Source organism: Vulpes lagopus, chromosome 10 (genome assembly GCF_018345385.1).
Source record: "Vulpes lagopus strain Blue_001 chromosome 10, ASM1834538v1, whole genome shotgun sequence".
Lineage (NCBI taxonomy): Eukaryota > Metazoa > Chordata > Mammalia > Carnivora > Canidae > Vulpes > Vulpes lagopus.
Window position 1 is genome coordinate 72400842 of NC_054833.1, and position 288358 is coordinate 72689199.

At 41.1% G+C, this 288358-nt stretch overlaps 1 protein-coding gene and 2 pseudogenes across 1 annotated transcript; all 3 read right to left on the minus strand.

Annotated features, from left to right (window-relative positions):
* Positions 1–12064: 12064 nt before the first annotated feature.
* Positions 12065–195670, minus strand: ROR1 (receptor tyrosine kinase like orphan receptor 1). The gene is made up of 8 exons (XM_041772918.1): positions 195603–195670; positions 148182–148469; positions 147490–147520; positions 50448–50575; positions 48287–48604; positions 46417–46662; positions 31706–31917; positions 12065–16559 (listed from the first exon to the last, which is right to left on the minus strand). Exons 2-8 carry the CDS (start codon positions 148441–148443, stop codon positions 15132–15134), a joined length of 2625 nt encoding a protein of 874 aa, XP_041628852.1. The 5' UTR covers positions 148444–148469; positions 195603–195670; the 3' UTR covers positions 12065–15131.
* On the minus strand, positions 92990–93069 carry LOC121501095 (annotated as a pseudogene).
* LOC121500814 lies at positions 128920–129791 on the minus strand (annotated as a pseudogene).
* Positions 195671–288358: the final 92688 nt, after the last annotated feature.

Below are 288358 nucleotides of genomic sequence, written 5' to 3' on the forward strand. Positions count from 1 at the left end.
CAATTCCTTATGGGAGCCCCTAAAACAAGACTAGATTCCTCTCTTTTGTGATCCTAGAGGACCCTGTATTTATCTCCTCATTAACATTTATCACATTGCGGACAGTCCAGGTGGCTCAGTGGTTTAGCGCGGTCTTGGGCCCAGAGCGTGGTCCTGGAGTCCTGGGATCGAGTCCCGCGTCGGGCTCCCTGCACGGAGCCTGCTTCTCCCTCTACCTGTGTCTCTGCCTCTCTCTCTCTCTCTGTCTCTCTTGAATACATAAATAAATCTTTAAAAAAAAACTAATAAGAGTGTAACAAGTAGTCAAGGGTTGTACAAGATGGTCAGGGAAGGCCTCTGTCTGAAAAGGAGTCAGCTTTATGAAATTGAGGGCAGATACTTCCAGGAAGATGAAAACACAATAGTTCAAGTCAGGAAAAACTAGGCTTAAAAAAGGAACCAGGAAAGGCTTGAGTGAGGGTATGACTGAGATGTAATTAGGGTGGGGCCCTATAGGATGGGAGGTTTGGGTTTTATTTGAATAGCCACAGGAACCCATTGGATGGTTTTAAGTCTGAGAGCATCATGCTCTGATTTACATTTACAACATGACTTTGGCTGCTTTGTGGGGAATGGATCTTTTAGAAGACTCCCTGTTCAATTTCATCATGTCCAGGTATGATAGCTTACAAATTCCCAACAATATATTAATCTTACTAACATTTTGACATAATAAAATGATTTTATTCTGTATTTTGTAAAACTGAATATAAAGGAACTTTTCCGTTTAAAACATCAACTAGGATCTAAGATTGATTTTTTAGGGGCTGCCTTTTAAATCCATTGGATTTTAACTTGGATTTATGCAGGACTGTGAATGTAAGGTTGAAAGTGAAGACACAGCACTTCAGTGAGTAGGGAACTCCCAATTTGGGAGTTTTAGCTAGATTTTTTGATGCTATCATGGTGGTCCTGTGACTCCTTCAACTCCAGTAGGGGAATACTGTGATAGTAAATGCAGGATCCTTTGTTAGTCTTTAGAATTCTGTTCTAGGAGCCCCTGGGTGGCTCAGTCAGTTGAGCATGGGCTCTTGATTTCAGCTCAGGTCCTGATCTCAGGGGTGAGAGTCTGCTTGAGGTCCTCTCTCTTCTCCCATCCCTCTCCCTCCTCTGATCCTCTCTCAAAAAAAAAAAAAAAAAGAAGTTGTTTTTTTTTTTTTTTTTGTTCTAGGGGAAATTATGTTAAGGTAAAATAAAAAGGTAAATTAAAGGGTAGCCCTGGTGGCTTTGAGGTTTAGTGCCGCCTTCGGCCTGGGGTGTGATCCTGAAGACCTGGGATCGAGTCCCACGTTGGGCTCCCTGCATGGAGCCTGCTTCTCCCTCTGCCTGTGTCTCTGCCTCTCTCTCTCTCTGTCTCTCATGAATAAATAAATAAAATCTTTTTTTAAAAAAAGGTAAATTAAAACATTATTTGTTCTGAAGTTTAAGAAATTGGTATTTCTAGCAATGAAATGAATTTAATGCAATGAAAATCAAGTTAGTGAATTCTCATTTGACTCCTCCTGGACCTTTCCTCGGGACTTCAGCCCAGTATACTCAATTGCCTGGTTCTCAGCCAGCTCTTTCAAAGACCATTCAAATTCAAAATGTCCAAAATGAACTCATTATCTTTCCTCCTCTCCACTAGCCTTCTGTTTCATTTTGTTCATGCAGTTTCTTAAGCTGGAAATCTGAAGGCCCCCCTGACTCCTCTTCCTCATAACTCACCCTCAAGACCTGCTGCTTTTCTAGCTTCTTCTCAAGCCTTATCCCCGGTGCCCAAACTCACAGCCTTGTTATTTCTTGCTAGAACACAGAACATCTTCATACTATACTCTGCCTCCAGACTTGTGTGTGATGATACCTTATAGTAATGTATAGAAATTAACATGTCATTATGTAATTCTCTGCTGAAAATAGTGCAAGAGATCCCCCTCACCACCCCAGCTTACCTTACCTCCATCTACAGGGTTTTAAATGTGGATTGACCTCTGGGGGTGTGGGTCGGGGGTTATATTGTGGGCAACCTTGTATGTGTCTGTATATCTATTATGGGTACGTGTGTGCACATAGCCTTTTTTTTTTTTTTTGGTAGAATGGGGTCATGGAATTCATTAATTTTAATACTAGTGATGTAAGGGTCAGCTTGGGTGGCTCAGTGGTTTAGCACCGCCTTCAGCCCAGGGCCTGATCCTGGAGACCCAGGATCGAATCCCACGTCGGGCTCCCAGTGCATGGAGCCTGCTTCTCCCTCTGCCTGTGTCTCTGCCTCTGTGTGTGTGTGTGTGTGTGTGTCTCATGAATAAATAAATAAAATCTTAAAGAAAAAAAATCAAGAAAATAAAAAAAATACTAGTGATGCAAAAAGCTTAAGAAACCATGAACTACAGAGTTAAATCCAAGCTTCTTAACATGGCTCTGCAAAACCTTTCATGATATTATTCCTATCAATCCTTCCTTTAGTGATGCCCACTCTGCTTCACATTTGAAGCAGCAGCATCACTGAACTGCTTGTCTTTTCCCTGTAGCTACCATCTTGCCTAAGCTCTCTACCTGAATTTTCTTCCTCTTCTTCTTTATCTGGCTAACCAGCTCTTCCACATGTAAAAAGACATAAATTCCTTCTCAGAATCTTCCTGCAGCACCACAGTGGGTTGTGTTCTCATTTAACCTGGGCACATCTTTGTGGGTCATTACTACATTATTGTGAAATGATCTCTTTGTGTGGTTTTCTTCCTCACTAGAATGTAAATTCCTAAGGGCTTGGAGACCCGTTTATTCATCACTGCATTCCCAGCACCAAGCACCTGACTCAAAGGGACATCACTCTATGCTGATTGAATTAAACTGAGCAGATAAAAAATTGGGGGGCCAGGAGAGTGACCCTTCCATGACAGAACGAGACATAAGCTGAGGAAGGGGTTTGCAGAGATGTGGGGTGGTGGGTGATTTAGAGGAGTTTGTTCGGCCCAATGGGCACATAGCATGTTCAAGTTGGGAGGCTAGTGACAAAGTAGATACGGAGCAGAAGAATCACTCTCAGTAGGAGCCCACCAAGCAGAGGGGCTGGAGAGGTGCAGGCAGGGTGGAGATTGTAAGTTCAACCCCAGGGCACCGAAAAGAAGGTGCAGACACTTAGAAAGGTCTGCAACCATTGGGTCTCAAGGGACAAACAGGTTAGAGCTCCTGGAACGGGTTTGGGAATGAAATTGCTGGGAAAGACAGCTTCCTGCCAATCTGCCTCTGGGGGCTTGGCTCTGTTGTATTTGGAGGTACTAAATAAATTGGATCACAGTTGTATTCGATGGCTGGCCAACATCCCGTGTTTTTACAATTAGCTTAGCTCCTGCGAAGATGGGAGATGGGCTTTGGTCACAGGCTCCTGTGCTGATAAGTGGAACTGGGGCCTCAGTGAATGGTGGGAGTGAGATGTGTGTGCACCCATCGAGCATGTGGGTAGCAACTGGCTAGGTACGCTTCTTGCATGAATAGCAACAGAGCTGGAGACCAGTAGCATCTGCTGTTCCGACATCTGAGTTACTTGAAATTGCAAACTTCTAAAAAAAAAAAAAGAAATTGCAAACTTCTAAGTAGAAGCCTATCTGAAAATATTTTCTCCACATGGACTCACCTTCCAATTATAGTACATATTTTAATAATATTTCCATGTACATGACAGCATTGAAGTTGTGTCCTCGCCACTTATTATTCCTAAGCTATGTCCTTCTCTGCCTTGTTCATCAGATTTGTTGATTGTGGGTGTTTTAGATAAAGCAACATAATTGGGAAAACAGGAAAATAAATCCCATCTGTAGTCCTTCCATTGTCTTAGTTTAGTAGTTAGTCTGGGTAACTAATGTGTGCTCTCAGGACAGACCTGGATTGTCTCCCAAATTACCTATGTTTTAATAATAGCCAGCATGGCCTTGAAGAAGTTACTTAGGCTCCCTGTACCAGCACGTTCTCACTTGTAGTGGAGGGTGCAGCCAGTAATGATACCTACTTCTCAGAATGACCAGGAAGCTGAAAGCAGCAATCGCTGCCAAGCCCCCAGTCACCAGCTGGTGCAGATTGATAGGCAACACCCATGCTTACCATGTGCCAGCCACAAGGTTCTAAGTGCTCTTGGGGAATTCATTTCATCCTCAGAAACAGCTCTATGAGGTAGGTACTAGTATGATTCCAATTTTTGCAGAAGAGGTAAGTGCACAGTCACATAGCTGGAATGCAGCAGAGCCAGGAGGCGGCCCCACCAGTCTCCAACTCCAGATTCCATGCTTTTAACCATTTGGCTAGCCAGCCTCACAAATGTCTCACGGTCAGGCAGCCCGGGTGGCTCAGTGGTTTAGCACCTGCCTTCGACCCAGGGCCTGATCCTGGAGACCTGGGACTGAGTCCCACCTCAGGCTCCCTGCGTGGACCCTGCATCTCCTTCTGCCTCTCTCTCTCTGTCTCTCATGAATAAATAAATAAAATCTTAAAAAAAAATCAAATGTCTCCTGTTCTACCAAGTGAGCTCTCTGGTTTTCTTTAAAAAAAAAAAAAAAAAACTACTGCTACTCTCAATAGTTTGTGTGTGTGTGTATCTGTTATTTTTGTTTTTGCTATTTTTGGTGTATTCATTTCCAGCTGTATTTCTACTTGTCTGCTTTCCGAGTTTTCCTCTGCTAAAATGTAAACCCAAGAAAGCCAGGCCACTGCTCTGCAATAATACAGTGCCTGGCATGTGATAAAGCCCCAGTGGGAATCTATTCATTGAATGTGATTTCTGTCTTCTCTTTTAGATTATAAATTCATCAACACCTCAGTCTGACTTCTGTAACTTGTAGAAAAATACACAGTACCCTGTCTGCTGCTCAAAGAAAACCAACTACAAAATAATCATTTTTACATTAATTTTTATTACTTTTGTACCCTCAAGTGGAGAGTATATTTTACTAAGTTCTACTATATGCTTTTTTGGGCTTTCTCTCTCAGTCTTTCCCCCTAAAAGTAGGCCTAGAGGATTGAAAAGAGAAATGTTGTATTGTATTTCTTATGGTAGGCAGAATTCTAAGATGACTTTCAAGATCTCCACTCCCTGCATAATCCGCAGGACCGTGAATATGATGCATTTTACTCTTACGATTAAGTTAGATGGCATAGTCGACTTTAAGAAAGGGAGGTCATCCCTGGTGAGCCTGGCCTAATCAGGTGAGCCCTTAAGAAGGACTGGGCTTGGGCCCCTGAGTGGCTCAGTTAGTTAAGCATCTGCTTTGGGCTCAGGTCATGATCTCAGGGTCCTGGGATTGAGCTCCTGTGTCAAGCTCCCTGTTCAGCAGGGAGTCTGCTTTTCCCTCTGCCCCTCCCCCCTGCTTGTGCACATGTGTGCTCTCTCTCTCTCTCTCACAAATAAAATAATAATTGTAAAAAAGGATTGTGGGGATCCCTGGGTGGCACAGTGGTTTGGCGCCTGCCTTTGGCCCAGGGCATGATCCTGGAGACCCAGGATCAAATCCCACGTCGGGCTCCCAGTGCATGGAGCCTGCTTCTCCCTCTGCCTGTGTCTCTGCCTCTCTCTCTCTCTCTCTGTGTGTGTGTGACTATCATAAATAAATAAAAATTTAAAAAACATAAAAATAAAAAAAATAAAAAAGGATTGTGCTCTTCCAGAAGTTAGTAATTCAAAGTGTGAGAGGGAGATCCCCGGATGGCTCAGAGGTTTAGTGCCTGCCTTCGGCCCAGGGCATGATCCTGGAGACCCAGGATCAAGTCCCATATTGGGCTCCCTGCATGGAACCTGCTTCTCCCTCTGCCTGTGTCTCTGCCTCTCTCTCTCTCTCTCTCTCTCTCTCTCTCTCTGTCTCTCATGAATAAATAAATAAAACCTTTAAAAAAATAAATAAATAAAACCTTAACGTTGTGGTATTTGGTTGTGCGCTAGTGGCTAACAAATACAACTTACCAAAAAAAAAAAAAAAATACAGCTTACCCAGAGTATACAGCTACTGACCAAGACAAGTTACTTGGCAAAAGGTCAGTCACATACTGAGCTGGGTTTACCCTGAAACAGTATGAAAAGAACCTGCCACCAGTTGGTACACATTAACATATGGCTTTAGACAGGTTTAGAGGATAAAATGGGTGTGATATCTGAAAAATGAAGACTGAACTAAGGCTCAGATACAAACTTTCATCATCCTAGGTGAGCCAAGCAACCAGCAGTATAATTATTTAACATTTGCAAAGTGACTGAGGCCATCTCCGGCTTTAACAGCCAAGCATCCCTTCCCCCTCTTTTTAAAAACAATTCTTTCCCTCAGGACTTGGACAGATGTTTTCATTTTACTTAAGCTAAAAAACTGTTTTCCTCATCCACCAGGAATATGTACCAGTACAAAGTGTTAACCTCGTTTGGATTTGAACCCCCATCCTCAAGAACAAAAAAAGGCTGAGGATCGCCAAATGTCAGCTCAGCTGTGAGAAGTGTTTTAAATCATATTTTGACGTATGTTACACTGTTAACTAGAAAATGAAGTGCAGCACACATGCTTCTAGTAACTCTGGTTTCAAATCATATGATCCCTTCTTTGTCTTGAAGACCTTTTGATGTGCGTTCCCAATATTGAGTTTCTCTGCTTTTAATAATCTTATATTCCTTCCTCAATATAAATGTCATGAAAAATACCGAATGCTAATCTCCAAAGATCAAACAGGAAGAAAGAGGTGGGCAGCATAGTTCAGCAACTTGAATTCCTGAAATTTCTCATTTAAAAATTTTATTTTAGCTTATAAAACCCGAGGCTTAAAGAAATGCTCTATTCCCCTTTGTAAAGCTGCAGCAGAGGGCTCACCCCCAGTTTCAGAATTGTGTTAATTACAGAATAATTCAGTCTCTCCCTCTAAGCCCCCTGAGGTGTGGGGGCGACTTGATCACTATTCATATCTGAATTTCTCAACAGAGAGGAACTCAGAGCCAATACATGCTGGCTTCTATTTCACATTCTTCGCTTTAGGTAGGATGAGGTAGGAGAGTCCAGGTTTGCCTAGGCACGGGGGCTCTCTTGGGCAAAAGGGCTTTCAGTGCTAACAGTACACTAAGCCCTGGAAAACTGTCACAGTTGGTCACCCTACCTTGGGCATCAAGGACATCTTCCAGGTGCGAATACTGTAGACAACCTGGTAACAGCTGCCTACTTGCTTCGGAGCTTGGTGTTTAAAGGAACCAAATTTGTTTTCTCTGTCAGGCTGGTGTCCAAATCCTACAATCCAAGTTCTAAAAAAAGTACTGGGCACTAAAAAGTAGTGCCCAGAATCCCATTAGGAGTGGATTTGGGGGGCAGCCCTGGTGGTGCAGCGGTTTGGCTCTGCCTGCAGCCCGGGGTGTGATCCTGGAGACCCAGGATTGAGTCCCATGTTGGGCTCCCTGCATGGAGCCTGCTTCTCCCTCGCCTCTCTCTCTTTCTGTCTATGAATAAATAAATAAAATCTTTAAAAAAAAATGGAGTGGATTTGGGTCTATGATGAAGGAATTCAATACCGGCCTGAGCACTTTACATGCATGTTTTAGGAAGATCAGGTCTCACTTTATTTCACTCCCCACATAGGAACACCAATTGTTGAGAGATACCACATTCATATTATCTAAGTACAACTTGACTAAATGTGTGTATGGGGGAGGGGAGGGAACCACTTAAACAATGTAATTATTCTAGGCTTCCTTCACATATATTGGTTTAAAATACCTCTTCATGGTGCTCTCAGTTGCCCCAAGGATGACTTTAGAATTCCAACATGGGAGAAGCTTTGAGGTGGCAATTGGTTTGGGGGTATAAAGGATGACATATGGTAGAGTGATGGTCTAGGGATATGTCCTGAAGCTGTTTTTATTTAGTGTATGTTTATTAGGGCCGGTTTGAAGGGAAATGATGGAAGTTATTGAAAGACTAAGCCCCCGCCCATTGGCACTGGTACTGGGCGGTCTACGTTATGACATGTGCATGAATAATAGGTAGAACACTTTGTGCTCCAGATATTTTACCACATTAGAAAATAACGTATCCCTGGGGCAGCCTGGGGCGGGGGGGTGGGGAGGAGAGGGCGGTTCGGTGGTTTAGCACCGCCTTCAGCCCAGGGCGTGATCCTGGACACCCGGGATCGAGTCCCACATCCGGCTCCCTGCACGGAGCCTGCTTCTCCCTCTGCCTTTGTTTCTGCCTCTCTCTCTCTCTGTGTCTCTCATTAATAAATAAATAAAACCTTTAAAAAAAGAAAATAATGTATCCCTTTGTAAAAGTCGTTTAAAACACATCTAATAATAGCAATGTCACCACTTTTTGAGCACCTACTATGTGCCAGATAACTCTTAACATACTGATACATATTCTCATTAAATGCTGGTATCAACTCTGAAAGATAGATACTCTAGAAAAATCAGAAAATTATCTAGGCTTTTTTTTTTTATAATTTTCGGTCAGGTGTACTTTACTGCAGTGTACATAAATTAGCTCATTTAGGTTAATTAGCTTCAATCTTATGAACTAGTTACTTTTTCAGATGGATAAAAAGGGAGTTCAGAAACTTGTCTAAATGTGTGGTTACCAAGCGGTGAAAGGGAAATTTAAGCCCAGGCAGCATGACGTCAAAATCTTTACTCCCAGCCTTTATGCTACATTTATACCATTTTATGGATAAGGATATAGAGATTGCCTTACTTACTCAAGGTTATCCCGCTCCTTTGCAGGAACAGTTAAAAAGTCAGCAGTACTCTCCCAGGCTCTTCATCCAGGTCCCAGGAAAGAGGGCTAGACATACAGTGTTTTACGCGATATCTGAGGAATTTATAGGAGATTTTAAGGTAGCTTTTCCGGTACATTCTTGGATAGTCCTAAGGTTATAATTTTCAGAACCTTCCCAGACAATCTCAATAAACTTGTTTGACAATTGCTCTAATGCAGGGGTGGCTAATAAGTTTCATCCCTGGTGTTATTTCTGACTAATTATTAGGTTACCCAGGGCAGTCTGTTGAACATTTTAGGGATAACTCTGAGTCAACTGGAAAAGTATCAGTCAGTGAGGTCTGGCATGAACGCAAGAGGAAAGAAGGGCACTGGTGCTGTGGGTTCACTGGTCCCAACTCCTTCCATTCAGGGCATCCGCTGGGTGGGGGTTGTGTTCCTATTCCCAATTCTTTGCCCCCTTGGCTGCATGGAGAACCTACATCCCCACATCATTTTCAGGCTGTGGCTGCAGGGCTTCTTAGCAGGTGGAGATACATCCGTGTCCTACAGTCGGGTTCACCCTCAGAATTTGTGTTGGCCAAGAGAATGTGAGACGAGGAGCATGGCCAAGCAGGAGGTTTTCAAGTGCCCACGTTTCCGTTCTGCTTCTTTCTCTTTGTTTTCTATGCCATGAGAACAGCCAGTTCTTCTGAGCCCTAGGAGCCAGGCTGCAGCACCAGACCTCCCTCTGGGAGCTGCGATGAATGACAAGTAAACGTAAGGCAAGCACTGAGATGTGGGAGGTATTACTGCAGCCCAGCGGATGCATTCTGTTTCCAGAGTGAACTTTGGCAATACAAAGAAGTCCTAAACGGTCATTTTGCCCAAATATTACTTTTAGTCTTAGGATTTTCAGTCTCTTTGGAGTGATTTTAATGTGTGTAGACTCAAAAGATCCTTTCTTTTGTATTAGAAATTGTATTAGACTGAGCCCCAGTGATAACTGATACCATTTCGATGCCCCAGGCCTGCAGTGGTCATGGAGCAGCACCTGCTGTGGGAGGGAGCCTGACTTCTCTCTGCTTCTGCTCAGAATCCAGGTGCCTCTAGGGTCAGGGAGAGCTTCCACACTGATCTATACTGTGTACTGTCCGTTCTGTTGTTTTGGGCGGGATTCGAATTTCGGTCAAGAGCACAGGTACACAAAGACTGATATTTAGAACCACTTTTCTTCCAATTGAATATCCCCTGAATTATCTGTATTCAGCGTGCTGGGATACTGGCCTTTTTCACAGTGGAAAGAATGTCCTATCTAATTTTTAAAGAAAGACCTTTCTCCTGGGATCCCTGGGTGGCGCAGTGGTTTGGCGCCTGCCTTTGGCCCAGGGCGCGATCCTGGAGACCCGGGATCGAGTCCCACGTCAGGCTCCCGGTGCATGGAGCCTGCTTCTCCCTCTGCCTATGTCTCTGCCTCTCTCTCTCTCTCTGTGTGTGTGACTATCATAAATAAAGAAAAATTTAAAAAATATATATTAAAAAAAAAAAGACCTTTCTCCTAACAACCATTCCTAGATAAGAATATGTACCAACCTGGTCGCTTTGGTGAGGATATGCACTGTGTCTGGCCTATTCAGAAAAACGTTATGGTCCTTATTTGTGAATCAGCAGTTCATGGGTGCTTGGGATTCAGCCGGCCATAAATATGTCCGCAGACCTTCTCCCTGTATATCTCTATTGTTTGAGCCTTCCCCCGCCTAATTTCCCAGGGGATTCCATTGACCTTGAGTACTTTGATGGTTTGTAAGGCTCTCCTTCCTCTGAATTAACAGACTCCTTAATACTCTTGGCATTTATGGTAACAAGCTTCAGTGCAGTCATATCTTGGCTGCAAACATTTTCCTCTTCTGTGTGTGATCCCTTGCTCTTTCTCCTCTAATATAGCACTTCCTCCTTAGCATTTGAACTATTGGTTTAAAAAAAATGATGTATAAATTAGGAAGAGTATGAGCTTCACCTCTAGCACCTCCCTTGGATCCCTCCTGCTGTTCTCCCTCAGGGCTGTGTCTCTAAAGGCTGTGGGGAGTGTAGTCTGAGCAGAGGAATGCTCACAGCCAGACAGCAAGGACTGATGGACTGCAACTGGCACAGGAACAGTGGAACATGCCACAGGTGACTGCATCCAGCCAACTGGGTCAGGGAGCTCAGGGGAGGGGGTAGCCTCTGCAGCTGCTGCTTGGTGCTTACTGGGAGCTGGATCTTTCCTCCTCCCAAGAAAGACCAGGCTATCCCAGACCCTAACTTTGTGAAGTTACAACAGACAGTTCTTTTAGTTGCGCTAATCAACACTGCAAGGAGTCAAAAGTACACTAAGAGAGCAAGGAACTTGTCCACAGGAAGGAAAAAGCTTGTGATTACTATCCAAGAACATGGGTCTTGAGTGAACTAGACAAGGTAGCCTTGTCAAGGCCGGGGCTATTAGTTTTCTATAGAGAACAACTACAAAATATATAACCAATCGTCAAATGGTTAAAGCAAAAGGGTTTTTCCTGCTAAATTTTTCATTAAGTAAAACTTGATTTTCCTTAAGGGGAGCTGAAGTGGCTAAAATGTTATTAAATGTTCATACAGACATTTCTAAGGATGTAGTGACCACCCCCCACCCTTACCACACCCCCAGGCCTTTACTGTGATTCTCAATCTTTAGAATACAGGAGAGCTTGTTAAAACACAAATTGCTGGGTCCCACCCCCAGAGTTTGATTCAGTACTTCAAAGAGGAGGGGCCCGAGAATGTGCATTTCTGACAAGTTCCAAAGTCTGCTAGTCTGAGGACCACACTCTGTGAACCACTGGGATAGGCAGGTAACAGAGCTCCCTTTAATCAGTAGTTAGTAGTTTGTAGTAAGCATTATCTGAGGTGGTGCTGTAAATTTGCAGATGTTGGTGATTAGGAAAGTAAGAGTAAGGCCCAAATCACAGAGTTGAAGGGATTGGGGATGGTGGGAGGGGAAGACCTGGAGTCAGAAGGAAATAGGAGTGAAGGGCAGATCGAGGAATTCACATGAGAGGGAGAAACCTAACCTGACATCCATCTCACTGCCATGTGAAGTGACTGCTTTATTGAGTTTGATCGCTGAGGTGGTGACAAGAACTGTACCTAAAACAGATGGATAAGGCCCTGAAGGTTTTATTGTATTCCCTTCTGTATTAAATAGCAGAATGGACAAGTTCTTTGAACTTTCATAATGATACTCATTTTCCTTGACAGTGTGTATTAATTGCCAGATGGGGAACTCTTTCTTTTGGGCAAAGAAGGTCATAAAGATAAGCTGTGACAATTAAACGGCCACATTTCTTTTATTTTATCAGTATGGTTGGAATCTAAGTTGAACACGATAAGATGGACACAGCTTTTTCTTCTTCCGAGTTCTCAGACATGATTTTTGATGGCTAAGTTCACATGGAAACAAGGCAGAAAAGGACGCAACTTTGAAAAACCAAGTTTTACATTCCATTTGGTTGTAATTATTCATTATCTTGATTTTAGAAACTAAAATCTTGCCATATATAGTTGGATAGTATATGGTCATGGAATCATTGGGATTTTTCCCTTCTACCTGTGGTCACTGGCAAAAGAATGCCCAAGTCGTTAAAAGCCTACTGAAAAAAATTTCAATGAAATAGCAGTAAATAGGAATTATGATTTCTTTTTCTATGAAATGTCAAAAATTAGGAGAAATAATATTAAAATTCCCAAATACCTCCATGATAGCAATATTCAGGAAATAATATTATATGGTAAACATTTTTAATAAACAGCAGCATAAAGTAATCAGTGTTTAATATCATCTCTGGTGTGTGAAATACAAATGCACATATCCTCCATATAAAATAGCCTTTTTGTCATTACATCCATGCTTGTCTATTTGAAATGCCCGTAATAACAAATCAAACATTAGGTAATACAGTGATTAAATGCATGCAGTGAAAATAAGAAAAGATATGGGAGGGCAAGATAGCTGCATATTGCCATGATATATTTGAAGAAAATCTATATTGCGTTAAAAAGAAATGAACAAAGGAAACAAAGAAACAGACCAGATATAAAAATGCAGAGATATATTTTCACTTCTGTGATACAAACCATAAACATAGTTTTGTGCAAAAAAAAAAAAAAAGAAAGAAAAGATCTGAAAATAAAGTCATCTTACAAAACATTGTCAAAAAAGCGAAAGAAATTTTTCAGTTTGTGAAAAAAATACTATTTTAATACAAAAGGGACTGTGTTATGTAGTATCACAGTGCTATTATAAAACACATTATTACAAGTGGTTTTGAAATTTGGTTTGCTCACCTTAATGACCTTAGTAATTATAAAATGTTTAAAATAAATGTTATAGTTCTTTATAAAAAACTAACTTGAATTTATTTTTTAACCATAGTAATGTTTTTCCAGAGTACGTATTTTTACTGGCTCATGGAATGCTAATTTCCCTTTAAGGGACTCCTAGAAAAACTCAGATTCACTGAAATTGTGTTTACTTAAAATAATAAATATTCTTGGAAAACAATTGATTGTCGTATGATATACAAAATTGTGGTTTGAATCTTCATCATTAAACAGTTGCATAGCAACAAAAGGATACAAATATTCTCCTCTACCTAAAGTTAAGAAATGTAACTTTTGAATCAGCTTATTTATGTCACAAAAATATTTCTTAATTTATCTCCCAATAAAACCAGATATAGCCAATTCTTTAAGTTCACAGTACCGATAAGTCCATGTTTATTGTTTGAAGATTCAGTGTTTGGGAAAATTGCAACACATTTGGTAAACATATTTCCTTGATTTCTCATCCTAATTGCAATTTTTTTTTTTTACAAAATTGAAAATCAATGTGCTTCTAATACTTTTGCATTCTCCTCATCAAATATCATTTCCAGGAATTATTTTATATCCCGGAAGTCTCTTTATAAGTTTCTTTAGCTGTAAAATAAGAAAAAAAAATGAGACCTTGAGACACTGTTCTTAGAATAAAGGAGTTATTTTCTAACAAGAGAAAATCAAACATAACATTCCTTTCTATATAGAACTTGAAACCCATAAGAATTCTAAACTTGGCAAAAGATGGCTAGCCAGTAAGTGGCATGAGATGCACATTTGATGCCTCCCTCCTAACTAAGGCCAAAAGGATTATGTTGCTTCTATTCACCACTTTAAAAATTCTGTTCATGGTAATCTTTGAAATGTGAACTCAGTGCCTGTTGTTTTTTTAAATACTGTAATATTTTGCAAAATAGAATTCATAGTCTTTGGATTCCAACTAATTGTAGGAATAAGCTGTCATAAGTTCTGGAGCCGGAATAAAATCTCTGAACATTTCCAGATCAGAAAAAAAGATGAGAGAAACTTGAACTCGGTATCGGTGTCATAGAGGTTCCTACTTCCCCAGAGTTCATTGATGGTGAGCACCCCTACACCTTGGACAGCTCACATGCGGGAGGCTGTAGGCACTAATGTGCTGGTCTGCAGCCACACCTCTTTTCTTCAATGGTATTGGTCCAGGGAAGCTCCTGTGAGGCTGTCCCCATGGGTGCTGATCTAGGCCAAGCGGCCAAATTCCTGACTGTGCTTCTTTTGGTTCCTCATTTCTAACGCAGCGGAGTGAGCTATCAACCAACAATCAATTCCAGCATCTGCATCTAGCCTTCTTATGGCCTGATGCCCTATATTTTTTCAAGCGCAAGTGTAAACACACTGTGGAAAAGGCCTTCCTGATCAGCAGAGGAAATTCACAAAGAGGCACACTTTGTGCCTTCCCAAAGAAGCCCCAATGTGTGGAAGGCTTCAGGGGATCTTACACTTCTCTTATGGCTCATTTCCATCTGGGATTTCAAATTTTGCCTAAAGTTTCCTCCTTGATTCTGAATATCATTTCCATACAAGTATGCATAGAGTCTAAATTGAACCAACATAATTCCTGAACATTTGTCCTGAAGATAAGACAGCAGGTAGACAAATGCTATGGTATATACATTTTGGGGAGAGACCAGTCATGGAGAACGAAGGCAAATACACAAAGCACCATTTGACTTTCCTTTTTGGTTTGATATTTAATCGCAAATTCTTTTCCTCTTCACTGGTTTGCAGTTTTTAGTACTTGAAACCAGATGTACCAATCCCAATGCCATGTCATGAGCCCCTGATGGAGTGTTAATCTCACAATGTTTTTTTTGTTTTTTCTGGCTGGTGTCCGCCCTGCTTGGTAAGACACAGTTAAACTTCACAGAAGATACTTGTTGCAATGTCTGCTAAATGAGAACCTTACTTTAATAAAAACATTTGAATTTAAATCTTTTCTACGACTTTCTAGTTTTTCCTGTATACCAACCACATTTACAAAAGTCGTGCAATTTACAGTTCTGCGGAAATCATAGATTCAGTGTGTCCGTGAATATTGGAGTCTCCTAGCAAAGATGGTTGCTTTGAGTCTATTTTGTAGGGTTTTTGAGACTTGTTGCCAAAAACAGTGATGCCCATACCACCTGGATGATTTGGGATCGACATGTGCGGTAGTAAGGGGATATTCGCTTCTTGGTTGGATCCTGAAGAAGGCAAGCTGGTCACATGACCAGTGCTTGTGGACCCACTGGCACTGCTTGGGGACCGACTCTTGGGAGGCGGGCAATGCTGAATGACTCTGGGAGGACCTGTTGGCTGGTAGTGGGCAGCTGGAAACGCTGCATATCCGGGAGGTATTGGGTATCCATTGATGGGGATGAATCGCTGGTTCTGAGGTATCGGTGGGCCAATGAAACCAGCAATCTGGCCCTGTGGTGTAATACCCTGGCTCGGGAACATATAATTGGGATATCTGGGGTTACTGAGATTACTCACGGGGCTGGCACTAAGGGAGGTGGTCTGAGTGGTGGCATTTCCTCCGGAGGGGGTAGTAGAACTGGTGTGACTGGAGAGTCCCTCCCAGGAGCGGAGCCGGACGTGAATATCTTTAAATCGCGGTCTCCTGGAAGGAATCTCGTTCCAGCACTCCGTCATGAGGCTGTACATTCTGGGTGGGCAGTCTTCAGAGCATGGCAGCAGCTGTCGCTTCCTCACCATTTCGATCACTTCCTGGTTACTAAATCCGTAGTAGGGTTGCAGTCCAAAACTGAAAATCTCCCACAAGACAACCCCAAAGGACCAGATATCCGAATCAGATGAGAATTTGCCATACATGATGGCTTCCGGGGGCATCCAGCGAATGGGCAGCAAAGACTTACTCTGCACCCTGTAGTAATCAGCAGAGTATATTTCTCTGGAAAGCCCAAGGTCTGAGATCTTGACGTGAAGTTGCTCTCCAATTAAAATATTGCGAGCAGCAAGGTCCTTATGGACAAAGAAGTGACTAGACAGGTACTCCATGCCAGCTGCAATCTGAATTGCAATGTGCAGAAAATCTCCGTGATCTAGGCTGGATTTTACGGTCCCGTCTTCGTCACTGCTACAGCCTACGTCGGAATGTGGGGATCGCATGATAAGGAACTCGTGGAGATCCCCCTGATTCATATACTCAAAAAGCATACACACAGGTTGCTCCTGGCTGACCGCACCTAGAAGGCAGACAATATTGGGATGGTGGAGTTCGGCCATCAGGGAGGCTTCCTGTTGGAATTCTGTCCATTGCTGGGGATTGTTACAGTCTTTCAAGGTCTTTATGGCAACCAGCTGAGCATGGTCCATGCCTGGGAGATAGAGATGGCCCTTATAGATCTTTCCAAAGGCACATTCACCCAATTCTTCCATAAAACGGACAGCAGAGAGTGGCAGCTCTTTAGCCTTGCTCTGTATACAAAGAAAGAAAAAGTGTGGTTTCAAATATTTCTTAAGGCAAGACGTCTTGGCCTCTGCAAGAAGGGGTGGGGCATATAGGGAGAGGCTCTATAAATCAGACGGAATCAAATACTCTAGGTCTATAGGTCGTTAAAATTGTCCGCCACAACTTGGAGGAGGTGCCACAGGCAACGTGCTCCCCCTTCCTTCCCAGCCCATTCACATCCCTTGCTCCACATCCCATAAGCTGTTTGCAGCTGGTGCCTTAGAGTCTTTGCTACCCAAAGTGTGGTCCTGAAACGGGCAACACCAGCATCACTCAAAGCTTATGGCAGAGGAAGGCTCTCGACCCTGCCTCACACCTGCTGGATCAGAATGTGGAATTAACCAGCCCCCTGGGTGATTTCAGCAACCCTTCCAGGCTGAGGGGTACTGCTGCAGATCTATGGCCTTGCTTCTCAGCCTGGCACACAGGGTGTGTGTGATTTGGTCCTACCCCTGCTACTTCTCTGTCCGTTAGCATCACTTTACTTAAATAGGTCTCCTCAGTGTCCACCCTTAAATATCTCAGCCATTCTTACCTAACAATTCTGTTCCCACAATGCTTTTTTATTCTTAGGATATTTATTGGTTGAAAAGGCAGAGAAACCCAAGTGAAGGGCTGTCCTCCTGAGGTGCTCACAGTAGGAAGGTTTGGAATGTGCACCCCAATGCTTATCAAATCTTGCTCCCTCTCAAGCTCTCCCTGCCCCCTGAGGTCTCCGCCTTCTCTGGAGTCCTGGTGCTCTAGTGTCTGCATGCCACCACATGCAAGAGGCCCTGAGAGGGCAGCTTACACTCATGGCCTTCCCAGTCAGACAACCTGAATTTGAATCCTGCCTCTTCCACTTACCAGCTGGGTGCCTCTCGCCACAGTATTTAACCACCTTATGCCTCAATTCCCTTGTCCTTAAAGTGGGATGATTACTTATCTTGTAGGGTTCTTTGTGAACTTTTAGTAAATTAACACTTGCAAAGTACTCAGCATGATGTCTGGTACATGGTTAAATGCTATTTAACTTTCAGTTGTTCCCTTGCTGTTACTGTTCTTTTAATGTATATTTTGTCGTCTCAGTCAGATTTCAATTTCTTGAAGGGGAGGCTTTGCCCTTCATACCAACTGATAACCCTACAGCCTCACAAGTTTATTAACAGATGTTAAGACAGACAGGAAAAAGCATCTAGCGCTCGATGAAAATAAGTATTAAAAATTATCACATTTGATCTTGGCAACAATTTTTGAAATTCACTACAAATTTAGCCTGACTTCTAGACAAATCTGTTAAGAAAAAAAAATCACAAAAGCAATGCATTTGTTCTTAAACTAATTTAAAAAATAATCCTTGCACTTTGAATTTTTTTAGAAAAAGAATACTGCTCTGACTATTCCAACTAAAGCTGACCATGTTGCAAATGCATACAGATCTCAGAGCTCTGTACAGCCTAAAACAAGTTTAGAAAATTAAGTAAAATATTTCTCTAATCCAAACACTATTAATTTAAAATTCATGATGATTAGCTCTGTTCTGGGCTGATATTTTCCAGGGCAAGGTGCCCATTAACCTAATTATATAAGTATAAATAAACATGCAGCAAAATACTTAAAAGGACAAAATAAAATTGACAATTTTGAAACATCAATTTTCCCATCCAAATATTTCCTATTTGAAATAGGTCTCATTCATTAAGGCAGATCTCAAGTGGTCTGTATTTGGAAATGTCTTACAGGAAAGTTACTTCTGCTGTAAGTAATGGTAACATATTGCTTTAAACATTCAGCAATTTAAAGCTTATTTATCCAGTTCTATTCATTATAGTATTACAGTAGCAAAAGAATAGAAACAACCTAAAATGGGGATGCCTGAGTGGCTCAGTTGGTTGACTGTCTGACTCTTGATTTCAGCTTAGGTCATGATTTTAGAGTTGTGAGACTGAGCCCCAAGTCAGACTCCGTGCTAGGTGCGTTGAGCCAGCTTAAGATTCTCTCTTCCTTTCTCCTGCACCCCTCCGCCCTCTGCTGCTTGTACTTACTCTAAAAAAATAAAATAAAACAAAACTTCCTTAAAAAAAAAAAGAAACAACCTAAAGGTCTACCTAGAGGAGACCTGTTACATTAAATAATAAATAGAGTATCTAGTGTAAGAATGAAGATGTTTTCTAAGTACCAATATGGAAAGATCTCCAAAATCCTACTACTAAGTCAAAAATAAAAAGCAAAAGAACAGTTAATGCTGCATGCTGCTTTTGTGTGAAAGGGGAGGTGGAAAAGAATGGATATATTCATAATTATTTGCATATGTATGAAGAAACTCTGAAAGGACATGCAGGAAACAGCGGTGGTTGGGGGGCAGGGGAGAACAGAGGTGGGAACCAGAAGGAAGGGGACAAAGCTGGGAGTGTTTTCACTTTATGCTTTTTAATACTTAAAAATTTTTTGAACCAAGAAAAAAGTAAAAAAGTAAATACATATGACCAATCTTTCTATCTGACTGTATATGGAAATTTCTTTTGCAGCTATAGGTCCCTCCACTATTTTTCCTTTTGCTTCCAGGAGCTGGATTCCTATGGGAGCTACGTTGATCTTCTGGGAGAGCAGCATGCAGGTGATGGGAAAAGAAACCATTTGCACAAACCCTACTTTTTTCTCTTGTGGCACTCAGATGATTTTGCTTTTTCTTTTTTAAGATTTTTTTATTTATTCACGAGAGACACAGACTGAGAGAGAGACAGAGACACAGGCAGGGGGAGAAGAAGGCTCCTCACAGGGTGCCCGATGCGGGACTTGATCCTGGATCCCGGGATCACGACCCAAGCGGAAGGCAGGCACCCAGCCACTGAGCCACCCAGGCATCCCAGATGATTTTCCTTTCGTGGGAAGACTAACCCCAGGTGAATTTCTCCCACATGATGTTCAGACTGGGATTTCTTTTTTTTTTTTTTTTTCAGACTGGGATTTCTATCACAATTTTCCCTAATGATTTAAATGAATCTGATTTACATGAAGGTCCCTTGAATGGCATCATAGGGATTACTTACTGTTCCACCTAAACAGGATCTGGAAGCTTTGGTGAGAAAGAGGGGTATGTGACTGAGTACTAGAATTTTACAGGAATTACTAATTACACTCAAAGAATATTAGATGAATGTGATTAGGAATTAGGACGACTCCTTTTTTCTGCCCCTGCTGAAATGCATTGGCAGTGCAGCATATTCAAACTCTGTGATCTCTGGAGTCATAACAATCTGAATTTGCATCCTGGACCTGTTGCTTTCTATTAATATTAGTTAATACATAACATTTACTATATGCTAGATACTGATCTAAGCACTTAACAAATATTAACTCATTTAAGACAACATCCTGTAACGTAGGTCCTGTATCTTAGCTGTTTGACTTTGGGTGAGCTTAACTTTTTTCTAAACCTCTATTTCCATATCCATTAAATAATATAATATGCAGCATCCATAGTTAAACTAGGGATTAAATGCAACAATGTATAAAAGTAATTTCTACCTAGTAAGTGATCTTTAAATCAATCTTATTATCCTTATTATGAAAGTAATCCAGGAAGTGGAGTAAATGCAAATGGTTTAGATCCATTTACAGTCTTAAGTAGTTCTGGACAGTTTTCTATGATTCCCTTTATATATTTTTAAAAATGGGGCAGCCCGGGTGGCTCAGTGGTTTAGCGCCACCTTCAGCCCAGGGCCTGATCCTGGAGACCCGGGATCGAGTCCCACGTTGGGCTCCCTGCATGGAGCCTGCTTCTCCCTCTGCCTGTGTCTCTGCCTCTCTCTTTCTCTCTCTCTGTCTCTTTCTCTGTTTCTCATGAATAAATAAATAAAATCTTTTAAAAAAATGCATCTAACTTCCTCCTAGTAATTTTTCCCTGTTCTCCTATAGTTATCGGTTTAAAACAAAAATCTTAAAGTCTTAAAAATCTTCAATCTCAAAACAGAGACTGTGTTATGGCAGCCATGAAGGTTGGTACATTGGTACACTCTCTAGGTGGCCTGCTCCTCTAGGATTCTGGGAGATGAAGATGGGTGGTGGGAGGAAGAACCCATGTCAAGAGTACATGGTGGCAGATGGGACAAGAAAGCAAGCTAGCCAAACTTCTGGGGACTGGAAGAGAAGAGGGGTGGACAGGACCTTGGCACCGTCCTGACACAGGGCCCCTTGGGCTTCATGGCTAAGAAGACTGGCTGCATTCCCCTTCACTGAGGTAAGCAAATTAGTTCTTTTCTATTTGCTCTTGGAAAAAGAACTCTTACCATTTTATGGATGGAGAAAGAGTATTGAAAAGTATCAAGAAGTTTTAGAAGAGCCAAAAAGAGTGCACTTGCACTGCAAGGCCTTCTGCTTTGAGCCACACCATTCTGTCTGAAACCAGAGAAGCTTGCTGGCCAGCAATCTGAACTTGACATACAATGTCTCTGGAGGCTCAGCTTCGAGCCTGACACCTTACAAGGCTGTGAGGTCAGCCTTCAGTGTGTGGCCACTCCGCGGAATTACAATGGTTCTTCTTCCCTGTTCAGACATGTGAGAGGCCATTTTGACCCAAGTGTGTCTTGTCAGATCCCACCTGTACCCGGTGGGTCATAGAGCACAGAGTCCCAGCGCTTCTCTAGCCAATAGAAGGAAGGAACTGTTCGCCACAGCTAGTCATAACCGTACTTGGGGATTTGCTTTGGAAAGAGGCATGGAAGGCAACAAAAATGGCAGATTTCACAAAACCTCTCCTTGGAACACCTGTACGGCAGCCAGCATAGAAGTACCCAGAAAAACTGCTCAGAGCTTGGTTTCAGGGGAACAATTTACACAGTGATTTGCATTTTTAAAATGCTCAAGTTACTTGGTACAAATGTGTCTTAACTATAGACTCATTTTCGAATTTTACATAAATCCTGAACTAGTTAAAAAATCATAAAAACCCTTAAAGCAGCAGTCAGTAGACTGTACAGTGACGGCAGGAAATGAGCTGTATTGTTGAGGAACAGATGGTTTACATTATACAAACCCTTTAGGCTAAACTTGTTTAGGTCTGGCATATTGTAAATTATATTTTAGTAATGAAAGTGAAATGACCTCTGCTTGACCTCAAGTGGGGTTTGTCTGTTTGAACCAATGTAGTGGAAAACTATGAAAGAAAATGAAGTCATAAAGTTTTGGCAGTTCAATTTTGGCTCATTTCAAGTTAAGGGGTTATAAATCTGTTTAGTTTTTGTTTGACAAGTATTTGTCATACAGGGATGTACAAAATGTAAAGAAGTGTAAAATACACATGAGGCGCGGTGCCAAAGTAAACCAAGTACAAAGGAAAAATGGAATGAATTGGGTCCTGGGCTCCTATCTCTTTATCACTCCCTCCATTAGTTGAATGACAAGATGGGCTCGGTTTATTATATGCTGTAAGGCAATTAAGTACCTTAAAACCGAAACAGGCTTTCAGTTTAAATGTTAACATTTTTACCCCTCAAAGTAAACACACATCTGCCTCAGTGACGTTTTAAAAACGATACAATTCTGGGGGGAGAAAAATCAAAGTTGATGTAGAAGTTGGTACATGATTCTAAAATCCAAATCTGCTTCTTCCCTTAGAAAATTTTGAAGAGCGACTCAATTAGAGCTTAAATGAGCTCTTCACAGAAGGAAAATGAAGGGAGAACATTTTAGATGACAGTCACTTAGCCATGGTTCCGATGTGACTATTGCAGTCCTGTCTAAACTGCTGATGGAGGCCAGGCTGATGTTGGTGACTTCCTTCTCCTGGGTGACAAATACTAAATAGGATGTGGGATCCTTTTAGAAATATTACCTTTAGATATATGCAAGCAATGAATCATGAGTAGAGTTTTAAAAAGTTATCATTATGTAGGTGGCAGATGGATAAGAGGACAGACTCAACGACTTTATCTCCTTCCACCTTTGGGAAGTTACACCTTAGGTGATAATACATTTGAAATGATTCCTCTGGGTGACACAGCTTATGACTGACCTGCCATTTCCTGCTCACTTTATAGAAGTGATTACTGTAGGAGATGAGGTGAGGATTTCGTGATGGCTTGCATTTGTGTGTAGCACGGATCCATGGATTTGTGACTTTTTGCTTCTAACCTCAATAGGGTATAAATGCTCTACTTTGGGGCCCAACTTGAAGTTGGACACAGATAAAAATCTGATTGACATGAAGTGGAGGGGAACAGAGCCCAGGGCAGTTCTCCAGGACAGGAGGGTGACTCCAGCAGCAGATGTTGGGAAAGAACTGAACTCTCTTTATACAACTGACTCAAACCATCCCCTGTAGTACCTTCAGCCCCTATACTGGTTCCTTTCCCGTGCCCTAATGCTTCAAGACTACTGCCCTTTTACAAATCTCATTTGCTATACATTTGTTAATTCTAGCTGGACCCAAGTGTCTTCGGGAGAAGAGCATGTTCCATACGGTGGCATTTGTCATTATGTAGGTGGCAGATGGATAAGGAGCCTCATTAAAATTAAGAGCAGGATTTGGGGTAATAGGACATTACCAGATTCTTTTTCTCTTTGGAAGCACAGTTCTCCTTGAGATCCAAAGATCTGTTGGGAACTTGCTCTCTGATTCTCAAGTACGAACCAGCATAGTCTAATTCAGAGCATGCATGGGACCCCCCCCCCCCCCCCGCCGGAAGGCTTGTTAAAACACAGATTGCTGGGACCCAATCCCAGAGTTTTTGATTCTGTAGGTCTGAGATCCTGCATTTCTGACAAGTCCAGATTATGAGGATGTTCCTGAACTGCAGGCTTCACTGTCAGAACCACAGAAATAAATGAATATGGCTTTCTGGATCAGACAATTACTAGGGGTCCAGATCTCTGCTCCTGGCATGATGAATGATTACAATGTGTCTGAAGAATCTGGCTGAGAAATTTTGACTTCTAGGAGCCAGAGAAAATAACACTTTGCTTCAAAAGATGCTTTGGAAATGCCAGTTAAAATAAACACAAGAACCATTGGCTGGTGTCTACTGTGTTTATATTCTGCTACTCTTAGTGAAATTCAAGGTTTTGAAATTAAATTACTCTATATGCTGGGCAAGGTCATCAGTTTATTCTACTTTTGTATGCAGCCAATGGTGTGGGATCTTTTTAAATACCCAGTTGTATCCATCAGTTGACTACATACTTTGGTATGATACTACATACCAAGGAGCATTCAAGCAGAATAGTGTACGAGGACCCATGCAAGAAGCATTAAGAGTGAAAACACAGCTCCTACCCTAGATATCGCTACTCTGAGTTTAATAATAGTGACCATGGGGGCAGCCCCAGTGGCTCAGTGGTTTAGCACCGCATTCAGCCCAAGGCCTGATGCTGAAGACCTGGGATCGAGTCCTGCATCGGGCTCCCTGCTTGGAGCCTGCTTCTCCCTTTGCCTGTGTCTGTCTCTGTCTCTCTCTCTCTCTCTGTATCTGTCATGAATAAATAAAATCTTTAAAAAAAATAATGATCATATATTGAATCCTTGCCCTGTGCTAGACACTGAGACCATAAAAATGCCTAAAATTTGTTTTTGGAGTGCTGATATGTTAAGCTGTAAGTAACCCCATGAAATTGGTTGCTGTGACTACTATCCCCATCTTACAGATGGAATCCTTGAGAAACAGAGTGGTTAAGTGATCCCACAGCTGGTAAGTCATTATGTCAGACTATGAAGGCTGTTTTCTTAGTGACTAGTCCACAAGTCCTTAGGTGCTTACTGCGTCAACTCATTTAACTTTTATCCCAATCCTCAGAGAGTCATACTACCGTGTCCCCATTTTATGGATCAGGAAATTAAGACATTCAAAGGTTAAGTGGCTTGCTGAAAGAAGCCTACCGATTAAGAGGTGATGCCAAGATGCAAATCCAATATGATTGACTCCAAAGCTGGAGCATTTTTCTGGGAATAATTGGCACCTTTCATTTCGACTCTCAAAGGGATCCATAATTTTAAAAGCATAAAGCCCACTGGTATAAAAGTGGAATGTCAGGATGCCTGGGTGACTCAGTGGTTGAGAATCTGCCTTTGGGTTAGGGCATGATCCTGGGTCCGGGGATCAAGTACCACATTGGGCTCCCTGTGAGAAGCCTGCTTCTCTGTGTCTGTCATGAATAAATAAAATCTTAAAAAAAAAAAAAAAGGTGGAATGTCAAAGGTATAATTGCTCTCTGGTCTCTGATCTAGACCTTACTCTGTGATTTTCTATTGTATTCATTAGTTGACTGGGACAAATGAACAGAACCTTTCCACATCAGCCTTTGCCTCCGTGGGGCACAAGAGTCCTGGAGATTATATAGAGATAGCTGAGTATCTGGAATTAGCTATTGATAGGAATCTGCTTGACTCCAAAGCCTATTTTCCTTTCTTGTGCATTTTACTGGTTCTGAGGTAAACAGTGTTCAAATTGTGAACCAATTGGCTCTGCTTCTAAATGGAAATGATTATGTTTTAAAAACTTAAAGCCAGAGCCATCTCATTTTGGGAGGTTGTGGACATTTTCAAAGACTATAGCTGAACTAAGTGCCTTCCAGCTTATGCCATCAAATTTAGGAGGGAGTTTCAACCAACAGACTGCCACACTTGTCCAGAGTTCAGCTGCACTTCTCTGGAAGTGATTTATTTTCAGAAGTGGTTCTTTTCTCTGTAATGTAACTTTCTGATGGTTAGTTTGAATGTTTGGTGGTCATCAGGGTTGATTCTGTGGTGGTTACTTGACAATGTCAATGGAAGAGGTTCTGTCCTGCCTGGAAACAGGCAGAACAGAAGCCAATACTTTTAATGTCCACTTGAGCCACCAAGTACTCATAACTTGAGCTCATGTGTTTGGTCAGTCTGAAAATTAAAGCAGTAGAGTGCCATGGGGAAGCAATGTGGAAGCACTTGGGCTCTGGACCTGGGCAGGCCCAAGTTCAAGTTTTCTTACTCTCAAATCAGGCTCAAATTAGCACCTACTTCATAAGGTCGTAAGAGAGACCCCATTAAGATAATGCATGTGATATACTTTAGCTTACTTGTAATATCACTTATAATCTACCCATTTCTTTTTTTAAAAAAAAGATTTTATTTATTTATTCATGAGAGATACACACAGAGAGAGGCAGAGACCCAGGCAGAGGGAGAAGCAGGCTCCAGGATCATGCCCTGGGCTGAAGGTGGCGCTAAACCGCTGAGCCACCGGGCTACCCTAATCTATCCACTTCTAATGCTCATTCTCCCTGGAAGTTAAGTTTCTACAGACATACATTGGAGCTGAGGCTCTGTGCTAGACAGCCTCCCAGCTGGAACTCTGGAGCTAGACCCTCTCCACCCTCAAGGATTTTACTTAGGGTGTCAACAGGGTGTGGGGCAGAGGGATTTACGTGAACTGAATGGATTACCAGAGCCGTCCAAAGAGCTACCTTCAGTATCTACTGAGCTTCTGTTGCTTTTGTCCTCACCCTAGTTAATGTGACCTGCTGGATCCTATGGTTTCCTCACAACCTACATTATCCTGTGCACAGCTTTTGGTAGTTGAAATATTTGGTAGTTAAAATATTTGTGGTTGCTCATATCATAATTGTAACAAGAATAATAGTAACTTCAAGCTATTGAGTACCAGTGAAGTACCAGACATGCTATCTCAAAGTGATGAAAAGATTGGATGTGAGGGTGATCCATCCCTTCACTGATCGCCAGGGTTGATTTGGCTGATCTGGCTGCTGGTGGGGGTGTCCCCTTGTCCCCCCAGGGATCCATGCATATCTGTTCTGAAGCTGTGCACTTGGTCAAAGAGGATGACCTTCCCAGATAGAGGAGGACCATTCTTTGGTCAAGGGTATAGAAGTAGCTGTGCTCCCCTGCTAGAACTTCTAAATAAGAAAAAAAACAAAACAAAACAAAACAAAAAACGGATGCCTGGGTGGCTCAGTGATTGAGCACCTGCCTTCAGCTCAGGGCATGATCCCGGAGACCAGGGATCGAGTCCCATGTCAGGCTCCCTGCATGGAGCTTGCTTCTCCCTCTGCCTGTGTCTCTGCCTCTCTCTCCCTGTCTCTCATGAATAAATAAATAAAATCTTAAAAAAAAAAAAAAATCTCCAAGCACTATTCGTATACTTGTTTTACAGGGGAGAAAACAAAGGTTCAGAGAATTTGCTTAAGGCCTTATGGCAGGTAATCAACAGAGCTGAGATTTGTAATCATCTCTCTTTACTTTCAGTCCTCGCCCTTTGGAGTCTATCGAAGTACCTCCGAGAAATAGACTATGAAAAAATGTGGCTAGAAAGGTAAGTTAGGCCCAGAGAGTATGGATCCTTTGGTGCTGGAAGAAAGAATTTCCTAACTTGAGACTGGCCCTTCCAGATTGGGGAATGTATATCAAATGGGAGCAAAAGTAATGCCAGAGGATAAAATTAGCGAGAGAGAGAGAGAGAGAGAGAGAAAAGAAGAAGAAGAAGAAGAAGAAGAAGAAGAAGAAGAAGAAGGAGGAGGAGGAGGAGGAGGAGGAGGAGGAGGAGAAGGAGAAGGAGAAGGAGAAGGAGGAGAAGGAGAAGGAGAAGGAGAAGGAGAAGGAGAAGGAGAAGGAGATGGAGAAGAAGAAGAAGAAGAAGAAGAAGAAGAAGAAGAAGAAGAAGAAGAAGAAGAAGAAGAAGAAGAAGAAAGGAAAAGAGGAACGGAAGGAACTAGTGAAGGGCGCCTGAGTGGCTCAGTGGTTGATCGGCTCAGGTCGTGATCCTGGAGTCCTGGGATCCAGTCCCGCTCGGGCTCCCCGCATGGAGCCTGCTTCTCCCTCTGCCTGTGTCTCTGCCTCTCTCTCTCTCTGTGTCTCTCATGAATAAATAAATAAAGTCTCTTTAAAAAAAAATGAAGGAACTAGTGAAAGAAACAGAGGAGATAGGAGGAAAGCCAAGAGGAAAAAGTATGGTGGTTCAGAATATCCAAGCCTCCAGGGAAATTAAAGAGGATAAAGACTTGGAAAAGGCCATTGGATAGAATTACATCACTGGTGATTCCCTAGAGGGCCCTGTCAATAGAATGATGAGCTCAGAAGTCTGGGGAGACAAAGGCTTTAAGGACTGAGTGGAAAAGCTATTGAGGACATTTAGCACCAAGTGTGGTGATGCGGGGGAAGGCCAGGGCTTCAAAGGGGGGTAGCCAGACCACAGCAGGGCTTTGTGGATGGAAGTATGTTGTGGCACAAGGGACAGACCCAGAGAATATGACCAAGTGTCAGTACATTTAGCAACTACTTTGGCTGGAAAGGGAAAGGAGAGAGGAATTGCCTGGAAGTGAAGAAACAGAGAAGTTGGCAAGAGATGAGGGTAAATTGAGAAGTAAAATAGAGTTACCAGCTTCAGAAAGTGAGGCAAATCCTGCTTTCCCCCCAATGTTCTTTCTACCAGCCAGGAGTTGCAGGAGTCTGACCCACGGGCCTGTTCAGGCTTTGGCTGTGGCCCTTCCCGAACCCCACCCACTGTTCTTTGTTCTCCATTCTCAAACGCCTTCTCCTCTTAGCTTCTCTGTGTCCCGGGGTCTCACAGAGCAGAGTCCCATAAGGAAAGATAGAAGCCCACACCCCCACTGCTGTGCTTGGCTGGGAGGCTGTCCCACCTTGCTCCCTCCCCAGGGAGACTGCTCCTCAGCCTTTGCTCCTTACAGACACTGCCCTGTTTTTCAGACACAGGACAACCGGGGAATGGTTTGGCTTGCAATCTTCTGCCGAACCAAATAAAAGGAAAACAAATGCACAGTACATTATACATGGGGCAGGGGGGCTGGAGCCAGAGAAGTATCTCTGGTCCACTGACTTCCTTTCCCCATAGATTAGTGGGAAACTCATTGAAGTCTAACTGACTAAGTCTAACTCCCAACTGCTTCATCCACCTCTCTGGGGACCCAAGCCAGGTCTGTCAACCAGTCTGTCTGTGACTGCTATTGCCTCCTCTGAAGGGTATGGGTTTCTAATCTCCCTGAAGAGCCTCTTCTTCATCTGAACACTTGGTGGGGGTGGGGGGTGACTTTAGCAGCTCAGCAAGTGGAGAGAGATAGAAACAGTCTAAAGCCTGAAGGGCATATTCATCTGGATCCATAAAAATCCTGGAGTCTCTGACTTTTGAATTGACCAAGATAAAGTAAGAATAAGGCTCGGGCACACCAGCTTCCATGTTTCATATTCTTCTACATCCCAGCTTTCAAATATTCTTTTGATTCTATGCGGGTAGGGTGTTTGTTCTCAGGACTTTTTTTCCTCTTTCTTTCTTATGTGTGTTCCTTCCTTCTCAATTTTATAGGTACATGTAATACTTATGCGTCAGTGACCTTTCAAAGCACTTTTAGAGATTGACTGTTTACAATTAGGAATTTTCTTTAAGGTCTTCGAAGTCCTTTGTGCTTTTTCCAGGAAGGGCACTCAGTAAGAACCAAAACAAACAACAGAATAACTCAAATTTGATTGGAGCCAAATCTCTGAAGAGAGTAAGAGAAAAAGAGCGAGCATGTATTTTTGTTGTTTCTTTCCCCCTCCTCAACCCTGTCAAATACACTTGAGCCATTCCTCCTTACGGGGTGGCTCAGAATGACTTGAGAGCTGTGTAAGGCTAAATGTTCTTGTGTTGGAGAACTCTTGGCACTGGGAGACTTTGTAAGGGACATTGGAAATGATGAGAACAATCCTTACTTCACCAAGTCTTTGGGAAAGTTTGTCCCAGTCTATTTTACATTTGTTTCTACGACCATGGAGGATAGAGGACTATTATTGCTCTGGCCAAATCTCACATGCCTTTGGCAGGACCAGAGCTATATCATTTAGACGTGTAAGTGTTACACAAGCCTCTTAAGGATTTATCACAAGCCAGGGTGATGCCTGTGGTTAGTGTTCAGCCCAAAGTGACCAAATGGAATCATATTCAGTTGTTTGCCTGACCCCTTCCCACTCTTCTTCCCCAGCATGATTGGTTCTGTGGAAAAGTTATGGGGTCAGGCAAGTACAAGGATTTTATTTAGTTGTGAAAAATCCTATGTTCATGTTTCATCTCTTCCAATCTCTAGCTCTTTAATTTGGGGCAAATTACTTAATTTGTATGAGTCTCAGTTACCTTGGTTGTATGGTAGTGATTAACACCTATATTATAGAACAGCTGTGAGGATTAAATGAGATGATGAATATAAAAGCTCCTAGTATAGTTCTTGACAATTTGTATCCATCGACATAGCTTTCTCCATTTATGCCACAAAACTCTCTGAGATCTTAATTTGGAAGACTGCATAAATTCAAACCATCATGCCTACTGGACATTGTGCTTCACAAAACAAACCTTTGCTAATAATGGAATTGAGTTGCAGATTGAGGCTGACTTACAAAATTGACAATTTTCCCAAATAGAAAGAACTCTTCCCATGGTTCCTGCCACAGCAACAAGGAGTCCACCTCTCTAGGATGCTAGTAGCTGCACGGTGACTGCTGTAACCAAGCTGATCTGGGTCTCTCTCTGTCCAGAGTTCTGGTGTTTCTAAGGTTTCTCAACATTTAATAACAGAAAAGATGGGGAAAGAGTCTCATGGAAAAAGACTATTGCACTGGAACTTTGAAAAATGGGAAATGTAAAAAAGGTCAACTGGGTGTTACTTCAAGAATGTGCAATATTAATGCCTCTGTTTTCTTCTACTACCTTGTAAGGATTGAATGTAATACTATATAACATTCCATAATGTACGTAAGCTGGCTAGCTGGCAGCTAAAATGTCAAAACCAATTAAACCTCCACCTTTACCTGTCCCCCAAGCCGCTTAGTGAACACAGTGGTCTTCAGGGTCTGTGGGGGTTTTTTAATGGTAAAAATTCACACTTAAGAAAACAGTGGTTTCACTTGGGATAGAATACTTACAAGTGAATTTTCAACATTTAAGAAATCCAAAAACCAAAAACCAAAAAAAAAAAAAAAAAAAAAAAGAAATCCAAAAACCTTACTAACAGATATGACTACAACAGAAAAATATTTTAAGACTTAAAAAAAAAATCCAACTGCAAAGCAGACTAAAATCAAATGAGGGCTAGGAGTCAGTCCCAACATGCAACTCTACTTATTAGTTAAAATAATTAGTTAATTTGAGTGTGAAGACAGTTTTCCCTAAAATTTTATTAAAAAGAGACATCTTCTCTTTATTGAAGGTCAAATGAATAATATGGTCATTCACCCACAGAGAAGATAAATATTTGCAGAATGAGTGAATGAATGTCCTATGGAGTTGGAATAAGAAGAGACAGGCTTTTTGGATGTCCTCTAAATTATTTAAATGAACTCTCTTTGCCAAGAGGTTCTGGCTTTCTGGAGAGAAAGCCTCTATTGTATTTCAGCTTCAAGAAACGGAGTATGTGTTCTGTTTAAGGTAAGGGCCGGTGACCCTGGGTTCCTTGCCAAGACCCAGAGCAACCCATATGTTGAAAGATGAGGAGGGAAAACTAAAAGGAAGTGGCTTGATTTAGTAGAGAAATGAGAAGGCTAAGGTAGGCTATCATAAACCAGCATTTGAAGATCACAGGAAGGACAATACTTTTCTTTATGCTTAAACCAAAGAGAAATGGATTGAGGTTGGACATTTAACCTAACGTAGTTCCTAGGTTAGGATTTAGGTTATGTTGTTGTGGCAAAAAAACACATCACATAAAACTTACCATTCTTAAGGGTATAATCTATGCGTGCTGTTGTGCAATAAAAAGGATTTTTTGACAGTGAAGTTGGTAAACCATGTTTTTTTTTTTTCTCTGTTCATCTCTTTCAGTGTGATTAGAAGAACGTGGTATTTCCTTCTTTTGAAATTTTGAAAAATAGCTCACACTCTGAGTCCTTAGGAGAGATGATGTCTTAAGGATTCTTTCTAGCCCAGACTCGATGGTGAGGCAGTGATGTGGCTGGTCCAACAACACTGGTATGGACACACTGATGAAAGAATGTTCCAGCTGCCTTGGATAAAGTTAGAGGTACACAGTCAAGGCAGACGTGAATGCTAGAGCTTGTAAACTCTGATTCTAGATCAATTGATTTCTAAGTTGGGGAGGATGATACGTTCTGCTTTAACCTGAAGCCTACAGAATCTCTGCAGCTCTGTACTGCTAATTTTACCTTGGGTTTATATGCATTCAGCATTGACATCTCCACATTTTGACCTCTGACATGTTTCGGCTGCCTCTGGACAGGTGGTGACGAGGACTTCTGGTTATTGCGGCATACACAAATGAAGAAGAAGAGCAAAGCAATGGCCAGAGGAATAGCAACACTGGGCACGAGTATGTACAAGATTTCCATTTTATTCTTCTCCTTGGAATCCTTCGAATCTGGGTATAGAAATAAAAGAGGGCAAAAGTCATACTAGTTCAAATAACATGTATAATATTACACTGCATAGTTTAAAATGACCTCCTATTCTCCTATACACACAAATTCACTGGAGAAAAAAAGGAAGCATTGCTTATTACAATTTGTTTCTATCAAACCTTCAACATAATTTATTGAAGTTTAAAAGTTTAAAGTTCAAATGTTTAAAAATTGCAGAGGGACACTATGAAGCCTTTGCATGTGTGTGGGTCCCTGTCTGATGCTGCCTCTCTTTAGCAGCAGACCTGCATTTCTCTGACACCTTAAACGTTAAAAAAGTCATGTGAATGGACCATAGATACCCAAGAGCATTCACGTGGACCACAGGGCTCTTCTTTCATTGGCTGCTAGCCTGGATCGACCACCACAGCATGGTGTTCCAGAACTCATGCCCTTGTCTTGCTGGTTTGGACTTACAGGGCCAGTCCCACATCTTCCAGAATCAATGTCACTCAAGAATCAATGTCACTCAAGAATCCCAGGGTCCACAAAGCCACTGGCCTGACAATATGGGGACCTGACCCAGTCTCTGATGAGTTGTGTGACCTTGAACAAATCATTCACCTCTCGGGGCCTCACTTCTTCTTATCTGCAAAAGTGAAGTATCTATTTTGGATAGTGTCTACAATTCCCTCCAGCACAGCATCACTGAATAACTTGACACTTTTTGAAACCCCAGAATTCTTCTTAATTGATTTCATATGAACACAGGAACAATGAGTGCTAACACTCTGAAGTATATTTTTGAAATCTTATATATCTACTGTACCATTGCTTGGAAAAGAATATAATATGAATAGGAGGACATGAGGCATACTTTTTAAAAACTGATTTGAATCTGACCTTTAAATACTTTGGGCATGTGATAATAAATTATTTGACTGACAAAACAAACACAAGAATTATCGGCAGTAATCAGAAAGGTTACATAATACATGCCCTGATCACCTATAACCTCATCAACCATCTTGCCTTAAGAAAATCCAAAGTGTGAAAATTCAGATCCACCCAAAATTTGGAGATGATTATTTACTTAACTTAGAATTAACCATGCATCCATTCACTCATCCTCCCACTTGTTCAGTAAACAAAAACTACTATTGCCAAGCACTATTCTTGGTGCTGGGAATATAAAATTAAATAGGTATGTCCTTTGCATTTAAGGAGTTCATGGTTGGGGAAAGAAAACAGAGAAAAGATAATTACATTATGTTGTTGGAAATGCTACAAGGGAAGTATGACTAGAGTGGTTAAGAGACCCAGAAAGTCCCTTTAAATAGTGAGCTTCCTTATTACAGATAAACAAGAATATACTAAACATAGTTTGTGCTTGGACACACCTGCTTGGGGGAACCTATTGTTCAGTGAGATATAGCAGTAACTAAATCACACTGCCTTCTCCCTACAGATACAGACTCAACACACGAAGTTAAGAAGTGGCACAAAACCTAGGTGTTGGAACTGCTGTGGGTTAACTCTCAGAGAGGTTTGAAGAGGAGTAAAATCTGCTTATTGGGTATAATAAAAATAACAGTTTTAATATTTATGGAGTGTTTTCTAGAACAAAATCATGTAGCTATTATTATTATTATGGGCCAGGTACTGTTGGAAGTACTTTTCCTTAACTCATTGATTTTATCCTCACAACGAACCCCAAGAGGCAGGGGCCACCCTTATGCCCATTTTTACAGGTGAGAAAGCTAGGGGGTCAGAGTGGTTAAGTACCTTGCCCAAGGATATGCAGCTAGTAATTCAAAAGCTGGGACTCCTCCCCTCTCGGTCTTGCTTCCTATCTCCTGCCCTAGATACTCCACTGCATGGCCAGTAATTTGAGAATGGCTGTTGTTTGGCACCCATTTTATCATACTAGGACTTCTCTTGTTGCACAAAGGTAGGAAGAATGAAAGGTGGGAAATGACACAGAAGCTTTGCCAGATGTGCTGTTTTTGCACTCTCCACTTTATCCAGTGGCAGGTTAACACATAACCCAGGCATCTTTGGAGGCCATTCTAGTCATTCTCATCTTGGGAACTGTTCTCAGGTACTTTTGTAAGGATTGTGTCTGTATGTCTTGGGTGGATGGACAGAGAGAAAGAAATCACATGGAAAAATGTTTCCCACAGGGCCTAGCAGATAGAGCTTTTATAATAGGAATATAATAGATCCAGAGTGGATCATTTATCTATATCTAAGATCTGTCTGCCTGCCTATCTATGTAGACACTTTAGAGATGATATAGCAGAATAAAGGAACTGTGTGACTTAGAGTCAGAAACCTCTGAAGACTGCCTTTGTCCTCATCTGTGCAACCTTCAGTAGGCACTTAGCCTCTCTGAGCAAACCCACCTATAGATAAGAAGAGTAATACCTATTTCATAGCGTTGTTGTAAACAGTAAATGAAGTAACATAGGAAGTATCTACTCCAGTACCTATTACAATCCAATCACTCACTGTTTGACTCTTACCCTTAGAGTAGAAAAGGATTCAGAGATAAAAACTTTGGGTAAGGAATTCTAAATAACCTGAAGCAGGAAACAACCTCTTTTACCTCGTCCCCTCATTTATTTAATTAAAGGGAATAACTGCTCTACCAATCTTATTTGGCTCACATGAGAGATAATAATTCTCATGACAAAACATCAGAAAATCGAAAATTGCCATATACTTGTTGGATGCTATGATTATGAACATATAAAAACACTTTTCAAATTTCTCAGTACCCTAGTGTGTGCTGGGGGGGTGGTGGTGGATCCCTCTTGTTATTCTTGGATTTTCAGTGAAATCATTATGAGAGTAATGATTACAAAGGAATGAGATTAATTTAGTACTCATGTAACGCTAGTCATTTTTCTGGCCCAGGTTTCTAGCAATGAGGGAAAGTAGGGCTCTCACCTGTCTGGCAAACAAAGGAATCTATTCTGTTCTCATTCTGTATCAGATTATTCACAGAACGCCTGTGATTGTAAATGGGAGGTCTGGGACAAATCTCCCAGTGGGCCTGCAAGGAGCATAAACTTCAAGAAGCTGAATCCTTTAAACATAGGCAAACTTGGCTCCTTCTGATTACACCGAGGATATGCAAACGAGCCCACAGTGTCTTCTTGCCAAGTGAAATAATCAAGCAGAACAATACATGGCCATGTTGGAAATGACAGAAAACAAATTTCGACCAATTGTCAACCTGTGATAGCACATTTACTCCCCCCCACACACCTCTCTCCACATCAGGCCGGAAGAGAGTCAGTCTGGCTCAAAAAACTTTATATGAAAACATTCCACAGAACAACTAACCTTACTCATGGAAAATTAGAAAATTAACATTGGTCAACTTCTTTTAACAGCCTAGCATTTTTTTTTTCCAGTTCTGAAGTCTTTATTAGGGCGATCCAACACAACAGAGGAAGCTGCAGCCTGAACAAAGTAAAACACATGTGAGCCTGAAGTCTGGTTTACAAGCCTAAACACACCCGGGTGGGACGCATGCTAAAAAATCCCCTGTGCTCTGGGTGCAGTGTGCGAAGTGCAAGGGTTTGAATGCTACACAGGGGCAGGAGAGGACAGGAGTGGCCTTTGCTGTGGGGGTTGCATAGCTTTTCACAAAAATAGTGACTTACAGTCTGACATAAAGGGTCGGGGGTGGGGGGTGGGCAGAGGTCAGCGGCAGAACCCAGCCCCCACTGTGGGCTCAGCTCTCACGAACAGCCTAGCATTTTTATTCATCACTTTAACCGGGTACTTGGTGTCATCTCAATTTTTTTATTTTTATTTTTTAAAGATTTTATTTATCTACTCATGAGAGACACACACACACACACACACACACACACACACAGAGAGAGAGAGAGAGAGAGAGAGAGAGAGGCAGAGATACAGGCAGACGGAGAAGCAGGCTCCATGCAGGGAGCCTGATGTGGGACTCGATCCCAGGACTCCAGGATCAGGCCCTGGGCTGAAGGCGGCGTTAAACTGCTGGGCCACTGGGGCTGCCTTCATCTCAATTTTACACGTAGACTAAGGCTAAGAAAGAACAAATAATTTGACAAAGCCAGAAAGTGATAGAGTCTGGGTTGGAATGCAAGCCTGTCTGCCTTCAATGCTTCTATGCTTTTAAAATTATATTACTAATAAAAATTAAAATATATGGAATTGTCCTTCATTATTCTCCTTAAGATTCCAAGGCTCCCTTTAATGAGGGCCAATATTTAGTAGAGATCACGCTATTAAACAGAATCATTTTAGAACAATGGACACTATTCTTACTGTTCACTTTAAAGGATATTGGACACCCTCAGTGCATTACAAAGAAACTCGGCTGGAGGGCAGCCCCGGTGGCTCAGGGGTTCAGCGCTGCCTTCAGCCCAGGTCGTAATCCTGGAGACCCAGGATCAAGTCTCACGTTGGGCTCCCTGTCTGCTTCTCCCTCTGCCTGTGTCTCTGCTTCTCTCTCTCTCTCTCTCTCAATGTCTCTTTCTCTGTGTCTCTCATGAATAAATAAATAAAATCTTTTTAAAAAAAACTTGGCTGGAAATTAGAATGGTGAAGATTTTTAATACTTCAAAATAACCATTTAAAAGTTAAATGCACGTATTAGTTACATCAAATTAAATACTTGGGATTTTTGAAACCAACTATTTAGTCTGGATCACATGATTAATTTCCTTTTAAAAATCAACAATTTGGTATCACAGTTCACATCTAACATTCCTATTTTATTTTTACAAAGATATTCAATACTTTGATTAGTAATTAAATATAATGGAGAAAATACTCCTTTCTTATCCTGGGGCTTAAAACAAGGTAAACATGATTTCCTATTCAAGAGGTACTTTCATAAAGTGAAACATCATCTGGGATATTTGAGTTAAAACAAAAAAGTCCTTAGATCTTAAAAATGGCAAAGGTGGGGGAAGAAATCTTACAGAACTTTAGAATCCTCCCCAAAGAAACAAGTTAAATTATAATCTTTTCTGAAAAGAAATAAAAACTGTAGAAAACAAATAGGAATTGCTACCATCTATTATTTGAAAACTATAAAATAACAGTCTGTGGCAGATAGGAACTTGCACCAGCGATGTTTAAGCATATGCCTGGAAGCCAAAGGAGAAAATCTGTTAACTAGGCCTTCAGTTGGTATGTTGGGTCCACCATTAGGTCTCTCAATTTAATGATGGAAATACTAAGTAGATGATCTATTGCCTTATGTATTCTCAAATTAATTCTTTTTTTTTTTAAAGAGTTCATTTATTTATTCATGAGAGACACACACACAGAGAAAGAGAGAGAGAGAGAGAGAGAGAGAGAGAGGCAAAGACAGAGGAGAGGGAGAAGCAGGCTCCCTGTAGGGAGCCCGACGCGGGACTCGATCCCAGGTCTCTAGGATCAACGCCTTGGGCCAAAGGCAGGCACCCAACCGCTGAGCCACCTAGGTGTCCTTATTCTCAAATTAATTCTTAAGAAGACTCTGATTGGACATATATAGTGATTAAAATGTTTCTCTTCAGTGATTAAAATGTTTTAGACACATAAGTTAGGGACAGTAACTTATCGTGTGAGCACTTGAGAAAAATCTTAGTAACTAGAATCCAAACGAGGTCACTATAAGTTTCTATTAATTCTTAGGATCTCGGTTTTCTCTTCTATAAAAGGAGAGAGTTGGGCTAATCTTTGTTCTTTTACTGAAAAAAATTTAGTTATGGAAAAAAATTAACAAAACTTACCATCTTAACATTTTTAAGCGTACAGTTCAGTAGTGCTAAGCATATGCACACTGTTGTACAAAAGATCTCCAAAGCTTTTTCATCTTGCAGAACTAAAACTCTGTACTTATTGAATGATAACTCCCCATTTCCCTTTCCCTCTAGCCCCTGACAACACCTGGTCTATACTCTGTTTCTACGAATTTGACTATTTTAGAGACCTCATATAAGCAGAATCATACAATATATGTCTTTTTATGACTGGTTTATTTTATTTCACTCAGTAAAATGTCCTCAAGGTTTATCCATGTTGTTGCATGTGTCAGACTTCCTTCTTTTTTAAGGCTGAATAATATTCCATTGTATGTATATATCACATTTTCTTTCTGGATTCATCCATTGATGGGCTTGCTTCCACCTCTCAGCTATTGTGAATAATGCTGCAATGTACATGGGTGTACAAATATCTCTCTGAGATTCTGTTCTTCTTACATACTATTGGTCATTTATATATCTTCTTTGGAGAAATATCTAAGTCCTTCATCCACTTTTTAATTGGGCTAATCTTTACATGCCAAAATTCAAAAGGTTTTCTAAAATTAAATCTCTTTCATTTTGATAGCATTATTTTAGAGTGGTAGACCAAGCACACTTAAACTTTTAGCAAGACATTTGATCAAGTGACCCATGATATCCTTATGGACCAAAGATGGAGGGTTAGATATTAATATCATTAGATATATTTGTAATTTACCATGTGCCTATACCCTAACAGTGCTAATCAGCAAATCAACCTCAAATTGTAGAGAACTAAGTATGAGTGAACCTGCCTGTTTGACATTATCATCAACTACGTGATGATGCCATATTCATCTAACTTGAAAATGACCCAAATCTAGGAAAGAAAACTGACTAAACAAATAAAATTTTAGAGGTTTACTCAAAATAAGCTAAAATAATGACCCAAACCAACAGTTGAAATTTTACAAATAGACATAGCTTGCCATTAGGTTCTTGCTTAAAGAAGCTCATTAAGCACATCTACTAAATAACATTTTATGTAACAAAACCAAGAAAAAAAAAAGAGGAAAATAGAAGACTGATAAGTTTTAATGAAGACTTGAAGGCTCAGCTAGACTCAGCAATAGTACGATGAAATACTCCAAAAAGTTTTACATATGATACTGTAAGCAAAAACAAAACAAAACAAAACAAAAAAAACCCCTTTATTGACAATACAGAGTGATGATCAAAAATATCGTGGTCTTCTATCTTCACTGGTTTAAAAACACCAAAAAAGTGTTTTCTAAGGCAGCATTTAAAAAAAAATTTTTTTTTTTAAATTTATTCATGATAGTCACACAGAGAGAGAGAGAGGCAGAGACATAGGCAGAGGGAGCAGGCTCCATGCACCAGGAGCCCGACGTGGGATTCGATCCCGGGTCTCCAGGATCACACCCTGGGCCAAAGGCAGGCGCCAAACCGCTGCGCCACCCAGGGATCCTAAGGCAGCATTTTTAAGAAAGGCTTTAAAAAAGCAAGAAACATTTAGAGGAGGAGGAAAATGGGTAAGGAAAGGTTGGAAGAGTTATATACTCTTCCGACCAAATTAAAAATCAAATGAAGGATGTGCTAAGTACCTTCAAATGTGGATGATAAATGTTACCAGAGGTTACAGACTAGATCTAGATCTAGGACATAGATTTGTTCCTTATTGATTTTTTTTTATTTGAATTCATGGCCAACATTTTTTAAAAATTAGGGAGCTTTCACATATAAATTTTGGTTTCAGACTTACAAATCCAGATTTTGAGCAGTGGGGGCCATCCCATAACTTCTTCAGGGTGGTGAGATGTCCCTATCTCTGACAGTCTCTGGTGATGTTCAAACAGAGGCTGGATGATTCCTATGATTCCCCCTAAAGTTCTTTGATTTTATAAACTGAGTTGACATATCTTATTTAGGCATCTACTGTTCTTTTGACTTTCTTGTGAAGCAACTGATTTAAAGCTAGTGATGAATATTTTCCCTGTCTTCAGATCCAGTATCAGTCCTTTTCTACTCAGCTCTATGCTGAGGCTGACTTCTATAGACAGTATCATTGGGCATCCTTGCCCTCTGGCTTCTGGTTAGGTTCAGCCAATGGGAGACGTTGGTGGGACAAAAAGAATTGCCAAAGGCAAGAAGAGTATGGCTGACATGTTTATTCCCCGCTCCCTCCTTGCTGAGTTGCAGAGGATTGGCTACCTCCTTTGCAGAGGATTGGCCACAGCCTTTGGACATCTCTTTTTATCCTCAGTTGGGCTCCATAGGGTAAGGTAACTAATCATTCCTTTGGCTCTTCAAGCCTAGGATGGTAATGCCTCCCACTTCTGTTGGCCCTGGGTTCGTCACCTTATTGGTTTCCCCTAATTCTGCCAAAGTCTTCATAAACAGTCTCTTTATAAAACTCTCCATAGTATGTTTGCTTGTGCCTTTTGTTTCCTACCAGAACCGTGGCTGATACAACAAATGGCAGAGATCATTGTGGTGGTATATCAGAATTCTGTCACCAAAGGGTTAAAGCGACAAGCAGCCCTTCCCATTGGCATGGTGGTAGGCCAAAAGAGTTAAGAGCTTCCGAAAGCTTATTGCTAGAGCAGCTGACACACTGGATAAATGACTCAATATATTTTGAGAACAATAAAAAAAAAAAAAACAACCTCTGAGAAAAAATTATTTTATGGTTAAAAATGTTTATGGAACATGACTTAGTTATAAGTTTTGGGTAACTATTGTTCTTTACTTTGTCGAAAATGTATAGAGACTGGAGAATAAAGTACATCTTGAAAATCTCTGTAGCATAAAAATAACTCTTCCGGAAGACTTCAAACCATACAAAGCAGTGCTCTATTCCTCCCTCCATTTCCCCCTCCCCACCATCCAATTCACTGTAATGTTCAATTTTGGTTTGAAGAAATGGCTGAAAGACAAATTGCCTTACAACAGGTCTTCTATGAAATATGGGAGAAGGCTGCTGACAGAGTGAGTTAAAAACTGCAGTGTTCGCAATCTGGAAAACATCTGCCTTGCCCCGAACTGTAAACCACCACGTTGTAGAAAATGGTTTGTGACAAAGCAGAACCCAGAGCGGGGGTTTATAAGGTTATGGGACAAGTCAGGGCTCTTCAGGCACAGAACTGGGCACAGTGCCCTTTGGCAGACTGTTGCAAGCCAAGGACTTAAAAGGAAATAGAAAAGTAATAGGCCAGGTATGAAAACTGCAAGTGGAGCCAAATGGCCCACGACTTTTCTTATCAGTGGGTGCTCTTCGGTGAAGCTGGCTGAGGAGTCAAAACCATCCCCCGCTTGGAAGTTCTAGCTGTTTGGTAGAGGGAGAGACTTTTAGTGAGACCTCTCGGACATGCTAGCCTGGCTGGCGGAAGGAACGTGGCCTCTGGACTTCATCTAGAGTAAGATAAAGGGCCAAGGTATGAATATGAAAGCCCTAATATAATCAAAATTCAGCTTCCCCATACAATTCAAGAGAGGAACAAATGAGGGAGAAAGAAAGAACCGAAGTCACGTGGTAAAATAAAGCCAAAGTAAAATGGCCAGATCATGAAAAAGCTGCTCCCGGAGAAACAAGCATTTTCCATAGTTCTGCCCCCAGGCTGTGTAGGAAAGCAATGATAGGGCTACAGTGGAACTGTGAGGCTGGGAGGTGTGCCTAGGTGCCAGTTGGAAAGAACATAGGCAAATGTTTCTTTTTCGACGTAGTTTCCACCCAACCCACAGTATTTGTGTTGGAAGGTGGCCACAGTGACTAGAGGTAAAGGTGTAGTGAACGAAGGTTTGCAGGCAGGCTCTCAGGGAAGATGGCCAACTCTGAGGATGGGGGACCTGCTGCTGGGAAGGGAGGAGAGAGCTGGATTTGACGGGAAACCAGCAAATGCTGCGAGCCCTGCATGGAGCTGCTGGGGGAGCTAGTCCTCTTCAGGGCTGAGGCTGAGTGGAGCACCTAGGGTCCCTCTGAGTAGATGACTTTGTGGCTGTGGGCTCCATTCCTGTATGTGTGGAGCTGCAAATCAGAAAATAAATGAACAGCATCCCAAACACCTAGAGAGTTCAGAATGATCAAAGGAATGTTCATTCCTCTGAATACTCTCAAATTTGTCCTTTAGGTAGTTGTGTCACAATGGACAGAAGACTGACCTACAGTCCCACGGGCTGGGTTTGTATGTTGGCTCTAGTAAAAATGTTGCCTCTGCTTCTCCATCAGTAGAGTCGAGAGGAGACCTTTATCCTGTGGTTATTATGAGGATTCATTCATTCAACACATTTTAAGTCACAGGCCAGATGCTGGCATTACAGAACAGACAGCAGTCATTAAAATGCCAAGCGCATGACAGCGCACATAAATGTTGGGAACTATAAAACAGTGCTGAACGTGATTCATATTTTTACCATCTGAGTCTTTTACTAGATTGTAAGCTACACGAGGGCATGCTGTGACCTCCCCATTCACAAAATCTGAAGCATAATAGAAGCTCAACACACATTGTGTTTCAGTGAATGATTAAGTAAATAACTGACCATTCTAATTGTTAGATGCCTGGGATAGATAGGAAGGAAAAGACAGGGAGGATGAGAGGTCGGATCTTGCCCAAAGTATCTTTGGTCCTTTCACTTCCTCCAAGCACTACCTGGGTGCATGCACGGAGTCTTAGCAGAGCCAATTCCCAGAATTCATAGAAGACATATTTGGTTGTGTTTAATTTTATCTTCTGTCTTAGAGTGAAAGTTTGCAGATAAAATGGTCTGTGGCAGACCATTCTCAAATGCCTTTATTTTAGAAAGTACAACAAATGCTCACATTCTGCATTTAATTAGGCCTATACTTCTTTTAGCCTTACTTGGTTGAAATGAAAACAAAAGTTATCAGTAGGAAAATGAGAAACCACATGGAGATTTTGAAATCTCCTTAACTTTGACTTAACTAAAGAATGCAGGAACATTCCCATGAGACTCCATCTCATTTGGGAGGAAGAAGGAAAAGGACTCACTTCAAATCTGCCCCACTAGCTTTTAGCTCGCTGTAAAATGAAACATTATTCTCAATATCTATCTATCATCTATCTATCTATCTATCTATCTATCTATCTATCATCTATCTATCTATCTATCTATCTATCTATCTATCTATCTATCATCATCTATCATCTATCAATCTATCTCAACAGATACACATACCAGCTATAGGTTTGAGTCTTTAGTTCCTTGCTTATTAACCATTTGGTCTTGGATAAATTACTTACCCTCTCTAAGTCTCAGTTTTCTCTTCTTGTATAGAATAAAACCCAACTCATAGGGCTATAGGACTGCTATAAATGAGATAATGCACAAAAACTCTTAGCATGGTCTTTGGCTCATTGTAAGCACTCAATAAACGGCAACTGCTGTTTAATGTTATTGTTGTTCTATATTTTAAATTGTGTAATTCCTATCCAGTCTCAAGGTTCCTCCACCCTGGGACTATCGACATTTTGGGCTGGATAATTCTTTGTGTGGGTCATTCTGTGCATTGTAGGGTGTTTAGCAGTGTCTCTGACCTCTACCTAGTAGATGCCAGTAGCATCTCACAACCTTCCTCTTCCACCATGAGTGAGGACCGAAGTACTTGAGACATTGCCAAATGTTCCCTGGAAGACAAAACTTCTGCCATTTGGGAAGCACTAGTATAGAACAAAGAGCAGTGAGTGGTCCTAGAGGTAGGAGATCTAGATTCTGTAGTTGATTTATGATCTTGGGTAAGTCCTACCACTTCCCTGGGCCTTGGTTTTCTCATATGATAAAAGAAGGCAGGAATTTCAACTTTCTCTTTCTTAATTTTTCTATAAATGAAAAGAGAAAGAAAATCAAATGCTCTTAAGAAGTGTTATAAAGTAGGATGCTATTATGATTAGATTGCTAGAGGTGGTCTATCCAGGGGCAATTCTGAGAAGCCTTGCCCAGGAACAACAGATGATGCTAACCTGCTTTCTTTTTTAATTCTTACATTGAAGAGCCACTGGCCTCTCAGCAGCTGCTTCTTGATCAATGTCAAGGATTCCCTATGTCCTTAATGTATATACTTGTGGCTTGGCTTGAAGAATTCAAGAGCAACTGTTTTCTTTCAAACTGAAATGAAAATGTTCTTTTTAATAAAAATGATTATCGTAAGTGGTGAGAACTACCTTGTCATCTCTAGATTTAACATTCATCTAAATTTATCTCTTATATGACTAGAACTTAACCAGTCATCAGAAGGTTAACTGTGTCTTCTGCCACCTAATATGCAGAAAGAAATATTCTCAGGGTTTCTAACATCATTGTATTTACTGATACTATGAGAACATAGAGTAATACTAGGATGGATTTCCTCACAGCAAGGGAACACTTTTTGATGTCACATCATATTACGGGAATCTGTATACTGGGATCCAGAGGTGGAGCCTATTGTCATTCTTTTATTTATTTCTGAAAAAAAAAAAATCTTTAAATGGGAGCTAGGGAGTGTCTGGGAAAAGAGGATGAGCTTTGAGTTTGGTCAGAGCTTTATGTAGATAGATGAGGTTCAAGGTCCAATCTCATCATTGGTGTGATTTATACCAGTTCTTTAACCCTCCTGAACCTCAGTGGACTACGTTAATAACACTATTAACCCCATAGCATGGATATGAGTTTTAAATGTACATGAATATGTAAAGCATGGAGCATTGTGCAGGCACATGGTAAGTAAGTGTTTTGTAGGGGATCTTTCTCTCTCTATCCAGTCTGAAAAACTGTTTGAGGATTCCTTTCATTCCTCAGAGTGTGTATTTGGTCTGATTGCTTCAGGAAGGTCACTGAAATGAAAACCATATTTCTCAGGTATAATTTAGAGTCTTGACTAAACTAAACTAATTGTAGTAAAGCTTGAATCAGCTTATTAACAAACCTTCTAGTTTATGACCAAATTATCTTCCTACTTCTGCTGGGTATTAGTTGGAAATTGAGCATCAGAAGTCACCCAAAGGACAATAGCACTTACCCAGAGAGGAACGAACAATGTGTTTCTTCCCTAAAATAATTCATCTGGTGTTCTTAAGGACACACATCAGTATTCTGAGATAGCACAGTAGAGTACCAAGAAGATGTAGTTGGGTGTAACATCAGTAACATAGGGTTAATAATACTCATCACAGTGTAAGGGCAAAGCCTATGAAAACCCCAAGCACCATACTTGACACATTACTCATGCTCAGCGAGTGATGCTTTTTCTCCTTTTTCTCCTTACCTGGTTTAGGAGAAAGGGTAGACAACTAAGTGGATGATTATAAATCTACATTTTATTTTTATTCCTTTCCTATTAGCATTGAATATAGCATGTGGGAAAAGTCATGAATTATTAAGGGCAAACCATTTTAAAAATACTGGATAATTTGCTTTGAAGTTTCCGATGGTGGCTCTGGAAAAGTTTTACTTTGTAATTTGTTCTTTATGCTGCACATGAAGGCATTTTAAAGCCCAGCAACACAAAAAGGGTCTGGTCACCTCTTTCTCAAACCTGGCATGCTTCACCACCCACAAAATCATTTTGCAAGAGAAGACAATATAGTAACAGGTAACACATAAGAACAAAATTATTGAATAATAGTTTCCCAAATTTTCATCACTGAGATTTCTTTTTAACATTTTTATTACTTCTTCTTATGGACCTCTTTAGTATGTTTCAGCTTTCTCTTCTCTGTTCCATAACATTCGTGCTAACTTCTATTGCATCATCCACATTACATTGTGACTGTAATGTGAATCACATTTTATTTCTCTTTCAAACCCCCTGCTCCACGGTGGACTCTCAAACAACATTTGCTAAACTGGGAGCAAACATTCCTCTTTCTATGTTGACTATATATGAATTATAGCAGATTTTTCTTTATATATTGACTACATAATAATTATATAACAGATAATATTTGTTAAGCATTTACTATCTTCCAGACATCACAGGGTTTTTTTAGTAACCCATTCATTCTCCCAGTAACCACTAGGTGGATGTTATTATTATGTCCAATTTACTGCTGTGGCTTTTCCTGCAGAGACACCAGACTCTCTCTCTATGTCGAGAGAACCAAGTTGACATCGTCTATGAGAACTAGGACCAGAAAGATGGGTCCGTTCCAAAACAGACCCAAATCAGGTTTCACCTTTATTTTCATTCTGTTTCTCCTACTTTCCACATATTTTTCTAGGAAATGGAACAAACTGATTCAGGAATTTCATTTGCTTTCCACACTTCTGTGGCATAAAAGGATGACAGAGAAGACACAGTTTGTCTACATGTTGCCCTGGATGAGTGCGTAATAGCTATAGATTCATCCTACCTCATGGTGTTCTCAAGGACAAAGGGAAAACAGTTCTCTTTCTGTTTCTAGTACAACTGTTTTGCTAACACTTAGACATGGAGCGTTGTGGGTAATGTCTTTTTCTACATGACTGATTGTGATGAGCCTGTTCCCTTGTGTCTGTTATACCCACTGACAACAATGGTTACGGGGATAAGGCAGTTTGCCTCCTGAGAGTGTGTGTTGGTACCCTAAAAGACGTCTTATGTAGAAACGGCAAGGTTTAACTGTCTTAGAAACATAGTTTGAGATCTAACAAACACTATTGCTCTCCTTTGCCCCCTTACTGACTCTCCTCAGGGCCGGGAGATGGAGAGGGGATCCTTTAAAGGTAAGTGGACACATTAAAGGCATTTACCACATGCTGGGATGTCACACAGGTCAGACTTAAAATTTTCATCCAAGGTGAAGCACCAGGGAGCCTCCTTCTGATTCCCTGGGTTGCGGCAGTAGGAGTGGCCTCCATTCAGCTCTGGGAAGCGGAGGGCGGTAAAGGTGTGCGTGTGGGGGTACTGGGAATTCCACGGCTGGCACTGGCGTCCTGATTTGGTCACACTGACGGTCCCCCGGTAGTCCACACCTGTGCTGTTATAGCACTTGTGATCTGGAAAACAGAAGAGAAAGGCTTAAACTGTGAGAAGGAAACAGGAGATGCTGGGGCTTCTAGCCAGCAGTTTCTGGAGGGAGGACTCACAATTAACCTCATGGCTCAGGCTTCCCTGTTGGTTAGGGGCCACGTGAGCAGTCTCCCTGCTTGCTAGGCTGGGACACAGGTCCTGCCTCACAGTTACATTCCTGGGAAGATTTAAAGCTTATGCGGCAGGAATAAAACCAGTCCCCCACAAACATTTTTAATATTGAACACACACACACACACACAAAATCAGAACTGGGGTTGGGACTTGGGGGCACAGGAGTAATTTTCCAGTGAATGGCTCAGGAAAGGTTCAAGCTACATTCTTCTTTCCATGCCTGCTTGATGTCTTTAGACATGAATCGTGTGATAAAGAATCTAGTTCCGTTAAAAAAAAAAAAAAAAAAAGAATCTAGTTCCTAGAAAATGTTCATTAGGAGCAGTGTGTTATGAGTTTCTAACAGGAGTTAGGGCCACTCTGTGCTGAGGCACTGCATATTCTTGAGAAGCAAGTCCTTTTCCCAGGAGACCACAGGGCTGTCACTTGAAAGCAATGCAAAAATCCACTGAGTTGAAATAAGTCAAAAGATGGAGGGCTAGTGACAAAATAACAGTAATAATAGTAATAATGAAGATATTGCCATCATTGTGTGCTAAGCAGAGTTCTAAGCATTTTAGATGCAATAATTTAACTAATAGCATAATATTAAATTCCAAAAGGAAACCAAAAAATTACCAGTGAGTTTAATTCTAGGTGAATGGGAAATCACAGAGGAATAGAGGTGAGAGGGCAGTGGATAGAGGCAAGCCCCATGTATATATATTTTAAATTGCAGTACAATGCACACATCATAAAATTTACCATTAGTGTATTTTGGACATTCAAAATACTGCGCAACCTTCAGCACTCTCTCATTCCAGAACACTTGCATCATTCCCAAGAAAACATAATACTCATTCAGCAGTCAATGTCCAGGCTCCCCAACCCCGTCCCTGGAAACCACTAATCTGCTTTCTGTCCCTATGGATTTGTCTATCCTGGATATTTCAGAGAAACGGAATCACCCAGTGGTGTCTGGCTTCTTTCACCGTGATACTGCTTTCAAGTTTCAGCCCATGTTGTAGCATGTAACAGGATTTTTTCCCTTTTTCTGGATGAATACTATTTCACTATATAGATCTACCACAATTTATCAACTCATTCACTGATGGACACTTGGGTTGCTTTTCTCTTTTACAGGTATTGTGAATACCTATTCTGAACACTTGCATAAAAGTTTTTCTTTGAGCACCTTTCCTAAATCCGTCTGAGTGTACAGCAGGAGTGGCATTACTGGGTCCTATGGTAATTCTGTTTTAAGTCACTGAGGAACCAGTAACCATATTTAAAAATTACCATCTTCATGAAGCTTCTTGAAGACAGTGACATTAGATAATCCACCACTGCTTGCTAAGCCCACACACAGTCTTTAGCCCACTGGAAGGTAATCTGCCTACCAGTAAGAATCATTACTACAGATCGAGGTCCAGTTTGCACTGTGCCATGGGGCTGCTGGCCTCCAGACAGCACAGAAAGTCAGGAGTTACCACCTACTTTTATTTATAGGATCTGCCATGGGAATTCCAATCCGGATGCAGTTTGCAGCTTCGGGGCTCTCGGGCTGGGGGAGATCTTCACAGTTTGGCAGTTTCAGCCTCATCAGGATCATGGGATTCGATCTGGCAAAAATGTACTCCGTTTGACACAGGACGTTTTCCAGGATCTCACATTCATCGCGACATAAGTCCCGGGGCTTTGGGATGGATGAGGTTTCATCGCAGTAGGGGAAGGCGTAGTGGCACAGGGAAGGAATGGCAAACTGAGAGCACTTGTCAGATAAGTGGCTGGAGGTGCCGATCATGGTGAAGGCAGCTGGAAAACAAACACAGTTATTAGCTCCCAGGGGCCAGGGTTTATCTCCTTCAGTTATCTAGTCAACAGATATCAGATATAAACACACATGAGAAGGAATCCGCTGTACTCAACCAGACAAGGCCAAGAAGAGATTTGGTTCAGATGTCCCAGCGGCTTTACTTTCACTGGCTTGAAAAAAATCATTTTGACTACAAAGTTAAAAAAACAGGATTAAGTTACATATGTCCCGTTTCCCAATAAAAAAAGAATTAATTAGGTTAAAGCGCAATATATTTTTCATTTTTACTACAAAGCAACAGAACTTTGTTTTTCATCCGGTACTTTTTATTAGTTTTATGAAGCTTCTAAAACATTTGACAGCTGCAGGGCTGAACCTGTTGTCTGTGGTGGCGGAGCCTGATCACAGGATTTAGTTCTGTGACTTGCCTCTGAGGTAGATGACTGGGAAACTTGTTTAATTTCTTTGTGCCTTCGATACTTCCTATTGCATCTTCTGAAAATGAGGCAATTCTCTTGGAAGTTCTTAAAAAGCACAACTCCGTTGTTCTGTGTGTGTGTGTGTGTTAGTGGTCACTTAGCCTAACTTCTTAATGAGTACGTGTACAAAAAGAGTATACCTGCCTCCCTTTGCATTGACGAGGAGCTTGTACCTCACAAGACAGTCTAGGGGTGGTTGGTACACTGTTTCCCAATGTATGTTCCTCCCAACATTCATTCTGTAGAACATTCATAGTGTTTGAGAAACTAGGGTTCCAGGGCTGAACAGGTTTGGGAAATGTCGAGTTAAAGAAAAATAAATGGCTTTTTTTTTAAACTATAATATTTTCCAGTAAGCAGAGTTCCATCAAAAATGTCTAAGAGAGCATTATTATAAATGGGTGATGAAATATTTACACTGGAACTCCCACTTATTTTTGCAAATACGTAGTAAAAAGTACGTTAAAATGTCCTTATATTAGGATGAAATGTGTCTTAAACAGCCCCCTCCCCAACAATCCTTTTTCTGTCCTCTGGCCTTTCAGAATCCTTCCTCCTCAAAGTTCTCTAGCTTGTGGCAACCACAGCTTTTCGTAGTTGCTTCTCCAGGTTAAATAGCTCCCCTGGCCTCCCCTTAGTTCCTTCGTATTCCTCATGGGACATAATTTCTAGACTCTTTGCTGTTCTGTGTGCCTGTCTCAAGTTTGTTCTTGCCTCATAAACCCGAAGGTCACCAGAAACTACAAGGTACTTCATCACATGTGAATTTCAGGTAAACATTTGGAGCATACTTACACTAAGAAGTTCTCCATCGTTTATCTGGAATTCGAATGTAACTGGGTGTCCTGTATTTTTATTTGCTAAAGCTGGCAACCTTATGAGAATCCTATAAAGGCAATTTTTTTTTTACTTTTAAAGATTTCATTTATTTATTCATGAGATACATAGAGAGAGGGAGAGAGAGGCAGAGACACAGGCAGAGGGAGAAGCAGGCTCCACACAGGAAGCATAAAGGCAATTTTAATGGCTTGCAAGGCTTCATGGCACCCAGGCATAACTACACACTAACCAGCAGAACCAGGTGTGCAAAATTGTACAGGGTGGCCTACACTACTTCACTCCTGTGTGCTAGAAAGCGCCTCACTGTGAGATTTCCATTGAAAAGATACTTCCGATTCAGACAAATGAAGAAAGCAGTCTAATGTACATTCCAGAGCACACAGATCCTCTCTTCGGCTGCTTTGTGGTTCTGCTCCTAACCCTTCTGCCTAGCCTGATCCTCTGGCAAGAGAAGAGCTCAAGAAAGCGTTTGGTGAGGAAGAGTTACACAAGGTATCCATACAATTTCCTTGGTGTTACCTACCCGTGATCTGATTTTCTATTTCCCCTTGCATGTGCAAGGACTCCATATAAACGGTGCGGTTGCCAATAAATCTTGCACATGCGATTCCTCTGTATGGCTGACAGAACCCATCTTCTTCATACTCATCTCTAAAAACAGAGCACAGATATTAATTAGCTGGTGCAGCGCATTCACACCCAGTTGGCTCTGACTGTGTGATGCCCAAAACGGTCGCTAGGGGGAGAAGCTGAGCACAGTATCCCAAAGGCTGCATTAAGGAGTCCGCTTTTCCTCAGTTCCATCCATCACTTAAAACATCTGCTGGTCACGTTGGTCAAGCTTCCTTCACCCCCCGAAAATCATTCTGAAGCGCAAAATCATCCTTAAATATGGGAGAAAGCACTTTTATTTTCGCAGCTGGTGGTGGGCTGGAAGATGATGTAGTTATAAAAGTAAAGAGGAAATGAGTTGGGAATCTGGGCACATGTTCTACAGTATTTTTTTTTTTAAAGCACAGATTATTTCTGCTTCATTTGCTACAAAGGCGTGGGCACATTATCCACAAGATCCACTCCAACTGATGTGTCAATTAGGAGGCTCCATGGGGTGAGAAGCTTGGTGCAGCTGGAAAGAAACCAGAGGGCAGTGCAGTTATGTGGCTCTACACTGCTGAAGATCCATTATCTCTACAGTGCACAGAGAGGTCCAGGCAACCCAGGGACTGCACAATTTCAAATGAGTCACTAAGTTCCAGGAACTCTAGAAAACATATCACTGAAAATCTTGCTTTCGTGATCCCTGAAAACTTTACAAATAATCTTAAAAATTTTTTGTTGCCTCGAAATTATGATAATAAAAAAGGAGGGGAAGTAGATTTCATGCTGAAGACAAGGGGATGCCAGATAGTGTGGTTAAGTGACAGTGTGGCAAATGGCTGGAGATCTAAGGCTGGAGATAGGACCCAAGGTGGCAGATTCAGCTTGAAAGGACAGAGGCTATAACATCCCACAAGGCCTATGATAAGCACAAGACACCAGAGCATAGAATATCCAGCTGGTTCTCAAAAGCCGACCACAGCCGAACAAAAGGCCACCTGCCACACTTTTAGACTGACTTCACCCTGGATGCTCCTCCTCTGTTAATCTGGCTGGAATCAATACCTTGTCTGAATAAAAATATCACTTCTCCAGGGCACCTGGGTAGCTCAGTCGGTTGAGTGTCTGCCTCTGGCTCGGGTCATGATCCCAGGGTCCTGGGATGGAGCCCTGCATAAGGCTCACCCTGGAGCCTGCTTCTCCTCCCTTTGCCAATCCCCACCACTCATGCTTTCTCTCTTTCTATGCTCTCTCTCTCTCTCTCAAATACATAAATAAAATCTTTGGAAAGAATTATCACTTTTCCTCTTTGGAGCAAAAGTCAGGAGAAGGAAATTGTCTTCCTGGGTTTAACATTTGCATGTCCTTAGGCAATCTCTCTGAGTCCTCTGAGCTATGGATTTCTTATCTATAAGATGAAGATAATCATTGGCCTTTCTATCCTATAAGTGAAAGTCATGAGAAGCCTATGAAATAATGTAAACGCTTTTTAAAAAGTGCTACACATGCAGGAGTCACATGTGCTTACTATTGAAGTATTTACGATTACCAAAGAAGACACTTATTTAAAGGACAATTATTTACTAAGCTCCTACTCTGTGAAATGGACTGTAGTCAGTCTAGGGCCACAAATGTGGGAGTCTAGAGAGCCCAACTATCACAGGAAACCAAGTGAAAGAAATCTGATAAAGCTAATTATTAAAAGACCAGTTTCTAGAGTCTCTCTACTCCCCATTCACGGTAACAGTCATTTTGAAGGTGGACATGGGGGAAGTATCTTCACGTTAGTTCCCCAAAACAGTGTGTATTGCAAAGCTCTTATAAACATAACCTTTAAATACACATACAAATGAATATATCATATACCTGACATGAAGACATTGAAATTTTAATGTTGTAAAATCCTGCAAGCACTTCACATGTTTACTTTCATAAATCCTAGAGTAATGTTGAAGCCTTTTTGGCTTAAATTTTACTTGGGTTGTAAAATTAACCCCACTTTTATTGGGTAACTAATACCATAAACCTATGGGGAGAAAGAAGTTTCTCGATGACCTAGCCTTGGGTCTTGGAAACCAAAGTACTGAGACCAGAAAGTACTTCCACACCACCCCCTGCTATTACAGATGATGCTTTTCTATCCCTAGGCATTAGCAGAGCCCTGGACTTTTAAGGTGTCATTATGAGAACACTTCTTCCTCCCCCACATTAAACTCTCAAGGCCTCAATTTATATCTCTTGGGAGGACAAAACTCTGGAATTACCCCCAGATATAAATCCCTAACCTACTGGGAGTTCCCATATTTTATGTGTGAGGCTTAGGCTAAACTTCTTACCACCTTTCCAGTTCAAGACTCTAAAAAGACTCTTTGAATCCTTTTTTTTTTTTTTTTCATAATGAAAAGGAATGCAGTTCCTTGGCTGCATATTTCTTATCAAGGGCTTAGCACTGCAGGTGTATTGAATTTTTGACTGTGCCCAGAATTCCTGATATTTTGACCAGCCTTTTGGGGACAGATATAAAAAGCAAAACAAAACAAAACAAAACAACAGTGTGTAATGTCATCTGCTAGGGAATAGTTCCCGGCTGCTCTGAAGAATCTCCTCAGAAAGTTTTTGAAAAATACCAACGCCTAAGCCCCACCTCAGACCCATTAAATCACACTCTCTGGGGATGCAGCATAGGCATGCATGCTTTTTGAAAAGCTCTCGGGTGATTTGCATGTGGTCAAGAACCACAGCACTAGAAAAACAAACCTCTATTAAGTGTCTGACACTCTCCGTGCTGGGTACTATGCTAAGTGCTTTCTTCCAAGTAGCCCCTTATGTGGTATTATAATCCTTATTTTACAGAGGGAAAGATTCAGGTTCAGAGAAATAATTGGGTCAAATGCACAAAGCCAATTATAGGTGGAGCTAGGATTTGAACTTAACATATAAGCTTAAGCCACTACATCACGTTGTTGGATCTATCATGATGTTCTGCTTTTCAGTATTACTTTTAATTATATCAGCCTAATCATAAATAAGAGGCTTTAAAATGAGCCTTTTTTTCTGTACCAGGAACTGTTAAATTCTGTGTACACATACAATTGATATTAAATAAATGAATCCTGACAATCATCTTATAAAAAAGGTGAAGGTGTATTCATTCCCATTTTACAGATGAGAAAGCTGAGAGTCAGAAAGAGCAAAGAACCTGTCTAAATATACATAGCAAGTAGAAGAGCTAGATTTGTCTAAAACTAGTGCTTGCAACCATGCTATACAGCTTCCCTCCAAATGGTTTATGAAAGTGTTTGTACTGCTTAGAGGGGCTTTCTGCTGTGAAGATGCTTGGGTGTTTTCTGGGTGGTGACAAGGTTTTCTGTTGAACATAGAGTCACAGTCACGTTTCATGCATCCCATTTTTCCTGCTGGCTTTGGCTGGAGGGAAACCAGTGCTCCTCCAACATTCATCAGCTCTATGCTTTTCCCCAGCTCATACTTCTTTCATCATTAATTTTGCGGAGCAAAATTAAAATAATGGAGCACATGGCAGCAAAAGGGCAAGGGCACTTGCAGTGAGTATGCCCAAGGCTGCATTCTTTGTACAGAGAAGAAGGGTGCATAGTGAACAGGCAAATGGAATTTTGCACGTTTATCACAATGGCTGGCACCAACATGTGCCAGCTACCTCAACTTGATGTCAAGAAGCAGGGGTGCTTTGTGATGGGGACTCATGTTTTTCACAAAAGTAATTTAGGTACCATGTTGCCAATCCCTATCACCTTCTCCACGGGAGACCATGGAGGTGGAAGGATCTTATGAGAGATAGTCATACAGGGCTAAGGGTCACCATAACCAACATGGCAGCAGTAGGGGTGTCCCATCCAGGGCCCTCTAGAGACCAGTGAAAGGAAATGCGGCCACCGCAAGTCACAACCCAAGGTAGTTTTATAGTGACAATGAAAATCAATAGCCACAAGTTCCTGGCTCAATTTCTCAGGTCGGTGACTAAAGCAGAGAATTATGATGATAAAAGGTGCATTGCATGGTATGGGGCATGTGGAGACTATCTGTAGTTTTGGGAGCAGAGAGAAAGGAGGAGAAAGGATGAGTGGGTGCATGGGATTGGGAAAGTGAAAAGATGTAGAACACCCTAAGGAATGCCCAAACAGAGTTGTGCCAATTTTGGACCACGAGAGGCCCATGACTGCTCTTTTCAGCTTCCAGGATGGGCAGGCTTTCCGAAGGCTGCCTCAATTTAAGGGACACAAGAGAACAAACTCAATGATTGGCTTAGATATATGATTTCAAAGGAAACCCTGAAATATGACTGGGAAAACTGGCATAATTCAAATAAGGCCTATAGAGTAGTTTGTATTGTACCAATGATAATTTCTTCCTTTTTTTTTTTTTTTTAAATGTAGGCTCTGCACCCAGTGTGGAGTCCAGAGTGGGGCTTAAACTCACAACCCTGAGATCGACACCTGAGCTGAGATCAAGAGTCAAATGCTGGGTAGCCCCTGTGGCGCAGCGGTTTAGTGCTGCCTGCAGCCTGGGGTGTGATCCTGGAGACCCGGGATCGAGTCCCATGTGGGGCTCCCTGCATGGAGCCTGCTTCTCCCTCTGCCTGCGTCTCTGTCTCTGTCTCTATGAATAAATAAAATCTTAAAAAAAAGTCAGATGCTTAATCTACTGAGCCACCCAAGCACCCCAATAACTTCTTACTTTTGATCATCGCACTATGTTTATGCAAGACATTAACATTAGGAAGAATGGGGAGGACATATGGAAACTCTCTGTACTATTTTTACAACTTTTCTTAAGTATAAAAATATTTCAAAATAAAAATCTTACAGGGGGAGAGGTGGAAACCTTACTGTGCACAGAAAGACCTGGAGATGCTATGGGGTGAGGGGGTTAGGTAAGCCATCAGATGATCTCCTTTCATCTTAATAACAACCCTAGAACACTCCCTCTGGGTCTCTCCCTGGGTGGCTGAATTGCCTTCACTAACAATTCACTTATTTGTTTGAGGCTTGGCCTACTTCTAAATTCAAACGCTTCCAGGAGAGATGACCTATTTGGTTGGGAAGACTTCAGTGTAGATTGATTTTTGCTAGCTGCCGCGGGCACTGTCATCTTTATCGAAAACCATATAGGAAGGCAGGCTGGGGCAGCGGATGAGAGGTCTGTGTTGGAAGAAGGCAGGTATGGGCCCAGCTTCAAGCCAGGATGACCCAGAAGGTGGGCTGAGGATGGAAGGTATGAGGCTCACCAATAGAGGGCACCTCTGTCATCTGGTTCATTACTCTCCTCTTCACAAAGTGATCTTTTCAAACACAGACCCGATCACCTCATTTCCTGCCTAAAATGATAGTTTCCTACTCATTTCAGGTTCCTGCATACAGCCTACAAGGCCTTTCATAGTCTAGGCCCTCCCACTTTTCCTACCTTGCTCCTGCCAGTCAAGCCTATGAACTTGATCATACTGGCTACATGAATGACTCTGCTAGTCTCAAAACAGGGAAGGCAAGTTTGCTGTTCCTCTGACTTGGCTTACACTCTTCCTGAGGCCTAGAATGCCTTCCACCCTTGTTCTCACTCTGTGAATGTCTTCTTGTCTTCAAGATCCAAATGCTAAGCTCCCCCCAAGAGTTAGTCACTGACCTCCACCCAGGCCGGCTTCTTTATCACACATCATACCTCTGACTCCATATTAGGTTTGTATGGTTACTGTCCACCTTGCGACCACTTTAAGGCAAGGACCATGTCTGATTCCGCTCCCACCCAGCACAGTGCACAACTCAGAAAACCTGCTGAATGAGGGAAAGGATGCTGCCAAGAACCATCTCCCTTCAGACCTTCAGAAGTGGAAACGGAGACCCGCTGCCTGACTGATCAACAACTGAACCAGATGTAATAGATGTGCGGCTGTCCCAGGCTAGCCCGTGGACATGCCAGAAGCACCCTCCAAACTGGAAGCCACTTTCTTCCTCTTTAGATTTTACACTGGAGCATGGGTAGGCCTAACAGACTTATTGGTGAGTTAGGCCCTTAAAAAGTTCCCCTTTGGGGGAATAAGACCAGTTAAAATGCATGCCTCTCCTTAGTGGGAAGAGAATGAGTGTAAAGGTATTTTACAAACTATAAAATCTTACTCAACCCAGAAAATAGTAAACAGGTATTCAAATACTTGAATACAGGGATCCCTGGGTGGCGCAGCGGTTTGGCGCCTGCCTTTGGCCCAGGGCGCGATCCTGGAGACCTGGGATCGAATCCCACATCGGGCTCCCGGTGCATGGAGCCTGCTTCTCCCTCTGCCTATGTCTCTGCCTCTCTCTCTATCTCTCTGTGACTATCACAAATAAATAAAAATTAAAAAAAAAAAAAACCAAATACTTGAATACAGATATTCATAGCAGCACTAGCCAAAAAGCGGTAGATACACATGATAGACTACTATTCAGCTATAAAAAGAGGAATGAAGTACTGAAACATGCTATAACATGGAAGCAGTTTTTGTTTTTTTAAAGATTTTATTTATTTATTTGTGAGAGACACACAGAGGGAGGCAGAGACACAGGCAGAGGGAGAAGCAAGCTCCCTGTGGGGAGCCTGATGCAGGACTCCATCCCAGGACCCCAGGATTGCAACTTGACATGGATGAATCTTGAAATGAGATAAACCAGACATGAAAGGTCACATATTTTAATGATGCCATTTACATAAAATATACAGAATAGGTAAATTCATAGAGATGGAAAGCAGATTGGTAGTTACCAAGGCCCCGGGGAGGGAGAAATAGGGAGTAACAACTCAATGGGTATGAAGCTTTATTTTGCTATGAGAAAAATATTTTGACACTGGATATGAGGTAGTAGTTACACAACATTGTGAATGTGTTAACTGCTATCCAATGGCTCACTTTAAAATGGTTAATTTTTAATGCTATGCGAATTTCACCTCAGTTAAAAATATTTATTTATATATACCCAAGGGACAAGGTTGAGGGACCTTGGGAGAGTGCCAATGGTTGGAATTTCAAGCTTCAGATCCAGGGAGAAGTTTTGGGGATGGCTTTATGGGTTGCTTCCAAGCAGACTAAACTGCTGCAAGCATTGCCAATTTTGCAGTATCATTAGGTTTCTTTGTTCTGATTCTTGTGGCTCTCCAACCAGAATGCCAGAGAGAGTGGCCTACAAGCCCACAGTATGGCAACCTCCTGTATGCAGATCACAGTGAAGGAAATAATCCAACACTTTTGAATTAACCGCACTCTATGCCCCTTAAGATCTCCATTTTGAGCCATGAAGATGAAATCACATCAAATTGCCTGCCCTCAAAGCTCTGAATCTTGGTCTGAAGGAAAGCAAAGTATTTCTAGATGTGTAGAGTATCCCTAGGGGTGCTCCAGAGAGCAATTTAGCAACTGTGAGTTATCCTCTCTCATTTGGGAAGTAATTTCTTCCTTTTTTTTCTCTATTTAGTATCAAAATATTGTCATCATAGCAAAATAAAACTCCATACTCATTGAGTAGTTATTTCTTATTTCTCCCACTCCCCAGCTCCTAGTAAGCACCAATCTGCTTCCTGTCTCTATGAAATTATCTATTCTGGAGAAGCAATAATAACTTACCAGTGCCTGCTCAAGAGACCATCATGGCAACAGGTAGATGGAAAGTATACCTTACAAAATTTGTAAATCAGGCCACTAATATGAGCTGCTCAGTTAAAAGCAGAGCCATGGCAAACCCACACACATTGTGCTCTCCAGGGCCAGCTCTTAGGTCTGGGTGCAAAACTTTCCATCTCAGAAACAAGGTTCTCCCTTGACAGGTACAGTCACATCTCTCTCACTCTCTCTCTTAAAGATTTTATTCATTTATTTATTTGAGAGAGAGAGAGAGAGAGAGAGAGAGACTGAGCAAGGGGGGCAGTAGAGGGAGAGGGACAAGCAGACTCCATGCTAAGCATGGAGCCCAACATAGGGCCTCTGAGAAGACTCTGGGCCATGAAGTATCTTTGGTTAACTGTGAACCAGAAGGACAGAAAATAATTTAATTCTCTTCGGCTGTAAGTATACACCCTCAGAGAAGGGGCATCAGGACAAATACAGATGGAGATACGGAAAGAGCTGGTCAGAATGAAGGAGGGAAGGTGAGAGTCCGGGAAGGGGAGGTGTCTGGAGCGCCAAGAGTAGACTTTGCCTGAGGCTGGCTGTGACCAAGAGATTACAGGTTAAATATGTGATCCCAAACTTATCTCACAAACTGTGTTCTCTAAAGACCAATCTATATGTGGGCATCAAAGAAGATAATGAGTTAACACACCTGACCTTAAGGGTCAGTTTTCAAAGTAAGCCAATTCAGGCCCATCAACCCAGAGGGGCAATGACTCACAGAGAAGATCTCAATTTCTCAGGCTGAGAACTCACCTAACTCCTAACATCTCTTCTCTCACTACAATGCCTCTGTGAGCATGAGAGTCCTCCTGAGGTGACTGTGTCAAGTATCATGTGCTGTTTCCCATACCTGGACACTGACAATTATTAACATTTATTTCCTTAGCAAAAGCGTCCCTTACTCTTTCTCACATCACTTTTTTGCTTTAAAAATTAAGTTTTAAAGGGCGCCTCAGTGGCTCAGTCAGTTAAGCATACAACTCTTGGTTTCAGCTCAGGTTGTGGTCTCAGGGTCATGGGATCAAGTCCTGTGTTGGGCTCCTTGCTCAGCGTGGAGACTGCTTGTCCCCCTCTCTGGGCTCCTCCCCCTGTTCGCTCTCTCTTTTTTTTTCTTTCTCTCTCAAATAAGTAACTAAAATCTTTTTTAAAAATTTAAATTTTAAAAGTTTTTTTTCTTTGGCCATGAACCATTAAAACAAACAGATGAATAATGTTCTGTCATAGTTTCCAGAGCAGCACATAATAGTTAGTTGTATCCAACTTAGAAATGGGAAGGTACTGGCTTTGCTTCATAACGATGTTTGGAAATACAAGGGTTGCATTTCACTTTGGAAAAGGAGCAGAATTACCCAGGCTTGTATCTCACAAATGCAATTTGAGGGAAAATTATGCATGTAATATATTTTATTATTATTTAAACACACATCTGAAATGATAGGACTGCCCTAGTACCTATTTGAAAGAATATGAAGATCACTAATAAAAGATTGAGTGATTTTTGCCCTCTCCTATTTGCTGAGGTTTTTGTGGTAGGTTTGCCTTGTACCTTCTACGAAGTCCTGGGGTGTTTTCACTCTTCCTCCTATGAAGGGCCTACTTTGCTTGTCAACCTTGGGCTGGAGCTGGGAACACTTAGGTGCAACTTGGAGCCCCCAGACTCAGCCCCTGTCCCCACTGCTGACTTCTCATTAGAAACTCTTTGGATATTTTTTGGCAGTTCTCCAAATATCGGGCATTCAAATGACCCCTAAATTTGCCCATTGAGAATAAAAGGAGTTTAGAATAATTTGAAATTCACACATACCAATCTGGTCAGATTTTCTATCACAAATGTTACTAGGATTGCTTTGATTTGCTTTTCACTTTCCTTTTATGCCTTTGGCTCTGGGTTGAAAAAAAAAAGAAGGTCTGTGGAAAGTGGTAAAGGGAATTTAGGGACTTCTTAGGAGGGTTTAATTTCATATTGCTACTCAGAAGTGGGGTGAAACCCAATCCCCAATTCTTGCTTTTCTGTTTCCGCTCAGCTTTGTTTCCCACCCCTTCTGTGGATGGCAATTATGAAAGACTGTCATAAAAAGCAATTATGAAAGACTATCACAATGAAAAGCAATGGTGAACTCACTGCTTTCCTGACCCCAATCCAAAATAAGGCAATACAGAGGTGTCCCTGTCAAGTCTAGAATGTTACACATTTTAAAAAATTGTAGTAGACGCAGAAATTCATGTTAAAATAAGGATGGATTTGTGATGCACCGAATGGGAATATAGTAATTAGACCAGTGATATCTGTTAGACAAGAGGTCTCTGAAAAATAATTGTGAAATCTGGTGGGTTCTTCAAGGAGAAATATGGAATAGGGATGGATTAGTGGGAGGAGGGGGCTCTTAGTTTTGATATTCAGGAGTTAACAATATAATCCCTGTTCACCAGGACTCTACAGTCTAGTAAAAGAGAAATATAAGTGTGATAAATACAGTTACTCTTCCTCTTCCCTCTCTCTCTCTTTCCATTCCTTTTCCTTTTCAGCCAACAAGTTTGTGGAACCTTTGAGCTGAGAATAAAAGAAGGGGCATCCAGTTAAGGCTGGGAAGGCTTCTGGAGGAGGTAGTTTAAAAGAGGAATAAATCAACAAATCGTGGATAAAATACAGTTGATCCTTGAACAACACAGGGGCTGGGGAGCTGAACCCTGTACAGTTGAAGATCTGTATATAACATTTGATTCCCCCAAAAACTTAACTACTAATAGCCTACTGTTGACCAGAAGCCTTACTGATAACACAAACAGTTAATTAACACATATTTTATGTTATGGGGATTATATACTATATTCTTATAATAAAGTAAGCTAGAGAAAACATTATTAAGAAAATCATAAGAGATAAAAAAAGAAAATCATAAGAGAAAACACATTTATAATACAATACTATATTTATTGAAAATAACCTGCCTCGAAGTGGGCCCACAGTTCAAACTTGTGTTGTTCAGGGATCAACTGTGGTAATGCTAGCCAAGGTAAGTGGAGTCAGAGGTAGAGTAAGGCAAAATGGGAGTAATGGGAGGAGGGAGGCAGGATAAGTCCAAGGGTTGGGCCTTAACCTGTGAAGTCAGGGAAAGTAAAGAGTTCATGATTCCATTACCTGCCCTGTGCATTCAAATCTTGGGTTTCATCTTGAAAACAAAAGGAAAAAAATAGAAAAAAGAAATCAAAAGGACACCAGAAAGTGATGTGATTAGTCACAGTGTTTCAAATGGTGGGATTGGAGATCAGAGGCTATGGATTAGGGCCCAAGATGATAGGTTCAGCTTGAAAGGGCAGGAGTCATAATCACCCATAAGGACTTGCAATAAACCCAAGACACATCTAGAGTATGGAGATGGAGTATAGACCATCTAGCTGTTTCAATGGAAAGAGCTGAGCCGGCATCAGAGGTGGTAGAAAATGGTATGAGATTGCTGGCAGAGTTGGTGTGAAAGGGGACTGTGAACTCAGGGCAGGCAACATGCCTGTAGCTGTTCCCTGAGCCTACCATCACATGGAGTCATTCAATTGGAATGGGACTTTACAGGCATCTGGCCCAACTCTTTCTAAAGGTGAGAGAACCAAGAGTGAGTGGCTGTGTGACTTGACTGAGTTCACTGAGTAGCAGATGGACAGAATGCAGTGTAGTGGAAAGAGCATGCCTTTGGAGACCCACAAACATTCAGGGTTCAATCTTAACAGGTGCTTTCTAACTGCATGTGGCCTTGGGCTAGGTATGTAATCTCTCGGAGCCTCTGTCACCATATGTGTTTAGCTGGCATGTTAAACAAAATAACGTATGCAAAGTATTTGCTCATGATAGTTGTTTATGAAGTATAATGTCCCTTTCTGTTTTACTTAATCTAAAAATATGTACTGATTTGCTTACTATATACCAGGCACTATTCTAGGCATGGCAAGAAGAAAGCAGACAAAAATCCTCACCCTTGTCATACTTATGCTGACTTAGATATTTACCTGGAAACTCTTTCTCCCACTCCTTTTTAATAATTCATATCTTGTAGTTCCTTCTCATTGTACCAAAGATTGGTCATGTGTAAAATTATGCATGTGTGAGTATGGCTTATGAAGTAAGTTAGAGAGGTCTAGACTCAGGGAAGAGAATTTTGATTAAACTGCCACTTCTATCCTACTTGGTCTGCTCCCTAAACTGCTTCCCATCCCATTACAGTGGATGGGCCCAACCGTTGCCTTGCACAGGTGGATCTCACCTCACCCCCTCACCTATTCATGGGCAATTGTTCCTTTTCTGTTTATCTGACAATTGTTCCTTTTCTGTTAATCACCATTTCCCCAATCTCTATTGGATCATTTCTCTCAATACACCAATGTGCTATAATATCTACCATTTTCTTTTTTCTTTTCTTTTTTTTAATTTTTAAAGAAGATTTATTTATTTATTTAGAGAGCATGAGTAGGAGGGGCAGAGAGAATCTCAAGCCGACTCTGCACTTAGCATGGAGCCCAATTGCGGGGGTAGGGCGTGCTCAATCTCACGACCCTGAGACCACAACCCCAGCCAAAACTAAGTGTTGGCTGCTTAATCTACTGCGCCACCTAGACGTCTCTTATTTTTTCCTTTTAAAGATTTATTTCTTCAGAGAGAGAGAGAGAGAGCGCACGCATGACCATGGGAATGGGCAGAGGGAAAGGGAGGGAGAGAGAGAGGCAGACTCCCTGCTGAGTGTGGAGTCCCATGTGGGGCTCGATCCCATGACCCTGAAATCACCCGAGCCAAAAATCAAGAGTTGGACACTCAACTGACTGAGCAACCCAGGTGTCCCTAACTCCCATTTTAAAACAAATCCTTCTTGGATTGTGTCCCTGTTCAGCTACCTCCATGTTTTTCTGCTCCTATTTATAGCAATACTTCTCTCAAAGGAGTTATCTACATCTGTTTTTCCCAGTCCTTTCACTTACTCTTGGGCCAACCCCCATCAGGGCTTTGCCTTTCAATCCACTGAAAGAGCTCTTGTCAAGGTCAATAATCTCCATGTTACTAAATTCAATAGTAAATTTCCAGTCTTTATCTTTATTGACTTAGCAGCAGCATTTGACACAGCTCATCACTCCTTGAAACACTTTGCTTCACTTGGCTTCCAGGATACTGTTCTCTCTCGATTTTCCTCTTACTTTTCTGGCTGTGTCTTCTTGGTCTCCTTTGCTAGTTTAAGATTTCAGTCATTGAGAGCTTGATGTTCAGTCCTCAGACCTCTTTCTCCTGCTCTCACTCTGAACCTAATATTCTCATCTCCTAGCTTTATTTTTTATTTTAATTTATAATATATATATATATATATATATATATATATATATATATATATATATATATATATTTTTTAGAGAGAGAGAGCATGCAGAGAAGGGGCAGTGGGAGAAGGACAGAGAGAATCTTAAGCAGACTCCACACCCAGCATGGAGCACCTTGCAGAGCTAGATCTCATGATCTCATGATCCTGAGGTCATGACCTGAGCCTAAATCAAGAGTCAGACGTTTAACCCTCTGAGCCACCCAGGCACCCCCTTCTAGCTTTAAGTGACCATTTCTGTGCTAAGGACTCCCAAATTCATATCTCGAGCTGAGAATACTCTCTGAACTTCAGCCTCCATACCCACTTGGGTATCTAAAAGGAATTCAAACTCAGCATGTCCAAAATTGAACTCTATTTTCTGCCAAGACCATTCTTGCGTTCTTCATCCCAGTAAATAATAATTCCTTCCTTCCAATTGCTTACAGTAAAAACATCTGAGTTCTCCTTAACTCTATCCTTTCTCTCATAACCCTATCTAGACTATCAGCCCATGTTTTCACTTCCTTTAAAATTTATCCCCAATCCACCTTTACTGATACCCTCTGGTTCAGGCCACCATTACCTCTACATGGTCTTTCCCAACAGCCTTATGACTAGTCTTTCTACTCACATTCTTAGCCAGGGCTTCCCTTCTCATGCTAAGTGAAAACTGGAGTCATTAAAACATCCTGGCATAGCCTCCTGCCACCCCCACCATTTCTCTGACCTCATGCCTATCACTTTCCACCTTGTGCTTACTTGCCTGGTTATTACCCATTGCACTTAGTATCATCTGATATACTCTGTATCGATACTTTTGTTTATTATTTATATACAACCTTCATGGGGACAGGTCACTTCTATGTCCCTATTGTGCCTAGAAAGTGTTAAGTTGTTGACAAAACAAAACAAAATGTTTAATGAATGGATTAAATCTCCTTCACTTTTGATTTTAACTTCTTTGTGGTGGCAGCAAAGAGGGAGCCTGAGTTCATCTAGCAACCTGAAATTTATAATCAGTTTTTCTACTTCCCCAGCCTGGCCACTCAGCCTCCCAGTGAATTCAGTTCTGCTGAATGGAAAGAACAAAGAAGAGAAGAGGAAAGGGGGCAAACTTTGTGAGTAACAACATTCTCAGTCAAAAAGTAAGTTAGCTTCCAAAGCACTTCTTGAATTTGAGCCCTCTTGTCCCTCCTGCCCTGGGTACCCACCACCTCTCAGCTGATTCATTGTAACAGTCCCCTGATGGGACGTCAGCCTCCAGTTTTCTGCTCTTCCCATCTACCCTCCATGAGGCTACCAAAGGGTCATCTAAAATGGAAATCTGTGTCACCCCTATGGCTGACACTCTCCATAGAGCACACTGCCATCCTCAGGTACACAGTAAATTCTGATCACTTTAATAAATATAGGATTGAAAGGCCACAGACTTTTTAGCTAGTCTACTCAAGTTACAAGGATTTTCTCCTCTCTTCTTTCTTCCACCTACCTTCATAAGTCATTGAGATCTTTCTCTGTGCTCAATGATATCCTCAGCTTTGAGGCAGATTAAAAAAAAAATAACCTTTGACTTTTAGCTATGGATATCATTTGTATTCATACCTAGATGTTTGCAAAAATACTATATTGCCCCACACAGAAACAATATCCACAGCAAAAAGGTGGGGATGGAGGGAAGAATGAATGTTTTCTGTACACCTACCATGTGCCAGGAACCCTCAAGGTGGTAGTATTTTCCACATTTTCTAGTTGAGAAAACTAAGGTTCAGGGATTAACTCTTGCCCAAAGCCTTAGGACTCACTCCAAATTTCCTGCTGTTTCCACTATGAGGAATACTATAACACCAACAAAAAATATATATATGAGAATGTGTCCACATACAATTTAGTAGAAAAGACACAAAATAGTATCTGCACAGATAATACTGTTCTAGAAAATGGTTATATGTACATGGTCAAAGAAGGAATTTGGATGGAAATACTTGATCTTGATTTTATGGGACCACGTGTCCTCCAAATTGTCCCAATGCTTAGTAACAATACAGTAGTCAGATCATCATATTGAGAAAAACAGCTTGAGGAAGAGGGCTCCCTTGTGTGGTCCAGTGCTTAGAGTCAGCAGAAGGGAGACAATTTCTTAAGCAGTAGTCAGAGAAGGTTTTCTGGAGGAGGAAAGGAGGGTAGAAAAGGTAAGGGAGAGATTTAAAGCCAGACAGAGAGAAGATGAACAAAAAAGATCCCTCCTGGCAGTCCAGCTTGGTAGAAGTCCTCTCTATCCAGCAAGGACTGCTCCCACCTCCTAGATACTGACAGGAAAAATGCTGGCCAAGTAAAGTTTCAAGTTTCTCTAGGGCATTACCTAACAAGCAGGATGCTGGGACTGATCTTGGCATTGCTGAGTGGAAAAGTCACTGGGCTGGAAATCAGAAGGCCAGGGTCCTTGGTCCTGATTTAGCTGCCAACAAACTTTATTTCCATCTAACCTTGGATAGGTCACTAGGTCTCTTTTGTCTTCAGTCACTCCATCTGTAGAATATAGAAGTCAAACTATATGGTATGTTCTTTCCAATTCTAACCTTTTATGTCCAGTCTAGTTTATGCTCTCATCATGTCCCACCAAGACAGTTGTGGTCTCCTCCTAACTGGTGTCACTACCTCCATTCTTTAGCCTGGAGATTGATCTTTCATGCTGTCACAATATGGGCTACCTAACAGGTAGACCAGATCATCTCTTGTTTACAACTGCAGTGACTCTGTGCTGTATAAGGGCCGCTGGAGACAGTCCTACCATGTTAACAGGGATTATAAGGCCCTGAAAGACTGGTCCCATCTGCCTCTTCAGCTCCTGCCACTGCCTCCCTTGGAACTCCAGGCCCTAGTGATAAGGAGCAGCTCATAGTTTCTGAGGATATCGTGCCAATACAGACATTCGTGCACTGGTTACTTCCTTCTGAGAAACACATTTTGACCTTTCTTCACCTGGCTCACCATTCTAGCTCAGTCCTATTATCTTTAATGTTCTTTCTAGAATCCCCCCAGAGTAGTTCATGTGCTTTCTCTAGCATCCTATATACACTTCATTCTACTGTGATTGTTGATATGTCTGTTCCTCTACAAGGAAGAATGTTCCTGAAGCACAGAAGCTATTCCTATTTTTCTTTGTAGTCTTAACACATCCCCGATCTCACTCTCAGCAGAGCCCAGTACATTCAACATGGTTTGTAGCAGTTGTTCAGTGCTTATGAAACTGCACTGTGTGCTTCTTAGCTGTAGCCACAAAGACTCCCTCCAGATTCCAACGCCATCAGCCTTCATGAGCCCACATTTGAATCCGATCTCAAAGGTGGACCAAGGCAGGTCCTTACCATTTCTTTAGTGCACTTAGCTAGCTCCCCAAAAACCCCGTAGCCCCAAATCTGTTAGTTTCAGAATAGGCAGGTCAAAGGTAGGCTCACCACTTCCCACCTCCGTCCCCCAGTGCCTCTAACCAGAAACACAAAGACTTTGCAGTCCTGGCACCCAGGTTGCTGTTCCACAGGGCTCGCGGTACAGAATTGTATCGGACTCCACAAGGGTATTATTTTAAGCATTACTAAACACCCCTAACCTATCAACTCCTGGCTTTGTAGTCATTTCCAGTTGGAATGTCTTTGGTTGAAAAAAGACAGGTTTGTGAAAAGACATAAACATCTCTGGTGAGAGGTGACATATGTTTTCTCCTAGTGAAAGCAAGGCACTCCTGTAGATTCTGCAGTTTTTGGACACTGCATAAAATACATCTCTTAGGCAATTAATCTCCTGGCAGGCTTTGAGTGAAGCAATTACTCCATGTTTTTCTTTGTCATTGTTCGAAAGTTTAACAGTGCATCTATCTCCTTTATTTGCGTCTGGAAAGCCAAAGACCACCTCAAAACCTCTGGAGCAAACATACGTAAAAACACTTAGTGTTCACACGTTTGATTTAAATATTGACAAATTTTTTCATTAGAACATTAAAGCCTTAGCTTTATTCATCTTAAATGCTTTCCAGGAGAGTGACTTCCCCCATTAGAGTGACTCCCAGTAACTCAATACAAAGCTTGCCAGCACGAGAACCACGGAATCTGGTAATCTATTGTGCTCACATTCTGTGGTGAGGCAGCTGTAACTGGTTATGAACCAGTGCTGGAAATAGTATTTGGAGCTTTCTTGGCAGATTTCTTACATCGTTATTCAATATGAACTGCAAATCATATGCTCGTAGTTATGAAAATGTCAGGAAACTCCTAGTGTTCATGCTTTGTTTGACAAAGTTATTTTAGAGCAGTGTTGGAAGGCAGAGGCATCCAACATTTGGGATGTAGAAGAAAGAACATGCTCCCATGCTCAGCAGTTCCTGAGAAGCTGATAATTCAGTCCTCTACGACAAGAGCTCAGCTCAGAACTGAAGGGCGTACGTTTCACACAGTCTTGATTGGTCCAGGATGTGCGTCAGAGCTAGAGGTCTGGAAGGAAATGCAAGTAACTTGTTCACTTCTTGCTCAGTTTGGATCAACTGAGCTTCAGATCAGGGTCAGCAAACTGTTTGACTCTGACTCCTAGCAGCTGAGCCATGCCCCCGAGGACAGGAGCAGGACTATGGCAGAGCCTAGAGAGAAGGGTGAGAGCAGAAAGAGAAGGAGAAGGAAAGGGCTGGGTGGAGAGGGGGAAGGAGGGAGGAAAGGGAAGCAGGGGAGCAAGAAGGAAGTGGTGAAGAAAAGAAAACTATGAGATTACTTTCACATCTAAAAATAATGAAGTAGATTTGGATGACGTTTCCACAGTTATTACAGTTTAAATTTAGATTCTTATACTCTTGTAAGAGATGTGGAAATTTTGAAAAATAGAAGCATAAAGAGGTCAATTAAAATTACCTTGTATCCAGAACCCGATAATTGCTGTTAACCTATAGCATACATCTTTATACATACATATAACCACACTAATAAATTCTTTTTCTACCAAGTAGAATTATATTAGACATAATTTCTTCTCTTAGGTGTCATATGTATTTTCTACACTGTTTAATATTCTCCTAATAAATCCTAAATGATTTTTAGTGGCTGCAATTCAACATTTACGTTGTGTCCAGCTTTTCATTATTTATAAAAATATTTATCCCGTGTTGGGCTCCCTGCATGGGGCCTGCTTCTCCCTCTGCCTGTCTCTGCCTCTCTCACTCTCTCTGTGTCTCTCATGAATAAAAAAAAAATGTTGAGGGGTGCCTGGGTGGCTCAGTCAGTTAAGCATTGGACTCTTGCTTTGGGTTCAGGTCATGATCTTATGAGATCAAGCCCCACATCAGGCTCCATGCTGGATGTGGAGCCTGCTTAAGATTTTCTCTCACTCTCTGCCCCTCCCCCCTCAAAAAATGTTGAGATGAATATCCCTGTATATGATTCTTTATATATATCTATGATTATTTCCCTAGGTTAAAAACAATGAATGGAATTATTTTCTAGGCCAAAGGTATGTACATCTTCAAGGCTTTTTACATATATTTTTAAATAGTCTTCTAAGAAACTTGCTATAATTTATTTTTTTTTTTTTAGATTTTATTTATTCATTTGAGAGAGAGTGTGTGTGCATGAGCTAGAGAGCACAAGCAGTGGAAGCAGCAGCTGGAGACAGAGAAGCAGGGTCCCCTCAGAGCAAGGAGCCTGATGCAGGACTCAATCCCAGGACCCTGAGATCATGACTTGAGCTGAAGGTAGACACTTAACCAGTTGAGCCATCCAAGTGCCCCATAATTTATGTCTACCATCAGTATAGGATAGTGTCTATTTCCCTGCACTCACTGTTAATAAGTACCTTTTAAGATAACTACTAGATACTATCACTTTTTAAGACCATATCTCATTTTTAGTCTTAGTGAAGTTAAAACATCTTTTTCATTTGTTCATGTTTGTAAAACATTTGTATTAGTTATCATGTAAACTGCTTGCACATTTTGTACATTTTCTCTGTTCCTTCTACTGTTGGTATTCTTCTTCTTTTTTAAAAATATTTTATTTATTTATTCATGAGAGACACACAGAGAGAGGCAGAGACATAGGCAGAGGGAGAAGCAGGCTCCATGCAGGGAGCTCGATGCGGGACTTGATTCTGGGTCTCCAGGATCACTCCCTGGGTTAAAGGCAGATGCTAAACTGCTGAACCACCCAGGTATCCCAGTATTATTATTCTTATTAGGCGAAGAAAGATTTTCAGAGACTGATCAACTTGTCCAAGATCACATAAGTTATGTGACAAATTTGAGTTTTATAAGTCAGCTTCCTGTCATGCACAGTGTTCTTTTATAAATTACTACAATAATCATAATCTCCTAAACCAAATCCACTGAATACCAAAATAAATAAAATCAAGGAACTTCGCAAGAGTACAACAAGGTGCAATGTGCTGTAAAGAGAAGTATCAGATATCATGTTCCTTGATTACAGCCACTAAGCTCTGGGCTTAGACTATTTATAGCAGTAGCCTAATAACCACACTTATAATGTGTTTTATTTGAATGGTCTCTAGTTTCCTTTCCAAACTGGCCGACTTAAAGTAAATCTGCAGAGAGATGATGTAAGGAGAGATGCTGAGGAAGGTGAGGCTTCCTAGGGTACATGGGGACGCCATATTGGTTGACAGTATAGTCTACTGGTCAGAGAGGGTAGGTAGTTTCCAAAAAGGTTGATCTTTTTTAAAAGATTTTATTTATGTATTCATGATAGAGAGAGAGAGAGAGAGAGAGAGAGAGAGAGAGAGAGAGAGAGGCACAGGCACAGGCAGAGGGAGAAGCAGGCTCCATGCAGGGAGCCCGATGCGGGACTCGATCCCGGGACTCCAGGATCGTGCCCTGGGCCAAAGGCAGGCGCCAAACTGCTGAGCCACCCAGAGGTCCCCCAAAAAGGTTGATTGAAGCTAGGGGCACTCATGAGTAGGAGTGTATGCTGAAATGAGGGAGAAGCCATCCTGCCTTCCTCTATACTGGTCAAACTTCAGCTAGAGCATTGGGTTCCACTCTGGGTCCCACAGCTATACATACACCATTATTCATGGGAAGCAAAGAGACCAGGTTGGTGAAGAGAACTAAAACCAACTACAAGAGGAATGGTTGAAGGAGCTACAGAGGTGACTATGGAGAAGACTTGAGGGAACAGGAGAGCATTGAAGAACATGCTGTGTCCTTTACTAGACAGGTATGCTCTTCAAGTTCCCCCTTCACCTCCTATCTCCAGTATCCTGGCAGATGGCAATCAGTCAGAAAACATATATTTTTTAAATATTTTATTTATTTATTCATGAGAGACAGACAGAGAGAGAGAGGCAGAGACACAGGCAGAGGAAGAAGCAGGCTCCATGCAGGGAGCCTGATATGGGACTCAATTCTGGGATTCCAGGATCACGACCTGAACCAAAGGCAGGTGCTAAACCACCGAGCCATCCCGAGATCCCCAGAAAACATATTTACTGATAGCCTAGTAGGTGCAAACACCCTACCTGGGGGGTAAGGCAGGGCCCTTGTCTTAAAGGAGTGCATATTCTCAAGGTATCTAGTACATGGGCTATTGAGGATGGAGAGGTATAGAAGTGAATGAGTCAAAGACTATACTTCTCAAAATGGCGAACAGAGGGGGAACAGGTGGATTGAGATGGCAAATGAAGAGTGTGTCTCAGAAATGGCTGAAGAAGACTAGGAGATGCCAGTGGCTAGAAAGCTGGAGTCAGGTCTTAGGAGAAGATGCCAACTAGTTCCTTCTCCATTCTCACATCATTAAATCATATCTCCAACTAAAGCTCTACTTGGTTGAAATGCACTGACCATCCCCTATTGCTTTCGATACAGTGCAAGTTCCTTCACCTGATGCATGAAGCAGCTCACAGGTTAAAGGCTGTCTATCTCTCCAGTCTTAGCTTCTGCTATTCAGATGAAAAGAAAAGAATCAAGTAGAAAACTCCTGTCTCGACTCTAAGTGCAGGTGAGGGTGGTCAAGGGAGGCACCTTCAATGAAGTTTACCGGTTCCTTGATTCAACTGAGATTGAGTGCTCCATCTGTATCAGATGTAGCAGCTAGTACAGGTTCTGGTGCCCAAGAGGTTAAAGAGCGAGCATGGGCTAATCACGGAGAAATGTCATAAGGGCTACCAACTGGGAAGGAGGAAATGGCAGGAAGAGATACAGTAGTAGTTCTATCCATTCATTCTGTAGTACTGAGTGTTTACTCTGTGCCGGCCACAATTCTAAGTGCCAGGGCTCAGTGGTATACCCAGGGTGGGGCAGGGGAACAGTCTGCTTGATGCAGCCAACACAGGGTCCAAGGTCTGTGGAGAATTTAAAAACAATAATGAAAACAACCACTAAGTCAGTCTGCTTTTATTTATTTATTTTTAAAGATTTTATTTATTTATTCATGAGAGACACAGAGAGAGAGGCAGAGACACAGGCAGAGGGAGAAGCAGGCTCTATGCAGGGAGCCCGATGTGAGACTCGATCCCAGGACTCCAGGATCACTCCCTGGGCCGAAGGCAGGTGCTAAACTGCTGAGCCACCCAGGGATCCCATCAGTCAGCTTTATTACCATTATGTGCCTGCTATTCAAACAACGTCATATGAGATACTCCTTCCCACCAGGGTAGATGATTCCACTGCCCTTGGTATGCCACTGTGGGTGCTACAACAGTGAACAAAACATCCCCAAACCACTGCCCCCATGGAGCTGACATTCTGGGGAGTGGTGGCAGTGGCTCTTCTCTTCTAACTTCAACTACTCATATTAATTGGCCAGAGACCAGAGCTACATGTGGCCATGTGGCTATGTCCTAGCCAAAGAGATGTGAGCATAAGTGAAGTGTACCACCTCTGAGTCAGGTCCTTGCAGAAATAAAGTGAGAGAGGAAGGAAAAAGGAACAAAGGGCAGAGTGGAAGGGAGAAAGAGAAAGAGGAGATATGTATAGAGAGAGGGAAAGAGGGAGAGGGAGAGGGAAAAAGGGAGAAGAGGGGGAAAGGGGAGGGAAGGAGGAAGGGATAATGGGAGGGAAAGGAAGGAAGGAAAGAAAAAAGGAAGGGAGGAGAGAGTGAATGGGAGAAAGAACAGAGGGCTGTGCTTTTAGAAAAGATAGGGTGTGTTCCTGATGGGACTATGGCCATGAAGATGCTGAAGAAGCCATCAACGGCAAGATAAATGCCATGGGTTGAAGCTGGCAGAAGAATAATATGGATTGAGCTTGGGTCTCAGGATGGGCATGAGAACAGAGTTACCTTTCTAGCTTGGGGCAGCATCCTCTGGACTAGAGAGAAATCAATTTCTATCTTGTTCATGCCACTTCTATAACTACCTATCTACCTACCTACCTACCTGTATCTCTCTCTCTCTCCATCCATGTATCTATGTATTCAGTAATTTGTTACATCAGCTTAGACTATAATTGAATTAATACTGGGAGTAGACTATAAACAAATAAAGGAAACAAGTAGTTTGTCCAATGGCAAGTATTTGCAGAAGACTGAAGTAGGGGTGAGAGTGAGTGCTGGTGGGTGGAAGGCTACAGTGTCACTGTCACTGTTAGACCTGCATGGTCCATCATAGTAATTGCTAGTCATACATGCTTGCTGTTGAGCAGCTGAGTGTGGCTAGCCCAAACTGAGATGCATGGTAAGTGTAAAATACACTTTGGACTTCAATGATTTAGTCCCCAAAGCATGAATGCATAATATCTCATAATATTTTTATATTGATTAAATATTGAAATGATAATATTTTGGATCTACTGGGTTAAATAAAATATATTGTCAAAATTAATTTTACCTGTTCTTACTTTTTAGAATGAGGCTCCTAGAAACTTTAAAATGACATATATTTGCATTTGTGGCTCACATGACATTTCTCCTGGATAGCAGTGCTTTAACCTCCTATTAGCAATTCCTGCCCTGTTCTTCCCTCTTCCCAGAGGCTGCTGCTTCCATTGTGTCATTGGCTCCCCCAGTTCCCCCACCCCCAATTCCAGTCTTCCCACAGTTCTTTTCATGGAGGAATAAGTCCTGCTCTCCAGGTATTAGGGTTCATCAAGAATAATCACAATCATCCAATAGACTCCTTCAAAGACCCAGGAGAGGGAGGCACCCTCCACGTGGGCAGAGTGCACAGCTAACTCTTTGGAGAGCAGCTGAGAAGCCCCAGAAGGCTTTGGCTCTCAAAAGAACACCCCTCTTCCCAACTGGACAACCACAACACATGAACTTACCCCACAAAGGTTTTGCCTTTAACTTTAACGTTTTTGTTTCTAGAAGGCCCTGGTCAAAGAAAGTGGCCTTTGGAAACTAAGCCACAGAGTCCAAGAGCAAGGGCTTCAGAATCACGTAAAGCAGGGCTCACACTCTAGCTCTGCTCTTCTACCCATATGATCTTGAGTGGTTTCTTAGCCATTCCAGGCAACCATTTTTCCAAAGCTAGAAAACTATGACCCACACCTCATACCATGGTTCTACCTTTAACACACGTGCCATGGATACAGCCCAACTCTCAGACTAAAGACCCCAGGTGCCCAGCCATCCCTCCTAAGAAGCTGTTCAGAATCAGGAATAAGGATAAAAAGAAAAATATGACTACAGGGGTATGAATCACCTTTGCTTCCACCGCCTCACGGAAAAATTCTGCCAACGGGGAGTGGGCTGGGAAAGGCAGTAAAAGGGGAACCACATTCCCATCAAGTGCACACAATAAATGTCAAAATTCCTGTCATGCACGTACAGTATTCTACCTGGAGGCTAAAGGGTCAGGACTATGCATGAAAAAAATTAATTGAAATAGTTCGTCAAGAAGGGAAAACAGGGCAGCATGGTGTATCCTCAGTGAAATGTCCTTTTCACCAGGGCCCTCGGGTTACGCCAGCTAGAGAAGGCCTGTCAAGGTGATGCTGGCTGATGCACGATGAAGTGTTTCATTAACACTGTCAAATCATGACAACATTTATGGGTCCAAATGCTGTACCTTCGTGTGCTACTCAGACATAAATCTTTCCTTACTTCACATAGCTGGGAACAGTTGACATACCAACAGCTTTCATCCATGAATCACATGGGAGAGTAAGTGCTTTCTACGCATTATTCCATTTTACTGTTACCGCAATACTGGGAGCTAGCTAGAGTTAGTTAACCCTGATTCACCAAGCCTCAAAAAGGCTTCTCGATTTTCCCCTGATCTGGTGAACACCAGAATGAGGGTGAGAATTGGTTCCCTCTAACAGTTGGCTATGCTGCTAAAAATATAGCAAAGTCAGGTGCACCGTGTTTACATTTGTTATGAAATGTTAAACTTCTAGGGATGGAATTTTTGCTTTGAATATTTTAATTATTTTTAGGGAGACAAAATGCTAGCAAATGGATACCCCTGACAAGGAAGCAGACCATGAGCATGTCTGTGATTGCAAATGCCTCTGGGAAGGGCACATGCCATGCAGGGCTGATGTGGTGTTGTGGAAAGAGAGCTTGTCTGGGAGGAAGATGGACACCAAACCTGTCAGAGTGGCGTTGGGGCATTTTTTTAAAAACTCTGGATCACTTTGCTTATCCATGAAGTGGGAAGACTTGCCTCTGCACTGCCTGAATTCCTGGGTTTTTGTATGGTACTGCAGTGTGAAAATGCTTAAGTGAGCAATAAAACCCTACCTGAAGGGTTCCAGGCTACTCGGTGGATGCCATGGGTGGCTTGGTATGACAGAAGGGCAAAGGCTGGGGGGAGATCTGACTTCTTCTATAAGCCAGAGTGATTTTGGAAAATGTGATTTTTATAGCTTCTTCCCTCTGTCACTGGTTTGAGGAAAGAAAATTACCCTTAAAAAAAAAACAAACAAACTGGAATTGAATTAGAAAATAGTGCTGTGCAGCCGGATCCTGCTTACAAAGCACTTTCCACACATTATCTCATTTGATCCTAAAAACCACCCTCAGAGGCAGATACTTTAAAGATGAGTAAAATGAAGAGAATGAGTAGCTTCCATTCGATCACTGACTGTCAGTTGGCCAGATGGGGGGCTCAATAGCAGGTCTGTTGATATCAAATCTAATGTCCTTTCTTCTTCATTTAGTTTCCTCTGAACCCAGCCTCCATTCCCCTACTTCCCCATCTACCCCTTGCCAAAAAAAACCCTGGTTAGTAGAATATAACTTAACATCATTGGTCAATCACTGGTCTTCCTAGTTAATCAGGTGTTGGTTGAGGAGCATATTTGTTCTTTAGCACTCTCCTATATCTCAGGAGGTTTGAAAGACAGCTTAGACTTGGCCTTTACCCTCAGGGAGCATATAGTCTTTCTAGACAGGTAAGATATAAAATGTTGAAACAGCTAGAGAGGAGGTGTGTTAAATCACACTGCACGGAATCTAAGTGTAATAAACTCAGCAGAGGAAAGCACCACAGGAGGCTGGGGTAGTCAGGGAAATCTTCCTGGAGGAGATGGAAAGTTAATTTCCTCTCACAGTCAGAGCGGAATAGAAGCTAGAGGCCAGAGACCAGTTTCTTTTCTTTTCTTTCTTTTTTTACCCAGAGGCAAGTTTTTGAATCCCAGCCAAGTATTCTTTTTTTTTTTTTTAAAGATTTTATTTATTTATTCACAAGAGACACATAGAGAAAGAGGCAGAGACACAGGCAGAGGGAGCAGCAGGCTCCCAGGGGGAGCCAGATGCAGGACTCGAGCCCAGGACCCCAGGATCACAACCTGAGCCAAAGGCAGATGCTCAACCACTAAGCCACCCAGGCGTCCCTCAGCCAAGTATTCTTAATACACGTTGGTGCCGGAGGAAAGAGTAGATTATACATTTAAAATGCCTTTTACTTTAAACATACACACACACACACACACACACACACACACACACACCCCACTCATGTATTACTTGGTTGTTCAACATAAGCCCCGCCAAGCAGATAGTTTTCTGAGGATGTCTGTTAATGGTGGGTCATGTGTTAGTCAAAAATGAACCATCACAATATGTGTCACATTGTGGACAGTGCTCAGAATGACATACTGCTTTTGTAAAAGAGCTAGACGTTCTGAAGTAATACTCTTTGAAAAAAAGAAAAGGCATTCTTTCATGTGGCTTTCCCAAAAAGGCAGCCTGGAAATCTAAACACCCAAGTAGTAAAGCTCCCCCCTTTTGAAACCTCCTTTATATCTACCATGTGCAGATCCACCAGGCATAACGTTTAAAAAATTGTGACACAAAATCACGGTACCCTCCTTTCAAGTCTGATACAGCCAGTTTAATGTTCGACATCACTGCTCAGAGAAATACTTTTTGATCTGAGGAGATATGAAACACAACCATCCCCTGGCTGGAAGGCAAGGATTCTACAGAATAGCATGGATTAACTTGAAAGTGCAGGGGAATTGGGATGGCCTTGTTTCCTTAGCGACCGAGAGCTCACAAGAAATTGTAAATCTATGTCTCCCGGTGCCAAACTCTGTGTCTGGCATAGAGTAAGGACACAAGAAATAAATGTTGAGTGAATGAAGAGCTGCTTTCTTTGATGATTTTTTACTTTCTAGTGCTTTGAGAGTCCTTATTACAAACATAATATTGACTATTTGTTGGCTCTTGTATGCTCACTACTTTAGAAATATGTTTTTATTTGCATAATACAACAATCACTAGTGGCAGATATTACTACTCTCATTTAATGGACATGAAACTGAAGGTTAAGAGAAATGAAACAATTTTGCACAGGTTCACCCCCGTCCTCATGACACCTCAGTTCTGATTCCAACCTCTGTTTACAAAGCTGCTCAGCCTTGGTGTGTATCAGTCAGGAAGAGAGAGAAAATAAAGGCAGATAATAAGAGCAATGCTAATAAAACACCTAATATTTATCAAGTATGTATATTTTTTAAGTGATAAATAGAGACTCTCACTTAATGATCATTACAACCCTAGGGGGAGGTTCTAATCAACCCCTCATACAGATGAGTAAAATGAGACGTAGATGCAAAGATTTAAGACATTTGTTGATGGTCACCTAGATAGTTAAATAGTGGAATAAGGTACCAGATATGAAACTGTACATATTACTTACAGTTCCTTTTCTTAAAAAAAAAAAATCTCAGCTTTTTTTTGGCTCACTTACCCCTACTTTACAAAAATTGGACTATAACAATATAACAGTGAAATGATTCTGGCTAACTGAATACTCCAGTTAATGGAAAATTTATTGCCCATCTGGTGATGTCCTGAGCCCTGGCTTTCTCACCTGGGAAAAGGGAAGGTGGGACAGGCCGAACATGGTCCACGGTCCCTGCCAGGAACTGAGCTGGGCCGCTCTATGAGCCCCTCATCACTCACCACTTCTCATTGGTGCTGAAAGGCAGTGACGCCTGCTTGAATTGTGTCAATCAGAAAAGGCCATGTGCCAGTTCTGTTAATGCCATATTAAACCACTTCTCAGTTGATCTGTCAGCACTTCCAATACCTGGGCCCTGACTGTGCAGCAGGAAAGCATGTCTCTCCCACCCTTTCTTTAAAGGTGCGGCAGGGCTGTAGGGCCAGGGGCTCTTTCAGTACTAACCTTCTGAGGAAGCCAGCTTTGTCCTTCACACCTGCTGCAGGCACCAATCTGCTCTCAATGACGGACCCCTCCCCAGCAGTCCCTCCTCCAGAAACTACTCCTCTTTCACTTCTTGACATTTCATACGATAGTATCAATTGGGTGTTCACTGGCTGGCAAGTGGCCGAGGAGTTCTGTTAGTCTGACTCGAATGACCTAGCTATGTCAGTCGTGCTGCAAGTTGCAGATGGCCCGGAGTGGCTAAGATGGGTGGCAAATGTGCAAGAAGCAGCTGATGTCTGCCACCACCATCCCATGATTCGGTCATTAGCTGGGTCTTTTCTGTTGATTCATTCCCATAGGTGAGTGTCATCTTGGGCCCCAGGTCACTGATCATGGGCCCACACATAGCAAACTAAAGGCACAGAGGCATAATTGGTGGGAAGGGGAAGGGAATGGATTGGGTGCTCCGTGCCAGGAGCCATGCTAAGCACTGTAAACTTTCCCCCTTATAATCTGCACATGTCCCCATGAGGTAGAGTGTTAATACTTTCATTTTATAGATGGAGGTGGGAAGGAGGCTGTTAAATGTTCAAACTGCACCTCCAACCCAGATCTGATTCCCAAAGAAAAAACTGTGGATATTTTTAACTTTGTGCTTTTCTTATCTGAGCCTAAAATCTGGAACTCCCCGAGATTAACTTGCATCTGGGTTTCCTCCGAAGTGAGCTACTCTTAGGAGCTTCACATGAAGACTCTTGACAGACATGCGGAATTTGAGAGGTTGTGACATCAGACACACCAAATTGGACACATTTGTAATAGTTTCTATGCAAGATCGACCTCCCACCCCCCATGAAACTTCTCTTCCTCTTTGTCCCTTGTTTTTCTTGATTACATGGGAGAGGATATCATGATGGAGTTAATCTGTCTTCCAATTTAGAATCTTAACACTGGCTTTCTGACTTCTGAGCAGTGAGATTCTGGACTATCAACTACCACATTAACCTTTAGCTTCCTCATCTGTAAAATTGGGGCTAATGACTTAACCACCTACCAGCACAGCACACTGTGGAATAAAAAAAGAAAAGGTTTCTGTCAAAGCTCTTCATAACCCGCTAAGTGCTTGGTCCACTTTTACTGACTCACTCTTTCTTTCTTTAAGATTATTTATTTCAGAGAGAGAGAGAGAGAAGCAGACTCCCCTCTAAGCAGGGAGCCCAATGCAGGACTAAATCCCAGAACTCTGGGATCATGACCTGAGCCGAAGGCAGATGCTTAACTGACTGAGCCACCCAGGCATCGTCCCCTGACTCATTCTTTGAATACACATTAATAGTGCCTCTTTCAAACACTATCCACTGGAAGAAAGACAGTCTCTTCAATAAATGGTGCTGGGAAAATTGGACATCCACATGCAGAAGAATGAAACTAGACCACTCTCTTTCACCATACACAAAGATAAACTCAAAATGGATGAAAGATCTAAATGTGAGACAAGATTCCATCAAAATCCTAGAGGAGAACACAGGCAACACCCTTTTTGAACTTGGCCACAGTAAATTCTTGCAAGATACATCCACGAAGGCAAAAGAAACAAAAGCAAAAATGAACTATTGGGACTTCATCAAGATAAGAAGTTTTTGCAAAGCAAAGGATACAGTCAACAAAACTAAAAGACAACCTACAGAATGGGAGAAGATATTTGCAAATGACGTATCAGATAAAGGGCTAGTTTTCAAGATCTATAAAGAACTTATTAAACTCAACAGCAAAGAAACAAACAATCCAATCATGAGATGGGCAAAAGACATGAACAGAAATCTCACAGAGGAAGACATAGACATGGCCAACATGCACATGAGAAAATGCTCTGCATTACTTGCCATCAGGGAAATACAAATCAAAACCACAATGAGATACCACCTCACACCAGTGAGAATGGGGAAAATTAACAAGGCAGGAAACCACAAATGTTGGAGAGGATGTGGAGAAAAGGGAACCTGTTTTGCACTGTTGGTGGGAATGTGAAATGGTGCAGCCACTCTGGAAAACTGTGTGGAGGTTCCTCAAAGAGTTCAAAATAGATCTGCCCTACGACCCAGCAATTGCACTGCTGGGGATTTACCCCAAAGATACAGATGCAATGAAATGCCGGGACACCTGCACCCTGATGTTTCTAGCAGCAATGTCCACAATAGCCAAACTGTGGAAGGAGCCTCGGTATCCAAAGACAAATGGATAAAGGAGATGTGGTCTATGTATACAATGGAATATTACTCAGCCAATAGAAATGACAAATACCCACCATTTGCTTCGACATGGATGGAACTGGAGGGTATTATGCTGAGTGAAATAAGTTAATCGGAGAAGGACAAACATTATATGGTCTCATTCATTTGGGGAATATAAATAATAGTGAAAGGGAATAGAGGGGAAGGAAGAAGAAATGGGTAGGAAATATCAGAAAGGGAGACAGAACATGGAAGACTCCTAACTCTGGAAAACGAACTAGGGGTGGTGAAGGGGAGGAGGGGAGGGGGGTGGAGGTGACTGGGTGGCGGGCACTGAGGGGGGCACTTGACCGGATGAGCACTGGGTGTTATTCTGTATGTTGGCAAATTGAACACCAATAAAAAATAAATTTATTTTAAAAAAAAGTGCCTCTTTCTAAAAAGCACAGTGTTAGGTTATCTGGTGGATACAGATGAATAAAATGCAATCTCTGCTCTTAAAGTATGTACATTTTTGGGCAGCCCTGGTGGCGCAGTGGTTTAGCGCTGCCTGCAGCCTGGGGTGTGATCCTGGAGACCCGGGATCGAGTCCCACGTCGGGCTCCCTGCATGGAGCCTGCTTCTCCCTCTGCCTGGGTCTCTGCCTCTCTCTCTCTGTGTCTCTCATGATTAAATAAATAAAATCTTTTAAAAAAAATTAAAGTATGTACATTTTTGAAGAGAGATGATATTTACATAAATAATTATAACAGAATGTAGGGAAATAATGGGTATCACAGCAAAGAGAAACATAAGATGCTATGGAAACTTTGAGCAGGGTAAGTGGTGGGGATTCAAGAACATGGAGAAACCAGCATAGTTAAGAGCAATCTAGAAGATAAAATCTATGAAACTTGACATTGTCTCGGTAAGTTTTGCATTCATGGGGCACCTGGATGGCTCAGTCCATTAAGCGTTTGACTTTGGCTTAGGTTGTGATCTCAGGGTCCTGGGATTGAGTCCCGGCTCCCGTTCCCCACTCACAGAGGAGTCTGTTTCTCCCTCTCCCTCTGCCCCTCTTCCCTGTTTGTGCTCTTTGTCTCTCTCTCTCTCTCAAATCAATAAATAAAATCTTTAAAATAAAAAAGTAAAAAAATAAATTTTGCATTCTTTCATCTATTAAACATTTATTACATGACTATGTGCTGGCTACTGTGTAAATTACTGGGCCCATGTGGACAGGTTGAGTGGGAAATGCTGGCAGGCTGGCTATGGGGCAATTTCCAATGGGAAGCTGAAAATTCAGGTCTTAAGTTCAGGAGTCTAGGTTGGTTGGCAGATTGCAGCTATCCATCCTTATAGAGCTAGCAGTTGAATCTACAGGAACTGATGTGCTCATCCAGGTATACAGGTGAGTTTAAATGGCAGAGTATGTTGAGAGGGCACAGACAGAAATTGTAGGGTGTCCATAAATATGGGGTTGAAAGAAAAAGGAATTTAGCAGAGCAGGTGAAAAAGTCTCAAAGAGGTAGAGAAAGGGTGAATAAAGTGTAACCAGCACCACTCTACTCTACAAAGATATAGGACATTGACCATGGAGAAGAAACCACCGGAATTACCAGTTAGTTTTTCAGTCTCCTTGCATTAGCATACAGCTGTAATTATCTGATCCCAGCAGCTAGTAACCATGATAGCACATATGGATTTGAATTCCAGTTCTGTCACTTACTAGCCACGTGACTTGGACGACTGCTTTCTGTGCGTCAGTTGGGGAAAATACCTTTATTTGCTTCCTATGATGATTAAGAGGATTCAATAAACACAATAGCCTTTATCTACAATAGCCCTTAGGACAATTCTTGACAAATGATGAGCACTCAGTAACTGTTAGCTATTATATACAGGCCAATCCATGTAGAAAGGCCTGTTTTTCCAAAGCTCTTGGCCTCTGAATTGAGGAGCCGAAGATCAGATCAACCCCTTCATCCTCTGCCAGGCTCCCACTCATGCGGGACATGCCCTGCTTCGTAATGGAACCCAAGGCTCTGGGCTGGCATTCTTGGGAAGGTATGTCATGTGAACCATACCATTTTCTGGGGCTTTTGCTACAGAGCTGACCAGGTTTTGGAAACATAAGGACTTTTTATTGATGAGCTTTGGGTAAACCACTGTAAACAAGTCTTAAAAACCATCACATTAGACTTGTGCATAAGTTGTGGAAAGTGAACCCAGATCTAACACATGGTAATAAGAAAAAAAAATAACAGGGAGATTTTGTTACTTTTAATCATAGGTTTTTAATCCACAGGTTTTCTGTTCATCGGTTCAAAGAATTTAATTAGCTCTTTTCCCTCTATGTAGCACCTCATATTTCACCATTATTTTACAGATGGGGGCACAGAAATGTGAAATGACTAGCCCAAATCTATCTTCTCTGACCCCACTCCCTGCCCTGCCCTGTGGTGCCTACTGAGGGGCTGTGGACATGTACCAGGGCAGCAAGCAGCTTAAAGTGGTGACTTAAACCCCCTCAGGCTTCATGATGCCCAAGGAGCCTGTGGCCAGCTTATTGGGGGCCTGTGCTCTTGGGCATTTTTGGGAAGTGTGGCAAAACTATTAAGTGCCTTTGAAATCCATTTGGATTGAGGGAGTAGGAACCTGGGGAAGCTGAATTTACTTACAAGTCAACTGGATTAGCACTGAAGTAATTTTCCTTGTGTAAACCCAATTTTAGGGTAATGCATGAGCTAAATTTGGAGCAGGGAGGCTGAGACACAGATTTCCTGTGTTGTCGAGCTCCTGCAGATCTCAGCAGATAACAAAGCTATTATCCTAGCAGAAATGGAAGCATCCTCAAATCCTTGTCAGAAAGCAGCACTGACAAAAATTACAACCAAATGTAGTTTTATACTGATTTGCTTTCTTAAGTCTGGGTCCTAAAAGCAAAACATTCTCTCAAAGAAGAAGTTTAGTAAAAACACAAGAATGCTTTTGCTTAGGAAATCTCCAGGGAATACCAGGGACAGACAGCAGAAGATTTCTGATAGAAGAAAGAGAATTTGGAACAAGTCCCTCCCTCTTTTCCTCTCTCCCTCTCTCCCTTCCTTCTTTCTTTCCTCTCCTTTCCTTTTTTCCTTCTTTTTCCCAAAATTACCTGGGCTCACAAAAATATGATCTGAAAGTATTTTTTTTAAAGATTTTATTTATTTATTCATGAGAGATACACAGAGAGAGAGAGAGGCAGAAACATAGGCAGAGGGAGGAGAAGCAGGCTCCATGCAAGGAGCCCGATGTGGGACTTGATCCTGGGAATCCGGGATCAGGCCCTGAGCCAAAGGCAGATGCTCAACCGCTGAGCCACTCAGCCGTCCCTAAAAGTTTTTTTTTTTTTTTTAAGATTTTAATTTATTCATTTGACAAAGAGAGAGCACAAGCAAGGGGAGTGGCAAGCAGAGGGAGAGGGAGAAGCAGGCTCCCTGCTGAGCAAGGGAGCAGGACGCAGGTCTTGATCCCAGGACCGACCCAAGCCGAAGGCAGACGCTTAACCAACTGAGCCACCCAGGAAGTATTTTTTTAAATCATTTCAAGTTAAAGACTTTACCCCACTACTCTGAACATACCCTCTTAGTCCTTTTTCTACTCTTGGCCCCTCCAGAACTATCCTGTATCCTGCTTCCAAGATAATACAGGCCTTCTGAGGAGCTTGTGAGGGTGTTCAAACTTCCTTGCCTTCATTTCTTATCTAGTAAAATGAGGGAGACAAAGCTTAACCCTCACAAGGATTGTGAAAGAATATGTAGCCAATGAACACTTCATGATTTTCCATTAAGATACACTTTAATTGCATTAGCACTAAACTTGAAATTGGAAACAAAAACAACCCTCATTAATTATCCTGTTTCTTAAGTAGGAGGAAAGAAGAAACGGACATGGGAGTTAAAAGACCCGAGTTCTAATTCCACCTGTGATACTCAGTAGTTGCCTGTCCTTGGGGTTCAAAGTCAGACAGGCCTGGATTCAAATACCAGCTCCATGCCTCATAGGCTGTGTGACCTTGGGAAAGTGACTTGCCATTTCTGACCTTCAGGTTCCTCCACGTCAAATGGAGGAAGTAGTATCTACCTCTAGTGTTCTCTTTTCCCACATTACCATATTTCTACATAATAAAACTTGGTTAAAATGGACAAACGGGTAAGCGAAGGATAGATGGATTTTAGAATAGGCATAGGAGGAAGGTGAGCTGCCTTCCATTGCTTTGGATATTAGAAATATTTACACACTGATTCTAATTGCAGTTGCTCAGTCATATGTTCATTCCACAAATACTTAATTAAGCTTTTGTATGTGCCTGCTGAATATGTGAATACTTGGCCTCAGTGAACAGTCAGACTTGGCCTATGTGGAGGGGACAAGGAGGCAAGCCTGGGGAGTACAGAGGAGGGCATGTGACCCTGAACTGAAGAGTGATGTGAAGGCTTCCCAGAGGAAGTGAGAATGTTCCAGATGTAAAGAACAGTCTGCACCAAGACTGCTGAGCCAGCCACCACTGAGAGTCGTTTAGGATTCTGGACTGTAGAGGGTGGGGGATAGGGATGGAGGCAAAAGAGGCTAGAAGGGCAAAGCAGGACAGGACAGATTAGGAATGTCTTCCTACATTAAGGAAAGATGTCTGTACTTATCCTGAGGGCAAAAGAGAAACACAGGAAGATTTTAAACAATACAATCATTTTGCAGCTTGGAGAGTCATGTGACTTAGAGCTCACAGCAACTGGCTTGATTTTCTTTACCAAAGGGGCACCTATGGAATGCAGATCTGTAATGACCACGATCCACTCTTTTGGTCCAGTAAAATGAGGGAGATCAGTTCCTAAATACAGTGTGCCTCAGACCTACAAGTGATAAGTAAGTGCTTACAATGATTACTTTTAGTGCTTAAAATTTAACAAATCCATTTGGGTCTTTGGGCCTGCCCAGATCAAAGGCACTAATAATTTGCTACTTGCAGCCCATATGCTAAGTGCCACTCAAAAATATTATTGGATGGTAGCAAATGGAAACTGGTTTCATGTATGTAGTGATACACAGGGTCTGAGTTTTATTTGCCTGCAGGGTGAGGGTGAGAGTAGGATCCTTGGAAGTTAAAAGCCCAAAAAGACCACATATTCCCTGCCCATCCCCCCCAAGAAGGTATAGGAGATTATGCTGTCTCAGTTCTGACAAAGCTCAGAGCAATCCTGGGCACAGTGCTTCTCCAATGGGGTGTCCATAAGATGCACCTAAGAGGGCATGCACTTCAGATAACCTAAGAGGGCAGGCTAATGATGCAGATTGTCAGGAAACACTCTCAGAGATTGGACTCCAAAGTCCAGGGTGGGATCCAGGAATATACACTCTTCATAGGCTACATGTAGAATGCCCACCAGACTTTGAGAAACATGGGGCAAGAGCCAGAGGACAGTATCATCCCTCCAAACAGAATAAGGCATGAGAGTGACCTTGAGCTGCCTTTCAAGCAGGGGGTTATATCAGAATTATCTGTGGAGTTTCTTCCATATTTCTATATCCTGGCTTCAACCCTAAAGATTCTGATTCAGCAGGTCTAGGGTGGATCCCAGATCCCTGAGGCTCTTTTAAGAATTCACTTCCACCAGTTCTAGACATTTTGATTCAGTAGGACTAGAGTGGGGTCACTTCCCCAAGGGAGGCTTGTGATCTCATATAACAGAAGCTTGTTGAAATTAGTTGCTAAACACATTCCCCCTGTCCTCCTGTACACAAAAACTCTAGGACACAGGATATACCTTATACCTCTTCTTCGTGATTCTTCTCTATCAGTATTAATCACTTTCATTAGTGATAAAAATCCATTCACTTCTTCGTTTTAAAATGTGGTGTTGGGGTGTGTGTGTGTGTGTGTGTGTGTGTGCATGTGTGTGTGCACACGCATGTAGGGTAGAGTGAAGGCTCACTCAACAAGACTTGTTCAGGGCTCAGGAGCTCCATAGTTATTCCCACTGCCAGCTTCTACTCATGTCACTTACCTCTATCCTAGAAGTGGTGTGCTGAACACATGTGGTTATTTGAAAGTTCTGGTTATTTGAGATTTTGCTTAGACCACAGTGACCACATGTTCTGTGACCTAGCAGTTACAGTTAATAAGTGAGTAAAAACAAAAACAAAAACAATAGATGGCAAAAGTAGGATGCCCAAATCAAAACAAAAATTTATATATCTATATAATATAATTAAACATGTCATTTCCTTGCCATTAAAATGATTATGACTTAGCACAGAGCCAAGCTTTGACCACTGCTGCTGAATATTTATGGCTGGCTCTCTCAGAACACAGAGGCAGCTACAGAAATATGCTTTCTCTACTTGATGAATGATTATTTTACTTAGTAATAGAGCAAGCGAGACCAAATTTGAAAATACCTCAGGGGTGAGGCCCAGTACAATTATATTTATAAATATGGGTTATTATAATCAGCTCTAAGTTGAGGACTTAAAATAAAAATTTAAAAAGTGAATCAATGAAAAAGTCTGTGCATAGCATGAAAAGGACTTAATTTGCTGGCACTTTAAAGTGTGTTCTGAAAATTTATTAACAAAACCAGACTTAAAAAAAAAAAAACCTCTTGCTCCCCTATTTAAAGTTGAGAAAACACAAAAATGAAATATAATAGGCACCTTACAAAGATTATCTCCATGATAACACTGAAAAAGAATTGGTTATTATGGCCCAGTGAAGACTCTCTGGAGTACATAAAGGCTTTCTAATCACCTAAATTAGTTATTATTGCTCGTAATAATTGTCACATTTGAGCAGCGCTTGACAGAAGGCTTTGTGGTTAAGGGGGCTGGGCCTTACAACCAGACATCCCAAGTTCAGACTCTGGCTCTGCTACTTTCTGGCTCTGCTACTTACTGACATTCGTGCTCAAGTAAATGGCCTCATTTCTCTGTACCTCACCTTCCTCATGTGTAGAATGGGGATGACATGTACTTGTAAAGGTTGTTCTAAAGATTAAATGAGATAACACATGTAAAACACTTAATAACATGCGTGTAATATACGACAACTCTATTTTTCTCATACAGGCACTTCAACAACCATGTGAGAAAAGTATCATTGTCCCTATTTCAGATGAGGAAAGTGAAGTTCATGAGGCAGCAATGACTTGTCAACTGCATGCTGCTCCTTAGTGGCAGGGCAGGGACTCTGTGGGGACAGAATGACAAAGTGCAAACAAAACATATGCACAGACATGTGAGGTGGAAAAAAAAATGCCATATTTAGAAAATGGAAGAAAACCAAGTATCACAAATGACTGTACCTGTGGGCCAAGAATTGATTACTTATGAGAGGCTAAGCCATGCTGTATTGCTTATTAGAGTCCTGGGCACAAAATTGATGATCCTGCTTCTTTACTAATGAGCATCGTCCCTGCAAATCCCACCACATATGGCTTTATGCAAAAATAACTACAAGAATAGATGGAAAACTACCCACAGGAAGACAGCCAGCCATGGTCAAGATGACCAACTACAAGGGCCAAGGTGTGGAAACAAACGCTGGCCCTTGCATATGCTAGCTGTAGGAGCCTGAGCAAGTTACATCACCCCACTGAGCCTCAGCTTCTTTGTCTACAATATGGGATTCATAAGACTGAAGATTTTGTAAGGAAAGGTATAAGGAAGTCTACGAGATAACATAGATAAGGAGCCGAGTTCAGAGTCTCTGGGCCTTGGTGAATGCTGTTTTGTGCTGGTTAATTGTTGTGGGGGCGCTGTGCTGTGCATCACAGAATGTTAAGCAGCATCCCTGGCCTCTACCTGATGCCCAGAGTGGCCCTGCAGTTGTCATAACCAAAAATGTCTCTAGATGTTGTTAAATGTCCTTGGGGGGTGGATGCAAAATCACCCCTGGTTGTGAACCACTGTCCTAGTCCAATGCCTGCCACATAATGGGTGCTCAATACATATTCATTCTTTCCTTCTTTATAGCTGAAATTTTCTTTCTTGGTGAGGTAAGATCCAACTAATTTGGAATCTTTGTTAGTTCAAATACTGGCAGAACTGAAGTCCATATTTTCAGTAATATGGGAAAAATTAGCAGTGTACACAATAATCCAGAAGACAAAGATTCACTTATGAAAACAAGCTATTTATAAGCACTCATGTGAAAGTCATTTATATTCAACTAGTATATAAGTGAAAATAATTCTTAAACGTTTATTAATGTCTTGAGAAATAAATTGACTACCAATCATTTTTAAGCAAATTTAAATTGATAACTATACTTCAAAGTATTGAAAGAGCAATTATATTTTTTAAAACCCCAGCTATTTCTGATTTTGTCCTCTACTGCAGATTAACTTTGACTATAAAAAAAGAAATGACTTTTTAAAACATTGAAGTATAATTAACATATAATGTTATATTAGTTTCAGTGTACAATATGATTCAACAATTCTATATTACTTAGTGTTCACCATGATGTGTTGTGGTGAACATTATTACCATCTTATTGACTATATCCTTATGCTGTATTTTCATTGCCAAAAATCATTTGTTTTGTAACTCAAAGTTTGTACCTCTTAATCCCCTTTATCTATTTCACCTATTTACCCTGGCAATCATCAGTTTGTTCTCTATATTTAAGAGGTTTTTTTTGGTGTTTTTTAGTTTGTCCGTTTTTTTTATTTATTAAATTTCACATATGATTGAAATAATGATTTTTGTCTTTCTCTGACTCATTTCATATAGCATTATACCACTACGTTTATTCATGTTGTTACAAATGGCAGATCTCATTTTTTTATGGCTGAGTAATATTCCATTGTACAAAGATACCACATCTTCTTTATCTATTCATTTACTGATGGACATGAGTTATTTCCATATCTTGGTTATTGTAAATAGTGCTGCTATAAACATAAGGGTACAGGTATCTTTTTGAAATAGTGTTTGAATGAAATTGGACCACTTTCTTATACGACAGACACAAAAAAACCTCAAGACAGATTAAAGACCTGAGACTTGAAGCCAGAAAACTCCTAGATGAAAACATAAGCAAAATGTCTCTTACATTGGCTATAGAAACACCTTTTTAGATATGTCTGCTGAGGCAAGGGAAACCAAAGCAAAAATAAACTATTGGGACTACATCAAAATAGAAAGCTTTTATACAAGTGAAGGAAATCATCAACAAAATGACAAGGCAACAACCTATGGAATGGGAGAAGATATTTGCAAATGACATATTCGATAAGGGATTAATATCTAAATATATAAAGAACTTCAATAACTCAATACAAAAAAACTCCTAATAATCCCACTTAAAAATGGGCAGAAAACATGAACAGACATTTGTCCAAAGAAGACATACAGATAACCAAAAGACACATGAAAAGATGTTCAATATCACTCATCATTAGGGAAATGCAAAACAAAACCACAGTGAGATATTACCTCATACCTGTTCAAATGGCTAAATCAAAAAGAAAAGAAATAAACAAGTTTTGGCAAGAATGTGGAGAAAAAGGAATCCGTGTACACTGCTTGTAGGAATGTAAGTTGGTATGTCCACTGTGGAAAACAGTATGGAAGTTCCACCCAAAATTAAAAATGGAAATATGATATGATCCAGTTATACCACTGTTGAATATTTACCCAAAGAAAACAAAAACACTAACTTTCCCTTTTTATAAGCAGGAGGGTTCCTGCTGGCCCAGTCAGTGGAGTATGCAACTCTTGATCCTGGGGTTGTAAGGTCGAGCTCCACTTTTAGTGTAGTGATTACTTGAAAACAAAATCTTAAAAAAAAAAAAAAAAGGCAGGTTAATGAGGATTTGCTTCACTCACACATCTAAAGTGGAGGATATTTTATAACTGCTGTGTTGAGATTTTCTACACTCTTACTAACTTTTTAAGGAGGAAATTCTTTTATATGGTTAACCTAACATCTTCCTGCTGCCCTTTTAGCCTATTTTCCATTGTTCAAGCTTCTGTGGAATACAAGACCAGCTGTTCATCAGAAGAGCTTCATTCTTATATACTTGGGAGATTTTAAGTAGCATCAGGCCTGGACTGGGACTTCTTCTGACCAGTGGTTCTCAATAGGAGGCAAGTTTGTACCACGGGGGACATCTGGCAATGTCTGGAGACATTTTTGGGGTTTGTTGCAACTAGGGGCTAAAGAGCTACTGGTATCTAGTGAGTAGAAGCCAGAGATATTACTAAACATCCTTCAATGCACAAGACAGTCCTCTACAACAATTATCTGGCTCTAAATGTCAGTGGTGTCAAGGTCGAGAAATCCTGTTCTAGACCTTGGCTCTGAATGATTTTAGCAAATGAACAATGAGCAAACTGTAAAGCAACAACAACACACAATAAAACAAAGTCAATTAAATCCTGCTTGCCTGTCTTTGAGATACATGTTGCCTTCTTTAGGAAGCTCTTCTAATGACATTTGGGAGACCCTCTCTGGACACCAGAGGCTTTTGTTCATGCCCCCATCATAGCACTTACAACATCAGCACAATGCTGGCTCACAGTGGATGTGTAATAAAAGAGAGCTGAATGAATGTGCAGGTATGGGACCCAACAATGGATCCTTGAGCATTTAGGGTTCGTGGGGTTGCTCTGACCTCCCTCTCTGGACATGTCCCATGTAAGCTCTGGGGGCCTCTGAGGGCCTGCTCTTGGTGACAAGAACAGAGAAGGGGTGAGAAGGAGCTGGGTTTGCTTGCCTCAGTCTTCCCTGTCTACACCAGGAGCTGGAGTTTATTTTCCTTCTCTGCCTCACACTGACAGGAATATAGATTTGGTTCCATTCAACATTTCACTTAATCATCTGAAATGTAAAAATTGAACAAATAGATCTGACTCCACACTTTTCACCTTCTTGTGCTGCTATAGTAGAGCTGTTAAAACAAACAGGAGAAATGTGGAGGGCAGGGTTCTGCTACTTGTAGTAGTTAGCTGCTTATGCCTCAGTCTCCCATCCTTCTCAGGCCCCTCCCTAGCCCTACTCTGTACTTCTGGAGAGCAAGGCCTTCTCTTCCTCATTGCCCAAACACAGAGGTGCTATGGTTATTGACGCGCACCAGCTCTTAACAGGTGGCCAATAACTATCAAGCACACAGAGGATTCCAGCAAGTTAAAGAGGAGATCACAGTTGATCTTTTTTTTTTTTTTTTTAAGATTTATTTATTCATAAGAGGTAGAGAGAGAGGCAGAGACACAGGCAGAGGGAGAAGCAGGCTCCATGCAGGGAGCCCGATGTGGGACTTGATCCTGGGACTTGGGGATCACATCCTGAGCCAAAGGCAGACACTCAATTGCTGAGCCACCCAGGCGTCCCTCACAGTTGATCTTAAAGCTGTCCTCAGTTTCTAAGATTCTTTGCTATTTCTGGATTATGCCAAGCACACTTCTGTCAAGAAGCTTTCACACTGACTGTCCCCTTTGTCTGGAACACACGTCTCTCAGATAGACTCCCTCACTTCATTCAAGCTTTTGCTCAAAGGTCACTGTATCAGAAAGGTCTCCCTTAACTAAACTGAGTAAGGTAGCAGCCCTCTACCATAGCATTTCATTTCCTCTTGTTCTGCTTTCTATTTCTTCTTAAGCAATCATTCCTTCCTGGCATCACTGAGTTTCCCCTCAACAATGTAAGCTCTATAAGAGATAGATCAGAATCTCTCCCTATTTTTCTCACTGTAGATCCTTATCTCCTAAAACAGTAGCTGGCTTGTAGTAAGTGTTCAGTAAATATTTGTGGATCACATGAAAGTCTCATGGCCAATCTTGGTCAGGAATTAGTACCATGACCACCTCTACCTCTTCCTCATGGCAGCAGCACGTGATGGGTTATTGAGTGTAATTAGTTAACGTCCCCTCTCTTAATCAATTTCACATTTTCACATCTGGTCATTACTTAGTGTTTGTCAAGACAGCCTAATTAAGGCCTCCTGAAGAATCCTTACGAATGAGACAGGATCGTGGTGAGCAGAGCTCCCCGTTTTCTACTCCGTGGCAGTTGCCCTCTCCATGCCCTCAGGTACAGAGTCCTTTGAACTCTCAGTTTTCAGGTCTTTATTGTAAAGGTGTAAGTTAAAGACTCAATTTACTTTTTGCATTCAGAGCAGTAAACTTTTTCTCAGAGCCATCGTAGAAGGTAAAGAATTTCTATCCATATAACTGTAAGATACTCTCATAGTTTCATCTGTGATCCTGAGCCTTTCTTTTTTTCCATAACCCCTTTTATATTTTTGTAAAAGAATTCACTGTGTGTAGGCATCTGGCTTGTAAAAATAAATACAGAGTCTAGTTTTCCCAAATAACTTAGCCTAATCGTCGAGGGCTCCTGAAAAGACTTGTCTCCTGAGATGTGGCAATCTTCTGGAGCAATCTATTCCATGATCCAGGCACAGAGAGGGCACCTACTTAGGATGAATTACAGGCTCCAGAATGTCTGGATTTTGAATCAAGACTAACTCTGGACTCCACAGAGTTAGATGTCTTCTTACAGAGGGTGGATCACTAGCATTCATTATATCCTTAAAACAGATTTGTTATGACTCAGATATGTACAGGTTTGACCAGTTGAGGGCATATACTAGCAAGGGTTTTATTATTTTTCCAGCTTAATTTTATAACTTAAACACAGAATGAATGTTGGGAGCATTTATTTATTGAAATTAAGTGAGCTAATATGAAATTATTGGAGATAAATTACCCATACTACACTTGATCTTAGCCAAAAGGCTGAGAAGCGATGAAAATCGATTACCTATAAATCAAGGTGTCAAAATTAATATTTGGGGGTATTATTGATAGACATTTAAAAAAATCACCACATGAAAAGATTCAATTTAGTTCAACATAAAATTATTAAGCACATATTGTAACATTTTTAAAACTTAAAAAAATGTTTTTTCCAATTTTTAAATTCATTTGCAACAAAAATCCCACAAATGTATTTATTTCAGTAAAATGAGCGTATGTTACTTGAAAGGTTACAAATAAGTATTAACTAAATTTATTTCACAGGAAAAAATATCTGCCAATATGCAAACTTTAAAATATCGTAACTAATCTGTCACGATCATTATTTCTCTTTTCACAACCAGCTAGAAAATATAAACACTTTGTTTTTGCTTTTACAGTTTTCAGTTAGAATGCAAATGCTCCAGAGCAGAATGTTCCTTCAGTGGCCTCTGATTAGTTCAGATGCTCAAATGAGTTTTGCCATCCTTCTCATGCTACACTAACAATTGTAATAGCAGGTGGCACTGACTGAGCACTTAGAAGCTATTCATGATTATAGAGTGCTTCCTATGGGCCAAACACTGTCCTTGACAACAAACCAAGGATCACTGGGATTTAAGGCAAATCTAACATGTCAATCTGTGGGGCTTTGGCAAGGCTCTTAACCACTCTGCCCTACAGTTTTCTCATCCTTGAGATGGAGGTAGTATACCCTCCCTGCTAGTATACCCAGAGTTGTTTATTATTACACATACCGTGAATGGAACACAGCTTGGTGGTGGAGGCACACTCTGATATGCAAGATTATAGGTTCTCTCCTCAGCCATCCCACCATGTAATTCCAGAAGTGTGTAGACCTCACTTCCTGGCCTATCTTCACCACTGGATCCCACCAGTAAACATTTCTTGATTAAGTGGATAATATATGTGAAAGAGCTTGACAAATGGTAAAACATGCAAGATTCCATTATTTTTATTTATAACATTAATTCTCTTTCACAGTTTATTTCACTCACAGCCCTAATATTTATTTCTCAGAGTTATGGGTGAAATGATTTATTTATTACTAAGAGAAAATTACTTCAGGCTGACAAAACCCTAAAGTATAAAAGCGTCTGCTTTAGCTCTGTAACAATACTACAAAACTTCTTCTGCCCCACACACAGCTGGGATGACAGACTGAGGCACAGAGCACATTCATGAACAGCAATCACCTCTAGCCAGGCTATACAAGACTGGTGCTGTAGTCTTAGCTTTGTTATCCTCATAAACATGGAGGGGTGAACACTGTGAGGAAACCTAACGGGAGAGTGATACACAAAGAGTGGCAGACAAAGCCAGGCTTGCACCAAGCTAAGTGCTCTGTGTTCTGGGCTGTGCTGTTGTGTGTTGAGCCAGGAGTCCCCGTTTGCTCCTAGGTACAGCTCAGCTGGGAATTCTGGCCTATGGAGGAACATGAGAAGTGGGCCACATGAGTCTCTGTAAGAGACTGAGGAACCTCCATGAGCAGATCTCAAGCCAATAGAAGGGTCAAGAACACTTCTTTTCTATTTATCCCTGGGAGAGCACAGAACTTGTGCTGTTTGTGCTGTACCATCTGCTTCCCCTTCTTTGGCCATTTTAGAGGCTGTTTGGGGGGATGCCATGACTGAGGGCAATGAACTGGTGGCGGGGGGTCAGGGGGACCTGTTTCTGTGCAGGGGCGCAGCATATCTAAAAGCCAAAATGCTTATGATGAGGTCTTCCTCCCTGACCACAGCTGTCTGGACTTCTCACCCACAGAGCATGCCCTCAGGTCCTGTCAATTGTGGCTGTCACTTAATTTCATCACTGACCTGGGTCTCCCCCTCCCCAAGTACCTGGAACAAATCTGAAAGGACTGAAGTTCTCTTAGAACCAGAGAAATATTGCTTTGTGACAGGCACATGACCCAGGATAAGGGTTAAACATAGGAGAGAAGGAGGCAAATGTTAAGCCTTACAGATGAGTAGCAACTGTGTGTAGATTTAATGGAGAATGCAGCTCTCTGCAAAAATGTGTCCATCCACGTAGCAGGTAGTCATGCAGGAATGCCAGTCCTCCACAACTCATGTGCTTCAAACTGCCCACCACAGCTGCGTCTCAATAGGTTATGGAGCTTGGAGAAACCAAGAGTGGGTTTGGAGGACACAGGCAGTGGGTTTGGAAATCTGGTTCGTAGGACTTGACTCTGCCTCAACCAGCTGCAGAAATGTAGACAATTTATGTCACTTCTCTGTTTTTTTTTTTCCCCTTGGCAAATGAGAATCATACCCAGAACAGAATGACTTTGTTCCAGGTGTTTCACTGCTTTCAGGTATGAAATATATATACATACGGAACACTATTTTGAAAAATGCATAAATACAATCCTACCTATTATAGACAGAGTAATGGTCCTCAAAGATGTTCATGTCCCAGTCCCCAGAACATGTTGAAGGGATAATTAAGGTTGTAGATGGATTTAAAATCAGTAATCAGGGATGCCCAGGTGGCTCAGTGGTTGAGTATCTGCCTTCAGCTCAGGGTGTGATTCCTGGGTCCTGGGATTGAGTCCTGCATTGGACTCCTGCAAGGAGCCTGCTTCTCCCTCTGCCTATATCTCTGCCTCTCTCTCTGTCTCAAATAAATAAATAAATAAATAAATAAATAAATAAAATCTTTAAAATAAAATAAAAATCAGTAATCAACTGACCTTGAAACAAAGAGATTATCCTGGATTAACTGGGCCCAATATAATCACAAACATTCTTTAAATTTGGAAGGAGGTAGAAAAGTCAGTGTAAGTGTGATACAGTACCAAAAAAGATTCAACTGGCTATTGCTGGCCTTGAATACCCAAGGGGACATGAGCCAAGGAAGGCAGACAGCCTCCGAAAGCTAGAAATGGCAAAGAAATGGATTCTCCCTTAGAGCTGCTAGAAGAAACACTGATGTTAGCCCAGTGAGACCCATTTTGGACTTCTGACCTCCAAAACTGTTAAGATAATGAATCTGTGTTGGTTTAAGCCATCAAGTTTGTGGTAATTTGTCATAGCAGCGATTAGGAAACTAATTTCACAAATTAGAAAACTAATGCCTTACCCACATGTAAGATTGTATTGCTGTCATCATTGACATTATCATCACCTCTGACATTATCATCATCAGTATGATATAATAATATTTCAAAATATTAGCTGGGGAATGAGATTTCTAGCAATGTGTAATTTTGCCAAAATTCTTAGAAACTAAACCAGATGGCTATTTCATGAAATGTGTCACAGACGGATTTTATCTTTACAAATGCTATCATATTGTCTCTATGTCAACACTGATAGTATTGTTCACATTATTTATTTATTTTACAAACCTTTTGTTCTTAATACAAAAGTACACTTCAGAGTGAATTGATTTTAGCATATTATTCTTTAAAAGGTTTATTTGGAATATCTTTGTTAACATAGCTAAGAGATCTAAACACCAATCTTGGCTCAATTATAAGCTGTAAAATTTATGGCATATCATTTCACTTCTTTGGCCCGGTTTCTTATTCTGTAAAACATCTGACCATTGAACTAGATACTCTTTCCTAGATCCCCTCTAGTTTTAAGAATGTTGATTTTATTTTATTTTTATTTATTTTATTTTTTTGAAGATTCTATTTATTTATTCATGAGAGAGAGAGAGAGAGAGAGAGAGAATGAGAGAGAGGCAGAGACACAGGCAGAGGGAGAAAGAAGCAGGCTCCATGCAGGGAGCTTGATGTGGGACTTGATCCGGGTCTCCAGGATCAGGCCCTGGGCTGAAGGTGGCGCTAAACCGCTGAGCCACCCAGGCTGCCCATACTTTTTGTTTCTATGCAGTATTTCACTTTTGGTTGCTATTCAATATGCTAGGACTATATAATATCATAATTTATTCTATTATTGATGAAAATCTGGGCTATTTCCATTTGGAAACTATGATAGCTTAGATTTTGCTTCTCAAATTAATCTGTTGGTGAAATATAAAGCATTTCATTCCACTTAATTGAGATTTACATTCCAGCTTAATTTATTTCAGACACATATACTTTAGATTTTCTGTCCAGTGGGGAGTAGTCTAGGAGATAAAGTCAATAGGGCCAGAAGAGATTGGCTTTCTCTGGATAGGGTACCTGTGTAAAAAGGGACTTTACAGAGTTCCTTGTTTCTGTGTAAACAAAGAGTAATAAAATAGCTCATTGCTGAGGCCTCTAATAATGGTAGCCTTGTACAGTTTGTACAAACAAGCATACCTACAACAGGAAGGTAGTCTGAACTCACCTGAAGAAACTTCAGATCTCTGGATATGATGATATATTAAGTAGGACTGGTTTATTTGCAAGTAACAGAAACCAAAGCTTAAGAAAGGAAAGGTGGACAATATTATGTAGCTAGAAGAGTGTCTCACTGAACTGAAGGACAGACAGAACCAAGATGGATGCCTCACTGGATGCCTCTCCATTTCTCTCTTTCATTTTCTTTTCATTGTTCAATCCATACACCGAGTAAGCCTCTTGATTTTACATGTTGATTCTCTCTTGGTCCTCATTCCTACTGTGGTCCACTCAAGACCTGATGATTCAAACACTAAAATCATTGCTCTAGAGGCATCTGGGTGACTCAGTGGTTGAGCACCTGCCTTTGGCTCAGGTCGTGACCCTGGGGTCCAGGGATTGAGCCCCGCATCAGGCTCCCCACAGGAAGCCTGCTTCTCCCTCTGCCTTTCTGTGTCTTTCATGAATAAATAAATAAATAAATAAAATTTTTTTAAAAAAAATCATGGCTCTAGAAGCCCTAGTTTCTGGATGGGGTGAGGTTGGAGTGACAGGGAATGGTCCCTAAAAGAACGGGTGTTGTTGGCTGAGGTTTGGGGACACATTCTCCAAGATGCTCATAACAGACACAGAAACTTTGGAGAAGGGCAGTCTACAGTAGTTATTTAAGAAAAGCTACAAAGAATCTCATGAAATATGAGTCAGGCTTTATTACCTGAGCTTGTCGTGTTAAGACATGGCTTTATTCAGGACAAACATTAGTTTGCAGTGTTTATCCTGGGGTATAACAGGAACAGCTTTGGAAACCAGATAAAACTTTAAAAAAAGAAAAGAAATCAGATAAAACTAGCTTTCAATTCAAGTTCAGCCACTTCTGGCTGAATTTCACTGGACAAGTTCCCTAACCTCTCTTTGTCCATATCCCCCATCTATAAGAAGATAATACTAATGTCGCCCTCCCTATGAAGTTGCTCTGAGAATTAAAGACAGGTATACACATATCAACCACACTGGTACAGGATCTTTTGTCCTCTTTTCGAATGTTAAAGCTGAGGTGGCATGGTAAATTAGAGGTAGGGGTGGGGATGGATGGAAGGGGGATAGTAAACTAGAATCAGAAACCTTGCAATCTGGTACTGACATCACTAGCTGTGGGGTCTCAGGCAAGTCATTAAAACTCCGAGGAAAGTGTCTCATTTTCCTAATAGAAAAGACAGGTTCAGTGGAGCACTATGCAATTAAGTTACTATAATCACTCCTAGGACTCAAAGCACTCCCCGTGATGCTCAGGTGTTGCTGAGCATGTGTGAGGGAGAACAGCAAGGGGGGAGTGCAATTTGGTAAAATTCTCATCTCTCTCTCTCTCCTTTTATCTGTTTCATAAATTGAAGTTTTGCATCAGATTTGTTTTAGGGGGAAAAAAGTATGCTGCTGAAAAAAATTACAAAGCCTCTTGAAAAATACCAGATGACATGCCCTCTCAAGTCTTTCCTGCTCTAAAACATGAGGCTCTGCTAAATGCCTTCCATTGTTGAGCCGAGCTACCTCTAGAGCCAGAAGCAGCCTGGACATTTTCAGCAACCCATTAAGTCGTCTGTCATGGGACAGCAGGAAAAAAAAACCTACAAAGGGCTGTGGCTAAAACAGAGAGAGACTCATCCAACTTGTCCAGAAAACAAATCAAATAACACCTTCCCAAAACACATTATTAATATAATATAGGAAATGTTAGCAGGATCATAAGGATGTCTCTTTCAAAGTGGATGAGCAACCCAGGCTTTGCTTTGATTATGGCTTATGACTTCTCATCTAACAGAGGACAGCTCAAGAGCACAAAGGTGTCCTATGTGGCCACCCTTACCACAACAGTTGGCCCTGTGTGGCAACTGTGAAAACATATATTTCTCTCTTAAGCCCACCATTGATAGACGTGTTTAAATAGAAGATATTCACAAGGGGATAACGGATTTAGCTTGTGCATTTTGTGCTATATTGAGCCAGGTAGGAAGCAGGATGAATGGGAGATTATTCTTGTGATAAGAAATTTGTTCTTAGAGCAACAAGCACATGAGAAAAAGAAAGCTTCCATTCTTTCTGTAAATGAAGATCATAAACAGATGATTTATATATTGAAATCAGATATGCCAAAAGCACCTTAAAGATAATCTGGTCCAGTAGTTTTCTACCTTTTTTGGAATAGATTTTTTAGCAGAAGCTCAAAAGAATGATAGAGTTAAAAACATTTTAACAAGAACATTAATTCTGGTTGAAGGCGGGGTGGGGGCAGGGGGATTAGTCCTGACTGTTCTATACAATCTCCCCCATTTCTATCAAAACACCCCTCTTGGGACAGATCCCAAGGCACCTCCATGAATATTTGAGGGCTCCTAATCCTCAAATCACTTACTAGACTAAACTTCCCTACTTATAGATGACAAAACTAGGTACAAAGAGATCAAGTGATTTGCCCAGAATTCTGAAATATGAAAGTGAAGACTAGGGCCAAACCCAGGGCTCCTGATGTCCAGCCCAGTGTTCTTGCCTTATATAACATGGAGTCACTCTGAGAAGACATTTGAAACTACCTGCATTTCACCTCTTGTGAGTCACTCAATCAGATATGGACCATTTAAAGTCTCAATGAAGTTCTTTCTTTCTTTTTTCTTTTCTTGTCTAAAGGATATTTGGAAAGAAGGAAGGAAGGAAGGGATGGAGGGAGAAAGAATGGAAGGGAGGAAAGAGAGAATTAAATTTCAACATTAAAAGCATGTTCAAGGGGGCACCTGGGTTGCTCAGTGGTCGAGCATCTGCCTTTGGCTCAAGTCAGGATCTCAGGGTCCTGGGATCGAGTACTGAATTGGGCTCCCCTCAGGGAGCCTGCTTTTCCCTCTGCCCATGTTTCTGCCTCTCTCTCTCTATGTCTTTCATGAATAAATAAAATCTTAAAAAAAGAAAGCATGTTCAACTACCCCATTCTCCATAGAATCACACTCAAAATTATATGACTAAGTAATGTGAGGGAGGAGAAAAACATATCAAAATGATTATTTGGTTATTAAGCTCAATGACTTTGATGAGTCTTGAAAGCAAAATGGCCCAAGGCTGCATCTACCCACTGACCCATCCCTCCAACTAGTAGACACACTACTTGCTGCTGGGATATGGGGGTGAATGATTCCAGACTTGAAGAAACTCATCTTTGATGATGAAAAGCATCCTTGATGCTAAATCTTATTCTGGGAATGGAATGAGGAAGAGAGGGAGGGAGAGAAGAGCAGGGAAAGGGAGAGGAGGAGGGAAGAGAATATTATGGTGGTCAGTGCTTGGGGGTCAAAAGGAAGAGTACCAGGTAGGCATTCTGTGTGGGAGGGAGGTACATGAGAGTATTTCCATGCCCCTGGGATATGTACCATGGGATACGGAAAACCTGACTGGCCATCAGTAGGCTGAGAGAATGATCTTTGGGATCCCAGGATATAAAGGGATGGAGGTGTGCCATGTTCTTCCTCTCCATAGGTGACCCCAACCAACGAAATATGATTATTAGTATGATGAGTTTTAATAAATTAAAAAGAGCTTATAACTCTAGTACAGTTTATAATCCTAGTCTATAGTCAATAGTTTGAGTATTGTGGCCTCTGGTTAGCTGACGAGGTGTGTCAATGTCAATGTAAAAGAAACATATCACCGGTTTTGTTCTGTGGCTGGGCCCAATCTGTGTTATCCTAGAGCATACAGACCTTTCACACACTTACATCACTAGGCTAGGGGATGGAGAAATCTCATCCTTAATAACTTAAAAAAATATGTATATATTCATGGGTCAGGCATAGCAGCTTTGCATATGAGGGAGTAGATAGCACATAGCAAAGGGTTAAATGGTTAAGATGTCGGCTTCAGACCAGGACAGATGAGTATTCAGATCATAGCTGCTCCTACCCATCTATAGGATCTTTGGCAAAGTGTTTCACTTTTCTGAGTCTCAAACAGGGATGGTGACAAATGTATCAAATTACTAGGGCTGCTTTAAAGATTACTTAATTAATATAGACAAATGGCCATTATTACAATAGGTCCATTCATAAGTGTGGGCAGTAACACTAGAGCCCTTGGCTAGAACTGAGCTCTCTAAGCTGTAAAACCAGAAAAAGGGTATCCGTCAGGGAAAAAGAGGGGCACTTTACTGATATTGATGGGCTAAACATCCCTTCCCCTACTTCCTCACCCTCTTCTAGGCTGGGAGTAAGACTTCACATTGATTTTTACTGAGGAAAACCATCTCAGCGCTTGCTTCTCACCAGGACAGCATTTTTTTTTTTCTTTCTTCCTCTGTGTAATCAAGAGCAAACAAAATCCAGATTCTCATCCATAACAATGGCCACGTGGGGTAGAAGCTGATTTCCTCTCAGAAAACACTTAATGCTAGAACATCGAGCTTTTGGGTCATTTCCTGGCACTCTGATGATATCATATCCCGACTTGTTTATTTGCTCATTGTTAATTGTTACTCTATGTACATTCAACAACAATTTGAGGTACTTATGTACTGACTAAACAGAGCATCAAAGAGCTCTTACTAAGGCAGCTTAGTGTTCATGAGATATCTGACATAATTAATGCTTCAATGAATCAACTAAAGTTCATCCAAATGTGACTTCTGAGATTCTCTGCTTTTTAATAGATCCTTAGGAACATGACTATGTTTCTCCCTAGAGGCCTGTCATGACCCACTGTGGGTGTTCCCTGAATGAGCTATGAGACATCCCTCAACTTAGGATAAATGCAATTGATCTGACAGTGAGAACAGAACAGACATTTTCTCCTCAGTGTGCAGAAGACATGTTACATTTCCCTTGTTCCGTTGGGAATATCAGATATCATCCTGTCTTCAAAAATTATAAGTTGTGGCCAGATTTTCACATATTCTTTCCTCATTTATGGAAAGTGTAGATATCGACATAGAAATGTACCCTAGCCATTGTTGACACTTTCAAAGAAGATGAAAAATGAGGGATGTCTGGGTGGCTCAGTGGTTGGGCATCTGCCTTCGGCTCAGGGCATGATCCTGGAGTCACGGGATCAAGTCCCACACTGGGCTCCCTGTATGGAGCCAGTTTTTCCCTCTGCCTATGTCTCTGCCTCTCTCTCTCTCTCTCTCTGTGTCTCTCATGAATAAGTAAATAAAATATTTTAAAAAAAAGATGAAAAATGAGTTTGATGTGTACATTCCAGCCTGTTTATTCTCCAGTCCATGACCCTCAATAGAGGCTATCCATACTGACATTACCTAACCTGCTGGTTTGATTATTTCACTAATATTATCGAGGCTAGCTAAGATGTAACCACTAACTTGGGAAATAATATAGTTTATCAAAGATTAAATGTACCATAATTTTTAGTACAATCATTTTAATCACTTTTCGAGTGATTTTCCTGAAAATACCAGTGATAGTCTTAAGTCACAATGAAAATGTATTCCAAAACATAGTGAAACAAATTCTAGAAATCTCGTGTCTAGAACAAAGCAGACATCATTTTTAAGCTCTGCTCTTTCACTTCTGCAGAAAACGTTGTAGAGATTGGTTTTCCCATAAGATTTTATTTTCTGCAGTCTGTATTTCTTTTCAAAGATTTCAAACTAGCTCTTGATGTCTGAAAGTGTACTATCTTTTGCATATGCATTTTCCTTATTTTATTTAATGTAAACCTTGCCTGAATGCTTTTCCTAATTATCAGGTAACTAATTATCAGGATCACATTTCTCTGGGCCTGATCTTCTGCTCATTTGTATCACTCAGGATTCTTGGATAACAGAAACTCAACTTGATCTACCATAAGCAATAAAGAAATATTTATTGGTTCACAAGCCATTGCCTGGGAAAAGTGGGGGTAGAGCTGGCTCAGGGAAGACTGGATCCAAAGAATCAGATAATCCTATCTTTCTCTCATTTCAGCTTTTTGGTTTTATGGCCATAGGCAGTTCCAGATTTATATAGCAGTTACATATCTAGAAATACAAGAAAGCTCTTTTGTCAGTTCCATATTAGAAAAATTTTGTGGAAATATTAGTATTGGCTTGGCTTGTGTCACTACTCATCCTTACCTAGGTCTCTGTGGTCTGAGAGTGAAGCATTCTGATCGGCACTACTATAAGAATCATTACAGTTGGCAAGGAGAGAAATATATCCTCCAAAGAAAGAAAAGATGCTCTGGACATACAAAACATATGTGCCCATGATCCTTTTATGAGAAGGTGTAATACTAATAGATCACTTCTTTCTGGATCATTCCTTACATTGCTGTGTGCTCAATGATATTGGGAAGTAATAATTGCTGGCACGTTCTTTTGATTAAGGAGATGGAATTGACTTGTGCCTATATGAAAAAGACTGTAGATTTTGAGGTTGGCCTAGAAATTTTAAATCCTGTTATTTCAAAACCATAACTGGCAAAAATGCAGCTTTGGCAATGTATCGCTTTTCCAGCAAGCCCCACTGAAAGCAGAAGTCTTCCTTTAAATAATCACAAGCATTCACGGGAGACCCAGTCTACTAGCTTGCCATTCTCTGACTCGACTCACCAGTGGAGTCATTATCCACATGCAGGAACCAAACAAAATCTCATTGCACATGTAACTCATTTGTTAGCCAACTCTTCACATTCAGAAATTATCAGTTACTTGTTGACAGACTGATTGATAAAGGTTGCAAAAAGATTAGGATTCCTTTCTTCCTTCCTTCTTTTCTTCCTCCCTCCTTCCCCCTCTCTCTTCCTTTCTTCCCTCCTTCATTTTAATAAACTCTGTCATGCTACAGGGTTCTCCTTACTATATTTCTGTAACTTTACATCCAGACCTTGAAACTGCCTGAAGTTTCAGGAAGTGCTGCTTTATATCACCATTTACCACTTATCACAGGACAATAATAAATACATTTCTGTGTAGATGGAAGAAAGTAACTGAAGATTAGATGACATTACTTAAAGTGGAAACTATGCCATCCAAACTGAAAAGGCTCAGTCTCTACCTAGTTTCCCGGACCCCAGTGGCTCCAGCTGGGTTCTGTTTTTCAGCAGTTGACCCATGCTCTGGCTCTGGCCTGCCACCTTTTCTCAGAATATATGCCAACTGCTAATGTACTGTGTATGGTGGTTCAGATGCCAATGCACTGTGTGAATACTAATATTTTTAATAAGCCAGTTATCACAAGCTCGTGTGAGCCTACCATTGCCCTCTTTGACTCTACCCAATCTCTGATTTGTCACTTTTCCCAAGAATGTAGGGATTCCTTTGCAACTTGCTGTATTGGGGGGAAAAATGCTGTTATGGACTGCATGCTTGGGTCCACCCAAAATTCATATGTTGAAACCCTAACCACCAATGGGATGGTATTAAAAGGTGGTGCTTTTGGTAGGTAATTAAGGTTAGATTAGGTCATGAGCTGGGACCCTCCTAATGAGATTAGTGCCCTTATATAAAGAAGAGACAAAAAGGCACATACCAGAAAGGCTAACTAAAGATATAACCAGGAAGAGCGCCCTCACCAAGAGCCTGACCATCTGGCACCCTGATCTTGGACTTCCAGCCTTTGGAGTGTAAGAAATAAACTTCTGTTGCTTAAGTCATCCACTATATAACTTTCTGGGATAGCATTTTAACTAAGACACGTGCCGTTCTAAAATGATCACATAATGAAGGATGGGGCAGGAAACTAAGATACACAATGATCTTTGCAGGATGCCTGGGTGACTCAGCGGTTGAGCGTCTGTCTTTGGCTCAGGGCATTATCCTCAGGTCTGGGATCGAGTCCCGCATCAGGCTCCTTGCGGGGAGCCTCCTTCTCCCTCTGCCTTGTCTCTGCCTCTGGGTCTCTAATGAATAAAATAAATAAAATCTTTTAAAAAATGATCTTTGCAATGAAGGTGTAAATGATTAGATAAATCGTTGGTAGAATGGCTGTAGACTTAAAGTCACCCAAGTTATTAAATTCACCCTATTTATCCTGCATATAATGTAACAGGGGCTTTTGATGTTCTCTATGTGGTTCAGGGGAGCAAAGATTCAGTCACTACTCAGGCCCAAGTACCTGGTGGAAAGATATTGGACTTTTGAGTCAGACCACGTCAGAATCGGAGCTCTACTTCTTACTATGAGGACTTAAGCAAGCTTCTTAGCCACCAGAAGCCACATCTTCCTCAACTGTAAAATGGGACTTCTAGTCAGGTTGTTTCAGCATTACTGAGACAATGAACATTTAGCAAAGTGCTCAATAATTGAAGCTGTAAGAGTCAATACCTGAATAAGGCCCTTGATGATCTTAAGATCAAGTAATAAGGAGTTTCTGCAGCAGAGAAAAAGCCCAATACACTTTACCTAATGCATTGTGCTGCATGAAGAGTGAAAAAGGGGAGCATTAGAAAGCAGCCCTGCCTTCATGTGGCTTTCTGTCTAATCAGGGGAGCCAAAGGGAAAACACCTGTATGAAATAACAATAGGACAACACTCAACAGCAAAACAAAATACAAAACTGCAGATGCAGACTATGCATGTGAAGATAGTTTGGAAGAGAGAGTGGGTTTTGAAAGCTAGGATAATGCCCTCTAAAACACAGACCCTGGGATCCCTGGATGGCTCAGCCATTTACTGCCTGCCTTCGGCTCAGGGCCTGATCCTGGAGTCCCAGGATTGAGTCCCACATTAGGCTCCCTGCATGGAGCCTGCCTCTCTCTCTGCCTGTGTCTCTGCCTCTCTCTCTCTGTGTGTCTCTCATGAATAAATAAATAAAATCTTTAAAAAAAATAAAAATAAAAAATAAAACACAGAGTTTGCAATGGCAGAGATGCTGTCACTTTTGTCCATTGCTGTATCTCCAGCAACCAGACCACTGCCTGGCTCTTTGTGCGTGGTTGAGAAATACCTACCGAGTTAACTGATGAACAAATTGTTTGAATAAGTAGTAGAAAAACACCAAACTAGGAATAGAAGGACCTAGGTTTGGATCCTAACCTCCCTGAACCTCAGTTGCCTTATCTGTAAAATGGGTATATAATCCCTACCAACTATATAGGGTTGTCATACAGATAAATAATACATTTGTGTGAAAGGTAAGTATAATGTAGTAAAATGTAGCTGTAAGAAGGAACTAGAACCTTAAGGATGGTTACAAATTTGGACAAGTGGTAAGAAGCAATTTTAATGATGCATTTATCCATATGTTCCTTAACTTGGGCTCTAAGACCAGTAAGGGTGTCCATGGAATAACAGGATAGAAGGCTGTTTTTCTTTCCCGCCATGGTAACCAATGGCACATACTCCACTGCTGTTAACAAGATCAATAAACTTGCCACATTCAGAAATCGACAATTAACCCCTTTTACAACACTTAAAGTCACAGGCCTCTCTATTTTATATGGCCAAGCAGGCTGCTGAGCACATGGTTTTTATTATTGCTCCCCCCCCCCCACTGCAAAAAAAAAAACCCCTACTACTAATAATTTAACACCTTATAGAACCTGTCCCTCTCTTAATGATTTTGCAGGGAAGCTCTGTGCACTGCAGCTGTCTTTGCAAGGGCCACCTCTAGGTCCATGCTGCTTGGGGGGACCATATTATCTTTAGTCCTGCTTACCTTTCTAAATGTTTTATGGTTTACAGCTGCGGTGAAAAGCATTTTGGGGTCGGCAGAGATTTATTCCCCTTTTTAATGTTTTTACTAGGCTGAATAAACACATTCTCGGGGAATGAAACCTCTGGTCATGTTGGGAATATGGAAACCCGGGCTCTACTCCGTAATGGCAGCTCTTTCGTGACTGACGCTTGCTTATAACAACGAGTGCCATTGTTGTCTCTGAATGGGACTGTGGTCAGGAGCCCTCAGAGGGTTCCACAGCACCCACCCCACAAGCCACTCTGTCACAACCCTACCTGAAATCGCCTACCTCTTTGCAGGATCCCATTAACACCTGTAGAAAAATGCTGCATTTTAAGGGCTCTGGAGAGTCTGGAAGGTTGAGAATGTATAACTGACACTGTTTTTGGTGCTCTTACCTCCAGCATGTGCTCATTTAAATATTTTTGGCAAATGAGTTTTGATAAAATGAGTCTTTCTCCCAAATTCAAACGAACCCTTAATTTTTATGAGGTTTGTAAAACATCAGCATAATGATTTCTTAAAAAGGAAAAAAAAATATTTCCTCGAGCTTGCTCATTCCGTTGTTCTTGGCTAAGACTGCTCATAGAATTACCAGTATGCTATGAGAAAGATTATTCATATAGTGATTTGGAGCTGGGTAGAATCAGAAATTATTATAAATCTCTTCACAAGACATTCCTGCAAGCTTTGCCAGCCCTGGAATAAAACGGGCTTGGAAGCCAACAGGCAGCACCTGTATAACCCACTATGAGGCAAAAGCTGGCCTATCATTAGACCTTATCAAGAGGTTTCCAAGTGGTGCTTCAAAGTCAGGAGAATAAAGCACTTTGTCTTGTTGAGGACTCTGGGGGTAATTAGCAAGCATGTCACACTTGCAGACATATCACTAGTCGCATTGGAGAAACTGACATGCCTGGCTCATTTCTTTGCTTCCCAGTGGTTTTCTCGTCACAAGATCAATGGAAGAGCCCTTCCGTGAAATGACTCCTAGAGCCACATCTGGCCAATACCAATGAGAGTTGCCATGGATCCTGCCTTTCTGGTGATTTCAGGCTACTGTTCTGGGCTCTGCTTTGCTCTAAATGTACAGTCATGTTCCTAAGTCATGTACCTAAGATATCACCGATAATATCGCAGATATTATTACTGAATATATTCTGATATTATTCTCAGTTATTAAAAGAATGTACAGTCATGTTCCTAAGTCATATACCTAAGATATCACCAGTTTGTAGATATTATTATTGAATATATTCTGATATTATTCTTAGTTATTAAAAAATAATTCTCAGTTATTGAAACAGTTATTCCAATAGGAAAAATACTTGGGAGCTAGGCACTTTCCTGCTCAGTAATAGGGATTTTTTTTTTTTTCCTGTAGGAATGTCAATTCTACAGTTTTCCTTGGGACGCCTGGGTGGCTCAGCGGTTGAGCATCTGCCTTTGGCTCAGGGCATGATCCCACAATCCCAAGATTGAGACCCACATCGGGCACCCTTCATGGAACCTGCTTCTCCCTCTGTCTCTGTCTCTGCCTCTCTCTCTCTGTCTCTCATAAATAAATAAATAATTTTAAAAAATAAAGTTTTCCCTTATAGCTGTAAGACCTGAGAGGCCAGGATGGAGCTATTAAGCCTAAACACTGTGCAAATCCTGTGCAAAGACTCTGGTTATATGGAGCTTTTGCTCAAGAGCACCAACATTTCTTTTCTGATCATATCAGCTCTGCCATAGAGCATGGTGATTCTTGGTTATTATCATCTTTATCATTCATTGTTATTATATGATATATCATATCATATAATATGTTATGTTATGATTATATGATAAATATAATTTTCCTTTTCTTGATCATTATAATAGTAGACTGCATAATGCCAGTCCATATCTCTGAACACTCAGATTGTATCTGAGCTGGGAAACTCTGTAAGAGTACTATCAGTACTGACCTGTCCTTTCTTGCCAGTTAGTCACAGTCCTCTGGACTAGTGCCTTTAGGGAGATCCAACTTCATGCATTTAAGGCAAGAATTTCCTTCACCCCATTACATTTCTTAAGGGACAACATAGCGTGCACACCAGAGATTTCTGGCCTTCTTCTCTCTTTAAACATTTTTCCCAACTCATTCCATTAATCTCAGAGGTTGTCTTTGTCATTGTTATAATTGTAAGATATACTGTGTATGCAATTCCTCATCCTCACCCATTATTCTCATCCATCTCTGTCATTCCAGCCATGTTCTCTTTCTTCCCTCCAAGTTCCAGAGAAGAGATTTTTCCCCTTACTATTGAAATCTAACCCCTCTACCTGGCCTCTGCAGCTTTTTTCTTCCCACTGCCTCCAGGATTTTAATCCCACATTTTTTTTCTCTTTAACATCTTCAAAGACCGCTTCCAGATATTCTCTCTCTCTCTCTCTCTCTCTCTCTCTCTCTCTCACACACACACACACACACACACACACACACAGTCTTACTTCTCATTATCCCAATTTCCCTTTCTAATCCTGGTAAAACATTTTAAACATGATCTACATCATTCCCTCCAGCAATTTCCCACTGTGTTGCTTCTTGATTACTGGAAATTTGGCACCTTTTGCCATACTTTCTCTGAAATGATCTCCTGATGCCCAGCCACCATTTCACTCTTTAAATGCAAGATCTTAGGCTCCACTCAGATTTTCCTCAGACATCTTACCTGCTCCTAAGAAATTCTCTTCCTCCTCCTCCATGGTTTCTTTGATCTTGTGCTTTCCTGGTTTTCCTATCTGTCCATGATATTTTTCCTCTCTTTCACCTGTACCCCTCACAGTTATGCGTGTCACTTAAGGCTCAAACCTTGTTCCTCCCTTTTCCCCTATGATTATGCTGTTAGGGAGGCCCTTGTGATTCAGTTCTCTCTCAATCCTGACTGTCTTCAAGACCCATACATAATTCCCACATAATTCCATTTAGATATGCAACCATCACCTGTATTAGTTCCAGCCCTCGGGAAGCAGATGCTAAGATGGGAGTTAAAAGGACAAGAGGTTTATTGTGGGTAGCTTTTATGGATGAAAAGAGGGGCAAGACTGAAGCAGGCAAGGAGAGGTTTCAGACTGCCATCTGAGATCAGAGAAGGGGAAGGAAGAAGGATTGGGAAGGAGAAGCATCAGACCCAAGTGCTGCTCTGAAAGTCTGGGCCAGCCCAGAGGGGAGCCTCAGGTCAATGACTGCCTATCAGAGGAGGCAACATGGGACAGAGAAGCTCAGCTCTATTACTCCTTCTGAGCTTAGTTACTGGTTGATTGAGAGCTGCCCAGGAAGTGTGATCCTGGCTTGTGTGCTCTGGCAGATGCCCAAGCTCCTGCAGCTAGAAGCTCTCTCTTCAAAGGAAATCTCAAACACAATCCATACGAAACTAAGTTTAACTTTTCTTTTCTCCTCTCCCACCATCTATGCTTTCCTCTCAAATTATCTCATCTCTGCCTTTGATATCAGCATCCTTCCATCTTCCAAGCTAAGATATCTCCAAGTAATCTTTGCTTTTTCCAACACCCTTATCTCTTATATCCAACTTGTGGCTCTTAGATTCTTTTCAGTTTTCTCAACCCCTCTCTCTTCTCAATATCACTGTTCTAATCCATCTAGATAACTGTCTCATACTGATTGCTGCCAAACACTTAGATCCTTCCCTGGCTCAGCTTCCTCACCTATTCTATATGTGTTGTGGTTCCCTAGGATTCAGTCCTGGACTCTTGTCTCCTCTCATGCTACAGGCTTGTCCTAGATGATCTTATCCAGTAATTGACCTCTACTGAAATACCTATGACTCCAAAATTTTCATCTCCAGCCCCATTTCTGTCTAGAGCTCTAAATCAGTGTTTCTCAAACTCCAGTGTTATACACTTTTAAAGAGAAAAAATGTATTGTATATCTCAGTGTTAAATTATTTTATGTATCAACTCAAAACTAAGCATAAACTTTTGGTAATAGTTTGGTTTCCTTTCAGACTTTTTCCTACAGTTATTTCACATAGTTGAGATAATATTATATGGATATAGGGGTGTGTGTGTGTGTCTGTTGTGTCTTGCTTCTTATTTTTGATGTTAGAACACAATCATTTTCTTAGTCAATAAAACTCTTCATGAACAATATTTTTTGATGGGCACATATTTCATTCTGTGGATGTCATAATTAGTGTTTTATAATGATGTCTAATGTTAAATAATAAAGCAGTAAATAACTTTGTACATAAAGTTTTGTTTGAATTTTTTTACAGTATTTTCTTCAGGGACGCCTGAGTGGCTCAGTAGTTGAGCATCTACCTGCCTTTGGCTCAGGGTGTGATCCTGTCTTGATCCCAGAATCAAGTCCCACATTGGGCTCCCCACGGGGAGCCTGCTTACCCCTCTGCCTGTGTCTGCCTCTCTCTCTGTGTCTCTCATGAATAAATAAAATCTTAAGAAAAAAAAAAAGAGTACTTTCTCTGCATAGATTTCTAGAAATGGAAAGGTAGATGTTTTCATTTCAGAGATGAGAAAACCTAGGTTCTAGGAGTTTGAATGATTTTCCTGAGGCCACTTAGCCTATAAACGGTGAGATGAAAAGGGAAATCTCATCCCTGGGCTATTTCTATTGGGACAGGCTACTCATAATGGGTCATGAAGGGATGCTGTCTTAGGATTCTTTAGGGGGTAGAAGATCTGGAAACTAGCAAGGGCTAATTTATGATCTAATTCCCTGAAAACTTCAGCCTGATTTGGGATCAGAGGTACAAGGATCCCATGAGTTCCATGGGATCTTTCAGAGGGTCAGAAGATTAGGTAGGTATAACCTAGTCAGGCACTATTTTCTCAGTGTTCATTTGTGCTGAAATCACATTTGCATTAGTACCACTGTCTTGGTTTTGTCCTTGCTTGAAAAGGCTGCAGGGGACCTTCATGGTGGAGCTCTAATACCCAGTCTTTAAATACTGTATGAGCTTACTCAAAATCAAACAAATGGCATCACATAGTTGTATTTGTATCTTGTCCTTCATCCACACCCTTGGCCTAGAGCTGCTGCAGATAGGAGATATCTGATGCTGTGACTCTGAAAGCCATGGCATCCCTGCCTTTATCTTGGGAGAGATCTGGTTCTATTTAGACCCCAACCAAGAAGTGACTCTTCCTGCCAAAGGGAGTCAAAAATGTCCTGCTTATTGCTACAGCATGAACCAAGGGATGGGCAAAAAGTGTAGAACACTCAGGCATGCAATAACTCTCAAATTAGACAATCAAAGTAGCCATCTAGGGTTTTACAGAATGTGTTGATAGTAGCTGATTTAGAAGAAAGACTTAAAAATAGAACAAGAGGGATGTCTGGGTGGCTCAGTGGTTGAGCATCTGCCTTCGGCTCAGGTCATGATCTTGGAGTCCTGGGATCGAGTCCCTGTGGGGAGCCTACTTCTCCCTCTGCCTATATCTCTGCCTCTCTCTCTGTGTCTCTCATGAATAAGTAAGTAAAATCTTAAAAGAAAAAAAAAAAGGATTTCTCAACCTTATCATTATTGACATTTGGAGCTGGATAATTCTTTGTTATGGAGGCTGTCCTGAGCACTGTAGTGGTTGAGCAGCATCCCTGCCCTCTACTCACCAGATGCCAGTAGCCCCCTGCTCTAGTCATGACAATCAAAACTGTCTCTAGACATTGTCAAATGTCCTCTGAGGGTCAGAATCATCCCTTCTGAAAACCACTGAGTCAGACTAATAGATTCCAAAAAAGAAAGCAGTCCATCCCAATGCAGGAGGCAAATGAAAAGAAGGTGACTTGAATGGAATACGAACAAAATGTCTTATAAAAGGAGGACTCCAAAGTAGAGAAGAATCAAAGGTCTTCTTTAGCCACCCAGCTAAGGGTCTTCTTCAGGTCTGTAATGAAATGGGATAGGCATAAAAAGAGAAAGAAGCCCTTTCTATAGTGAATATAGGTTTTATAGACACATCCTGTGTGCTAATTAGATAACATCATGTGTATAGTCCATAGACTAGAGCATGGCTTCTTCACAAAACTCCTCCTGCAATTAATAAAAATTCCAAAGTCGTTCCTACAGTTATTGAACTGCATAAACCTGACTGAACATTATAATCAAAATCAAGGACTACCTTGATTTGATATCAAATAATCAAAAAGCAGGGATACCTACAAGAATGCTGAGACCAGTCTCCCCCTACTTTGCTGCTCCCTATGTTATGCAACCATAAGATCTTAGTATTAAAAGGCTCTAATAAACCATCTGATTCGGCTTATCAAGTTGCCGGCATAGCGTCCTTGACAGATGATTGAAACCCTTTGCAAGGCAGATTATCCCATGTTGGGTAGCACTACTTATATGTTTTTATGTTGGGGACTAGAACCAGCCTCCTAGTAATGACCACTTGGTGGACCTGGTGCAGCACATTGAAGCATCATGGACTAAGTCCACTCCCTTGTTGAGAAGTCTGAAGGTAGATCCTGAAGTCACCTAATAAAGTCTTATCTTCATCATCTTTTCTCCACTCATATCAACCGTTCCCAGTACATTGAACTGTTTCTCACATGCCATCACCTTCACTCTCTTCTCCCCTCTTTGAACATTCTTTCCTCAGGACCCAAAGGGGTGTCATGAGCACCTCACAATTGCCCTCAACACTGATTCCAAACTTTCAAGGCCCTAAAATGCTCCATCATCTCTCACTTTCCTTGGAAGACTTGTCTTTGATCTCACAGACAGGGGGCAACAGGCGATACAACTCTCAAGATCATATCTTTTCCTTCTGCCTCTTCCTGTGTAGGTCCCCCTTACAACCTCTTTTCTTATGAACTTACTTATGTCTTTAGGTCTCTTTATCTTTATCTTTCCTCCAATCTGGAGAAGCTGAAGACCTGTCTCCACCAATCATTCTTTCTGTTCTGCATTTTTAGTTTTCCCCTCTCATTGCCCTTTCTCAAGCTTACCTTTACCTATATGTGTTGGCTTTCCATCTCAAAAGCCAGAATTTTCATGGTCATCCGTCCTTCTGCCTAAAGTTCTACAGTACTGAATCTGCTTCCTCTACATCTCAGCTCTGCTAAGAGTCATCTGTATTTGAAAGCTTATCTCATTTATTCTCACTTCACTGCAATCAGCATCCTCACCCAGCATACTCTCTATATGCTCCCTTTGCACCACAAATACCAGGGAATCTGCAAGTCTCCAAAGAGACCATTTTGTTTTCTATGCCTGGAATGGCATAGAATGGAATGATCCACCCACTGTGTGCAGTTTGCAAACCCCTATTCTTTTTTTAAGACCCTGAGATGCCATGTCCTTTGCATGGCCTTCCCTAGAGAGGTAGGAAGCCAATCAAATCATCAGAATGATCAGTTTTTTAGTTGTGTTTCAAGAATTAAATGAGGTGATCTATGCCAAGTGCTTAGCACAGTGAATAGCACAGAATAAGTGCCTGACAAATTATGGCTATTATGATTATTAGCTCCTTCAGCAGGCTCTATTTCCTTTTCTCTAGGTGTCTCTCACTGTCTCCAGGATATTATACGGTGCTTGTCAAAGCAGGTGACAACTTCTTCACCAGTCCACAAGATTCTAAGGACAGGGATGCCATTTTTTCATCCATATGTCCCCCAAATTAAGCATCATACTTAATAGGAACTCAATAACTGATGAATGAGTGAAGGACAATTCATTTGCATGAGCAAGGCAATTATTAGGTCTTGTACTTAATAAGGATATACTGGTTCCATGCTGATGGTTCTGCCCTTTTCAGCAATGATATCACATTTCAAACCTCCAATTTACCTCTATGAAATCTGGGATGAATTAGAATGCCAAAGGGGGGGAAGGCAATGTTCCCTGAGACTGGTTCCCCAGTGGGGAGAATTCCTGTGCCAGATCTTGGGCGCTGAGTGAACCCTTAGCTCTGGTTGGCGCTCTCTGTCCTTGGTAGGCCAAAGTTGCCCTAAACAGCCAGCCTCTCTGGGTTCAACTATGGGCCAGCCACTGAAGGTGGAACAAAGCGGCATTGATGCCACTATTCACAAAGCAGGCCCTTGGGCAACGATCAGAGGACTTGCCTGTCAGTTTCTCCCTTCCCAGACATAGAGCTCTGCTCTTCTCTGCCCTCGGGAACTGGGCTAGTGTCAGCTATCCAGGTACAGGAAGAAAAGGTATGGTATGCCGGGTGTGAAAGCACTCAGAAGAATGTTGTCTGGTAGCTACAAAATGGAGATGAATTTAGTGGATGTTTCATTCTGATGAGTGTTGATAATTATTTCATTTAAGTAACCAACACGAGTCAGGGCCAAGGAGCTGTCCTCCAACATTTTCACCACCAGGGAAGCATTTTTAAATTTTATATCTCCTTGCCCCCAAGGACCCATGCTTTAAATACTTTTGTCTAATATATAAATTTGCAGGTTTTTTTAAAATCTTTTTAATTTTTTAAATATATATATTTTTTTAATTTATGATAGTCACAGAGAGAGAGAGAGAGAGAGGCAGAAACACAGGCAGAGGGAGAAGCAGGCTCCATGCACCGGGAGCGCGACGTGGGACTTGATCCCGGGTCTCCAGGATCGCGCCCTGGGCCAAAGACAGGCGCTAAACCGCTGCGCCACCCAGGGATCCCAAATTTGCAGTTTTTTTTTTTTCCCAAATTTGCAGTTTTTATGAGAAAACATTTACACACTGAACCCTTACTGTATGACAGGTACTTTGCTTCTGTACTATGTGCTTTGTATATTGTATCTTTTATTCCTTATAATAACCCTGTGAGGAGAGTATATTATTTCTTTTTAAAATTTTTTTGTGTAGGGGATTCCTGGGTGGCTCAGCAGTTTGGCGCCCACCTTTGGCCCAAGGCGTGATCCTGGAGACCTAGGATCGAGTCCCATGTTGGGCTCCTTGCGTGAACAAAATCTTTTAAAAAATTGTTATTTAAATGAGGAGAGTATATTAATTCTATTTAATAAATGAGGAAAATGAGTGAGGCTAACTTGTTCGGGATCACACATCTTATAAATGACCTTGTTAGTAGTCAACCAGCTTGTCCAAAGTCATATGGCTTTTCAAATGATTTCAACTAAGTAAGCTAATTAAGTAAAAGAGTAATTGTTCTCCTTACTGTTACTTTTTAAAAAAAGATTTTATTTATTTATTCATGAAAAACACAGAGAAAGAGAGGCAGAGACATAGGCAGAGGGAGAAGCAGGCTCCCTCCAGGGAGTCTGATACGGGATTCAATCCCAGGACCCCAGGATCATGACCTGAGCCAAAGGCAGAGGCTTAACTAACTGAGCCACCCAGGGTGCCCCCCATTATTGTTATTAAAACAATAACTATTTTGTAAAATATAAAATTTATTTTAAAAATTGCCAATTAAAGCCTTCAATTAGCATGAGATCGCAAATGTTTTTTTTCACTTAATCTAATTCAAGTTTGTTGCTCTAGTTGTGGTGTTTTTAAAAACTAATAGTAATATACAGTTACCAATAGGACTGTTGAAATTTTATAAACAGTTCACGGGCTTCTATTCTATTACTCACTCCAAGTGTCCAGGGAGGCTGAGACTTCCAGGAAAGACCACTGTCTAAGGTACTGGGCTTTGCTGTTTATCCTTTGAAAACTACTTCTCAATGTACTGAATAAATGCTGAATGCCATTTTTGTTCTTGGTGATTTTTTTCTAAACTTAGGCGAGATTCTGTTCATCAGGAAGGCATGCAAGGTCTTCCCTTTGACCTGAATGCTTATCTAGAGAAAACACAATTTTAGGATTTCCTCAAGCTGTCGCTCTGATCCCTAAAGGTACAGATCATAAAGATTTCAAAGGATCCTTAGGACCTAGAGAAGAAAGGAAAATCTCACCTTTGCCCTTAGTTTTGTGTGTCCCTCAGCCAAGAGATGTGCCCTCACCCCCAACCCCCAGCTTACTGGTGACTCCAGGTGTACGCAGGAGGGTCCAATTTCAAAGTACTCTAGGACCTAAACAAGGGCTTGAGGCTTTCATTTGTAATAAGAAAGACAGCCCAAAATTGTCTGCAAAATCCTTCCTACTCCAAGAAAGAAGATTCAGAAAGAACAGGGAATGAGTTCCAGCGAAAAGGTACTGGGATTCCTTTCGCTTCGTCAGCAAGAACAGCAGGGAGACTGAGCTGACAGACCCACGATAAAACCACTCGAAGGAGGAAGCACAGAATATCACACCAGAGGGAAGTCACTGATCATGATCAGTGAATGATCAAAGATCATGACAATCCTATCTTCCGATGGCTGTCCGTCGAATTGGCAAAATCCACTATTTGGCAAAGGTCTTCACTAACTTGGGTGTCACTTTCTGGAAAGCTGTGGGCAGAATCACAAGCTGAGCTCAAAGAAACAGTGTTTCGAGACCCAAGCCCTTACCAAGAGCCTTGCTATAGAGGTGTGAACTGCAGCATTATTTATAAATGTTGAGAAATTGGGGGGTGGGGGGAAGACGAGTTGCTAAATGATAGTTTCAGTCAGGAGAACACAGACATTGGTAACAAGAGGCAGAGATTCTGTTACTATATAGAAAATATCTAAGATACAATATTAAGTGGAAATGGAAGATGGAAGCTATTGTACAGATGAAGCACTGCAATCATATAGAAAGTGCATGGGGGAAAGGGTCGAAGGGCATTGACAACATTTATTGTGAGTGTATTATGTGCCAGGTGCTCTATAAAGTATGAATTATTTCATTTAAGCCCTACCAAAAAATTCTGATAAGGAAGCTTCTATTCCATAAAGATAAATAAGAAAACCGAAGCTGAGGGTGGCTCAGTAGTTGACCATCTGCCTTTGACTCAGGTCATGATCCTGGGGTCCTGGGATCAAGTCCCGTATCAGGCTCCCCATAGGGAGTCTGCTTCTCCCTCTATGTCTCTGCCTCTCTCTCTGTGTCCCTCATGAATAAATACATAAAATCTTTTTTTTTTAAAGGAAATCACGGTTGTGTTGTAGGTAATAGAGTTACGTTTACATTCTTTTTAAAAATCTCTTCTCCACATGTTCTGCAGTGTGATTATATATTAAATTCAAAACATTTTAAGATGCATATTAAAAAATTAGAATTTGTAACCTTTAAGAATGTTCAGATAATATACTCAGATCTCATTGGACAGTGAATTTGAGCTGATAAGGCTTATTGTTCCATTAAGCACAGGAATGAAAATGTTACCCCAAATCAGATGCAGTAAACTGTTTTGAGCTCTGGTTATTGGGAGGATTAATGAGATAAGGCATGTCAGGTGCTCAGCACAGTGCCTGGGGGACCCTAGTAAGGACTCAACAGATATTATCTACTCTTAGTGCCAAGTGCCAGGTATTGCCTGAGTGCTCCTCACAAACACCCCAAATCTTTAGCTATTGTTATCTGTATTTTGCAGATAAGAAGATTGAGATTCAGAGAGATTAAGTAACTCATCCATTGTAACTCAGTTGTAAAATGGTACAGCCAAGTTCAGTGGCCTTTTCCCCTTCATCGAACCATTTTCACTCCAGCACAGGTGAAACACACATGGTGGCATATACTTTCCTAAACTTGTAGCACCATCTGGGGTGGATTTCCCCCACCTGTACATCAGCTCACACTAGTGAACTATCCAGGTAAGCTCAAACTTTTCTTTGTTTCTTTTCTTTTCTTTCTTTCTTTTTTTTTTAAGCTCAAACTTTTCATTCTGGGATTCCAAGTCCTTTGGTATCTGCCCTGATTACATATATGTCAAAAATCCACTTTCCATTTTTTATGCACACAGGATCCTCCTTGTTACTGAGGTCCCCCGTGCCTCCTGCAGAGCACTGCATTCCCTCAGTATCACTACGCCTCTCCATCCTTTACCACCCAGTTTAAGTCCAACCTCTGCCAGGAAGCCTACCCACTCACATCAATTTCTCCCTCTCCTGGCTTCCCACAGAACATATTCTCTATGTCATTTAATTATACACTGTATCATTTATTTAATCCTTTAGTTAACGTCTCTAAGACTCGATACTCTAAGGTTATTGGTTTCTAAGAGCAAAGGCAATTTAATATATGTTTCTTTTCTACCTCTTCAGAGTGCCTAGTATAGCACAAGTTCCTCTCATATTTGAAATAATCAGGATTCTTAGTTGCAAATGACAGGAAACCTAACTTTACCTGGGAGAAGCTAAAAACAACAACTAAGCAGGGGTGGGGGGTAGGGGGAATCGGTGTTTATAGGCTCATGTAATTGACAGGTCCTGTGGCTTGGGCCATGATTGGATTCTCAAATACACTAGTGGAGCTGGGTTGGTCATAGGGTCATCCCAAAGTGTGTTGGGCCAGCCTTACCCAGACCAAGAGGGGAGAAAAGGCAGTTCTCCCCCAGAGGAAAAGCAAGCTGCTCTTGTCAAAAGAAGGATGAATAGATCCTGGACAGGCAAGAACAACAGATGTCCCTGACTTTATTGAATCAGATTCCTTGGCATTTATTTAATACCACTACTACTAAGTGTTCTTCACTGGTCAGGCACCAGACTGTAACCCCATTAGGAACTGCCAGGCAGCAACAGAGCTTTTATTAACCTGATCTCAACTGAAGTGAGCCAGGCCTGGGGGCAGAGCTACAAAGGAGAGCTTACAAATCTCTGACACAGCATTTTAATACCACAGGGGATTTTTTTCCTTTCCCACAAATTGTGTTAACCCTTTGGGAACAGGGGGGCAACCCAGCATAGAGCTCATTAGTGGCTTTCCTTCAGAGCTCTTCAAAGAGGTCCTGTCAATTGCCAATGTGATTTTTCTTAATATTGTGCAGGCGGCAGGCTAATCCATCTTCAAATGATCTAATTGCATCTAACTTTCTCTTAAGAAACACTGCGTGGAGTTGCAAAGTCTTAATTGTGGGGTGTATGCTGAATGTCTCCAAGATTACAGAGCCAAGCACTCAGACCAAAGCTGGGGAATTTCCAGTGGAAACTTTCGGGGGAAGGAAATGGAAGGTGGCTAGTGGCAGACTGGGAAGCCTCATTGGATCCAGTGCTCTTAAAATTAAAGAAGCGCCTCAACCTACTACTTAGGGATTTCCACTGGGTGTTCGTGGAGGCTCTGTTTGTGCCACCAAAGATTCACATTTCCATCCATGATGGAGGTGATGGGTAAAATGAAGGGTCACGTGGAGGGGAAGGGGCAGGCAGACAAGTTGCTGGGTGCTTCTGATGAGCTGGGTGAGAATAAGGACCCCAAGTGGGCAATATTTTCTAAGAGGTTTCCCTGGTCTTTCCACTCTCTTAGCCAACTAACACCTTGCAAAGGGCCTAATGAAATAAAACATTTACATCAAGGAGGTAAGCTAATGGAAGTAAGGGTGGGTCAGAGAGGGGAGGATTAGGGGGGCGAGGGGGAGCTCCAGGAACCACACTGCTTCCCATGTTGGTGGGAGAGGGCACACACAAGCAGGTCATGTGAATGCAAAAAAAAAAAAGTCTCTTTAACGGAGTGTTTCCTTCAAACCTTGTTATATTATTTATGGTGTTTATTCCTCACAACTACTCTGGCAGGGTGCAGAGGGGTCCAGTTGTTTTCTGAGCGTGCGTGAGGGAGAGCCGAGGCTCCCAGCTGAGGTGTCTGCAGCAGCTGGTGCCTGGAAGAGCTGGGATCCAGACTTCTGACTCCAGGGTGGACACCATTTGCTGAGCCCCTCCCTCAGACACACCAGGAGGGTACCGGCGGCCGAGTCAGGGTCACGTGCAGGCTGTCCCCCTCCCCAGGTTGCTGGCCTGTGTAGGTACAGATAACACATCTCTCCCATTCCCTGGCAGGCCTGGGGGGAACTATCATTTTTTACTAGGATGAAGTCATTTATTGAACAATAACATGGTTTCTGTCAACATCAGGCCTTTAGGCCTTTGTTCTGTCCTCCCCCACAAACATATTTATATTGGCCTCAGCTAACAATATCCCACTTTCCAATTGCATTTGCAATCCCTTATGTCTCATCTAGTCCCCAGTACGCAGGAAGTCAGGCCATAAAGGAACTGGCGGTAAACCTAAGGCACTTTATTAATTCCACTTTCAAGTCCCTCATGACAGTGAGAACTGGGAGGGCTTATTCAGGCTCCTGCACCAGGGCCCTGCTTTCTTGGACATTGGCCCATATTCTCCTCTTAATCTAGGGTTCCCAAAGGAGTCTCTACAGGCCATTTATGTACAATCACTCTGGAAGAAGAAGCCACAGAAAGCAGACCCCTAATAAGAGGAATAATAGCAAACTTCCATTGAGGGCTTGTTATGTGCCAGGCACCGTGTGCTAAGTGAATTACACACATTATCACACTTAATCTTCACAATCCTTTGAGTAGATGCTATGATTACCCACATTTTTACAGAAGAGAAAACCTCACTGGTTCTTCTACAGCCCCAGAAGTTTCTCTGCTCTAAACCAGGCAGCAATAGTATATTCTGGTACTCACTTATTGAAGGTTTGGATAGTAATCAAGTGCCCTCTTTGCACCAGGGGTGGAGGACATGAAGTACAAATGTGTCAAGAGATTAGAAGAAGGAAATTCCTTTCAGGTAGGCTCTGCTAGCTAAAAAAGGGAAAGAACAGGGGTGCCTGGGTGGCTCGGTTAGTTGAGCACCTGACTCTTGGTTTTGGCTCAAGTCATATCTTGGTTCATGGTATCGAGTCACCAGCCCTCAGGCTCCATGCTCAGTGTGGAGTCTGCTTCAGACTCTCTCCCTCTCCCTGACTCCTCCCTAAAATAAATAAATAAAACATTTTAAAAATAATAAAAAGGGGGGAAAACACCTTCTTTATTGGCTATCCCCTCTTCTCTTAGAATATGGCCAATTACCTCATCCCACACAACTCTACTTCTCCATTGCCTGCTGAAGGCCAAGGCCAAGCATTCTAGTTGACTAGAAAGTGGTAGATTTATTCTCTCTTTATCCCATGAGAATCAGAGACATATCCATGTCTCTCTCTGTGTAGTTCCCACTCATCCCTGATGACAGAGAAGTCCAGATGAAGATGGAACCCATAATATGCTTTCTCAAAAAGCCTCAGAGGTTTGTGAGTGTGTGCATGGGGGTGTGTAGCTCTGTCCTAGGCTCTCTGAGTCATTTTCTCATTTGATTTCAATTATTGTTTACTTTTATTTAAGATATTCATTTTTTAAAAGATTTTATTTATTTACTCATGAGAGACACAGATAGAGAGAGGCAGAGACACAAACAGAGGAGAAGCAGGCTCCATGCAGGAAGCCCGATGTGGGACTTGATCCTGGGACTCCAGGATCATGCCCTGGGTCAAAGGCAGGTGCCAAACCACTGAGCCATCCAGGGATCCCCTATTTAAGATATTCTTCATACCAGCCTCCTCTCCCGTCCATTTTAGAACTTCTCACATCTTTTTTTTTTTTTTAAAGATTTTTATTTATTCATTCATGAGAGATAGAAGCAGAGACAGACATAGGCAGAGGGAGAAGAAGGCTCCCTGTGGGGAGCCCGATGTGGGACTTGATCCCAGGACCCTGTGATCACGACCTGAACCAGAGGCAGATGCTTAAGCACTGAGCCACCTAGGCATCCACTTCTTACTTCCTTATAACTCTCCTAACCCACTCTAGCCCAAGTCACCAAACCACCCATTTTCTGTGTCTGGACTTTACAACAGCATCCTTCTACTAGTCTGGCAGCCTCCATACCTGCTCCATCCTCCACACAGCTGCCAGAGTGCTCTTCTGATTGTAAGTTAGAACATCGCACTCCTTCAGCTAAAACGCTCCCATGGCTTCCATTGCTCTTAGAATGAGTCCACAAGGCACTGCAGCATTTGGCTTTTGCTTACCTCTCCAAACTCATGTCATACCTCCCAGCTCTCACTCACCCATCTTCAGCCACATTGGCCTCCTTTCCATTCCACAATTGTGTCAAAGTCTTTTGGACTTCAGGTTTTTTACTCTTGCTGTTCTCTTACCTAAAACAGTCTTCACCCAGCTCTTAACAAGACTGTCTTATTCCATTCCACAGATGTTGGCTCAAATGTCAGCTTCTTGGGGGGGGAGATCTTTGCTCACCAAGCTGTTAAAGCAACTCCTTTCCTACACCCAGACAATTACACCTCACCCAATCTTCTTCCTATTTATCTGTTTCTTTGTTTATTGCCTACTTCTATTACTAGAACCAGGTTCCACGAGGACAAAGAACATGCCTGGTATCATTCACCGATATATTTTTGAAGCCTTGGCCTGGTACTTAATGGTTGTTCAATTCATATTTATTGAATTAGAAAATAAATAGTTCAATATAAGCAAATGAACCTTCCCAAGGACTTCTGAAGTGGACATTTTAGGTTATTCTCATTGTGTAGCTCAAGAAACTGAAGCTCAAAGGCAGGGCCAGGATTCAAACCCAGGTTTGCACAGCTCCTATGCCAGGCCTCTTGTTACTATTCCAGAAAGTAACTCAAGGTCATCAAAACACAAGAAAGATGCATACTACAACATGGATGAACCTTGAAAGCATTACGCTAAGTGAGAGAGACCAAACACTAAAGACTCCTTTGTACATGATTCCATTTCTATGAAATGTCCAGAATAGGCAAATCCATTGAGAGAGAGAACAGATTAGTGGTTGCCAGGGGCAGGGGGCAGGCAGAGATAAGGAGTGACTCCTTCCTGGGTCCAGGGTTTCCTTTTGGAATGACGAAAGTATTTGGCATCTAGATTGTGGTGCCAGTCCCACAACATTGTGAATGACCACATGCCACTGAAATGTATACTTTAAAACAGGTTAAATGGTACATTTCACATGTATGTATATTTTACCACGGTAATAGCAGTGACAAGAAAAGGCAGAGATCCCCAGGACAGGCAGGTATCCATAGCCATTTGGAGGCCAAGACAGGCAACCTCTCAAAGCCCTGGTGCCCTGGCCCCTCTGCTGTGCTGGCTGCAGACATGGGAACAGTGCTGCCTCCTCTCAGCACCCTGACCCTCTGCAGGATCTGCCTGCAGGATCTGCTGGCATGGTGGACTGTTGCAAAATTAACCCTAATCTAAAAGAATAACATTTCACTTTGCAATGTGGTGGTGTTTCTCTTTGCAATTTACCCTTTCTCTTTAATCAGGGCAATTCCCCCAAACACTCATGCATATATATATTTTTAACAAGAGGAAACGTAGCCTGCCGAATGCAGCTTTGAAATCCCATCCAGCTGCTCCTGTTTTTTTGAATTTCTATTTTTAGCTCTAAACAGAAAAATGATTCAAACAAATACTATTCTGGAGAAGATTGAGTTCTGTAGTGTTTTTGCCATGGAGAGTCTCTCTGGAACAGAAGTGAGGAAGGAGATGGTGGGGATCGGGGTGGAGCTGTTGGCTGGAAGATGCCTAACAGCTCCTTCCAGTCCCAAATCCAGGACCTCACCCATTTCCCCAGTTTGTTTGTTTATTCATTTTTTCTTTAATATTTTATTTATTTATTCGAGAGAGAGAGAGAGAGAGAGAGAGGCAGAGACACAGGCAGAGGGAGAAGCAGTCTCCATGCAGGGAGCCTGATGTGGGACTTGATCCCAGGACTCCAGGATCACACCCTGGGCTGAAGGTGGCACTAAACCACTGAGCCATCCAGGGATCACCCCCATTTCCCCAGTTTAACAGAAAGCTTCTCCTTTTGCCTCCAAACATCAAGTCTCCCTGTGCTCTCACCACAGAGTGCTTTTCTAGGGTTAGAAATCCCAACTTCTTGATTTTTTTTTGCTGAATTCAATTAAATCGCCTGAGCAACCCTAGGGGTATTGAGCTTTTCAGGACGGCTTAGAATAAAGCCATAGTTGGATACACACTGCCTTTTGCCAGGGAAAGTGGTCACCAGGGTGGAGTGGGCTCACCAAGAGGCCATGGCTGCCTGAAGACTAGGTCACTGATAAATGAATGAGCAAATGGCACATCATTCATTCAATCGGTACTTCAACAAAGGCCTACTAAGTGCCAGTTACTGTTCTAAGCCCATGATTTTAATTTTCATTTTAATCGAACAAACTGAATTTCAGCTCCTACTGTGCTAATGCACTGGGGACAAAGAGTGAACAAGATGCACAAGATTGCCGCTGCCACTTGGTGATCCCTCCAGATTCTGGAGTTGTACTGTCCTCTATGGGAGCCACAAAACAGGTATGACTAGTGAACAGCTGAAATGGGGCTAGTGTTATTGAGAAAATGAAATATGAATTTTATTTAGTTTTAATTAATTTAAGTTAAAAACTGAAGCAATGTGGAATAAGTTTGTTACACACAACTTTCTTGTTTTGGTAGAACTTCATTTTAATTTCACTGCTGCATCACATAAGATTTTAGTCTTTTAGGGATGCCTGGATGGCTCAGTGGTTTAGTGCCCACCTTCAGCCCAGGGTGTGATCTTAGAGTCTGGGGATCGAGTCCCGTGTCAGGCTTCCTGCATGGAGCCTGCTTCTCCCTCTGCCTGTGTCTCTGCCTCTCTCTCTGTGTCTCTCATGAATAAATAAATAAAATCTTTTAAAAAAATTTTTATTCTTTTACAATTCTCCATGTATTAAGCGAGTGCCTTGTTTCAAAATTACATATTACTATATCAGGAACCTAGAAGGTGTTTACAGACTGATTCAGTTCAAATGATTTTTTTTCTATACAGCATATTAGAATATTAGAATGTGCTCATTTGAATGTCTTATGCAGACAGCATACATTATGGTAAAACTGACATAAATCATAGTGTGTAATTAAATTGAAATACTATAATTTTCATCATAATGCAGTTAATTCATTTTTCTATGTATCAGTATGAAAAAATTTTAGGTTTATAATGAAAGCATACTGGGATGCCTGGGTGGCTCAGCGGTTGAGCGCCTGCTTCGGCCCAGGGCGTGAACCTGGAGTCCTGGGATTGAGTCCCACGTCAGCTTCCTTGCATGGAGCCTGCTTCTCCCTCTGCCTGTGTCTCTGCCTCTGTCTCTCTCTGTGTCTCTCATGAATAAATAAATAAATTTAAAAAAAATAAATAAAATGAAAGCATACTATTGATGCAGAACTGAGTGGAGATTTGGAGGACAGCACTATGCCCAGAACAGTAATGGGAAGAAGAATCTGGAATAAGATAGGCCACAAAATTCACAATGAATGTCAATTGGGCAGAGCCAAAGAAGTTGTTTGTGTGTGTTAAAAAAGAATAAAGATAATAAGATAGATAACAAAAAAAAATTAGATAGATAACATAAGGAGGCATTTTCAGTAAATACTATATAGTGATTTTGATTTTAAAAAAGGTCCCTTTTAACAGGCAAAAGAATCAATGAAATTAGCTATCTAAAATCAGAATTAAATGTCCTAACAAACCTTTCTTTTACACAAATTTAACAGAATCTGAGCTTGTAACTTTGGCATGTATAAAGCCACTTTTAGAAGGAGAGATGGCAAAAAAAAAATTATTTTACCTATGGATAGCCTATAGAATGTAAAACCTTTCTAATAAAATCAAAGATCAATTGACTCATAATTTAAAAACTTGCAGGTACTTTCCTTTTGAGTTAGATGAGCCAAGAGATAAAAGAGAAACTGGCCAATTAATATTTTAGGTACATTTTACCTTAAATGACTTCCAAACTGACACACAAAAAAGCCAATTTGCAGCCTATGAAATTGAACTCCAAAGGGCACCTGGGTGGCTCAGTCAGTTAAGAGTCTGCTTTCAGATGAGGTCATGATCCTGGGGTCCTGGGATTGAGCCCTGCATCGGGCTCCCTGTTTGGCAGGGAGTCTGGTTCTCTCTCTCTCTCTCTCTCTCTCTCTCTCTCTCTGCCCCTCCTTCCTACTTTTCTCTCTGTCCTTCTCAAATAAATAAATAAAATCTTTAAAAAAAAACCTGAACTCCTAAAGTAGTTTTTAAAAAATCTCTTACGGGGCAGCCCTGGTGGCTTAGCGGTTTAGTGCCGCCTTCAGCCCAGGCCTTGATCCTGGAGGCCTGGGATCGAGTCCCGCGTTGTGCTCCCTGCATGGAGCCTGCTTCTCCCTCTTGCCTGTGTCTCTGCCTCTCTCTCTCTCTCTCTGTCTCTAATAAATAAATAAAAAATCTTAAAAAAAAACTCTTATAGCTGTCAAAGAATTTCAGTCAGATATAAAAAAAATTAGTTTCTGTCATGATGGTACTATAGCTGTTAGGTCAAAAATCTAGATTTAGTGGAATCTTAAAATGAGATTGCTGGTTTCTTCATTGCTTTTTTCTACTGTATGACATATACTGAAAATATCTTATGCTCAGTTTTCTGAAGTAGACTCTGAAGAGCATCTTGGATACAGTTGTTAAAACTTTCATATATGCATGCAAATGGAATCATTGCCAGTTTATAGAAATGTTGAAAGGAATCAAAGGCAATGAATTTAATGATCTTGTGTTCTTTGCCAGTACTTGTTGATTGAATTGTGGAAGAGTTTTGCAATGATTTACTTTGCTGTTAACTCCAATTCAAGATTTTCTTTGAAACTGAAAGGATGCTTGCCAAATTCTCAATAATCAAAGACAAAAAATGGCAATATGATTTACATTTTCTCACCAATACCACACTGGATATAAATAAGCTAAACTTGCAGCTCCAAGAAAAGGAAAAGCTTATTGTAACCTAACTAGAAAGGTATGAGAATTTAAGTTGTAACTGAGCTTTTCATAATACAAACCAAGAATCATAGCTTTTACACACTTAGCATGAATAAGTATGCAAGAGATTTTAATTGTAACTGGCAGAGTGTTGTAAATTGCAAAACCTGCAGAAAAAAATTTGAAGAAGGCTTTGTTGGTATTGATAAATTTAGTGCTGTTTTTGAATTTATGCAATATACAGCTGAGTTAATGTGAATATTGAGTTGATAAAAGATTTAGTAAATTTACATAATGTGGGTAAACATAGTTTAAAAACTGATATGTTTTTTGCAAAGTCAAATCCATTCTTCTGAGAAAGATGAACTGGTTTTGGAATGTGGATGTGAATAATATCAAAGAAAAATAATTTCTTGGTCAATTCGGTTATTGGAAAACTGAGTAATTTGGAACAATTTGGGAATGGAAATTTGTTTTTAATTGTTCATTTTATAAAGCATAAGTATAGATCAAGTATTTCAAATGAAAATTTATTATCCAAATTAGGATGTGCTGTAAATACAACAGACATACTAAATTTTGAAGACTTCAATAAAAAGAATCTATCTCAATATCTTTTATACTTTATACTGACTTCATGTTGAAATTATAATATTTTGGATGTAGTCAAGTAAAAAAATAGGTATTAAAATTAATTTCAGGGAAGCCCCGGTGGCTCAGCGGTATAGCGCCACCTTCAGCCCAGGGCCTGATCCTGGAGACCCGGGATGGAGTCCCATGTGGGGCTCCCTGCATGGAGCCTGCTTCTCCCTCTGCCTGTGTCTCTGCCTCTCTCTCTCTCTCTCTCTCTCTCCCTGTGTCTCTCGTGAATAAATAAATAAAATCTTTAAAAAAAATAAAATTAATTTCACTTGTTTCTTTTAACTTGTTTCTTTTTTTAATGTGACTACTAATAAGTCTTTTTTTAATAAAAAAAAATTGTATTTACTTAGAAGTATTCAGAATGTCAACAAAACAGCTGCACCTTTTTTTTTTTTTTGCAATTACAGAGTGGTATTCAGTTAACAGAACAACAATTATTTTGTAGAAGCTGCATCAGAGACAACTGAAGATGAAAAACTACCATCCTCATATATAACTAATTTGTGCTGTGCACCAACAAGAACCTGCTTTAAATTTCCATGCCAATTTACACCCCCCATACTGTACCAGGCAAGGTTAGTGACTATTGAAAATACCACCAGGACAGGGCTATCTAGTAGTGTAGATAGTGTAGTAACTATACAAAAAAAGACACTGTACAGTTTAAAAACAAATCTTACACAGCCTTACATTTCAATTCTTTTCTTTAAAAGGAGTGAGTTGGATAAAGGGGGGTTAAATGCTTTACAGACAAGAAAAAAAACTACGCTAGAACCAACTTATTCATCATCATCATCTTCTTCTTCACCTTCTTCATCTTCTTCCTTCTCCTCATCCTCCTCATCTTCTTCATCTTCCACCTCTTCCTTCTTTTTCTTGCTCTTTTCAGCCTTAATAACTCCCCTTTTTGCCACATCAGGCTTTCCTTTCACTCGGTATGCAGCAATATCCTTTTCATATTTTTCCTTCAGCTTAAAAGCCTTCTTTTCATAAGGCTGCTTGTCATCTGTAGCAGTGTTATTCCACATCTCTCCCAATTTCTTTGCAACATCACCAATGGATAGGCTGGGATATTCTCCTTTGATTTTTGGGCGATACTCAGAACCAAACAAGGAAAAGACTGAGGGAGGCCTCTTGGGTGCATTGGGATCCTGACCTTCTTTTTTGTTTCCCCTTTAGGGGGGATGTAAGTTTTCATTTCTCTTTCATAACGGGCCTTGTCCGCCTTAGCCACGTCTTCAAATTTTCCTTTCTCTTTAGTAGACATGGTCTTTCACCTTTCTGAGGACTTCTTAGAAAACTCTGAGAAGTTAACTGAAGCATCTGGGTGCTTCTTCTTGTGCTCCTCTTGGCAAGTTTGCACAAAGAATGCATATGATGACATTTTGCCTCTTGGCTTCTTAGGATCTCTTTTGCCCATGTTTAATTATTTTCCTCAGCGAGGCAAAGAGTCGCCCAGAGCCTGTCTGGTTCTTACTTGCCCCGGCACTGCCTCTATGTAGCTCAATGTACTGCAATGGCTGTTGACTACTACTAAGTTTAAAATTACTTATATGACTTGCATTGTTTCTAATAGGCAACGCTGTTCTGGAGACCCCGATAAATATCACAGCACCCACCATATTATATTCTAATGGCCTTTAGAAAAAGTTAGGGTTCCATGGAAGCACATAGAACATCTACCCAGCCTAGTCTTAGAATAATTAGCAGAGGGCACGGACATTGGATGTCAGCCACAAAAATACTAGACCATCTGCTAAAGTAAGAGATGTTTTTAATGACAGAGCCATGATACCTTTTCCATTATTTATAGAATACTTCCCATCCCAATGGCAAGTATTTGCATTTGGGTTACTTCACTGTCCAAGTTCTAGGAGTAGGTTCCTGACTTACACATTAAGCAAGGGCAAGAGGGTTGAATAGCATGGGTTAATCTCAGCTGACCTACATTGACCCCAGACTAATCTGCAGAGCCACCAGCTATTGGCAATCACTATGGAATGTATTTACTAAAGATAAATGATGTTGCATGAGTTGGTTAAGTCTGAATGTATCAGCTTGAAGCATTATTTGGTAGCCCTAATTGGATCTATAATTTACACCTGGTTTCAGTGGAGTCATGTCACATTAGGTGGAATGTGCCTATGTGACTGACCAGCTCATTATGAGACCTCCACTAGGACCTGACTAGACTTCTTGGTACCCAGATGCTTCACATGCATGCCAGTAGAGGTTCAAGACCTGCAGACAAAGGGTGTCCAGTGCGACCCACTTATCAGGGGGAAAATGCTTGCATCTGAGGTCTCTGGATTCTTTGTATTGGCATACTTGCCTCTTGCTGTTGCTGTGCTGTATCCCTTACCAGTAATAAAACTGCCCCATAAGGATAAACTGTTTGAATGCTGTGAGTCCTTTTAGCAATCAAACACAAAGTATCACTCATGTGTAACTCATGTAAGAGTTCATCAATTGATTGCCTTCTCAAGAGAGGAGGCAACAAATCAGACTGGCTAAAGCTTGAGCCCTGGAGTCTACCTGCCTGGGCTGAGATTGAGGCTTCATCCTTTGCTAGCTGAGTGTCCTTAAGTGAGTGCATTGACGGCACACACAACTCCCCCCCCCCCCCCCCCCCCCCCCCCCCCCCGCATTTATGTTGAGAACTAACCCCCAACATGATAGTATTAGGAGGTGGGGCCTTTGAGAGGTAATTAGGTCATGAGGGTGGAGCCTTCAGAAATGGGATTAATGCCCTTATAAAAGGGAGCCAGAGAGCTTCCTTACTTGACCATGTAAGCATAGAGCAAGAAGATGGTTTACAACCTGGAAAAAGGCTCTCACAGGAATGCACCCAGATCCCAAACTTCCAGCCTCCAGAACAATAAGAAATAAAGAATACAGTAGCCATGCACTCTACGGTACTTTGTTACTGCAGCCCAAACTAAGTGACTTACTTAATCTGTACAATGGGAAATTAATAGTATCTACCTCGAAGGATTCAATGAGCTCATCCTATTCAAGGTTTTACAAAGATATCTGGCACAGAACAGCATTTAGTGTTAAACACTTAACAAATTCTATCTTTAAAGTCTCAAGAAGCAAATTTCTGCAAGTTTTCTGTCCTTGTTTTTAAGCCCCAGGAGTTCATTAATATTGAGGTCTAGACTCAGAGCACCCCTCTACACAATTAAAAAGAACTTGTGATAAGAAAGAGCACAGGGATGATAATTTATCAACTTTTCCATTTTTCTAGACAGGAAACTAAAACACCAGGCTACCTTACCAAAACTATTGTATGCTATAAGATCAAAAAACATTAAAAAAAAGTTCTGAAAACTATAAATAGTTATATGAATGTAAGAGATCATATTCTTGTACCTTTTTGTAACTTCTCTTGGGAATTTCACCCTTTTTATAACTTCTCTTGGGAATTTCACCCTCTTCAAAGCTGTGCCCATTCACTTAGGCAAGATGACCATCATGTCCACCCCTTTAGTCCTGACTTCTGTCCTAGGTCCCAGTTCTAAAACCCAAATTGTCCACTGGATGGTTCTACCTGAGACTAGGCAGGAACAGCAACACTGAATATACTATTTTTAACTTATGGTTTCCTCCTAGCCTGCATACTTTCCAATGGCATGGGAATCAGTGTGGGGTATTGACACTGTTGCTAGGCCCGTTTGCACTCAGATTCATTCCTTGCCCTCTCCATGCTCAGGAGCCACAAGGCAGGTGACTTGTACAAGCTCAATTCTCAGACTTCCGGCATCAAGTAGCTTCTTGTAGAGTTCCCCTATTGGAAGGCACTGGCAGTATTTTGGAAGTGGAGGGGAAGGGAAAAACCAAGTTGTTTCCCCTCACCTTCTTTCTGCCTAGGGTGATCAGTAGGAATGGCTTCTCATGCTCCAGTGCCCACAGAATGGGTTTGCTATCATCCCAACCTCCAAAGATGACCCCTACCCTTGGGCTCTGGTCAAACCACCTGTTCTTTTTATCCTTCCAATCTAGGCATAGCTGTGCCTTCTATTTGTTGCTGATCTTTTGAGTAGAATCACCAACCTTTGAGCACAGTCAAGAAGATTCATAACATTTCACTGTGTTTGTTATAAGATCTGTTTGTTTCTCTTAGAAAGCTTTATGGGTATACAAATCAGTAATGAACCTGTATTCAAGTCATACATGCACACCAGTGTCCTTATTTTCCCATCAGCCTTCAGGGTCTGTCAGTCAGGCATCAGGATTATCTGATGAGTGCTTTCAAAACACCCATGTGAAGACATCAGAGGGCTGTCTCCACCATCACATCACAATGCCTCCTGCTGTGATCCCACTGCTTAACTCCAAACAGAGGTACCTAGCCCACAGAGAGCTACTTTTACCCAGGAGGGCCCGATGTCACACCAGTTCATAATTTGGTGGTGGTGAGGGGAGTTCTTGCATGGGAATTTTCTATAAAATCATTCTCACTGATGGATCTAACTATACAATGTCATGCTTAGAATGGGTAGCATGCAAGCACAGCCAGAAAAAAGAGAACTATTGACACCTCAGGGCAGAGAAAGAGAACCCAAGGGTAAATTGTATGAAACTCAGAACTCGAAGAGGTCTTACTATAAAGAAGGCACTAGCAAATTGAATGTCAATGAGTCATAAAGTTTAAAGTTAGAAACACTCTTAGATGACATTGAATGCAAGCTCTGCAGTTTGCAAAGAAAAAAACTGAGGCCCCCAAAAGGTAAGCAGTTATGTCCAGGGTTACTAGCTAGTGAATGACACAGAAAGGACTAGAACTCAGATAGGTACTTTTTCTCTGGACCCTTATTTCTTACCCTATGTGGACCAACAGCACCAGCACCTGCTGGGAAAGTTTTAGAGATGCAGAATGTCAGGCCTCACCCCAGACTTATACCTTTAGAATCTGCATTTTAACAATATCCCCAGGTTACCTACATATACATTATAATTTGATTCTGACTGGCAGGCCCTGGAGGCTGATGAAAAATAAGAACAACTGGTTTACGCGTGTGATTTGTGAAAATAGGTTTATTACTCATTAGTACACTCCAAGCTTTCTAAGAGAAATGAACCAGACTTTGATTCCTTTGGGGCTTTCTGTTCACCCACAGCCAGAGTTGAGGTGGGGGTTTTCTCCATTTCTTGAAAAGTACTTGCTCTGTAACTTACAGCAGGAGCTGATATTAAAACTCATAAACACAGGAAGGGAAAGTGTAAATGATGTAGAATGAGGACTTTTAGATTGGTTTTGCTGCTTGGCACTCATTTGTATGACTTGAAAAAAAAGCTTTTAAGAATCAGAGGCCTGGAACACAGAAGGCACTTGATAAAAATGTGTTGAGTAAATGAATAAAACCTTGTCATATGTGGAGAAAGGATTTCAGGACACAGACTCAATGCACAATTTAACACACATTTATAGAGCATATCTTGCATGCTAGGTGCTGTATGAGGTATGGAGATACCTTCATATCTATCGTGTAGACTGAGCAGCTCATGGCCTGGTGGACAAGCTTTCAGAATGCATGTTCCTAGAAAGCAAGACCTTATCTTCCCTCTTTTCTTTTTAAATGTGCCCTGCATACAAAGATAAGCTTTGCCAATATTCACAAGTATCGTTTTAATTGGAAGCTTTCCACACCCCATTCATACAGTGGGAATTGTTGAGTGATGGAGGTGGATTGGGATATGAGAGTTTGGCTTCTCAACCTCCTGTGCTTTTCGATCTATTCCCTACTGGGATTGGGAAATCCTTCTTATCTAATCTTTCCACATTCCCTCCATCTGCCCTTCTCTGCAGAGCACGGAGTCTCAGGCAGTTTGACGAAGAGACAGAGGTCAGCTACTTCACTGGAGCAATGGCCCCCTGTGTCCTGGGCCAACTGCTGAATGCCTTCCTGGTTTCCCCTCCACAAGGCACCTCCACCCCTGGACTGCCTGAGTCGCTGTGTTGAAAGTTATCCTTGAGTTTATCTTGAGCTGAAAATTACATTATCACTTCCTGGGCTGAGCCAGCACCCAGCTACATTTCTTCACTGTGGCTGAGACTTGGAAGTAGATGAAAGAAGGAAAGAATTCATCAAAAGTAGGTCACTTTGTCTGTCTGCAGAAAGGGACCTTAGCCAAAGATCAACAAGAGAAAAGGAAATAAAGTCTTCAAGGTCTCTTGTTGGGGTTCACAGCAGGGAATGTTGTCTAGAAGGACTTTGGCTAGAAAGAAGGTATATATAGCCTCTTAGTTCAAATAGTCATGATGAGTCAATTACACTTCAATTAAAAAAAAAAACTATCAACAATGAGGATGATGATGCCAGTCAAGATTATTAAGCTCCTAATATTTGCCAGGAACAGTGCTTGCTACTACTTTACATGTATCATCTCATTATTTTATTTAATCTTCACAACAACTCTATGAGATGGATACCTTTTTTTACCATGCTTTTACAGACTGATTTTGCAGGATCTCACAAATGATGAAAGAAAAAGAAAGAAACACAACTTAAATGTATTAAACTTTATATACTAGGCCCCATGCTTGGATTTTTCATATGTCACAGCTATATGAGATAGTGGAGTCAGTCAGTCAATAAATATCATTCACTTGAGGAATACTTAACTGAATTCTAAGTGTCATATACTCTCTAGTCATTGTCTCATTACTGCTAATGACAATACTATGAGATAGATCCTGTCATCACCATCTCATAGAAGAGGACAATTAGATGTTTGCCTTTCCTTCCTTCCTTCCTTCTTTCCCTCCTTCCCTCCCCTTCTCTTTCCTTTTATTCCTTTCTTTCCTTCCTTCCCCCCTTTCCTTCTCTCTTTTTTTTTTTCATTATTTCTTCCTAGTAAAAATTTACTAAATGCTAGTAGCTATGTTCTAGGGATAGAATCGGATATGAAGCAAAGGAGGTCCTGAGCTTGTGAAGCTTATTTTGCAAAAACATAAACAAATGAATAAGAAAAAAAGGACAATGTTAGGTAGTTGTGGTGCAACCTCAATCTGAGGAGAAGGAAGGGGGAAAAGAAGGGGGGGGGAAGAGGAGCACCATATGAGTGGTAAAAGAATTCACACAAGGCACAACAAAGGAGATAGAAGTTTATTGAATACACTGCAAGGGAGCAGCAGGCAGGACAATGAAGGAGAGACTGCCTGTCAGAGGCAGGGCTAGAGAGCTGTAGTTAAGGGAAGGAAGTGGGTAGGTATGAGAATGTATTGAATTTTCCCTTTTTTTTGGTACCTGTGCCCAGTGTGAGTAGCCCATCAGTCAGCTAAGGGCCTATGGCTATTTTGAGGTGGGCCAGCCTGTTTGTATTCAGCCCGGTGGTCACTGTGGGCCCTTCTACTTTACTCAGTTTCCATGGTTCAAGCCTGATGCCTAAAAGCAGCCTCTATCATAGTGATAACTACCATGATATAAATGAAACAGGGTTATATGATAAAAGTGACTGGGAGCTAAGGTAGATTCAGGGTCATTTCTCAGGAAGTGACATTTCAGGTAAGAAGTGAATAGCAAGAGAGATTGAGTCATGCAAAGATCTTAGAACAAAGCCCTCCAGGCAGGAAGGACCCTTAGCACAAAAATCCTCTGGCCTGAAGAACAAGCCTGGAGTATTCAAGGAGCACTGAAGTTGAACGATCAAGGTGGGAGTAGAACAAGGGACAGTCACAGGGATAGGCAGGGAGCCTTCAGGCCAGGGCAAGGAATTGGGAATCTATACCAAATGAAAAGTCCAGAGCAGGGAAGAGGGCTTAGGAGGGCAGAAGGTATTTTTCAAAGCTCACTCTGGTTTCTGTGATAAGAAATACCCTATAGGAAGCAAGGGTGGAAGGACATAAATTTGTGCTACAAATTTAGTTTGTTACACGATTTTAAATGAGATATGATGGTGGCTTAGAGGAGGATGTGGTAGGAAGATGGAGAAGAGTGGGTGGCTGGTTAAAAGCACTTACTGAGGCTATGGAAGGCCCATTTCTGTAGCCCCAAGATACTGGGTAAGTAGTTTGAGGGTAAAATTTAGTTTTTGGAGTTTCCACAGAGGTTGGACGAGAGCCTGGCATTTTATAGGTAATTAATAAATGTTTGTTGAACTGAATTGATGCTTAGTGTTTGTGGGATTAGATCTGGATATTCACCAGGAGAAGACCTAAAGCAATCATGAGTCATAGAATATGGTGCTCCCTTCACTCAATTTAATGACCCCACAATACTAAAACTGAAGAACTTAAAATATGAACTAAGTCCAAGCCATTTAGTGTTTGTGGAGCATCTTTGATAATATGGGGATCAAAACACCTTCCCTGGAGAGCTGTTTTGGAACAAGGAGGTGATGTTTGTAAAGATTCCCAGCACACTGCCTTGTTTTGAGGAAGGAATTCAACAAAGGGAGGCTGTCAAATGGAACAATGTCCTTGGGCCTCAAAAAACTTCTAAGACAGCACCCACCCTTAGTATTGTCCTTAGACATAGAGGAGAGAGAGGCCAGAAATATGGAAGGACAGTAAGGACTACTAAAAATCTGTTCTTCCACTAATGCAATGAGAACACCAGAAAAATATCGTGAAAATTAACATTTGCAGAGCTCTGGAAATTAGCCAAAGGCTTGCAACACTCTGAGGAGCAATTTATTCAAGAAAAAAAGCGAAAATTTGGTTAAAACAGAGTTCTGTGGATTTTTAACATGCTCTATTCTCATTTCCCCCTTCTGAGTTCTGTGGTAACCTTGAAAACCAGCAGCTCTACCACCACAGCAGCTGTGAAAACCAACAGCCCTAGCAGTCACTGGAGGAGGCAGAGGGGATTGGAATGCCTCAAAATCCCCATCTCTAGAGAATTGGCTCCATTTGACCTGTCTAGCAGCATTCTGGAAAGTCCTATTTACAACTCTTGTCTTTATTTGACTAGATTCAGAACTTCTCAGTGGGAAAAGCCCTAGCCTCAGGATATTTGTTGAAAAAAACTCATAGTTGCCTGGGGTAGCAATACGAGCTGGGAAAAACAAGAGCCTGGCCAGAAAGCTCAAAAGCTCAAAGGGAAGATTTAAGGAACAAGATGTTCACCGGGGGCTTTGAAAATCTCTGACATATTTCTGGAGAGATAGAAGGATGTGTTCATGTGAGGGACTACGTGCATGCCCAGGAAAGACCTGAGAAAGTCCTAATCCTCACCTCTGGCTAGGTAATACTCTGCATGAGCATGAAATGGAAGCAAAGGCAGTGTTAAAAATTATGGGAATGCTGAAGGAATCCCCTGAAACACATCCAGAGCCCCTCCCCTACCCCCCCCCCCCCAGAAAAGAGTAGGAGACTCAGTAGTTTAAGGAAATTTTTGTCTTATCTTAGCTGATCAGTAAGCTAACTAAGCAATGACTTCAGTAGTCCTATATGATAGGGAAAATAGATATACAGAATTATTCTAGGATAGTCACTAAACAAACAACAACACACAGCATCAGAGGAGAGGTAATCTAATTTGTGTTGCCACATTACATTATTTAAATGTCCAATTTTCACACAAAAGACCACCAAGAGTTAAAGTAATCTTAGTAAAGGAAAACAAAGCTAGAGGTATCACAATTCCAGATTTCAAAATATGCCACAAAGTTGTAGTAATCAAAACAGTGCGGCATGGCACAAAAACAGACACAGATCAAGAGAAGAGAATAGAGAACCCCAAAATAAACTTATGTTTATATCGTCAATCCATCTATGACAAAGGAGGCAAGAATATGCAATGGGGGAAGACAGTCTCTTCAATAAATGGTGCTGGAAAAACTGGACAGCTATATGTAATAGAATGAAAGTGGATCACTTTTTTAACACCATACACATAAATAAATAACTCAGAATGGATTAAAGACCCCAATATGAGACCTGAAACCATGAAAATTCTAGAAGAGAATATAGGAAGTAATTTCTCTGACATTCGCTATAGTAACGTTTTTCTAGACATGCCTCTTCAGACAAGAGAAACAAATGCAAAGGTAAACTGTTGGGACTATATCAAAACAAAAAGCTCTTGCACAGTGAAGGAATGGTTAACAGAACAAAAAGACAGCCTACTGAGTGGGAGAATCTATGTGCAAAAAATCTGATAAGGCGTAAATATCCAAAATATATAAAAAACTTATACAACTCAACACCAAAATACCAATTAAAATAGTCCAATTAAAAAAATGGGCAGAAGATATTTTTCCAAAGAAGACATATAGATGACCAATAGACACATGAAAAGATGCTTAATATCATTAATTATCAGAGAAATGCAAATCAAAATCACAATGAGATATTACCTCACACCTGTTAAAATGGTTAACATCAAAAGGACAAGAAATAACAAATGTTCGCAAGGATGTGGAGGGAAAGGAACCCTTATACACTGTTGGTGGGAATGCAAATTGGTGCAGCCACTGTGGAAAACAGTGTGGAGGCTCTTCAAAAACTTAAAAATATAATTACCATATGATATAGTACTTCCACTACTGGGTATTTACCCAAAGAAGATTAAAACGCTAATTTTAAAACATATATGCACCCTTATGCTTACTGCAGCATTATTTACAATAGCCATGATGTGGAAGCAATCTAAGCATCCACTGAAAGACAAATGGATAAGGAAGAAGTGGTATACATATATGAAATATCACACAGCCATAAAAAGGTTAAGATCTTGTAACAATATGGATGGACCTAGAGAGTATAATATTAAATAGGATAAGTCAGACTGAGAAAGGCAAATACCATATGATATCACTCATATATGGAATCTAAAAACAACAACAACAAACAAAAAGCAGAATCAGACCTATAAATGCAGAGAACAAACTGTTGATTGCTGCCAGGGGGAAGAGGGTGGGGACAGAGGTAAAATGGGTGAAGGTAAGTGGAAGCTACCATCTTCCAGTTATGGAATGAATACATAATGGGAATAAAAGGCACAGCATAAGGAATATAGTTAATGATATTACAATAGCATTATATATAGGTGACAGTATGGTAGCTACACTTGGGGCATAGCAAAATCTATAAACTTCTTGAATCACTACGTTGTACACCTGAAACTAATGTAATGGTGTGTCAACTATACACACACACACACACGTCTAGTTTTCAATAAAAGGTAGTTATTGAAAAGATCAACAAAATTGAATAACCTTTAGCTACACTAGGTAATCTGACCAGAAAAAGAAAGAAAGAAGGAAAGAAAGAAAGAAAGAAAGAAAGAAAGAAAGAAAATAAAGAAAAAAGAAAAAAAGAAAAAAGAAAGAAAGGAAGGAAGGAAGGAAGGAGAAAAAGAAGAAGAAGAAGAAGAAGAAGAAGAAGAAGAAGAAGAAGAAGAAGAAGAAGAAGAAAGAAAAGAAAGAGACATAAATCACTGAAATCAGAAATGAAAAAAGGGATATCACTACTGATTTTATATGAAGTTGAAGAAATAATAAGGGAAATTATGAACAATTATATGCCAATGACTTAGATAATCCAGATGAAATAGATAAATTCTTAGAAAGACACAAATTACCAGAATTGACTCAAGAAGAAAAAGAAAATCTGAATAGACCTACAAGTAAAGAAGTCAAATTAGTAATTTTGAAACTTCCCACAAAAAAAGTTCATGACCAGTGGCTTTACTGGGAAGTTCTACCACAAACTTTTGGAGAATTCTACACAAATCCTTCACAAACTCTTAACAAAATAGAAGACAAGAGAATACTTTCCAACTCATTCTAAGAGACCTGAATTATCCTGATATCAGAACTAGACCAAGACTCACAAGTACAAACCAAAATCTTTTATAAACACAGACACAAAATTCTTCAACAAAATACTAGCAAACTGAATCTAGTATCACATAAAAAACAATTATTAGACTATGACCAAATGGAAATTATTCTAGGCATGTGAGCTTGGTTTAAAATCAATGTAGTAGATTACATTAATATAATAAAAGTCTTTAAAATGTGATCATCTCAATAGAGAAACAGCATTTGACAAAATCCAACACTCTTTTGAAACTCAAAATTAAAAAAATCACACAATAAGAATAAAACTTCCTCAATCTGCTAAAGACATTAAAAAAAAAAAAAAACCCACAGCTAGCATCATAAAAGTTTTCCTTTTAGAATAAGGAAAAAGTCCAGAATGTCCATTCTTGCTGCTTCTATTTAACATTGTACTAAAGTTTCTAGTCACAGTAATTAGGAAGGAAAAAAAAATCATACACATTGAAAAGGAAAAAGTAAAATAATTTCTATTTGCAGGTGACATGATCTTATCGAGAGAAAATTATAAGAAATCTACAAAAAAACTATTAGAGCAAATAAATGAGCTCAGCTACATCATAGAATACAAGATCAATACACAAAAATCAAGTTTAGCTCTATAGAGTATCAATGAACAATCTAAAAATGAAATTTAAAAAACCAGTTCAATTTTCAATAGCACAAAATAAATATTCTAATAAAATAAAAAATAAATAAAAATAAAATAAATTCTAATAAAATAAATATTCTAATAAAATATTAGAAATAAATTTAACAGATGGGACACCTAGGTGGCTAAGTTGGGTAAGCATCTGACTCCTGATTTTGGTTCAGGTCATATCTCAGCATTGTGAGATTGAGCCCTGTATTGGACTCTGTGCTGGGCATGAAGCCTGCTTAAGATTCTCTCTCTCTCTCTCTCTCTCTCTCTCTCTCTCCCTTTGCCCCTCCCTCAGCTCTCTCCCTCTTAAAAAAGTAAGAGAGAGAGAGAGAGAGAGACAGAGAGAGAAGAAAGAAAGAAAGAAAGAAAGAAAGAAAGAAAGAAAGAAAGAAAGAAAGAAAGAAAGAAAGAAAGAAAGAAAGAAAGAAAGAAAGAAAGGAAAGAAATTGAAGAAAAGAGAAGAAAGTCTTGAATATTGAAATCTATAAAACATCATTGAAAGAAATTTAATAAATGGAAAGATAACCTGAATTCATGGAATGGAAGATTTAATGTTTAGATGGCAATATCCCCCAAATTAATCTACAGATTCATTGCAATCCTTATCAAAGCCCTAGCTGGCTTTTAGGCAGAAATTAACAAACTGACCCTAAAGTTCATATGAAAATGCAATGGGCCCCAGAACAGCAACCCCTCACCCCTCACCCCCTGCATCGTGAAAAAGAAGGTCAAGGATAACGTCACAGAATGTGATGATCACGGATGCCTGGGTGGCTCAGCAGTTGAGTGTCTGCCTTTGGCTCAGGGCATGATCCTGGAGTTCCAGGATGGAGTCCCACATCAGGCCCCTGGTAGGGAACCTGCTTTTCCCTCTGCCTGTGTCTCTGCCTCTCTCTCTTTCTCTGTGTGTGTCTCTCATGAATAAATAAATAAAATCTTAAAAGATTTAGTAGATTTAAAAAAAAAGAATGTGATGGTCAGTTTATGTCTTCACTTGGCATAAAAAAGGATGAAGTGGTTGATACATGCTGTAAGATGAATAAATCCCAAAACCATAATGCTAAGTGAGAGAGGCCAGACACAAAAGGACAAATAGTATATGACTCTATTTATATGAAATATCTAGAATAGGCAAATTCATAGACATAAAGTAGATTAAAGGTTATCAGGGGATGAGAGGAGTTTCTTTATGAGATGGTGAGAATGTTCTAAAATAAGATAGCAGTTAGGGTTATACAACTGTGAATATACTAAAAACACTAGGTTTTATACCTTAAAATGGTCAATTTTATGGTATGTGAACTATATACCAGTAAAACAGTTATTTAAAAAAAAAAAAAGAAGGGCCCCTGCGCTGGACCTACTTACAAAAAATACACCAAAAATCAGTTTAGTATACCCATGGAGTCCTTTGCCTCTTGAGACTGGCACTTGGTGCTGGCATAGTGTAACCAAAACTTTGAACACCCACTCTTGTGACAAACACTAATCTGGCCCCAGGGATCACTTCCCTACATCTCTTGCCCTATGTTCTTAGAATAGAAGGCAAGTGTGATTCTATACTATGAAGATCTGCGTGTTATATAACTGCCAGTGGAGGAGATGGACACTGCTTAGAACCCAGGAAAGACTGCAGCAGCAAAGGCACTTCAGTAAAAGAAAAGATAATCAACTTGTCAAATTCTTCCTCAGTGTATTCTTGCACAACAAAGTATCATTCCCAATATTGCCAAGCATCCATTTTCTTGTTTCTTTGCATTTCTCTATATTCTGAAAGTTCTTACAAATTAAAATAATGTTTGCAAGATTGGGGTGCCTGGGTGGCTCACCTGGTTAAGCATCCATCCAACTCTTGGTTTCAGCTCAGGTCATGATCTCATAGATCACGGGATCAAGCCCTGTGTCAGGCTTTGCACTCAGAGGGAAGTCTGCTTTGGATTCTCTCTCTCCCTTTCCCTCTACCCCTCCTCCATTCTCCCTCTCTCTAATAAATAAATAAATCTTTATAAAATAATATTTGTCAAAAATAATAATATTTGTAAGATTATATTCTTATGGCTGAGATATTCTGCAATATTCAGTGTTATGAGTTGAACTGTGTTCCCTCAAAATTCGTATGTTGAAGTCCTAATCCCCAGGACCTCAAAATGTGACCTTATTTGGAAATAGGACCTTTACAGAGGTAATTAAATTAAAATGAGGTCATTGGGATGGGTCCTAATAAAATATGACTGATGTCATTAGAAAAAGGGGAAATTTGGAAATGTGCACAATGGAGGGAGAATGCCATGTAACTAACATGGCAGAAATCAAGATGATGTATCAACAAAACAAAGAATTATGGCAAGTCACCAGAAGAAGAAAGAAACCCTCCTCACAGCTTTCAGAAAGAACCAACCCTGCCAACATCTTGATCTAGGACTTCTAGCTTCTAGAACTGTGAGATAATAACTTTCTGTTGGTTAAATCAATTCAATATTCTTTGTTATAGCAGCTGTAGAAAACTAATACATTAAGCAATTCATATTGTTCTTAAATTTGTGCATGTATAGGATAATGTGAAGCAGGATGCTGATTTATACAAAATCATATTATACATTTTATAACAATATACATAATACTATAATATTTTGTAATGTATTGTATAATACTATGTGATTATGACCCCATATATAATATGTTGTATAATAACATATAATAACATATATAATATATACTAATGCAGGTTATTTATTATATTATTATATATTATATTATTATATAATATATAAGTATATATAATATATTATATATATTATATATAATATATATAATATATTATATAATATATAAATATATATTATATTATTATATATTATTTATTATATTATAATATATACTAATGCAGGTTAATTATTATATTATTATATTTCATAATATTGCAATATTATGTGATTATTTATCACATGACCTCATTATTATGTTTGAATATGAAAAATAAAGTTCTTAGTTTATCTGCTATAATTGTTAGCAAATCAAACTATTGCTTTAGGAATTTCATTGATCATTATAGCTGTTACTGGCTCAAGGTAGTACAGTTTCTTCAAATTAAAATTAGTTTTAAAAAGTAAAAATTATAATAACTCAAGAAAGTTTGTCTAATTTGGCACTGTTGTCAAAAGAATACATGCTAAAAATCTTGTGTAAAAAATCTGTGTAAAACAACAGAGGTCGTCATTTTGCTGAACTGAAGGCAATAAAAAAATTTATTTTATTTTATTTTATTTTATTTGCAATAAAAAAATTTAATGGAACTAATATATAGCAATCTATGAATCATATATACATATGTATATGTATGTATACATACATATATATATGTATATAGTATCTCTGGCCATGAACAGAACACCCAGACAAGCATAATAATGATTAAAGTAGTCATTTTTGATAATTCTTGGCTTTTAGTCACATACAAACCATAACTTTATAAGTATTTTTTGATTTTGTCATTATGAAGGTTTACTTGTCAATGTGGAGGACAGATCCTATTTCATTTAACAGTTTGTTAGCTTGATTTATAACTTCTAAATATTTAGACGCTCGGTATGTGGGTCTCCACTTGTACTCATGCCCCAGGCCCTATAATTGTTAGGGGTGGGCCAGGACCCTGCAATGATAGAAGCAATAAAGCCTGAAGCTATGAACAGAAGCCAAACTAACATCTCAGACTTGCTCCTACTACATCCTAAAATGCCATTCTGTGAGCTTCATGTGGAAACCTGATATAGTCCCTAGAGGCAGTGACAAGTGTCTCATCACCTTTGCCTTCCTGGGTCATTGTCTCAAGGACCCTTACAAGTCCTTCTCAATCAGGGATTATGTAGCTCTGTGGTCTTAAATGGCACTTGTCTCTCACCAGGTTTCCTAAATTTAATACATTTCACTGTTTTAGACGTTAGGGCTGTGCCGTGGACTTGCACTGTATTCTTTTTCTTTTGCATTAATTCTGCTCTGCCACCCTCAAGTAAGCAGAGGAATGTTACACTCTGACCTTGGAAAAAATAATGCGCAACCTGAGAAAATGCTTGCAGAGCAATCCTCAAAGCTGTGGAATTCACAGTGGCTATCATTTTGCTAGATTCCACTGGTTCTCTCTCTCTCTCTTTTTTTTTTTTAAGATTTTATTTATTTATTTGAGTGAGAGAGAGAGCAGGAGCCAGGGGGCAGAAGGAGAGGTAGAAGCAGACTTGCTGCTGAGCAGGAAGCCTGACACAGGGCTCGATTCCAGAACCCCGGATCATGACCTGAGTCGAAGGCAGACAACTGAGCCACCCTGGTGGCTTAAACCAACTGAGCCACCCCGGTGCCCCTCTACGTCTCCTCTTGTGGCAGGTTTGCCTGCTTGTTGGGGGCTATGAGGATAGGGAAAGGATTTAGCATTCTATCTGGGAATTAGTCTTGGTTAGAGAAGAACTCTTAGGAACAGGCTTAAGTGGTAGCAGTAAAGAAAAGGGAAAAAGTAGGACAGGTCACCAGTTTCTAAGGGAAAGAGAAAAAAGTGCATCAAAACACCAACTGGTGGGGCGCCTGGGTGGCTCAGTTGTTTAAACTGCCAACTCTTGATTTCAGTTCAGGTCATGATTGCAGGTTCCTGAAATTGAGCTCTGCCTGGGGTTCTGTGCTCAGCAGGGAGTCTCCTTGAGATTCTCTCCCTCCCTCTCCCTCTGCCCCCCGCCCCATACTGCACATGTGTGTGTGTGCGTGCTCTCTCTCTAAAGTAAATAAATAAATCTTTAAAAAAAGAAAAGGAAAGCACCACCATCAATGCCTAAACAAGGAGGGTGAAGACTGAGCTGCAAAAAGCCCCACTGGATTTCCAACTTCTTTTTTTTTTTTTAAGATTGTATTTATTTATTCATAAGGGACTCAGAAAGAGAGGCAGAGACATAGGCAAAAGGAGAAGGAGAAGCAGGTTCCCTATGGGGAGCCTGATGCGGGACTCAATCCCAGGACCCTGGAATCACGCTCTGAGCCAAAGGCAGATGCTCAACCACTGGGCCACCCAGGTGCCCCTCTAAATTAAATTGTATCTTACTGTAGCTCTCTCCAAGCAAACCTGGCAACTCTCTGTACATTTTGTGCTCTTGCTGACTAATCTGATGGATAATCAGAGAGCTAACATGAAACAGAGGAGTCTGACATCAAAGGATACTTTTAGCTGTGACTGAGCATCTTTAAGGATATCCACATCCTCTCTGTAGACTTCAACTCACAAAAGCCATATAGTATCTTCGTATAAAATTACAAACCATGAGAGACTCAGAGTGGGCTCAGCAGAGAGATGGTAGCTAAGGAAGAATGAAAATTTCAAGCAGGAAGGACATAGAAGTATTTAAAAATGATTTTGATAATAAAAAAGGAATTCTCTGATGCAAATACAACAGTCAAACTTCAACAGCCCAGTGCTTCATAGTCAAGGCAGATTAGCAAACTGCATTCATCCAACTTGGATGCAGATTATCTACCACATTTGAAACACAGATTAACAGGAACAAATAAGGCACCAGGGTGGGAAGCAGTTTTATAGCAAGTAACGAAAGTTTTCATTTTCATCTTTGTTTAAAGAAGACTTCAAAAGGATTCCACATATCGACCAATAGTAAGATCATTAAAAAAAAGAAAGAAAAATTAACTTCAAGAATGCAAAGCGGAATGACCAAATTTCTGACCTGTTTTAAGATCAATCAACATTTTCTACCTAGATAAGTAGAACACAATTAGCACTTGGGTGATTTTAAAGGCTCTTTTATAGTTGCCTTTAATCAGCTGACAAAATAGCAGAACAGGGTGGCTGAAGGCCAATGTTTATTTTTACCCATTACCTGTTTTATTAATGGGACTGTGGGCCACTGGGCCCTCCAGGCACACACAAATATATTACAATATCCCACACTGTAATTAAGTGGCACAGAGGGGATTAGAGCAAATTCAGTGGCTGTTATATTTGCCATGGGTATAGTCTAGGTCAGACATTCTGATGCTCTCGTGGTCGAGCCCAGTGAATTCTACTTCAGAAGTCTACAAAATATGGAATATATTTTATTGCAGAGCAAGGGTTTTAATAAATGGCTCTTATCCCCCAAATAAAAACATATATTAAAAAAATGCCCCAAGTGGATGCTCCTACAGTGAAGGAAGAGAACTCCTTAGCCAGAGTAAAAGACAAATGCATCACAAAGAGCATTAGTTTAAGAAATGAGATCTTTAGACTCCAATAACAAAGGACCCAAAATGAATCAAAGCCATGTAACTCTCAGTTCTGGCACAGGACTTTCTTCCCTGCCCTATGTGAGTCGGAACTTCTATCTCTGAGTTTTTTAAAGGGAATAAAAATAAAGTGATTGCCTAGCTGTTGGCCTGTTCAATAACTAGAGCATCAGGAATGCAATGCTTGCAGAAACACAAAAGAGATCCTTTTAGGCTACAGGCCTAACCTAGCACTATATCCTTTTTTTGTTTGATTTGACCAAATCCATTGTTGTAAATGTTAGATTGATTTTAAAATAGAAAACGTAAGTAGACTTTTGCTTTCATCAACGTGTTCAGAGTCAACAAGACCACACTTGAGATTACTGTCAGTGCTGGTCTCTTGTGAATCTTCATATCAGAGAAAAGGCCAAATGGAATGACGGTAGGGTAAAATGGACTGAAATCTGTTAATAGTCTTTGGCCCATGCAGAGGACACCATTGCCTTTGCCCTAAAAACCTCTGGAGAAACACTTAGAAGTGACAAGTAGGGAGATAAAAATACTTACGAGGATCCTGGACTTGCGGTGGGAGGCGGGCCTGGAGAAGTGAAAGGAAAAGCAACAGTCAGGTTGGGTTATTGGAGGGTGAGCGTGGGTACAAACCATTACAGATGGAAGTTCTCAACCACTTCAGGTGATATTTATTTTTCTGAGATTTATTATTTTGTTTCAGTTCCCCAAAAACACCTCTACAAGAAAACATACCAGCGAGAACCTGCCTATACCACCCCATAGCTCAGGGCCTGGGAAATGCTAGGACAAGTGCTGACAAATGAGTCACTAGAGTAGGGATCCTCCTGCTGTGCGGAGTTTGCAGCAGGAGGCTGAGTGGTTACAGAAGCACACTGGTTGAAAAGCAGGGGTCTTGGTTGGCAGCTGGATGGAAAAGAGGCATACATGCTGGAGACCTCATCTTCTCTCTCCCTTGCATGGTGGTTTTGGTTTAGAGTAGGGCTGTGGAGTCTGACAAATCTGGACCCCACTTCTGCTCTGCTATTTACTAGCTGGGCAATCCTGCACATGGTATTAACTACTGGCTTTGGTTTCTTTACTTGTAAAATGGATGCAAGTGTACCAGCTTTGGAAACTGTACCAGTTTCTGGGCACATAGTACATTCTCAGTATGTGCCCATTCCCTCCCTCCTCACCCCCCAGGGATGCTGGGGGCCAAAGGCCATCCCCCACAGAGGGTGGCTTACCAAACTTGACGAACAAGACCCCAGTGGTGGAAACCACCTTCTTGCCATTTGTTGCCACACACTGGAAGTAGCCTGTGTCTGTGGTGTCCAGGTTTCTGATCCGTAGCCTAGAGCCATAGTTGGTTGCCCGAAAGGAGATCCTCCGGGGCTCCTGGACCACAGGTGCATCATTTTTGAACCAGCGGATGGTGGGAGGTGGGTTCCCAGAGACTTTGCAGTGCAGTTCAGCTGTCTGCCCCAGGGATGTGGTGATGTTATTCATCGGTTCATCGAGGGTCAGGTAAGAATCTGTGAGCACAGGGTGAAGGAGGCATGTGAGAGGGGCAGACTGCTAGTGAGTACCTCCAAGCAACCCAAATCCACTCCAATGTGCCCCAGGACCACAGAGTGACTGTATGGGAGAGACATAGTGGAGACAGACAAGGTATGAAATTATACATTTACTGAGAACCCATGACTACTGAGCAATCACCCACAGATCCTGCTACTTATGAGGATACTTGTTACTAGCCATCGTTTAAAACTTTATTTATTTATTCATGAGACACACAGAGAGAGGCAGAGACACAGGCAGAAGGAGAAGCAGGCGTCCTGCAGAAGGCCCAATGTGGCGCTTGATCCCAAGACCCCGCCCGGGGATCACAACCTGAGCCAAAGGCAGACACTCAACTACTGAGCCCCAACCCAGCTGCCCCAACTCAAAGTTTTCAAGTGACTATATGGCAACCTATAGATGAGTAAATGTACCCTATATGGCAAGACAGAATGAGATTTTGTGTTTCAAAGCATAAGAAAGACACACAGTCCTTGTTACAGACTCAAACGATACTGTGAAGAAAAAGCAGCAAAATTCACCTCAAATCTTTTCACCCCAAAATGACACATCCTTAACATTCTGGCAAAGATCCTTCCAGTTTGTCCACTTTTGATACGAAAGAAAGCATGACTGGAAAAGTAGGAGCAACATATTTATATCCACATGGCACAAGATCAGGAAGGATGCTGAAAATTTTCCCACCAGTGATGATATAAAGGATATGGATGGAGGTCTCTGGCAGACAAAGTAATGAGGCAATGAATATATTTATAATGTTACTCACATCAATCATTAATATGTTACAATATATAATTCTACTTTTAATTGAGATATAATTCATATTTTAGGAAATGTACCAATCTTAAGTTATATAGTTCTCTAAGTACCAACAAATGCATATATCTATACAACCAATGCCCTTATTAGATAGAGAACATCCTGAACATCCTAGAAAGTACCCCTAAGATCCTCTGTAGTCGAACATTGCTTCCACCTCCACCCCCATCTCCATTCTAGGCAACTGCAGTTCTGATTTCTATCATCATAGACTAATTTTGTCTGTTCTAGAATTGCATATAAATGTAATCATACTGTATGTACATTTTGCTTTTTTAGAAATTTCTTAAACATTTTACTAATGAAATACATTTTATTTAAGCTTATTCTTCAATAATATGTATTAAACCTCATATTAATATTAGTTGCAGAATCCAGTTACAGAGAAAATAATTTCCTATTTAAAAAATTAGGTTCGCCATTTTTTTTTAAATCGGTCTTTTGTTTACAGATAAGGAGGTTTCTTTGACTTCATTTTCCTTGACCACACCTTTCATCTCCCCTGCCATACCTTCCCAGTGCCTTCCGTCCTTCCCTCCATCTGGGATGGCTTGTTAAGCTGCTGTCCTCTCTGCAGGACTATTAGCCCATAAGTGCAGGCATCTGGAATGTTTTGGTCATCACTATATCTTTAGTGTATCCTACTGTCTAGCAGCGTTGTGCAACAGAAATTTCTGTAACGATGGAAATGTTCTATAATCTGCATTGTCTAAATGGTAGCCACTAGAAACAGGTGAGCTTCCGAGCACATGATATGTAACTAGAGCAACTGAAGAACTGAATTTTTAGATTTTTTAAAAAAAGATTGTATTTATTTATTCATGAGAGCCACAGAGAGAGAGGCAGAGACATAGGCAGAGAGAGAAGCAGGCTCCCCGTGAGAAGCCCCATGTAGGACTCGATCCTGGGACTCTGGGATCACACCCTGGGCTGAATGCAGATGTTCAACCACTGAGCCACCCAGGCGTCCCTGAATTTTTATTTTTATTTTATTTTATTATTTTTTTTTTGAATTTTTAAATTCAAATTTAAACAGCCATATGTAGCTAGTAGATACTATATTGTACAACACCAGCGGACACAGTAAATTTGTTGACTTCAATGGAAATTTAAAATTTAAAAAGAAATGAACTTTTTTTGAAGAGACCTGCATGCCTAATTTAAGCACTCAAATTCCTATACAATGCTCTCATAAATGCCAAAAATAAATGTTTCACTATTTACCTTAAGTTTCCACAAAATGATTAGGGAGAGATGTGAAAGTCTAGGCAGCCCCACAGGAGTATGTCACACATGTGAATGACATTCATCTTATGTGAGTGTTAGAAAACAGATTAAGTATTACTATCACTCACTGTGCTATTATAATGACACTTTTCATCCCACTTAAACCAATGAATAATTATCCTTCACAACACAATCATGAGCCCATAAATTATTTTGCTAAAGTCTTGCTTCTTTCCATTGATATTCTGATCTTTATCTCTGAACTTGTTTCTGTAAGCTCTATCCCTATATACTCTATCTGTGAATGTTTTTTGTTCATAGATACAAGCACATGTGTTCCTAAGACGTTTGAGGTATGCCCACAGAGTAGAGAGACCAATTAGCAGGTGGCTTTATGGAGCTGTCATCATGGCTTCCCAGCTCCATCTCCTACCCAGAGAATGGCTAACTATATACCCTCTCTGTAGGAAAGAAACACAGAAATAGCAATGCCAACATAAGCATAGTGATTAATATTCTATGAGGCAGGTTCTGGAACTTGACTGACTGGGTTTGAATCCTGGGTCTGCCCCCAATCATCTGAGAGAACTTAGGCAAGTTACTCAACTTCTGGGTACCTCAGTTTAACTGAGAAATAGGAATAATAAGTAGGACTCTAACAGGCAAAACTGTTAGAGGATTAAAATTAAATCGGGTGACGCATGGGAAGCACTTAAGCTAGTGCTGGGCAAAAAGGGAAGCACTAAAAATGTTCATCAATGTTATTACAATTCTTTTTATAATAGTAACAATTTTTGTATAATGCTTTTCAGGTCACTCAGTCACGCGTTCTCTAACAATGTGGCAAGTAGGAAAGGAGCATTAATTACCACAATGAGGAAATTACAACTGAGAGAGGCACCGACTGGCCCCATGATCTCTCAGTGAGCTGGCTGTACATTGTGCCCAAAGTCTCTGGCACTAGCAGCCAATTCTCAGGCTCAGCTGAGCACAAAGTCCAAGTGAGCCAATAGGCCAATACAGTAGTGAGCACAGATAGACTATTTAGAATCCTACAATACACCGGAGGCTTCAGTACCCACCAGCTCAGTAACCCCACAAAGCAAGAATCATTATCATTGCTTTATAATGAGGAGATGTAGGATCAGAGAGGTTAGGTGACTTGCCCAAGGTAGCATGGGTGATCTGAAGGTCTAATCTAGACCTGACTCCAAAACCTAGCTCTTTCCATCCCATCAGACTGCTTGGGCAACTCAAGCCCCACTAGGGGTGGAGACAGAATTTGAGTTTCTTCCCTAAAAAAGAGCAAGCTGGGGACACACACTCATACCCACAGGGCTGAGATCTGCCCCTAACTCCAGTCAGGATTGTCTAGCTCATGGGTCTAAGCTTTTGCTGATGTTCTTGTTTCCCTCCAGAAGCCAGGTAACTCACCTGACCTGATATATGAGGATCCCAGTCCCCCTGCCCATCTTCTGGCACATCTTTTTGTTTCTTGACCTTCCAATAGAGTGAGTCGAGCCTTGAGTTGGAGGAGTCTCCATAGTGATAAGAGGTGTCATCACCTGGGTACTCCCACAACCTGGCTTTCCCCTCTGAGATTCCTTCCTTCCTTCCTTCCTTCCTTCATTCCTTCCTTCCTTCCCTTTCTCTCTCTTTCTTTCTTTCTTTCTTTCTTTCTTTCTTTCTTTCTTTCTTTCTTTCTTTCTTTCTTATAGCTTTATTTATTTAACTTATTTATTCTCACCTCCCTGATTTCTATCTTCTCTCCCCCCCCATAGCTTGCTTGTTTTATTTATTTATTTATTTATTTATTTATTTATTTACTTACTTACTTACTTACTTTAAAAAGAGAGAGTGGAGAGAGGGACAGAGGTAGAGGGAGAGAATCTCAAGCAGACTCCACACTGAGCGCAGAGCCCAAAATGGGGCTTGATTCCATGGCCCTGAGATCATGACCTGAGTTGAAAACAAGAGTTAGACGCTCAACCCACTGACCTACCTGGGAGCCCCCTACCTTCTTTCAATATGGAAGCAAACCAACCCAAGCCACACTCCCAGAGGCCAGGATAACAGTTACTGGGGTGCATACCTCAGGGGTTAACATTACCTGCTGAGTTTTAGTCAAAAACGAAAGGCAGTTCTACTTCTCTTGGGTTTTTTCTGATAGGCAACAGGCGGTGGCAGCCAAAGCCGAGCAAGCTTTGTGGCCAAGCCCACATAACATATCACATAAAAGGGTGAGCTGGCTCTTTAAACTATTTCTTTGACTCCAAACTCTAGTTATTTTGCATATCATAATCACAGAGATACAGAGCTTCAAGTTTTTTTCTTCTAGGAACATAAATTTGCCAAGAACCAGAGAGTTCTATAACAGGAGGTAGTTTTTCAATTACCCTCTGGAAGTGTATTCAAATTTATTGCAAACAAATTAATAAGGGCTGATCTAATGTACAAGAATCAACCCTCACAGACTCTGGTGCCAGAATGCCTGAATTCATGTCTTGGTTCTGCTCTATATCAGCTGTGTTACCTTGGGCAAGTTATTTAACTTCTCTGTGCCTCAGTTTTGTTATCTGTGACATTAGTATACTAGTTGTATCTTCCTTGCAGGGCTATTTCAAGGATTATATGAACTAATACTTGCCAAATGTTTTTAATAGGCTCTGGCACAGAGCAAGTAGCATTATGAGTTCCTGTTATTTTATTAGCTATATTTTTCTTTTCTTTTTCTTACAAATATCTTATTCTTAAAAGTAGGGAAATGATTATTCATTCAACTGATTTGTTTCCTGACCAAGTCTAGTCTTGATTTTTTAGAAAAGTACACCTGAGGGGTGAAGTCACCTGTCTGAGATCACATAACTAACACACTGCAGGGAAGAGTGGTTAATTTGTCCATGAATACCCACCTAAAAACAAAAATGAAGATTACAGGGTACTTTGAAATCAGTGTAGTAGCTGGCCCACACAGTATATGTCCAGAGATCAAAAAGGAACTGTAAATAAATCTTTGTATTTACTGAACAAAGGAGCCCTGCCATAAATACAGGGAATTTGGTTTTAGCTTTTTTACTGATAAAGAATAATGTTCAAATTTGTTTGCCATCTGTAGCTGCTCACTTAGAACACACAAATGGTCTGGTCCTCAGTTTGGCAAAGACTAGAAGCATCAGAACAACATTTGGCCTAAACAACATGAAAGCATTTTGTGATGGAATAAAATAAAATAAAAACGCATGTCTGTATCATTACTATCAGTCTTGTTGTTAACAAGCCCCTGGCTACAATCCATTCTCTTCCCAGAACCAGCTGGATCCTTCTGCAGCAGCCTCATGGGTCGCATTGGGGGATCCATTCCCTTCTCTACACCTAAAGCTTGGTGTGGCCACTGCAGGTTCTGACCCAAACACCTGGGTGTCTCTGTGAAGAAGCCCAGGGCAGAGGAAACCTGCAAAGTGAACCTGATACCAGTTGTGCCACAAGCTAGCTGCCTATGTCAGACAGTCATTTCACTTCCCTAGACTCTGGCTTCATGATCTATTATATGGGCCTGTGCAGGCTGCTCCTCTTGAGTAGTTTACTTTTCCATAAGGAGTAGACACAGAAGCACTGGATGGCAGACAGCAGGTACCAACTGGGCCTGATGCCAGACAAAGCAATGGGGCGTCAACATTTATACCTGGCTATCCATATTTTCTTTCAGTGACTTGATTCAGTATATCTGACACTGGTGTGCTTGAGCTGTGGAAGCTTTCTCATCCTTCTTTCCCTTCTTAGGCCACAAATGCTGGCAGACTGGCCAGTAGCAGTAGCAGGTGGGATTTAATCTGGCTTCAGAGAGAAAAATTTTCCAATTCTGCTGACTCCACCCTCTAGCTCTGTGTTGCTGTGTCTCCCAGTGGTGGTACTGGTAATAATGACAATAATGATAAAAACATCAATGATGATAATACAATGATAGTGATAACAGTTAACACCTAAAGGGTACTTACTATTATGGTAGATGTTGTTACAAACTATTATTATCCTCATCTTACACATCAGATACCTAATGCATAGAGAAGGTAAGGAAGCTGTCTGAGATCCCACACACAATGAGTGGAAGTGAATAAAATTATTGATTCAATGTAATTACAATCAAAATCCCAGAAAGTTATTTTGTGGATATCAACAAGCTCATTCTAAAGTTTAAATGGAAAGGCAAAAGATCCAGAATGGCCATAATAATATTGAAGGAGATCAAAGTTGGATGATTGATGTTACCCAATTCTTGATACAAAGCTAACATAATCAAAACAGTGTGGTATTGGTGAAAGAATGAACAAACAGAGCAGTGAAACAGAACTGAGAGCCCAGAAATAGACCCACATAAATATAGTCAACTGATCTTTGACAAAAAAGCAAAGGCAATACAAAGGAAGAAAGAGTATCTTTTCAACATATAGAACTAGAACAACTGTATATCCACATGCAAAAAAAAAAAAAAAAAGAATCTAGACACAGATCTTATACCTTTCACAAAAATTAACTCAAAATGGATCACAGACCTAAATGTAAAATGCAAAATTATAAAACTCCTGGAAGAAAACTTAGGAGAAAATCTAGATGATCTTGAATATGATAATGATTTTTAAATTTATTTTTTAAATATTTCATTTATTCATTAATTTGAGAGAGAGAGTGCATGCATGTATGAGTGGGAGGAGGGGCAGAGGGACAAGCCGACTCCCCACTGAACGGGGATCCCAGCGCAAGGTTCCAGGACCCCTATAATCATGACCTGAGCCAAAGTCAGATGCTTAACCAACTGAGCCACCCAGGTACCCCACAGTAATGACTTTTTAGATACTACCTGGGAGATATTATCCATGAAAGAAGTAACTGATATGCTGGACTTCATTGAAGTTAAAAAAAAAAAGTATGCTCTACAGAAGACAACATCAAGAAAATGAGAAGACAAGCCACAAAGTAGGAGAAAATATTCACAAAAGAAGCATCTGATAAAGGAATGCTGTCCAAAATATATAAAGAACTCTTAAAACTCAATGAGAAAACAAAAGCTGATTAAAAAACAGTCTAAGACCTTAACAGATAACTCATCAAAGATACAAAAATGGCAATAAGCATATGAAAAAAATACTCCACATCAGATGTCATCAGATAAATACAAATTAAAACAAGATAATACTATATCCTTATGAGAATGACCAAAATCCAGAACACTGACAACACCAAATGCTGGTGATGCTATGGAACAACCGGAAATTTCATCCATTGCTGGTGGGAATGCAAAATGGTACAGCCACTTTGGAAGACAGTTTGGCAGCTTCTTACAAAACTAAACATATTTTTACCATATGATCCAATAATCTCTGATGTTCACACAAAACTCTGCATACAGATGTTTGTAGATTTATTCATAACTGACAAAACCTTGAAGAAACCAAGATGTTCTTCAGTAGGTGAATGGATAAACTGTAGTGCATCTAGACAAGGGAATATTATTCAGCACTAAAAGAAGATGAGCTTATCAAGCCATGAAAAGACATGAAGGAAACTTAAATTCATATTAAGTGAAAAAAGCCAATCTGAAAAAGCTACATACTGTAGAATTTCAACTGCATGACACTCTGGAAAAGGTAAAACTATGGAGACAGTAAAAAGATCAGTGGCTACCACAGGTTGGAGAGACAGGAAGGGGATGAGTGAATAGGTGAAACATAGAAGATTGGCAGGGAATTTTATAATGGTGGATATATGTCATTACACAGTTGTCTAAACCAATAGAATGCACAACAGCAAGAGTGGTCTAAAATATAAGCTATGGGCTTTGGGTGATTATGATGTGTTCATCAATTGTAAGATGTACCACTCTCATGTGTGATGTTGAACATGGGGGAGGCTGTGCATGTGTGCCAGCAGAGAGTATACAGAAAAATCTCTGTATCTTAATTTTGCTGTGAACCAAAAATTGCTCTAAAAAAAGTCTTTAAAATAATTAAATGTTCTCAGTTTTTATTCTGTTACAGAAGTTCTCAAACGTTCTGGTTTTAAGACCCCTAAAGACTCTACAATATATGAAAACATTCAAAAAAAATTTTGGGGCACCTTGGTGGCATAGTTGGTTAAGCATCTGGCTCTTGGTTTTGGCTTAGGTCGTGATCTCAGGGTTGTGGGATTGAGCCCCAGGTCAGGCTCCATGCTAAGCACAGAGTCTGGAGTTTGCTTGAGATTCTCTGTCCTTTCTCCCTCTTCCCCTCCCTCTTGTGCTCTCTCTCTAAAAATAAATAAATAATAAAACCCCCATTTGTTTACTAATTTATTAAAAAATAAAAAAGTAATCTCATTACCTGCTAATATATTTTACAAAAAATAATTATCTTTTATCTACACGCATAAATAGTAAGAAGGGTGGCACTGTTTTATATTGTCAGCTTATTTGGCTTAAGAACAGACAGCTGTTTTCTCCTCTTTCTATATTCAGTCTGTTGAGATATGTTGTTTTGGTTAAAGCATATGAAGAAAATGTAGCTTTACACAGCTGTAAAAGGGAAGGATATTTTAATAGCCTTTTCAGATAATTTAGAATATCCTGCTGTGATACTACACTAAAATTTGATAAGTCTTAGTTTCTTAGAGGTTAGTTGTGATGTGAGTCTGAAGCCTTATCAGTGAACTTGTCATAATCTGTTACATTATAATGGGTTGTTTCATCTTGGACTTTAAAGATTTTTTACCCACATACGATTTTGCAACATTACGCATTGTCCATTTAGAAAACATTATTCCAATGATTTATGTAGATCTTCCAAATGTGAACACATTTAATTATATAAGAGAAAAAAATCATTTTTGATTTTTGATTTTGAGAAAAAAATCATTTTGTTAATATCACCACCAGATATTAATATCATCATCAGTAAAGACCAGAAAGCTGTTGGGGCACCTAGGTAGCTCAGTCAGTTAAGTGTCTGCCTTCAGCTGAGGTCATGATCTCAGGGTCCTGGGATGGAGCTCCTTGTGGGCCCCAGCTCAGTGGGGGAGTCTGGCTTTTCCCCTCCCTCTGGCCCTCTCCCCACCCCTGCTCTTGTTCTCTCTCTCTCTCTCTCTCTCTCTCTCCTCTCAAATAAATAAATAAAATATTTTTAAAAAAAGGACTGGAAATCTGTCAAGCTCATGGTAGTGGCTAAAAGTTTCCTGAAATTTTAATTTTTTGCTTAGAAGCTCAAATTTTATTATTGGCTAATACAATCTCCCATTTATTTGAAGTGCAGACTTATTTTGTTCATTCAAAAATAACTAACATTGTTTGACTTTTTTTTTTAGTATAGTTGACACACAATATTATATTAGTTTCAGGTGTACAACATTGCGGTTCGACTTCTCTATATGTTATGCTATTTTCACAAGTACAGCTACCGTCTGTCACCGTATGACAATATTATAACACAACTGACTATATTCCCTATATTGCGCCTTTTATTCCTGTGACTTACTCATTCCAGAACTGGAAGCCTGTATCTATCTCCCTCTCCCCTTCACCCATGTGCATCCCACCCCCTGGCAACCATCAGTTTGTTCTCTGTATTCATAGGTCTGATTCTGCTTTTTCTTTCTTTGTTTATTCATTTGTTTTATGAGATTCCACCTATGAGTGAAATCACATGGCATTTGTCTTTCTCAGTCTGTCATTTTGTTAAGTAAAAAAGTGGCTAGTTCAGTTCATATGCTTTTGTGACAGCTATAGTACTTCAGCCAGCAGTCAGCACTCCTGTGTATTTCCCATTTTGCCATATGGAATATTAAAGACATGTACTCATGGGTCAAGATTTAAGTTAATAAATAATAATTAAGTTAATAATTTTTACTGCTTCATCAAAGACATTCTTAAGTACAGTTGTCTTAAAAAAACAAATAAACCTACAAGTGCATGCTGGTGAAGATTACAAGGACTTCTAGCACAGTTTGGTATAGTTTGCTACCACTGTCTTGATTAGGCTAGGGTCCCAGCAGTGTTACCTAACCACTGCTTTTGGATCATCAGGATGGGTAAACTGCAGTTTAGAGGAATTAAAGACTATCCCAGCCAACCAAAGCAAAGCCAGGATTTGGATTTCATGCCCTGTGCTCTTCCTGTCACACCCCGCAGCGGCCCTTTACCACCTCCCTGGGCCCTGGACTGGTGTAAAGCTCTCAGAACAAAATAGTTTAGCTTGGGCCCTGTGTACCATATGCGAGAGAAAGAAAGGCCTGTATGGCCCGTTTCCCATTTCTGAAGAAGCAGTCTGGAATTTGGGGGCAACTCTAAGTGACTGTGGCAGATCTGGGCAAATTTGGGGACTCTGAATAAAAAAGGATTTGATATTTTTTATAATATAGGGAAATTAAATACTAGTATTCTTTTAGTGCTAGCATTTCCTCCATTACCCATAGAAATGGCGCTCAGAGCTAACACTTTTTTGAGCATTTATAAGGTGCCAGACACCACTCTCAGTACCTTGTACACTTTAACTTATTAATCTTGAAAACAATCCCATGGGTTAGACCTTTTATTACCCTCGTTTTAGAGATAAGGAAACAAGACACAGAGAGGTTAAGCATTTGCCCAAAGTTACACAGCTAGAAAGTGGAAGAGCCAGGACCCAGATGCAGACCTTTTGGACCAGGAGACCATATATTAGCCAATACACACCATTCCCAATAAATCCAGACGGTGGTCCTTCATTGTCCCCCAGTCTCCCTAACCAGTACTACAGAATATTCTTGCTCTTTTTATGAGTCTATCCAGCACGTGACAATGCCCTGGGTACTGAGAACAACTAAATCACTACTAGTTACATATGACGTAACTGGAAGTCACCATTGAGAATGAGCTTTTTAAATCCAGTACAGGCATCGTTCATACTGACGCTTAATCAACCTAAAAAGTGAACTGTGAGAAAAAAGAAGTTAGTTTATGAGCTTTCTGGGAATTGAGACCCTATTTCCTCCTTTTTTTTCCTTTTTGTATTCCCCTTAGCACTCCAGGTGTTATTGTGAACTTCGTAGGCATTTAATAAAGGCTAGTTGATTAAGTAAATGGAAGGCTCAAGTGTATTTTGGGCAAATGAGCTTTGGAGACACCCCATTTATTACTTACCCATTTGACAAGACGTCACATCCACAAATCCTTCCCAACATTTATTGCTTAATTTTCAAAGTGCCCTCTCACTCTCCTCAGGGAGGGAGGTGGGGCCAAGAGTTATATTCTCATTTTGACAGGTGAGGGAAACTGAGATATAAAGAGTTTAATAGTCCTTTGCCATGGCAACCCAGCCAGTCAGCCGGGGAGCCAGTCACAATTAGGCCCAGGGCCTGGGTCCTGGTATCAAAGAGGCATACGCCAAAATCCTGGTCCCTACGGGACCGATCCTTCTCAGAAGAGGGAGGAGGCTCCCGACATGAAATAAAATGCTTAGCTAAACATAAAGGAAGGCTGCCAAACACAGTTAGGTCATCGCATTTGACTTTGAGAGAACATTCTGTTCACGCTATCAACCTGCATTCACTTTCAGCACACTTCACCATAAATATTTCTGACTCACTATCTCGGGAAATATTTTTTATCTTAATAAACTCAATGCAAAACATAATCTACATCGGCTTGCACATTCTTGAGTCAGAGCCACAAGCTGCATTTAATAAAAATCAGTGGAAATAGCAGGGGACTTCTGAATAACCACAGTTCGTTATCTGACATGGGGCTGCTGGGAAGTCTCGGACACACGGGGAGCAGGAGGTCGGTAAGTTGAAGGTAGGGAGAGGGCTCAAGACCACTGGATGACCCCACTTGCTGGAACTCAGTTCCCACTAGAAGCACTATTTATAATCATGGGCTGCAGCGTGGTAATTAAGAACGCGGCTCTGGATGCTTGGCTAAATATCCGAGTTCCACCTCTCACCTGCTGGTATTTAGCATCTCCAAGCCTCAGCTTCATCAACTGTAAAGTGGGACCAAAAATTGTACTTAGCCACTAATGTTGGGAGAGTGTCGCATGAAATAATCAATTTCATAAAATCAAAAGTGCTCACTACAGGGAAGATGTATACTTACCTACCTCCAGAGATTCTCAACCCTCATGAACATCACTCACTTGCGGAATAACAAACAAAACTAACACTGATACCTAGCTCTCACCCCTAGAGATTCGAATATAACTGATCCTGGGTGGAGGCTGAGTATAAGGATTTTTTTAGGTGCTCCTTTAAAGATTCTCCAGAGCAGTCAACAGGAAAACACATGGCTACATAATTATAACCCCCACTTTCTGGCCGCTAAGTTTTGCCTGGCTTCCTGCTAAGCCCACTTTTCACTGCTCAAAAATCCCCAGGATTGGGACACCTGGGTGGCTCAGTGGTTGAGCATCTGCCTTCAGCCCAGGGTGTGATCCTGGAGTCTCCGGATCAAGTCCCACATCGGGCTCCCTGCATGCAGCCTGCTTGTCCCTCTGCCTGTGTCTCTGCCTCTCTCTCTCTCTCTCTGTCTCTCATAAATAAATAAAATCTTAAAATAAAAAAAAAAAAGAAATGGTTCTGCAAATGTGCACTTAGAGTGAAAACTCTTGTAAATCTGGACTAATGGGGAAAAGCAGCTGCCTTTATAGGTCTTTCTTTAGGAAGCACAATAAATAAATACACAGCAACTCAAAGGAGTTCAAGAAAACTTTGCTACCTAGAGGCTTGATTTAAGGAGTAGGTCATTTTTTACAAGTAGGGCAATTGTATGTAAATGATCTCTTAAAAGCTCAGGAAAACTGCTTTTTCCTCTTAAGTAGCTAAGATCTACACAGAATGAGAATGGCTGGCCTCCAGCATTTAGATCACTTTCTGTCCAGCTATAATTAATAAAGGTGGAAGGAGAAAGGAACACTGATTCTATCAGGCACTTTACATATATTACTGCATTTCATCCTTTCCAGAACCCCATGATATACATAGGTTGTTGTTACTCAATTTTAAGGAAGATACCAATAGAGGTTTCAGTGTAGCTAGGCCCAGCAAGGCCAGGACTGGAATCCAATTCTAGCTGACACCTTCCCTGTCCCCACTCTTAACTTGTCCCTTCTCAACCTGCTCTTTTCTGCCCCACTGTCATTAAGAACCTCTTCCACTATGGGTGTCTGGGTGCCTCAGTCAGTAAAGCATCTGCCTTTGGCTCAGGTGGTCATCCTGGTGTCCTGGTATGGAGCCCCAAGTAGGTCTCTCTCCTCAGCAGGGAGCCTGCTTCTCCCTCTGCCCCTCCCCCTTTTTGTACTCTCTCTCTCTCTTTCTCTCTCTGCCAAATAAATAAATAAAATCTTAAAAAAACAGACTATTAGCTCACCTGAATGCATCCGTATGAGACCTCCTTTTCATGCCAAAGATGCCATGATCTCTATGTACCCTTATTTTTTATCCAGGAGCAGACTATCTAATGGGATCACTGGCAACTGCCAACAAGGTTACTCTAGTGACTTTTCTTCTAGTTTTAAACTTTTTTGGACTTCTATGACTTATTAAGGATACAATTTATTCTACTACAATTTGCAACCATTTTTATTATGTAGGGGGTTATGATTATTATTGTTTATATTGTGATTATCTATGGGGGTTATCATTTTATTCATATTTGTCATGTGTATGTTTCATTTAAGTTTAGAAATAACAAAAATACTTTAAAATGTTGAGCAGAAGCACACTTAACCATCAGAACAATAACTTGACTTGGATCAGCTTGGATCAACCCCATCCAGCTGACATTCACAAGGATACAGGTATCTGGTTTGAGAACTGGCCCCTGCCTCTTAGAGAAATATTCCCAATCTTGTTTCTGACTCTCCTGGTCTTCATCGACCCTAACTATATACTACTATATAAAGTAGTAATTATTTTAACTCAATTCCCACCTTCAGCTGAATGCTAGGATGATAAGTAAATTCACAGGCCTAAGAATTCTTCAGATATAAGGTGCATCTACATTGCTATCCATCCCTAGCAGCTTTTCCTGACCCCGCAAAACCAAACTAAGTAATACCAGCAAAACCTTGCTTCTCTAGAACGTAGAGAAGTTCTAACTTGAACATAACAAAAGACGTAAAGCTTTCGACTCTCAAGGTTAGGCCCTGCATGCCATACTGCAACCCGAAAACTGCATTCTTGCCCCTTTATGGGTGGGTTATAAGCCTTTGTAAAAATGCTGACAGACCTTAACTGTAGCAGGACAGGATGAGTGGGCTTGCATAATGAACTTTTAAATTACCAGAGATAGTATCTAGAAGGCCAAGCCTGAGATAAGTCTCCGGTTTGGGCTTTGGGCCAACACAAACAGAGCACATTATAAGTCATCTCTACAATTTCAATACCGTGAATAGGAGAGATGCCTCAGCATCAGGACGATGTGTGATCCTCGCTACGGAAGTCTAGAGAGTCTAGAGATGCTTCTGCGTCATGCAAAGGTCACAGTTTGCTTTCAGCCCTTTAGGGAGCTCTTTCTGAGGAAGAACCAAGCCACATTTAGGGCCTTCAAAGACGAAGTCATTGTGTATTTTTACTGCTATGGCCTGACTCTGCGAGGCAGCAGCTTGTCCAGTCATAATAAATTCTTAAGCATTTGATGGCTCTAAGGGATGCCCAGGTGGCTTTCAAAATAAAAGTTTGCCATTCTAGCCAAGGAGTTTCTATTCCTATAGGGACCACACAGCTATCCCAGCTCATTTTTCTAATCACATCTTGATTGAACAGATCCCGAATCCCTTTGAGTGCCAATCAGCATTCCAACGTGATTCCACTGAGGCCCACATTCCAGTTTCAGGTTTTCCCAGAATATAAACATCAGGGGACACGAAAGGGCACAAAAACCATTCTTTCCCCTCTTCTCCATTCATTGTGCAAGGTTTGTATTTCAAATTTTGAAAGAATCTGCTGACTTGGCCACATCTCAGATCTGCTGCTAGGAGGGCAGTGCACTGGAGAGGACCCTGTCACCTGAATGTTCTGTTATAAATGGAGTGATTTTGCTTTCCAATTTTGAACCAAATTCCTCAAAAACTAGACAATCTCTGCTCTACTGCCTTTTCAACAAAACAGAGAAGTACTAAGCAATATGGAGGTGAGAACTGAAGTGGGTGCTATTTTCTCAATAGCAAGAGGCAAGAGTCAGTGAAGCAGACAAGTCAGCGAACACTGGGGCTCTGTGCATGCCCTTTCCACGGGTATGGCACCTTACACTCTGTGTGGGTTTGCTATGAATAGATGTGGAAAACGTTTGATGAAGAAATGAACAAGTGGATGGACGTGCTCAAAGATCTCTCATCCTGGCTGCAGAATCAGACAAGTAAAGGGACAGTCATACTACAGTGTGATCTGAATGTGTTCGGGGTGATCGAAGACCCTAGAAAAGGGGAGCTTAATCTGATTTCTGGGCCAGAGGTGTCACGTAGCAATCGGTAAGATGTTTAAAGAGGAGGAGATATCAGGGGATCCCTGGGTGGCTCAGTGGTTTGGCGCCTGCCTTCGGCTTGGGGCGTGATCCTGGAGTCCCGGGATCGAGTCCCGTGTCGGGCTCCTTGCATGGAGCCTGCTTCTCCCCCTGCCTGTCTCTCTCTCTTTCTCTCTCTCTCTCTCTCTCTCTCTCTCTCTGTCTCTCATGAATAAATGAGTAAAATCTTTTTTAAAAAAAGAGGAGGCGATATGACCACTGTCCATCAGTAGCTGCTTAAGATCTTGAAGGGAGGAAGAGGAGTTATCTCAGGGTCTAATTTGAAAGTATAAGTCAGAGTGAGAGTAAAGCTAAGTGTGTGGTCATGACATTGAGGGTTGAAGGAGAGGGAGGGGGAAGGTAGTGAGGCCAAGGTGGCCATGCCACAGTGGCAGAGGAGCCAGACTGTCCCCTGTCCTTTTATCAGGCCTAGTGGCCAAGACCCAGAGCAGAGTCAAGGGGCAGAGAAACTGCAGACTTCCTGTCCTCTTGCTGGAATCCACAAGCATTTGGAGAAGAGGAAGAAATAAGGGGGAGACAGACAGAAAATAAGCAAATACTCATTAAATACCTGTATACCTGTGTAGGTGCTGAGGACATACCTGTCCCATCTCTCCTCATGAAATATTGATGGAAAATAAACCAATAAAAATAATCAGAAAAAGGGAAGATGCGAGGAGGGGAATGCTATTTTCTACTTAGGAAGGGGTAAGCATGTCCAGCTGTAGAAATCAGGGAAGGCTTGACTGAAATCAAGGCCAGTCTTGAGCTGGGCCTTGCTGGAGAGCAGAGGTTGACAACTGGGTTCTCAGATCAGAGAGAGTGAGGCTGGGAGAGCAGAGGGAATGAGGGCAGAGAGCAGGAGCCAGGAAGTTGTTGTGGAGAGTGGGGACAAGCAAGGTGCCATCCTTGAGGACCGTCCCAAAGTGACCCATGTACCTCTGCTGACACAGGGTGGCCTCCACAACTTCCTCACTTCACTGTGCTCTGCAGTGAGGCATGGCTGATGGGAGGCAGGAGGGTTCTTTATCCTGCCCGACTGCCCTGCACATGGCAAGGCATTTAACATCCCAGGTCTCTAGCAAATAAATGTCCATGGCATCCCCCTAATCATTGTGATAATGAAAAACCACAGCACACATATTCAGCCACCTTAAGGAGACCTGAAGCATCTTCTCTCTATTTTTTTTCCTCTCTCTCTCTTTTTTAAAGACTTTATTTATTATTTGAAAGAGAGAGAGAGAGAGAGAGAGAGAGAGAACACAAGTAGGGAGGGGCAGAGGGAAAGGGAGAAAGAGACCTCTTCCCCACCCCACTAAGCGAGGAGCAACATGGGGCTCAATCCTGGGACTCCAGGATCCTGACCGGAGCCAAAGGCAGACGCCCAACTGACTGAGCCACCCAGGTGCCCCACCCAAAGCATCTTTCATCACGGTCTTAATAACCATCATATAACATAATACCATTAAAATTTGTTTAAAAGACATCACTTCAGGAGAATGTGCTCTTGGGAAGCTCCCAGCCCCTCCCCTTGTACCTCCCCAGCTTGGCTTATGGTGGCAGGAGTCAGGGAAGGTCTGCTTTTGGGAAGTGGATGTGGAGGAAATGGCATTCTGTGGGTAAAGGAATGGCTTGAGGAAAAGTTCAAAGGCACAGGTGTTGGGAGCAACAGAGAATAAATCATCCTTATTTACTTTCTGAGAAGCTTATGGATAAACAAATGGTAGGCAAGGAGGCCAGAAAGAAAGGCTGGGCCAAGAATGAGGAAAGACCTCAAATAGTAATGAAGGATTTTGTACCTCATCTGCCTCATCTGGCCAACAATGGGCAGTTTTTACACAATACTAAGCCAGGAAACATGTGGCTGGACCTGAGCTTCAGGAAGTGTGAGCTGACCTAGTAGGGCAAGGAGGATAGCACTGTAGCTCACAAAAACTCCACTGCATCCTTGCCCTACTTCATCCCAACCTTCCCTGAGAAGGGAGGAGAGTGGGAATCCCACAGCACGTGCACCAGCACTGCATTAGTGAGCAGCAGCTCCATCCTGTTGGGATGAAGGGCTTTCTTACTATCCTAGGAAGGTTTAAAGAGACTGCTCTCTAGGGGCCATGGATGTTCCCAGTGTGGTGGGACCCCCGCTACTAGGGTCAGGACGTGGACAGTAACATCTGTGCAAGTGTTGACTGGAAAAATAAAGTGTTGATTGGCTAAAAAAAAAAAAAAAGTTCAAGTTTTATTTATAATGGGAGAATAGTTCCAAGAGATGCCAAGCTTCCAGATGTATTATTGGCTATAAAAAAAAAAAAAAAAGGCTACATGGCTGGATTCAATCTGCTAATATTTGTTAAGGAGTCTGCATCTATTTTCATGAGACTGGCTTCTAGTTGCTTTTTTTCTTTCTTGTAATTTCTTTCTCAGGCTTTAGTATCACGATTATGCAAATAACTGTCAGGGTGACAGTTAATCTTGGGTGGGGGTAGAAACTGTCCAGAGATGCAAGGGGACTTGCTTGGCACTGGTAAGGCCTTTCCTTAATCTGTATGCTGCTGACCTGGGTGCGTTCTCCTGATGAAGTTTCATGATTTGTATGCCGATGAAATATGCACTCTTCCACATGCAGGTGTTCCTGGCCTCTTTTTTTTTTTTTTATCCTTATTAAAAATACTTTATTGCTAAAAAATGCCAATGATCATCTGAGCTTTCAGCAGGTCACACTCACTGATCATAGACCACGCTAAGAAATATAATAATGACAAAAAGATTTGGAATCTTGTAAGAATTACCAAAGTGTGCCACAGACATGAAGTGAGCAAATGCTGTTGAAAAAAAATGGCATTGATAGACTTGCTTGATGCAGGGTTGCCACAATCCTTCAATTCATAAAAAGAACAGAGTATCGACAAACTGAAATAAAGCAAAGCTCAATAAAGCGAAGGACACCTATATTATATCACAGTTTATGAGGGGCAGGAATCCAGGAGCAGCTTAGCTGGTTCTGGCCTGGGGATCTCTTTTGGATGGCAGTTGTATTGGTTGGGCTACACCCTCTGAAGTCTTGACTGGGGCTGGAGGATCTCTTCCAAGAGGGCTTCTTGGCATGGCTGGCATTTGGTGCTGGCTGTCAGCTGCGGTGCCTCAGTTCTCCTCCATGCAGGCTCTTCAGCAAGGTAGCCTGGACTTCTTTCTTATTAAATGGTGGCATGCCTGGGAGAGTTCAAGAAGATTCTGTAGAAGGAAGGCTGGATGGGATGCTTCTTGAGGCTCCCTCCAAACCCTGGGCCCTGGGACACTCCTGTCCAGCTCCACACAGCCCACGCCTGGCTCCAGGGGCCTGGTCCATCAGTGCAGGAGGGCTGTGGTGCCGTATCCCATGGATCCAAGACTGCCTTGGGGGCAGCCTTTGAAAAATGGCATAATATAAATAGTTTTGCAAAGCAACAATATAATCAATCTCTAAACTAGAATATAAATCAAGGATTTCATTAACTGCTAGTAGCCAGTTTAAATTGTAGTCTTGTCCATAATGTCTATCTATGTATGTCCAAGTTATATTAAAAACCTTTAAATGGCTTTGTAATATCAGCTACATCTAGCTATTATAATAATTAATGGTACTGTTTTATAAATCAATACATGTATTCTTGATAAATTCATATCCAGTTAATGGTGTAATTTAAATAAAAAATTAATGTAATAAAGGACGTACAGAAACAGGCAGGAAATCTTTAAAGGTTAAGAGACAAATTTGTCTAAATTCATTTTTAAGCTGTTTTGAAAAAGTTTATACTTAAAATCAGCTGAGATTTACCTTGTTTCTGTAAAACTAATCTTGCCATGTCTATTGGTAGCCAGTAATGAATCTGCGAGTTATTTTCTTTTTTTTTAAACTGTGAAGTTTTAATTACATACGTAGGATGCTCTGAGATAGTTTACTACCATTATACTCCTGTGCAATTACTGAGAATTCTTTAGAAAAAGAGAACAAAACTAAAAATCTTAAGCCGGTAATTTATTTTTAATACATGAATTAAGCGTAAATGCCTTATATGTGTATGTATATATTTTTGTATCTGTAAAAGAACTGCTCTGAGAATCCCCAAGGCCATATACAAATTTTATTTAAAGTGAAAAAGGACTGATTAGTTCAATAAATTTGCATGCGCAAAAAAAAAAAAACGGGGGGGAAGTATGGGGAGTAAGTAAGGGGAAGTATGATCTCAGGAATCCAAGGAAAAGCAGTCACAGATCTCTGATCATGGATTTCCATCAGAGATCACAATGAAAGGATATCCCTAATTGGGGAAAATTTAGCTCCCCAAAGAGTATTTCTTTACTCTTAAAAAAAATGCTTCAGTGTATATCTTTATGCTTTAATATTTTTTTCCTTTTTGTATTATTTCTTTAAGTTACACTTTTAGAAATGTCTCTCACTCTTTCTTGGCAGGGCCCAAATGTGAATCTTCTGTTAATTCCTCTAGAGGGTCTACCACAAAACCCAGCACGCAAGAATTTTATGGTAAAATGAGAGACCCTGATGCTACCTGCCTGCCCATACTAACTCCTAGGCCACAAGTACTTGGTTATCAAACACTGTGATTAATTGTGGTTAGGAGTGGCAAAGTAGTTGGAAAAGATCTAGCTATCACGGGGCCAGAAACCAGCAGTTGCCTGAGAACCATGACTCCCAACTTAATCGTAAGCTCCATGGGGCCAGAGATTAAGAATTCATTTCCTTTCATATCCCCTTCATGTGCAGAAGAAGCATAAAGCAGAGATGCAGAAACATGTCTGTAAATTCTTGAACACTCCTCTTATCAAAAGATGAAGTCTGTGCCCCCTCTCCTTATACCTGGCAGGGCCTCTGTGAATCTTTTGAGGAACAGAATGTTACAGAAGTAACATATGTGAGGTGAGTTCTGAGGCAGGTTATGCAAGTCTTTGTAGCTTCTGGTAGTTTCTCTTGGGACAGTCTCTCTGGGGTCCTCTAGCCACCATGAAATGAGTCCAATTATACGGAGGTCACCATGTGGAGAGAGAGAGAGATTCCCATAGAGCTCCAGCTGTTCCAGCCCTGTTTTTGTACTCTCAGCCCAGATGTCTAACAGACATGTGAATGAGAAAGCCTTCAAGATAACCTCAGCCATAGCCACCATCTGACTGCAACCATATGATATACCCTGAACAAGAACCATCTGGCTGAGCCCAGTCAATTCCCAGAACCATGAGCAGTAATAATAAATGATTGTTGCTTGAAGCCATTAAGTATGGAGTGGTTTGTTATCTAGCAATAGATAATTGATACACAGTCCGCATCTGAGACTCTAAGGAATGAAATAAGTTCTCCAGAATAGCAGACATTTATTGAAGATGTACTTTGTGACAGGTTCTGTACAAGGAAGTGAAGGTACTGATTCATACTGCTTTCAAAGGGCTGCCAAAGGAAATTGGATATGAAGACAGATTATCAGAGATATTAGGAAAGACTGCCACAAGAGAGGAACAGAGAATATGTGATAGGAATACACTCCGGGAGAGTTCTAAATTAATTTTCTCTGATGATGGGCTAGAAAAGGTAGAAAAATGCCCTTTCAGATGGGAAGTGAATGAATGAAGTGAAAATATACATAAAGAACTTTAATCCTACCACATAGTCAGTTCACTGCACACAGAAAGCATATATTCCAGGACCTGTCATGTACTAGGAGCTTGCTTACTCTATGGTTTCTGGTTGGATGGAGAGACAGATGGATAAGCAGACAGATGGATGGCACCAGGGAGCCAACCTGGAAAGAGCATTGGCTGCCCTGAGAACCAGAAGGCCAGGGATCAAGTACTGGTTGTGTGTGAACCTGGGTAAATGACTTCTCATCTATAGTCTTTGATTTCCTCATCTGTCTGATGAGAAGATAGGACTAAGACATCTCTGAGGTTTGTTCCCAGCTCAGACCTTCTAGGGTACCAAAGAGTAAGTATGAACATTCATGTGTTTGTTTACTTGGCCATCTCTGTAATCAAACAAATACATACTGGAGAGAGAGAGAGAGAGAGAGAGAGAGAGAGAGAGAGAGAGAAGAGAGAGTCAACCTGTCTTTGCTAAGACTCTGATTGAATGTAACAGAAGCTAACTCAAGCTGGCTGAAGAGGGTGAGGAGGAGCAGATGACAGGGATGAGGAATTTAACCTAGAGGTTTCTTGTGGAACTCTGGTAAGGTGTCCAGCCAGGCCTCAAGAAGAAGAGGAACCAAGACAGGTCAGGACTCTCCCTCTGCCCTCTATCTTTGGTTCTTTCTATGAATCTGTTTAAGTCTCTTCTCTTTGTTTTTCTTTTTTTTTTTTTTTTTTTTGTTTAAAGATTTTATTTATTTATTCATGAGAGAAACAGAGAGAGAGAGAGGCAGAGACACAGGCAGAGGGAGAAGCAGGCTCCATGTGGGGAGCCTGATGTGGGACTTGATCCCAGGACTCCAGGATCAGGCCCTGGGCCGAAGGCAGGCTCTAAACCGCTAAGCCACCCAGGGATCCCCAGTCTCTTCTCTTCGTAAACCAACATTCTTGGCTTTTCTGGACACAGAGGAGACGATGATCATTTCATGTTACCTACCTCAAGTTAATCTCATGGCATTACCAGCAGCTTCAAACACTGGCTGTCTCTGAGTCTCAATTTCAAGTTCCCCGGAAAATCACGCTGATTGGCCCAACCTGGGTCTAGTGTCCTTCGCCTCCCTGGTCCAGTCAACTCCCCAGGGAGGGACAGAGTTACACAACATAAACATAGCTGCTGAAGGCCCATCACCATGGGTCATGGGAGCAGTTATCAGACAATGGAGTTTTTGTAAAGTAGGCAGCCACCCTCAAAGGTGTTTACTTATAAAGTCCAAGAAAATGAAATGACCACTGTATGGATTAGTGATAAGAATGATTAAACTCCTTCTTCACCAGCACTACAATCCTTTCCAAAGCCATTCTAGAAACTCTGACAAATTTCAGGAAAAAAGAGTTCATTTTCACACTCAACCAGGTCCTGTACAATTATTATAGCTTTCTAGCATCTTCAGAATGGTCCTGTGAACATTACGACAATAAAGACTCATTGGGAAACCTTATTCTAGGTTGCCAGCACATGGCAAAAAGACTCCTTTCTTGCTACTTTATCAAAAGATAGGATTTTAAAAACATAAACAAATGTCTTCACTGAACTCCCAGACCAATTACTGAAAGCATTTAAGGATTTGGGCATCACTTTAGAAGCCACTCTATTTGTGGATGGTCCAGCATGAGAATCAAGTCAAGCCATTAGGGAGATTTTACTGAAAGGTAAGTGCCTCAAGATTAATGCTACTGAATAAAGAAAAAGTAGTTATTTTTGACATTTTGATAATCACTTTAGGGTCTGGTTCTTATTAGCCCTATTTTTGCCTTTTAAAATGTATTCCTTTCTTTTTTTTTTTTTTTTACTTCTTCTTCTTCTTTTTTTTTTTTTTTTTTTACTAAAAATGTCAGGAAATTTGGAACAGAAACTTATAATAAAACATGTCCCTTGACCCTCTGATCTATCAATCTTTCAAATAAACAAAAATACTTAGAGAACCCTGGAATAAGGCATTTCTTAGTAGTAACCTGATATTAGTTGTTATATTGGTCATTACCATATGCAATTGATCTTTGGGAAGCAGAGAAGAAGAGAATGAAGAGAACAGGAAAATGCAGAGAATGTGTGTGTGTGTGTGTGTGTGTGTGTGTGTGTGTGTGTGTAAAAGAGAGAAACAGAGAAAGAATTCAATAACTCATTTCAGCTATAAAAGCTTTAAATTCTTACAGATGCCAAAGGATACTCTCTGGCATATGTTTTCTCCAATCATTCCATTTTGCAAGTTACATTATTCACAAATGAGACATTCAAGAAACACCAATTCTGAAATAAAACTGCACACTACCAGTGGAAAAGCAAACAAAAGCAGCTAATGTACTGTGGCTAAAAAAATTTTCAAACAAAGTGGCAGTAATTTACTGCCCTTGCTCTTAACTGGACCCCATGAATATAATTAGAACCCCCAGGACTGATGGGAAAGTGTGATTTACAGTAAGTCTCGGGATAATAAAAGAAAATGAAAAAGCAAATTGCGCATGAACATGAAAGCTGTATTTCTTCCGCTTTCAGCAACTGAATCCAATTTCCAGCCAGAATTTCAGGGTGAAACTTAGAAGTCCCTCAAGAAGCAAACTATGAGCCAACCAGCATCCATACTTGGGTATTGCCTCAGCCACCTGAATGACATAATTAATATTTAGAGATGGCAGTGATTAGAAAGGCCTACACTGCCCCATCTGTTTGAGTGGTAAAGAGGGAGGCAGACCTGGGTTTGAGTACTGACTCTGTCACTGGCTATCAAGTGACCTCTGGCAAGTTATTTAACATCTCGAAGCTCCAGCTATACCTGCTATCTCAGACTGGTATGTGGATTAAATGACGTAAAGTATACAAAGCACTTTAGAGGGTGTTTAGCACATGCTAGTCTTGACAAATTTTGTTCTAAATTATAAATAACACGCTCTGTTAAATGACTTACAATAGCCTCTGGCACATAGTAAAGTCCTATGTCAATTTCATTACTATATAGTAAAACCTCAGTTAATCAGAATATTTAGACAATGAGTTGTCTAGAGTTTATTTTCATTTTTAAAACCTCTCCAAACTACTTCAGTGTTCAAAGTCTTTGAAAATCTTTCTAAAATATATGAGTCTACTTTCTTTTTTTAAATTTTATTTATTATTTATTTGAGAGAGAGTGAGAAAGAACACAAGCAGGAGGAGGGGCAGAGGGAGAGAGAGAGAAGCAAATTCCCCACCCCGTTGAACAGGAAACCTGACTTGGAACTTGATCCCAGGACCGCAGGATCATAACCTGAGCCAAAGGCAGATGCTTAACCGACTGAGCCACCCAGGTGTCCTGGTGAGTCTACTTTCTAGGATAACTAAATATAATATGTTAAGTATCAATTCAAAACTTCTTAACACAGATCTGGCATGGTTCAAGGAGCACAAATCAGAAGCCTTGGGTTCTAGTACCAATTCTTTTATCCGTCAGCTGTGTAACTCTGGGCCTCAGTTTATTCATTTGTAAAATAAGGAAAGATACCTGTCATGCCTTCCTCATGATAGTGTTAATGACTACTAAATGCAATCACGGACGTGACTTTACTTTGAAAACAAAAAATGCAAGGCAAATAGAAGACAGTATGTATTTGTTATTAGCACTCTTTAGGACATAATAATGGACTGTTTCTGAGAATGCATACACACAAGGGTATGGAGATTCAAGACTGTATCAAGAACATTGCTTTCTGTGTGTGTGTGTGTGTGTGTGTGTGTGGTAAAATATATACAACACAAAATTTACCACTTTAACTATTTTTAGGTGTATGGTTCAATGGCATTAAGTACACTTACCTTATGTACAATCACCACTATTCACCCACAGAACCTTTTTCATATTCTCAAACTAAGATTCAGTATCCATTAAACAATAACTCCCCATCCTCTCTTCTCCTCAGCCCCTGACAACCGCCATTCTCCTTTCTGACTCTACCAATTTGACTATTCAAGGTACACAGTGAAATCCTATAGGATATTTGCTTTTTCAAATAAATCCCTTATTTGTTGTCTTATCCTTTTCTATCTTTGCTTTGAAAGGTGAATGTAGAAAACAACAGTAGTTAGTTGAGTATTTCATTTTGTGAGTTCCAGATCCTTGAGGTTTGCAACAGGACCATGATTAAGGAAGAAAAAGCACACTGACTGCCCTGGTAGCATCCTCAAGCCCTGATGGGGTGGATTATTTAGTTTGGTCTCCATTGCAATTTTGGAAGACTTCTTAGAAGCTGTGATATTTTAAGGTTATGCAATGACAACAGGGGAACGGGGTCTGGTCTCACCTCTACCACAAAAGTACTGTTTGATATTAAGTGACTCATTCTCCTCTCTGAGTCATGTCTGTTAAACTGACGGGATGTCTGGAGGCTGTGGGATTAAATGATCCCAAAGTAGTGTCAACTTCATATTCAAATGTTTTGATGGCATTTCTACCTTGTAAGATTCCCAAAAGTATCATCCTTTCCCTCTCTCCACCTCCATCCAGGAACAATGTCTTTTGTCTAGTAAAAATGGAAGAAGAAGAGGATACCTGTGATGTTTTTCCTAGGAAAACAAAGCAGGTGCAAAGAAAAACTCTAAACAAAAAGAACAACAAAATTGAGCTGGTTTTAAATGTTCATGGAAGCTTATTCTGTGTTGTCACCTCTCATCTGACCAGGAGTTGGGGCTGGTGGTGGTGGTACCAGAGTAGAGTTTCATAACATATGCTGAAATGTTATTTAAAACACATGCACACACAGGAGAAAAAGCTTTGCTCAAGTTCAAGGCTATTCTCTTTCACAATAGGAAAGAGAAATACTGAGTTAAATAAACCATCTGAATTGAGAAGATAGAGATAGTGATCATTCTTAAAGAGTCTCTAAAGTTACACCAAAATGTACACCAGCTCCAGAATTCTAAGACCCAATTCTGTTGAATGCAACTAGCAGTATAGCCAAACATGAGATGTCATAGACCAAAAGAGTTATGTATTTGGAGTGAACAACTATCGTTATCATTCATAAATGTTCCAACTTGGATGCATTTGTATGAGGAGACACTTCTGGGCTGATAAGAGCCTGGCTCTGGAAAGAAGAACAAGATGACCCAGATTCTTATGGAGGAGACACTTTCACACATGAATCACCCAAGAAAAATGGCAGTTGCTTCAGAACATTGGCTGCCTGCCCCAGAAGCTGATCCTGGGAGGGCTTAGTCTACAGGGACCCACCTTCAGTATGGAATGCAATCAGGATAGCAAGGCTAAGTAGTTCATTCATCTGACTTCTAGAGTTAGGTGACAACTTGTGCCTATTCCTTTTTCCTCAGATAGAGAAGCTCTTGTTTGAAAATGTAGCCCCACTTGACTAGGATCAAGTCAATTTTATTAATAATAAGTATTTCCAAAGCTGTGTTCTCCAAACAGCTTCATAAATATAAACTAATGGGACCAACAGCACATTTAATACTGTAATGATAATTTGCAATAATTTTAGGAAGAGTTTTATAATATATCTTTCCAAAATAAGACAGAAGATAGGTTTTATAGGTCTATTCCCATTAAACAAATGTCAGGGACCGAGAATTTCTGAGTCACAGGATTTGAGAGATGAAAGAAAACAGAAATATGAACTATACCAACACCCCCCAAATCTTCCGGAGCTCAAATTCCTGGAAAGTGGTCAGGCAGACTGCTTCAATACCTTCAGGGAAAAAAAAAAAAAAAAAAAAAAAAACCTTCAGGGAAAGGAAGAGTGCTTCTTCATGAAGGACTGGGCAGAGGAGATCAACTAACTAACTACATGAAATCACACTAGGTCTTTAGCCTTTTGGAACTTTGATTTTCTCATCTGCAACAGAGGGACTATTTTATAAGATCATGTGGGAGTAGAAATAATGTATGTAGAGTAACAGTTTAGCTCTTGGTTTTCAATGAATGTTATTCAACCCTCCTTCTTAATTAAAAGATCTTCCCTACATTGGAACGAAATCTGCTTCTTTGAAACTTTATTTGTAGTCTCGATTTGAACCTCCCAGGGAACATGTAACTATTTTTTCTCTCTTCTGTAGGGCATCACTTCCAACAGAGCTTCCTGTAGTCTCTTCTCTTCTACAGCCTAAACCCACCCAATTGCCTCCACCATTCCTTAGAACTAATGAATCAGTCAAGTCATACCTTTAGAGAGTACCAACACAATTAGGGCCAGATCGGTTGGGATCGCATCAAGGCAGGGTGTCTGCTTTCAAGGAGCCTATAATGCAGTCTGGGTAAAATATGAGCTAAATCAAAATATAAAATATTATGATTATAGAGGAGAAGGAGCAACTGGAATGACTAGAAAACAAGTCCCACGTCAGAGAAGGCTTCAGGGGAAGTGACATTTGAGTTGGATAGTTAAGAACCAGAAAGATTTTGAAAGGCAGAAAACTTATGCTAGGGGAACAGCTTAAACAAAAGTATGGAAAAGTAAAAAGGTATGAAATGTTTTGAGAAGGGTGCTATGGACTGAATTGTGTCTCCCCCAAATTTGGTTGAGCCCTAACTCCCAATGTGGTTGTATTTGGAGATAGGGCTTTTAAAGCATAAGTAAGGTTAAAGGAAGTCATAAGGGTGAGGCCTTCATCTGATAGGATTGGTGGCCTTATTAGAAGAGAAAGATCTCTCTCTCCTTTTCCCTGTCTCCACCCACCTCCTCACCATATAGTGACACAGTAAGTAGGCAGCTGCCTGCAAGCCAGGAAGAGAAGCCTCACCAGAAACAATTTCCTGCCAGATGTTGATCTTGAACTTCCCAGCCCCCAGAACTGTGAGAAAATAAATTTGTTCTTTCAGCCATGCAGTCTGTGGTATTTGTTATAGCTATTTTAGCAGACTAACACAAAGGTAAACTACTGAGGAGTATAAAATAAAGACCCAAGAAGAGAATGAGTAGGTATATTGACCATCTGGACAGAATAACAAAATGTCAATGGCCAGGCTTTGGAGACAGAGAGACCAATGTTCAAAATCTCAGTTTTGCTGCTTTATTAGTTGGGTGATGTGAAGCTAGTTACTCAATCTCTCTGCGCTCAAACTTCTTCTTTGTTAATGGTAGAAAGAAATAATATACATAAGGCACCATCCATGGTACTCTATAAATGTTAGCAATTATTATTATATTATTATAATTATTGTTGATCACAAAACTGGTACTGAGGTAAGACATAGAGTGATATAGGATAGATTTTCCATGCTCTAAATATTTCTTAAAAGTGTCCACTAGCTGAAAGATGGTACATATTCTCTATTCTTAACATTCCTGGATGGTAATCCCTTATCTTAGAGTGCCAATAATAGAAATATAATTCTAAACAAAGAGATATTGTTTGCAGAAGAACAGCAGGAACTATGAGAGAAAATGGGCATGTAATTTTGACATTCATGTAGTCTAAGGGGAGGGAATTTGAAGCGTGGTCAGATGTATCCTTGATCCTGCTTTGCAAATTCCTTTGCATCTGTAATACCCAGCTCTGGGCAGCCCGGGTGGCTCAGCGGTTTAGCGCCACCTTACGACCAGGGCCTGATCCTGGAGTCACGGGAATGAGTCCCACGTCAGGCTCCCTGCATGGGGTCTGCTTCTCCCTCTGCCTGGGTCTCTGCCTCTCTCTCTCTCTGTCTCTCATGAATAAAGCAATAAAAATCTTTTAAAAAATAATACCCAGCTCTAATATCACCATCTCCACAAAGCCTTATCCAAAACTCCCCCACTCCTTCTCTTTGTGCACTCATTTCTTTTTTTTTTTTTTAAGATTTTATTTATTCATGAGACACACAGAGAGAGGCAGAGACATAGGTGGGGGAGAAGTAGACTCCCTGCAGGGAGCCCGATGTGGGACTCAATCCCAGGACCCCAGGATCATGACTTAAGCCAAAGACAGAGGCTACAAATGAGCCACCCAGGTGCCCCTGTGCACCCACTTCTTTTAGTCTGTTTTCCCACTCGACTGTGAGCATCTCAAAGACAGACCCATATTATTTGTTTCTGTACCCAGGACCCACTGCAGTGTCTGTTACATAGCTCAACAAATGTTTGTTAAATGACAAAATGAGAACAAAATACAAATATTAAGTTGAAAAAGGTCACAGAAACACAAATATGCTAAAAAAGATCTGTGGGGTCTCAAAGCATTATCTGAACTATATACATTTGTATGAGAGGCAGCAAGCCAAGATGTCATCATAACAGGAGTTCTATCTAGACTCTTTCCAGCCAACAGTCACACCAGTGTCTTAGATGAAGACCAAATTAATATGGACACAATGTTGCAAGATCATGAGTATGCTAAATGATATCATTATATGATTTACATGACAGATTGAACATGTTGAAATATAGGAATAATGCATAGTGAGTAGTGGGACATAAGATATTGATTACACAAATATGAGAAAAGAGAGATATAGGTATATCATTAAAATTGTGAGAAACTCACAAGAGATTTAGTTAACTAGAAGTTCATCATAAGTCAACAATAAGATGATGCTACTCAGAAGCTGAGAATTTTGGTTGTGGAAAAAAAAAGTGTAAAACAAAGATAGAGATGGCCCTGCTGTATCCTTTATGTCCAGGTACTCCTGGAGTGTGGTGTGCTCACTCTAGTGGGTTACCTTTTATGGGGGAGGAACATGGACAACAAGTTAGGAGGAGAATAAAAAGAATGGCAACTGTTCAATCAGAGCAAGAGATTACATGGGCAGTGATATCATAATGCTGACACACTACCACAGTCATGCAGGATGTCCCCTAATCCTCACAGTAAACTCATGAAATCTAAGTGTCCACACACCAGATCCTCCAACTACGAAGAGAAAAGACATGTAGGGGTCATTTGTCATTTTATCCTAAAGTTCAAAGCAACACTGGAATAAATGAAAATACACCTATGTAACAACTTTCATAACACACTGTTGGGAACAATACATCATGACACTGATTTTGCCTCTTTTTTCAATGTACTGACAGATTAATCTAGATATATTTTGGCTTTCTTTGTTAGTCACTAAAATGGCTATAAGACATTATTTCAAATACTGCATACACACTTTAGAAGCTTTGAATTAAAACACAAAAAACAAAAAAGTCTTAAGTCATAGTCAAGTCTGAAATGACCACACACAATGCTAAGCAAGGCAGAACTCATATTGTCTTAATCTAGCATTTAATTCGGTCTATCTCAAAGTTAGAATGGATCATAATAGGAATTTTTGAATCCCCATTTTATACATGATAAAGCCAGAGCTCAAATAGGTTAAGTAATTTATTTAAGGCCATATAGCTAACTTAGTTCTAGAATAGACAACCAGGCCGATATGACTGCAAAGTTCAAAGAACAGCCTTTATCCATTTTCTGAGAAGGAGTAGACATAGCAGGGAGAGGAAGAATGAAGACCAATTGGCTCAGTATAAGAAAGACCATCTGAACTTTAGGAGGACTTCTCAAAGAGAAGAATAGGTTAACCTTGTGTGATTACACTAAAGAAAGTGTTGATGTAGAAGCTTTCTAATTAGAAAGAAAGCACTGATGTAGAATCTTAATATAGAAGGACTTATGAAGCTTTTGGAAGAAGAGAGTCACATATCAGCTGGAAGGTTGGATTACATAACCTCTAAGGTCCTTCAACTTGGAAGTAACTGAGTCTAGGTTGTGGAGAAACAGTTGACTCTGGCACTAGATTCATTTCCTGTCCTCTCTACAGCTGGAAATATTGCTCACTTTGACCCAGACTTTGGAAAGACAGTGTTTACTTATAATATCTTCAAGAAACTGAAAGACCTTCCATCATCTTAGGGAAAGGAACCCTTTTCTAAGCATGATACCAAAGTAAAAAAAATGATAAAAGATTGGTTTATTTGATTTCATAAAAATTAAAGTTCTCTATACTATAAAAATACACATCATAAGCAAATTTCAAAGTTAAACTGATTTTTTTAAATGCAGATCTCAAATCACTGAGAAAAGATAAATACACCAATAGTAGTAGAATAGAGGGAAAAAAGAATGAATATTCATTAGAGAAAAAATAATGGCTACTAAATGCCAATAAAATTCAATCTTAGTTATCAAAGACATGTAAGTTAAAACACCAGTAGCATGTCATTGTTGCTTTCAAAACAGACAATGATTGGAGCACCTGGGTGGCTCAGTCAGTTAAGTATCTGCCTTTGGCTCAGGTTATGATCCCAGGGTCCTCGGACAGAGACCTGAATTGGACTCCCTGCTCAGCAGGAGCCTCCTTCTCCCTCAATTTCTGCCCCTACCCCCATTTGTGCTCTGGCTCTCTGTCTCTCTCAAGTAAATAAATAAAATCTTTTAAAATAAATAAATAAAATGGACATTGACTAAGAAATTGACAACCTAGTGTTGGTGAAGGAAAGCAGAATGGCGCATTCTCCTGCGCTATTGCTAGGGACCGTAAATATGCAGATAGGTTTATGATAACATCATGGGGAAGGCCTCGGTGGCTCAGCAGTTGGGCCTCTGCCCTTGGCTCAGGGTGTGATCCTGATCCCAGGATCAAGTCCCGCGTCGGGCTCCCTGCAAGGAGCCTGCTTCTTCCTCTGCTTGTGTCTCTGCCTCTCTCTGTGTGTCTCTCATGAATAAATATATAAAATAAAATCTTAAAAAAAACATGCAAAAAATCATGAGGCTAGGTACTGTCTGTCCTGGGCCCTTTAAAGCAACTTTCATCACAGTGTTATTTATAACAAAAAACTGGAATGATTTTTTCAACTATGGAGGATAGGTTAAATAAATTAAGAAATGCCCCAACAACAGAACATGTCTAATAAGACCCACAAAAATGTTGTCATTGAAAATATTTAATAATACAGAAAGAGGATTGTGATATTGTGAAAAGACAAATGCTGTTCAGCAACACAGAATGCTCAATATGGCTCCATTTTGGTAAATATCAATATAAAAACAAGCATGAGAAAAGACTAAAAGAATACGTGTTAGCAGTGACTATATAATTTTGGTTTAATTTCATTTTCTGGGTTTTCTATAACAAATACATTGAGCTTCTATAAGTACTTTTAAACCTAGATTTTTAAAAAAAAAAATTTATTTTTTAGTGTGAATTGGGGAAGGAGCAAAGAGAGAGAGAGAGAGAGAGAGAGAGAGAGAGAATCCCAAGAAGGCTCCAGGATCAGCATGGAGCCCAAAGTGGGGCTCCATCTCACAACCCAGAGATCATGACCTGAGCCAAAATCAAAAGTTGGTCACTTAACCAATCAAGTCACCCAGGCACCCCAAATCTAGATTTTTTAAAGAAGAAAACATTTTGAGGAAAATACCAATAGAAGTCACAGAAGATCCTCCAGGCCTACTTCACCTCTTAAGATCTGAGCTGCTGATCCCAACATCCTAACAGAAGTCTCCTGGAGACCTTAGTTTTCCTGAAACCAGAGGTTAATGAGGCCTGTTTAACTGACCTTGGAGAAAGGACCCAAGCTATTTAGTTGGATTCTTCAGTGGTCTTTCAAGAGTTCCTCAAGCCTTTCCCAAATCTTTCTCTTAGCAAGAGGAGTACTGTGGAGAATTGAGAGGACACACCTGGGAAGTTTGTGCAGCATGGGAGGGATGGGCTACAGCAGGTGACACTGACTTGATGCAAGACCCTCTATCATCAGCACCTAAGTGGCACTCATTTGAAGGCCAGCATCTCAAGGTCTGCCTAGGATTTATCTGTGATCCCAGCCCAAAGTTTGAGATTGTCATGACTGGCCTGATTCCCTTTGGGAATCGTTAGCAGAGAGATGCCCATCATCAGCAGAAAGGCTTCCTCTGAGCTCTTGTCTTCCGTGTGGTTGCACCATTCCGTCTTCCATGTGGTTGCACCATTCCCCCTCCCAGTTGCTCAGTCCAAACATTCCTATTTACCCAAACAAACTTTATTATAAAGTATAGGCAAGAACAAAACACCCACAAATAGAAAACAATAATATCAACAGCAATAAAAAGTTAAGGTCTCTAAAACCATACACTACTAAGATTCCACCGCCTATTTTCCTAGTTCTTATAACACACATGCTTGATAAGCAGTTGGAGAGGATTTCAGATCACCTAGCAGTTCTTGATGTAAAAACAAAAACTAGAAAAGCATATGCAGATCAAATCTTCAGCTTACAGAGCACAACCTTATCATATTAGGGATAAGGTTTATATTAGGATGTAACATTGAAAAAAAAAAAAGGGATGTAACATTGATCTCTGTGGACATTATTACTCTTGCATGACAACAGAGGGCCCGGAAGTTCAGGTTAAGTGACTGGCCCAAGCAAGGTTCCTTTATCAGTTAGTTGCCATGCCAGGGCTCAGACTCAGGTTAGGGGCAGTAGCAGTAAGTAAACACACTTTCAGGATTGAGACGTCAAACCCACCTCTGTAGCCCTCAGAGGACCAGCAGTACCACAGAAGAGCATGACAGAAGCTTATCTGTGTGTCTATTTTACTGATTTGGGGTTTTCTTATTTTTGTTTTATTTAGGCAAAACTCACATAACATGAAATGAACCATTTTAAAGTAAATAAATCATTCAGTGGCATTGAGGACATTATGGGTATCATGGAACCACCACTTCTCTCTAGCCCACAAACATGTCTGTCACCCCAAAAGGAAACACCATATCCATTAAGCAATTGCTCCCTATCTCTCCTCTCTCCAGTCTCTGGCAACCTCTACTTTTTGTCTCTCTGTACATTTAATGATCATGGGGACTTTTTGTATCTGTTTCCTTTACTCAGTATAATATTTTTGAGGTTCATCCATTAATATTGTAGCATGTATCAGTACACTGTGCCTTTTTATGGCTGAATAATATTCCATTGTATGTATGTATGTATGTATGTATGAATACATACATACATACTTTTGGGCCGTTTTGTATGTATGGATACATACATACAGGATATTTGGGCCGTTTCTACCTCCTAGCTATTATACACAGTGATTCTATGAACATTCATGTCCCTGGATTTGAGTACCTGTTTTCAATTCTTTGGGGGTATATATGAGTCTTCTTATTTTCTTATGTATTTTACTTATATTTTATCTGACTATAAGAGTATAGGATATTTACTGAAGAAAATATAGAAATTAGAGGGAAAACACAAATTTAAAAAAAATCACTCGATGATTAAGAATATCCTCTTACAGAAAAGATATTCTATACGCTAAAAAGCTTATAAACCCATTCTTTCTTTCCTCCCTATAAACATGGGTTGTTATTATAGAACTAGGTAATCATTGAAAGTATGGACTTTGTAGTCATAAAAACCTGGATTTGAATCCTGGGTCTGCCATATACTAGCCAAGTCACTGCACCTCTGTAAGCTTGTTTTATCAGCTATAAAATGGACACAAGAGTACCTACCTCACAGGGTTTTTATGGCACATTAAATGGGATGATATTGTGATTAAAGTGTCTAGCACAGCACCCGGGATTGAACAGACATTCAGGAAGTATTAGATGTAATGATACTTTCCACACACAGATTTGCTAAATCTACCTAATGTAAGGTTCGTGAGAGAGGAATTTTGTGTTTTTACCACTGTGTCTTTAGTGCAGTACCTGGCACATGGTTGGCACTCAATAAATATCTGTTGAGTGAATAAATGGATATAAATGTTGGAGAAAAAACCCTGAAATCAGAAATCTGGGCAAGCTCCCTGGGAAAGCACAGCTTCCTGAATTCAGAAGACAAGTGGTGACCAATAGAAAATTCTTGCAAGCCATTTTGAATTCTGCACAAGCATATTAGAGTGGCTGGCTTTGGTCGAGTCTGACTTAGGGCCCACATAAAATGGAATCATATGCAGAAAACGGTCAGAAAATAAGTTCATCTTAGTTGTAGCAATTGGGCGCAGAGCTAGGAGCCCTCTGAGGCATGTGGTGAATTGAACTTCCTAGGCTGCTGGACCAGCTAAGTCCCAGTGCTTTTTTTTTTTCAAAACAAATGAAGCATTTGATGGAATAAACCCAGGCAAAGAGATATTTAAGCATGGGGCCTTGACAGGAACTGCCCTGAAGTAATATCGCTTGGAACTAAAGAGATGATTAGTGAGCTTCTCATGGCCCTACAGGAAATCTTGCCGGGCATAGGAATGCAAAATTTTCCAACCTTGTCTAAAAACAGTTTCCCCACACTCCACTGCCTCATAATGATGTCTGTAATGGGTTGCAGAGCTCACTGCCTGCTGAAGGCCTCACTGCCTTCCTCCTGTTGTGGGTCCATCTCCTAGCAAGGGACTTGCCCTGTTGGTAGACTAACTTCAGGAGGGCTGATATGGATTTGTAGGCTTGGAGGTTCCCAGGAGACAGGCCAAGAAAATGAAGGGCTGACCTCTACCTCGGATAGCTATTAGGAAGGCCTAGCCAGGGAGAATGTGAGAATCCTTTGTTCCAGGGTCACAGGCTCTTTTCATACAAGTATGCTTTCATACTTCTCCTCTAAAGCCCCATCACTGCTAAAATGAAATGATTTTTAGTATATGTGTGCATGTGACCTTCATTCTTAAAAGTCTCTCTCTTTCACTGAGCTATTGACTATTTCTGTCTTGTTCATTACTGCATCTTCCACCCCCCAGTAGAGGCTTCGTCCACTCTAGGCACTCAATAAACATTTGTCGAGTAAATGAGTCTAAGGCATTTTATTACAAATTTCTTTTCTTTTCTTTTTTTAGAGAGAGAGCGAGAGCATGCGTGCATGTGAGGGGTAGGGCAGAAGGAGAGAGAATCTTTTTTTTTTTTTTTTTAAAGATTTATTTATTCATGAGAATACACAGAGAGGAGAGAGAGAGGCAGAGACACAAGCAGAGGGAGAAGCAGGCTCCACGCAGGGAGCCCGACGCGGAACTCCATCCTGGGTCTCCAGGATCAGGCCCTGGGCTGAAGGCAGCGCTAAACTGCTGAGCCACCAGGCTGCCCAAGGAGAGAGAATCTTAAGCAGGTTCCACACTCAGTGCAGCGTCCAATGCAGGGCTCCAGGTCATGATCCTGAGATCATGACCTTGGCTGAAATCCAGAGTCAGATGCTTAATTGATTGAGCCACCCAGGTACTCCCTATCACAAATATCAGTTCAGTTGGAAGCAATATAATATATTGGTCAAGGATATGGGTTTGAATTCGACTTCCCTGCTATGGGACTTTGGGCCAACTGCTAAAATTGCTTTGATCAGTTTCCTGATGTTACTATAACAAACTACTACAGACTTGGTGTAAACAAAAATTTATTCTTAAAATTCTGAGGCCAGAAGTCCTAAATCAGGGAGAACCATGATCCCTCTAGGAGTTCTAGGGGGAGTACAATCCTTGGGTCTTCCAGTTTCTGGTGGGTGCCCCAACATTCCCAGGCTTGTGGCTATATCTCCCTAGTCTTTACCTTGGTCTTCACAACACCCTCTCCTCTGTGGGTTTGGATGAAATCTCCCTCAGCCTTTATCTTATGAGAACAACTGTAGGCATGTAGGTCCCACCCAGATAATGTGAGATAATCCCTTCTCAAAATTCTAATTAACTTACATCTGCAAATACCCTTTTTCCAAATAAGGTAAAATTCATAGGTTCTTGGGATCAGGACATGGACATATCTTTGAGGGGGGCCACCATTCAGCCCATGACATTTCTCAGAGGCTTATTTTTTCTCACCTGTAAAATGGACACACTATCTCTTAGAACTATTATGACAATTAAGTGTGACAATGCACGTAAATCACTTCACACGACTTATGACATGTGAAACGCTCTTAATAGATGGTAGCTCTTAATAGTTCATGAAGTAAGGAGGTATTACTCCTGGTGGCCATATAGAGGTAATGGAGTTATGCCAAGTTATTCAGACATAAATTTTTTTTTTGTCAATATTAATATCAGTATCTATCACTATATTTATTTATCAGGGCTGAAACCTGAGCTTGACCCTCTTACATGTCATCACATTCAGTACTCACAACAATCGTGGAAAACTGGTATTCTCCCTACTTAAGAGATGAAGAAAAGAAGAAAAAACCCACTAAACTAAAGCTCAATTTTCAAGAACCTGAGTTGGCCACAAAGCTTAAATATACACCAAGGACTTCTCCCTCCAAACCCACTCCTTCTTTATACTACCCCAGAAAATTGAGGACAGAAATGGAGAAAGTTCCAAGCTTCTGTACCTGGATAAATCACGTGTTAGAGACTATTATGGAAGTTGCCAACTGCAGTACAGATTAGCCTGGAAGAACTTGAAAATGATGGTTCTCAAACTTTGTTGCAAGTTGGAATCACCGGAAAACTTTTAAACCCTTCAATTACAGACTGTAGAGGGAGAGCCAGATAACGAATTCAAACCCATATCCTCTCCCAACAGAGGGAGAGCCAGATCATACTTTGTATGATCTCTCTTCTCCTGCCCTTAGCCAAAAGACTTCTAAGTCCAAATGTCCTTGTGAGTCTTTGAGCAAAGCTTGACCAAAGCCATAGGCCCAGGACTAGAAAGGCCTATGATCTCTATGAGCAGGACCTCAGTCCACAAAGTTCTTGAGGCCAAACTCCAAAGCCATTTCTAAAGTGGGTGAACAGGAGGTTCAGCAGGAAGGTTTAAATCCAAACTAAAAGACGTGCAGGAAAGGAAAAGGATGGCCTGAGCAAATCAAGAAACTCTCTGCTGCCTCCAAGATTGTGCCTGGTCTTAGGCAGCAACTACTGAAAATGGTACCAAGGGAGTAAGGAATCTGAGACCCATGATGGGAAGTAGATAAATCTCTATCCTGATAGGAGCATAAACATTTCCAAGCTTGTTTGACTGCTCCTCTGTCTCAACTGGGTGGTGGTTGCTGGGAGCAGGGAGCTCTGTGCTCCTCACACAGCCAAATTGGCCTCTTGTGGAATACCCTAGGGCCTCATCCCTCTAAGCTGAATGCCCTACTGACAGCAGCACATGAAGGAGGAGACAAGAGGGCTGATGAGAGGGATTGGTGCCAAGAATTGGAGCTGGAAAGACCATTGAGTGGGGAAGCTGATCCTCAGCTCCTGTGGTGGGCCCCACTAGTAGGCCCCTCCCCTCTGAGCAGGCTCTGAAGAAGCTAGATTGACCATATAGGGGCATTTTCCCTGTAATTTAGGACAGAATTCCATAGGCCTCATCTTGGAGGTTCCTTCCCTAAAACGAATAGGCTTATCAAGTAAAGAAGATTAACAAGAGTCCTATAGAGAGCACAGCTTGGTTGAAGGGTAACTGATTTCTATATCATGTGCTCTACCCTGGGTTCTAGCCAGAGGGACCAAGGACTTGTCAATTAGCAAGGGATAAAGCAGACACAGCAGAGCTGGCAAGAAGCTCCTCTACTTTCCTATCAGTAGTGCTTCCAGAACTAGACTAGATTTTTTTATTATTATTAATTCCTATAAAGGAAAAGAAAACAAACGGTGGAGACTAACTTTGGATGGTTAGGAATAATTTACCTGAGTGGATTACAACTATGCCAATATCTGAAAAGGGAAAGAGGATTCTGGGTAGAAGGAACAGCATATCAAATGCCCCTGGTCAAGAAAAGAGCTTAGCTTGCTGGAGGAACCTAAAAGGGAGCGAGTGCATCGGGTGCATAGCCAGCATAGGAGAACAGTGTAAGACTGGGTTTGAGAGAGAGAGAGGCAATGCAGGATATGTAATAGGGCCCTGTTTGAAAGTGTTCAACTACTGCCCCAAATCTGCAATTCCTGCATTGCTCTGTGATTCTGCTGTTGTCCTTCAGGTAACCATTATCAAATTAGAATCCCTCGATGCTTCAGATTTCTAACCTGCAGAGTTTTTCTCCACAAAAAGTACATTACTCAAAATATTACCTTTTTTGAGTTAATGATCAGATTATAATCAGTAACAATAATCCCTTATGCCTAGATATTTTAAAGTATTATATACAGACACAGGATCTGTTTTAGAAAAGTTTCTTTTCATAAAAAGTAGTTCTTAGAGTTTTAAAGCTGGAATGGGCACAAGAATATCTCATACTCTAAGGAGGAAACACAGGTTAGGAGATTTACCTAAGATTCCAGCTGTTGTTTCATTACAGCAGCACCTTTGACTAGAAATATAACACAAGCCACACATGCAAGCATCATGTGTAATTTTATGTTGTCTAGTAGCAGCATTAAAAAGGATTGGGTAAAATTAATTTTAAAATATATTTCCCCTTAATTCAATACATGAGAAATGATCATTTCAACATGTAGTTGATAGGAAAATTATTAATGGGATATTTCAAGTTCTTTTATCATGTCAAGCCTTTGAAATCCAGTGTGTGTTTTATAGTTACACTACATCTCACTTTGGACTGGCCAAAGTGTTCAATAGCCATGAGCATCTAGTGGCAACTGTACTAGACCACACACCACTGGAGCCTCATACTGAGGAGGGCAGCCAGAACAAGGATTGGTACCTCCCTCTTGACAGATGAGAATACTGAGGCCCAAAACTTAACTGACAGATCACTGGCTTAGTGGGGGGGGTTGAGTTGGGACTAGAATCTTCATTCCCTCTCAAGTGCTCTTTACCAGATCATACTTCCTCCCCTTGAGAAGAAGAAGAAGGAGTGGGAAGCACAAGAGCTACCAGAAGCTAGTACTCGTTTGTACTGGAGACTGGGATGGGGCTTCATACTTTACATAACTCTTCTAGGGACACTTGCAAGCTGATATCCCTTCTCCCATCTTCCTACGAAGTTACCGAGGCTCCAAGGGCTTCTGTTGTTGAAAGAGGCAAGATGATATCTGCCCTTTGAAGAAAATGTGATTACCAGATGAGGAAGATGTTGCTTGAGGCTGTAGGTGCCAAGGGCTGGCTGCCCCAGGATGGGTCACTTTGGCATGACCATTATTTTGAGTTAAAGGTGACCAAAACCCAGTAGATATAGGAACAGTTCAACCTTTTCCTGATTCCCAATGTCTAGATTTACATTGGAAAGGAGAGCCTGAAACTGGAAGAGAGCTATGAATAGAAACTCCCAGTAGGCTGAGAAACTTACCCGCATAATAGGGCAACCTTATTTTTCCCAGCATCTGTCACCTTCCTGCATAATGGCCTTCCTCCTCTTTGTATCCTCAGGCCCTACCTCTCTCCTTAGCTCAGATAAGCTTCCTACTGCCTTGTTCTTGGAATCTCATGTCTGTGTTGGATTCCCCATACATATGCCTATTAAATTTGATTTTTCTCCTGTTAATCTGTCTCATGTCAATTTGATTCTAAATCCAGCTAGAAGGACCTCAGAGGGCAGAGGAAGGTTTCCCTTCCCAACACCTACTGAAATGGTGCTGTCTTAAACATCACAGGCTACCCCAGGAGTTCCACCAGAAATTCTTCCCACCAACTACCAGTTTTGAAGATGGGACACTAAATGGATAAGACTTCAAAGACCCCAGTCCTAGGAAGACTGTTCGTTAGCCTGCCAAGTACCAAGACTCCTGATCCAGTCCTTCTTTATGTTGTTCCTTCACCCACTGCCACTGCTCCAAATCCATACAACCAGGAGCACAAGTAAAGGATCCAGCTACCCTATTTGGGCTAAGTGTACAGGCCAGTCAATATCATTTAAACAGATTCTTTAAGTGCCAAATCAAGTAACAGAAAAAAAGGGACAAGAGGAAGCAACCACTCCTGAACCAGAGAACCTGGTCATGGTTCTTGACAGGCAAGCTCTCAGGGAAGAGGTAGGCTAAGGGACCGAGGCCAGCATGTATCTATCTGTTTGTTATGACCACGCAAGCAGATGTCCTTGGCACAATACACAAGTGGTACTAGAGACGTGTTTGTTGGCCAGCAAAAGTCTTAGGTGATAGATTCAAAGGCCCTCACTCCAGAGGTAAGTAAAAGGAAGCTCAGAGTCATAGTAACTCCAGAACTCATGCTCATAAGAATCACACTGTACACTTCCCTACTGTGTGTAAAGCTCTAAGCTTCATAGAGAAAGCCAGGTCTCCATTTGAAAAGTAAAACAGGACAAAAATACCCCCAGATCTAGTCTGTCAGCACAGAGAACTATTTGAAGTTGGAAGCAAGCCTCAGTATTTTTTTTAAGTAGGAGGCTCCCTCCCTTTCTGCTACCTACGGGTGCAATTTCCAGTCCTTTCTCCAAAAGAAACATTTGGCTTTCTACAGAGAACCTCTGAGACCTCATGTGACTGAAAATGCAAGAAGGGGAAAGAGGCCCTCATCACACCCCATCCCAAAATCCCCATGGGGAAGCTGAGGTGGGGCCCCCGTAGATCCATTTATTTTAGAAGGTACTCAGTTCTGAAGCATTTGTTTCAGAAATTACCCCCATGCCTCATCAATAGTAGCTTTCAACGGCTCTTCCCGGGTGGCCTTGTCTCTTTTAGATTTCATTTCCTGTTGGAAAGGATAAACAGGTAACTGTTTAATGCCACTGACTGGACTCATTTAACAGAAAAACAGGACCTGAGTGAGTCTGGGGAACCAGGGTGGGGTTGATGGGTGGAACAGAGTAGCTGGGTGAAGAGAAAGGCATTAAAGAACACCAACTGATGGGGCTTATTTTACTGCTTCTACCTTTGACAAACTTGGCCCAAGAAGGAGGGAAGGGGAATGCATAGGAGGGGGTGTAATCAGCTGCCACGTTGAAAGTGGATCCCTAAACTGGGCCTGGAGGCCTTGGTGGGAATCCTGGCACTGCCACTCACCACCAGAGCCCTTCAGCCAACTCCTTTAAGCCTGATGAGCCTCAGTTGCTTATCTATTCTACCATAAAGGGTGGTATGAATTCGAATGATGCATGCAACATGTTTACCCAGTGCCTTGCACACAGCAGGTATATTCACTTGCAGCAGCTATGAATTGAAATAGCTGGGATATGAACCCAAGCAATTTAGCACCATGTTTCCTACTATACACAGCAGATATTATGTTGGGCAATTAGAGCATGCCAATAGATAAGGGAACCCCTAACTTCAAAAAGCAGGCACAAACTAGGTAATTTCAATACAGCATGGTAAGGACTCTGATCAAGATAGATGTGGGGTGATGTGATACGCCACATATGAAGTATTTCAGGGTACTGTAGATGGCATGGTCAATGGGACTGATAAATGGATTCATACATTCTCTCTCTCTCTTTCTCTCTCTCTCTCTCTCTTTCATGCAAGGTCAGCAAAGCAGGGATGCTGCCTATCTTATTCAGCACTATTCCCATTAGGAGCACTAAGGGAATGCTTCAGACAATATTAAGTAAAGGGGTTAGCCAGGAGGAGAAGGAAGTTCAATGCAATCCAGTCTGAAGAAACTGCATAAACAAAGGTGCAGAGACTAGAAACAGAGTGGTACATTTAGGGAATTAGAGGCAGGTTGTTGAAACAAATGGAGCATAAAGTACAGGGGTTAGGGATGAGGTGAGAGGAGTCAGCAGAGGTAAGACCAGGGAGAAGCTTGCTTATCAAGCTAAGAAGTGGTGCTGGGGGATTCCTGGGTGGCTTGGTGGTTTGGTGCCGCCTTCGGCCCAGGGCGTGATTCTGGAGACCGGAGATCGAGTCCCATGTCGGGCTTCCTGCCTGGAGCCTGCTTCTCCCTCTGCCTGTGTCTCTGCCTCTCTCTCTCTCTCTTTTTGTGTCTCTCATGAATAAATAAATAAAAACTTAAAAAAAAAAAAAAAGTGTGGCACTGGTGTGGGTGAACATGCACTTGTGGAAGGCCAGAATGGAAAAGCTGAGGACATGGGCTGATTGAACAAGATCTAAAATCTCTAAAATATGCTTTCCCTACAAGCCTGCCAAAGTGCCTACGACTTTTTTTTCCTATAAAGCCCAAAGTAATAATCATATTAACCCACAACAGCTGTTACTGCTTTCTCTCCAATTAGTTTATCAGATTTGCTAGCCAGGTCAATTTTCACAACAACCAGATGAGGTAATTACTTTTGTTATCTCATCTTACAAGTGAGAAGACCAAAGCACAGATAGGTGGAGTGCCTTGCCCAAAGCCACACAGAATGTAGGTAGAGATACAGGGTTCAAACTTTGTCACCTTGGCCCCAGAGTTCATTCTCTTAACCACTATGTTATTTCAAATCCATCTTCTTTTTTTAAAAAATTCATGAGAGACACAGAGACAAAGGCAGAGGGAGAAGCGGGCTCCACGCAGGGAGCCTGACATGGGACTCGATCCTGGGTCTCCAGGATCAGGCCCTGGGCCGAAGGCGGTGCTAAACCACTGAGCCACCTGGGATGCCCTCAAATCCATCTTCTAGTTCACCATTTTTCTCTTTAGCTGAATGCATCCACTATTTGACCCATTTGATGAGCTTCTAATTTCTATAACTGCTTTTCAGTTCTAGAATTTCTATTTAGTTCTTTTAAAACCTACTTTTTTATCATATTATCCTATACTTGCCCTATGGTTTCTAATTTCCTCTTCACCATGAGGCATTTTATTTATTTATTCTTCCCATGAAACACACACACACACACACACACACACACACACACACACTATATTCTCTCTCAAATCGGTCTATTGTCTAGTTTCTGAGGTATGACCTTTTCTGTGTGTCTTGTCTGCTCACTCTTTTATTCCTCTCTTGCATGTACTATAATTTTTATTTATTTTATTTTTTAAAGATTTTTTATTTATTTATTAATGACAGACTCACAGAGAGAGACAGAGACAGAGACAGAGACACAGGCAGAGGGAGAAGCAGGCTGCATGCAGGGAGCCTGACGTGGGACTCGATCCTGGGTCTCCAGGATCACACCCCAGGCCGAAGGCAGCGCTAAACTGCTAGGCCACCAGGGCTGCCCTGTACTATAATTTTTAAAAGTAAACTCAACATCAGTAGGAATTTGCTGTTGTTATTTAGTGGTTTTGATTTTTAGAATTTTGTTTTTGTTAGGGTGCCACATGCACTGGGATGTTGAGACATTTTGTGAGCTGGTTTTAGGTTGTCCCCTGTCAGAGTTTCAGAGTTTAATCAATTCCAGACCAAGTTTTTACATTATATTCTTGGTTTGTAGCTTGTGTACTACATGAGAAGAACTCCAACCCCTAAGCCCCATATAGTACAGGTTCGGGCTTGCATTTCCCATTGGTGGCCCCAACAGCCCAGGGTAGTTCATAGACCTCCACACCACATCCTCAGTAGAACTGTCCTTCTTTCACACTTGGTTCAGTCTTTCCTCACTGACAGTTTAGGCAGCAAGTTTGTTTCCTATGGCCTCAGTTCTCATCCCCATGGGATATTGAAACTCTAGCCCCTGAGAACCATACACATTTCCTATATTTTTTATAAAACCTTTTGTTTAATTCCTTTTTGTTGATCATTGCTCTACTACTGAGCTTGCTCTTCTGGCACCTGGAGATTTCTCCTTTTTTGTGTGCCAGCCTGTCAATGATTTTTTCTTTTCATTCTGTATTTCCACCAGCAATTAGAGGGGAATGTCCCTTGACAGCCCAATCTATCAAATTGACCAGAAGGCTTTGATTATACATTTAGATACCAGTCTTTTCCACCTGGCTCTGTGTTCATGGAAGATGGAGGTCTTTGTCTAATTCATCTTTCAATACTAATTTTTCAGACAGTGCCCAGACCAGAGTAGGAAGCCAAAAAGATTTGATCAATGAATGAAAGAATTAATCAGCTTTCTTTCTGATTCTAGATGGGAATGAAAGACCATATACTAAATATCTTCTAGAGAAATATGACACCAAGAATCCCTGGAAAGTCACCCATGCCCTCTGGAAGGCCATGCTGAACAAACAAAAATTTGGGGCCTGCCTAAGTCCAGCATTTTAGCAAGAGGTTCACAACTATTGACTCTACTACTTTCCTGAAGGACACTCACTGCTAATTACAGTGTTGGTCTGGTAGAAATTCAAAGTCTGGCAGCCTAGGTTCTTGACTGGTGGTTCTGCTAACTTTTTAGTACATAACTGATGACCTCTTATAGCCATAACTGGAACCTGATCAAACAATAATGATATAATTTTTACTGTTGGTGCCACAGGAGCTTGCCAATTATGTTCACATTCTTGAAAGCACCTAGTAAAGTGCTTGTTATAGAGGGGGGACCGAGTTGACATTTAGTGTGCTCTATGTCTTCTTTCACATTAAAAAAAAATCATAAGTATTTGTTGAAAATCTACTGACTCCTAGGCATTGTACTGGTGCTGGACAGAGAAATACCCCTACAGTCTCTTTTAAATCCTAAACTAGAAAAAAGAACGTCCAAAATAAATTTGACAAGAGAAAATTATTCCAAATGTCCTTTTTTTTTTTTAAGGTGAAAAGATAGCTCACTTCATCCCACCACTCTAAGATGCCTAATAAAGTCTACAACCGGGATGCCTGGGTGGCTTGGTGGTTGAGCATCTGCCTTCAACTCAGGGCATGATCCCAGAGTCCCACGTTGGGCTCCCCATAAGGAGCCTGCTTCTCCCTCTGCCTATGTCTCTGCCTCTCTCTGTGTGTCTCTCATGAATAAATAAATAAAATCTTAAAAAAATAATAAAGTCTACAACCATCAACATAACCTTGCCAATTACTGTTCTGTAAGGTTTTCTCTCTTCAGAGATTAAATACAACTCCCAGTGAACACATGAGCTAACAAAGAGAGCTGATTATAAAAGGCATCTGATATAAAAGACAATGATTTTTGAGCTTTTATCACTATACTCCCAGAACCTAGAATCATGCCTAACTAAAGCAGAAATTCAGTAATTTTAATGAATTTGCACATATATAGACAGATGTGCCCATCCAATGTATGGCCTGAGATAAGTTGTGACTCATTGTTTCACACATACTTACTGAGGATTTCCTAAGAACAGGAGTTGGTGCTAGATTTTGTGATGGAGACAAAGAAAAAGAAAGAGGACAAGAATAAAACAGAATTTCATTTACAAGGAACTTTCAGGCTTAAGAATGAGATAGACAGGTATATAAATCACCATGATATAACACAGAAAATACTAAGAGAACAGGGAAAAGGGCTATGGGAGTTCCAAAGAAGGAAAGGCCACTTCCTGCTCAGGGATTAGATAAGACTGTGGCTAATATAGAATTCATTCTTGGTCTGGAAGGATAAGTAATTTGTGGCATGCAGAAGGGAGAGAAGAGAGGTAGGAGTGATTCAGGTGGAAAGAATAGCTTTGGCCAAAGCAGAGAGGAAGAAAAGCATGGGGTATAGAAGAAGAAATAGAAATTTCACTGGAGATGCATAAAGGGACGTTAAGGGGACTAAAGAGAAATAAGCCTGGAAGGGTAGGATGAGCCAGGCTGTAGGGGCTTTGAACGTGTTCTGATTTACCATTCCCAGACAGAGGATCCCAATCGAGTGGCCAGTGCTTAGCATATGGTGGAGCTTAATTAATACTACAACAACTTCATAGCAGGAACCTGTTCCCCACGTGCGCACAGGAAGCCGCCATCTGTACGCACAGGCAATTACAAACATTCCAAATACTCTGCCCTGAACCCTGCAAGCACATCAAATAGTCACTGTAAAAGGTCACCCAGCAAACAGCTCTGATCAATCCTGGCTCAGGCGGAATCAAATCCCCTAAATAAGATCCACTAGATGCAGTGTCAGGAAGGTCAGAAACAACCCTATTTCACATCTTGAAGCATTTTTGCCATATGGAACATTTTAGAGGAAGAAGGGAAAGGAAAGAAGGGGGGGGGGAGTTCTCCAGAAATAATAGAATTCCAAGTAATTAAATGTTAAATAATCACAAAGTAAGCAAGGGATTTATTTTGGCCCCCGCCTCCTTCTAATGATCTAAAAAGCAGCTGATTTCAAAAAAGGCCATGCCAGGATTAAAAATGGAGTTTCACTCACACCCCCTCCCCCATGCCTCCACCTCCCCTATGCATCCCCATTTTGTACCTTTGTCGAGTTCACTTGAAATGTTCCACGATGAGGTAGGCACTAACTCAGCAGTGACTGACAACTCTGTTTCTGGAAAGAAAAAGAAGGAAGGGGAGAAAGACAAGGGTGATATTAAATATATAAGTAACTTATGGGCTGTTAGAAGCATTACAGGAGATTTCCAAAGGCCCTGCCTTTTCAGAGAGACCACTGCAATCCCATAGCTTATTAAGCCGGAATGGCTGCTCTGCTTGCCAGAGGCGCCTGCATTACAGAGGCTATCCAGATGAACAATCTGTAGGCCACATTGAAAGGGTTTTTCTTTAAAACAAGGGCTTGAAAGTTAAAATACAAATATTTCATTAACAAAAAAACAAACCTAGAGAAATGACCAGACGTTATCAAACATAGACTCTGCTTTTTCTTGTGAGAGGACTACTCCTAGACTAATATATTCAATAGTCTTTCCATGAAAAATGAGAGCTAAATTGTTCTTGCTACTGTTTTATTTATTGTATTTGTGAATTGATAGGGTTTCTATTAATAGAGAAATCTATTTCCTTACATTGAAACTTATAGTTAAGACAAATGAAAGCTAACTGCTTGAATATGAGAGTTAATTGAGGTAACTAAACTTAAAGGCAATTTTCAAAACCACCATAAATTAAAGCAAACATACAAATCAATGCACTATCAAAATTTAAAAATTTTAAAACTCTTCAGTAATAGACTGTAATACCCAAATGATGTTTTTGTTCTTGTTTTTGAAATTTTAAGCCAAGACACCATCCTACAAGTACATTTTAATGGGGTTTCACTAACCTCCCCTTAGGCCGTATCTACACACACACACACACACACACACACACACACACACACGGTGTATTACAGAACATTAGTACTGAGCAGGATCTCAGAGAACTCAGAACCAATGACATTAAGATATACGGCACCCAGGAGCACCTGGGTGGCTCAGTCAGTTAAGTGTCTGTCTGACTTTGGCTCAGATCATGATCTCAAGGTTTTGGGATTGAGCCCCTTGGAACTGAGTCTTGGGACTCAGCAGGAAGTCTGCTTATCCCTCTCCTTCTCCCTCTTTGCCTCACCCAGTTCATGCTTTCTGTCTCTCAAAATAAATAAATAAAATCTTTTTTTTTAAAAGAAAAAAGATATATGGTACCCATGCTGTCAATTCCCCTTCCTTCAATCTGGTGCAGACATCATTAAACAATTATGGTCCTTTTTCCTTATTAAATCTGGGATCTGCCTTAGAGTCTTTTCAACATAGTGCTCTAGGTAGCCACTAAAAATGGATCTGAAATGCAAGGTGAAGTTTTTAGTAAGTGGAAGAACTGCAATTCAAATTCAGGTCTGTCTATTGTCCACACATCTCCTAGTAGCTCATGCTACCTGGTACTCAAATCTGTGGAACCTGATTTGTTTTTCATCTTACCTCTCTCTGACTTCACCTTTTTACCTAGATAAGCACACTTTCTAACATTTCCTTATTTACTGATGGGGCTTGGCTGCCACTTGGCCATAGTAGCCACACACCATAGTCAGTGAGCTTTACCAAGAACAGGATGTTTACCCACTGAGACCTTGCAAAGACTCACTTCTAGTTTGTCTACGGGGCCTCTGATCAACCTGTCACATACAGCAGAGACAAAAGAGTTGTTTGGTTTGTGCAGACCTCCTTGGTTTGCCTCTTTCCCTGTCCAAGTAGCAGTGGGAAAGAAAGTAGACAAACCATACACGCCCTCTCCAACCCAAATGGCCCCAGTCCCCTCCTATGTTGTGAGCTAAAAACAACATAGATTCTTTTAAGGGGACCTGAAGTCAGATGGGCAGTATGGCAGGAACGTTAAAGCACATAAGATTCAAAGTATGAAGTGAAAAAGAAAAAAGTATTCCAAGTAGGAAAAATGCTTAACCCGAAACCACAAGAGAAGGCAGTGCTTCTGCATGGTATTAACAACTTGTCCTAGGAATGAGTATTTCATGCAAGTGATTTCATGAGGAAGATCTAATTGTCTACAATTGGGGGCCCCCATGAATGACTCCAACCACAGCTCCAATCTAACCCCAATCCTGCTGCCACCCACTTGGGCTCTTTGAATAATGGCCCCTTGTTTGCAATATTATGGACTACTGTGGTTCATCGTATAAAGGGCTCATGAAGCCCTCCAATACCCAGATTTCAGGGAGCTTGGGAATAGAAGCATGGCAGCCAGGGCAGCATTTCAGGCAAGGAAGCAAAAGGTGGGGAAGTGGTGGGATTAAGACAGACCTTGACAGTATTTACATTCAACATTTTCAAAGCTTCATCTTACTGCTGCTCACAGTTAAACTGCCAGAAATATAGGTTTCATTTTACAGTATTAATTTTATAGAAAGTTAGCTCTATGTCACTTGGTTTTTCTAACCTGAGTTTGAGTTGCTGATTAAATATAATTTGGGACCGATGACAAATGAATAGATTCTTGGCACTGCTAACAGTAAAATTGTTCCCCATGTGTCCCTAGACACTAATTACTACTCGGCTCTTGGACTATGGCAAAGATAATTTCAATTCACAAGCTTATTAAGTGATTGTGATGATTCTGAGGAATTTCATTCTCAGCCTCAAGATCTATTCCTTTAGATAACCACATGTTCAGCTTTTCAGATAAAATGATAATAAAAACAGATAAAATATCTTAAAATATGAATAACCTCCCTGAAAAAATTAACTTCCAAGGCCACATTTTTTAAAAAGAAAGGCTGATTATTTTATGTGAAAAGTTTAACAGTAGTAACTCCCTCTCCACAAAGAAATGATGTTTAATAAGCTCCCCCTCCCCCAAAAGGAAGGTTGGCCTTTAGGTGAGAAAAATTCAGTACTTCTCAACTTGTGCTCTATGGAGTCCAAGATCAGTAGCAGCTTCAGAGAGAGACATAACCACCAGCCTTGACCATGCAGGATCTCCAGTGGTTGTGGCTTCTTTCCTACCTCCTCACCATGGCAAAAGGATGAGATATTTCCAAGTACATTTAGTACCTGACTAGCAACTTTTCTTTGTGTAAAATTACTGTGGTAAGAGCAAATTAATATGTGCCAACTGGGAGATAGTAGAATACTAAATAGAAACACGTACCTAGATTAAAATACTGATTTTATGATCATGAACAAGTTACTTAACAAATTTTGACCTCTATTTCCTTGTCTATAAAATGGAGACAATAAAAGCCACCTCACAGGACTGTGGTAAGGGTTGCATTAGATTATGGTCCAAAAAGGTCCTGCATACTGTCCAGCTCAGAGTGGACACTCAAGCTCTTTTGTGACTTCTTCTCTATCTACTAAGGCAGATAATAGCCATCCTCTAGGCAGACATATTCCTGTTAGCTGCTATGTCACTGTCTAGGTTTGAAATAACATTCTCCATACTTTTCAGAAAGACTCTATTTCTCATGCCTTACTAAACTAAGCCAATCTTTTCATTTTTGTGAGGTTTTCCTGAATTGGTCACCAGTTCTCTTAAGAACTTAAGTGCTTTTATGTATTTTTATCCAATTTAAGCAAATCAAGCATGTTTTAGAAAACTCCAGCCCTTATCTTCCCTGACCTCTGCAGGAGGGCAAACCATTCTTCTCCCGATTTGATCAATAGGAGCTATTATCTTTGCAGTTTCACTGATGATTGACTTCTTGGCACTGATTCTGCAAACCATAAGGTTTTGGTATTTAAGTCTGAACAGTGGGAGTGTTATTTGGAGGAAAGGAAAAAAAAAATCAGCCTTGAATCCTCCTAATTGATAAAAGCCTGTGCTCTCTGAAAGGATTACTGGTTCATCTCAGCAGTTGGCAGGTAAAGACTCAATGTTCACAGGATGTAGAGGCTCTTGCAAGAAGCACCCAGCCATGCCACATCCTGTATCCTGATCCAGGGATACGTGAGGTTACACAGACATAAACCAGCATATTCAGGACATCGGTGGCCAGCCCAGTGGTCACAAAGGCCAAGTATGAGGGGACAAATGGCTACCCCAGTGTCCTTCATGACTGGAGGCACTGGGTCCCAGAATGTTACATCTGGATATACACTAGATATAACTCTGCTTTTTTTTTTTTTTTTTTTTTTTTTTGCGTCCACAGGATTTAGTGTGGGTATCTTTACAGAGCAACATTAGAAGATACAGGAGGAGAGAGAGGACAGGAGGACAGGACTTTAGACCCTCTTGCAACAGGAACAATTTCCCATTTTTCTGTTTCACCTATCAGATATCATGGAAAAGGGTCCAATGCTTTATTAAATAAATAAATAAATAAATAATAACATTTTTAAAATTAAAAAAAAATAAGCTTCTAATTTGGTATATATAGTCTCATTTTACAGATGAAGAAAGTGAGGCCCACAGCAGTTGGGTGACCTGGCGAAAATCACAGAAGTCCTAAATAGAGCTAGGCCTTAGAAATGGCTTAGAAATAAATGCATGCTTTCTCTCTGTGCTCCATTCGCTTCTGTCTGTGCCCCTAAGTTGTGACCTATATCCTTAAAAGGAGTTCAGAGAGACACACTGGGCATTTTCAAACAGCTAGGGTCAGCCACACAAAATGAGTACACTTCTCTGCTCACGGTCAACAGGGGCCAGGGGAGAGTAGAAAGGAGGTGGGCGGGCTGATGACTTCAAGTTCGTGGGTACACAGTGTCATTCTAGATACTGTTTGGTGATGGCTCTCTGCCATGGTTCCTTCCTATTTCCAGTGCCTCAGTGGAAGAAAAGCCCATGTAGCCCTAAGTTACCTTTAGTCATAGGTTACCTTCCACAAAATTACCTGTTTGGGAAAGTTGACAGTTGGGCAGGCGACATTCTCTAACAGTGCAAGGTGGTTTATCAGCCAGGGCTTTGCTCCTGCTCTGGGTTTACAGAGCATCTGGGATCCTGAATGAGTGGCCCCTCCACTCTGGGGACTTAACTTACTGAGAAGAGATATAAGTTAGAGACTTTCTCACCCTATGTGAGACAGTCAGGACTGGAGAATTACTATGCTCAGGGTTCACGACAAACCTATAATCCTTAAGGCCCTCAAATTGGGACTTCTGATATAATCTTTAAATGAAGTTATCGGTACAGTCACAGAGAGAAAAGAAGGCATGATCCTGCCACATTAAACCACATTCCCAACCACACGACCTGCACAGCACTATGAAACCATGTTTTTAAAATAAAACCTGTAATGACTTTGTAAATAGCATAATTACTATGCAGGTTGGCAAGCCATTAACTTGCTGAAAAAAAATTTTACACATACCAAAATTTGTGGTATTATTCATATTTTTATGTAGAGGGAAATGTAAAAAAAACGGGGGGAGTCCAGGTTTTCTTAATGTGAGGGGCTTGGAGATCTTGTCCACAAGTCCATCATTAGGTGCCATTACTATCTCTATTCTCAAATTGAAGAACCTGAAGCAGACACATGAAGGCACTTGCCTACTCAGGTTGTTGGAATAGGGGGAGGAATTCTGATCCACCTGGGCAGGGAAGTCTGACAGTAGAACCAGTGCATCTCCAACTGTACTAAGATCAGGGGGCAGGGGTATGCTGAAAGGTGTATCTGCTTGCTCTCTGGCTTAAGCCCCCTTCAGCCCCAGAGGATCCCTGTGAACTAACTCTAAGCTACGCAGAATATAGTTTGAGAACCAGTACCTGAAATGACACATTTCCTCCCTATTAATGCCTGGTTTCCTAGTTCTAAAACCCAAAAAGGATAGTGAAGGACACAAAGGGAGGGGAGGAAATACTTCTGGAGGAATCACCATTAAATGCCTTGCTTTAATTTGGACATACTATTTCCAAGTCTGCTAAATTAATATTATAGACCACATGCACTTCTTGTATTTAAAGGAATTATGCTACACAAAGCACCACAATAATACACATGTTCTTTACAGTCAATAGCAATAATCTTGAAAACTATCTTACTTAAAAACTATCATACTTGGATTCTCTTCCATGGAACTCTACAGAGTCACCCACCCACTCACTCACTCAACTTATTCATTCATTCAATACACATATGTATCAGCCCTTTCTATGTATAAGAACTGGGATGAAAAAGCATGTCCTGGTCCTTGACATGTTCAAGAACTCACAGTCCAGTGGGAGAGTACAGAAACACAATTATAAACAGTGTGATAGGGTAACAACAGAAACTGATAGAAATAGGCTCTTCGTCCCATGAGTCATTCCTCCCACCCACCCCACCCCAACGAGGCTACAAACACCCCAGAGTACTGAATAAAATATCACAAAACAATATATAATGCATAGCTGAGATTGAATGGAAAGAAATTCTCAGGTGCCAAAAAAGAAGAGAACAGTAAATGGAAGATGATTCAGAAGGTGCCTTGAAAATATAGACCCTCTGGGCTGGGGGCTCAGTTTCAATGTTCACTTGAAAGCCAAAAATGTGGCCAGAAAGATATCTGGGTTCTTGCTTAACGCCTTTACTAGAGCCTGGGAGAACATCCCCATCTGTGGGAAGGAGCTGAAAAAACACTTACTCCAATGGCCCAGAAAAGCTGCTAGATTCCTATAGTCTAGGAATTGGGAAGGGGTGGAGGGCACATCTCTTCAATAAATCAAAGGGTGTGTAAAGACCAGAGAAGTCCAATGTACCTTTCACCCAGTTTCTCTCCATGATTACAGCTTATATAATCATAGTACAGCATCAAAATGATGAATTTGACATTGTTACTGAGCACATGTCAAGTTCTGTCATTTTGTCATTTGTAGCTTCATCTAACCACCTCTGTAATCAAGATCAAGAACTGTCATCACCACCAAGATCTCCTTCATGCTATCCCATTATAGTCACACCCATCACCCTCCTCCCAACCACTGCTAACACGTGACACTCACTGATCTATTCTCCACCTCTATACTTCTGTTGTTTTAAGAATAATATATAAATAGACTCCTACAATGCCCTTGAGATCCACCCAATTTGCCACATGTATCAATGGCTTATTCTTTCTCATGGCTGAGTAGTATTCCATAGTATGGATGTACCACACTCTGTTTAACCTGGATGTTTGGTTATTTCCATTTTCTGGCTATTAAAAATAAAACTATTATAAATCTACTCACTGCCTTTTGCGCTATTTCAGTAAGAAGGAAGGTGAATCTAGAAGGAAAGAGTTGTATGCAAGAAGCAGTAACAAGGAAATAAACTGGAAAATGTGTTTAGAATGTTAGATAAGCCTTGATTCTAAAAATAAATATGTGATTAGAAGTACAACAGAGGTAAAAAATAGAGAGTTCCAAGGTAGCATTGAGGAAGGTATGTTGTCCAGTTTGGGGACGAGGAACCCAAAAGATCAATGGGTGGCAAAGACTGTCCCACTCTGAGAGGAGGTCTGGGTATTGGAAATACCATGGCACATTAGTGGCAGAGCAAATAACTCAATAATGGTCACCCTCAGTTACACATTATCAACTTTTTCCAACAAGTAAACAAATGGTCATTTCAAAATCCAGAGCCTTCTAATTGTTTTTGTTTTTTTCTTAAAGACAAAAAAGGAGTATCTCAGCTAATTTCTGGGCAGGCCGGATCTTCTTAGGATCAATGCAAAGTCATAAGAGAAATTTCAAAATGGCTCAAACTCTGATCTTCCTCAAGAAGAAGTTGAAGTAAATGGATCCCCAAAGTTGGCACTCCCTCATTCACCCATGGTGCCACTTGACTCAAAGGATACTTAGTAGAACAAAAGAATTAGTTTATTTAGGGCTTCAGAGCACGCTGGCAAAGAGAGTTAAGAAAAAAAAAAAAAGGATGAAGCATGCTGAGAAATGCTTAGCTCAGAAATTGGTCCTATCTCTATGTAGGTTTCATTTTGTTTTTTTTTTCAGGTGTTGCACTGAATCTGTCAATGTCAGATTCCCAATGTCAACAAACTGCACTGTTTCTTCTGGTTTCTGCTTCACTGCTCTTCCTTATAGGCTTTTCCCCTCAAAAGTGCCTTCTGGCCATTTTTCCTTCTTCCCTGTTGTGTCATCTATCTGTCTTCGGAGATTTGCCATTTAATCCTTCCCTTTGTATGGCCCATGCGAACTTTCATATTCTATAATCAATTTTGTAATAAAAATCTATTACCCTATAGTTGTCTCTGGTCAATTCAAAAACAACTGTCACTCAGAAGAAAAAAGAGACCCAAGAAAGATGCTTTCCTATTCCAATGCCATGACTCTTGACTGTTGCAAAACAAATGAAATCTTGGTTAAGTTCCACACACAATGGGAACAAAGTTAAATTATGCTGGGGGATCCCCAAAGGCACAGTGCATTAAGCATATAGTTCAAAAAAAACAGAAGGCCACTAAGAATTTCTTCAAAAACTCTTTACTTTCACCCAGAGTTTGATGTATTTGTTTGTTCACGGAATCACTCATTCAATGCTCAATAAAAATTTATTGAGCACCTACTCTGTTTCTGATCAGCTCAGTGCTAGCTAGGTGATAAGCACCTAATGAACAAAATTAAGTCTATTTCTTATTTCATGGAGCTCACTGTGTGGTAGAAGCACAGAGAAGTAAACAAAGAATTAAAAGATTGTATGATAAATGCTGTGTATGTGTGGTGGAAGTAGGAGTAGGGGGAAAATGGAACTAGCAGTCTTGAAGGATCCTGTCCTGACCAAAAACCTTGGTGACAAACCTTACATGGTTTATGGAGAGCCAGATGTTTAGATGGACACAAGGACCTGGATAATCAAATTTCCTCCTTTGAATAAAACTGGATTTTATCTTTCTCAAAAAGTGAATAAGGAGCTAAGAACTCTACACTGGGTGGGTCCCACCTGCCATAAACACATCACTTCATTTGCCTGCAGGACTTGGCTACTAGAAGAAGGCTTTGGGGATCCCTGGTGGCTCAGTGGTTTAGCGCTGCCTTCACCCTGGGGTGTGATCCTGGAGACCCGGATCAAGTCCCACATCAGGCTCCCTACATGGAGCCTGCTTCTCCCTCTGCCTGTGTCTCTGCCTCTCTCTCTCTCTCTCTCTCTTTCTCTCTCTCTGTGTGTGTGTGTGTGTCTCATGAATAAATAAATAAAATCTTAAAAAAAATAAAAGAAGGCTTCTACTAGAAGCAGAAAATGCTTCTCCCAAGTCTAGTGATTTGACTTTAGCCCTGCACACTTCCTAAATCAATTCTTTGACCAGTACGGGGTTCTATGTGCTTTTCTCTTCTTAGCAATGTAAATATCTGCTGGGAATGGAGGGTTAGTCTGACCCTAAGAGGTTCCAAATTTTCAGCTCCTTTTAGCTTTCTAATTTACAGTTGGCTCTGGAAAGAGAAAATAATGTCCATTCAACATGCTACTATGCACGGGTTAAATGACTTCTGCTCCAGCCAGACCAGTGAGGAAACAGAATACATAAACCAGAAGGTTTCATGCACAAATTTCATCTCCTTGAAATAATATAACACCGACATCAATAAAACCTTTCTCATGCTTGAAATTAAAAAAAAAAGATTTTATTTATTTATTTGAGAGAGGGCATGAGCGGAGGGGAGAGGCAAAGGGAAAGGGAGGAAGCAGGCTCCCTGTTCAGCAGGGACCCAACATCAGGGCTTCTTTCCCAGGACACTGGAATCATGACCTGCACTGAAGGCAGATGCTTAACCCACTGAGCCACCCCATCATGTTTGAACCTTAAATAGGTTATTTCTATGTTTAAGTCACAGCAATACAATCATGCAATTCAACAGGAAAACAAATCTGCTAATTCAGTGATATTCAGTTTTTTGTTGAAAAGACAAAAAAAAATAGCTGGAATTACTCTTAATTTTCTACTGCACTTAATTCTATGCTGTATGCGTCCTTTGACCATCAGTGAGTAAGTGGTCTTCCTATCATTCTGATTAGACAGTTGACTTCTTGAGGGCAAGGATTCCGTCTTTGTACCCTACCCGGTCTCTACATGATCCTGAAGAGGCCAGATGGGAGGGTGCACAGCACAGGGATGAAAGGTGTTACATTGCCTGAGAGTCAGACATGTTTAAATCCCAGCTCCGTCACATACTAGCTTATGACCTTGGGCAAATTACTTCATATCTTTAAACTTCAGGTCTTCATTCATAAAGTGGGCATAAGAGTAATGACCTCACTGGACTGTGATGAGGATTAACTAGGAAAATATTCAGACATGAGTTCAGCGCCCAGCAAAAGGTAAAGTAGCAGTTATCATTATTCAGTGAAATTTCTTTTTGCTTACCATAGATATAGCTTGAAGGGCATTTAATGTACTGATTCCAAACCCAGTTGGGGAGCATGTTAAACAAATCCAGATTCTGGGACCCCTATTCCTACACTACCAAATCTCCCTAAGTGAGTCTTGCATAACCACCCTGGCACTAGTCTTCTATAAACCACCGGTTTAGAGAAACTCAAATTATGATATGCCTGCAAAAAAATGAAAAACAAAGAAAGGTTTAACTAAACTGATAAACTTAATACAATTTAAGAATAGAGAGGAAAGGGAATTGGCAGACTAAACTTTATCTCATATCTATTGTAAAATTCCAAAGTGGTCAGCAATTTCAATATTGAGACAGCTCAATGCGTATTAATCAAGAACAAAACTAGTACCTGTCGAACGACTTCCAAAGCCAAGTACTTTTATTTAACTTGAAGCTTCTCTTAATTGGTTGACCAATGATTCAGCCAACTGCTCTTTTAGGAGCAAAATTATCATCCTGTAAAGAACGAAACAATATTGCCTCAACCAGTATCTATGTTACACAGGATCTCAATGGCTGGGAATTCTGTTTGTGGAACTCCCTCCCAAATGGGTAAGTTGGGGACACTCTAAACCTATGCAGTCATCCTATCCTAGACATAGAAGGAGAAAGAAACAAAACCCTTTTCAGCTTTGATTCGCAGCCACTTAAAGCATTCACAAAGAGAAGCCCACTTAGGATGCAGTTGAAAAAGCTATTAAGATTCCAAGCACCTTACAGTAACACAGATACCTTGTGTTTAGGTAGCACTCTTCATTTTAAGAAAGTCTGTACACAGAACAGACATGAGCTCATGACTCCACATGTAAAGGATCAAGGCCTGAGATAATCATACCCTGGTTGGAGCTGAAGAAACCCAGACTCAGTCAGGGAACTTGCCTAAGGTCCCCTGGCATGTTGTCAACTGCCAGGAGAAGGTAGCAGTCATCTTCCCTCACCCGGCCCTGGCTCCAAGCAGACTCTTTATTACATGCCTGGTGAAGACTCTTCCCCAGTTGTAAGGTTTTTTGTTGTTGTTTTCTTTTTTCTTAATTTCCTCCCACATTGTTAATTCAATCATTTCAAAGTTCCAAAGAGTGAGGAGTAAAATTTTTAAAAAGAACTATTTTCAGAAAAAAAAAAGACCTATTGAAAGTGTAATTTCTACCTTCTGGTTGGCCCTGGAAACGAAGTGTTTAAGATAATGGAATTGAGGGACTCTTGGATTGGTGGAAATTATTTTAATCAGAGAGGTAAATTTAGGAGGATTACTATTATCCTACAAGATAGTAAGATGGTTCTGTTTCAGCCGTATTAGCCTAGGCGTGGAAGATCTAGATGGCTGGCAATTTTCAAATACTTAATTTGCCTCAAATTGCTCCAGTTTAAAATGCTTTTGCCCATCTGGACTGGGTTTCCTGTGCCATGTCATTGTTGATAGCCTAAGGAGATCAATAATTAAAATTAAATAGAGGGAAACATTATGCGGAGCCTAAGTTGGGACAAGAATCCCTTCCCAGAACCCCTTAATTCAATCTCTTCCTCTTCTGAGGTCCCAAGGTGTTTCATCTAGTCTTCTCTTAAGACGCGTTACAGTTTGTAAGCTAAACTAACAATTGCTTTCGCAGGCTTCCCTACTAAAATTGTGTGTTTCCTGTGGCTAGAGAGGCAGTCTACATTACATACAGCATCAACTGTTGCAATTGCACACAGAATAGGCACTAGCAAATGTTTTCTGAATGGATACATAATGTAATAGCGGCCCTCTCCATGTATTATTACATTTATTGGTATAACATAGTGTGGTAGGATGCAAGATGGCCACAATTCATTCCTTCCTGTTATCCACACCTTTTTGTAGCTCTTCCCATGAAGAGATGGAGTCTACCTCTCCAACCTGAATCTAGGCTGGCCTTTATGACTTGCTTTGGCTAACAGAATGTGCTGGAGATCTTAGCCTAGTCCAAATCAAAGAACCACACAGTTGACCCACTGACTCATGAGTGCTTGTCACAAAGTTTTGGGGTGATTATAGAGAATTATGTGTGGGTAATAGATATTGATTGATTGATTGATACCTCTTTAAAGATAAGAAAGAACACTAAGGCTCAGTGAAGTGAGGAACCAGCCTAAAGCCATAGAGAGAGAAGCCAGTATTTGAATCCAGTCTTGCAGATTCCAAAGTCCACAGTCTTTTCACTAAATAAATTGACCAAATTTCAAATATTCCTGTGCATTCAGAAATAAGAGACAAATGTGGGAGAAGCTTTCACTACTGTAAAGTGCCATGGAGAACCACCCGTGGGAGTGAGCCACCCCAGTCTGGCAGGGCTGTGGGTCAATGGTTCATTGGATCAGATGAAGGAAATGCAAAAGTACAGGATCTTTTTCAAACAACGATCTGGAAGGAATGACACTTCCATATCCACAAGCCCAGAGCTCCACGAATAGCAACTGTTACTCAAAATTGGTGATTTGGTCATCCTCTCATGCAACATACTTTATTAATTGCTCTTATCAGTAAGAAAAATAATTTTGCATGTAATTAATTTTGTCACTGTTCTCTTCTACCATCAATCTGCCAAGACTGTTTTGGTTTTCAAACCTGATGAAAACAGTTTGAGTTGGTTCCCAGGGGTTGATAGCTGCATCTGAAATGTCATCCTACCTGCAGCCTTTAAGCAGTCTTGGCATTTGTGGCTGCAGGCCTGGGAATTTTTCACAACAGTGCAAGACCCTGCTTTGGATTTACCAAACAGCCCCTCTTCTGTGAAAAGGATGGCTTTTCCTCCTCCCAGAACTGTCAAACAGCAGCATTTCAGGAGGCCTTTCTAGTCAATTGCAGTGAACAGGAACGACCAATGCTACTGTGCACATGATGGATGGGGCGGCCTGTTCGCTCATGTGTGTCACCCACCAAGATAGGCTACTTGATCTCTGGCTGATAAGAGAATGTTCTTAATAGCTGCTTTGCTCAGAGAAGATGTAAACCTTCCCCATATGGAATGTGGTTATCCATTTCCAGTCAGGGATGACCAAGGTGTTTGGGGGAATTTATTGTGGCTGGTGGAACCGTTTGGGAGAGAGAAGCAGTCTGATGGGTTCTGTCATTCTGCCTCTCCCTTGAATTCACAGTCAAGGTCCCACACCATGACACCATCTACTAGAAGGCCTTCCTCACTTGTGCTGAACGGTTGCTGCAGGGACCCATTAAGCAAGCATACCTTCAGCACATAGGAGAAATTTATGCAGCAGAGACACAGACAGAGGGAGAAGCAAGCTCCCTGTGGGGAGCCAGATATGGGACTTCATCCCAGGACCCCAGGATTACGACCTGAGCTGAAGGCAGACGCTCAACAATTGAGCCACCTGGTAAAAAACATAGCTGAAATAGGAAAGGGAAATGGACTTCAGAATAGTCTGAATTAAGCAAGCATACCTTCAGCACATAGGAGAAATTTATGCAGCAGTCTTGGATGAAGAAGGCTTTTCAAAGCTTGACACAAAATTTAAAAGCCTTAAAAAAAAGGAAAGATGATAAATTTGATTGCATTAAAAATATTCTACAAGGCAAAAAGCAAAAATAATATCAAAAAACAAATGAGAGACCAGGAAGAAAAAATTATTGCAACTTGAAAGGCAAAGAGCTAGCTGCCATGATATAGGGAGCAAAAGTTCTACAAATAAGCAAGGAGAAAGATCTAAGAATGCAAGAGGTAAGCGGAAATGAATAGACAATTTACAGGTAAGGAAATATAGGTGGTTTTTAAACACATGAAAACATACTAAACTCATTGACAATATAAGAAACATAAATTAAAATGTCAATGAGATGTTGTTCCTCCCCAATCAGATTTTTTTTAAAGATTTTATTTATTCACGAGAGACACACACAGAGAGAGAGAGAGAGAGAGAGAGAGGCAGAGACACAGACAGAGGGAGAAGCAAGCTCCCTGTGGGGAGCCAGATATGGGACTTCATCCCAGGACCCCAGGATTACGACCTGAGCTGAAGGCAGACGCTCAACAATTGAGCCACCTAGGTGCCCCTCTCCCAACCAGATTTAAAAGAACTTGATAACTCACTGTATTGAGAGGGACACGAGGAAACAGGCACCCTTATACTGGTAGGAGTATAAGTTGGTACAAGTTGGCAGTCGATGAAATTTTAAATGCAAATGCCCTGAATAGCAATTCTACTGCTAGGAATGTATCTTACAGATGTTCTCTAACATGTATGAGATGACATTTATATAATATTTTCAATGTAGTATTGTTTACAACTGAAAAACCTTGGAAATAACCTACTAATCCAGCAACAAGGGACTGGTTAAATAAATTATAGCCAAATGAATAAAGAAGCTCTGTATGTACTGATTTGGGAGAAAATTCACCAAAATATAACCTTACTTTATTAAAAAAATAAAAATCAAAGTACTGACCATATCAGAGAAAAATAACACTTGCATAAAAAGAAAAAAATGCTTATGTGTTCTTGTATTTGTGAGTATATATTATATTGTATATAACATGTATATGCATTCATATGCTGTGTTAATATACATATTCTTATATATACAAATACATAACCTTATTTAGATATGTATTTGTATAAAATAGCTATAAAAGGGATACACAAAAGTTGGGAAATGTCAACATCTGAGGAGGGGAACTGGGGGCTGCAGGTCAGGGATGAGGAGACTTACTTTTTACTATAGATCCTTTCATAGTTTAAAATTTTTATAGCACTTGCAAAATGGGAGAGTTAAAAAATAAAGAGTGCTCAATGATTATTCTTTTGTATGATGAGTGTTTCTCTCAAGGGTACATGTAGCACATTCTGGTACCCCAAAGGAAGAGCACCATGAGTGTGGATGGGAGAGTAATAGAACTGATTATCAAAGACGGTCAAGGGATGTTGACTCTCGAGTTGAGTCTTCAAGAGCAAGTAGACATTAGCTAGGCAGACAAAGGTTCTTTTGTATCAGGGAGCTAAGCAAATTTAGGGAACTACAAACAGTTCATTATATACTGCTGCACATTCATTTTGCTTCTTTTCAGTACTCATCTTTATATCCTCCAGTGCCAGGCACTTATTAGATACCTAATATTTGCTGAATCTCATTGACTGGCAGGCAGAAAAGGACACAAATCAGAAGTGCAGGACCTGTCCTAATGGTTTGCAATGATGGGAATGAGCAAAAGGAAGAGGCAGTGGGGGAGGAGGACTTCAGCAAATACAACACTAATGGGATAACCGTACTAGTCACATTTCCTATATCAATGATAGCTTCCAAAACACATTTACACATATTTTCGCAAACATTGAAGAGTTAGGATCCCCATTTTCACTGAGACAAAACTAAGGATTAGACAGTGACATATCAAAAGTCATTGTTAAAAAAGGGCCAATTAAGACTTGAACCTGTGATGCTGTCCCCTATTCTACAGTGACCTCTATTTAAACCATCATTAAGGAAATCCTTTTTACTAGAATATGTGTATAGATTCCATCTCTTTAAACACAAATACTATGAGAAGAAATCTTCATGACATAATTAACCAATAGAGGGATGTTTGCTCAGTTCTCTGGGCATTTTAGGTGTCACCTAGTACTTATATTTCAAATTCTGACACCTACAAGGGTTGTGTTGTTTTTTGTTATTTGTTTTTTTTTTTAAAGTTCACAAAACATCACAAAAAGAAATTCTCCCCAAAAAGTTACAATGTTAAAATATAAGCTCAGGGAATTTTGGTCACAGTGGACAGACATCACTTTCTCCTTTCCTATTGTCATATCATGTTCTCCACACTGAAATGTGAAATGTGGGATGCAGAGTTAGCCAGGCAAGAAAGGTGATACAGAGGAGAGTACGGTCATTACATTTCATGATAATGATGTTGGTGATGGTAGACTGACTTCCCTAACTTGCTTAGAGACCTCTAACAGCTACTGATAATCCCCTCTTAGGGTGTCCCTTTTTGTGTAGACACTCCTAGGTCTTCTTTTCTTTACCTCAAAGACACTCAAAGGCATTAATTTCTGATGTCTGCAAACTTCCCCAGGTGGCAGATCTCAATGGATAGAGCAACTAAATCACAGTGTAACAAAAGTGAAATCTGTAGCAAGGTAAACCAACCAGAGCCTAAATTAGACATGGAGACAAAGGTGACCACAAGCTGTCTCTATCTGCCATTCATTCACTGGTGATTGCTGGTTTTCTATACCACCAGGTGCAGAATGCCTGTGCTGGGTGCTTATCACCAGATATGCATGGCATCATTCCAAATGCATATGTGGCAAACAGGCAAATTAAGCAGTGACTACACTGCCTTGACCTTGCAAAATAAGATCTTATTTAGCTGTATGTCAGCAATTTGGTCACCCCAAATATTTGAAAAATGGCTACAAACTACAGATAAATATTTCTGAATGTTCTCAATGGGTAAGATAAAAATCACACAACCCATGCCATAAAGCTCATTTATATTGATTGTAAGTGAATCTATCAGTCCTGTCCTAAAGATAGGGTTTTTAGTTTACACACAGTTTTAACATGCCTTTCAACTATAACAGTGCCTTATGTTAGGAGGATTCTGGGTACTCTATTAAAATGCCAAGAAAGTGAGTTATTCCCCCTGCCCTGTCACTTTTTTTGTTTTTAAAGACAGGAAGAGAATCTGGCTTTTACCTTTTTTAATGTAAACATATGACCTGATACACGAGGAACTAGGGTTTAAAACATACAGTTGAGTTGCTAGAAAAGAATGCCATTCAAATATTTTATCCTTGACAAAAATACAACTTCCCTTCTCTGGAAAAGAGGTTTTGGGATTTTGTTTTTCAGGGTAAAAAGGTGCACGATGAAACAGAAAAGTCTTCTTGGATGTTAAAGAGCACATAAAGAAAAGACACTTAGTTAAGTTAGGCATGTAAATCAGAAATTTGCAGAATACTTTCAACTGCTCAAGTTGTTTCAAAAACAGCACTCCGTTCATCCACCTAAGGGCAAATTTGGAAACTGGCAATTTAGCTTGGCATTGAAGAGTCAATGAATTACAGGACAGGGTGGGGTGGGGTGAAACAAGCCCTCCCTAGACTATCCTGTCTGATGCTCCAAGTTAAAAGTGCTCCTTGGAGTTTCAGCCAAAATACCCTCCCACCCCATCTCTTCCTAGGCAAGTCTTCAGGTGTTCATCTCAACAGTGGAAAAGACCTATATTCCAGCCAATGCTCTCAAAGCATCCTGTGACTATGTCAGAATACACAGCTCTATATCTAAGAGTGCAACTCACTTTTATCTCAAAAATACATCCCTTGTGTCCTTTGTGTGCTGGTAGGACCATGAGGAAGTATATGGGAGCAGGGACTACCTGTTCCCTCTTAAGGTGCTGACAGCTAGGGAAGAAAAAACAAATGGAGATGAGGTGAAATGAGGCAAGACTGATCTGAAACTGAAGAAAAAGCAAGTGCTATAGACATGAGGCATTCTGAGCAATGAGGAAGAAACACTGGAAAGAAATGAGGGACAGCTAAGTCTGTTGAAGTGATTCACCAATATCCACACATTCGTTCTTCCATATGGACATCACTGTTAGGGAGCAAAGCCAAAAGAATGGGAGAGATGATGAAATTCCCAGTCACTCTATTCTCTGAGACAAACTGCAGTCTAGAATCAGTTGAGACACATGATAAGAGATGTAGACACTACCTCCTTAAAAACAATGAAGGAATCTAGAAGAATGTTTGCTCAAAGCAAGAGAAGTCTAGTAAATAACTGATGGCTGTTTTCAAATATCAGAGAGATGATACGTGGAAGGAAGATATGGTTTATTCTGTGACGCTGCAAGGAAGAGAATCAGGGGGCTCCAGAGTGGCACAGTTAATTAAGTGTCAGGCTCTTGGTTTCAGGTCACAATCTCAGAGTAGTGAGATCAAGCCCCACATAGGGGTCGGCACTCAGCACTGGAATCTGCTTAAGACTTCCTCTCCCCACCACACTAGTGCACACACATGCTCATTCTCTCTCTCTCTCCCTCTCGAATCTTAAAAAAAAAAAAAAAAAAAAAAAAAAGAACAGAATGAGACACACAAATTGCAGGCAACTGTTCCACAAGTTATAGAAATTACATCAAAATAGGTTTTAATTGAAAATAAAGAAGATAAAAAAAAAAAAAGAAAAGAAAGAAGATAACCAAACAGAGTAGGTCCCAAAATAGAATGGACTGGTCAATGACCACCAACAAAAACAAAAACAAAAAACCCCAAAATACTGATAGTCTGCTATTTTCAGACATTGGACTATTTTTTACAGGAAAGTTCTCATTTTATCCTCATAATTATATAAGGTTAATCAACAGCAGCAGCAGCTCCTTATTCACGTTTTTCGATATAATCAACAGAGGTTCAAAGAGATTAAATAATTTGTCCAAACTCATACAATCAGTATGAGGCTGAGCCAGGTTCCAAAGCCAAAGTCTACACTCTTACAATTATATTATATTGTTTAAAAAGGAGTTTAAAAACACAGAACAGAGCAAGTGCTGGTGAGGATATAAAGAAACTGGAACCCTTGCTCACTACCAGTGGAATTGTAACATGGTGCCACCACTGGAAAATGGTATGGCCGTGCCTCAAAAATTTAAAACTGGCAAAGCTAAATTGCCAGTTTTCAAGAATTGCCATATGATTCAGTAATTCTATTTCTGGATGTACACCCCAAAGAACTGAAAGCAGGGACTTAAAGACATATTTGCATACACATGTTCATAGAGGTATTATAGCCAATAGATGGAAACAACCCGAGTACCCATTTTCAGATGATTGGATAAACAGAACATGGTCTGGACATACAATGAAATAGTATTAAACCTTAAAAAGAAGGGAAATTCTGACACATACTACAAGGATGAACACTGAGGACTTTGTGCTAAGCAAAATAAACCAGGCACAAAAGGATAGATACGATATGGTTGCAATTACATGAGGTACCACCAGTAGTCAAATTCATGCAGACAGGAAGTCAGATTATAGCTGCCAGAGGCTGAGGGGAAGGATGGAATGGGGCATTATTGTCTAACGGGTACAGTTTCAGTTTGGAAAGATAAAAAAGTTCTAGAGATAGACAATGGTTATGTCTATAAAACAGTATGACTAAACTTAAGACCACTGAACTATATACATAAAGATGGTGAAAATGGTTCCTTTAATTTATGCATTATTTAACCACACTATTTTTTTTAAAAAAGGAATGAGCTGTCCATGGCTGGAAGTGTTCAAGCAGATGTCCATAGGTCAGAGATACTGAGGAAGGAATTATTATTCCAGGAAGGGGCTGGATTAAATAAACTCTGAGATTCCTTCCAACTCTAAAATACTATGACAAGATAAGCACTTCATCAATTACAGAAGTAAAAAAAATATTTTATTTTTCCATAAAAATACAGACTACCTTTTATCCTGGAGCTTCCTAGCCTAGACCTGGAGACAGCTGGGTCCTGGAGTTGATTTACAATCAGATTCTCTCATTGTTTGTAAAGCATGTTACCAGAAAACCATTTCCAGCTCCATTTTAATGAGGACCAATTTGTTATTATTATTATTTTTTTTTTGAAATCTCTGACTACCATTGTTAGAGAAAAGATACAAGAAAAGAAAATTCAGGTCTTGCAGTTCAAGGCCCTGAAACAATTATGCCTTAAATATACAGAGGTCTTCTTAATGTAAATAGACTGTATTTCACAGCAAATCTTCTTAGAACAAGGGATCCATTTCAGCATGACAGAGTGGGCAATGTAGCAGGGCTATAGTCTGTACTCAATTTGCAATTTTACTTCCGTTGACGTTGACTAATGTACAAATAGCCTGGCTTTAGTCTGGGAAACACTAGGTCACAGTGTGAAATATATGCTAATATAGCACAATTTATATAAAAATAGAGGAATGTAAATAGCTAACTGAAGCCAGAGGTAGTTGCTCTAGCCAAGTGAGGACTGAGGAACATTGATAATGCAAAGAGAATGTTGTTCTCGTTAAAACCTCCAGGAGCACTAACCTCAAATTTTCCTCCGGTTGAAATGCAATGATAAATTTAAACTGAATTTTTGCTGCTCTTTGAAAGCAAGTGTATGTGTATCTGCATTACTGATCAGGATGTGACACGTTAAATAATCTAAATTAAAAGTCAGTATAATACAAAGATTAATTAACATTCCTAGTCCCCAAAATTGAGGAGCTAACAGAATAGTGGGGATAAGCTGAGAGTCCACCTACCTTAAAAAACTAAAAAGCAAGCACGTTAAATTGGCAGGCAGCGTGACAAAGTGGAATAAACATGGCTAAAAACAACTGCTGTTTATTTAGTATTTATGGGTCAGGCATAAGAATTTCACACTCATTATCTCATTTAATCCTCATGATTTGGGTTAAGAACCAGGACAACATGGGATGTAATTCAGTCATTAATAAATTCCACTTGAATCATTCCATAGCAAAACTATGGCTGACTCATCTATTAGCCCATTCCCAGAGTCAGGCAGCCTCTCATACTTCTTACAGGTCCTGATTGCTTAGATCTGCATAACAGCAGCTGTTGAGCAATACTGGGGAATTGAGGCTGAAAACCCAGAATTTAAGCTGAAAAGTAAAGTTGAAAATTATGTATAATTTATTAGATGGTACAGGTTTGGTTCCATGATGTTGCCCTCTTCCATGTCATAACTCACTGCCATATGGCCACACTTTTATAAGAACCTCCTGGTTAGAATCTTCACTGGGCATCTATCACACATGAGGGTGAACACATGAGGCTTTGAACTTTCAAAGCCCCCAGCAGAGCAAGCCAAGACTTTTATCATCTTATCTCCCACCACTCTGGCCATGCTAAAATTCTGCTTACCAGTCCAAATACTCTACCTTTTCATTCCTTGACTCTCTTTCCTGGGCTGCCCATTTCATCCCTCTCTCCTCCTCCCCATTCATTCTCTGATATTCAAATTAGAAAAGGGATCACATTTGTTTTATCCACCACTGCAATCTCAGTGCAAAGAATATAGCTGGCGCTGAATAAATGTTTATGGAAGGTAAGAATGGGAGAAATATAGAAAGACAATAAATGATATAAAGGAGGGAGGTGGAGAGGGGGCAAATTTTCTCCTCTTGTCTTTCATCCTTCTAAGCAGACCCCATTCCCTTCTTTGAGTTGTATGGATACTGTAGTATACTCTGAGCTGTATACACTCCTTCATACCATTTTCAAGTTTTTCTATTTCTATATTTTCTCTTCACCTAGGCTCAAAGAATCCCAAAGGTAGGGGCTGTGTCTGTCTACACAGACAAAGCTTAGCTCAGGGCCTGGAAGTAAATAAGAAATGATGGAATGGGGATCCCTGGGTGGCGCAGCGGTTTGGCGCCTGCCTTTGGCCCAGGGCGCGATCCTGGAGACCCGGGATCGAATCCCACGTCGGGCTCCCGGTGCATGGAGCCTGCTTCTCCCTCTGCCTGTGTCTCTGCCTCTCTCTCTCTCTGTGACTGTCATGGATAAATAAAGATTGGAAAAAAAAAAAAAGAAAAAAAAGCAAGGAGTTCCTTAACAACTGGTTAGAGGAAGAAAGGTGTATTTATTTCAAAGAAAAAAAAAAAAAAAAGAAATGATGGAATGAATCTTTTGAAGGTCTTAAAAATCCCACTTAAAGGAACCACTTTAGGTAGTAGTAACTTGGAGGTCCCAGTCAACACTTGGACTGGGTTCCTGTGACTCAAATGTGGAAGACTAGGTAAATAAATATCTGACATAAATATTGTCCAAGTAAGAACTCTTTCTGTTTTAGTGAACCTACATAAATTTATGCATTGAAGGTTCACCCTTAGAAATGCTCAAAAGATCTTTACTCAGAAGCTATTTAAATGCACTTTTCACAAGCTTAGTTATCAGATCTTCCAGTCTAGAATTGACTAGACACAACAAATTGAGAGCAGGAAAGGAGATGTAGGCAGATAAACTAGAAAGTACTCTAAGGAGGAAGAAAGGAGACCCAAGGATTCAAAAACTTTAACAGCTCAGGGCAATTAGTACAGATTTCAACAGATCCTGGGTATGTACTCTACACCAACACCATCCAATAACTCAAAATGATGACCATGCATTATTATGAAAAGGTAGCCCTTTTTAGTAAGACAGAGGTGTGTCGGCAATCCATCAGGGAAGATTTCCATTAAACAGCAAACCATTTGGCATTAAATAGAGAATGCTTCAATTAGTTGGAAAATTCACTTAGGTGGAACAGTTAATGAGATGACAATGCCAGATAGAAAATGTGTGCCTATAGAAACCAAGGAGACTTCATCTTGTATATCTATTTCCAGCTATCCAATGCATGGAAAAGGACAAAAAGAAACATCAGTATTAAAAGACACATTAAATCAGGATCCTAAATGCAATTCCAGGAGAGGCTGCATTCTCATGCATCCCCAAACCAACTTTTGAAGACTGCCTGAGCCCTTAAATGGCTCTCCGTATGGGAACTCTTTTGGGAATTTATGTTTGATAAAAAGAAAGTCACCATGAAGTCAGCAGGAGCAGCTAGCTCTGAGACCCTAATGACATTTACAAGATTAGTACCCAATGTGGACTTAGCCAGGGACAATTCTCTATCTGAGCCACAAGGCAATCACTATGCACTTAATTTCATCCTATTCTGTATGGCACTCATTTGAGGACAAGAAGCTTTGAATGTGATTGGCTGTGGTCTGGCTTGGGGACGGCCAAGGGGGCAAATACTTAGGGCAGAGGGGGTAGCAGTATACAGGCCCCAAAACAGAAAAATTTCCTTCTTCTCCCATTTTGACCTCCCTGGGTTTCAGTTTCCTAGAGCAATCTGGGGACCCCTTGGGAGATAACATTCTCAATACCCTCTCTCCTACCTTTTGGCCACTCTTATTCATTCCAGCTAACTGAAAGCCCATTTTGTCCCAGGCATTAAGCTAGGCAATTCCATATAAATGATGTCATTTCTGTAGCAAATTTGGGAATGGCATGTTTCAACCTGGTCTTCATGAACTATAGGGCACATAGACAGAGAGTTTGTTAATGAATAGACCAAATTGTTTAGAAAGGATTATATGTGACTTGCTAAGAGAATGTAATCACTAAACCGTAGTTTAGTGAGCCACATGGGATAGGGTACTTTGGGTCCCTCTGGATCTTCTTTGATCTTTGATCTTTACAATAACCTGGCAAGGTAGCATCATAGATGAGGAAACTGCTTATCACATGAAAATTCACACAGCTGCTTGAGGACAGAGCCCAGATTCAGACCTGGGGTCTCTTGCACCTTGCAGGCCAAACTTACTCCACTTTACCATGACAGCAAAAAAACAGGACATTTTCTTTTTGGAAGAGTTATAGGAAGTTTTAAAGCTGTACTCTGATATAATATCATCCTGTATCAACTCAGTTGGAAATCCTGAGGTATTGCAAAGTATCAGCCCCAGACTCCTGCCTTACTGAATATTTTTAAAACTTAAAATCTGTTTCAAAGCAGCTTCAAGAATAGCCCAAAGTGGCGAACATAATCACAGATCAGCCTAGAACCCTGAAAAAGTGTGGAAAGGCCAACCTAACTTTTTTAGTCATTGTTTCTAGAGGGGTCTTCCTTCCCCTGGTTGCCCATCTCTCAGCAATGTGGGCCGTGCTAGGACACTGGACAGTACTTCTCCCCATCCTCAGGATCAACCAGATCCAGGACCAGAGGACTTGTTACCAGCTGCCAGGCTTTGGCCGTTTGGGGAATTTGCAAAAACTAAAGAATTCTTAGAGAGCAATTCAGACTATTGCCCTCTGGACCTCAGCTTCCATATCTGTGAAATGAGGGGTGGTAAAATCTCTTTGTGGTGGTTGTTACAATAAGTAAAGTGATAATATTTATAAAGTGTGGAGCATATTACCTGGCATATTGGAAGCTCTTAGTCATTACAGTTGAATTTAGTATCTTTAATATTCTCCTCTTGTGTTGTTCATGTTTTGTGTGCTTAATAAATTATAATAATTGCATGAGGTGACCTTCACTAAGGGGTTACTATGTGCCAGGCATTGTTTCAGTTATTTATTTAATCATCAAAACAGCCTTACAAGATAGGTACTTTTACTATTCCAATTTTTGCTGGTAAGAACACTAAGGCACAGATTAAATAATTTGCCCAGGTTATGTAGCTGGTTAACCAGGAAGTCTGATTAGATAGTTAATACACTTCCCACTACTCCCATGGCTGTAATTACCATCGTTATTATTTTGTATTATTATTATAGCTCCCTTTGGTCCCAGAGATTGCCATTTAACTCCCTGAAAGCAACTCCTAGGAACATTCTAATTTATCAAAAGCATCTATTTTAAACTCTTTGAGTCTGTGAAAGGACATCCAATTCTCTGACGCTTAATGCAGTCTCTTCAGCTTAACTTCCTGGCTCTTTAAAGACTGCTTGAGCAGGCTCCAAGTTTACTGAGCCTACCCAGAAAACAAAACCTTCCTAATGGCTTTGGTTTTGTAGACTTCATAAACATTCCTTGAATGATAAAAGGATCACATGTGGTGTTATCTTATTGAATAATGGTCTGGTGTGTCTTCTCCTAAATGAAATGTTGGAGCAGTGTTTTTGTAGGCCAGTGATACATTAGAATAATACCATATATTTATATAGTGCTTTGCAATTTTCAGAGTGCTTTCCCAATTACTGCCTCATTTGATTCTCACCGCAGGCTTGCAAAGCAAGCAGGGCAACTATTATTACCATCCCCACTTTACAGGCAATGTGGTCAAGCAGAAAGTATCCTGGCTTTGAAGGAAAACAGAATAGGGTTCTGTTCCCTGCTCCTCGATTTTCTAGCTTGTGGGATCTTAAACTAGTTTCTTAACCTTTTCAAGTGACAGTGCCTGTCATGGATTATTACGATGGTGATTTTTAGTTTTTACTTTTAGTGTCTCTTGCTACTAGGACAAAACATTGTTAAAAGAGGAAACCAAAGGGGAGTCAGCGAGAGCACAGTACTGAAAACAAATTGGCAAAAGTGGGCCATAGTCACATTCAGACACCGGTTGCAAATGGAGTCATTCCTGCAGGGGCCTGTCGGCCCAACCTGGCATATCTCTATCCTGATTGTGTGATTGCATGAACACCCTTCTCTTCTGAGGGCCTTTCAGAAGGTAGGGTAGGATCACTCTCCAGGCAAGGAGAGGAGAGAACAATCCCAGCAGACATCCTGGTCTTTAAGACAGGCATCGATCCTGAATTCAGGAAGGTTCCACCTAGCACCACCTGTGAAGTTTCAACCTTCTGTGAGCCTCCAGCTTCACATCACCTGGTCCCAGCACCAGCACAGACTAGACCTCCAGAACTGGGGCAGTACCTCTGTGAGGAAAGAGCAGAGGGTGGGGGAGCTGCAGGACCAGAGTCATTTTCGAGCTCCATGCTGGGCTCAGCAAGCTGCTTTACTGTTTGACTTTGGTCTCCCCATCAGTAAAATGCAAGACAGTCATGAGGATGGAAATGAGAAGACCGACATCAACCTTGAGCACCCGGCTTCCTATAGAATAAATGACCAAATGATGGTAGTAGTTTTCATAATTACTCTAACTACTATCGTTGTTATTAATCACTCTAAACTGATGCAGGTTTCTCCAGTGTGGTGGCATGAGGCATCCACAAAGGCGTATATTTCTGCTTCTAAATGATTCCCAGAATCAAAAGCATCGTCTGCCCTCCTCTCATAATCTGCTACTGTGATAACTACAGTTTTTGTGGGGCCATTCCTGTAAATGCCCTGTCCTGGAAATCTAGCCCGGGGAGCTCTCCAGGGGTGAGGACCATGATTGTGGACAGACAACCCTTTGGCCCTGGAGACAAGCATCCTTTGAGGGGCAAGCACTCCTCAGTCCCCTTACACAGAGCCCCAAAGTGGCTAAGACCAACCCCTCAGCCTTTTCTTCCAGAGCCAAAAGGTGGCCAAAGCCATCCACCCTCTAGCTAAACCCAAACCTTATTCTCCAAGCTTAATGTAAACCAAGCTAGATGCCTGCTAACAGATGGAAAAGGCCAAGAGATTGAAAGCGACCTTGCAGATAACAGCTGAGGTGTGTGTCTGCTCAGGCCCAACCTGATCACTCCCACTCTTGAAAGGACTCCATTTACAGAAGCTTTGGCTGAGGATACGTACAAGGCCAGTGGTGGTACTTTTCTAAAGTAAGTCCTCAAACCCCAAAAGTTTCTCACTGGTTGCCTGGAAAGGGCACGAAGACGAAGAGCACTTAACACCGCTACATGGCATGAGGCAGGTGTCCCACGGAAGCGGGGTCATGGCAATGTGACCGACGGGTCTGCACCCAGGATGGCTCCAGTTGCTCGTTTCCTCCAGGGATCTCCCACTACCTTCATCACCTCAGGCTGGCACCTCAAGCTCCTCAGGCCGTAGCTGCCTCATCCTCATCTCCGAGAAATTACTACCAACTACATTTTCAGTTTTTGTGAAAAAGTTGGACCTTTGACGTGGAGGGTTGAGTTAATCCCTCCCCTCATTCATAGCACATTATCAACACTGGTTCATGAAAGACCCCTTCTTATTTGTGTTTCTGGTTAATCCCTTTAAATCCACATTCCTCTCCTCTACCATAGGCAGTCATCACACAGGGTTTGATGGGTATGCTTTTGCTCCCAAATACTCTCTGGCAAATGCGCATTATAGTTTTATGTGGATGTATTTTCATTTTTGTCACTGGAATTGTTTTAGATCTCTTTCTGTCTCTTAACTTTTTTGCTGCACGCTATACTTTCAGATTCATCCATGTCATTTAAAAGCTCATCTATCTCCTGACTTCTAACTGCCACATAATGTTTATGCTGGCCTTTTGTCCTTGGCCCTTTCTGGGCCATTCAGTCATTCTTTACCTACCTCTGTGCACCCAAGGATGATCTTTACAGATACATCTGCCAGAGCCCAGGCCTACTAGCTTCTTCCCGGTTGTGTCTGACTAGTGGGAGGCACCAACAGAAGATTGAAAGGAGGAAGAAAGAGAGGTTAAGTCAATAGGTTGCCACCCTGCAAGCTTTCTTGCTCTCTGTGCCTCACTGAGAGTTGGGCAGTAGGTCTGTTTCTTTAAGGTCACAGCCAGCTTCTGTTGGGTCACCTTCCCTCTATGGCTCTGGTCTCTTTAGGCTCCAACTACATCATTCTCTCCCCTTATCTTTTGAACCTAGGGGTGATAAGGGTTTTCCCTACTTGATAGTCCTTGGGTGATTTATTGTCCCTGTTGATCCCTTAACCTCATCCACCACCATAAGCAGTATCTTTGCTAAATTCTTTTCAGCCGAACTCTCTTGAACAGGCCATCTCTTCCCTATTGGGACACTTAATGATACAGTACCCCAGGATCTACATCCATTAAACTTTACACCTATCTAATCTTGCAGGAATGGTATGATAGCTAATTTTGCATTGACTTGGGTGGTCCACAATGTCTAGATATTTCTGTGAAGGTGTTCTTAAATAAAATTAACATTTAAATTTGTAGACTTTGAGTACAGATTGCCTTCCATAATGTGGGTGGGCCTCATCCAAACAGTTGAAGGACTGAATGGAACAAAAGGGTGACTCTCCCTAAGCAAGAAGGAATTCCACCGGCAGAGAGCCTTCCAAATTGAACTACAGCATTGGTTCTTCCCTGGTCTCCAGGCTCTCAGTCCATTCTACAGATTTTGGACTGGTCAGCCTCCATAATTACATGAGCCAAAGCCTTAAAATAAATCAATCTAGCTAGCTAGCTATATTGAGAGAGAGAGTATATACATATCCTATTGGTTCTGTTTATCTGGAGAACCCTCACACATATGGGCATCCAGATTGTCTCCAATTCCCAGCTACCACCAACAATGCTAGGATGAACATTCTTATATATGTTCCTTTATGGAACTATATGAGAATTTCTTTGGCTTGTATACCCAGAGGTGAAATTTCAGGGTCATAGAATGATATCAATTGTATTGTGTTATAAAACATAATGTTATAACAAAATTAGAACATTTTGTAATTATTTACAGATTCTTTACTGTGTGCCAGTCCCTATATATGGGAACTAGAGAAATAATCTACAAAATAAATGTGATGCCTGCCCATGCTGAACTTTCATTAAAAAAAAGTGTGTAAATAATCTGACATGTAGTTGAGGCCTAGGAAATGTGTAATTATTGCTGAGACCAAAATTATGTACACCATACATCTTACTATGCACATTCATATGACATTACTATTTCACTATCTTAGCATCAGTATGACTTTACTATTGCAGGAAAATCCCAGCCAGAAAGATAAAGGTTGCAGATAATTTCCTGGAAAATCCACTTAAGAAACATCAAACTGATCAAATTTTCCATAGAGACCATGGCATAACTGTTTTCTCTCCGTCACTGTCATACATGGTTGTGTTCACTAATTCTAAACTATTATGGCTTGATCTTTATGCACTCTAATCACATCCTTGCATTCAAAGATCCATCTTAACACAAATCTCCACATAGCCCTTCCTCCTTTTTCTTTCTCTTTTTTAAAGACTTATTTATTTATATGATAAAAAGTGAGACAGGGGAGATGGGGCAGTGGGAGAGGGAGAGGGAGTCTCAACAGACTACTTGCTGAGTGAGGGGCCCTCCACGGGGCTTGATCTCAAGACCCTAAGATCATGACCTGAGCCAAAATCAAGAGTTGGACACTTAACTAACTGTGCCACCCAGGTACCCCAGCTCTTTTTCCTTTTTTCCTTTTTCAAGATACTGTTCTCCCTTATCACAAAAAGAAACAGCTTTGCCCTTTCAACACATCATTACAGTGGTACTTTTAGGAAGCTAGCATTGACTATCTCTGTAAAGCATGTCTTACATTCTGTCTTCCTCTCCTTCAATGCAGACATAAAAGGAATGATTTGAGGTTAAAGTCAAGATTCCTGAGTTCTTTTTTTTAAAAAAAAGATTTTATCTATTCATTCATGAGAGACACACAGAGAGAGGTAGAGACATAGGCAGAGGGAGAAGCAGGCTCCATGCAGGGAGGCCGATGTGGGACTCGATTCCAGAACCCCAGGATCACAACCTGAGCCGAAGGCAGACACTCAACCATTAAGCCACCCAGGTGTCCCCATCAGTTCTAACCATAACCTCCAATGTACATCCACCATAGATGGGTAGATAACTTCTCCATGGCTCAGTATTCTCACCTTTAAATGAGGGGCTATTGCTTATGATCCCTAAGGCATTCCCAGTGCTAAATGGTATGAAAATTTGTTCAGGTCAGTAATCAGCAACAAAAGTGGTAGTTTCTGAGGAGGCTGAACAACAGCATTCTTACCCAGATCTAAGAATTGGAAAAGGAGGTGAAAATCTGGGGACAGTGTGTGTCCTGCAGCTATATAGCCTGAGAGGAGAGTGTGTCAGAGGCAAGGATAAGAATGATCGAAACACACAGATAATGGTGGAAATGAAGACAGTGAAGAATGCTACTGCACTTGCTACATGTTTGGCGCTGTTCTAAGCTATATGAATTCATCTCATTCTTAGGACAATTCTATAAGGTCGGTACAAACTACCATCTCCACTTTATTGATGAGGAAATTCAGTGAAGGCACACAATTTTCCAGAGCTGCAGAATGGCAGCCAATGTACTGGCTTCATTTTCTTACACTCCTGTGAAGGTGCTAATGGACAATAAAACCAAATGGCTGACAAAAGGAAGAGGGAAAAAGAAAACACTGAGAAACCAGGGATCTAGATTCCCCTCACACTAGAAATTTCTCCCTCATGGTGAAAAGTTGATGATGGTCTTACCGTACTGTAGTATAGTTTGACAATAATGTATACCTAGTTAATGGCATCATGTTGCCATTGGACTAGAGAGTTGTGTATATTGTATCTATCAAATCAGTTCCTGTCTCCCGGAGAGAGTAAAGAGATGGTTCCCAGAGGGGAGGTGGGTGGAAGGGATGAATGACACTATTGAAGGGGAATAAGAGTACTCTTATCATAATGGGTACTACGTAACTTATAGAATTGTTGAATCACTATATTGTATACCTAAAACTAATATAACACTGTAGGTTAATTATACTGGGATTAAAAAATAGAAATAATTTTTTTAAAAAACTGTGTCTCTTTGCTTCTATGAGTTTCCTGAAGTAATACTGGAATTTTGATTTTTAAAGTTGACTTTTTTTCCCCTGTGAGCATCTACAGCTTTTCCAAAATCATTGATTATATGCTCAAGCAGTCTCAGGTAATAGAAAACAGAGTCAAAGGGCATAAGGATGTCTGCATTCGAGCCTCAATTCCATCCTTTTCTGGCTGTTTCCTCAGGCCTGTCTTTTAAAATTCTCTGTGCTTCAGTCTCCTCACTGGGAATGTGAGAGTTGGACAAGGGCACCCAAGCAGTACTCACTCTGTGACCTTATCTTTCCTCTACCACTAGAGCACAGCAGGGGCACCTCTTTTTCATATTTGTTGCTATTTAACTTGTGAATGCATGCCCTGGCTCTCCAAAGGACTGTTAATTTCTCGAGGGCAAAAGCTCTGCCATATACTTATTTGAAACCATATAAAATACATTTTAAAAAATTCCATAGCACTATGAGCCCAGTGGATGATCAAAAATACTTTCCAAATGAATGAACGTACCCTTACAAGTCATGATTTATGCTTTAGCCAATTAAATGCTGTTTTAGCAATTCTCAGCATGAACTTGGGAACACAGCAAGACACTGGATGTGGGCTGAAATGATGGAAGCCTCTGGGCTTCCCATTCACAGGTCCGTAACACTGACAAGTTATCACCCACCAAGGAAATGCCTGATGGAATACTGCCCCAGCAGATTATATAGCATCAACCTCAGACAGGATCTTGGGATCTCAAAGCCAGGGAGAAATTACATAATGCTCAGAAATTTGCTTTGGCACAGGGTGAGGACACTGTGGCACCACTTCGTGTGTGTTCAGCAATCTCAGCATCCCATGATTTTTCTGTTTGATACTTCCGGGCATGAAATAGAAAGAGCTCTGCATAACTGCTTAACTGGTAGACCAAAAATAAAAAGAAAAAAGAAAAGAAAGTTGACCCACAAAAATTTCATTTCATAGAACTCACCCAAGCAGTTAATTATGCCCTCATAGTTACTAATTCACTTTTTAAAGACTAAAGATCTTCCACTTTAAGAATTCAGATTTCATTGCTATTTCTAAGGCAGAAAGAAATACAGAGACACAATTTATGAATCACTATCTAGTCCACTGCTACGATGATTCCATTGACAAGATATGCATTGTCAAACTATAGTACTATAAACACATAATCAACTTTTATTCATTTGAGAGTTATTTCTAACTTGTGGGAAAATCTGTATTCCTTGTTCCAGTGTCTTCTTTTTTCCTCTTCCTTCTGACAGTCATTTGGTTTTACTGCTCCTTAGTACCTCCAAAGAAACATGAGAAAATGAAACCAGGAAGTCAAGCAGTTTTGGCAAATCACTTCCTGGGCTAAAATGATATTCAATCTATGTTATCTTCCACTTATTTCAGGAAACCAAGAAATAACTGATGCAAATAGAATGAAGTTGGGAAAAGCCTTGGAAGCCTTCTAGTGTGAACCCACTTTATAAATTATAAAACTAAGGTACAATGAGGCAAAAATGTCATGTTGGATGTCACTTAGATAGCCAGAGGCAAAGCTGGAATTAGGACCCAAGTCTTCAGACTCTCAGTTCAGTGCTCTCCCCTTAAATTATTTAGTAAGTATGGTAAAGCCATATCTAAAAAAAAAAAAAAAAGCCATAAAAAATGAGAGTTTCTTTTTCTAATATAATTCTAGGAAGATTAAAGTAATGTCTAGAGTAAAGATTCATATTCAATTAATATTTTAGGATAATTCAAGTAATACTTAATAATATTTGACCACCTATAATGTACTCCTTTACTTATGTTTTTGCTTATATTCTTCAGCACAGATCAATAAAGTTGGTTTTAATATTTCCATTTTGCTGAGAATAAAGCTAAGGCTCAGAGAGGGAAAGGAATCTGTTCAAGGGCACACAGCTAGTAAGGATTTAATTCTAGATTTAAATTCAAGTCCTATGGCTCAATTCAGAGCTTTTACACTCATCTCAGTATTTCATAAATTCCAATTATTCACATCCTACTTTCACAGTTTTTGTTACTGAAACAATTATTTAGTTAATATTTCCCCTTAAATTGATTCATTATTTTTACTCAAATAAACTTAGCCTTCACTTAAGAAATAATATCCATGAAATTATGAGCTTAGTGAGTTAATTAAATACATGTGTTTTATATATAAATTAAACATAAAACTTTAAAAATTAAGAAAATGTTTATTTACATGTCATCTAAAATTTCAATAGCAAACAGTGTTATCTATGTCACACTTTGAGAAACAAGTACCTCATAGGCATGCTGTAAGGAATAAATATACAGCACTTAAAACACTTAGGGCTCTGTTTTCATCATTATCATTGTTATCATTAGTCAAAGCTTCCTAATCTTTGCACACACGAGAATCTCAAGATACCTGTTAAATGCAAATTCCCAGACCCCATTCCTAGATCTGGGATGAAGTCCAGGAATTTGTACTTTTAACAAACCTCCAGCATGTCTGTTGCTGATGCTCCTCAAATCATGTTTTAAGAAACACCCTGCCACAATATTGAGGACTATATGATTTACTGAAGCAGACGTCCCTTAGCTCAACTACCTCTATGAATACTCGAAACAAGTATCGATATTATTTTATAGTCATTAAATCACAAAGCGCAAGTGACTCCATGGGTCTCTTAGTTTGGACCCTATCCTACGATGCGCACCAGCCACAGAAAATTCCAGGTTGTCCTTGATTCTGTTTTCAGAGGTCTTCCTTTGATAACCCCTGTACAAATCTCTCTCTTCCCACTGGGACAGAGTAGAAATATCCAAAGGGGAGAAGCTCACTCCCCACAGACACCACATTCTCATGGGTGGAACTTCCCAAAGCAGCCAAGTCATAAATATGCTGCCGGCAGCCCAGGAGGAGCTTTTGATCTTCTGCCCAGTGAACCCTGCTTGTCATCTGCTCAGCCTCATTCATCACAATGAAGACAAGGAACTAAATTAGAGAGCAAGATCCAGTGTCAGTGATCTCTTCAGAAGAGACAGAAAAGTCATCACCCTCTCCACAGGCCAAGAGGGCAAAGGGCATGGAGGTGGTGTGACTGCTGCAAAGCCAGGCAGGCCTGCAGGTGAGCTAGACCTGCAAATAGGCTACTGAGGTGGAGGAGGAAGGGGAGGGACCTGATCCTTCTTCAACAGTAGCTCCTGCCTCAGAATTGCAGGCACTGAGAGTTGGGAGTGCAGGCACTGGTTGCTCAGGTGCTGTGAGTGCAGGCACTGGTTGCTGCATGGTCAGCTCAATAGGCAGCCTTTCAAGGTGGTGAGTGGAAAACCACCAGCCAGGTGTTGTTTAGCTCTTTAGTCCTTTGTTTGAAATTAAATTAGCTGCAAATGTTGAATATAAGGAAATTTTATAAGTAATCCAGACTTCCAATTTTTCGGAAACAACTGAAAATCTCATAACACTAGGCCCACATTCCTTTGGGGCAACAATTATCCGGTCACTTCCATTAGACGGAGGACTGATGTTCAGTTAGCATGAATCCACATCACTCTATAATGGATTATACCCAGCCTTCTTAGCTCAACCACTTGGCTGTCCTGTTGGCATTTGAGTTTCTGAACCATATGAACCCCATTTTACCAAGTAAAATACAGATGCCATTAACCACATTATCTTCTTTCTTCCCACAAACATCTATATTTGTTTAATGCTATTTTGTTTAATACTAGGGCCCAGTAACACATTGTAGGTTCAATAAACATGAGTTGAATCAATAAAAAAATTTATTAAGCCTAAAGCTGTGCTACACATTTCAAGGGGATACAAAATTGAACAAAACATGCATATGACTTCAAGGAAGGAGTCTGGAGCAGAAAAAAGAATATGAGAGTTGGAGTCTGACTTAGCTTTGCATCTTCACGGAAATCACTTAACCTTTCTGAGCCTGGGCTTCCCCATCAGGAAAGTAAGGATGATGATACCTCACAAGATTGTTTTAAAAGTTAAATGAAATAATGTATTTGAAAGCCCAGGCTAATGGGAAATTCCCTAGAAGTACAACAAAATTAGAAAGTAAAAATATGCATAAGAGAAGTAGGCATAGTGTGAAGAAGGAAGAAAATACAGCAGGTCAAGGGGCTCAGAGAAAGCTTCAGGAAGAAAATGGGCTTTAACTGAGATGCACACAGGCTCAGGTCCTATTGAGATATGATTGAGAAAATTCTAGGCAGAAGAAAAGGTAAGAATGGTAGGGTATAGAGTAGCAAGGTGGGTTTGATTAGGACAGGGAATGTGGACCATGAATATCAGGTTAAGGACCCAGAACCTGATCCTGCCCTGCAACTGTTGGTATGAGCAAGACAAGGGCTTTATCATCTTCAAGTTCCCCTTAAGCCTAAGCTAACTCCTCTTACTCACATTCATCAGGTAGATAAGACCATGGTTCCAGTGATCCTCCCCCCACACACACTGCTAGCCAAACCATTTCAGATCATCCCTCTATAAACACCCCCATTAGAATGTCCACAATAAAGGGCTTTATATCTATCTAGGCATCAATCTTTAAATTTGGCCTAACTTTAAGAAGATTTATGAAAACCTTTCATGTGGGGTTTTGCAAATGATTTGTTTTTATCTCTCTGTGTAAATATATATATGTGTATATATCTCTGTGTATGTATATGTGTGTGTATGTATATATATATATATATATATATATATATATATATGAAATGAAAGCCCATGATGAAATGAAAGAATGAGTAGATTTCTACATCTCAAATGATAGTAGAGCTACCCTGGTGCTTAGGTACTTTTAGGATGCTCAACGCATCCTAAGAACAGTTTGAGTAAATATTAACAAGATCATTTTTAAATTATGAGAACACTAAAGCACACACTTAGTGCTTATGATGTACCAAGCCTTGTTCTAAACGTGTAAGGTAATATTAATTCCCATAATCCTTACAACAGCTTATGGGGTCCGTAATATTATTAGCATCTACATTTTACAGATGAGGAGAGTGAGGCATAGGGAGGGCAAATAATTTGCCCAAGGTAACAGATCTAATAAGTGGTTGGTTTGAGCCCAGGTAGTCTCAATTCCAAGTCTGCTCTCTAATTACAATGCTATTCTGCTTCTCATGAAGAATACACACATCTCTACAAGAGGTAAGGATGGTGCCACAGAAGGCTTTGAGACAAGGACTGATCCCATCTGGATCGGCTGGGTCCAAGGACAATCTGGGACAATGATAAAGGGAGAAGAAGACCCTTAACACTGAATGCCTAATTGCCCACAGACCCAGCTTTTGCTCCTGAGAACCAGAGAAACGTAGGTCAGAGCTTTAGAGTTCAGCCAGGGACGCAGGAAGTATGCTGGCTAATACTGTGGGCCCTGGAATCAGACTGCAGGACTTGGTTCCACCACATTCTTCTCTGTCCCCTAGGCAGGTTACTTAACTTCTCTGGACCTCCATTTTCTCATCTGCACAATGGGGGTTAATCCTACTTCCTAGCATTTTTGGGAGGATCAAAAGAATTCATAGAAAGCAATTAAAATGGTGTTTAGCATATAAGAAGCTCTCCTCCACAAATGCCAGGTATTATTCTTACTTCAGCTTTCCCCTTTTTCTCATCAGAATCCTACACGGTAGCTCCATGTATGGTTGGTTTTATTCCAGTTTTAAGTGTGGCTGATCTTAGGGTTCGGTCACATCCAGGCAGGGCCTATGAGAGTAGACCACCCTAGGTAAGCTTGACAGTCTCAAGGAATAAAGAGGTACAACCAGGGTTTGGGCCAAGGAAGGACCAAGAAAACAAAAATAATTGTTCTGTTATTCTTATTTTGGCCTTATCCTTATGCCCAGATTAATATGGTCTGTAGAAATAAAGAATTGTTTTTAATCAGTATTTATTAAGTTTTATTACCTATTAATAAGTAATCGATTACCTATCATTGGGCTAGATTCTAGAAACACAGAGTATGATGTCCCTGCCCCCACAGAGCCCATCGTCTTCTGATGACAGATGGACCAAGCATTTTCCTAACAGTGATAAACAGTGTTGGATGGGGAGGCTATGGGAACAATTAGTAGAGGTAGCAACCTGGACTTGGGAATTTGAGCAAGATTCCCTGGAGGAAATAACATCTGACCCAAGACCTAAAGAATGAAATGGAGTGGTCCAGATATACGAGGAAAGGAATGGCTGAATCTTTAAGATTTAAGGACGAGGGGAGTAGGTAATGAGACTGGAAAAGTCAGCAGGGACATGCTGAAGAGACTAGATCTTATTCTGAGGGCACTGGGGAGCCAGCAGGGGGTGCTATGCAGAGGAAAGATGTAATCCGGTTACATCAACAAAGACTAATTGTCTAGAATGTGAAGAAATGAACCTGAAGAAAAGAAGTAGAAGTTAGGGTAAAGAGAAGAGGACGGAAACGAATACTACGTCTGTAAGAGAGGCAATCTCCTGGTGGGTGAGCCATTAGAGGTGGACGGCAGGCAAGAAAATGGAAGCATAGAGATTTATTTCTGGTTCCAACACAGGATGGATATCAGGGCTTTTCATGGACACGGGGAACACAGAAGAGAAGCCAGTTTGGGTAGGGAGGCAGGAAGATGACATCAATTGGGTTTTTGATAAGCTGACTTTTGAATGATCCTTAGACTCCTAAGGGCAACAAACAATAGGCTCCATGAGTCTGTAGCTCAGCAGAGCCACCCAGGCTGGACACACAGATGGGAAGTCATCACTCAGCACATAGTGTCTGGAGTGACAGGAGGGTATGAAATTCTCAAGTGAGATTGCAAAATATAGACCAGACCATGAGGAACAGCAGCATTTCGTGGAAATGTAAAAACAGAGGTTGCCAAAGAAGTGAAATAACGTGTCCATATCTACACCCTACCCCTGAGGACACGGAACGTTGTGTGGGCAGGTCCTTCATGTTGTTGATTATTTTATTCCTAGCACCTGGCACAGAGCCTGGTGCAAAGCAGCAACTCCATGATTATTTCTTGAGTGAATGAGTAAATTGTCTAAGGTCACACAACCAGAAAGCAGCACAGCCACAGTAGTCTGGATGACTCCAAACAGGATTTTTTTCCCCTGTGAACTGAGAGAAGAAGCCAGGATTTGAAGTAAAGTCCTATGGAAGGTTCTCTGATTGCTCTATAACTCCAGGATTCCAAGGAAGGGCCTGTTCAATACACCTCAACACAAAACACTTAATGGGAAATTGTTCAATCATTTCATTATTTCCTGGGTCTGCACCACCTTCTGTAAACTGAACTCTGGATTGAGTAATTTCCTGCAGACTTGGACATACACTGACTGTGCCACCGTGGTTACCGGCAGAACCATGCACAGAGTGACCTTCTCTTTCTACCTGCAACCACAGTGCAATGGACATGAACCCCAGCCAGGCAGTCCACTGGATGCCACAGTTAGGGCCTTTCAGAGAAGGGCCTGCTGCCACGCATGAAGCTGGTAGGTGTGCCCAATAATGATGGGGCTTGGATAGTTCAATCTGTCCCACTCTATTCTGGCATGTTTTGCATGCAGCAAAAAAATCACCACTGCTTTTAGTGTTTGTTACAGGAATATGATATTTTAGGTAAGGTTCCTCTATATTTAGGTAAGGCTTATCTAAATATATAAATAATCAAGTACATATAAATATCTAAATATTAGATATTTTGACAAAGCTCTGTATTTAGATAAGGTTTCTATATTTTAGATTTCTCACAGGAAAAATAGTACATATGGTTTTAAAAAAAAACTTAGAAGGAGAAGCATTAATAAGAGGATAAAAATATTTCATAATCCCACTATCCAGAAATAATCATTATAATTTTAGGTTACTTCCTTCCCCCTTTTTTTATAGGCTCTGCATCTAGTGTGAAGTCTAATGCAAAGCTTGAACTCATGGCCCTGAGATTAAGACCTGAGCTGAGGGTCACCTGGATGGCTCAGTGAGCCATCACCTGATGGCTCAGGCAGTTGAGCATCTGTCTTCAGCTCAGGTCATGATCCTGGGGTCCTGGGATCGAGTACTGTATCGGGCTCCCTGCATGGAGCCTGCTTCTTCCTCTGCCTATGTCTCTGCCTCTCTCTGTGTCTCTCATGAATAAATACATAAAATCTTAAAAAAAAAAAAAGACCTGAGCTGATATCAAGAGTCACACGCTTAACCAACTGAGCCACCCAATTGTAATTCAGAACTGTAATCTGTCTACCTGTAGATTACAAACAGATGAAAAAGTATACACAGATATATATATATATATATATATATATATATATATATATACACATAGTCATGCACACATATACTCCTACCATCTCCTAAAGGCCTAAAGGTACAAAATGCAATGAGGAGTTTATGCATCAGTTGTAAGGGGAATTTCCTAAACAGATTTCTGCCTAATTCACTTTCCAGGATTAAAAAACAAACAAAAAACTTGCGTAAAAAAAAAAAAAAAGTGTAAGACTATACCTCATCTTCACGTGAATGTTGACTCATAATGGGTTACAGCACACCACCAGCCACAGAAACCTGAATGCCATAGGGGATGGTGCAGTGCCAGAGCCAGGAGGGTCTCGGGACATCCTCTAATGCAAACCCCTCTCTCATCGTATGAATGAGAAAGCTGAACTCCTGAGAGAAAGACTGACTTGATCTCCCACTTCAGCGATAAAGCCACACAAATAGTAATACAGCAGAATTAGGGTGAGGGCAGGCCACTTCAGGTCAGGTCAATGCTTATTAAACAACTTGCATGGCAGATACCGTATTGAGCTCTGGAAATACAGAAGTGAACACAACAGGGCTGATGGCAGGGGATGGCAACTGGAGAAGGAGAGTAGAAGGTGTTAAAGGAACCCATATCTATGTTCCTCTGAAGGACAGTATCTCTAACTCTGTCTCCTCTGTCTTATGAAAGAATTGGGTTTTTTCTTCACTTGGGTTCTAATGATGTAATTTCTTAAGAAGAAATGGGAATTTCTTACATGTATTCTCAAAACTGGATGCAGGACATAAATAATTATATCCACCAGGTTTCATAAAATAACAGACTAATAAAAACAACCGTAATTGCTAACATTTACTGAGTGGTTACTATGTGTCGAGCTCCAATCTAACCCCTTCACTTACAGTAATTCATTTAGATTGAGCTTCTACTAAATCAAAGCAAGTCCTCTTACGGACTAATTTGAGAAAATCCTACTTGATGCGACCAAATAACTAAACTTTACAGAGCCTAGAGAATTCAGTCTGACGAGGCTGTACCTAATCAAAGTAGAATGCAACCACGTAAGTGGGAAAAATAAAGGTCTTTGAAAAACAAGATGTGAAGGTTTGCTGGAAAGGTGGTATCATCAGGCACAGGAAATTGATCTGAAGCTAAGAACTTTGCAGACCAACTGGTTCAATGCTTTGGTCATTTTCCAGTTAAGGAAATTAGCTTCCCAACATGCAGTGCCAATTCCCTCAGTTCAAACGGAAACTAAAATTTGACTAACCTGAAACAATACTATTTTATTTCTCAGCTGGGAGGTTTTCAGAGGCAGTCAAACAAAGAGGAAAAAGTCACTCATTACAAAATAGAAAAAAGTGGCTCTAAATTAGAACTGCTTGGTTGAGACAGGCCAGGGTGTCACCCACAGGCCACGGCATGGGATCAGGGCACGGCACCACCCAAGACTCTTTCAGCCTTTCTTGAAGCTTCCTCCAATCTACAAACTCACCTCAGACCAGGTAAGTTCTTGCAGTCCTCTGGGAGATCACACCTCCCTCCCAAATTACCCATCAGGAAATTTTACAAACCTTGGTATCTGTTTACCCCTGTGCAAAATTCAAAGACTTCAGGGTAGAACAGACTGTTCTCGCAAAAATCAACAGTAGGGACTCTGTCAACACACTGAGCTGGGGTGTGTCCTGCAGTCCGTGAGGTGGAGGGTGCGACACGCAAGAGACCCAGGAGGCATATCTTGACACGCACAGCTGACGCTCAATGAAGGAGATTCTGGCTGTCGCTCTGACAGTTCTGGGTAACTGAACCAACAAAGCGGCGTCTCCAGTTGCTCAGCATTTTATGCCTGTCGACTTGTTTGGCAATGTCCAAAAGAGCTAACTGGTTTTTACTACATCCGAGACATTACATGATAGAGCATGAAGATCATAATGGAAACTAATTGTGGGTGACCGGCATCCAACGTCTACCCTGTGCCAGATGCTGCACTCAAGCTGTACCTGCCCCGTAGGATTTAGTACCCATAGCAAGCCTATGAGGGTTACTATGGGTAATAGTCATATCCTCACTTTAAAGAGGAACAAACTGAGGCTGAGAGGTTTAGTGACTTGCCCAAGGCCACAGAGCTGGCTAGCAGCTCTAATTCTAAATAGAATTAGAATCCATGTGTGTCAGACTCCAAAGCCCTTGTGATATTCATTTCTAAAACCACTGCCTACCATGTTTACTTTAGGAGTTCGTCAAGCTTAATGTGTTATTTTGTTAACAAATTTGAAACCTAAAAGTCTCCAAAAAGGAGCTATCATCTTTAATATGCCAATGATCTAATAAAATTAAAAATGATCTTGTCTCCCTGGACACAAGAAGTAGAAGAACTCTGGGTCTTATGCTCTGAATTGCTGTGTTCCCCTCAAATTCCTATGTTAAAACCTAATGCCCAATGTGATGGCATTAGCAGGTAGAGCCTTTGGGAGTGAGTAGGTTATGAGGGTACAGCCCTCATAACTGTGACTAGTGCCCCTATAAAGAAGACCCCATGAGCTCCCTAGCCCTGTCTGTCATGTGAATTTGCAGCAAAAAGATAGGTATCTGTGAACCAGGAAGCAGGCCCTCCCTGGACACCGAACCTCCCAGCACCTTGATCTTGGGCTCCCAGCTCCCAAAAGTGTGAGGAATAAAATTCCTTTGTCTATAAGCCACCCAGTTTATAGTGGGGTTTTCTTTGTGTGTGTTTTGTTTTGTTATACAGCAGTCTGAACAGTTTAAGACACTGGAATTATACTGAATGAGATAATAAAAGCATAACAGCATAAAATAATTTCTCTCAACACTCCTGATTCTCAGAGGCTGTGATGTGCAGCTATGCAAGTCCCCAGGAGGAGTCCTCACATCGCCTTTATAGGCTTTCAGAAACTCTTTTCCTTATTTTAAAGAAAATACTACAAATTATGATCAGTTTGCTCAGAGAGGTTTAGCAAGCTGGGTGTTTCCCTAAACAAGTGTAATGTCTGGGAAAACATTAGATGTAAGGACACTGTTACTGCATTTTCCAGTGACAACACTATTTGTGATAATAACCAGCCACTGGTAGCCACTGTCACCATGATCGAGTACAGAGAAGCCAGGTGGTCTAGCCCTTCTTGCCTAGCCTCACCAGCGACAGATTATAAGTGTATACATCTGAGGTCACCCAAGGAGGCAGGAGAGTTCAGTGGGCAGCTTTGGAGTCATGAATACCTGGGATTTCTTAACTCCTCCAAACTTCAATTTCTTTCATCTATAAAATACAGATGATGATACTTCTTCATGGAGTTGTTAGCATAAAATAACTGATGGAAGGTAAAGTGCATAAAGTATTAAGAGCTCACTGAACAGTAGCAATTAATACTAGATAATCTTCTATTTCCTTGTACCTGCTGGGGCATAAGGCCATGGGAAAATTTGAACACAAAGCTAACATCTCAGTAAACCTTAACCTAGGTTTTCCACTATGAGCCTCTTCATACCCCACTGAGAAACTCATACTGTTTTTTAAAAGTTGCCAAAGCTTCAAGTCATGCCTCTAGCCCAGATAGCCAAGTGTTGAAACTCAAACTAAGTAGTTGAGATGCACCAGCACACATTCAGAAACCAAGATTCACAACCAAAATCAGACCACTGTGTGTTAGTAATACCACATGGGTGAGCAATCAAAAGTGCCCTGCTGATGAGGGTATTATGGGCTTTCTCTGAATAACCCAATTAATTTCATATAAACTGCTGACATTCTCAAGTTGATCTATACTCACCTCAGAAGTATGAAGGGAAGGAAGTTCTTCCTTCAAAACCTTGGAAGATCAACTGTAGATTCCTTATGGGACAAGGAGTGTGATTCATTTATTTCTGATTCCCTTGCTCCCAGCACAGCACTAGACATACAATAGGACTTTCACAAATATTTGATGAAGAACAGGTGGAATGAATAAATTGAATTCACACTGCTAAGTCAGTCTTTACAGAAGGGACCCGGATACTATCTATCTTACTGCTCCACCATCCTCAGAGAGATGCTGGTACCCTACACACTGAATCTACATTCTACACAATAGCAAGGAAGAAAAGGGAGTGGAAGGGGAGGGGCCAAGGGTGCTGCTTCTTCTCCCAAAAGACTTTCCTGGAGTTCCAAATAGCACCTGTATTTGGATCTCATTAGCTAAGGCTTAGTCACATGACCACACCTAGCTGTAAAGGCAACTGGAAAATGTAGGGCTTTCTGTTTGGTTTTAGTTTTGGTTATGTTTTTTTAAGCTGGGAGGCAATGTACACAGCTACAAATCACAGTTCTTTTTCCAAAAGAGAAATGAATATTGGAAGGCAACTAGCACCCTTTAACACAGTATATAGGTTACTATAATTAAAGAATTAATTAAAGCACTCATTAAATAAACATCATTAAAACTAAAGCTTTACTGGGTTCCAGATACTGATCTAGGCATTAGGGATATAAAGATAACACATGGCGTCTATTATTGAGAAACTCACTGTCTAGTATAAAAGGCACCATACTCTACTAGTCAATCAAGGTGATCAAGCAGTAAGTTCTAATTCTTCTTAAATCTATATCCACTCTTCATCCTCTATCATATCCAAGTTCGGGCCTTTACCTGGTTTTACTGAACCATCTTATCTAGTCTAATGAACAGCTTCCAAATTTTCTTTTTCTCTTCAAAGACACTCTTAAAACTTCTTGGTTAAGATCCATCATGTGGGGCAGCCCGGGTGGCTCAGTGGTTTAGTGCCACCTTCGGCCCAGGGCGTGATCTAGAGACCTGGGATCCAGTCCCATGTTGGGCTCCCTGCATGGAACCTGCTTCTCCCTCTGCCTGTGCCTCTCTCTGCCTTCTCTCTCTCTCTCTAGAATAAATAAATAATAAATAAAATCTTAAAGAAATAGATCCATCATGTGTCCCATTATGTCCAGACAGAACCCACATTCTTTCACTTGGCACATATTGTGGGCTCTCACCGACTTCTCCCAGCACCACCTCCCAGCCCCACTGCCCTGGATTTCCCCAACGTAGCACAGAGACAGTGTGGGATCACAGCCTATGCGATGACGTGCTCACCTCCAGGCCTTTGCTCATGCTTCATCCCCCTTGAGGCACTCTCTGCATACACTTAGCTGATGGATACCTAATCACTATTTGAGACACAGTTAAATCATCACCAACTCTAGAGGATCTCTGTCCCATCTCCTTCCTCCTTCTGTAGCTAGTAGATGCTGCCCCTCACCTTCTGCTCCCTTAGCAGCCCCTGTCCATGCATCTCCCTGTACTATGTCTCCACATTGCAGGGAACTATTTCTTTTCTCTTCTAGATTATGTCTTTCGTCTTGGTATTCCTAGTTCTTGGCACACTACAAGCATCCGTCTCTTCTTCCATTCATTCAAGAGGACACCTATCAACAAGTTAGATCCATCCCCTGCTCTGATAGGCATTACAATCTTAAAGGCATCTAAATAGGAGTTGAAAGGAGAGAGGTATAAGAAAAGGTGTGAAGGATGGAGGGAGGAAGAAAGAAAGGGAAAGGGAGGAAGGAAAAGGAAAGAGAGGAAGAAGGATGAAAGTAAAGAAAGAAAGGAAGGAGGTAATTAAATGCCAGTTCAGCCCTCTGGTGCATCGAACTACTTAGCTTCCTCATAGTTCATAAGATATCTGAAAGCTGTTCTCATAGTCACGTTAATTCTTTTCCTAACTTAAAAATGATTTTAGACTTCTCCTGCCCCACATCCTCTAATACCATGTCTACAGTTACGTCTTCCCTTTCAAAACTGCCCATGTTCCAAGCTTGATTCCTTTAAGAATAAACATTTCTTTTACAAGATCTAATTCCTCTTGTATTTTTTTTTTAGAAAAATGAAACTTAAGCATATCAGTAATTGGCAATAAATGGAAAGGCTGGGAGTTCAAAGGTTTCAACCAGTCTTTTGAGGGGCTCTACAACACAGGACCCTTTTAAGGAGCCTTGACAGGAATGTTAATTACTTAAGCAAAGTCATGCATGACACACACTTACACCAAGTGTCTGGTCAAACTTTAACAACAAATGTAACTTGAGGTCTCTGGCTCATCTTTCTGCTAAACAGAGCTCCAGAATTCAAATGGGATTAGTGCCACAGACCTGTTCTTATTTAAAAATAAACCATGATAGAAAGCCTAGCATTTCCTTCATGGGGTCTCATGAATCCCTTCAGCTGCACAAACTCAGACTTTTCTCCCTTGAAATAGCAGCAATTTCAGGCATGCTGTATGCTTTGATGAAGCAGAGAGACATCTTCATCACGATATGGCTATGTATAGGTCTTCCGTCACCAAAACGAATTTCCACCAGAGAAATTCTTACTCTTCCTCTGGATCAAAGTATTGAACATTGTCATTCATTCATTCATTCGTTCATTCATTCATCCATTCATTCCACAAACAGTAATGAGGATTTTTCTACACATATGAGGCTGCGTGGTAAACTCACTGTCCTGCCCTCAAGGAGCTCAGGGTCTACTGGGGGAAGACAGACTCATACATTAACTTGATTACATAGTGTGATAAACTGTGACAGCCGTGCACTCCAGAAACTGTGAGCTCAGCAGAGAGGATATTAATGCTAAGGAATTAGAAAAGGCTTCTTGAGCGGCACTTGGGTGGCTCAGTCAGTTAAGTGTCTGCCTTCAGCTCAGGGCATGATCCTGGGATCCTGGGATCAAGTCCCACATCAGGCTCCCTGTAGGGAGTCTGGCTCCCTGCTTGGTGGGGAGTCTGCTTCTTCCCCTTCCTCTGTCCCTTCCCTGGCTCATACATTCTCTTGCTCTCTCTCTCAAATAAATAAATAAAATCTTTTTAAAAATTTTAGAAAACGCTTCTTGCAAGAATGATGCTTGAATGGGGTCACTTAAAGTAAACAAGTATGTCATGGATGGGGCTGGAGAAGGGGTGAAGAAATGAAGAGGACACTCCAGACAGATGGTCCAGCTTGGGCTAGTCTGAACTTCCTAAAGGATACAATGAACCCAAAGAAGGAATTCAGGGGACATGTGGGTAGTTCAGTGGTTGAGCATCTGCCTTTGGCTCAGGTCATGATCCTGGGGTCCTGGGATCAAGTCTCACATCAGGCTCCCTGTAGGGAGTCTGCTTCTCCCTCTCCCTGTGTCTCTGCCTCTGTGTGTGTGTGTGTCTCAGGAATAAATAATAAATAAAATCTTTTTTAAAAAGGAAGAGAATTTAGCATGGTTACAGGTAAGAATTTCAAAGAATGAGAAGAGCAATGGAAGTTGGAGTTGGAATGGTAAACTATGAGTTTCTGGCTCCTTAATTCCTATTGATTCAGTCAGCAAACTCACCCAACTGTGCCCAGCAAAGAGGGCACACAGAACTTGGAAGTTTTAAAGGAGAGGCTGGGGAAAAAAGAAACTGAATACATGAGCTACTTCTAAATTATGGCCAAGTGCTACACTGAAGTTCTCCAATCATTCAGGAAGAACAGTTTATGCCAAGACCCTTAAAAGAAAGGAAGCAGAAACCTAGATGATGGGAGAGGTCAAATAGATACAAATTTAAGCTACTTCACATCTATGCTCTGAACAACTACTATTCCATATACATCAGCAGTTGGTGAAATGAGAAATCAAACAATAGGTCAAACTGCATAAGATGGAGACTGCTAGCTGCCAACCCAGTATCAACTCTTCCCTCATCCCTTACTAACAGAAGCCTAGTAGTTTAGTGTAAGCCACATGGCCAAGTTCTGGCCAATGGGATATAAAGATAAGTGTTATGTGGGATGTCCTTTAAGCTCTTAAAAAGGTAGACAGTGGACACATGCTTCATGTGTCCTATACTCTTTCACTTTTCCCTACCTGGAGTGCAATGTGATGGATAAACCCCCAATAGCCATCACATGATCCTGAGGATGGTACTACATACTATGGAGGTACCATAAATGTAGATGGAACAGAAAGATAGAAGGAGCCATGATTTCAAGGCACCCGCATGTGAGCCTCAGACTTATTGCCTACTTCTAGACCTCTTCTTTGTGAAAGAATAAAACTTCAAATCGTGAAAGCAACTATATTCAGGTTTATCCTACCCATTCAGCCATATAGTTCTACTTTCCTTCCTTTCCTTTGGGCAAAGAAGAAGAAATGTCAATCCTGTCTGAAAATGTGCTTCTCTTACCCAGGACTCAGAATATGCACGTAAGGAAAAAACATGCACCTGGGAATTTGAACACTCATATGCCATTGCTGTTGCTCCTTTCCTTGAAACCACAATTTTGTATTTCTGTTGTCAAAATTGTCAAGCAAAGGATTATAAGTATAAAGGAAGAATGGGCAGCAGCTGGAGGACTCACCAGGAATAAGAAACTCTTTAACTGACATACTGTTGTTTGTGCACGAGGTGACAAAGGAATTTCCAAAGGAAAAAAGAAAGAAAATATGAGCAGAGAGCATGAAGTGTTTTTCAGACATACTTGTATAACCATAAATAATCTATGTCAACCAATAAGAAAACGAGTAAATAAACTTTGATATAGCCATACAATAAAACTCTAAACAGCTCTTTGAAGGGATGAGGTATTCATATACCCACTGCAATGGAAAGATCATCAAGGGATATTAATCAGTACAAAAGCAAGTTGCAAAACACTTCACAGGGAAAAGCTCCTGAATGAATGAATGAATGAATGGTTAGATCAATGGACAGATAGACATACTGAGTTATGCCCTGGATATAATGTTTTAAAGACATGCAAACAATGTGCTTTCATTTCCTTCCTAGCAGCCATTCAACTAGTACAACCTCAGGAGACAGGAGGAGCAGAGCAGGAGAGGTGGATATAGGGGGAGTCCTACTCTCCTGTCTTTGAGAGAAGAACAAGAAGAAAGCAAATGCTTCTTGGCATCATGGATCCTCATCCCCCACAGTGGGCTGAAATTACAGAAAGGCAAAGGGGAACAGAGTTATGCTTGTTAAGGGGAAAGCAAAAGCCACTCAGTGCACGTACTACACTTCCCACCACGAACTACTGGAAGGCAGGGGGACCTCCATACCTGGAGGCCCTGTACTGACACACAAGTGCAACAGCACAGGAACACTGGCATTTTCGAGCTGCAGGAGGGCACTTCAAGGCCGCCCTTGACTCTTGGGAAGATGTAGCAGGAGCCAGTCATGATAGTAGACAGTTGGCCACGTGTGTCATGAATATATAATCTGGGTGAGGTTTCCACGGGGAGCACTGCCTACAAGTTCATCAGCCACAGACTTATTCAATAGACACAGGCCCAAGAACGGGCCCAGGCAAACCCAAAGCCGAGGATGCCAAGAGGCCAGAGGCCCAGGCTTGAATCCAAGTCCCTTGCACGCCTCCACTGCTCCACCGTAACCAGGAAGGAGGCAGCACTGAGGAAGACTAGCTAGTTAGTAAAAACAAAAAAACACAAAAACACAAAAAAACCCACTACCTTTTCTTAGCACATCTCAAAGGTAGTGCTCTCAACTCCAGTATATTTGCATATGCATGTTTTGAAGTCTGGAAGGATATCCAACAAAATGGTGAATGGCACTGAGACTCCGGGCAAGAGTGGGTGGAAGAGTTACTTCTTACTTTATACTCTTCAGTCAGGTTTGAATTCTTTTACCGCGACTTTCTCTTACTTTTAATTTTTTTTAAAGGTTTTATTGATTTGTGAGAGACACACAGAGAGAGGCAGAGACACAGGCAGAGGGAGAAGCGGGGTCCATGCAGGGAGCCCGACATGGGACTCGATAGGGATCCCAGGATCACGCCCTGGGCCAAAGGCAGAAGCTTAATCGCTGAGCCACCCAGGCGTCCTCTTCTCTTACTTTTAATATGTCTGAAAATGAGTTTTAAAAATATGTTCGTCAATGGAGTTGATTATGCCAGCTTTTCCCGCGAGGTATCCGGAAGTTTATGAGCAATTCACAAAGTAAATCTCTGACGGTGATACAGGGCCCCTCCGATACACCGAGTTAGTGGGAGCAAAGGGACATGCGTGGAATGTGGGCCACTGCCTGGGCGCATCTGGTAATAAATAGCTGATGCTTACTGAATGCTCGCTAATGTCTTAGGTACCGTGTCAAGCACTTGATGTGTATTAACTCATCTACTCCCCAGCAATGCTAGGAGTTAGATTTTGGAACTCTACGTAAAATCTGGGAATATTTGGGTGTGTGTGTGGGGTCCCTGGTTACATCTGCTCCTTTCTTCAGCCTCCCGAGAGCTGTGCTATGTTTCCTTATCATTGAATTTGGGATATGACAGCCAGAAGTGAGGCTGTAGGGAGGAAGTAGGTGAGCCCACAACACAATTGCAGTGCACACAGCAGGCACTCAGAAGGTAGTAACCACAGTTACTATAGATCTTGGAAGCACGTACGTCTGGCTGTCTCAGAGCCTTGACCACCAAGCTGCTCATCCAACTGAGATATGGCAGAGGGAAGGGGAAATGGAGAGTGGAGGAAGGAGCATGAGAAGGACATACCACTCCCCCATTGACTCCAGGTTTGTTAAGGATATAAGCTGCACTAAGTTCCTTTCTGGTCCTGAGGGAAAGATGGAATTTTGGCATTTTAGTTTCCCTCCAAAGAAGAAATAGAAACACAAAAACAGGAAGCCGGCTGAATTTATCTCTCCTGCTTTGATTTATGTACCCTTTCAGCTCACAATCATCGTTTTTAAATTAATACTTTAACTGTCTCTCCCAAGAAAAAGGGATAACTTATCTGTTTTTAAAAAGAAAATAAGCCCAAAGGGCAAAGAATCTGGCCCCATTGAAATAATTCTCTTTAGAAAAGTTATAAATAAGATTTCTGATTCAAAATTGAGATAAGATTATCTGAAGGAGATGGGAGAAAAAAAAAACTGCCAAAGAAAAGAATTTATGTCTAAATTAGCAAACTCCCTAAAAGGATTAGTTCCTTTTGGTTAAGAGGATTTTTTTCTTTAAAAGCCTCTTCCCAATTAAAAAAAATACAGTAAAATTAATATCTGTAAACCTCTTCAGACATGTGAACTTAATTTCACTTAACCTGGCTGGCCCCTGGGGTTCCTGCTCCTCCTGAGGTCCTTCTGACTGCCAAACCTCTCCTGGGGGACTCACGCCTACAGCCTCCACTGTCCAAGCTTTACCTCTGCAGTTCAGAGTTCCCTGTCCCCACCTCCCACCAACTGAGAATGTGTCTCCCCTCCCCTGCCCACCATGAGCTACTAATCACCAATCCAATTCCCTTGGACTCTGAAGGATCTGATATGGCTGTTCACCGTTCTGTCCCTCAAAATGTACCAACCTTCTTTGCCTGTTGGTCTATCTGCCATGTCTTCTGTTCCCTTCTTAGATCCCTCCATTGCCATAACAGAGAGTCTTACTAAAAAGTCCTATTTGTTACTCCCATCTCACCTTTTTCTTCATGACCTGACCCCCCTCCAATCTTTATTTAATAGGACCTGTGGAAGAGACTGCCCCAAGCACCTCTTCCAAAATAGTTGAATTGTAGCTAGCAATCTGGCATTCCACAGAACAGAGACTCCGTTTCTCAGCCTCCCTTGCAGCTAAGCATGACTGCATGACCGAATCTGGCCAATGGAATGTGAGAAGCAGGTATGCCCTCCCACCACTCCTATTACTCCTTCCCCTTAGATGGAAGGTAGGCATGCTAGCATGGGTGTCTTGGCCCATCTGAATGAGGACTACAAACCAGTACAGGTGGAACAACAAGAGACTGAAAAGCCCTGAGTGGTTTATGCTGACTTCTCTCTTTATAAGCCACTGTTGTTTGGGGTCTTCGTTTTAGCAGCCAAATTTATATCCTGACTAGTATTCTGTCACAGTGATGATTATACTAAACCCATTTGTTTAGCTCAGGTCTCACTCCTGAGGTCCACTGTCTCTTCCCACAACTGGAGACACATCTCCTCTTAGCTTTCCCTTAGATTCAACTTGCACTGTGATTTCTTCCCAGTCTTTCTTCCCAGTTCTCTTTCTCTCTTCTCTCTCTCTCTCTCTCTTCTCTCCTCTCTCTCTCCCTCCCCCTTCTGAGGGGAGGATGGGTGTTCGAATAGTTCCCTATTCTCCGTGCTGAAAACCTTAATGTTACCTCTGAATACAGCCTCTCGTTCAGGTTCTCAGTTCTAGTCAAGGTGGTCTTCAAAGCCTTTCAAAATTGTCCTCTGCTTGCAGTCCGCCCTTTGCCTTACTGGAAGCCCTCGTTGTAGTGAATCCATGCTGCTGTAGTAACTACTTCCCACTTCAGTGTCCTAGTATGAGCCACCACTTATTTAGCACCTGGTAATATCAAGCCCTGGGTTGGGCAGTGTCTACACATCATCTCTAATCACAGCAAGCACCAAGGTAGATATCATTATTGTTATTTTACAGGTAAAAAACCTGAGGTCCTAGGAAATTAAATAAAACCTGTCTGAGGTCACACGGCTAGTGAGTGGCAGAAATAAGGCTTGAATTCAGGACTGTCCGAGTTCTATTCTGCCGCTTGGCATATGGAGAGTAAATGAGTGAACGCCTCCCCACACTCACTCTTGCCAACCTTCCTAAATCACAGCTTCCATTATGCAATTCTCATTCTCCCAAGATAGAGCCAAGGGTTAAGCTCCCATAATTTTCATTGCCCCCTACCCCTTAGTAACCCCAAATAGGGATGTCATCCAAGTAAAAAACAGTGCTATGCCATGTAGCTTTAGGGTAAGACTTTACCACCCACCCCTCCCCAAAAGCCACCCTCAAGTAAACATACATTCGAGATAAAAACTTTTGCTTGCTGGCTCTAGGACAAATCCTCTGCCCCTCTCTATCACCCCTATTCTCTAACCAGAAAGCTAATGTTCCTACACAGAAATTTTGGAGTCCGCATTGCTCTACTTGTGGCATCCAGGAATCCACATTATAAATATCAAATTCCCTGGCCCGGCTTCAAGGCTCTCCACGATTTGCACAAATCTTGCCTTTGCAATCTAATCCCCAGTATTTTCCCACATACAACTCCAGCTCCAGCCAGTGCTCACCTGTCACCTGGCCCACAGATAGGTCTCCTTTCACAGCTCCTCACCCAGGCTCCTCATGTGGCTCCTTCTTGGCCCTCTCTTTATTAGCCTATCCTACTGCATCCTTCCAGGTCCAACTTGAAGTCAACTCTGAGGCCTCTGATACCCAATGTTCTCTCCTTTAGATTTCTAGAGCACTGGTCCTCAAAGGCTGCCCACTGCTCTTTGAATGAAATCCAAATTCCTCACTTAGGGCCTCCATAACCAACCCCTACTTTCTTCTATGTCTAGGGCCTTCCTCACAAAGACCTGGCGTGTGCCTGCTTTGGGGCCTTTCTATTTGTTGTTCCATTGCCTGGAATATTCTTCCCCATATGACCTGTTCTCTTTCCTCCTTTAGATTTTATTCTCGATGGGAACTATGAGACAGGCCTTCCTTGCCCACCCCTTAAAAAACAGTAAACCCTGCCACCTCCCTCCCTACCACACACTCTATGTCCCTCTTAGCCTGCTACTTTTAATCATCATCTGGCATATTATATATGTATTTCTTTATTTTCTGTTCCTCTCTACTAGAATGAAAGCTCCAGTAGGACAGGGATTTAATTTGTTTTTTTGGTTGTCATGCTGTTACTCAATGAATTAATATTGGATGGATGAATGTATGAGTGAACCAATGGATGAATGTATGAATCTAGCACACACTCGACCTTGAGCAGAGATTTCTCCACACCAATTTTATTTTTTCCTTTAGGTTCTTCCAAGTTCATCCCTATTTCATCCCTATTTTTCCCAATATTTCACATTCCCAGAAGTAGGCGTAGGTTTTGTGGAATCTGAAGCTTTTATAACCAGGGGTGGGTGGGGTGTGTCTTAAGCAAAATCACAAACACAAAATATCTAAGGCCTTTCTCAGGGACTTGAGGGGTTGTGTAAGGCAGAGCCAAGTGCATCATCTTCAGTAGCTTGCACGGAAATCCTCCAGTACACATTCCCCTTGCTTGGGCCACTCTTAGTTCTTCAGATGGTACTTCCCTTGCCAGCCAGGCCTCCATTCAGAGTGGTCTCCTCTCAGAGAAGAATTCTCCTTAATTCCCTTCCATACCCTGTTTTCTTCATGTCTCTTATCATTCACTGACATGATCTTTTTTTTTTTTTAAGATGTTATTTATTCATGAGAGAGAGAGAGAGAGAGAGAGAGGCAGAGACACAGGCAGAGGGAGAAGCAGGCTCCATGCAGGGACCCTGACACGGGACTTGATCCCAGGACCCCAGGATCACGCCCCGGGCCAAAGGCAGGCATCAAACTGCTGAGCCACCCAGGGATCCCTGACATGATCTTTACAAACATTTCATCCACTTGTTTACTGTCCATCTTTACCACAAGAATGTCAACTCATGAGAGACTCTGTCTAGCTCAACAGTGCATGGAGCCCTGAACAATGTTTGCCATGTGGCTATTCTCTAAAAAGATTTGCTTCATAATAAAATGAGCCCAACAGCCATCTACCCCATTCTCTGAAGACCCAAGATATAAATAAGATCAGGGACAAAGAAGGTTGGTAGTTAACTCTCCCTTTTTCCACGACTTCTTGTGACCTCTAAGAAAGGGGGCCATGACCATTTTGCTGCTAATGAATAAAGACAACAAATTACTTCTGGCTTTCACTGGGTTCCTTCTATTTCAGTAACTCAAAATATTCAACAAAATATCCAGAAAGAACTTCGTACTCAGAAAGGATTAAAGGCTTTACTTCACATACTACATTTGTGGATGTTGGAATTCTCTAGTAAATTTAATGAGGTTTATTGTTTGTTATTTGTTTGATGAAAATGTGGTTGTCTTTTCATTATCCTTCCCCATGATGAGTGGTGATCTCCCCCAACTAAGTTCATAGCTTTGATGACATTTCAGTCCCATTTTCTGCTTCCTTCAGTCTGGTATCAGAATAGTTAAACCTCTATGAGACATCCATCATTATTTCCTTTTTTAAGTGTCGGGTAACCCACTGGTTCCCAAATATGGCTGCCCTCCAATCTACCTGTGATGTTTTCTACCACCATGCTTTTGGGGTCCTTGCCCTAGACTTGTTTAATCAGAATCTCCAGAGGCTGGTAGGGCATTCTGTGTGCTAACAAGCACCTGAGGTGACTCAGATATGCAGCCAAATTTGGAAACCGTTAGAAAGATTCCAAGAGAAAGGAATCTCCAAGATATTTACAAGACAAAGGTCAAAACTACTGGACCTACTCAGAAAAGATAAGTAGGTTTATCAATGTCGCATAATGAAAAATGAAGCATCCATTCCCACCCCTCAAACACATGCACACGCACACATGCCCGATTTCCCTTGGTCTGTGCAAGTTACAGGATGAGGGCATTTAAGAAAAAGAAGATTAGTAAAGCCTTCGAGTTCCCAGATTACTCCCTCTCAGAAATATAAGCACTTCTGGAAATGATATGCAACCTTTCCAGTTTTGAGACAACCCGACAGGATGCTGAAGGACAGAATCACAAAGCTCTTAGCACCTAGAAGAAATTGCATTATCTAAGATTCCAGACACATCCTAAGAATGCTGTGTAGCCCGGGTGGAGTGCAGCAGAAAGAGAGTACCACCATAACCAGAATACTGGTGGTGTAAGCTCCGGCAAGCCCCCATTTCTTGATTATAAAATGAGCATAAAACCAGGCTACCCCAAAGAATAAAACAAGTTCAGAATTGTATACCAGACAGTATTCAAATGTGGCTCTTCTCCTCTCCACCTATCCAAAGCCAGGCTTAAATCTTAACCTCCTCACTGGGACCTTTCCCTATTACCTCACTTTGGGCAAAATTCTCTTTTCCGTGGGGATACAGTGGGCAACAGTAAAGTTATCACCAAGCAGGTCAAGAGCAGTAGGTGATCACTGAAATCAATTCATGAAACTGAATTTGGATGTGATTCTTTTATTTTGGCTTTCCCCTCTCTCTCTCCTCCATGCTCCTAACTTGCCATAACCTTTTTCTCTATGAAAGCCCTCAGCCCTGCCTTCATTACATGGAAAAGGTTAGTGCTTGTGCAGGGTTTGATGAAATCACACCATGCTCACCCAAGTTTTTTGCATAGCACGTCAAGCTCTGCATTCTCAGTGAAGGATAAGTCATTAAACACACTGGGCATGTCACTGAGCACATCATGTATTATGTGACAGCAGTAACTTATTCATTAGGAATGTTCACTTATGTTTCCAAATTTTATCACCACCTTTTATATCAAGTGTCTACCACATATTAGGTCTGGTCCTGGGAATATGGTAGTAAGCAAATCAGACAAAAATATCTGCCTTTAAGGACCTTATGCTCTCCAGATGTATCAGATTTCCCATAATATTATCAATATCAGCTACTTCTCAGAAAAAGAAAATCTACTTTCAAGTGTACTTAAATGCAATAATCTCCAAATTTGTTTGACCCATAAGTAAAAAATATTTGATGACAATCTTTCATTATATGCATGTCTATTCAAGACTTACATAAAAATAAATAAATAAATAAATAAATAAATAAATAAATAAATAAGACTTACATTTATGTGGTTCTATACATAGTGTATTTTATAAAGTACAGTCACCAAATAGAAATGTATAAAGATGGCTCAATCAGTTGGGCATCCAACTCTTGATTTCAGCTCAGGTTGTGATCTCAGGGTCATGGGACTGAGTCCCAAATCAGGCTCCATACTCAGAAGGCAGTCTGCTGAAGATTGTTTCTGTCTCCCCCTGCCCCTCTCCCCACTCACACTCTTTCTCTCTCTAAAATAAATAAACAAATAAATAAATAAAATCTTTGAAAAATGTGTAAAGGTTACAATAAAGAGTAAGTCTAAATACAAGTTCTAATAGTTCCTTTTTAATTTTTTTTCTTTTTATTATCCCAGTGGGATCACCTTGCACAGATCTAGACATGATCTCCAAATTCCAGATCAGCCATTTTACTACCTGTATGATCGTGGACATGCTATGCAACCATCTGTGCTTCAATTTTCGCTGTAAAATGGATACAACAGCAATACTTATGTCGCAATGTTATTGAGAGGGTTAAAGTAGATAATTTAGGTAAAGTACTTATTCCTGTCATATTATAGACATTCATAATGATAGCAAGTATTATCAATATATTATTATTATTCTAAGTGATATCTGTTCACAATCACAATTTTGGAAGACAGTGTGTCTCCAAACACAAAGCTCTAAAGGCTATAGGACATGCTTCTCAGCCATTAGTATTAGGTATCAGGAAGGCCAAGGGTTCAAGACCCAACTGGAGATCATGTTCTGCATTGTAACAGATGCAGGTAGGACACTATGGTATTTAGTATCTGTTCCCATTGTAAATCTTCTTGTTTTGACCCCTGGGAAGGTTTTCTGGATGATACTAGCTATGATGTCCTGCCTCCTGTCCCATCTCCTTCAGAGACAGCTGCCTCAGACCACGGGGAACATGCAGTGGAGCTACCTGGTACATGCATTACAGCTTATTAAAGGGCATGGAAAAGTGCTCAGGCCCCAGTGCAGATCCAAGAGTAGTTTTCAAATTTCCCTGTTTGGATGGGAATGCTTTAAAACTGAAGTATGTTTTCCTTGGCAGAGGTACCCCCCATTAGATGCAATTTCTTCCTGACATTTCAGGAATTGTTTTATGTCTGCATTCTCTGTAAGGACTGTCCATGGAGGTCAGAACGGAAATTACAGTTCTAAGAATGCTCGCATTAGCATACAGGGTAACGCACAAGTCCCAAGCTAAATATCTCCATCCTGGCCAGCCTGCCAGTGGGATGATTAACAAGTCGGGCTGCCACACAGGGGACTACACTGGGAGCACTCCTGGGACTGCTGCTCCCTGGGCCAAAGCAGGCAACGTGTGTTTAGTCTATCAGAGTATTTACTCAGGACGCCTATCACCGTGGAACCGAGACAGCCGAGACAGCCGTCTGAGAGAGGACTGCCTGCGTCCCCTGCAGAGCACGGATTGGGTGAGGTGGATCTATTTTTTTCACAAGATTCCTTTCCCAGCCTAACTCAACTCCCACTGTCAGGAAAGATCTGGCATGTTGGTCAATCATGGTAGCCTTAGGCAAGCCTGACTCCCAAAAATAAGGTTTCAGAAGGGTGATAGGTGTGGTAAAGCCTAACTACCTCCTTTGGGACTCAGCATATGGGGGGGGAGGGTACCTACCATGTCGAACCCAACCAGGCTTGTGCCTAGCACTATTATACCTTTTCTATCAGTCTTTCTGCTTTCGGTCAAAAAATGCCTTAAGGAAGCAAGAATAGCCTATCAGACATACAGAACCCTGACGTGTAAGAGAAGAGCCATGACTTAGACTCTAAAGACCTGGGTTCAAATCCCACCTCTTACATTTCAAAGTTCTGTAAGTCACTTCATCGCTCTAAGCCTGTTACATATAATTTCCATACAGTGAAAATTATAAAATCTTTCTTCAAACTTTGCTTTAGAAACGGAAATAACAAAAGTTAATATATTCAATTATTATATATTGAAATTTGAGTACATTTGTTTTTGTGCCATTGTCCAAATTAGAGGCAATATAGTACAAATTAAGCAGACAAAAAAAAAAGGTTCACAGACATTGGGGGAAAAACTGGGAGAAAATTTTAGAAATAATATAAAAATTGGGAAATAGTTATGGCCCCATGGAAATAAAGCAGAGAGAAGGAACCAGTGGGCATCCAATTAGGCTGCATGTTAGAGAGGATGTCCTAGGAGAGAATATGAGTTTTGAGTGCCTGCCCACAGTCACATACCAACCAACAGAAGTAACAGCAAAGTTAGGGCTAAAGATGTGATGGAGAATGACAGGGCTGCACTGGCCAAACTGTTAATGAATGAAGAGAGCTGAGCATTCTCTGTAGCTGAAACAAACCTATATAGAAGAGCAGGATACACAGAGGAGGAGCACAAGCATGGGAAGAAGAGGGTCTGGACAGAACAAGAGGGACACAGTTTTGTTCACCACTTTTGACCTAGGGGCCTCCCCAGTTCTCTTCTACTTTTCCCTCAGGGGTGTTCTGAGGGTAGAATGACCTAATCCAGAGGCTCTCAACCTCGGCTGCACATTAGAATTACCTGGGGAGGTCGTAAAAAATACCCTTTGCAGGGTCCCACCCAGACTGATTAGGTCAGAATCCTTGGGTGTGGGACCTGGGCATTGATAATTATTTTTATGTCCCAGGAGCTTCTATTTTGGAAACAGGGTTGAAAACCAGTGAAAATTAAGGAGATAATACCCTGCATTAGGACGATGCTCTGGTCCTTCCTTCCTTCCCTCCTTCCCTCTTTCCCTCCTTCCTTCCTTCTTTCCTTCCTTCCTTCTTTCCTTCTTTATTATTTGAGAGAGCGAGAGAGAGTGTGAGCAAGTGCACAAGTGAGGGGAATAAAGAGCCTAGAATTAGCATCAGCACCACCATGCTGCAAGCTAGCACTGCCAATCAACTGTCATCTCTTGCATTCACGCTAAGGAAGCCCTTTAGTAAAGTATATATAATTCAATGGACAATGTAGGTTGAGGTTGTTTCACAATTCTGTGTGAGGTATAAAGTATAACATCTATGGTGTAGTTTCCACCATTTCAGGGATTTTCAGGGATTACGACATGGAAGAGAAAGAGAAAGCAAGGCTCCAAAGTCACCCAATTAAGGGCCAAATACGTTTCGAAGCAAGACAGCCCTGGGGGGTATGTTTGAGGCAGCAGGTAAAGGTGTAGGTGGGAGGGCAGTGGGGAGGTGGATCTGAGCACCAGTAGTCTCAGCCTAGGACTCAAGGGAATAAGCATCAAAGAGGAGGTAAGCCTGCTTCCCAGAAATATGCCACTCTTCATCGGACTTTTTCAGGCTACAAGTCAGTACTCATTAGCAGATCATTAAATCAGCTCCATGGCTCTCCACTAGCATAAAAAGGAAATAGTCTAAACTGCAATGGAATAAAAAAAAAATGTTAGAGTGAATCACACACAGAAAAGGAAAGCATTGTTCTGTGACAGCTGTATTTCCATGAATCTGAGTGCATTTATGTGTAACTAAGTGTGTATAGTGTGATGTGAGGGGGTTTTTTTAGCTTACAGTAAAAAAAGTTTGAATCCCACTGCCTTATGGGCCCCTGATAGGTTTCCATGTGATACCATTTGAAAGGTGCAGAGTAGGGGCACCTGGGTAGCTCAGCTGGTTAAGCATCTGCCTTTGGCTCAGATCATGATCTCAGGGTCCTGGGATGGAGGCCCCTGTCCTGTCTCTGGGCTCCATGCTCAGTGGGGAGTCTGGTTATCCCTCTCCCTCTGCATCTGCTCCTGCTTATGCACTTGCTCACACTCTCTCTCGCTCTCTCAAATAAAGAAGGAAGGAAGGAAGGAAGGAAGGACCAGAGCATCATCCTAATGCAGGGTATTATCTCCTTGATTTTCACTGGTTTTCAACCCTGTTTCCAAAATAGAAGCTCCTGGGACATAAAAATAATTATCAATGCCCAGGTCCCACACCCAAGGATTCTGACCTAATCAGTCTGGGTGGGACCTAGCAAAGGGTATTTTTTACGACCTCCCCAGGTAATTCTAATGTGCAGCTGAGGTTGAGAGCCTCTGGATTAGGTCATTCTACCCTCAGAACACCCCTGAGGGAAAAACAGAGAAGAGACAATTATCCCTACTTTTCAGACAAGTAACAAGATCCAAGGCAGTTAGGAGATTTAGCCAAGGCTAAATCCATGTATCCATGTGTCAGTGTCAGACCTGGGTGAGAAGCCAGGTCTCCTGCCCATGGGGCCAGAGTGTCCGCTTCCCAGTGTCCCACACTCACCACTTTATCCAGCATTTTTCAGTTTAAAACAGGGCCACCAATGAGAAGACAGACAAAGATGGTTAGAATCTCAGAATTTCTTTGCACAATCATTCTCAGAAATGCGTCAACAAATACAAGTCCCTCCTTACTGGAATAACGAAATAGACCACTTAAGTAAATCAAGCCATTTGATAGAGGCCAAGAGAGCTATTGATACTAGTTTGCCTGTCTCCAAGGAACAAAATACTGAAAGGCAAGGGCTTAAAATGAATGAAAATGTATCCAATGCACAATCAAATGAAAATGTTGTGGGCCCGTGGCCAGGGATTATCTGCCAATTGGATCTCTTTCAGCGCCCTAAATTTAACCAGCTGGGATTCTTTTTTTTCTCCCTCCCTTTTCTTTAAGTATCATCTTTTTTCAACCTTCTGAAAGGAAGAGATTTTCTTTTTAATGGGAAATCTGTATTTCATCATAAAGATGGAACACAATGTGCATGGTTTAGCCAATCTCCTGGGAAGTAGGTTCTTTGTGTAGTGTAGATTTGGCATAAAAGAAAGACATTCCACGAAGTTTATTTCAGGAATGATAGCCTGGAAGCATGTATCTATGGAATTTAAGGTATAACTTTACTCTCATTCCCAACATATTAATAATACTTTACATTTGTAGATCCTTGATCACCTTCGCCAATCAGTGTAATCTCAAAGTTTCCAAGCTGTTCCAAAAGACAATGAATAAAAGGAAGTGAGGGTATGGAGTGTGTGTGTGTGTGTGTGTGTGTGTGTGTGTGTGTATGTGTATGAGAGAGAGAAAACTCAGCTATTTACAGTGGTATGACTCAGTGAGAGTATAGGTATTCTTTCTTTCCTTTTTGCTTGTGTCTATTATTATAGCTTTTCTGTAACAAATGCTTTAGCACTTTGCAATCTTAAAAAATTATTTTCAGAGCGTCTGGGTGGCTCAGTTGGTTGTGTCTGACTTTTGATCTCAGCTCAGGTCTTGATCTCAAGGTTGAGTTCAAGCCCCATGCTGGGCTCCACACTGGGCATAGAGCCTACTTTTAAAAAAATTTTTATTTTAACTGGAAAACAATAATCTTAAGTTATAAGTGAAAAACAAATTACTCTAGCTGTAATCAAATCACAAAATCAAGGTTCTGTCTGCAAGTGTGATCGATCAGCCTGGAGTCAATTAACCATGATGCTCTGACTCCAGCCATCAGAACCAGAGTGCTCACCTGGCATCGGCTCTGCCAGTATCGGCAATTACCCAAATGAACTTGTTTCCTTTCCAGCAGCTAGGGAGAGTGGCTTCTGAGGAAAGTCTTGGAGACCATACGGTGAGAGTTGGGAGAGACCAGTTCCGCTGCACAGGAATCTTTTTTTTTTTTTTAAGATTTTTTTTTTTTTTTTTTTTTTGAGATAGGGAGAGAGAGCGAGCATGAGTCAGTGGGAGGGGCAGAAGGAGAGAATCCTCAAGCAGACTCTGCACTGAGCACAGAGCCTGACACCTGGCTAGATCTCACAACCTTGAGTTCTTGACCTGAGCTGAAACCAAGAGTTAGACATTCAACCAACTGAGCCACCAAGGCACCCTCTCTGCACACCTCTTAAAGACCAAGTCTGTAGAGTCTGGGGGCCTGTCCTGAGCCATGCAGACTGTCTGCTCTGACCTGGGAGGGGCAATGTGGATTTGGTGCGGGTGCCCTGACCCAGGTTTGGGCCTCAGCTCTAGAGCCTTCTGCTCTAGGTCTGTTACAGAGGAACAACCATCCTCACAGTTAAGACTCAGAATATCAGTTAGAGATAAATCCTGTGATAGCATCATTAAATGTAAAAAATTTGACGAAGAAGATAATGGTAAGTGTCTGGGGTTACAGATGAAGCAACCATGGGATCACTTCTCTGGCTGAATCATAGCTAAGTGCAGAAAGGAATCCAGGAAGAGATGAGTCACTTGCTCACCTATCCATTCACTCATTCATTCCACAGACATTTCCTGAGTAGCCCATAGGCACAGCTCTTGCATCCAATCACCTACCCTGTGGACCATACACAGTGTCTAGCTATGGGGAAGAGTGGGAGGTAAAATATAGTTCCACTTGCCAAGCTGTGCCTCCTCATGGAAGACTGTGGCTCTCCAAAAAAAAAAAAAAAATGATGCTTTTCTTAATACAGAGGTGGTATTGGTGGAACAGGCCTTGTGCTGCAGAGCTGTACCTGGCCAAAGGAAGAGCCACGTCCTAAATTTCACAAACGTGTGCTATGGGCCCTGTCAAGGGCCCATGCATCATGGTGGACAAAAACGATACAAAGATAAAAATGGCATGGCTTCTGCCCTCAAGAAAATTAATCTAGGTGGAGACAGAAAGCAAATAATTGCAATAAGGCATCATGATGGTCTGTAAAAATCACAATAGAAGCAATAAAAAAAAGCCCAGTAAGAGCACTGTCCGCAGTGGTGAAATGTTCAAAAAGGAAGGTAAGAAGAAAAAGATAAAGAAGGAAAAGGAAGAGAATTCTGACCATTTATTGTCCTTATCAAACATGGGAAATGAGGCTCAGAGAGGCTGAATGTAGCTAGTAAAAGCAGAGTGAAGATCTTCAGTCCATCTGTTTCCAGAACACTTTCTGAAACACTCAGTTCCCCACTATTTAATCTACAGACATTTATCAGGTTTGTGCCAGGCTGTGCCAGGAAGGGTGTTGGACATATGAGAATCAGATTTCAGAAGCCATAGAAAGGTCTAGCTGAGGGGTACCTGGGTGCTCCATCAGTTAAACATCTGACTCTTGCTCTTGGCTCAGGTCTCAATCTTGGGGTTGTGAGTTCAAGCCCTACACTGGGCTCCATGCTGGGCATGAAGCCTACTTTTTAAAAAGGAAGGGGGGATTTGGTTGAGACCATAAACTGAGAATAGACTGCCTAGATTTGAATCCTATCTCTGCCTCCTCTTCTTACCTCTGTGTCCTTTTCTATAAAATGGAGAAAACATACCTACCTAATGGGGTTTAGGTAAAGATTAAATAAGGTGATATATGTAAGACAAGTAGAATGGTGCCAGGGACACAGAAAGCACTATACAACCCATAGAGTACTATGCAAGTGTGGTTGTTGTTGTTAAAGGTAGTGGTAGTAGTATAATCCTTATGTCATAGTTTCATGATGAAGGGAGTACTTTACAAACACAAATGACTGGCAAATAAAGCAGAAGGTGCCAAAGCTTTAAGATCAATACAGAGCCCAGGACACGAGGAAGTGTTTAGATTAAAATGTCATGAAATGTATCTACAGTTCTTTGCAATTAGAAAGACTGCCACACACACAATTCTATAAAGCAAAAGGGATGGGTATTATGTTATCCCCATTTGAAAGGCAAGAAAACAAGGATTAGAGAATCTGAATGATTTGTCCAAACTAACAGAGCTAAGCCATGGCAGATTGCTGTGTTCCACTTATTTACTGTATCACAATACTTTTAAAAAACTTTCAATTTGAAATTATTTCAAATTTACAGAACAGTTTAAAGGATCATCTAAATGACTCCTGTCTACCCTTTTTCACCTGATCTGTCAATCTTCAAAATTCACCACAGATGCTATCTCATTCTGTGTTATTTTTTCTGAACTACAAAGAGTATTGGTATAGATCATGTCCCTTCACCCCCTCATGTTTCAGTATGTATTTTTTTAAGAATAAGAATATTCTGCAACTAGAAAATGAGTAAGTTCTGGAGATCTAAAGCACAGCATAGTGATTATAGTAAACAATACTGTATTATATACTTTAAAGTTGCTAAGAAACTAGATCTTAAATGTTCTTACCACATAAAAGAAACAATAATTACATAAGGTGATAGAGGTGTTAGCTAATGCTACAGTGGCAATCATATTACAATATCTAAAAGTATTGAATCGACACCCTGTATACCTTAAATATACATAACATTATACACCAATTACATCTCAATTAAAAAAAAGAATAAGGATATTCCAAAGTAAATGATCAAAATCAGGAAATTAATTTTGACATATATTTTCATCAAATCCAGAGGCTATATTCCAATTTGTCAAATGTCTCAATAATGTCCATCATGGCATTTTTTTCCCAGCACAAAATCCAGTCCAGGATCACTTATAGTATTTAATGGTCATATCTCTTTAGACAGGCTTAGCTTAGACAACTCTTCAGCCTTTGTCTTTCATGATATTGGCCTGTGAAGAAAACAGGCCAGTTATTTTACAGGATGTTTCTTGCTTGGATTTCTCTGCTATTTCCTCATGATTAGATTCAGGTTATGCACTCCGGCCCGAATACCACATAAGTGATGCTGTGCCCTTCTCAGTGTATCACATTCCTGGATCTGGACATCTGGATGCCTCATGATGTCTGTCTGTTTCTCATTGGCTCTATTAGCCTGATCATCTGGCCAAGATAGTGTCTACTTTCTCTGCAGTAAAGTTACCTTTTGCCCACTAATAACCAAAAACCAATATGTTGGGATACATTTTAAGACCATACAAATATCCTGTTCCTTATCAAATCTCTCACCCCAGGCTTAATATCCATTGATGATTTTTGCCCAGACAATCCTACGGTTGCAAAATGTGACCTTCCAAATCCACCACATCCTCCACATTTATCAGCTGGCATTACACTCTAAGGAAGAATCCTCTTTCCCTATCTATCATCTATCTATCTATCTATCTATCTATCTATCTATCTATCTATCTATCTATCTTTTAAAAAGATTATTTATTTATTTATTCATGAGAGACACAGAGAGAGAGGCAGAGACACAGGCAGAGGGAGAAGCAGGCTCCATGCAGGGACCCCGATGTGGGACTCGATCCCAGTACTCCAGGATCATGCCCTGGGCTGAAGGCAGGGCTCTAAACCTGAGCCACCCAGGTGTCCCCCTGTCTAAGTTTCTATCACAGAATGGACTCATGGATTCCTATTTTATTCAATGGGTTGTTATCCATTACCATCCTTATTTATTTCATTACTCAAATTGTTGGCTGGCAGGAGCTCCTTCAAGCTGGTTCTTGTATCTTCTTGACATCAATCACGCTTGCTTACTTTCTGGCACAAAATGTTACAGGCTTAATGTGTACCTTTCCAGGCCCAGCAATGGAATCAACATCTTCTTTTTCCTGAAGACCTCTGGTTCTTTACAGTGCAGAACGGTATAACCGCCACTTCTATTCTTAGCCTGGCACATAGTCATTGAATGGATGACTGAACGAATGAAAATCTGCTTTCCTTGTGCACCCTATGAATCACTGCAGAGACAGAAAATTGTCATCTGACTCTTTCAGAATAGAGCCTTTAACATACTCCCACCTGTAGAACACACAAGTCCAGCTCCTAACTTCTTTCCTTCACACTCGTGCTTCTGCCCAGCACAATAAAATGAGGGCAGACATCCACTGAGTTGTCCTTGGTAATTCAGAAAGCACTTGGGAAAGTGAATCTCTCTAAACCTCAGGGACCTTTGCAGTGGACCTATTGTTGGTGAAAGGCTTAGGAAAAGACAGCTGAATCCACTAACTCAAAATATACAGGGAAAGGTAGGAGAAATGGAGGCAACATTTAGTACTAAACCCCCGAAGGATATTATTCCTAGTCACTATAACACTCTTCTGTATTATTTTCATCCTTATTTTTGCATTTGCAGCTCACAGAGGTATAATGATCCCTATTGAAGATCACAGAGCTGGTGAGCTATACAGTCCAAACCCAGGACCATTTGAATCTAAAGCAAAAGCTCTGATATATATACTGAAGAAGCCCGTGGGTAGAGATTTTCCTCCCATTTGTATCTTTTACTTTTAACCTATATTGCTTTTCGAAAATAACTTTCCTGATATTCTGAAAAATAACTTTGTTTCTAGATATTTTCTCTTTAATTAAAATAGAATGCACAATGTGTTCCCACAACCTGTTTCTTGGAACTTCATATCCCTTCATTTCTGGGGGAAAAGTTTCCTTAGTTGTTACATGCCTGATACACCACTTTCATAAATAACAACAAAAATCCATAAAGCAATATTGTCTAATTTTATTACACATTGGGATCACCCAGGATCTTTAAAAATGGCTGGCATTCCTGCCCCTGGCATCTCATTTAATTGGCTTGAAGCTGAGCTGGGCATTGGGATTTTTTCTTTTTTAAGTAGGTGGAGCCCAACACAGGACTTGAACTCATGACCCAGAGATCAAGACCTGAGCTGAGATCAAGAATTGGATGCTTAACCGACTGGATTCTCAGATGACCCTAATGTGCAGCAAAGTTAGGGAAACAATGCTATACACAATGAAAATAAAATGTTCTTTAAGGAATGAACAGCCATCCTGAAAATTAACCTGACCCTTTTTTCTTCAATGGCCCAGGGTATTCTAGAAAATGCAGTTAAAGCTGAAATTTGTTTCTTAATAAAATTCTGAAATGTAAAAATAAAACAAAAATGAACAACAAACAAAAATGTAAAACTAGCTTACTAAAAAGACATGATTAAAATTACGGATGAAATTGTGATTCCATGAAACAACAATCCAGTCAGCATTTATAGGGCAACTCAATGCTAGGCATCTTGCAAGGCACTGGGCACACAGTGGAGAAGCATGTCATCGTGCTCAGGGCTGAAAGGAATCTTGAGTAAAAAGGCAACACCCATCAACAGTGGTCAATGCTAGGAAAAAAAAAAAAAGTCAAAGTCACTAAGTCCAGGTGCAGGGGATTCTGGGAGCATCAAGCCAGGTGTACACCATGTGGGATAACAAGGAAGACTTCCCTGAGGAGGTAAAGTCCTAGCTGAGCTTGGGAGGATTAAAGGGTGTTAAAATTTGGGAGGAGAGATGAGAAAGAAGCTGCTGGTGGTTAGTATTTAGGCAGAGGAGCATTGCAGTAGACGAACTGTGAGCCTTCTGAACTTTTGGTCAACACGAAGCCTGTCTAAATGGGCTCTAAGGTAACATGAACTACCAAAATACCAGATGAAGCAACTAGTCAAAACTCACAGACTTAGCAAGTTGCTCCTTGATCATCTGTCTCAACATGAACATTAAAAACATGCCAACATGGGACGCCTGGGTGGCTCAGCGGTTGAGCGCCTGTCTTCGGCTCAGGGCATAATCCTAGAGTCCTGGGATCGAGTCCCACATCAGGCTCCCTGCATGGAGCCTGCTTCTCCCTCTGCCTGTGTCTCTGCCTCTCTGTGTGTCTCTCATGAATAAATAAATAAAATCTTAAAAAAAAAACCATGCCAACAAAATACTAACTTCCTTTTCTGTTGTATTTCTCGTCTCTAGGTTCAGGTAATTCCCATTTTCCAAGAGCACCTTGGCATTCTGATTTAAAACCGTTCTGCCAATGTGGCTTCTCCTTCTCCCTTTCCCTGTTCAGGATGAGGGTTATTCACTTCCCTGAGCCAGGCACGTTCAAGATGGCTATCTGAGGCAGCTTGCATTAGAAGATGAGAAGTGATCACCACATGTGAATAATGGATTCAGCTATATACTATATATATATTTTTTAATCTTTGATGACATCTGCAGAAGTTAGAACAGTGGGTTCTTAAGTGAGCAATTAGGGATTATGTAATAAACACACTGTAGAATGTGGAAGGGTCTATTTAGAGGAGTTTTGGCAGCAGCAGGACAGACCAAGAGTGGAACAAGGATAAGCTCACAAGCCAACGTCCTGCCAAAGTCCTGCACTAGCTTCAAATCCCAATCCAGAACAGGTTTGAGATGGCAGCAGATGGCACAAGGCCATGGGAAATTCCGTCTAGTAAATATCTCTAGTTTAGGGGCAAATGCAAAACATCATACTGTCAGTTGCTTAGAGATAGAAAAATGAATGAGACATGACTCCCGCCCTGAAGGAAGCAGAAAATTATAACATTTTTGCCCATTTCTTTGGCTAATTATTAGGCATATCCTAATTGAGAAACCACATCATCATTGGCTCATAGCTAAAAAAAACTATCAACCAAAAGTTTCAGATAGGAAATAGCCTGGGCATGTAGTAAAAATTGGGCCACTGATGATACAAAATTGTCTAATGGATGACTGCCTTCTTGATTCAACAAATGGCCCTGTGCTTGGTGATGACAATATAGAGGGGCCTACGTCAGATATAGAGTCCCGGCCCTTAGAGAGTTTACTTTCATCCCTGTACATCTGCACAAATAGGTACAAATAGATGCCTTACAAATATGCAGAGAATTCTTATATACAGAACGTCACGTGATCCTGCTAACAACTAGCGAGAATCTCAAAAAAGGGCATATCAGTCCCAAGGTTCAGAGGGGTTACAGCACTTGCCCCAGATCTCCAGCTGGAAGTGACATTGACAGGAGGTGGTATTCCAAGGCCAGTTCTCAGGTCCCTCTATCCCCTTGCATGTGGCCTGAATGCACACAAGCTGACAAGGCAGACAAGAAGAAAAAGAAGAAAACAGTCTAAATAGAGCCAAGTACAATTTCTTTCTTCCAAACCGATTTCTACATTTCCAGCAGCTATAAATGCGTCCCCCCCAAAAAAAGCAGTTCTTGACTTAATCATGTATCCCAGAGAATCTTAACCTTCCAGCATTTGAGGTAAGGGTGTTTAAAAAAAATAATAATCATTATTCCCCCAAAGCATGTACTTTATTGTTGAATACAACCATTGTAGGAAAAAAAAAATCAGAAAGCAGCCGAATCTGGTTTCTACTTTTCCCCTTTAGAGCACTCTCTTTCTTTCTTAGCTTTGATAAGCCAAGGCAGGAAACTAATAGATTATAAATGCTTTGTGATGATGCCTTTGGAACCAATTGATTTTTTTCACTTATTTCTAGACAATACTAGATCAGCTGGAAAACACCGGTAGAGTTTTCCATAGCAACTCATGACACAAAAGACCTCCAATCAAAAGACTGAAGGCATTAATCCTTTCTCCATGATGGTCACTTACATTTCTTTGGACTGTCACTTTCAATCAGCAGGTAATGCCACTGGAAAGTACTTAAATGGACTTTCCCATTTTATTCCTGGCTAATCTCCCTAACACCCTCTCAGAAACGCCAGCCACATCTAACTGGGGTTTGTTACCAAAGTCTTCAAAATTTACAGAACATTTTTTTCTTTTACATTTGAAACCTCATCTACCTCATAAATAACTCCTTTTATCACAAGTGTGGATGTTCCTGTAATGATACCTGCAACATGTCAGACATTTCAAAAGTTATCTGCTTTTGACCTCTGGGTTAACCAAAGTTAACCAACAAATCTGACTGCTTTAAAGGCTCCCTCCTGCTCCAGCTGCTGTTTCAAGCTATAAATTACTGCTTCTCAGGGCAGTGACAAGACAAGGTACCAGGATCTTTGCTGACGCTGCGTAATTTGTGATTAAATATGGTCTTGGCTTCCTTTCCCAGCAATCAAGTATGTGGACATTATATACAATAATGAGAAGCGGCCTTCCTGGTAACCTAACCATACAATAATTACAGTGTCTTAACCACTTTTGGAGTTCCAATTAGAGAAAGTTGATTTTTCCCTAGTTCATTACACCGAGGCCTAATCTGTGCCATGCTCTACAATAAATCTGTAGTGTGCCACAACTTCCCACTACCTGTGCCTTCTATTGTAAAAGCCTTCATACACACACACACACACATACACACACACACACACACACACACACACACTTCCTCATCAGTGGAAACTCCTGCTTACTCACCTCCGAGACCCAGTTCAGGTAGAACCTGATCTAAGAGACCCTGCCCAACATCCCAGTCAAAGGTGAGTCTCTCTCACCCATGTTCCCAAGGCACCTTGGACACCTCTGCTTTAACACACACCACCCTATATTCTAGTGATTTCCTTGTACATCTGCTTTCATCACAGCACAGTGAAGCATCCTGGTTTCCACCACAGTCTGAAAAGGCAGGTTGAGGTAAAAAACCCAAGTCGATCTTGTTCGCTTTGGAGAATTGGGGATCTTTCCCTACCATACCTATTTAGTGAGGCTAAATATACCTCCTTGAAGCAGGCATTTGCTGTATGAGATGATTACATGGGAAAAGATGCAGAGAGTGACTGGCACAGATGCTGCATGAATGGCAGCTGTTCCTCTTCCTCCTCCTCCCTCCCAACATCATCATCAATATTATTAAGTTCTAAACCCCATCAGTCACCATGTCATCTATTCATCATTGTATTTTCATCTCTAGAATATGAAGGGTATAGGTACTCAAGTATTTTTGCTGAACTCTGAAGACAAATACAGTTTTACTAGTAGTCAACAGGGCCTGAACTTCAGGAGGTACAGAGCTGCATCTTAGCCCATCTGACGCCAGTAAATGACCTCCTAGACTGGTACAGCTAAGTTCTAAACATGAAGTTCCTCCCACGTTGTTTTCCTAACCAAAGGCTGGAAATTAGTTCTTGCTGTCAAGGAACATAGACAATAGTTTTTGTTCCTTTGGTGGTGTTGGGGGTGGTATGGATTACTGAATCATATTTTACATTTCAACAAAAAAATAAACAGGTTCCTCTTAAACGTTTGGTTTACAAAAATTCTCCCAAATCACACGGAGCTGGAGATGGATGGCAGATTGCTAAGTTCTTGCCGAGTCAAATGTAAAAGAATCATGACAAATTGTTTCTTGGCTCCCTTGTTTTTCCTTTGAAAAAATAATTTACAATGTGGGATGGGTTAACTCCCTTGTATCGTCTAAATCCTCAGAAAATCTATGGCAGGCTCTGTCTGAAAGGCTAATTTGACCCCGTGGGCCTGACTCTAACTAGATTTTCTCAGCCCTAGACATTAGACACGCTGTCCGTCACTCAAGACCCTGACAGAGCAAAAACAAAAAATTTTAAATAAACTTTTTAAAAAAGGAGACTCTGCCAAAGCCAACCTAAATGTTTTCTTTCTGTGAAATTTAAATATGTGTTAAATTGGATTCCACCCAGCCATTCTTCTAAATCTAAGTCAGGGGGTAAGAATTCAGTAAACAGCTTTATCTGTCAAAATCACCCCACAAGATCCATTCAGGACATAAGTTCATGGTAGAATGTGGTCTTTTGATCAATGATAACACCTAACATTTGTTCAGATGCTTACTAGCGCCAGATACCGGGTTGAAAATTGTATGGGCCTGAGACCATTTTGACTCCACACAATTAGCCCATGAGGCTGGTATCATCCATATCATGATCCATTATACAGATGACCAAACTGAGCCATGTCCAAAGTCGTACAGTGAGTGGCAGGACTGGGTTCATTTCAGGAGGGTGTAGCTCAGAGGCAGGGCTGTCACTGGAAAAGGTCTAGGGCCCCTTGCTGCTCCACAGTCACCACCTGGTTTCAAACCCCTGTGGTTCACCCACAGGCTCTTGAATTTGTCCTTGTTGTTAAACGTCTTATGTTTGCCATCATTGCTCTCCCTGACATTGATCCCCACACTGCCCTCAGCCCAAACCAAATCGCACACCTGCAAAGCAGCCACTGAATAGAGACTGAACAGCTTGTCCAGTCAGCCTTACTCTGCTTCCTTCCAATTCTTCTTTACGGCAGCTGATCATATAGAAGCCATACATATCCCATGTCCAGATATTAAAATGTGGAACTTGTTGCATGTTCAATTCAGTCAGATGGTATGTCTCACCTGAGATGTATAGGTTCAATACTCTAACCTATGTGGTAGATGGGGATACAGATTTGGAAACAGCTCTGGATACAAAGTCCACCCCCACCCCTTAGATCAGTGCCCTTGGCTTTCTCACTGAAACTCTTAGAGCCCTAATTTCTTCATTTTAAAATAGTCATAATGAAGTTCTTCAAGATTGTTGCAATTACATGTATAGCACTTGGTGGTAGCTGGTTTTCAATAACTGTTAACATCTTTGCCCATGAAAAGGCAGCATCTTTTAATGGCTTCTTGGCTCTTCTGTAATCTAGCTGGAAAACCTCTGAAAGAGAGCAGAGCAGCCACATCCATCCATCCAACAAATACTTACGAAGCACCTATTGTGTGTCAGACATTTCATGAGAGTTTGAGACCCACACTAGGCTATCAAGGCTCATTTCTGGGAATGTAAAGGAACATTGCTTAAGCTCCTATCTAGTGTTGAGCACTTACATGGAGAATCTCATTGACCCTCACAACGATTTGAGGGCAACGTCACTTGCCCTTGTTTTACATATTAGGAAATGAGGCTCACTCTGAAAAACCCAGAAGCATGGTCAAGGCCCACAGCTGTGAGAGGCAGCATGAGTCACCACTATGATAACCCTTTATCAGGACTACTGGTCATCTCCCATCATCTCATCCTTTCACAGTGTTTAATTTAGGAAAACTTAAAGGGAGGATCAGTTCTTTTAACTTTCAACACAAGTCAATTAAGTCTGGCATAATCCTGGCCTCAACAGCAGGGCTTGCCACTTGACAGGGAAAAGGTATCTTCTGGGATTGCTGGCAATTATAGCAGAGATGCAGAGACCAAGAGTTTACGGCAGGTAGGCAAAGAAGGCTTAAAACTATCACTGCCCATGCTACCAACTCTTTCTGGCCCCATACCTGCCCTTTCAAAACCCAGGTCCAGTTTTCAAGCTTTAGGTAAAAATCACTGGAATGGATACTCAGAGATGGCCAGGCTTCCTGAAGGCAGCTGGGAAACACCCATGCACAGCCTCTCCCCCACAGCAAGAGCCATACTGTCAGCTAGACACAGGTTCACACCCTGCCTGACCCCAAAGCCCACCTCTTTCTACTGTTTTACACAATCTCTGAGAAAAACTTTCATATTGTCTGTGATCTACTTTAAAGCCCTGCAGTAATGACAGTGAGTTATACATACTTTTCTTTTTAAAAAAGATTTATTTATTTATTTATTTATTTTAGGGGAGAGAGAGAGAGAGCGAGCACACAAGTGCTAGAAGGAGAGGGAGAGAGAATCTCAAGAAGACCCTGCATTGAGCACAGCTTGACATGGGGCTGGGTCTCAGAACCCTGAGATCACAACCTGAGCCAAAACTAAGAGTCAGACACTCAACCCACTGCACCACCCAGGTGCCCCAAGATATACACGTTTCCAAGTTAAATTTCAATCTACCTCTGAGGGGTAGATGATTAACACTTACATAGCTTAAACAAAGATCTGTATTCTAGGGGGAGTGGTTATTAACATCTCAAGTACCCTAATTAGGAATTCACACTGAGGGGTGGTTAGTTAGAAAAAAGGGAGCAACTATAGGCACTTCAAAGACTATTGTCTAAATCTGCACAGGAGTCGTTAATGAATATTAACATATAAGGGGCATTAGAAAAAATTTAAAATTCCCCATTGGTAAAATGAGCAACACTCAAGAAATCGGATTGGCTAGTAGCACTGCATGGACATCTCTACTCTAGCATGAAGAGGACTTAGGAGTAGCACCAAGGTCCAGAATTCTGTAAGATCCTGTGTCCCCAACACTAGGAGTCTCTCACCTGATGCAGCCAGAAGACTGGCCAACTCTAACACTAGAATGTTATTATGCTTGTTTCAACCTAAACTTCTTATACAAGTATGGTCAGTGGACCTCCAGGACAGAGAGAATGCAGTTCACAGAAACCTAAAGGAAAAGGATTTATGATGGCTTCTATGCTTGCTGGCTAAAAATGCTTATACTTATGAAAAATTTAGCCTGTGACTTGCTTGCATTGTAACACACAGGTTACTGGGGAGGAAACACAGTTCCTAAACCAACCAAAAAGAACCTGACCACCCTTGAACGGATAAATTAATTTAGGTCAGTGTCCAAAAAGCCAGAATGCCTGGCTTCAAAGTGAGTGAGAGGAGGACCCTTTAGAAATTCTAAAGTTCTCCCTGAAGTCTCAACGGTGAAATACAGTTCATGTAGCTGTTAGAAGGCCAGGTTCTGGATCAGACTGTTGGGTGAGAATTCCAGCATGAGTTCTCACACTTCGCTGTGCCCTCTGTCTCTTCACTTATAAAATGGCAACACTGATCGACGTCCTCCTACAGCAGTCAGGAGAATCAAAGGAGCTACTGAAGGGAAAAGAACACAGATCTAAAAGAAGCCCTCACAGGGGCACTAGGGTGGCTCAATGGTTGAGCGTCTGCCTTTGGCTCAGGGTGTGATCCCGGGGTCCCGGGCTCCCTGCAGGGAGTCTGCTTATCCCTCTGCCTATGTCTCTGCCTCTCTCTGTGTGTCTCTCATGAATAAATAAAATCTCTTAAAGGAAGGAAGGAAGGAAGGAAGGAAGGAAGGAAGGAAGGAAGGAAGGAAGGGAGGAAGGGAGGAAGGAAGGGAGGAAGGAAGGGAGGCAGGCCGGCCTCGGAAACGTTAGTTATCATTACAACAGAGGAGGACTAAGAATTGCTTTTCCCAAAGCACTCAGCTGGTGTTAGCTATCATTTCATGACTTACCATTTACATTTACTTTTTTATTCAACAAACATATCCTGTGTGCCCATGCCATAGGGGAAGTGGAGATGTAAGAACCACATGATACCCCCTAGGCTGCTTGCCAGGCTCTTTGCCATCAAGAGAATCCTAGACTAATGTGCAAGTCAGACAAGTAGACAATCACAATGTCAATGAGGTTAAAGTCAAAGTTTTATGGAAGCAATCCACTCCACCATCACTCCCTTCCCCCCCACCCCCACCCGCAAAAAAGGAACAGAAAACTGCTAACTGTGCAAGGAGAACTCTGGGAAGGCTTCCTAGAGGAAGTGACACTTGAGATGGAGGTGGGAGGACTAGAAAACGTCAACACCCTACGTCCCTGAGGCAGGAAGTATCAATCTGCCTATTTGTGTGTTTGCCTGTATAAACTGTAATGGGTCTTTTAAAATGTATCCTTTTTATCTGGGACTCCCCAGCTGTGTTACATTTCCAAGCCCTTCCCTCTGACTTTTATGAGCTTTGGTCTCTAATAGGGGCCTGAGGGCACATTGTTTCCTCTCATTGTTAGAGCAGTGGGCTATACAGCTCAGATTCTCAAGGACTTCCCTAAAGGCCTCTGAGGAGGGATTGAGATATGCAATATGGAGATCCAGCCAGTTTAATGTCATTGAGAGCCAATTGGCTATTGAGCACTTACTACATGTCAGATACTGTTCTAAGTGCCTTACCTGTATTAACCTGCCTATTCCTAAAAACAATTCTCGGAGGTAGATGCCATTAACATCCCTGTGTTACAAATGAGAACACAGAGATTGGTCCATGACCACAAAGCCACAGAGCTAGTGGCAGGACTACAATTCAAATACCACACCATGTGACCTAGGAGAGACCGACAGTGAGTCTTTCTAGAAGCAAGAGTATAAATCAGGTCTTACCACTACACTAGTGAAAGGTGTGCTGTGTCTGTAACTTGGGACTTCTGTGAGATGCTGGATATATCTGCTCCTCTTAGCCACATTAGTATCATGAGTCTGCATGGTAGGCACTTCTGCTTTGCCCACTGTAAAATGACTAAGTTGCTAATAAAAGCAATGACTCTCACTGTGACTCGTGCCAACCCCAGTTTCTAAGTGCCAATGGCCTGTTGGCTTTTCCCACCGACTTTTCTGCATGGCTCTAAGCAGACAAACCACCCAGACTGCTGCAAATGTTACTCAGAGAAGAACACGTGCCAGGAGCAACAGGAAAGAGGGGCCCACCCTCATTGCGGATGGAGCTTTCCTAAGTAAATCCATCCTCCAAAATAAGTTAATTATTCTTACCAGGGATTCTCATGAAACTTGCAATTGCCAAGTACTTCGAGATCAATTTCATGAGTATTTCCCCAACCGGCTCTATAAGATTGTATTGGCCATTTTATAGAGAGTTTTGGTGACTTGCACAGGGGTTGGGATGCAGGTACTCAGAGGCAGCCTCAAGGTTCAAAACCACTCAGACCCAGTGTGCCAAATCACTAGGCTCGTTGGCTGGCATAAAAGGACCTACTTGCATTTTGGTTTCTCACTTGCCAGGAGATCTCAAAGGACTATGGATATTGAGACATTTTGTTAGGGCTGAAAGGAACATGTGCCAACTTTTTAACTACTAAAAATCCAGAATAGACCAAGCAGTTGAAGAAACAAAATCAACCAGATGGAATCTCCTGAAACATAAATCCTTCATGATCACTAACAAGTAGGTATACCCAAAATTGTCTAAAGGAGTGTGGGGCTTGGAAATCATGAAGACTTGGGGCCTAATCCACCACTTACCAGTGGCATGAATGGACAAATCATCCTACTTCATCAAGCCTCAATGTCCCTCATATGCAATGAAGATATCACCATCCCTCCATAGCCAATGTTACTACCTATGGGATATTTTATAAATGGAAGAGAGAAAAAGGTGTCATCTGGGAGGAAGGATTCAGAAAAAAGTGCACCCTCTTTGCTGGCTCCACCTGCACAACTTTGCATCCTCCACAAGGACTGATTATAAGAAATTCATGAGAAAAATGTGGGCAGAGTTAGACATCCTTCAGGTTTGTTTCAAACCTCACTCTCTTGCAGAGGCCTCCCTGGTCTTTTGGGCTTCTGCACGGTTCTTGTCAAATACTTGTTTCTTCAGAAATGTTTGTGCTGCGTGCCAGTCATCTTGGACCAACTGTAAGCTCAGTCATGGTTGAGCCTAGATCTCTCATGGCCAGCTGCTGTAAGCCCAGAGTTTGGTACACAGTCTAGCACACAGCAAGCTCTTATTGAATAACTCAATAAATAAACAATAGTGGTTGGAGGCAGGGGGCTAAAGGAGATGGGTCCCACCACACCCCTTCTGCTCTGAAAATGGGTTGATTCCTCTAACTCACCCACGCCCATTTGGCCTATCCATGACCAACAGATCCCAAATGTCAAATTGAATAGAAATCCTGACAGACTTCCTCTTATTTTTCAGCTTGTTTATGTCTATTTTTAATTTATAACAAAGATAACATTTATTCATTGAATCAGTAGATGCTTGCTGATTAGCTCATCTCTACCAGGCACGTTTCTAAGAATGAGACATGTAATCATGAGCAGAGTCATGGAATTTACCTTCTTGTCAGGAGAGATAAACTACAAATGATTAAACAAATGAACAGGAAAATTTCTGGTCATGATGAGTACATGAAGTATCATGTTAGAAACAAAGTAGCATGTTAGAAAATAATTGTAGGAGGGGACATGGTGACTTTCTACTGAGAAGCTGAGAAGCTACCCTAAATGACAAAACATTTCCAGCTATGCAAAGATCTTGGGCAATGGTGTCTCTGGCTGAAGGGACAAATAGCAAGTGCAAAGGCCCTTAGGTCACTGAGCTTGGCACATCCATGGACCAGAAAGAAGGTCACCATGATTGGAGCACAGGGGGAGAGGGGCATGTGGTGAATGTGGGGCAGTGGGCAGGGTTCATACCATATAATGACTTGTAGAGAAACGGATACAGATTGATTCTAAGTGCAATGGGAAAACACTGAGGGTGGAAGGGGTTAAGGAAAGGAATGGATAATCCTACCTATATTTTAATAAAATCACTCGAGATGTTCTGTCAACCAGGAGTACAAGTGAGAGGCCAGGTAGGAGGCTAATAATCTAGGCTAGAGATAAGGCTGGTTTAGACTAAGGTGATAGCTGGGTACAAAAAACAGATTTAAGGGATCATTTAGAGATAAAGTGACAGAATGTGTTTTTGGATTGTAAGTGGAGAGAAAGAGACAAAACAGGCTTGATATAGTCCAGAAGAAAATAAGCTACAATGGTTCTCTTCAACTGTGTACTACATGGATCTGGCCCCACTGGCTCAATTAACCCTCACAATTCTGAAAGGGAGGTACTTGTTATCCCCCACTTAACAGATGAATAAACTGAGGCTAAGAGAGATTAAGTAGCCCAAACGAAGCTAGGAGTCGTGCCTCCAGTGATTTGTGCCTTTCAAGATTCCACGGAGTCTGGGATCCTATTCCAGTGGAAGTTGCAAAGTCATACGGTCTGCAGGAAGCCCTTCCAGGGATCCAAGTACTCTGATGGTAAATTAAGCATTCTGTGAGCTCAGTGGGGCTGAAGTAGCATGCTGCGAAATCCAAGGGCAGGTGTCACGTGCAATCTGTTTTACGGCATTCGCCCAGAGTTATTTCAGCCCTGTGATCTCACATGCCCCGTGAAATGATGGGATGTGACAGCGCCAACCAAGAGGATCCTATCAGCAAAAGAGTGAGCTGGCAGTTGTTCTAGTAGTAACAGTTGTAGTGGTAGTTGTTTCAAGTAGCTCTTTCCCACTGAGAGCCACTGCCAATTTCTAAAACTGGATGGTCAATGACAGTGGTTAATCCATTGGATATGGTGGTAGATGGAAATGAGCAGGAGCATGAGGACCTAAAAGACCAGGACTACACCCCAGGTTGACCCATCTGGGAGATGCTGGGCCTTACAAAAGTTTCTTAACTCTGAGTTTTCAGCTTCTCTTCTCTAAAACATGGGCAACAAAACCACCAACCTCATAGGGCTATATGAGGATTTATGTGAATGACCTGTGGAAAAAGCTTAGTCCTGCAGGGCACATAAAAATTAATAAAAATCCATCAGTATCATCCTCCTCCTCAAATACTAAAAAGAATGAGCCACTGTCTTCAGCTACAGCCCTCCTGTATTCCTAGGAGAGGTGAACTGCAGAATTCTTTTTAAAAGTATGTGGTTTTTCAATTCAGAGCATTCTGCAATAGTCCTCTAATGCTGTGGCAAAGAGATGGGTGTTTAAGGACAAAATTCTTGGCTTCACTCTAAATTCATGGTATCTACCTCTGGAATAGCATGCACAGAACAAACTGTTAACCAGATACCAAATCTTGCCAACTTTATAGTCTTGTGAAAGTGAAATAATCACATCTTTAGAGCTACAAAATTGAAAAAGGCTTCTCTTTTACTAAGAGAAACAAATGAAACCCCAGGCAAATGAGCTTGTCTGAGCTTTAGGCGTCTCATCTGTAAAACTGCAATAATACCTTCCTTTAGGAGTGTTGTAAAGATTAAGTAAAATAACTCATAAATGTTACTTTCCTTCTGCTTCACCCTCTCCCCAGCTCACTGTCAGGAGGGACAAGCAGTTAGAGTCTGAACGTTTCCATTGGTCAAGCAGAGGCTGAGATGGCCAGTTCTTGAATATCATGAACTTAACTTCCACAGGGGTTCTATACATGCCATGAATCAGAATAGGCTGAGAGTCATAAAAATCCCCCAGAGAGGTATAAACCAAAGTAGGAGCTCATAAGACACCTTCTCTTTCCTGCCGCTGCTAAAGACCCTATAATATTTAATTATAAAAAAGCATATTTGTAACACTTTGGTTTTTCCATGAGCGTTGATTTTTTGCAGACCCTACCTCATCTACTAATGTCCACAGTCCAATGAAGGCAGGGCAGCTGTTACCGGTCTGTTTTACAGAAGTGGAAACCAAGACACAGAAAGGCTAAGTGATTTAACTAGAATCGCACAGTGAGTCTGTAAATGAGCTCTGATGAGAATGCAGATTTCCTGGCTTCTAGTCTACTACCTTCTCTGCCACACCGTAACAATCATGTTCTTAAAAAGAATAGCTTGCTTTGCTCTTTTAACTTCAATGTGTGTTATGAGTTATAACTGAACCATTGTGCCTTGAGGGTCCAATCTCTTACATTTCTGCAGGTGCACATGGTAAGGGCAATGACAATAATAATCATGCTAAGTGCTCTGCTGGGGTCTATGGCCAAATCCAGGCCTGTTGCCTCTTCTGGCAGCAAAGTGACAATATGTTCCTGCCTTTATTTTTTCTTGTGTTTCCTCTGCCATTTATTCAGCTCTCTAAAATCTTGCTATTTAGAGAGGTCATTCAGGTGGGCAACATCACCACCCCCTCTGAGCTAGTGAGAAATAGACATTCTCAGTTTTCATCACAGCGCTTCTAAATCAGAATCTGCATCTTTTTTTCTCTTTTTAAAGATTTTATTTATTTGAGTGAGAGCAAGAACAAGAGAGATCACAGAGGGAGAGGGAGAAGCAGACTTGTGGCTGAATGGAGAGCCCAACGCGGGGCTCGATCCCAGGACCCCGAGATACCTGAGCTGAAGGCAGACACTTAACCAACTGAGACACCCAGGCACCCCTCAGAATCTGCATCTTAACATGGTTCTCAGATGATCTGTATGCACATTAAGTTTTAAGTAAGCATTCCTCTCAAGAACTCAGTATGTGTTCGATAAACAGCCAATGCAGAATGTGGGATGTTGATAGTGGCTATTACAGTGCGATTTCTGAGTTGCTTCAAGTATCTATTCATTAATTTCACCAGCATTTAATTACAGTACGTGGTACATAATAGGCACAAAATGAATATTTGTAGAACAAATTGGTTGATTTTTTAACCAGTTAATCTATGTGTTACTACATCTCCCCTTTCTCCTCATGCTCCTCTAATCTGGAGAATTCAGTGAATTAGTCAGTACATGTGAAAGTCTTAGAACAGTGCCTGGCACATAATAAGTGCTCAACAAGTGTCAAATATCATTATTAACAGGCCATGAAGGTAGCTGCATTCAAAACGGCCACTTTGGCTTTGAGAAGGAACACGTAACATGGGCCACCTTGGCTCTTTGTGGGAATGCCAGTTGGTTGAAGGAATACAAACTTATCTTTAAAAACAGACACTCTGAAGCATACTTTGTAATGCATAGGAAAATTATTCCAGTGGATTCCAGGAAAATGATTAAGTGTCCAGGAGAGGTGGGCTGACAGATTATCAGTGTTGGTATGTAAACTATGTTTGGCATAGCAGTAAAAAGCAAAGTACTTCCTCATATCTCTATCTGCCTCTGGTCTTACTTTTGATATAAAGATAAGAGACTCTGAGGTAATGAATCATGGTGGTGGAGAATGGCTTGATGGACAGGCCTACTCAATCTATTCAGATAGACACTTCTGGTTCAAAGGTACTTTAAATGTTAATAAGCCTATGAGCCTGCACTTGCTAACCATGTCTTCTTCGTGCCTTGCTCTTTCCCCCTATACTGACTTTGCCTCCTGCCATTAATCCCTTCCTACAAGAGAACTTCCCACTTCTCTCCACATCCCCACCTTTAAACATCAGCTCAAATCCATCCTGCTTCCCATCACCCATGCTTCAGCCTAGGGTCTTCCCTTCCCAACATACTTGGCAGCTATAGGTGTTGTTACGTTAGTCGACTTTTCTTTTTAATTCCCTCAAGTTTCACTAAAACCACCACCAGAACAGGGATGGCACATCACAGTTCTTTGAGCTCTCCCATATGCTCAACACTGTCCCTTGCACCCAACAGGTGCTCAGGGTTTATGGACTGCCCCAGCTTCTTTTACAAACAGATGAAAGGAAGGCAAGAGATTTCATATGTATTTCCTAACACTTTTAATAAAATAACTGCATTTCTATAACATTTAAGAAATAAAATCAGGGGATCCCTGGGTGGCGCAGCGGTTTAGCGCCTGCCTTTGGCCCAAGGCGCGATCCTGGAGACCCGGGATCAAATCCCACGTCGGGCTCCCGGCATGGAGCCTGCTTCTCCCTCTGCCAGTGTCTCTGCCCCTCTCTCTCTCTCTCTGTGTGACTATCATAAATAAAAAAAAAAAAAAAAGAAATAAAATCCGCTTTTAGCATTTGAAGCTACATTTATTTTGCCCATGCTAAACTTATATTGGGTAGTTTTTTCTAGATAGTCAAAACATCTTGTTTTCTGCTCATTCCTTCTACCATCAAATCATAAGAAGGCCTTCTCTGAGCCAAAGTGCTAAATTATATATGGCTGAGCATCACTAACTGTCATTGCTACAGGCTGTGCTACATGCTTTAGGTGCATTGATCATCACAACAACGTGATGATGTTGGCACTACAGTGGTCCCCAATCGAAAGAAGAAACAGGCTCGAGGAGGGTAACGCACTCAAGGTCACAGAGTTGGGAAGTAGTGGGGCCAATGGTACCCATATCTTGTTCCCAAAAGAACCTAGGCCTTTACCCAGAATGCTCTGCTGTCTCTGCCTAAGTTTCTTTCATCTTTCAGAAACACTGAAAAGGTGAGCTGGTAAATGGATATTGGTTCGCTATCTAATAAAAAAAAAAAAAAAAAAAAAAAAAAACCAATTCAGTGAACACTACTCACAGGAAAACTACCTGTAGGGCATTTCAGCTCAAGCTATAAAACACACTCTCTAGGCTGATTTTTGGCATAAAATGTCAAGGACAAAATAAATTTTTTGCTGATTAAAAGAAAAAACTCTCTGTGGCAGCTATTAAATTTTGCAGCTTAAGAAAGGGGGCATTCATCAGAGTTGGCTCCTTTTGGTCCTTAATCATAATGCCTAAGCTCCTATTAGTTTTAGAAAAACAAAAAGTAATTTTTTTCCTCAATGTATCAATAGAATGCAGTCCTTCCCAAAACAAAGTAAAATAAAAATGAGGCATTTTTAAAAATACTTGAAGAGAACCAGTTCTACCCTTTGACCCTGTGCACTGAACCATCATTTCAAAGATGTTTCAAAGCATTTTTGTCCTGTTATTTACTCTCTAGATATTTCTGTCTTTTGTAAGAATTGTCAGTTAAAAAAAAAATCATCAAGATGTACATTAACATTAGTTCAGATTGATCTTTCAAGACTAACTGGTTTTATTTCCTTGGCAAATTTATCTGTTTTAACATGAACAGTTAAAGATACTTCTTCATGCTGGTCTTTGTCTCCTGGCTGGATGGAGTCTACGACACCTACAGAACAAAGCCAACTTGGCCTCTACTGGCATTGTTTGTCCATAGATCCACAGCCTGGGATAAGGCCTCGGACACTACTCGGAGCCCCGGGCCAACTGTGAAACTATTCCACACACTCAGCCTCGAGCCTCACTCCTTGTGTGGGCAGCATTTGGCCTGCTCTCTATTTACACAAACTCCCTAACGGTCTCTGGCACCACGTCTCAGAGGGAGGCACAGTACATAGAGTGTTTCACATGAAAATCTTTAAACAAAAGGAATTAAAGAAAATCCCTGTTTAATAGTAAGTTTTTACCAAGCTCCTAAATTCTCGAGAGCATGTGAAATATTAACTTTCCCCAAAAGGGAACACAGAGCATGCCTTGTTTCAATTCATACTGTTGGGTCACAAATGCTCTCGAAAGTAGCATAACTCGTGCTTAAGAACCCACTGAGATTCTTCAAAAATAATGGTTAAAAGAGCACAGGGTCTGGAGTCAAACAGACCTGTGTTCAAATTCCAACTGCAGCACTCTGCAAGTCTCAGGTACTTTGTTTACAAATTGGGGATAATTAGATTGTTGTGATCCTTTTGGAGTATACCTATTCATCATAAGCATTCAGTGGGGATGGTGGTGGTTGTTGAAATATAATCAGCCTTCCACCATCCTAACTTGTGGAGGGACCCTTCAGCAGGACATACAAACTGGTGAATCTCTAACAAAAATTCCTAAAACCTCTTCCTGTTCCAACCTGAGTCTCTTTGCTTGGTTTTAGCACAGATGCCAAGGCACCCAAGTCAGAGTCAATAACTCTGGGCAGCCACAGGGGGGCACTAAATAAGAATTCAGAGAGATGGGATGATGGTGGGCACCTGGCTTAGGGTCAGCTTTCTCAGCTCCTCTGCCCTGCACTAGGCTAGGAAAACAGTACTGAGGGATTCTCTCTCCACCCTTAGTCACCACCCCATCAGCCCCAGAAGCTCCCAGATAATGCTAAGGCAGCCATTTCGCTCACCCACATCACTGAGCCAGCACAGACCCTGCCATAATGTACTGTGGCTTTCCCTCCAACAACGCTGCTCCCGCTAGGAGCAGGTGGTAACTCCGTAACAGCCCCACTGCTTTCCCCTCCAGCAACCACAGCCATTTCCCGTGGCCAGGGCTCTCCCCATGTGGTCCAGAGTTCCATCTGCCACACATCTCCACGTTTCTGGACAGCCAGTCCCAATTTGGCATTTTACACTCCTTTTGGATAAGGTAAAATGTTGACTCAGTGAGTAAACATGACACAATTCTTGATTATTTTCCATCAGTTTCCATGAACTGTAGATCACATGATCAAATTTGGGGCCTAACAATAAGGGATTAAATAAAATGATGGCACAAAAAAAAAAAAAAAAGTGAACAGACATTTCATCTTGTTTACAATATTTTTAAGTGAAAAATAATAATATTATTTTTTGAATGAAAAAAAAAATCAGGAGAGCCCTATACACCAAAAAATTGAAAGTGTTTTCTCCTTGATGGTAGGATTCCAACTGCTTTTATATTATTTCTTCCCCTTGGCTCATTTGGATTTTCTAATCTATCTGTAATAGACTCAATAACTCACTCATTAAACGAACACTGACTGAATACCTACCACATGTCAGGCTGGTTCTGAGTGCCAGAATTACTATGGAGCACAAAGTAGATTTACCATCATGGAAACCACAGTCCAGTGGCAGAGGGAGACATTAATCAAGTAATCACACAAATATATAATTATAAACTGGGAAAAGAGCCATGAAGGAAAAGTAGAGGGCGTCACGACCAAATATAGGAGGGGACCCGATCTCTTCTGGTGTGAAAGTGGGCTCAGGGAAAGCATCCCGTAAGAAGTTCCATGTAAGGCTGATTTATGGAAAGCAGAATTGCAGGGGGAGGGAGGAACAGGGAGAGGGCATGGCAGGTAGAGGAGCAGCAACAGCCCTGCAGCTGGACGGTGGACAGCAACAGCCCAGGAGCTGAAAGCAAGCGGGTCTGGGAGCTGGGGCTGGGGGAGCGAGGAGAGGATGGTGGGACTGGAGGCAAAAAAGCAGGCAGGAGCCTTGGAGAAGAGATGGAGGACTTCAGTCTTTCTACTTAATGCAGGGGGGAAACTTTGAAGCAGGAGAGTAAAATGATCTACTTTGGCACCGAGCACATATACTCCTGGCCCACTGCCGCCCTTCTCTCTGCTCTGTCAGCAGCCCAGGAGTCTTAGATGAACGCCAGGTAGAAGCAGAGTTGGCCACAAGAAATGGCGGGAGGTGTGACCTACAAGCTAGCTGGAGCAGTATTTTTGTCTCTGAGGACTGTTTGGGACAAAGTGTACAGTCAGGGCATGGGCAAAGGCAAATCACACTGGCACAGTGTTCAAAATTCTATTTTATCTTAAAACCTGGAGCCAGTGCTTCAGTGAACAAATGGCAGGTGTATTTACATTAAACATGAAACTCATTCAATCCTGTATTTGTGAGGCACTGGGCTCTTTTATTCCTGGCTTCACTGGGGTTTTGTAGTCTGTTATCTCTTATTACCATGTTATTAGGCTTTTCCTCCAACCCTACCACTCCCTCACCCCTACTTCTTTTATACTTTCTCCCCAAGTATGTGCCACTTGGTTTTCCACCTTGATGAGCCCTTATTGAGAAGGGCCTGGCCCACTAAATGCTTTTTTTATCCTCTTCCCTGCCACAATGGTAGCCAGATCAGATGGATCATTTTCCAGTTATTGTTCATACTAAGAGGGAGGTTATGAAAACCTTCCAGGGCAGCATTTTCCTTATGTGGCCTCAGCAGCAGAGGAAGAAAAATAGGGTGGGCATTCTTATTTTCAGTTCTAAGCTTTGGAAGCAGCATAAATAAAATAGCAGTTTCTGGAGGCGAGGCATGGATTGGGGAGAAAATACCTAGATCATTAGAATGTGTCTGATCAGGAGAGGGATATCAAGGAACAGAATCAGGCTTCCCAGAGGGACACTGCAATGGCCCAGGGGTGGGTCTACACATGTACGCTTAGTGAGCCCAAACCATTTCTTAGCAGAGGATACTGGCCTTTGGAGAAGGAGAATTCTTCCTTGGGCAAAACTGAGTTTATATTGCAAGATATTTAGCATGTTTTGTTCAGGGGACACCAAGTGCCAAGCACATCCCTTTACACACAACCAACACACCCTACCCTGCCAATCGCTGTAACAACCAAACATGTTTCCAAGCCCAAGGAAGTGGTACCAACTCAGGTGAGAATTGCTGTAAGAACTGTCCCTACATGCTAGCTGGCAACCATCTTCTATCTTGACGAAAGGAGGTGAGGGATGGTGGTAAATGTTATGAGCTTGAAGTCCTTGATAATAACAAGAAGTGACCAGAAGAGTCTCATTCTCATGCCCCCCTCCAAAATATCTTACATTCCGCCCCACACCCCCACCCTTATTCATGTAGGTTCTTCCATTCTTTGTTCTCCATTTCTGCTATAAAAACCCTACCCATTCCTTAAGGTGTAGAGGAGGCAAGCACTCTCCACAAAGCCTCTTTTTTTCCCTAAAAAGTAACTCCAATCTTCAAACAATTTTCACACGTGCCTTCTTGGAATCCTTTTTATACCCTATGCTGCTGTAAGTTATCTGGCAGTGACTATCTTACTTCACCCCAGCTTTCATGCTTTTGGAGAGATAGCTCCTTCCCCTTTGAGTTCCCTATTGGCCTAGCAATATGGCACTGTGGGGTCAGGACCATGGAGCCAGAACTGGGTTTAAATTCTAACTCTGCCACTTTCATTTAGGTGGCCTTGGGAAGACCACTTCTTAGCCACTCTGAGACTCAGCATCCTCATCCTGAAAAAGAAGGGGATCATAATACCTACCTTCAGGTGGTTGTTGTAAGGGCTTACTGAGAAAATGCTAAACACGTATTCAATAAAAGGCAGTGATGAGTACACGATTACAGTGCTTTACAATTCACAACCTTCATATGTATTATCTCATGTGACCCTGTGCCAGTTTCCTGGAGAGGCTCTCTCTGACCCCATCTGCTTTCATGCTGTGACTGTCAATTCTAACAGTGGCCATGAGCCAGGTCACACGGAAGCAACATGAACAGTGATGGACTCTGCCTCCCCAGGGGAAGAATGCAGAATGGATGAAGAGAATGAAGGGGGTCAGATTTAAATAATTTAAAGGCTCAGATTTCACTGATCACCTCTAAACTTAATCTTGAATGAGGATTTAGAGTTTGCCAAAGACTGAAGAAGAGCAACATTTGGGGCTTGGAAAGATTAACAGAATTATCTGGAAAGGGTCAAACTATAAAAAGCCTTGAGAGTCACTGAAGGAATTTGGACCATCTTCCTACCTCAACTTACAGGTCCTCAGCTTTGCCTAACAGCTATAGCACACTCGCTCTCTCATGCACTCTCTCTGTCTTCTGACCTCTGACATGGGTTGGGATGCTGGAGATGGCCACAGCCTGACCTCCACAGTAACCTGGAACACCCCCCATTCTCACCCCTCCAGCCTACCCTCGCCCCAGGAAGCAAAACCACACAATAAACCAGACAGGGCAGATTTCTCCTTCCGGCCACACTTAAACGTGCTTGAAGCCATCACAGCCTTATAGGCCTATACCTGAAATTTCACAAATAATTTGTCACAACTAAAAAGCCTGTTTCTAATAAAACATTTCCCTCTGTGCTTCACCTTCCTGAATACTCTGGTTCACTTCAGGGTCCTGGTTATTCAGCTGGTGCTGGAAAAGAGAAAGTGAGAGCTACTCATGGCCATTTTTTTTAAAGCTTTCTTCAAAATACCTATTTTTAAAACACCTAACACAGCCTCTAAAACTTAGCCATGGCTCTGCACATCTAACCTCCAGCCCCTGACGCAGGCAGAGGGGCCTCTGATATTTGTTCTCAGAAGAAACAACCAGAGCCGTCCCTTGAACTTGAGGCTGCTTGGTTACAGAAGGCTCCCAGGAGAGGCTGGCATTTACAGGGTGGTCGTGTGAGGATAGCGTTTTGAAGCGCAGACAGTAAAGTGCTCCTCATGTGTGAAAAGCCATTAAAAGCCTCAGTGTGAACCACCTTGGCCATGCCATCCTCCTGAGTTTATTATTGTCTTTTCCCTGCTCTTATCCAAACAGCCTGGACAGCTTGTTTATGGAGGGCTCTGGAGTGGCCCCTCGCAGCAAGAGAGGCGATGACAGACTCACAGGGTGTTGTGGCCTCACTGAGCCCAGCTAAGAAAACCTCAGGGGGAGGCAGTGGGACGAGCCAGGAATTGGCTTGCAGTCTAAAATAAGCCTGCCCAGAAAGGCATGGCTGGTTGCTGAGTAGTTGCTCAATAAATCTACATCAAATGAATAATGAAACAACCATCAAAATCTTTAGTAGTGACAGCTCAGCAGAAGTTATCAACAGGAGAGGAGCCCAACTCTTTCCAAAACACACAGCCTACCCCTAATTCTATCCTTCCTCCTCCCAAGTAGTTTGTTTTTGTTTCTCAGTTTGAGTACAGGGACGACGCTGAGAATTTTGGATAAAAAATACTTAAGATTCGGGGCACCTGGGTGACTCAGTCAGTTGAGTGTCTGCCTTTGGCTCAGGTCATGATCTCTGAGTCCTGGGATCGAGCCCTCCTTTCAGCTCCTGGCTCAGCAGGGACTCTGTTTCTCTCTCCCTTTCCCTCTGTCCCTCCCCACCCCTTGTTCCCTCTCTCTCTCTTTCAAATAAAAAGTTAAATCTTAAAAAAAAAAAAAAAGTACTTAAGAGTTATATGCTCCCTAAAAAAATATGGAAAATATAAAAGAAAATCCTGTAACCCAAAGGGCAATTTATATTACATATGCATATATAGTTTTTCTTTTATAAATCTGAGATCATGTTGGAGATAGAGTTTTATAACCTACATTTATACCCTATGCCCTCTATCAAGCATGGAAAAATCCAGAGGTTATATTTTCTTCACTTCTGACCGGGAGTAAAAACTACACTGCATTCTGGAAGATGGAGCCTTTTTTTTTTTTTTTTTTTTAACTAAAAGTACAATAGTTTTTTTAAAAGAAGGAAAAAATAAAAATAAAAATAAATGGCCAGCCAAGTAAAATTAGGGAAGATTTGGCATTACTACCAGCAACCTCATTAAAGGGGTTTGCCCATTTTTCATCTGAAGGGCTCTCCTCACACCCTAAGTTAATTTGTTTTGTTAATCTCAACCAAGATAAAGGATATCTGCGTTTCCTATGACTGCCAGATTTCTCCTCCTCTGCCCTAAGTGGCAGCATTCCAAGTCAAAAGAACAGGGAGATGAGGAGCACAAGCATCAGATGAGAACTGCCCACATCATTCTCTTCCTTTTAAAGGTCCTTGGCCTCCCCACAATGGAAAAGGGGCAATCCAGCTCTGTAGGCAACTGTGTCAGGGATCCATCTGCAGCCTCGTGTCCCCTAACCCTCCTCTCCCACGTCCTGAAATGGAATAGGCCAGCTGCAGCCACAATCACCCTATTGCTTTCTTGTGTCTTGTCTTTGTCCACCTGATTGCCCCTTCCTTGACTGTTTACCCCTCCTGGTGAACTCCTGCTCACTCTTCAGGACCCTGAATGGAAACAGGTCTGATTTTTTTTCGATTCCTACAGACAGGACTCTGGAAATGCTGCACTTAGAGCAGTTTTCTCCTTGTCTTTTTTTTTTTTTAATTTTTATTTATTTATGATAGTCACAGAGAGAGAGAGAGAGAGAGAGAGAGGCAGAGACACAGGCAGAGGGAGAAGCAGGCAGAGGGAGAAGCAGGCTCCATGCACCGAGAGCCTGACGTGGAATTCGATCCCAGGTCTCCAGGATCGCGCCCTGGGCCAAAGGCAGGTGCTAAACCGCTGCGCCACCCAGGGATCCCTCTCCTTGTCTTATAATGATCTTTGTCTTCCCCATTAGACAAAGGGCTCCTGAGGGCAGAGATCAAGACTATGTCTTCATTTATCTCTGTGTGTCCTATACACATGACATATGGGAGGAGTCCAAGAAATGTCTACTGAAGGAATAGAAAAATCCAGTCCCGTCTACATGGCCAAAACCTGATACCCATAGGTTGAACAGGACTTCCTTCTCTAACCCTCTAAGTATATCCCTTATACAAGTTCAAGTGTTCTTTTAATGCTTTATGGCATGAACACTTTATTCATTTGGTTTTTGTTTCCTCCTTTCCTGGAATAGCAGCCTTGGTAATTTCACTAGTCCAGACAAAATAAAAATATACTACTACAACAGAATCTACTAACAGACATGATAGCATTCTAATGCACAGAATGACATCCCCAACAGGTAGCTACCCTGATCTCCACATTACAGATGAGAAACTGAGGTTGGGGGTGAGTGGGGTGGGTGGGTTATGTCACTCCACGGGGGGGAGGAATAAAGTCAAGGGTCAAATTCAGGTCTGTTTAACTCTTTGTGTCACAGGTCTCCTCAGTTAAAATTGAGACCACAGATTTTGAAATAGCACAGAGGCTCAAAGTATCTCTCATTCCATTTCTGTCCCTTCAGAACAAATAATGCCCCTGCAATCCCAAAGTTGTAAGTGGTGATAAATCACACACACACACACACACACACACACACACACACACACAGTCAATAACAACAGTTTCGTTTCCATAAGCACTTTATTTCCCTCTGACACAAAAATCAAGAAGCATGTAACCCAGCGCTGTTGGATGGCTCTGTTGCACACAGGGATAGAGGCCCTCCCCAAGCCATTGCTCACCATCCCTACGTGGGACTCTTGTTCTCCCAGTCCAAAATGGCAGCACCTGCATTCTAGGCAGACAGAAGAAAGAGCGAGGAAGAAGGCACAGAGGGCATCTACCAGCTGTCTCTTAAGGAAGGCTCCAAGAAGCTACCTCACATTTCCCCTTACAGCCTACAGGCCAGAACGTGGATGCACAGCCCTACCCAGATGCAGAGAGAGGCCAGTCAAAGATCAGGTGCTCTATCATCACAAAAGAGCAGGAGAATACATACAGGGGAAAAAACTAACAAGCTCTGCCACAAATAAGAAATTATGGAAGAACTGAAGCGTGGTCTGGAACCACTTCTGCTCTTACCAGCAGACATGGAACTTTGGACAATAGGGAGGAAGGAAGGGAAAAGGAATTAACATTAAGTATCTAGGGCAGCCCCGGTGGCGCACCGGTTTGGCGCCGCCTGAAGCCTGGGGTGTGATCCTGGGGACCCAGGATCAAGTCCCACATAGGGCTCCCTGCATGGAGCCTGCTTCTCCCTCTGCCTGTGTCTCTGCCTCTATGAATAAATAAAAAAAATCTTAAAAAAAAAAACATTAAGTATTTAATACTGTCATTCTACTAGGCACTGGGGGCCCCTCCACTGGTAACAAGACAGACATAGTCCCTACCCTTAAGAAATTCATAGTTAGTTAGAGGTAGAGTAGGAATTTCAACCTTTCATTCATTTCCTAGGGCTGCCATAACAAATAATCATAAACTTGATGGCTTAAAACAACAGAAATTTATTCTCTCAAAGTTCCAGGTACCAAAATCTGAAATCACAATATCAGCAGGGCCATATTTCCTCCCAGGGTTCCAGAGAAGAATCCTTCATTGCCTCATCCAGCCCTGTGTGGCTCCAGTCATTCCTTGACTTGTGGCTGCAACACCCCAATTTTTGCCTTTGTCTTCCCACGGGCTTCTCTCTGTCTTTCTCTCTTATGTCTCTTGTAAGGACACTTGTCATTGGTTTTAGGGCCCACCCGGGTGACTCAGAATGATCTCATCTTGAAACCCTTAATTATATCTACAAAGACACTTTTTCCAAATAATATCACATTCATAGTTTCTGGGGATTAGGACATGGGGAGCCACCGTTCTACCCACTATAGCTAGTAAGCTAATAGAGACCAACATCATTGTCTCTTGTGGTATCAAGGTATCATTCAGCATCACCATTCATAATTTCTATTGATACTAAGTATAATTAATTATTTCATTATGAGCTATTCAAAACAAGGACCATTAAACCTATGATTATGTATTGTGAAGGATAACTACTGCAGGGAAAAATCCAAAGACACAAATCCTCAACTCACATTTGCAAGATCCTTTTTTAAAATAAGGTCACATTCACAGATGCAGGGATGTAGGTCACATTCACAGATGCAGATGGGATGTAGACTTATCATTTTAGGGGCCACTATTCAAGGCACTACACTACAAAAGCCCTGCAAAGAATGAATGTCCTCATCATTCTGAAATTCTGGGTTGGTAAGTCTGCTTCTATAAACATCTGTGCAGTGAACTGAGTAGAAGACACTATGCTAGGCACTCTAGGAGTCATATGGACAAGTCAGGAAGAGTCTAGAAGTTATTCATAATCTAGGGGAAGGTAGGATGCTTGGGTGGCTCAGTGGTTGAGAGTCTGCCTTTGGCTCAGGACATGATCCAGGGATTCTTGGATTGAGTCCCACGTCGGGCTCCCTGCAGGGAGCCTGCTTCTCCCTCTGCCTATGTCTCTGCTCTCTGTGTGTCTCTTGTGAATAAATAAATAAAATCAAAAAAGAAAGAAAGAAAGAAAGAAAGAAAGAAAGAAAGAAAGAAAGAAAGAAAGAAAGAAAGAAAGAAAGAAAGAACACAAATGGCCATCCAGGAGCAGAGCCAGGAGAAAGGTCCTGACACAGAGCTATGAGGTCCCAGGAGGTTAATTATCTAGTTCAGGGATCAGGAAAAGATGGATGGAGGAGACAGGATAGAATCAATTTCAAGAGGCAAGACTGGAACTCAGAATCCTTAGATCATAGCCCACTGCCTCATCCCCCTCCACTCCCATGAGAACCTGGGGCACAAGCCTTCCTTCACCATATCTGCCCTGACTAACCTCTCTTGTTTCTGCCTAAACCAGCCAATGAACCCTTATTGTGAATACAGCCAATGAGCCCTGTCTGAAAACAGTACATTATACAAATACACTGTCTTGTTCCCTAATTATTTACACAGAAATCATGTTTCTAGCATTTGTTTTTTGAAATATGGACAGCTTATGCCACTCCCATTATTTACACTGAAAAATTCACCATCCACTTCATCATTCAAGGAGCTTGGGCAGTACCTATTAGCTATGTCAGTGCTGCTGGAGAAAACAAAGATGTACAAGATGGAATCCCTGCCCTAGAGAAACAAAAAGGAGCCCCGTAAATACTGCTTAATAAATGAAGTGCACTGAATGATGATGTCATAGAGTAAGTGTCTTATTAAGAGAACTCGAATCAGCACATGAGGGGCCCTGTCCCTCGAGACTAGTTTTTTCCTCACTCCCATATACTTTCAAACCAGGAAACACAGTGTAGACATTCTCTCATATTAGAGAACAGGCCACATTTTTTTGCAGCACGCCAACCACTCTTATTAAAGATTGCTGAAACTCTTTGAATGCT

Excerpts from the sequence above, each read along its gene's own strand:
- ROR1 (XM_041772918.1), bottom strand. The coding sequence starts at position 148,443 with ATGAATAACATCACCACATCCCTGGGGCAGACAGCTGAACTGCACTGC. Across the intron at positions 46,663-48,286 it reads GGCAGATCCTATAAATAAAA|ATCACAAGTGCTATAACAGC; the intron begins GTAGGTGGTAAC and ends TCTGTTTTCCAG. Across the intron at positions 16,560-31,705 it reads TGAATGCATATAAACCCAAG|AGCAAGGCTAAAGAGCTGCC; the intron begins GTAAAATTAGCA and ends CTTTGTATACAG.